The sequence below is a fragment of the Thermochaetoides thermophila genome, assembly GCF_000221225.1.
Source record: "Thermochaetoides thermophila DSM 1495 unplaced genomic scaffold scf7180000011822, whole genome shotgun sequence".
NCBI lineage: Eukaryota > Fungi > Ascomycota > Sordariomycetes > Sordariales > Chaetomiaceae > Thermochaetoides > Thermochaetoides thermophila.
The window spans coordinates 1,269,573-1,528,842 of NW_006383038.1; the positions used below are offsets into that span (position 1 = coordinate 1,269,573).

At 51.5% G+C, this 259,270-nt stretch overlaps 61 protein-coding genes, 2 non-coding genes and 1 pseudogene across 64 annotated transcripts in view; 40 read left to right on the forward strand and 24 right to left on the reverse strand.

Moving 5' to 3' along the window:
* Positions 1-2,421: 2,421 nt before the first annotated feature.
* CTHT_0067910 (uncharacterized protein) lies at positions 2,422-4,767 on the reverse strand (the record flags this gene model as incomplete). The annotated part of the gene is made up of 3 exons (XM_006697019.1): positions 2,422-4,373; positions 4,436-4,603; positions 4,680-4,767. The coding sequence occupies 3 exons, from the start codon at positions 4,765-4,767 to the stop codon at positions 2,422-2,424; spliced, it is 2,208 nt and encodes a 735-aa protein (XP_006697082.1).
* A 732-nt stretch (positions 4,768-5,499) lies between these two features.
* On the forward strand, positions 5,500-9,383 carry CTHT_0067920 (tgf beta receptor associated protein 1-like protein; the record flags this gene model as incomplete). The annotated part of the gene is made up of 3 exons (XM_006697020.1): positions 5,500-5,665; positions 5,770-6,185; positions 6,237-9,383. 3 exons carry the CDS (start codon positions 5,500-5,502, stop codon positions 9,381-9,383), a joined length of 3,729 nt encoding a protein of 1,242 aa, XP_006697083.1.
* Positions 9,384-13,006: 3,623 nt separating this feature from the next.
* On the reverse strand, positions 13,007-14,784 carry CTHT_0067930 (receptor-like protein; the record flags this gene model as incomplete). The annotated part of the gene is made up of 3 exons (XM_006697021.1): positions 13,007-14,063; positions 14,137-14,403; positions 14,468-14,784. The coding sequence occupies 3 exons, from the start codon at positions 14,782-14,784 to the stop codon at positions 13,007-13,009; spliced, it is 1,641 nt and encodes a 546-aa protein (XP_006697084.1).
* Positions 14,785-19,792: 5,008 nt separating this feature from the next.
* CTHT_0067940 (uncharacterized protein) lies at positions 19,793-21,055 on the reverse strand (the record flags this gene model as incomplete). Its single annotated transcript, XM_006697022.1, has 2 exons — positions 19,793-20,562; positions 20,620-21,055. The coding sequence occupies 2 exons, from the start codon at positions 21,053-21,055 to the stop codon at positions 19,793-19,795; spliced, it is 1,206 nt and encodes a 401-aa protein (XP_006697085.1).
* A 3,858-nt stretch (positions 21,056-24,913) lies between these two features.
* Positions 24,914-27,646, forward strand: CTHT_0067950 (uncharacterized protein; the record flags this gene model as incomplete). Its single annotated transcript, XM_006697023.1, has 10 exons — positions 24,914-24,924; positions 25,304-25,475; positions 25,537-25,626; positions 25,683-25,785; positions 25,842-25,935; positions 25,988-26,509; positions 26,561-26,731; positions 26,795-27,044; positions 27,098-27,222; positions 27,286-27,646. 10 exons carry the CDS (start codon positions 24,914-24,916, stop codon positions 27,644-27,646), a joined length of 1,899 nt encoding a protein of 632 aa, XP_006697086.1.
* A 738-nt stretch (positions 27,647-28,384) lies between these two features.
* On the forward strand, positions 28,385-29,519 carry CTHT_0067960 (putative 26S proteasome-associated ubiquitin protein; the record flags this gene model as incomplete). The annotated part of the gene is made up of 3 exons (XM_006697024.1): positions 28,385-28,406; positions 28,472-28,485; positions 28,557-29,519. 3 exons carry the CDS (start codon positions 28,385-28,387, stop codon positions 29,517-29,519), a joined length of 999 nt encoding a protein of 332 aa, XP_006697087.1.
* A 720-nt stretch (positions 29,520-30,239) lies between these two features.
* Positions 30,240-31,215, reverse strand: CTHT_0067970 (60S ribosomal protein uL22; the record flags this gene model as incomplete). The annotated part of the gene is made up of 4 exons (XM_006697025.1): positions 30,240-30,398; positions 30,468-30,655; positions 30,829-31,042; positions 31,213-31,215. 4 exons carry the CDS (start codon positions 31,213-31,215, stop codon positions 30,240-30,242), a joined length of 564 nt encoding a protein of 187 aa, XP_006697088.1.
* Positions 31,216-31,741: 526 nt separating this feature from the next.
* CTHT_0067980 (uncharacterized protein) lies at positions 31,742-33,308 on the forward strand (the record flags this gene model as incomplete). Its single annotated transcript, XM_006697026.1, has 9 exons — positions 31,742-31,832; positions 32,034-32,097; positions 32,147-32,375; positions 32,465-32,478; positions 32,531-32,675; positions 32,731-32,778; positions 32,844-32,866; positions 32,928-32,972; positions 33,026-33,308. 9 exons carry the CDS (start codon positions 31,742-31,744, stop codon positions 33,306-33,308), a joined length of 942 nt encoding a protein of 313 aa, XP_006697089.1.
* A 13,096-nt stretch (positions 33,309-46,404) lies between these two features.
* On the forward strand, positions 46,405-49,776 carry CTHT_0067990 (uncharacterized protein; the record flags this gene model as incomplete). The annotated part of the gene is made up of 5 exons (XM_006697027.1): positions 46,405-46,545; positions 46,889-47,005; positions 47,389-47,887; positions 48,275-48,701; positions 48,759-49,776. 5 exons carry the CDS (start codon positions 46,405-46,407, stop codon positions 49,774-49,776), a joined length of 2,202 nt encoding a protein of 733 aa, XP_006697090.1.
* Positions 49,777-50,984: 1,208 nt separating this feature from the next.
* On the forward strand, positions 50,985-52,025 carry CTHT_0068000 (uncharacterized protein; the record flags this gene model as incomplete). Its single annotated transcript, XM_006697028.1, has 1 exon — positions 50,985-52,025. The coding sequence occupies one exon, from the start codon at positions 50,985-50,987 to the stop codon at positions 52,023-52,025; it is 1,041 nt and encodes a 346-aa protein (XP_006697091.1).
* Positions 52,026-52,942: 917 nt separating this feature from the next.
* CTHT_0068010 (uncharacterized protein) lies at positions 52,943-53,853 on the reverse strand (the record flags this gene model as incomplete). Its single annotated transcript, XM_006697029.1, has 3 exons — positions 52,943-53,125; positions 53,181-53,498; positions 53,584-53,853. The coding sequence occupies 3 exons, from the start codon at positions 53,851-53,853 to the stop codon at positions 52,943-52,945; spliced, it is 771 nt and encodes a 256-aa protein (XP_006697092.1).
* Positions 53,854-54,506: 653 nt separating this feature from the next.
* Positions 54,507-57,370, forward strand: CTHT_0068020 (uncharacterized protein; the record flags this gene model as incomplete). Its single annotated transcript, XM_006697030.1, has 4 exons — positions 54,507-54,530; positions 54,653-54,757; positions 54,832-55,519; positions 55,578-57,370. 4 exons carry the CDS (start codon positions 54,507-54,509, stop codon positions 57,368-57,370), a joined length of 2,610 nt encoding a protein of 869 aa, XP_006697093.1.
* A 534-nt stretch (positions 57,371-57,904) lies between these two features.
* CTHT_0068030 (uncharacterized protein) lies at positions 57,905-59,569 on the forward strand (the record flags this gene model as incomplete). The annotated part of the gene is made up of 1 exon (XM_006697031.1): positions 57,905-59,569. One exon carries the CDS (start codon positions 57,905-57,907, stop codon positions 59,567-59,569), a length of 1,665 nt encoding a protein of 554 aa, XP_006697094.1.
* A 2,177-nt stretch (positions 59,570-61,746) lies between these two features.
* CTHT_0068040 (uncharacterized protein) lies at positions 61,747-64,152 on the reverse strand (the record flags this gene model as incomplete). The annotated part of the gene is made up of 1 exon (XM_006697032.1): positions 61,747-64,152. The coding sequence occupies one exon, from the start codon at positions 64,150-64,152 to the stop codon at positions 61,747-61,749; it is 2,406 nt and encodes an 801-aa protein (XP_006697095.1).
* Positions 64,153-71,173: 7,021 nt separating this feature from the next.
* On the forward strand, positions 71,174-73,027 carry CTHT_0068050 (putative FAD-binding protein; the record flags this gene model as incomplete). Its single annotated transcript, XM_006697033.1, has 1 exon — positions 71,174-73,027. One exon carries the CDS (start codon positions 71,174-71,176, stop codon positions 73,025-73,027), a length of 1,854 nt encoding a protein of 617 aa, XP_006697096.1.
* Positions 73,028-74,632: 1,605 nt separating this feature from the next.
* On the forward strand, positions 74,633-75,327 carry CTHT_0068060 (putative nitroreductase family protein; the record flags this gene model as incomplete). The annotated part of the gene is made up of 2 exons (XM_006697034.1): positions 74,633-75,000; positions 75,075-75,327. 2 exons carry the CDS (start codon positions 74,633-74,635, stop codon positions 75,325-75,327), a joined length of 621 nt encoding a protein of 206 aa, XP_006697097.1.
* Positions 75,328-75,740: 413 nt separating this feature from the next.
* CTHT_0068070 (uncharacterized protein) lies at positions 75,741-77,412 on the reverse strand (the record flags this gene model as incomplete). The annotated part of the gene is made up of 3 exons (XM_006697035.1): positions 75,741-76,968; positions 77,036-77,311; positions 77,372-77,412. The coding sequence occupies 3 exons, from the start codon at positions 77,410-77,412 to the stop codon at positions 75,741-75,743; spliced, it is 1,545 nt and encodes a 514-aa protein (XP_006697098.1).
* A 1,158-nt stretch (positions 77,413-78,570) lies between these two features.
* Positions 78,571-81,023, forward strand: CTHT_0068080 (uncharacterized protein; the record flags this gene model as incomplete). Its single annotated transcript, XM_006697036.1, has 2 exons — positions 78,571-78,846; positions 78,912-81,023. The coding sequence occupies 2 exons, from the start codon at positions 78,571-78,573 to the stop codon at positions 81,021-81,023; spliced, it is 2,388 nt and encodes a 795-aa protein (XP_006697099.1).
* A 797-nt stretch (positions 81,024-81,820) lies between these two features.
* On the forward strand, positions 81,821-82,755 carry CTHT_0068090 (reductase-like protein; the record flags this gene model as incomplete). The annotated part of the gene is made up of 2 exons (XM_006697037.1): positions 81,821-81,927; positions 82,014-82,755. The coding sequence occupies 2 exons, from the start codon at positions 81,821-81,823 to the stop codon at positions 82,753-82,755; spliced, it is 849 nt and encodes a 282-aa protein (XP_006697100.1).
* Positions 82,756-82,937: 182 nt separating this feature from the next.
* On the reverse strand, positions 82,938-84,243 carry CTHT_0068100 (S-adenosylmethionine-dependent methyltransferase-like protein; the record flags this gene model as incomplete). The annotated part of the gene is made up of 2 exons (XM_006697038.1): positions 82,938-84,084; positions 84,152-84,243. The coding sequence occupies 2 exons, from the start codon at positions 84,241-84,243 to the stop codon at positions 82,938-82,940; spliced, it is 1,239 nt and encodes a 412-aa protein (XP_006697101.1).
* Positions 84,244-87,488: 3,245 nt separating this feature from the next.
* Positions 87,489-90,469, forward strand: CTHT_0068110 (uncharacterized protein; the record flags this gene model as incomplete). The annotated part of the gene is made up of 3 exons (XM_006697039.1): positions 87,489-87,590; positions 87,683-90,295; positions 90,368-90,469. 3 exons carry the CDS (start codon positions 87,489-87,491, stop codon positions 90,467-90,469), a joined length of 2,817 nt encoding a protein of 938 aa, XP_006697102.1.
* A 9,768-nt stretch (positions 90,470-100,237) lies between these two features.
* On the forward strand, positions 100,238-102,693 carry CTHT_0068120 (uncharacterized protein; the record flags this gene model as incomplete). Its single annotated transcript, XM_006697040.1, has 8 exons — positions 100,238-100,272; positions 100,335-100,367; positions 100,452-100,493; positions 100,558-100,854; positions 100,918-101,145; positions 101,228-101,264; positions 101,331-102,346; positions 102,459-102,693. The coding sequence occupies 8 exons, from the start codon at positions 100,238-100,240 to the stop codon at positions 102,691-102,693; spliced, it is 1,923 nt and encodes a 640-aa protein (XP_006697103.1).
* Positions 102,694-104,447: 1,754 nt separating this feature from the next.
* CTHT_0068130 (uncharacterized protein) lies at positions 104,448-106,047 on the reverse strand (the record flags this gene model as incomplete). Its single annotated transcript, XM_006697041.1, has 3 exons — positions 104,448-105,352; positions 105,423-105,728; positions 105,798-106,047. The coding sequence occupies 3 exons, from the start codon at positions 106,045-106,047 to the stop codon at positions 104,448-104,450; spliced, it is 1,461 nt and encodes a 486-aa protein (XP_006697104.1).
* Positions 106,048-108,648: 2,601 nt separating this feature from the next.
* Positions 108,649-110,094, reverse strand: CTHT_0068140 (uncharacterized protein; the record flags this gene model as incomplete). The annotated part of the gene is made up of 1 exon (XM_006697042.1): positions 108,649-110,094. The coding sequence occupies one exon, from the start codon at positions 110,092-110,094 to the stop codon at positions 108,649-108,651; it is 1,446 nt and encodes a 481-aa protein (XP_006697105.1).
* A 2,723-nt stretch (positions 110,095-112,817) lies between these two features.
* Positions 112,818-114,671, reverse strand: CTHT_0068150 (uncharacterized protein; the record flags this gene model as incomplete). Its single annotated transcript, XM_006697043.1, has 1 exon — positions 112,818-114,671. One exon carries the CDS (start codon positions 114,669-114,671, stop codon positions 112,818-112,820), a length of 1,854 nt encoding a protein of 617 aa, XP_006697106.1.
* Positions 114,672-119,099: 4,428 nt separating this feature from the next.
* Positions 119,100-120,046, reverse strand: CTHT_0068160 (annotated as a pseudogene; the record flags this gene model as incomplete). Its single annotated transcript has 2 exons — positions 119,100-119,160; positions 119,322-120,046. Coding segments are annotated over 2 exons (786 nt in total).
* A 1,581-nt stretch (positions 120,047-121,627) lies between these two features.
* Positions 121,628-122,446, forward strand: CTHT_0068170 (uncharacterized protein; the record flags this gene model as incomplete). Its single annotated transcript, XM_006697044.1, has 1 exon — positions 121,628-122,446. The coding sequence occupies one exon, from the start codon at positions 121,628-121,630 to the stop codon at positions 122,444-122,446; it is 819 nt and encodes a 272-aa protein (XP_006697107.1).
* Positions 122,447-124,686: 2,240 nt separating this feature from the next.
* On the forward strand, positions 124,687-130,831 carry CTHT_0068180 (uncharacterized protein; the record flags this gene model as incomplete). Its single annotated transcript, XM_006697045.1, has 2 exons — positions 124,687-128,202; positions 128,258-130,831. 2 exons carry the CDS (start codon positions 124,687-124,689, stop codon positions 130,829-130,831), a joined length of 6,090 nt encoding a protein of 2,029 aa, XP_006697108.1.
* Positions 130,832-131,939: 1,108 nt separating this feature from the next.
* On the forward strand, positions 131,940-133,076 carry CTHT_0068190 (uncharacterized protein; the record flags this gene model as incomplete). The annotated part of the gene is made up of 2 exons (XM_006697046.1): positions 131,940-132,090; positions 132,325-133,076. 2 exons carry the CDS (start codon positions 131,940-131,942, stop codon positions 133,074-133,076), a joined length of 903 nt encoding a protein of 300 aa, XP_006697109.1.
* A 7,502-nt stretch (positions 133,077-140,578) lies between these two features.
* On the forward strand, positions 140,579-143,389 carry CTHT_0068200 (uncharacterized protein; the record flags this gene model as incomplete). Its single annotated transcript, XM_006697047.1, has 1 exon — positions 140,579-143,389. The coding sequence occupies one exon, from the start codon at positions 140,579-140,581 to the stop codon at positions 143,387-143,389; it is 2,811 nt and encodes a 936-aa protein (XP_006697110.1).
* A 1,449-nt stretch (positions 143,390-144,838) lies between these two features.
* CTHT_0068210 (uncharacterized protein) lies at positions 144,839-146,692 on the forward strand (the record flags this gene model as incomplete). The annotated part of the gene is made up of 3 exons (XM_006697048.1): positions 144,839-144,853; positions 144,922-145,788; positions 145,847-146,692. 3 exons carry the CDS (start codon positions 144,839-144,841, stop codon positions 146,690-146,692), a joined length of 1,728 nt encoding a protein of 575 aa, XP_006697111.1.
* Positions 146,693-147,279: 587 nt separating this feature from the next.
* On the forward strand, positions 147,280-148,331 carry CTHT_0068220 (glutathione S-transferase-like protein; the record flags this gene model as incomplete). Its single annotated transcript, XM_006697049.1, has 6 exons — positions 147,280-147,384; positions 147,436-147,660; positions 147,734-147,771; positions 147,825-147,844; positions 147,898-148,065; positions 148,120-148,331. 6 exons carry the CDS (start codon positions 147,280-147,282, stop codon positions 148,329-148,331), a joined length of 768 nt encoding a protein of 255 aa, XP_006697112.1.
* A 422-nt stretch (positions 148,332-148,753) lies between these two features.
* CTHT_0068230 lies at positions 148,754-148,876 on the forward strand. Its single transcript has 2 exons — positions 148,754-148,789; positions 148,841-148,876. It is a non-coding gene; the product is annotated as a tRNA-Thr (tRNA).
* Positions 148,877-149,308: 432 nt separating this feature from the next.
* On the forward strand, positions 149,309-151,530 carry CTHT_0068240 (uncharacterized protein; the record flags this gene model as incomplete). The annotated part of the gene is made up of 6 exons (XM_006697050.1): positions 149,309-149,477; positions 149,532-149,736; positions 149,803-150,020; positions 150,221-150,444; positions 150,501-150,809; positions 150,880-151,530. The coding sequence occupies 6 exons, from the start codon at positions 149,309-149,311 to the stop codon at positions 151,528-151,530; spliced, it is 1,776 nt and encodes a 591-aa protein (XP_006697113.1).
* A 1,174-nt stretch (positions 151,531-152,704) lies between these two features.
* CTHT_0068250 (metallopeptidase-like protein) lies at positions 152,705-156,203 on the forward strand (the record flags this gene model as incomplete). Its single annotated transcript, XM_006697051.1, has 5 exons — positions 152,705-152,997; positions 153,055-153,309; positions 153,369-154,316; positions 154,372-155,933; positions 156,142-156,203. 5 exons carry the CDS (start codon positions 152,705-152,707, stop codon positions 156,201-156,203), a joined length of 3,120 nt encoding a protein of 1,039 aa, XP_006697114.1.
* A 1,613-nt stretch (positions 156,204-157,816) lies between these two features.
* On the forward strand, positions 157,817-158,553 carry CTHT_0068260 (uncharacterized protein; the record flags this gene model as incomplete). Its single annotated transcript, XM_006697052.1, has 4 exons — positions 157,817-158,128; positions 158,186-158,285; positions 158,365-158,416; positions 158,469-158,553. The coding sequence occupies 4 exons, from the start codon at positions 157,817-157,819 to the stop codon at positions 158,551-158,553; spliced, it is 549 nt and encodes a 182-aa protein (XP_006697115.1).
* A 460-nt stretch (positions 158,554-159,013) lies between these two features.
* CTHT_0068270 (uncharacterized protein) lies at positions 159,014-159,793 on the reverse strand (the record flags this gene model as incomplete). Its single annotated transcript, XM_006697053.1, has 2 exons — positions 159,014-159,613; positions 159,677-159,793. The coding sequence occupies 2 exons, from the start codon at positions 159,791-159,793 to the stop codon at positions 159,014-159,016; spliced, it is 717 nt and encodes a 238-aa protein (XP_006697116.1).
* A 779-nt stretch (positions 159,794-160,572) lies between these two features.
* CTHT_0068280 (transcription initiation factor TFIID subunit-like protein) lies at positions 160,573-163,920 on the forward strand (the record flags this gene model as incomplete). Its single annotated transcript, XM_006697054.1, has 4 exons — positions 160,573-160,722; positions 161,659-161,841; positions 161,899-162,704; positions 162,756-163,920. The coding sequence occupies 4 exons, from the start codon at positions 160,573-160,575 to the stop codon at positions 163,918-163,920; spliced, it is 2,304 nt and encodes a 767-aa protein (XP_006697117.1).
* An 801-nt stretch (positions 163,921-164,721) lies between these two features.
* Positions 164,722-166,687, forward strand: CTHT_0068290 (putative vacuolar protein sorting-associated protein; the record flags this gene model as incomplete). Its single annotated transcript, XM_006697055.1, has 4 exons — positions 164,722-165,357; positions 165,422-165,799; positions 165,870-166,472; positions 166,535-166,687. 4 exons carry the CDS (start codon positions 164,722-164,724, stop codon positions 166,685-166,687), a joined length of 1,770 nt encoding a protein of 589 aa, XP_006697118.1.
* A 449-nt stretch (positions 166,688-167,136) lies between these two features.
* Positions 167,137-167,895, reverse strand: CTHT_0068300 (mitochondrial 54S ribosomal bL31m domain-containing protein; the record flags this gene model as incomplete). The annotated part of the gene is made up of 1 exon (XM_006697056.1): positions 167,137-167,895. The coding sequence occupies one exon, from the start codon at positions 167,893-167,895 to the stop codon at positions 167,137-167,139; it is 759 nt and encodes a 252-aa protein (XP_006697119.1).
* Positions 167,896-168,592: 697 nt separating this feature from the next.
* Positions 168,593-169,753, forward strand: CTHT_0068310 (uncharacterized protein; the record flags this gene model as incomplete). Its single annotated transcript, XM_006697057.1, has 3 exons — positions 168,593-168,673; positions 168,796-169,559; positions 169,687-169,753. 3 exons carry the CDS (start codon positions 168,593-168,595, stop codon positions 169,751-169,753), a joined length of 912 nt encoding a protein of 303 aa, XP_006697120.1.
* A 163-nt stretch (positions 169,754-169,916) lies between these two features.
* CTHT_0068320 (uncharacterized protein) lies at positions 169,917-170,470 on the reverse strand (the record flags this gene model as incomplete). Its single annotated transcript, XM_006697058.1, has 2 exons — positions 169,917-170,203; positions 170,395-170,470. The coding sequence occupies 2 exons, from the start codon at positions 170,468-170,470 to the stop codon at positions 169,917-169,919; spliced, it is 363 nt and encodes a 120-aa protein (XP_006697121.1).
* Positions 170,471-172,840: 2,370 nt separating this feature from the next.
* Positions 172,841-175,032, forward strand: CTHT_0068330 (heat shock protein hsp90-like protein; the record flags this gene model as incomplete). The annotated part of the gene is made up of 2 exons (XM_006697059.1): positions 172,841-173,104; positions 173,167-175,032. 2 exons carry the CDS (start codon positions 172,841-172,843, stop codon positions 175,030-175,032), a joined length of 2,130 nt encoding a protein of 709 aa, XP_006697122.1.
* Positions 175,033-175,991: 959 nt separating this feature from the next.
* CTHT_0068340 (uncharacterized protein) lies at positions 175,992-178,413 on the reverse strand (the record flags this gene model as incomplete). Its single annotated transcript, XM_006697060.1, has 3 exons — positions 175,992-176,593; positions 176,658-177,944; positions 178,152-178,413. The coding sequence occupies 3 exons, from the start codon at positions 178,411-178,413 to the stop codon at positions 175,992-175,994; spliced, it is 2,151 nt and encodes a 716-aa protein (XP_006697123.1).
* A 2,442-nt stretch (positions 178,414-180,855) lies between these two features.
* CTHT_0068350 (sterol o-acyltransferase-like protein) lies at positions 180,856-182,706 on the forward strand (the record flags this gene model as incomplete). The annotated part of the gene is made up of 3 exons (XM_006697061.1): positions 180,856-181,022; positions 181,108-182,614; positions 182,680-182,706. 3 exons carry the CDS (start codon positions 180,856-180,858, stop codon positions 182,704-182,706), a joined length of 1,701 nt encoding a protein of 566 aa, XP_006697124.1.
* Positions 182,707-184,243: 1,537 nt separating this feature from the next.
* On the reverse strand, positions 184,244-186,279 carry CTHT_0068360 (uncharacterized protein; the record flags this gene model as incomplete). Its single annotated transcript, XM_006697062.1, has 2 exons — positions 184,244-185,206; positions 185,275-186,279. 2 exons carry the CDS (start codon positions 186,277-186,279, stop codon positions 184,244-184,246), a joined length of 1,968 nt encoding a protein of 655 aa, XP_006697125.1.
* Positions 186,280-195,520: 9,241 nt separating this feature from the next.
* Positions 195,521-197,026, forward strand: CTHT_0068370 (uncharacterized protein; the record flags this gene model as incomplete). Its single annotated transcript, XM_006697063.1, has 1 exon — positions 195,521-197,026. The coding sequence occupies one exon, from the start codon at positions 195,521-195,523 to the stop codon at positions 197,024-197,026; it is 1,506 nt and encodes a 501-aa protein (XP_006697126.1).
* Positions 197,027-203,729: 6,703 nt separating this feature from the next.
* CTHT_0068380 (DNA polymerase alpha DNA-like protein) lies at positions 203,730-205,356 on the reverse strand (the record flags this gene model as incomplete). Its single annotated transcript, XM_006697064.1, has 3 exons — positions 203,730-203,892; positions 203,948-204,555; positions 204,616-205,356. The coding sequence occupies 3 exons, from the start codon at positions 205,354-205,356 to the stop codon at positions 203,730-203,732; spliced, it is 1,512 nt and encodes a 503-aa protein (XP_006697127.1).
* A 2,644-nt stretch (positions 205,357-208,000) lies between these two features.
* CTHT_0068390 (ATP-dependent clp protease proteolytic subunit-like protein) lies at positions 208,001-208,480 on the forward strand (the record flags this gene model as incomplete). Its single annotated transcript, XM_006697065.1, has 1 exon — positions 208,001-208,480. The coding sequence occupies one exon, from the start codon at positions 208,001-208,003 to the stop codon at positions 208,478-208,480; it is 480 nt and encodes a 159-aa protein (XP_006697128.1).
* An 824-nt stretch (positions 208,481-209,304) lies between these two features.
* Positions 209,305-211,208, forward strand: CTHT_0068400 (dihydroxyacid dehydratase-like protein; the record flags this gene model as incomplete). Its single annotated transcript, XM_006697066.1, has 2 exons — positions 209,305-209,381; positions 209,468-211,208. The coding sequence occupies 2 exons, from the start codon at positions 209,305-209,307 to the stop codon at positions 211,206-211,208; spliced, it is 1,818 nt and encodes a 605-aa protein (XP_006697129.1).
* Positions 211,209-211,601: 393 nt separating this feature from the next.
* On the reverse strand, positions 211,602-212,676 carry CTHT_0068410 (acyltransferase-like protein; the record flags this gene model as incomplete). Its single annotated transcript, XM_006697067.1, has 2 exons — positions 211,602-212,578; positions 212,646-212,676. The coding sequence occupies 2 exons, from the start codon at positions 212,674-212,676 to the stop codon at positions 211,602-211,604; spliced, it is 1,008 nt and encodes a 335-aa protein (XP_006697130.1).
* A 713-nt stretch (positions 212,677-213,389) lies between these two features.
* CTHT_0068420 lies at positions 213,390-213,469 on the reverse strand. Its single transcript is given in 2 exon segments — positions 213,390-213,426; positions 213,431-213,469. It is a non-coding gene; the product is annotated as a tRNA-Asp (tRNA).
* A 944-nt stretch (positions 213,470-214,413) lies between these two features.
* CTHT_0068430 (kinesin-like protein) lies at positions 214,414-218,162 on the forward strand (the record flags this gene model as incomplete). Its single annotated transcript, XM_006697068.1, has 6 exons — positions 214,414-214,962; positions 215,104-215,212; positions 215,300-215,668; positions 216,140-216,265; positions 216,333-218,032; positions 218,091-218,162. 6 exons carry the CDS (start codon positions 214,414-214,416, stop codon positions 218,160-218,162), a joined length of 2,925 nt encoding a protein of 974 aa, XP_006697131.1.
* Positions 218,163-219,544: 1,382 nt separating this feature from the next.
* Positions 219,545-219,805, reverse strand: CTHT_0068440 (uncharacterized protein; the record flags this gene model as incomplete). Its single annotated transcript, XM_006697069.1, has 1 exon — positions 219,545-219,805. The coding sequence occupies one exon, from the start codon at positions 219,803-219,805 to the stop codon at positions 219,545-219,547; it is 261 nt and encodes an 86-aa protein (XP_006697132.1).
* A 1,835-nt stretch (positions 219,806-221,640) lies between these two features.
* Positions 221,641-222,069, reverse strand: CTHT_0068450 (monooxygenase-like protein; the record flags this gene model as incomplete). Its single annotated transcript, XM_006697070.1, has 1 exon — positions 221,641-222,069. One exon carries the CDS (start codon positions 222,067-222,069, stop codon positions 221,641-221,643), a length of 429 nt encoding a protein of 142 aa, XP_006697133.1.
* A 1,949-nt stretch (positions 222,070-224,018) lies between these two features.
* Positions 224,019-225,266, forward strand: CTHT_0068460 (uncharacterized protein; the record flags this gene model as incomplete). The annotated part of the gene is made up of 1 exon (XM_006697071.1): positions 224,019-225,266. The coding sequence occupies one exon, from the start codon at positions 224,019-224,021 to the stop codon at positions 225,264-225,266; it is 1,248 nt and encodes a 415-aa protein (XP_006697134.1).
* Positions 225,267-226,936: 1,670 nt separating this feature from the next.
* On the forward strand, positions 226,937-227,409 carry CTHT_0068470 (uncharacterized protein; the record flags this gene model as incomplete). Its single annotated transcript, XM_006697072.1, has 2 exons — positions 226,937-226,997; positions 227,054-227,409. The coding sequence occupies 2 exons, from the start codon at positions 226,937-226,939 to the stop codon at positions 227,407-227,409; spliced, it is 417 nt and encodes a 138-aa protein (XP_006697135.1).
* Positions 227,410-234,397: 6,988 nt separating this feature from the next.
* CTHT_0068480 (putative maltose fermentation regulatory protein) lies at positions 234,398-236,637 on the forward strand (the record flags this gene model as incomplete). The annotated part of the gene is made up of 2 exons (XM_006697073.1): positions 234,398-235,170; positions 235,248-236,637. 2 exons carry the CDS (start codon positions 234,398-234,400, stop codon positions 236,635-236,637), a joined length of 2,163 nt encoding a protein of 720 aa, XP_006697136.1.
* A 2,193-nt stretch (positions 236,638-238,830) lies between these two features.
* CTHT_0068490 (uncharacterized protein) lies at positions 238,831-239,739 on the forward strand (the record flags this gene model as incomplete). The annotated part of the gene is made up of 2 exons (XM_006697074.1): positions 238,831-239,195; positions 239,256-239,739. 2 exons carry the CDS (start codon positions 238,831-238,833, stop codon positions 239,737-239,739), a joined length of 849 nt encoding a protein of 282 aa, XP_006697137.1.
* Positions 239,740-240,885: 1,146 nt separating this feature from the next.
* CTHT_0068500 (uncharacterized protein) lies at positions 240,886-243,538 on the reverse strand (the record flags this gene model as incomplete). The annotated part of the gene is made up of 3 exons (XM_006697075.1): positions 240,886-242,180; positions 242,253-243,342; positions 243,404-243,538. The coding sequence occupies 3 exons, from the start codon at positions 243,536-243,538 to the stop codon at positions 240,886-240,888; spliced, it is 2,520 nt and encodes an 839-aa protein (XP_006697138.1).
* Positions 243,539-247,464: 3,926 nt separating this feature from the next.
* CTHT_0068510 (uncharacterized protein) lies at positions 247,465-249,543 on the forward strand (the record flags this gene model as incomplete). The annotated part of the gene is made up of 1 exon (XM_006697076.1): positions 247,465-249,543. The coding sequence occupies one exon, from the start codon at positions 247,465-247,467 to the stop codon at positions 249,541-249,543; it is 2,079 nt and encodes a 692-aa protein (XP_006697139.1).
* A 1,863-nt stretch (positions 249,544-251,406) lies between these two features.
* On the forward strand, positions 251,407-252,477 carry CTHT_0068520 (uncharacterized protein; the record flags this gene model as incomplete). The annotated part of the gene is made up of 4 exons (XM_006697077.1): positions 251,407-251,508; positions 251,578-251,811; positions 251,871-251,999; positions 252,106-252,477. The coding sequence occupies 4 exons, from the start codon at positions 251,407-251,409 to the stop codon at positions 252,475-252,477; spliced, it is 837 nt and encodes a 278-aa protein (XP_006697140.1).
* A 2,369-nt stretch (positions 252,478-254,846) lies between these two features.
* On the forward strand, positions 254,847-258,071 carry CTHT_0068530 (uncharacterized protein; the record flags this gene model as incomplete). The annotated part of the gene is made up of 1 exon (XM_006697078.1): positions 254,847-258,071. One exon carries the CDS (start codon positions 254,847-254,849, stop codon positions 258,069-258,071), a length of 3,225 nt encoding a protein of 1,074 aa, XP_006697141.1.
* Positions 258,072-258,947: 876 nt separating this feature from the next.
* CTHT_0068540 (uncharacterized protein) overlaps positions 258,948-259,270 on the reverse strand; it is a gene marked incomplete at both ends in the record, with an annotated part of 569 nt that continues 246 nt past the window's right edge. The window contains one exon of the mRNA XM_006697079.1: positions 258,948-259,214. Coding sequence (XP_006697142.1) covers positions 258,948-259,214 — 267 coding nt within the window. The remainder of the gene's footprint in view (positions 259,215-259,270) is intronic.

The following is a 259,270-nucleotide window of genomic DNA, read 5'->3' on the forward strand; positions in this document are numbered from 1 at the left end:
GAACAGTAGACAGTGAGTATCGCGAACATACTGCGCCCACGAGGGAGGATAGCCTCGTATAATTATACTCTAGAATGACTGCAGGACAAGCTTCCTCAGGGGCTGCTCCTTTGTGGCGGCAACGCAACATGGGCCACGGCAGCCAGCCGCCGTGGCAGCTCGCCTGCGCACATGGACAAGGTAACACTAAATTTCCATCCAAAGCGCCATTCCGCCATCGAAACCCTTCATTCCCCATCTTCCATGCCGTCAGGCAACCGCCGACTGCCCAGGGCCCGGGAAGAGGAACTTGTTGGCGGGAAGCGCGCTCGCTCGACGTTCAAAGAAGCTCCAGCCAGACCCCTGTCGATGGGGTACCCTGGGCCACCCCTAAGCGCGATGGTGGGGAACGAGAAAGCGATAAAGTGGACTAATTTCCTAGATCCTGCATTTTTCCCACTTAACTGAGCTGTTGCTCTCTCATCTGATTCGTCAATACGACCGAGCGCAAGCTATATTTGCCCACAAGCCTGACCCTCCCCATCACACAACCTGAAGCTTCAGCTGCCGCCTTGTTTAGCTACTGACGAGCTTCCCTTTTCGCGCATCCGAGGCCATCCAACAGCCGCTTGCCCTAACATATATTGCCTCTTCTGGCTTACTGCCGCAGCGGCTCATGAGACATGGGTATGTTCCATTTTCCCCAAAGTGGCCTGCATACCGCCAAGAGAGCTTGTTCGCGTGTTGAACGTGTTAATCAGCCAACGAACCAAGAACTAGTGGTATCCCCAGATCTCCGATGAGCTAGATGGTAGGGTAGCTTAATGGAGGGTCACCGCATCGGAATACCAAAGATCCGCTTCTTTTCGTAGACTCGGGTCATATTGTTGGCATGCTCCCTGAGCTTCCGTACTTGTTTGCATGCCCAAAATATACTCTTTCCTTGACAGCGGTATTCCAACTAGGCAGTAGGGCTTCTTTCAACAGCCCTGCGAGATGAAAGACGACCTCGTGTCAGCCAGACAGATGCCAACGATATTTCCCGTCTCCCTTGCTCGGTTCGTCTCCAATCAACTCAACGTTGCGGGTCGATGCGCCAAAGTTAGCCGCGGATGGCAAGCCGCAATAGACCTAGGTGACAGCTTGGCCCTCTTGGCAACCTGTCCCTAGACGCCTTGGCCAACCTTCTTTCTCAGCAAAAGTCCTTTCTCCGAGTCCCTCCAATCTTGCGCAAACATCATACGCAATTCGGTAGCGGCCAGCCGAAGTGGCCATCCCGCCCAGCCAGTCGGACACGATTCTCCGAGCGTACAGCAGCGTCATACCTGCATGTTTATCTGGCCACCTGCTTCCTGGCCGTAGAGTCTTGAAAGAAGCGAGTGCAGGTACGTGGGTAGCGCATTATGTAAGGTGGCGCGCGCATCGACAACACAGAAGAGCAAAGAGATTCTTGCTTAAACGCTGGCCCTCTGCTGCGGCCTTGTGTCCCCCCCCGACCTACCGTCCTACCCGCCTGCTGGACCGGGTCCGGTGGGGTCAGGTCAATTCAGTCCTCAGTCCTGGTTCCCGTTCCAGATTCGTGCAAACACCAGGGCTTTGAACTAGACTGAGATCTTTGCCCATGTTTGTCCGGGTTCTGAAGGGTGTTCTATGGGTTGTAGCACAGGACACGGGAAACGGGATACTCAGCAGCCACCTTCGCTCATGACGTCCATGGGAGGACATGTTCCGTTGCTTCGGGACACGCTTGGCGAGAAGGTTGGATAAGGTGTTGGTAAGCCGTTTAGCCGCTCTGTCGGGTTCGTCGGTGACTACAGCGGACGGTTGACTTCCTGGTTTTGCGGGAAAGAAGTAATATGATCCTGGAAAGTAAAAAGACGTGGGGTAGAATTTTGGAGTCTGCCAGTCTTGGTCCTATTCTCGATGTTGTCTATCTATCCACAGGCACAACAAGGAACTGTTCATACGTGGGGGTTGTAAACGCTTCGGAAACCCTCAGTCCCGATGCCCGTCCAGTGGCACAGCAGCGACATACACAAATTATATGCTCTCGAATCCGACCCAAGACCCAATCAATCGCCCTCCACCAAACAAGGTCCATACATGCAACCCAGATCATGTGGTCCCCTCCTCCACAAAGTTAAGGACATTTCGAGGACTGCATTGGCGTGGCCAATCTCCTGCGCGTCATTCTGACAGGCGCCCGCAAAGACGGCTAGCTGCTTCTCCTCCAACCGAAGAACCGCTGAGATTCCGATGGTGCAGGGAAGAAGACCGCCTTGCTCAGCCAGCCTGGACAGGTCTCTAATCGCATTTACATCCAGACAAGCTCACACATCCAAAATGCCCATATCCTTTGCTTGCCAGCATTATGCCAACACAATCAGCTTCCCTAATATTACACAGTCTCACAGGTTACACAACGCCATTTCTCCCATTCAGTCAACTCTCAACCTGCCCCTCCCTCCAATCCCTCCCCTCCCCCACAACCCCAGCATCACCTCCTGCTCCCGCAGCCGTCCCTACCACTGCCCCTCCAACCTCAACAAACCGATCCACCTCGCAGCCTCCCATCCAAAACAGTGTATAAAACACCAGCAAATGCAACAACACCACATAGCACGCAAACAAGTTCCGTCTCGTCCTCGTGCTCAGTACCGCTCTAGACAGGGAATACACCACTCTCTCAGGGAGGCTCATCCTCTGATAGGCTCGGGCCGACTCCCGACCACGGAACGCCGCGAAGGGGGACAGATGGGAGAGGTTTGATTCGTATGCCTTACGGTAGCGGTCTAGCGTGGGAGGAGATGGTGAAGTGCTGGGGGAGATGGGGATTGTGGAGGGGTTAGGGTTTGTTGCCGCTGATGAAGAGCCGACGGCGAAGGCCGAGGAAGAAGAAGTCATCGCGCTGGAGGTGGTTGCGCGGTTGTAAGAGGCAATGTAGCGCGTTTTCTCGTAGAGATTGAGGTTATCCCGCTGGAGGGCTGCGACTTCCTGCCGCAGCTGGGAGATGGTGCGGTGAGCTTCTTTGAGTTCCGTCTCGAGCTCGGCGTTGCGCTTTTTGAAGCGGTCACGTTGGGCCGTGATCATGGGAAGGATGCCAGAACCGGGTGTGGAAGCTCGGTCGTCGGACGGGTCGCGCGGGTTGAAGCCGCTGATGATGGAAGAGGTCGGGGAGGTGCGCCCGCCGGGACGGCGGCTGGGGGCTACAGAGGGAGCGTAACGGTAGGCAGTGCCGGCGACGGAGGCGCCCGAGGGGAAGGCGTTGGTTGCTTCGGCTTGGATAGTGGAAAGCTCGTTTTCCAGCTTTTCGTTGAGGCTTTGGGATTTCTCGAGCTCGGCGTTGGTGCGGGAGAGCTCGTCTTGTAGCTTTTGAAGCTTACCCTGCAGATCTTGGTGGGAGACGCGCAGGATGGTGAGCTCGTCGCTTAGTTTCTTGTTGCGAGCAAGCAGGAGTTGCTCGAGGTTGTCGCCTTTGCTTGAGAGCTTCGAGCTGTTCTCATCGGCAACAGCGTCGTCATCGTCGCCGGTGGAGAACTCGATACTCTTCAGTACCTCAAGCTCTTGCTTAACTTCATCGTAGTCACTCCACTTCTGCACCTTGGCCTTCAGCGCATCCCTCTCCTCCTTGAGCAGTACAACCTCTCTCTCTAAACCACGGAGCTTGGTATCCAGATCCCGCTTCAAGCCCTCCTTCTCTACCCGTACCGCCTCCAGCTTCCGGATGAGTGAAGAGTTCTCAGACTGCATCCGCATGTAGGCCGGGTCATCCTCTAGGGACGTAACAGTCTGAGAAGAGGCTTGAGACTTGGCCTGGGCTAGCTCCAAACGGAGCTGCTCGTTCCGAGCTTCAACCTCAGCAAGCCGTGCCGTGGTCCGCTCGAGGTCGGCGTTGACCATCTCTAGCTCGGCACTGGTAACATGCCCCTGTTGGTTCTCGGCATCGTCTGCCTTGCCCAGCCGCTGGTTGACCTCGTAGCTAGCCTTGATCTCGTTAAGCAGGCGCTCCTGGTTCTCAATCTTCTCCTCCAGCGCTCTCTCCTTGGCCTCCCAGTTGTCCTTCTTTTCCTCCAGCACAGCAGTCCATGATGACTCGACCTCCCTGACCTTGCTCTCCAGGGTCTCCTCAAGCTTCTTGCGCGTGTCACGTTCTGCCTGCAGCCTGGATTCCGTTTCCTCCAGCTGGCTTGTCAGCCGGGAAACCGTCTTCTGCAAATGCTGGTTCTCCTCGGTCAGCTTCGGCAGAGTGTCTTCGGAGACGAGCATCGAGTCGACCGACGCCTCGAGCAGGGGGTAGGGGTCGGGGGCTTCGGACAGGGCTGTGTAGGCATGAAGGAAGGCTGAGTTGACGGACTTGGAGTGGTTTGTCAGGAGATCGATAAAGGTTTGGTAGGCTGGGAACGTAAGAGATCAGAATTTATCCTGAGCGTCCGTGATTCAGGGGTACAAGACTTACCCTTAAGCAGGCCCTTGATCTCGGCAAGCTTGCTAGCATCGTCAAGCTTCCTAAAGTCTTTTGTCTTCTGCGCCAGGTCCTTCCTCTGCACGGTCGAGTCGCGCTGGAAGGCAACGATCTCGGAGGCAGTGTTGTCCAGGTTCGAGATGAGGTTCGTGAAGTCAACGGCTAGAGCGAGGGGCCAGCATGGTCAGCCGAGAGCACATGCAACACACGGGAGAGACGGACTCGTGTCACGACATACTCCTCCATTGTGAGATGGCGTTCTGGAACTTGTTGGCCGTGCTTGGGGGTGCCGGGGGCACGGTGTCTGCGACGGACCCTTCGCCCATTACGTCTTGCTGTTTGCGTTGCGCGCGGCTGTTGGTGTGATAATGCGATGACGGACCTGTGGGAGAATGATCTCAAGACGACGTGAGCGCTACGGGGAGTTTGGGATTACAGGCTATGAGAACTCGATATCAGATATGGTAATGTTCATCGGTAATTTTGGGTGTTGATCAGGCCGGATGCTGTCCTTGATCACAAGCTGCCGCATTCCAGTTAGATTCTGTCTTGAAACGGGTTGAAGCTGAGAGCCGAAGCTGTCGTCGTGGCCGCAAAGCCCACACGGACTGCCGCAGATGCCTGCGCGTAACGCCAAGACCAAGTGAGTGGGCCCAGTTCCTCTTGGTTCCGGTGAGGTGCGGGAGCTGATGCAGGGGACCAAACTCACCTCAAGCGCAATGTGGACTCACATCGCAACTGCAGTTTGCTCAACACCAAATTCCAAGCCACAGCTCATCATCAGTCTTGTCGACCCCTCAAGTGTTCCGTGACACGCGCAATGGGCCACAAAGGTCACGGCTGCTCAAGAACACCAAAATTACGCTAAAGTTACCACACACAGATAGACACGGAGGACATCTGGTCAGTCCCCTAAATTGAGCCCTCGAGGTTCACGCGAGGCTTAGCTTATTGCCCCGCATCTCGCATCCGATTGTCCCGTCACCCGAGTACTCAGACTCGCTTCACTTACGACAGTCCTTACACATCTCATTCGGGACGATGGTTCGGAGTGAGCAATGGCGTCTGATGTTCAGAGGAACAGGGCCAAAGGAGCGCAGGCAATAGCCCCAACAACGCTCCCAGGAACGCTTCCCTACGCCTTGCGCCCGCTGTTGCTGGATGTTCCCTTGTCAGCTGACGGAAGAAATGAGAATGTCAAAATAAACTGCGTTGAGTATTATGGTATGAAGCTACTTGGTCTTGGTCGATATCAAGTACCTATGTGAAATCTTGAGCACAAGCCCTTACTGACCTGGCCATGGCTTAACCCTTGCCCCTTATTCCAGACGGCAATCTCTATGTCGGCACCAGCGCTTCGGAGCTTCTCCATTTCTTTAGAATACCCCCAGATCCCCAGGATCCCAACGGACAATCAGCCTTTATTCTCGCCTCTCGTTTGCCCCCAGCCTACTCCGAGAGCTCCAATAGCTCGCGTCCCGGTGTACAGCAGATCCTCCTCCTGCCCCGTGTCGGGAAAGCATGTGTCCTGTGTAACTGGACCGTCACCTTCTACTCACTACCCGAACTAAGTCCAGTGTTTGGAACGACCCAGGTCCGAAACTGCAGCTGGATCGGTGGCGTGGACTTGAATGAGGGCGTGGTTGGCGTTGGGAATGATCGGTCTGGCGTGACTATCCTGCTCTCCCTGAGCCGCCGCATCCAGGTGGTCAGGATAGGCGAAGAGGATGCACGCGTTATTAGGGTATGGTATCTGATCCTTTCAGTTTGTGATTCAGTCTGACCGGGCTGCCAGAAAATCGATTATGCCGGAAGCACGCTCACTGTGCGTCGGGATTCGATCGCCTGTGTAGCCGATGCGAGAAGCTACGCCTTGCTGGACATCGATCGCCAGCTCAAGATCCCGTTGATGAGCATCTCATCATTGGACGAGCCGCAGCCTGGTAGTGTGTTTGGTCAACCACAGGATATTGCGACTGCCGCTGGTGGCAGCTTGTCCAGGAGTTCATCATCAGCGACAGCTCACCCGCCATCTCACGTCCACTCCCATTCTAGAAGTACAAGTTTTGGTGACTTTATCTCTGGCATGAGGAGACCCGACAGGAGACCGAGCGAGCCTGAGGAACCAGTGTTCCAAGCCCCTGACGCCCCTACGCCCTCGCGCAGTCCTGCCCCAGCAGACAAGCCTTTGCCTGCCCCTCCCCGAGACGGCGCCGACCCGTCACCTCCTCAGGCTACCGGTTCTGCCCCTCCGCGCGCCGGTACCCCTCCGGTACGAGCGACGCCATCGCCGAAGCCAGGATCAGCTCCCTTAAAGCCACACATCCTCTCACCAACACCGGAAGAGTTCCTCCTAGTAACGGGAACAACACCTCTTGACCCAGGAATAGGCATGTTCGTCAATCTCGATGGTGACCCTACTCGCCCGACACTCGAGTTCGCTCGGTACCCCAAAGAGATTGTGGTCGACAATAATGCCAACCCCCCTTCAACACCAGCCTCATCACGTCCTCCTCAAGTCGAAGAGAGCTTTGTGCTTGCTTCCATGACCAGGGACTTCGAAGATGGTACTCATCATGGGCTTGAGATTCAACGTTTCGATGCCAGCGTGGGTGAAGATGAGCCGGAGAAATGGTGGCTGGATATTTGTGATATGAGCTCCAAGAAGCTCCCTACCAACACACCAGTCGGTGTCCGTCTGCTTCTACAGAGCGAGGAGGTAGTGTTCGACGACGTGGTAGATCGCTTGTCCCAGCGTCGATTCACCCCGTTCAAGGGGCCGCCGGAGACCCCAACAGCGTCTCTGAAGCGCACAGATTCTCGTACGGCCTTGTCCTTAAGAAGGCTCTCAGAGGAACAGCAGCTCTTCGATCAGTCCGATGACGAGACTCTGCCCCCTGGGTGGGAAGAGACGAGGAATCAAGAAGCAGAGGAGTTTGTGCGGCAGTTGGCGAAAACTTCATCGCGTCTAGCCATCTGGGCTGGACCTGACATCTGGTGGGGTGTGCGAAACCCTCTACTTCTTCAGCTGGATGCTGTTCTCGACTCTGCTGCTACCCAGCCAGGTACGGTCGAGTCACGGCACCAACTGCTGACCCTGTTGGAGTCCATCAGAGATCGAGAACCCACCACCGAGCTTGAGTTCATGACACTTGGTTACGTCAGACAAAAAGCAAGTGTAATGCTGCTGGCTACGTTCCTGAACTGTCCCGAACCACCGTTCAGCGACCTGGAGCGACAAGCCATGGAGGTTAATCTTCTCAACGGAGACTTGGACCCGCGAGTCGTCCTATCCCTGATTCCCGCTCTTCGTAACGAAATCGTGGTGAAGACCAGAGGTATATGGATCTACGGTGGGGTCAAGACCCTCGTTGACAGCTACATCGCCATGGGGTCGGAAGAGGTGGTCACACCCTCGATCTGCACATTGTCTCCTCCCGTTCTGCAATTCCTTAGACGCTTCTTGCTGGCCTGGCGGAAGAAGAAAGGTTTTGGTAGCATCTCGGACGAGGTCTTCCGGACGGTTGACGCATGTCTGTTGTTGGTCCTACTCGAGCTTGACAAGGACACTCCTCCCGGTCAGACGGGAAAGCCAGGTACGGTCAGGAAGGAACTGTACGACCTGGTCGACCATGGAGTAGACTGCTTCGACCGGGCAGTCAGCCTGCTCGAATCGTATCACCGTCTCTTTGTCCTCAGCCGGCTATATCAACATCGCAAGATGATCGCAGACGTGTTGGCAACATGGAAGCGTATCATTGAGGGAGAGGAAGACAAAGGCGGCGAACTCGGCGATGGTGAACTGCGCCTACGCAACTACCTCTCTAATATTAGCAACCAGGCGCTGGTGCAAGAGTATGGTCTATGGCTTGCCAGTCGCAACCCTAAGCTTGGCGTCCAGGTCTTTACGGACGAGAAGAGCAAAGCCCCCAAGTTCCAACATTCTCAAGTTGTTGCTCTTCTCCGGGCTGAAGCCCCTGGGGCGGTCAAATACTACCTAGAGCACCTCGTCTTCGGCAAAGGCAACACATCCTACGTCAACGAGCTCATCACATATTACCTGGACATTGTGATCGCCGACCTACAATCCTCGCCGGTGTCGTGCGAGAATATTGCTGCCTCATACGATACCTACCGAGCTCTGCAACCCCCGAAACCGACTTACCTCCGCTTCCTCACCGACAACGCCCCACCCGACAACGAGGCCTGGCAGGCCCGTCTCCGTCTGCTCCAGCTCTTAGGCGGCGGCCACGACTACGATGCCGATGCCATCCGCCAGCGGATCGACACCCTCACTTTTCCACTTTCTGCCAACAACGACGATCAACAACCCCAACAAACCGACTCCTTCACCTTCACAAGCCACCACCCGTCCCACCTCCTCGTTCCCGAAGCCATCATCCTCGCTGCGCGTGCCTCCAACCACGCCACAGCCCTCCATCTCCTGGTGCACCGCCTAGGCGACTACGACACAGCCGTATCCTACTGTCTCCGCGGCAGCGGTGCCCTGCTCCCCGCAACAACCGTCCACACAGCTACAGGAGGCCCATCCGCATCAGTCCAAAAAGCACTCCCGCCCACTTGGGCAGACCAATGTGCCCTCTTCAACACACTCCTCCGCTCTCTCTTGTCTCTGCCCGACGAAGGCGGCGAGCGTCTTGCCCAAACAAGTGCCCTGTTGGAAAGGTTCGGTGCGTGGTTTGATGTGCTTGAGGTGCTACCTCTGCTGCCGGATGAATGGCCCGTGGAGAGCGTGGCTGAGTTTTTGGTGAGTGCGTTGAGAAGATTGGTGGCTGAACGGAGGCAGGCGGAGGTAGAGAGGGCGATGAGGGCTGTGGAGGGGTTGAGGGTTGGTGCCGAGTTTGTGGAGGTTGTCAGGGAGAAAGGGGCGGTTGTTGTGGAGGAGGATGGGGTTGAACAGAGGGTGCGGATCGAAAGTTAAGGGGGATTTGACGCATTTGGCATAAGTAGAATAGTTTACTTTTAATCAGTGTTCACTGATTCTTTGGTTGAGTTTCATGCTTGTTGAGTCTTATCAATGACTGTTCACATCAAGGGGAGACACTTGTCGTAATGTTATTGTGAAATCACAAAGTATTCTCTAGCCTTCAGCTTCTCTCTTTCTGTGAATACTGTGGTTTCTTCCTGTAATTACGACCAAGCTATTAGAAAATACAAGTTCCTTGTATTTTCATCACAAGAACATTAGCTAAACCGATAAATGATATCGACATATTCACTGGCATAAATAGCGACTAGTATTTCAACATTAGATAAAAGTCGCGAGATCCACAAGTCAGTAAGTTGAGATGTCCATGATCAGGATGATACCCATTGTTTTGCATGAAGTTCTCACCACCGGCTTGTCAAACAGCCCTTACATTCAGACCGTGGTGGAGCAAATTGGTGAGTGGATAGGGTGGAAAAAACGGAACGCACAGACACCAGGGTGGTCCTCCGTGACGAAACCCTGGACATGCTCACCGTGATCAGTTCCACACACAGGCAGCGGAATTTTGACGCTCACCGTTCCGTTTCTCGGTCTGCATTCCGATAAAAAAAGAAAGCAACGGAAGTGAAAAGCTTGCACAACAGCAATCTCTTGGTTTTTCTCATATTTTGGCCCCTACATTCCCAGAAACTCGGTGAGCAAGTTTAAGACAAAAAGTGTTTGAGATCGGCCCGAAACGGTTTTGGTTGTTTTCAAGTTGTTTACATTTTGGAACCAACACTGCTGCGAATCATTCGATAACGGTCTGAAGTTGTCGTTTCAGCGCGCCAACAGCGCAACTGGAGATTTTGCCCCAGCTCCAGAGTGCCAGACTGCTGGGTTCTGGTGGGAGTGGAGAGAAAGATGGAACGGGAGGAGGAGCTGCAGGAAAGGAAGAGACAAGTGAAATCGTGTGCGCTCGTGTTCTGCATCCATCCTACCAACAACGAGGGCTCCATTTCCCCAGACTCTGGGAGTGCTGGGCTGGTGGAGAAATTTCGGTAATGGCTCCACTGAACTCCGCACGATTAACGTGGTGCTCCACACCTGGTGATGAACCCCGGTCTAGATTCGGATCCAATACCAATGTGGGCTCGATCAAGATGTGCCAGACCGGACCCCGGCTGATGACGCCCTGCCTCGGGAGTTTCGGTTTGCGGTTTGGTTGGTTGGAGTTTGGTCTCGTTAGCCTCACTCTCTCCTCGCAAGGCGGTAATGATGGCATTTTCTTCCCCGTGTCCATCTCCGCTGATTTGGGCCAGACCGCGTAGTGTAAAACAATCTCCGTTATCTTTGGAGATATTCCCCCCTAGGAGGATGACGCTAGACTGCTTACTGTGTGGTCGACTGCCGCGGCAGTGAAGATAGACAGTAGTTGAAGGTGCTCAGATAAGTATACGAGTTGGTTTTGATCCTGAAAGTTTTCTAGAGTGAGATCCTAGGGATCCTAGGGTTGGCCGGTCAAGATAGTACGTCAACAAAACGACAGAAAAGAATGCGGCTGTCTTGATCCAACAAGAAGGTTCAACTGTGGGCATGTACTGCGAACAATTTTCTGACTAGCTGCGTTAGTGTTGTAACCGTTGCCGCACATCATCATTTCGTTCCTCCTCTCCGACCAAAATGTTCACTGCTCGCTCCATACGAGAACTGTTTTAGGTGTCACCACGTTCAACGGCTTTGCCAACCAAAGTCTCCTGTTTCTGAGACTGCGTGTTATTTGAGAAAAAGTTTTGAGAGATTGCATTTTCCCAGCCTCTCAGGGGAAATCCATGATAAACTGCAGCAAGCAACTAACCCTAGCTGTGAAAATGCCTCGCCCCGGCCAGTGGCTAACACTGCAAGCCGATCATTAGGGAGTGCGTCGCGTGGCAGCCACCACAAGCCGCGCTCTCACTCTTTCCTCATCGAGTCAAGCACGCGGTTGGCGCCAGGAACAACCCGGAAGGGAAAATGTGAGAAGTGAGAAGAAAATAAACTGCACACACGCGGCCCCATGCAGCGGCAGATATGAGCACGAGATACTAGTGTAGGGGCAAGGAAGGAAAAGAAGAGCCGGTGCACACTGCAATGAGTTCTCTTGCGGCTGCCTCATCAAGGAATAGCTGACGAGCAAAAAGTCAAGAACAGCGTTCTGGCATATGTGGGCGCCATCTGCCCGCCATACCCTTCCAAAATTCCATGATTCTGGGCTGGGTTTCTTTCCGTTCGTCCACTGCAGGTGACTGGCAACTTGTCAGCGTCAGCCTCACACACCAAGCAAATACCATCGAAAAGAACTGAATGAGGGGAAGGCAAACAAGGGGACCAAAAGAAGTCAGCCAATATTGAACACATGCTGATCCGATTATCAATGCCGGACATCCCTTCCCCCACACGAGGAAAGCGTGTTAGGATCGTCCCCAGTGGACGGGGCTAGTATAGGTCAGAGTCGGTTATGATATACTCAGATATAGTGCAGTGCTATCATACCCGATCGCCCTCGTTGCTACGTGCACGTCGGCCGAGATTGGTGCAAAGAGCCACCCCAACGGCACGTCCGCCCCAAACCGGGAAAGGCAAAACCCATCAGTCCAGGCACACAAACGCATCACAGCCAGATCTGCCGAGCGTGGGCAACACGTGAAAACCACACGAGATCAGGCCGGAGCACAATGCTTCCGGCTGCTGGACGACAGCAGCCAGCCCTGCATTAGTGTACAGCTAGTTCGAACCCTGGCCCAGGCAACGACATCATCATCAGGGAAAACGGGTTTGGCCGCTGTTAGTGTAAACCATGCCATTCAGCTCAGCCACAAGCCACAGCAACGCGGGGAGATGCGAAGAGCGAGAGCATAGTAAAAGGAGATTTGCGCTGGTGCAGATGCTATCAGCCCATCTCTCCGGCACACCCCCTGGTCCTGGCCAGCTCGTCCTCAGATCCAATCAGCCCAGATTTCCCCGCACTTTACTAACGTAGCGTCGCATTATCATGATGGCGCATGCAAGGTAGCCATGTGGTGTGGTGGAAGTTGGGATTTGCTGACCCATCGATTCTTCAGCTAGCCAAATGCGCCCTCCTGCAGCTAGATGCACAGAGAGCAAGATGAGAAAGAAAGCAAATGGAAAAAGGGGGGTATCTCGATACCATGCCATTCCGTCTTTCAAAGCCCACTCCAAAACCCAGTCCAATCAATCGTTTTCGTTGACCCTAACCTAAGAACAGACATATCTATCAAAGACACACTGTCAGAGATAGTGTGTCAACACCAGCTTTTTGGAGAACAGAGAAGACCCTAGATTAGATCAGTAGAGTTGTGGTATCCCAGCAATTATTATACGTAGTACCAAAATACCCCCCCCCCCGAAACACTGCCATCTCCCCAAGTTTACCCAGTTGTGTCCATAACCATACATGTGTTATGTCATGATACACAACACTCTCCCCAATCCGTTAGAAATTATAACATAATCAGCATACACAAAACAACCCAGAAAATGAACGTAAATACCCCCAAAACTCCTGGTATCGTTTATCCGGGGCTCCCATTCCCCATATCGAATAGTAAGTAACAAGGTAGTGGATAGTGGATACACTATCTCTCTAACCCCTTCATCTGTTGGTTATAGTCCGACGTGCCGGTCATGGTGACCGTCGGTCCAGAACTTGAGCCGGACCGACTCCGGTCTGTACTCCCCGCCAGCTCGGTCATGCTCTCGCTCTCAAACATCTTCTTCCCGTCCTCATTCCCGGAGCCTTTCCCCCCCGGCCCGCTGCGCGCCCCGACGCTGCCCATTATTTGGTGGTAATAGTCATCATGGCTCAACGACCGCTGATGCTGCGCTGTGATGCCAGGAATGTTCATGACTATGTCCATGTCATCATGCGGACCGTAGTGCGGGTGCAAATGTGGGTGCATGTTCCTCGGCAGCGGCTTGCCCTGGCAGAAGGCCTTGATGTCGGCCCACAGAAGCTTGCACGCGCTCCAGGAGGTCACGACGTAGATGATGGCGTTCCAGAAACCTTGCAGAGGAAGCACGAAGGCGGCGATATACTCCAGGGGGAGGGAGGCCTTACCCTGGCGGGTGAGGGAGTAGACACGGTTGGCAGAGGAGGGGATCCAGGTGACGAGCATGGCGGTGAAGAAGAGGATGGCGCACTTGGTGTATGACCAGATGGCGTTGTTAGCTTCCCAAGCTGCGCGGCGACGGAGAGGATGGGCATTGCTGCTTTGCCCGGTGATGGTGCGGGCGATCGGGGCTGAAGTTGTGGCTGTGGCTTGGGAGTCGAAAGTGACGTTGGTCTGGATAGGGAGGACGAGGTCGTCACCGTGGGACTGGCGCCGCTGGTTGGAGGATATGGTAACGGAGTAGGCAGTCTTGGCCGGCTTGGTGGGGGAGGCAGAGGCGGTGGAGATGCGGCGGTTGTCAGCTGCACCAAGGGGGGCGAGATCGATGGTTTGCTTGTCGGCGACTTCGGTTGTGACGAACACTTCGGTTGTCTTGACGGAAGTGAAGAGGTCGTCCATGCCTCCGAACTGGTCCAAGTCATGATGGCTCGTAGTGTAGCTAAACTCCCGCAGCTGCTTGTGCTTCTTGTAGATCTCGCGACCGGCACGAATGTAGATGAAGAAAGTGATGAGCATCACGATCCTATATTTAACAAATCCGTTTAGATTCTTAACGAGTCACACATCGATATCTGTGTCTGGTCACCTAAACTTACCACACAGGCCCGTAGAAGGTCGCGATACGGAAGATATCCCACGACGGGGAGATCCAACACCAAAGCGTCGCATTGCCGTACATTTTTCCCTTCTGAGGAGTCTTCACAAAAAGGAAGGTTACAGCAATGACACAGGGGATGCCGTAGCAAAGAAGCAAGTAGGGAACTTCCATCTTTCTTAGCCTCTGGGCATCGAAACGGAAATAAAATGTAAGGTAAACGTTAACAGCCATGGCCAGTGTCCAGAAGGCGTCCGCAGGCATGAACCTGGAGATCGAGTTGTCAGTATATGTCGGCACAATATAACAGTTACTTTCTGATAGGAACACACATTTGGATCAAAAAGGCTTGGAGCTGGCAGCCCGCGCCTGTATGATCGCCAATGAATGAGCGAGCCATAAGCGTGGCGACATTGGTGATGAGATTGCCAAAGGTTGCGTAGAACACGAGCCGATTAATAGGCTTATGGAAGGCCTTCGAGGCGCAGAAGGTGATGATGACGACGAGTGACCCAAGAAACGAGAAAACAGAGCTTATTCTCTCCAAGATGCTGAAGACGTCGATGCCATCGTGAACAAAGTCGGGATCTGATATGTCCACAACGTTGGAAGCGCGCCCTACGAGACTCGACGTTGGCCAGAGGTACATGTTGGCTGTGTGATGATATGGTAGGCGTGGAAACTCGAATGTAGGTGTCTCTGTTTGGGATTAAAGACTTCGCCCCCTCTCTGGTGTACGGGTCCGAGAACGGGCTCCACGAGTATCAACCGGCTTGCTGAGTTCGGTCGGCCGCCGATCCAGGGTCGGCACTGTCACGGTTACAAAGTGTTCATGGAAGTACGAGATATTGGGCTAGTAGTGGATTGATGTGTCGTCGAACAGTCGTTGTCGCTCTCAGGACGTCTAGTATAAGCTGATGGGAGTCGTTTCGTTCCAGCGCCTTGGTTAAACTACGAGCCTGAATCGAACTAGGGGTGGACCTCCCTCAGAGTCTTGGGGGCGAGGGTGGATTGTATACCAGTCAGCGACCAACAACATGGGGGAGGTTGGCCAAAACGGGCCAATATCCTTGAAGGGAAAGTTGGATGTGAATCGTCATCCTTTCGCCGATGTCCCAGGGTCCCCGTGGTTGAGCGAGTTCCCCGTCAGTCCTGCTGGTCCCATTTTTCTCGCAACAGGCCAAACACGGTTAGGACAGATCTTCCATAAGGGCCTGGAAAACCAAAGATCTTGGCAGCATCAAAGATGGACGTTATTCTGGCCAGTCCGACGGCGTCTGACGCTGTTGTATGTTGCGGTATCATGACAAGTTGGAGAGGACTCCGCTTCCGTTTGCCCACAAGCGTCGAGCTTGTACCAATCAAGCATAGAGCCCATGCACGAGGGGGGTAGCCAAGAAGGAGGGTCCCCCAGAAACACGCCCTGCGCAGCAGGTTACTAACTGGACAATGTGGTCGATGTCCGGAGTACCAGCTGGGGGTAGCATCTTGGGTGACGATGGCAGGCTGTCGAGAGCATAGTACCAACCAGATACTACAATGCCCTACATTGGGTCGACTACAGCTATCCTGGCCTCAGCAGCACACGAAGATGATGCAGGGGGATCTGGATTATCATGATCGACTTAACGGCGAATCGGTTTGGAATGGCGGTGTTACCCGCAATCAGCACACTAACCTCCTTGTTCAACTGCCAGCTGCTAGGAAAGGAGTGCAATGTGGAATGTGGACTGATGGCCGGGGCGCTGCTAAAGTTTGTCGAGTTAGCGCCGCTGCTCTGGACAGAGCAAGTTCGGGAACCATCCCCAGAAGCCCAGCAGCGGAGACGTTATTTTGACCCCACCAAAATGCGGGGGACTCCACTAAGTCCACCAGCTGGTGCAGCCAGTGCCCCACACGACATTCAACCCTTGGCATCCAGCAGCCAGCGTCTCATCGGATCCATGGAAGACAAGAGTTGCAGCAAGATTGCTTACCAATCTGTTTTTCACCATGCTGCACTCCAGGTCCCAGAACATCGCAATTTCTAGATCTGAGAAATACGGGGACGGTGCTGAAAACTATTGACATGCCATGCCCTGGCCGCTGATCTCGAGCTACTGCACCTAATAAAAATTCTGCACAATGTTGAGCAGCTCCGTCCAGTCAAAACGGCAGCAGAGCGAAGGCGGGGTCCACCACATAGTGGAGCCAATTGCCAAACGGAGCCTCCCCGCATCGTGCCAAGCTTTCCTCCACGTTTTCCACTCGTCCCCGTCACGCGGACGTTGCTGCGTCGTATCACATACAGCTTCACTAGCGCAGCATGGCAGACGCGCAAGCCCAATTCCAGAACTCGACATGAGCCAAATGTGCGATCTGCCTTGACATCTTCGCCTGTCTTGCCAACCGGCTGCCGCAGCGACAGCCTTATTCTCCGAACGCCACTGACCGATTGGTGCTCTTCATGGCACCACCTCCACAAGCTGAACTGAGGGTGGCCTTAGGCTCTCTGTGTCACACCTGTCAATCTTGTCCCGACTTCCTGCAACCGCACGTGTGCATCATGGCCAGTGGGAGGTGGATGATATCCAGGCTGCTAATACCGACGACGCAACGCCCGCCCACCGGCTCTCTGGGGTCCATGGTTGGAACGCTGCACCATTCTCCTTATCACGCGTACATCTGGGGTCCCAACCATACCGTGGCAATTAACACTCAGCGTTCCACACCCCGGACATAATATCATACTGGCCCATTCGACCGTTACTATGGCTATGGCCCCATTACAGTACACGTTCGCATTCTGAATGCAATTGGGAGATACCCATCCTCCTCACGGGCCATACCGCAATCCTGGCAAACAAACGAGCTCAAAGCCCTCACCATCCGATCTGTTCAGAGGTGGCGACATTGCTCCATGCAGGGTTACTAAAACTTTGCTGCAGGTATCTACCTAGGGAAATTTTTCATAAGATCCATCTATTACTGTCAAAAATTACTCGGCCGACTCATTAACCATATAGTCGCCGAGTTGCTGAGCATTGGCCAGATGATGACGCCATCGCCCTCAAGAAATAATACCTGAACTGCACGAAACGGAATGCCTCTTGCAAGATTCCATTGAGCCCGGTGTATCGAATGTTCCGTAGCGAGACACGGTTGACGGATCGCGTGTCAAATATATTACGTGGGGGAATTCTATCGTCAACCAAGCCTCACCGAGCCTCTATATGTCGCAGACCGAGACCGAGTCGGCCTTGACGCGATGGAATTCTCGCCATTTGGTCTCAGCCCTATGGGCGTTGTAAAGCCGACGATGTTTAACATCGTTTTGGTGGGCCAGCACATTGATCATGCATATCATTATCTGAGCACTTGTTGGCCCTTAGCCGTGTCGGCTGCCCGGATCTCTTGACGTAAACCTTTCGTCGGTCAACCCGCTTCTTCCAACACAGTAGTTCCTACATCTCTGCTCAACACGGTGCAGCTCGCTGTGTCGGCAATTGACACGGGCGTCGCCAATATGTGTGCGGCGGGAGCGCATTGAGGGAGAAGAACGTGCGCAAGCCACACTTCCGAAGGGGCAACTGCACCGGGAGGGGCTTTCCAGAACCGTCGAAGCTCCCCCTTTTTTTATGCGGCCTCCCACACGTGGAATGGGCTTCTGGAAAAAAAACGGATGTGCTTCCATCGTTTTTCGTGTGTTGATCAACGGGCGCCACGCACATGGCTAAGAGTTTGACTTCACTTAGTCAACCTCTGTTCCCGACTTATTTGTACATTATTGATTGAGTCTTGGGCTCAATACAAAGGCAGTTAACCTGGATGCAACATGGTTATGATTACAATGCTGCGTACGCCTTCAAGTTTCCTTTCCCCAGGGGAACCGTAATGCGAGCATGGAGCGTCTCCGGAAGGATCCAACACGTCGGGGAGTCTCGTCTAGTACGACAGGTTTCAGAAACCAGCATCAGTTCAATCACATCGACGAGAACATAACCCCATTCGAGCACACATTGGCTTTTGCTCTCGGAGTTCTTGTCTTGCCGCCCCAGCATCCCCCCTCCCCTTCCCTCCCCTTCTCTCTGCACTATTTACCGATCTTTTGCCCCCAATTTTCTCCCAATTTTCTCATAAGTTAAAACTGGTGAGGATTCAAATTTGGTCCTTGCCGAGAATCCTCCTGGAACTGGAATGGGCGACTGATGCAGTCGATAGGACTCCCGAAATCGGGAATTGGAGAGTAAGTACAGGGTCATGTATTCCTCACTGGGCTGGACATCCGGATAATGTTCCCGTTCTTGTTTGTGATGATTGTGATGACCACATTGTTACAGGGTCCATCCAGTACAACCCAGCTCAAGCACCACTCGCTCCTCATCAGGAAGAGTTTCAAGCGGCGGGAAACCAAACGGTAGGAAACGAGATATCCCCGTCCAGGGAGAATGTTGCCATCAACAGTAGGAACAAGAAGAACAGAGTTTCTGCGCCTTTAACCTGCTCAGGAACTGTGCAACCTACCACCACACCCATGCACCTCCATCTGTTGGTGTGCAAAGATGTGAATGCATCAAAAGCCCCATGCAACCAAAACTTCCTCCCATCGCTACTTCACCCCTGATGCTGCTTGCCTGGATTAACCTTCCCGTGTGTTCCATGGCAGATATCCCACACAACAGCCCGATGTTCTTTCTGTGCGCAGGGGAACTTCATGCTCCTGTGCAGCAAACGAGACAGTGGGCGGTATTTGCGAAACGATTTGTCTGTTGACGCATTGTGTAGAGTAAAACGGACAATCTCGTGGGGGTTGAAGTAGTTCAGTCTCCCGAACCGTGAGATCGAGGGAAAGCAAGGTGTGTGGGAGGGTGTCAGGGAAGGTAGGGAAACCGGTCAGGCTCAAGTCAAATTGTGCCGCTGTCATTGTTGTGTGACGCCGAGAGTGGGATTATATCATGAAATAGGAGGTTTACCCATTTAAGTCAGCTTGTTTCGGTAGTTGTGTGCTTAAGGAGGGTATGCCAGGGTGAGTGATCCTGAGCTGTCATCAGGGAATACTTGGCTGCTGGGATTTGGAGGGGCTGAAGCTTAAGTGTTGATGGAGAGTCTCTCCAGAAACACTTTCCATGCAAATTCAAACGAGGTAGAAAGCCATCGTCATGATAGACATATAGTAAACGTTAGCTACGGCTTAAGTTGCTGTACCATCGAAGGATGAAGCACCATAAATCAGCAAGTTCAGTGTTCGTGTCATCAGTCCTTCAAGTACATCACTTTGTACAGGTATCATTAACAAAGAACAAGTACCTAGTTAACCCGTTTTTCCCAGCAAATCCTGAGCATGTGCTCCTGATCCATGCACCATCCCGGGGTATCAATCATTACCGCCACCTTCCGAAACTCCATCAGAAATAGTAGACAGAAAACCAGAGTAGTTCTCAGGAAACACAACCATTATATACGAACTGGGCATAGTCCCACTATGTTACCATCTTCATAACTTCCTTGATCCGGCTGAGCCGTGATTTCGTGGATCCGGATTTTTGTCGAAATCAAATAGGCGACGTCACGTGACATGGTAGTAGCGCTGCCCATTCTCGTGAAAAGTAATGGATAGACAGACGCTCAATGGCGTCATTCAATTGTTCCGTTTTCTTTCTGTCTCCCTTTTGACAAGATTAGATCACGTTCTGGGCGGGTGCCTTGCCCTTGGAAGAAACCTCGCAGATCTGGCTTAGAGCCTTCTTGTCCAGGGAAGTGAGCCCAGAGACCCGGGAAGCCCTAGCACGAGAACGACGAGCTTCGCGTTCGGCTAGTAGCAAAGCCATAGCCTCCCTCTCATCTTCTCCTTCCTGACTGTAGATGGATTCACGAGCAGGGATGGGAAGAGGCTTGTTGGAGAAATGGATAATCTGCCACTCCGGCGGGGGCTTCCACTGATCGGGATTATAGGCCGAGAAGCGAACGGGGGCGCGCCTGATGAGACGAGGGCCGCGCCTGACCTGAGCGGGGGGACGGGTAGGCGTGTCGGCTCCGGCTTGGGTGAGCTGGGCATTGGGAGGAACGAGGACCTGGCCCCTGCGGATGACGGCATCGGGAGCAGACCACATGGGGTCGGGGACAACAACACCCTGCAGAGTCTGGTACCAGTCGTCGATAAGAGAAGAGGTAGAGCACTCAATCTCAGGGAGAACAGAGAAATGCTGACGGCGATAGGTGACAGGTGTCTGAGGAGTCGCCAGCCTTGATGATTGACTGACCCGGGAGGGAGTCCAAGTCGCATATTTAACAGTATCCAAAGTTGAGTTGACATTTTCGTCAACTGTGATACCCGATTTGGCTACCTGGCCTTGCGTTGCTGGATCATTAAAGGGATTTGCGGTCGTCCCAACTCTTTGAGAGTTAGTAGTGGGAGTGCTGGTTTGGGTTGCCTTCGAGACCATGGATTCTGAAGTACAATGTTAGCTGCTTGAAGACTTCTGCTTATTAGAATGAGCGTAGGTACCTCTATACGACTGATCTAACGACTTCTTGCCAGTCATCTCGGTCTTTGTCGCTAAGGAATCTTTCACGAGCGAAGAAAGGTCCTCTTTCTTATTCGTTTGCCGACGTAAGACGGTCCCAGATGGTCGCGGAGGAAGAGGAGGAGCTGCCTGGGTCGAGCTCTTATGGTTCCAGGTACTGTAATGGTTCTTAGGCGCAGTAGAGATGGTGCTGGAAACTCTGAGACTCTCCGTCTTGTTCGAAGGAACAAAGCTCTTCTTCCAGCCAAACCCTTTGAAGAGACTGGGCGCCTTGATGTCAGAAAACAACGAACTGCGTGTTGCCGGTGCCTCTTGATCAGGTTTGTATGCGCCCTGCTGACGTCGCTCGAGCTCCTTCTTCCTGCGGTGCTCGCCGATGGTCTCCCGGTCGAAGTCTGTCCACTCAAATTCGAACATCTTGACCAGTCAGAAGATTTGCTGGGGGCCGGGTTCTGGGAAATATGCCTCGAGACACAGTTGCCTAGTGTACTTGAACTTTGGTTATCGAATGTGGGATGACCGATTCGAAAACCACAGTTGTTGTGAAAGGGAGAAGGTCTGGAGGAGGAGGGGATGGAGCGCGCAGTAACCTAACTGAGGGAAAAGAGGGGCTAAAGGTTGGGAGAAAAAAACAATTATAATGAGGGGTAGGTCGCTGTAAGTCGCGTAATGGGGGCGACACACAGCGACATGTTCGGTCAGCACGTGCGAGGGCAAGAGCGACTTCTCCAGGAACCCAGGAAAGCGCAACTACCAACAGCAATTGAATCAACAGGAGGGTTCTATGCTCTCCATGAGCAGGGGGGTGTACCGGTCTCCTGGAAGCCTTCCATGCAGTTGCCGCTATCAACTGGCCAGCCATGTAACAGGTTCAGATGGAAAATAAATACGGACGGTTGGCTTCTTACTGAGTTTTACATGACCACAACGAATCTACTGAGGCCCCTGGGGAAAAAATAAGGGGGCCGGGTGAGCTTGGGACTTCCGCCAGCGGTCATGGGCCGAATTCCCTCTCGCAGCGGGGGGATGGACCGCTGCTTCGCCCCCTGTGGAAACAGATGGGAGAATCGACCTCGATAGGAACCTTCCCGATTTGAGCAGACAACCCTGGGATGACAGTTCTCTAAGGCAGCATCTGTGTGACGAAGGATCCGGGAAGTTGCCAGCGCCATGTCTCGGCCGTTACGTGTCCTGCAGTTTGTCATCTGCCTAGTCAAAGTGGAAGCAAAGCTTGTATTTACCCAAGTATCTGAATCGTAGTGAGTGACTTGTGCTTCTGTGGCCCCTTTCTCTTACGTATAAAGCCAGTAGCTGGTCATGTCGTTGACTAATGTTGAGAGAGCGCGTTACATATTTCCGCCTGATGTATCTCTGAGCAGGTATTGCCGTAGGTCAGAAACTATCCAATGTTATGGTGGAAGAGGCTAGTTTTTATTTGGACATATCATAACACTTTAGACATGGACACTAGTGTGGTGCTATTCGAACGGGGTCTTGTGCAAAACTCTGTGTAAAGTGTTCGGCTCAAGCTCCTAAATGTCTTCAAAGACGATTCCTCAAGCATACTGCAATGTAACCGGGATCTTGCAGTTCAAGACCCAGCATGTTGTATCACATAGACTAGAGAGGGATTAAAAAAGCAGTTTGGTCAGTTAGAAGACTTCGCGTTGTTGAGACGAAGGAGAAAGTAATTTTCCACAAAAATTCGTGTAACTTGGATAATAGCATGCCTTTTTCATGCTTATGATCTGATCCTGTCAGAAAACTCAGAGAAGTTTTCTTCAAGGGACTCCGTTGTTGGTTGTGTCAATCCAGACCAAATCATTGGCACAGCTATGCGTGCATAACGCAGACCTTCATTTGAGTAACCAGTCCGATCAAGGATCGCCAACAAGCATTGCACTTACCCTGCTAGCATGGCACCGTCACCAGGGGTAAGCTTTTCAATTGGCTAGACCTAGGTACTTGTATCTTTTTTTGGCAATTGCAATGATTATTACGGAAATATCACTATATTATTTTCTATCTATTAGGGTGTTTGCATTGAATGGTCTAGGTACGAGGATATTTACTGTGACGACTTTGACTTGTGTAATTTTTTATGGAACGGTCGGTTGGTTAGCGCGGGATATGTGCGGGTAGTACTGTAAATGGAAAACTTGGTGATAATGTCAATGATGATGATGATGATGATGATACCTAAGTTACGGAATGGATATTATTAGTTGGTTTGCTGGTACGGGTATGTAGTAGGGGCTACTATGAATGGATAAGGCTAATATGGCGATGGCGATGGCGATGGCGATGGCGATGGCGATGAAGATGGTCATAGTGAGAGCATGGCAACCGACTGTTTGGTGGATGGAGTTCGAAAGTCTAATTGCTTTTGATTAGGTGGGGCTTATGATTCTACAATATGCTCGATTAGAAAAGTGGGGCATATGTGATATCCCAGCTGTAGAGAGCAATGCCTGTTGGCCCAGTGTTATGCCAGTGTCATGACCAACAAGGGGTATCAGGAAAATAAAGCAGGATCAGGCACAAAGGACCAATAGAGGCGCGGTACACGCTGGTCCAAAACGACCAATAAAGGCGAAGAGTCACTAACGAAAGGTCGTCAGAGCCAAAATTACTGATGAAGAAAAGCCATTAGTAGCAGAAACAAGGACGGATCATCTGTAAATAATGTAAATAGATGTTTTCGCGAGAGAAGGGGAGGAAAAATTTCCCAGTCAGCAATACAAAAGGTTGTCCAAACTGGTGACCGCAGTGCTTCAGAGTCTCGTGTAAGAACTCCTGTCTCTCAGATCCATAAGCCTTGAACTAACTCCGAACCCATTTCAGGAAGGCTAGCTGGATTGTCACACACTGCCTTTTTTTAGCTGTGAGTGCAATGCTAGTATGGCGGTGATATGCTTATGTAATGTCGGATTTTGCCACTATGGTAAACATTATCTGGATCAGGAAGATCGTTTTAACAAGTTGCCTGACTCAATGCTTTGTTGATAGTAATGTTACTCCTCACTGACTTCGACAATTATCAGTTGCCAGTAGTTGTGTGGGCTGCTTAGAACATAACTAAAAATAAGCTCCAGCATCTTATTATCTGAAACCCAACTAATTTTCCTTTATTGTCCTCAAAAATCATTCACTTGGCCAGTTCAAATCCCAGATGGAGTTGGACTAGCTGAACCCAATCACGAGGGACGTCCCTACAATCCCTGTCTACCAAGAACGGTACTGGCAGTTGAAAGCCCCACACCGACCAACCCAGCTCCTCCTGCCGAAACAGACCTTGGTCATCCGATCGGTCGGCTCCACCCATGTGGTTGCCAAGACGGAAGCCGTTGAGCCTCTGTCGATCAGTTGATGCTTGCACATCCATGCCACACAGCGCATATGCTTTGCTGGCTAGGCTCATGGATCCACTCCAATCTGGTCTCGGTGTGTTCTTAATAGGTTCGCTCTATCACTTTGCTGAACAAGTTCCTTCTGGCGTTATAATTCCCCCTTTAACTTTTAGAACAAGGGACAAATAGTCTCTTCTCTCTGAACTCAAAGATGCTCCTGTTTAGCTTGACATTGCCAAGAGATCCTTGGACAAACTGGACATGGAGCATATTCTGATTCTGAACGAAGACTCGCGTTCTTTGCTGACCAGATGCCAGCATGCACATTAAAAACTGGGGGTCAAGGACTCTTCCAATAACTCATCAGGCTTGGCTATTGAGCAGCAAGTCTTTAGCCATAAAAGGCTGAAATTTGCCTTCAATTGAGGGTCCGTTGACAAAGGGAAGAGATGAGATGTTTTGTGGTAATTGGCACGCAGTCAATTGTTCAAAATGTTTTTCACAACGGAATGTGTGAGATCCTTATACCCGTAATTCACATATGACTTTTGTTTCTCAAGAAGTTCGGATGGACTGAAACTGCTTTTGAGAATTCGCGCATCAACAGAATAAGAACTCTTTTAGCACTATGCTCTGTTATACTGTACACGGTTTTCGTCCCGACCACGTCCAGCCGCACATTCAGTGATCCTTTGCCCCTTCACGTTTGAGGTATTCTGCTGCCGCTTATCACTCCCCCGTTTGGGAATTGTTGCCTTGCAGCCTCCTTCCAACCCTTCCTCCTCAACACAAGAGTCTCCGCGGCCTGAGAAAAATTGTTCAGAGGAACTTTGTCTGCTCCCTCTCTACGCCATTCCACACCTTGCAGGTCAGAATCTTCGCCTCACAGACGTCGCCAACATTAATGGCACTGCATCCTGCTAAAATGGCAACCAAGTATGACTTCCCGCACACTTTTTTAAATCTCAGCTACAGATGTCATATATGTCAGTAGCTTCCTGTTGTGTCCAACATTGCTACCCGAGGGCACCTTTGTGTTGCTCTCCCGGCTTTGTCATTCGTCGGCTTAGCTGGACGAGGCCAGCTGAACCTTGGTTTCTGATGGTGACAGATCTGCTTCAGAGTATGACAACAGCATGTTAAGTCGAGTCGTGTTTTGCCTTTGTCTCTTCTGGAGGTGGAAAGTCAAGTTCATGCAGTGGTGCCTCGATACATCTCCCTCAGCTGGATTCTCAGCCGCGCAGTGGCAATGTTTCGTTTTATTTCTTCATTCAGAGAGCTTTTCTGTTAACAGGAATGCTAACGATCGCTGCAGTGAGGAAATTGAAATGTGCTCAGTGAGCCAGGAGCCAGGTTCTACCCGGGGACCCGAAAATGCTCGTCAATCTGCCCCATCCGGTCGGTACCAGAACACCGTCAAGCGCCTGAATGATGCGGTCGCCAAGTCTGTTGTCGGCTACCTGTTCCGTCTCGATGGGAGCGGTCATGTGAGTCGCTCTTCGCTATTGTCGGGAACAACAAGAATGGCTAACTCTCCTGCCACTTCAGCCGAAGCAAATTGAGGGGACCGCCTTTTCGACGGAGTTGCGTGCTGGACTGACCACTTTCGCGACGATGGCGTATATCATCGCTGTTAATGTTGGTTACACCATTTCAAGTGCAAAAGAGTACTTGGAAATGTTGACAAGACACAGTCGGCGATTCTCGCGGTTACCGGCTATGGTTGTCACTGCAAGATGCCGCTCGATCAGAACGGAAAATGTGGTAATGACACTGAGTGGACCAAATGCTATGAGGGTAGGACAAATGTTGGCATTCTTGAGGATAAATTTTTGGTGCTAACAGTCCAACAGAGGTTCGACTGGATCTTATTACTGCCTCGGCTGCTCTCGCGGGGCTTTCAAGTATCCTGTTTGGTCTTTTCACCAACTTGCCTGTTTGTCTTGGGTGAGTGATCCGACTGGCATTACAATCAAACCTGATACTGACACATTCCCAGCCCAGGTGTTGGTCTTAACGCGTACTTTGCCTACCAAGTTGTCGGCGTCAAGGGCACCGGCCCTGTCGACTACCGTATTGCCCTCACAGCTGTCTTCATCGAGGGCTGTATCTTCTTATTCCTGGCCTTGACAGGTCTGCGCCATTGGCTTGTAAAGATCATTCCCATCTGCATCAAGATCGCTAGTGCTGCGGGCATCGGCTTGTTCTTGATCTTGGTCGGCATGTCGTACCAGTCCGGCTTGGGTCTTGTTACAGGAGCTACCGCGGCCCCTCTGACAATTAGCGGTTGTCCAGAGCATCTCCGCAATGAAGCTGGAATTTGTGCCAGTGGTATCATGTCGGACCCAAAGGCAAGTTTCATTATTCCTCGTTCTCCAAAGGTTTATAGATCAGGAATAACATGTCTGCAGATGTGGCTAGGCATCGTCTTCGGCGGCCTTCTTACGGGCCTGCTCTTGATCTTCCATGTAAAGGCAGCGATCCTCATCGGTATCGCAATTGTGTCCATTATGTCATGGCCGTAAGTAACACCGGTATCGCTGATGCGAGAATGCCTCCTGACAGCTTCCAGGCGCGGCACCTCCTTCACCTATTTCCCCTACACTGCCGAGGGCGATAATCGCTTTAACTTCTTCCGCAAGGTTGTCTACTTCCACCCAATCAAGCACACGCTGGCACAGCAGCAGTGGGACCTCAGCGGCGGCAACGGGCAGCATTTCGCCCTGGCGCTGTTTACCTTCCTGTACGTTGATATCATCGATGCCACGGCGACGTTGTACACGATGGCACGTTTCTGTTCGCGTAGCCACAAAGGTGAACGTGACTTCCCCCGGTCGACTGTCGCTTTTTCTGTCGATGCAGTTTGCATCAGCATTGGATCGCTGTTTGGCTGCTCGCCTGTCACCACTTTCGTCGAGAGCGCTGCTGGGATTGCCGAGGGCGGACGCACTGGTCTGACAGCTGTTACCACGGGGGTCTGCTTCTTGATCGCCATGTTTTTTGCCCCGATCTTCGCGTCCATCCCGCCCTGGGCAACTGGGGGTACATTAATTCTGGTAAGCTCCAGGCAGGATACGTGTTGTCTGGCGATTGCTAAGTTGCTGTACAGGTCGGTTGCATGATGATTCGACAGATTAGCCAACTTAACTGGAGCTATGTCGGCGATGCGATCCCCTCAATGGTGACCCTCACATTCATCCCCTTCAGCTTCAGTGTTGCCTATGGCATCATTGCGTAAGTTTGCTTGTTACAGCTCGACCCTCAGCCGAATGCTAACCGGACAACCGACAATACCAGAGGTCTGTTCACCTACGTGACCATCAACGGCGCCATCTGGCTGATCATGAAGCTGTCTCGAGGGAAGATTGCCCCGCCTGACTACGACAGAAAGGAATATTGGTCCTGGAAGCTGGCCAAGGGAAACAAACCGTGGATTTTCCAGGTGATCCAGCGGCTCATCTACTCAATCAAGACCCGGCGTGAGGGTAGCCAGCGGAACAGGAACCCTTCCATTCCTCTGAGCTCTGGAGATGAAGCCTCGGAGCACGCTCATGATGTTCACAATGACCATAACGGCATTTCTCGGGACGAACCTCACACTCTGGAGAAGACCGGATCTGGTGGCTCATTTGGTCAATTCATCCGTGACCGTCACTGAGCAGTAACACTGCCAACAACTCCACGGCCAATCAACAGGTCGTCTGCAACGGGGAAATATATAGTCCGTCAATGGTGAAAAGGAGTCATAACCGAGGAATTAGGTAGGAGCTTCTTCGTTGCCAGTGTGACTCAAAAGAATGGGCGTTATGGAGACTCTAGAGCAGACATTTGCTCGTAAGTTGTAAATTACAGTTGCATTGTGTGGACGGGGTATGTAAACCCTAAGAATTTGTCCAGGAGCTTGCTTATACTGTATCTAGCTGGGATGACAGGAAGAGTTGTACTCTTTTAAGTACGTCAGCCATGTAATCTCAGCCAAATGCTGGGAATAGATAGCTGGCAAAGGGTGCTTGGGGTAGGGCCAAACTCGTCAGCTGTTGACGGCTGTCGCCACAGGCCGGCCCCGGGCCCCACTAGAAGCCCATTCCTTATCTTATCAATCGACAGGCAGCTAACGGGCTGCATCATTGCCTTGCACAGTAAGGTGGTTTCTTGGTGAAGTTGGAACCCAGCACGCCCAAGAAATTTCCATTTTACTTTAGGGATTGGAGCAGGAAGCTTTCAGTGCATCTGCTTCCTCGTGTCAAGCCCTCAAAGCTTGAAACTGGACCATTGACGCCATAATTTGTTCTACGTCGCTCTCCCCGCCACATTAGCAAATTGGTATTTGTGCCCAGGCAACACCAAAAAGCACTTTACAAAACGAAGACCGCAGAGCGGTTCAACCAACACTAAGATGAGTGGCGGTTGGAACACGAGTATGTCCCTACAGCTATTCAACCTACTGTCGTGTGGTATCCGTTTGCTAACTAACAAACTACAGTCGAGTCAGACGCAGTATGCTCATCTTCCAATGATGCTATCCTAGCCGTTTGTTTGAGCTTCGGAGCTAACGGGTGACAAACCAGGGTGTCTTTACCTTCTTGCTCGATAATCTCGGCGTCAAAGGCGTGCAATGCGAGGAGCTCCTGACGCTCGATCCTGATGCTCTCGCGCAGCTCTATCCCGTATATGGCGTCATCTTTCTCTTCAAGTTCCCGACCGATGCTCCCTACCATGCAGGCGACAAACCACACGACGGTACCTTTGACCAAGATGCAGCCGAGCGGCTCTTCTTCGCCGCGCAAACAATCCAAAACGCCTGCGGTACACAAGCTCTGCTAAGCGTGCTACTCAACAAAACGGGCGACGACGAGGCGACCAGCTCTGACAAGCAGGCTACCACAATCGACATCGGCCCAGTGCTGAGCGACTTCCGCGAATTCACCATGGCGTTGCCGCCGGAGTACCGCGGCGAGGCGTTGTCCAACTCTGAGCTGATCCGCAGCGTGCACAACAGCTTCGCGCGCAGCAGCCCTTTCGTCGACGAGACTGGTCCGCGGCCGGACGAAGCTGACCCTGATGCCTTCCACTTCGTCGCCTACACACCAATCAACGGCGTTCTGTACGAGCTTGATGGCCTGCAGCCGGCACCCATCAGCCACGGGCCCTGCACGCAGGAGAGCTTCCCCACGAAGGTGATGGAGGTGCTACAGCGGCGCATCGCACGCTACAGCGCGACCGAGATTCGCTTCAATCTGCTGGCACTGGTGCGCGACCTGCGCGAGCGCGCCCGCGAGATCGGCGATTTCGAGATGCTGGAGCGCGAGGAGCGGAAGCGCCGCGACTGGCAGTTTGAGAACGCGCTGCGGCGGCATAACTTTGTGGGGTTCGCTGGTGAGGTGCTCAAGGGTGTGGTCGCGACCAAGTTGAAGCAGGAGGGCGCGTACGAGAAGTGGATCGAACAAGGTAAAGAGAGAATGAGGAGGAGGATAGAAGAACGGAAGAAGGCAGGCGGGGGCGGCGGAGAGGATGTTGAGATGGCGGGGTAGTGTCCTTGAGTGGACAGGGGGGTTGGCGACGGTGACGACAGGGCTAAGCCGGCGGGGAAAGTTGAATGCTTTCGCTGCTGTCTTCATGGGAGTGGACCCCTCCCCCCCCTTAAAAAAAAACAAGATGTCGGCTCACCCTCTGCCTTGATCCAAACACTTACTGCCTAGAAACTAATCGACAATCAAGGTTCACATGCGGATGCGCTTGTGTAGGACCAGGTCATGTTTAACGTTCCCAGACCATGTGTCTGCGTGCCGCGTTGAAAACCAGATCCTCTGTGGCAGCCCAGCCAGTAACTCTATCTGGGAAGGGTCCTGTGATAAATGTGCTTCCAGCCACGCAGAGGCCAAGCCAGGACTCAAATCATTGCAACTGAGTCTTAATACAAACACTTCACAACACGATAGGTACGAATGACCGAACGGCAGCTTTCTTCCTCTATGATGGAAACGGCGTGCGGCCGCGGACCTGGGAAAGGCAGTATGTTAACCGGTGTTTCGGTTGTGTGCGCCCATTTCCCATCCAGCCCAGTATACACGGCATGACCCTCGATGATGATGTATTGAGTATTCGCGATAACCGACTCCCATTTTTCCTCTGGAATCGTAGCCTTGAGACCCGAAAAACAATGCCATGCTCGCGTACACCGTTCCGGAAGAAAAGTTAAGCCCTCAGTCAAAAGATTCCCCGCTTCCCCGCTCAACTAGCAGCCCCGAGTTTCAAGCAGCAGTCAGAGCCCGGCGAATGCGGACACCGCGCTGCCTGGAAGAGAGGTGAGACTCGACGTCACGGACAACAGCCTCGGACTTCTGGACAGTCTCCTCGGCCTCAGTGAGGATGAGCTCAATGTGGCAAGGGTTGGACATGTAGGGGTTGATCTGTGCCATTGTTAGCTCTCTCTACGAGTTCCCGTGTGGTGGTGCCAATATGGGTTTCGGAGAACGTACGCGACCGTGGGCACGGTATGTCCGGCGGCGCTGCTTGGGAGCCTGATTAACCTGGATATGCTTGATGATGAGGTTGCCGGTATCGAGGCCCTTGGCATCAGCATTGGCCTCAGCATTCTTGAGAAGGCCGATAAGGAACTGAGCCGACTTCACGGGCCAGCGAGCGCGGGAGACACCCCACTGCTTGCCTATATTCCAAATCCGTCAGTCTTATCCTTCCAGCTAGAACAGCTGCCTTCCCATCTCATGATGCCCCTCGTTTATGTTGAATCTTATCCACATCACCCTTTTCATGCCCTTTTGACCACTTCTTCCAAGTCCTCTAAAGCTCTTCATGGGATTGCGACGTTTCGACTCGTACCTTGAGCGGTCCGGCCGGTAGAACCAGCATAGCGGCGCATGGGGACGGCCTCCTTCTTGTCAATGACGTTCTGGAGGAACGTCAGAGCGCGCTGCAGCTTCCAGCCGTTGATGGCCTGGGCGGTCTCGCGGGTGTTCTTGAACGAGACGCGGAGGTACGACCCGCGGGCGCGAGCCGACTTCGTCGGGGCAATTTCAGTCGCAGCGTACCGAACCTGAATTTCCCATTTCCAGTCAGCCTGGGCCCCTACACAGGATTTAACATTGCCCGCAGCCAATCTGCCATAAATCCCCCATCCAACCCTCGATATCGAGTAGCAGAATGTCTCTAAAACCGGTTTTTTGGCAATTCGATGTTGACACGGGTTTCGTAAGGGTGACTGACCATCTTGACTGCTTGTCGATGCGAGGGCGGAATCGACCGACTTTGGGTTTGCGAGATGATGGTGGTTCGAAATTTTGGCGCCAAATCCGATTTTCGCGATTAGGGCTCTGTGGGCACTGGATGATTGGCCTGTGCGGACGAATTTGGCCTCAGGCATCAGCCGGCCTGGTTGGTACGCAGCCGAGAAACAGGGAATCTATCGATAGGTGTATTAACAGCTAAGCGTGGAAATCACTGCATTTTATGCTAAGGATTCCAACTGGTGGAGCCGCGGCTGAGGACTGGCCACTCATAGCACGGGACCAAGCCCCAGCCGTGCAGCGGCTTCGAACATGGCCCCGCTTTTTTTTCTGACTTCCAGAAATTTTGCATCCAGCTCCAGTCGTCCAAGCTTCTTGACGAAAGTTGAACACGAGCGTCGCGTATTTGCACCCATTGTGTCTCAACGGTCAACTCGCGCAACGCAGCACAATCGGTGCAGACACTTCATTGCATTCTAAACAACAGACCATCTCATTAATCGGTCACAATGGGCTTTGAGCGCGGTGGTAGAGGCGGTGGTCGCGGTGGTGCTGCTGCTCGTGGTGGCCGTGGCGGCGCGAGGGGTGGTCGTGGTGGTCGTAAGTCGCCCATGTGCTATCTACTTTTGGTCTACAGCGGATCCGATCTCAAAATGTTGTTGGTTTTGTCAATTTGTCGATACCGTGGTTCGGATTATGAACAATCGTTTGCGGCCCGTCCAGCTCTGCGTCGCTGAGTCGCGTCCTCTGCTTTGAACTGTTTTCCACGGGATAGAGACAGGCGCTAACAGTTTTCATCAGCTGCCGGTCGTGGCGGTCCTGCTGGCCGTGGCCGTGGTGGTCCCGCTGGTCGCGGTCGTGGAGGGTATGCGTTAATCCTATCCGTTTCAGAGTCACCCGTTTCTAATTCATAGACGCAGTGGTCGTGGCGGCAAGCCCAAGGCGAAGGGCGCCAAGGCCGGCAAGAAGGTCATTGTCGAGCCTCATCGTCACAAGGGCGTCTTCGTCGCTCGAGGCGGCAAGGAGGACCTTCTTTGCACTGCCAACCTAGTCCCTGGCGAGTCTGTCTATGGCGAGAAGCGCATCTCTGTTGAGACTCCTGGCAGCGGCCCCGATGCCGTTGCTACCAAGACTGAGTACCGCGTAAGTCTTCACCCCTGATGCCCATCCGCTTGCACAAGGGCAATTATGACTACAAATCATTGGAACATGACAAGGCTAACACCCCTTAGATCTGGAATCCTTTGTTAGTACACCCCTCTTCCCATCTACTTATTCAATTACTGACGACATATCAGCCGGAGCAAGCTTGCAGCTGGTATCCTCGGTGGCCTGGAGACTATCTACATGAAGCCAGGCTCTAAGGTTCTGTATCTGGGTGCTGCCTCTGGTACCTCTGTCTCCCACGTCGCTGACATCGTCGGTCCTACCGGAGCTGTCTATGTATGTCTTAGGTCCCCCGTTGTTGGACACCCACACTCTAACTGCAATGACTTAGGCTGTCGAGTTCTCTCACCGTTCGGGCCGTGACCTGATCAACATGGCGGTATGTCTATTGAAACCTATTTCCCCTTTGCGATTCAAGTAGGAACACTGCTAACTTGTATCTAGACCCGCCGCACGAACGTCATCCCGTAAGACTTGCTGTTTGACTCTTATAGTGAGAAGTTCTCATGCTTACATCTTCTCTTACAGGATTGTTGAGGATGCTCGTAAGCCTATGGCTTACCGTATGCTTGTGTAAGTGGCACTCCTTGACTAGATAACTTGGATTGCTTACTGATCAATTGCAGCCCCATGGTCGACGTCATCTTTGCCGACGTTGCTCAGCCTGATCAGGCCAGAATTGTTGGCATCAACGCCCGTCTCTTCCTTAAGCAGGGTGGTGGTCTTCTGATCTCCATCAAGGCTAGCTGCATTGACAGCACGGCTCCTCCTGAGCAAGTCTTTGCCAGCGAAGTCCAGAAGCTGCGTGAGGACAAGTTCTTCCCCAAGGAGCAGCTTACCCTCGAGCCCTATGAGCGTGATCACGCAATGGTGTCATGCGTCTACTTGCAGAAAGAATTTGAGGGTTAATGTTGAGCGATCAGATTCTGATATCGTTCTTGGCTCTCTTAGGGCATTCTCATATTGGTTGGTGTTCAACTGGATGGTTTGCTTGATCGTGGACGGCGAATGGCGTTTTTGGGACTTGTTTTATGAGCATATGTGACTAGTAACGGGAAATCGTCATCTAATCATCCTGTCACTGCTGCTCCGGAGCTCTTCTCATATCGTCCACAGCACAGTTGTTGTCGGTCAGCCCTCACGAGGCAATATCTACGGCAGGGGTGGGAATGAAATGCTGACATAGCTCTCCCAGATGGTTGTATGGCCAAAGATTTAAGGTTGTGGGAATTCACTGTGCACCACCTCGCAGTAACATAACACAGTTACTCTTTTTCCTAGCCTAACCTTTACCCACGCTGTAATATGTGTTTCTCTGCAAGCCTCTGCACACTGGGTGTATTCTCTGATTCTAGTCTATTAGCTCAGGGTTATTTCAGATTACAGCGACTCCTGACTCATCCGCTGCTACGGCAGCCTTAAGAAATGCCTGGCTAACACCGGTCTAGTGGTTCTTTAGGCTTCCGAAAGTGTTATAGACAACATGACGGTGTACTACTCCATGGCGATGCGTGTAACAGTTTGTGGTACAGCAAGCTTTACATTACTGAGCTCTTCGGAGCTTGCTCATCTAACAATATCCTCTGTGTTATCCAAGCGAAACAAAGCGGCACGAAGGATGGGGCAACAAAAGTCTGGATCTTGCCACCTCCTGAGAAGTCGGCGCCTATGCACAGGATGATATCAGCCCGCTGTTGCTCGTTAATCGACCGCATATTTGCAACATAAGGCGAATCGCCCAAGGGACGTCTTCACTCAACATCAGTTAGATACTTGAATTGCGACTTGCGAAGTGCACTAGCTACAAGCCTCACTTAACATTCTCTCACCACCATCCAAGAATTATTGTTTCTATTCTTGTTTCCAAGACACTGAACTACACCAAAACCATTGGATACCCGAATTTCAAGACACATCCACGCCTCTTAGGGCTGATCCAATGCTTCCCCCCTAATTTAGGCCTTATTGATTAGTATCAGGAAGAGTGACTATTGGTGCCATCTAGGCAAGGACAAGTAGACTGTTGTTAAACCAAGAAATCACAGTGGTAACAGGAGTCAGGGGTTTGTGATGCTTATTGTCTACAATTTCACTCTTTGCCCTTTTTCCTATGAGTTCACCGACGCCCTTGAGCCACGTGTGCAATACAGAGGGACAACTGTTGTGGTGCCCAACATTGAAGATGGATGGCAATTGTAACTCGCCCAATTTATTAACTCGACGACGCAGCTGCTTTCACCTTCTCTGCCTGATGAATGTCAGCACAGCAGAGAGAGTATTTTAAAGGCAAGGAGAGCTTGTCACTAAACTGTCTTCCCTACCAAAGGTTCTGTTAAGTAAGGCTTGAAACAGACGTCTGAGACAGATGAGATGCCATGTGATTCTAAAATTGCTGAGTATGACCACTAGAAACATGTCTTATCTTGGATTACACATCCTGTAGGTACCTACCTTATGTCATGAACAGGTCTGTGTTTGTACCTACCATATGGATGCATTTGTAACAGGCAGCAGGATTATTCACACTGGGTGCCCTAGGACAAAACATAAGAATTGTCCTCAAGTGCCTCACATCTCGGAAGAACCTCATACCTCAGGGTGCTGGTTCAGCAGCGATATTTCGTACGATTATCCATCATGCACTAGTGTACTACATTGCATTTCTCCTCCAGGCGGGGTAGAGTGTTGTTGAAAAAGCACGTTCCGAATTCAACCGCCAGTGACCAACATTTGACCTTGCGTCTATCCCACGCTCTTACGGTGGTGAACAAAAACAAGTTGGTCGGCGAGTCCGCGACCAAACCTGCAGCACCTCATCTCGGGTGCCGGCTTCTCCGACCGGAAAGGGCACTGGAGCAGTTTGTGACTGGTGACTGGCTCGTTGTACGAAAAGGACTTTTTTGCTCATTCTCATCCCTCGCTTCTGTGCAAGCCACCCACACAAAAAACCCCCCTCGTTCTTTGCAGATGCCAAGGCGAGCCTAACCTAGTGCAGCTGAGCCCAGTGGACGGGATTTGCCGCGCGCCTTCCTCTCCCGTTCCCTCTCACTTCCATTCCTGTCTGGCTTCCGTCCTTTGCCGTTCCCAAAAAGAGATGTTTTGCACATCGGTTGAGCTGCTTGGGCCATTCTGAACTGTCCAAGCTTCATTCTGCTTTGCCATCGTTCCGTTTGGATGCGTGCACCTTAGATGCGGGGCACCTGTGGTGAGTTGGAACCCATTACAGTAAAGCACACGCGACATCCCATCAATGGCGCTGATAGGCAAAAGCGGATTGTTTACCAAAGGCGAGTCCTTACATTGACTGCTTCGCCATCCTGTCAACGTTAAGCTCTTTCACTCCACGTGATGGGTGGAAATCTGAGTGATGATGGTCACGCCTTTGGTTCTGTTTGTGAGGCGCGCGCCGGCTGTGCACCCGGTCCCCTGGGCCAAGCTTCATCGCGTTTAGCGCGGACAACTCTTGATCGGTGGGCCAGGGTCCTGCCAGGATCATCAACGAGGGGTTGAGACCCTTGATAACGTTGTTTTCTCGCTTGGCTTTGTGGGGTTCAAACCCAGACCATTGCTTTTTTGGTGTCATCATTTCCCTTGCTCTTCTCACTCGTGGGGAACAAAAGACATGTCTTATATGCTAGTAAAAGAAAGCAAATCTTATGATGACCTAGTTAAATCTAGTTGTGAGTGGACAGAGATGTTTGATTTGCATTGTCGCCAAGAAAATGGGTTGTGATGCCATTTGGATGGCATACTTGTCAGCATCATCAGACTTCCAGGGTAGAACGGAAATGCGGTGGCAAGAAGAGCCAACATCCTGCAGTAAGGGACGCTTGGATGTGGGCTGTATAATCGGGTGGGTTAACACAGTTACAGTACATAGATTTCCCATCACCGCGTCGGCAATGCAAGCAGTTATTAGTAGAGCTACACAGCATCCACGAAAGCACAGAACAAGAGGGGACTTTCATCCAGCAATGAACCCGACAGCTCGGGTGGAGGGGAAGAATACGACATATCGCTTGTAATTGCTGCATAAGTTGTAGTCTAGATACACAGCAGGGCTCAAACTCATTGCTGACACTTCTCCAGCAACCCACGAGCAAGGTCGCGCAAGGCGCCACACCATGCTACAGTGCCAATGGCTGAATTCCGGATCTTCGGGTCCCCTAGCTGAGGCGACATGCAGATCTTTGATCCGGAGGTCTACTGGGGATGCTAGCTCACGGTGGGAGTGGCTGCCATGCGTTCACATTGAGGCTGGAGACGATCTTCAGCAAGTTAAAGGCTGCTAGTCTCTTGGAAGAGCTGAAGATAACGTCACAACTTCGTTAAAACCACCATAGACCGTGTTGAGGTACATACGTACATACAACTTGCCGTGCTGTAGCCTGTGTTAATGCAGGCAGGCGGAACAGAAGCAATGAAGAGACAATTTCCTTCTGCTTGCGATGCTGTCAATAATTCCCCTGTGAGATGCATTGTTGCATTAGTTGCCGTTTCTTAGGCTTCACTGCAAGGGGGTCCCTTACCAATCACTCACCGCAGCATCCCACGTCAAGAGACGGTCAAGATCGAGTCTACTTCCCAGAGTTCTTGCTGTAATCGTCCTCCCCAACAATTCTTGCGTGGTAGCAGTGCAATGTAGCAACGGAGCGTAGCTTTTTGTGGTGTTAAGACGAGGGCATCCATGCCTACGGGGTATGAGGTTTCATTCTCCTCGGGCATCTGGCGGCGTGCGGCACTTGCGGCGATCCGGAACCGTGCTGCTGGGTCAGATTTGGCGGATCTAAGGGCTGCAAGCCTCGTCGCATTTTTTTTCCCGCAGCCCTCCGCTGGGGGTTGGGTTCAAGGATGTCGATGCTGCGTCGCATCAGTGACACAACTCTTGGACTCAGGGGTGTCATTCGCTCTGATCAGCCATGATCTCGCGAATATCCACAAGAAGAAAAGTTGACCTGGGTCTTTGCAACAAGATGACGATGACACTGTGCAGAGGTCAGTTTACTTTTGCACAATACAGAGAAACATCATCGGGCTATGAACATGAGACCTGTTACCGGGGAAGTCTGTGACACTCTAGCCCAAGCTTCCTGCAATTAATGACTTTAGGTCCCAGGTTTAACCCATTGGCTTGGATCTCGTTCCATGTCAGCACTCAAAGTTGGAGTTAGCTCTATCTCATGGGTATGGAACCGTCCGATATCCTGCCTGTGGGGATACGAGAGCGGTTCGTTATTGGATGCAGGGAGTAAGTCGTACAAAATGCTGCATGTTGTAGTGTAAGAGAGACGCCAGCAAGCTATGCTCTCAACTAGAGGCGACTTGGAGCAGGCATGCGAAAAGTTGGTAAAAGCTGGGAAGTCTGGTCGCAGACGTGTCTCTCAGAATACGTCTGTGACACTTTCAGATGGCCATGAACAGGACACAGAGCTCGCTTAGAATCAACAAGTTGGGCGAATTTGACCCAGGAAACGGGCTCAGTTTCATTCCATCGCGATGGCAGTGTAACCAGAGGTAGTACGGGCTCTGTACAAATTCTTGCACTTCTTACACTAGGTATTACGTTCCAGGTTCCAGGCACCAAGGAATCGCAGGCTCCATGTTGATGTGGACATCGATCTTCAGAGGCTCCAGTTTGGCGGAGCGATAATCAAACTTTGAACTCCACATACAACGTGTGAGCGCGTCCTGTCAGTGGAGCAGGTCCGAGACAAAGCCGCCAAGCGCGCCCAACAGCTGCAGCCCCTGGAATGCACACTTGGTTCTGGCATTCAGACCGCCTTCGAGTCCGAGCCCAACCGTTCTTTTACCGTTGCGCTATCGCCCAAACAGGCTTGGTGGACGATCATATGTCCGCCCAGCGCCTCTTTGGGATAAAAAAGCGAGTTTGGGGAAGGCTGAGTTGTGGAGTAGGGCGCCACACCTAACCTATCTTGGGCGAGTCGACAAGTCGCGCGGCGAAACGTGGTTGCATCATCGACGGCCGCGAAGACTCGTCAAGCCGTGCGGCATGGAGATACTACAAAACAATCGAAACAGAGTCAACAATAACCTCGGACATCCGGAGAGGTCGGCGGTGAGCTTGGAGATTTTCACGCAAATTCTGGACTGTGCTACATCTATGATGTTGTCCAGGTAGTCCAGATATCGTGATGTTCAGGGTTGGCGTACAGATCAAAAGGACGGTGGGACAGAATGGCAGACTTGTAGTCAAATTTAGTACGCGATTTTATAATCGCTGGCCCGTCACCTCTCATGCAGATGTTCCAGCTGTTGGGGAACGAACTTGACTCGCCGGGAGTTTTGTACCATGCTGCCGAGGCGACACATGCACGTTGTGAACGGGATGACAGACACCGATTGACCGGTCGGACCCAGTCTCGCTCGGGTGCTGGACATCGTACTCCGTACGGAATGGTATCAAGGGCCGAGCCGTGAGCTGCCGGAGGTGGACAAGATGCGGACAGGCACGCCCCATACATGACACTACAGAGTTCTCCGTCTGTAGATATCACATGCCTTAGAACATTGGCGCCTTCCAATTTGTCGCAAGTGTCAATAAAACAGATTTGAAAGCCAGTTTCGCAGGCCGCTGATGCTGACTTGATACCGGAGCGCTGGATTCAAGAAGTGCTGTGTCTTGAACTTTTCGTTTATGATACGCAGCAACCACTCCGCAAGCACATACCTAGTTACGGATCGCATGTCCTCATGTAGTTATGATATATTCTGTGTTTGGTTAGAAGAAAGGATATATAGTGGTGTATGCAGGTCTTATGTTTCACGCTTAGGATGGAAAGGGCACAGATGGATTGCTATGTCACCTGATCACTCCCGGTGTGGTTTGCTGCGGCCCAAAAGCTCTACATTAAAAAATGGGTTATCAGTGTTTTCGTGGCCGACCCTAAAAGACAACGGGCAGTTGTGATCACCATCGGGGAGATAGTTGCCCATAACGGTGCTGGCTGCCGCGTTTATTGACTCCGCTTCAGCGTACATAGTTTTAGGGGTCTGGATTGTAATGGAGTTGACCAGGTACGGGCGTCTGCAGCTGAAAGACAGCATCTTATTGGCTGTTTTCCGCATCCCCGATAACTACATGCTCAGGAGTATCTGCATGTTTAAGGTATTTTTCTTCCAAGCAGGATTACCGTCTTGGCACTGGCGGGCGTTGAGGAAGCGCCGCTCGGCTGGTACCGTCATAGGAACCGCCAAGTCTGACAGTCGGTGCCGAACTTTGAACAGGGGCCTTTTAGATACGGATAGGCCCAAGCGGGTTCCAAATTGGTTTCTCGTTTACTCTTACCACTTTCGGCCTGTTTGTCTCATTTGCCACAGTCGACAAGAGAAACAAAAACGTCGTCCCTGGCAGCAAAACATTCCGACAAAATCCGGTATGTAATTGTATCACTCAGGATTTGATGATTCACAACTTCAGTAAAGATAGCCGTTTCGGAACGCGTCTCTAATTAAACATGGAGTTCGAAATATTAGTTACCTAGTATCAAATTCTCATGTCTATTTCTACGACGAAACCTGCACACCGGTAGCAGCCACAAAAGGGACCTGTGCACGGACCTCATCAAGTGGTCTCGTCCGCAAACCGAAGAGTCTATGTCGCATCACGAAGTACACTCCAGCCCGACACTGGATGACAAAAGTGTTCATTGTCAATGCGTCATTCAAAAGAAAATAAATGACTTTATCTGCATATGTATGCAAACCGTGTGTAGTTGACCAAGATGTGAAACATCACTGGGCGATCGCCCATAGCTTACAAAGTTGTGTTTCCACCCATGCCTTGTGGAAGAAGGCTGCGAAGGCAGCATGCGATTGATGTTCGAGGGAAGATCGGCATTTTTGATGTGAGGGCATTGGGTGCCAAAGTGCTGGGCTCTGTCGATCACTTGACGAGATCGACATGATATCACATCTTCACCACTGAATCCGGGGAGGCTGGGCCATATCAACCTGTTAAATCATGCTGGTGGTCAGGTATGTGCCACTGATAAACCATGCAGGTTGTGTCAGAGGGAAGTACACAGTACAAAAGAGCTAGGCAATCGAGTTCGCTGCCCAGAGCGTCCATCCGGGAGTCCTCATTAATTGATGGAAAAAAAATAAGAGAAGTAATTTTAACAAAACTCTTAAGATTACGGGCCGCTGCAACAAAACAGCGGTTCTCCGGGCAAGCAAAAGGTCGGAAAAACGCAAGAGCCACAACCTTATCGTGTGGATATCTTGGCACAGCCGACCCAGGATCTTCCAATCGCGGTCGTTACCGTAACGGGAGGCATCAATCTTTTTTCCTCCAAAAACACGCTCACTTAGCCCGCTACAACAATATATTTCCATGCTGTGCACTAACCACATCTAATGCCCCTCTTGGAACAGTCAAAATGCAACCGCAGTTGTTTCCATAGCCTGCGCAAGTACATTACAAATTACAGTCTCTTACCTTACTGTGCAATGTACACGCTTCTCATCACATAACAAGGAAACACATCTATGATTCCTTTCAATCCACCTACTTAAGAACTAGAAATCCAAATATAGCTGAAAAGGTCACAAAATTATTTTGAGACACGAAAGTACTCTACTGAGTCTCACAGTTGCTTTTTAGCCGTGGGGTGTTATCATGTTTAGTCGGATCAACCTCGCGCGTGGATGAGGTTGATGCTCACTGCAACCATGCAGAGCTCATGCCCGGCCGCAGCGGCATTTTTTTGCTAGCCACATGTTCCTTCGCGTCGCCATAGACGACAAAGAATGTGTTTTCGCTTTGTTATTCTCCACCCTTCGCACAAGTCTTCAGTGAGGGCTTGATTTGTGAGCGCCAGGCTACGAGGCTTGGATGGAGTTGTCACCCCTTTTCCTCGCATCTATTCCGTCGCTCGTCCAGCCAATCACGAAACAAATTTGCATGCGCATGAAGATGCTTCACTTGCGCACCAAAAAAGATTCTCAGAGGGACTTGCGGCTCCTTGTCGGTTGAGACCTGCTCATTAGTTTAGGCTTTTGAGGTCGCAGCAGATACCGGTCAGAGGCTCTTCGGAGACTGCTTGCTTGTGCTGGATTGCTTGTCTCCAATGTTAGCGATCTTCAGTTTTCTTTGTCTCCATTTTGAAGAATACGGAACACATAGATCCGTTTGCTGCCGTCCTCGGCCATTGACCGGACAGGATCGGGAAACTGACCAGCGAAGCACTTGCACTATTTATAGGGAATGGTATCTCTATGCACCATATAACACTTCATAACGTACATCCCCTCCAAAATGCTTGAAACACCACAAAATCTAGCCTTATAGCAAAGCCAAGTTTATCCATATAGTCGGACACTGCTGGTGCACGCTACTGTACATATGTGCGTAGCCAGGGACATTTTGACTGCCGGTGGGGGTGTCTGAGTATCGGCGGCCATTTGGTGCGTTTATCCTCATAGGGCTGATGGCATAAAATCCCACATCAGTTCCCCTGTCGCCAACCTCTTGTCCCACTGGGTCTTTACGAGGGAAATGCGAGACATTCTCAAGACCAATCCGAGTCAAACATAGCAATAGTTGATTGGACGAGTTCTATGGCTGACTTCCTGTGCGACTCATCGGTTCCTTCCGTTTTGCTGCTTACCACCTCATTTGCCCAGGCTGCTGGTAACTCTAGTGCGCCGCTGACGCATCCGCTGGGTAACGGTGGTGGCTGCCTGGGCACAGTGGCGCTGAAGCTTAGCATTCCATGTCCTCCCAACAGGGATCGGACACATCATCACCATCACTCACCGCTAAGGTTGGAGTGCGTCAAGTCTTGCTGCTTCAAAGTGATATTTGAAGATGCCCACAGTTATCGTGTCCTAGATGCTCATTCTGTCATAAAGCCTACGTAAGCCAGAACAATCTTGCCGAAGTTCCGTTTGAAAATAGGTTACCCTGCTGTACATTACCCGTTCGTTGATGGCATAAATAATAGAGCATAGAACGGTATCCCGAGAGCCGAGAATATTTGCAATGGCACACATTAGCGAGGCCATAATCCGCCCTCGTTATGGTCGTGCCATGCTACGGATACCTGCAGTGTAGCCGAAATATTGCTCAATGCATGGAATTTTAGGGTGCAGAGTTCCTCTTCCGATAATGGTGAAGATACCACGGGATTCTGATTTACCTTGGCAAAGCCATATGTTTCCAGGCAACCATGAGGCTTGCTGTTATAACCCTTCGCGAATTAAAAGCTCATGTACGCCGTCCACTCACTGAATAGGACAGCACGATACGTGAGCAAGTGTTGTGTTATTCCTAGCCAGACTTTGTTCCAGTTGTGTCCGATCGTTGGGGTAGACAATTCAGTTTTCTGATGTCGTATTGAGTTCTCATGCAAACGAAACTACAAAGCTGCGAGCAGGACGTGCCGCTGGCCACTAGCTGAGAGAATTGTGTGTTGTGGCAGTTCTCAGAAGTCCCAGAACCAAGGTTGCACCGCCCCTATCCGAGGCCGTCGGTTCTTTTTTTGGAGCTTTTGCATGCTGCTTCCCCACACCTTGTGGGAGGACTGGTGGGTTCCAAGAGTGTTCACGGGTTGAATATCGCCCCACTTACCGTCTGCAAGCCACTGGCAGACGGCCACACTTGCGGATTCAGCCACGACTTGTCTCGATCTGGTTTCATTCTTCAAGCTTGATTGGCTCTCTGTGGCCTTTGTCTGCGTTCAACACTCCACGTTTGTCGACTTGCACAGTTGCGAAGAACTTGCTCTCTTTCACATCATTTCCTGAGTCACCTTAATTAGCTTTGGAATCACTCAGCATCTAACAGTCCTGATCCTATTCGGGGGATGTGTATGGTCTCTAAGATTAATTAAGATCAAAAGCGATAGCAGATAAACTCTGAAAAGCGCCAGGTCATAGCTGTACAAGAAGTAGAGCACAATTGGGTCTACATAGTAGGTTCCCCATCACTATCGCCGCATGGCAAAGGATGGGCTAGCCCGAGTCGACCTGGCCTTAGATCTGCTCAGTTGAGGGAAAGGATGAGCTCTGAGCATCCCCTGCTATCTGCTCTTCGCTTGTTCCCGTCGTCGTCCTCGCTTGAAGCCCCTGAAGCATTCATCACCTACTGGGCGAACTGCGCGGTGAGATATTGGCTGTGGACATGGGTATCAATGTAGGCTGGTAACATTCAATTTCTCCCAAGCGGGCACCCACGTTGTAAGCAGGCAGATGCCGGGACGGGACGGGATTGACCATTCCAACCGCCGTGCTGCTGGGACTTTGAATGGAGCAGCAGATGTACGGGACGACGCGCTCTTGCTCCCCGCCTGACCTCACTGTATAGACTTACTGTGGCAGCGGATTGTGATCTTCAGCCAGCCGTGCGTATGAACCATTGAATAACAGATGCTGGTACAGATTTGTTAACGCGGGGGTGTAGTTATGATCCAAACACTTTCCGGGAATAATGTGTGGGAACTCCGTACAGTACAAATCAATCTTGCCGTACTCTGTCCCACAACGTGACCATAGCCGACCAATACCCAATTGGTAATATCTGAAAAGAGATGCAGTTCGCAACACCTTGTACATTTTCCTAGATATGTAAGCAGAGACATACGTCTTGACTTGGAATTACGGAGGATTTTGGGGTGAATGTGTTGAACTTCGAAAGTGTTTGAACCGCACACGGCGACTAGGAACCATGGAGAGGCTCCCCTAAGAGTCTAAGGGGGCCACCCTGTCAGGGATTGAAGCAAATTCTTGGCACAACCCAGATAATCTGCGCTAGAAAGCTTGGCTTCAAAGGATCCAGCAGAACAATCCTCACCCAAAAATTCTTGGTGGGGCGGGGAGGTCATTCAGACCTCCCTCCCCACTTGGGGCTTCCGCACTCCATCGGCAACAAATATTGAGAGAAAAAAAACTTCATCTCGGAAGAATCCTACGGTACGGGTGTATAGAGTCTCAGTTCGAAACTCCACGTGCGTAAGAAATTGAATTCTCGTTCATTTACACGCTGCATTTCATGCTTACACACAAACGACCACTGATGTGAAAACTCTGGTTGGGACACGGATGGGCCAGCTTGAAGCAAGCAAGCAAGAATCTCGTGGACAGGTGAGCTCTGGGTTGACTTTCGTAGTGTGCTGTCACTGATTGGCCACAACGCTTCTTCGCAACTGATATTTCGCAATCCTCAAACTCTGTGAAGAATCAGCATCGAATTTTGATCGGCCTTGCGCTTGTTGACAGGTGATCCATTCGTGCCATAACTTTATGCATGGCTCCAGCCACAGTTCACACCGATATGTTCAAGGCTCAAGCTTGGGACGTCCCAAAGAGGTTTGTGGCTAAGGCTGTGCACCTTATTTCGGGGTGCACACTACCCAACACCGCACACATGGCATATCCCCTTGAGGGGCTCTAGCTTCTGATTGGCCGGCACCAGAACGGAGAGAGACACACAAGCGCAAGACGCTTGGAAGCCAGGAACTGCGCGCTGCGGACGGCACACTTGATCATCCCGTTTTCCAGCTAGCCGGGAATGCGCAGCAGCGAGCACTGCACAATGTGTTGGGTTAAAAATATCTCTAGAAATCTGGCATGCAATGATGTAACCACAACGCGGATATGTTTTGCGGCATTGTGTAGGCAAAGCCTCCACACTATTCGGACTACGGCAGTTGAACAACGATAGCCAGGCAGACTTTCTTTCTCGGCCATTTGGATACACCATGCCCCTTCCTGGCTGTTGATACCAGGTACAGTACGGGGGAACCTGCGGCCAATCTTAGGCACGGTAGAGCAGCCAAGGCGCCTGGAGCGGGCTTCTGGGTCTTTGACCAGGCGCCTACTGCTGGCGAGTGCGGGGGAAGGGATGCCAGCCTGGCAACGAGGGGAGATGCCACACTTCTATCACAGACCGGCGCCTGCCGGGTCTCTTCCACGAGACAAGTGGAAATTTGATGACCAGCACCCAGTCTTAGTTACTCTATGATATGTGAGACAGAGAATGGGATCAATCACCATGTTTTCCTTTGATCAGTACCTCTCGGTCGGCGCCGACGCAAGCTTCCTGAGTGCAAGTGTTTTGTGGCACGCCCGACCCGTCTTCAGGCGACGAGTCGGTAGTGTACGGAGTAAAGATTACACTGTGCATTACAGGATCAATAAGACTTGCGAACTGCATCAGATAACCGATTCTTGGCGTTGTTGCGGCCTTTCCAGTGGTCAAGTTGTGCGGAAGAATCCGTTTGGCTGTGCTTGGTACATACAAAGATTACGTTACGGTACTCGTAAACATACCTATTTGGGCCACAAGGCCTAGAGGGAAAGAGACCAAGCAAAAGTTGCACGTTCAGACTAGAAGAGGGCGAAAGCTTTGGGCTCTTAATGAGCTATCTACCTAGTTTGCTGGGAGAGGAATACGGGGCAAAAAGTCTAGCTTGCTGCAACTAAGACAGCTGCGACTTGTCACCAACAGTGATCTTGCAGAGTTGTCTGGTCTCAACAAAAGACGCTCTCATGAAGTGGCATTATCGAGCTTAAAGTTGGGCCCCAGTGAGACCTGGCAAGGATCTGAAGGACGAACAGAGCGTCTGGCACCCTGACAGGTGCCAATCACACAGCGAAAATTGGCCAGCGAGTTGATGTGGGGGAAAAAGTGCCAGGACAACTCGGCATGACAGGGTTGTTTCAAAGCTCACGCGAGTAGCCAAGACCACGCGAACAGCACGCTTAATACTGAGACTCACTTGCTGGCAACACGATTCTGACCTTGTCCGGGCCTGACCTGAAGGAAGACTGTGGTGCTGGCCACATATCTGGCCTACGTTCCGATACCGACCAAGTCCTAGGACTCTACTGTATGCACGTATAAACAGTCAACTTGGGGGCAGGTGGTTGGTTTTGTGTGCGACTGGACAGCCTTTTGCTCTCGGAGATGGGCAGTCTGTGGATGAGTGGTCGCGGTGTGTCTAGGCCCCGAAACGCTGTCAGGCCCCACGACCCACCAGACAAGATGAGAACCAAGCCTCGATGTCTCCGCCCACTCACTGTTAATCTGGAGGCTGTTGACCCTTGTCGCCTACCGCCATCACCCACGCCGGCCAACCAGAACCAGCAAGCGGGTTTGCTTCTCGAGAGGTCTCCAAGGGCCGAGGTACGTACTGAGGTACGTACCATGACCCCTTGGTCAACCCGAGCCCAAGTAGCCCAGCCCCATGTCACCCAGGGCCCGACGGCCACTGCACACCCTGCAGGCACCCCCTGTCCCCTGTCAACCACCCATGTACAACCCATGCAATGTATTGACTGAGCCTCGCTGGGCCGGGTCATGCTGGGTACCGCGAGATCGTCCCTCCACCAGAGCTTGGCCTACGAGATGGCCATCTGAGGTTATTATATAGAATCCATACCCCCCAAGCTCGGTCTTCCGCTCAGTGTGCTTTCGTGTGGCAGACACGCCGTTGATTAACGTGATATTACGACGATCTTGTGTCTAGAGGACGACGCCAGCGACCCTAGAGGCCTACAGCAAGCACCGCAACGTGACGGGTTGCGACTTGTACACGCAGCCACCAGCCCACCAGGCCTCACCGACCACAGACAACAGAGGCGGAGTATTTTCATAATTGCAGGATCACCCTCCCTGTGTTCGCCGACGACATCTCCAGCACAACATACTCACATTCTATACCCAAAGTACCAACTCAGTCGCGATTACATTCTCACCAGATCAGCTGGCTTCCTATCGCCATTTTTGCATCCGGCGTCCAAGTCTGCAGTTCAACGATCCCACTGCCAGACCATTCGGGCATGAGCATTTACAGAGGTCAGTGACTGACGTGATGCTGTGCTGTATGAGGGATGCACAGCTGACGCGCCATCGTGGCTTGTAGGCTGAAATCCGGCTCTTCTGCAGTCTCCAAGAGGAATTCAGGAGCACTGCGCGCCGCTTCAGTATAGCACCAAATCACCCTCTTAAAACACCGCCCAACAACAGACTATTACTCGCATCGCCAGCTACAGCAACATTCACAGCGCCACCATGACCTACCCGGACCCTCCTCAGTTTTCATCTGCTTCTCTGGACCTCGGCCTGTCCTCAGAGCCGTACAGCGCTTATCCTCGGTCAGCCAGCGACTATCCGACAACGACAATGGGCTATGACAGTGCAATGTATGCAGAGGCCCCGTACGTTTATGGTAACGGAAAGGGGTCGCCTGGCTTGTATCCTGATGACAGTGATATGCACGGGACATCTTCAGACTTGAGCATCGCTAGTGCTTCATCATCCAACGCGGGGTCGCCGATGTCGACTCATGGGCAAATCGCTCCGGTCAATGAGTGGACCGCGACACCCCACGGCCTCGGGGTTACCCCGGGCATCGTCGACCACAACGACTATTTTCCTGGCAACGAATACGCTTTCACCCCCAACGGTGTCGAGGCCTACACACCATCTTACGACCTGGCAGCTAGCAAGGTACCTGGGTTTGTTGGTGAGTTTTCACAGATTCTTAGGTCTTCTTCAGCTGCCCGTTTTTCTCCCGGCCTCATTTCTTCACCGGACTTGCGGTCGAGCGTTGCGCGTCTGAAATCTCCGAGCGCAGGCCTTGCCATTGATACACGCCTAGCGCAACAAGTCTCGGACTCATTCCGGGCTCGTTCAACTGTAGTTTTTTCTCCGTGTTCTTCTGTCTCTTCGTCCCCTTCCCGCGCAGCATGGAGCAGCCCGCTACCAAGCGGCTGGTCACCTGTGCGTTCTGTTTCACTTAGTCCCTGATTTCCTTGTTCTTTTCTCGATCAAGTGGGCATTTTGTTCTTCCTCTGGACACGTCATGTTAGGTTCTCCATTGGCTCGCGATCGGCCTACTGACTCGCTTCAGACCCTTCTCTTATCCATCCTGAGGTGAGGGCGATGGCTATGCCGAACAACTACGAGCAGCCTTATTCGGCTCCTCCGACCAGCTCAACGTATCCCACGTCTCCTGCACTCTCTGTCACGGCATCGCCCCAACTTCGTGCTGGGAGCACTTCACCATTTGTGCCAAATGGAAACTACCAGCACCCTTACTCGCCCTTCCAGCCCCCCGTTGATCAACGGCGGGGTAGCCTGATATCCTTTCAGTCAAATGGCTCGACGGAGCAACCTTATAGCGGCGACGAGTCTAGGGAGAAGCAACGATGCCCGCACCCCGATTGCGGCAAGTACTTCAAGGATCTCAAGGCGCACATGCTCACTCACCAGAGCGAGCGGCCGGAGAAGTGCCCTATCGTCACTTGCGAATATCACATTAAGGGCTTCGCACGCAAGTAAGATTAGCACTGGCATTCTGACTGGCAAACAACTTGAAACTAACCTAAACTCAGGTACGACAAGAATCGTCACACCCTCACCCACTACAAGGGAACTATGGTGTGCGGTTTCTGCCCTGGTTCCGGCTCTCCCGCGGAGAAGTCCTTTAACCGCGCCGATGTCTTCAAGAGGCACTTGACTGCCGTTCACGGCGTTGAGCAGACTCCTCCTAACAGCCGTAAGAAGGGTAGCTCTAGCAACAACAGCACTAAGCCATCAGGCTATGCTCCTGATGCTACAGGCAAGTGCTCGACTTGCTCGGAGACATTCAGCCACGCCCAGGACTTCTACGAGCACCTCGACGACTGCGTCCTGCGTATCGTACAGCAAGAGGATCCGGCCGAGGCAGTCAACGCGAAGCGGCTGGCCGAAGTCGAGAATGACCCCGAGGTTGTCAAGACGCTTACCAAGAACAACCTTCCCGTAACTACCGTGGTTCCAAACACGGAGGAGGATGGAGAGGATGAGCACATGGAGGATCTCGAGGGCGATGATATGTCGAGGCGTTCTTCCAAACCCGGCGTGATGTCGCCAACCCGGAAGACGAAGCCAACTAACCCACCAAATGGTGTGCAAAAGTCGCGTGGCATGACACACTCTCGTGGCGGTGTCCCGCTGATCAAGCCTCGGTCCCGCAAGAATCGGCAAAACTACCCGCAGTCATGGGGCTTCGACAAGGGCCAGATGACCATTAAGAAGCGGGTGCTGACCGTTTTTGACGGGCCAAGGCGTCTGGTCAAGGACGACATGATGCTCTCGACCGAGCAGGAGGTGCGCATCCGGCTGCAGGACAAGAAGCACTACATCACCGACCTCGACCTGCAGACCCTCAAGCGCGCCGAGGGTTTCCTCAACGCCACCGATGAGGAGAAGGGCCCCTGGATCTCGGACGATCCGACCAAGGAGGAGATGAAGCTGATGCTTGAGCTCAGCTTGCAGCAGTCTGCGGACAAGCAGACAAAGCAGCAAGACGAGCAAAAGCCGCAGGAGCAACAACAGAAGCCTTCTGAGGTGGCCGTCGTTGCCCAGTAAATAGTACCATACTCATCAATCTGGTTTCTTTGTTTTCATTCGATACCCTTATCTTTTACATATACACAGCTGTATTATGTACATTTACCATGTACAAAAAACCTATGGTGCGGCTAGCCCCCATGTGGGCTGTTATCTTCTTTTGGAGGTATCATGGAGGACTAAGGCTAGGATTATCCACAAGGGCAGAGAAATACCATCAGGCAAGGGATTATAACGAGGGCTTCTTGAAGAGGGGTTTCTTTGAATATCGGGAGGGAATTTCATAGAAATTAATCTGGTAGGGCTCTAATGATATGAATACATTTACCTGGTTTTGAAGTACTTTTATGGTGCCTGCTTCATGAGCTCCGGATTACACTTCGAAGGGTAAACAGGGAAAGTGATATTTATCTAAGCATCCTTGAGAGCGTGATTGTGCCCAAGCTGCCTCTCTTCATCAAGTGAACTTCACTATCCTCTGATGAGTTCCAGGGATGATGGAAATCATTTTCCATTGGGTTGATGTTGCGATCTCTGATTAGGTTGCACGATTCAATTCTTTGTCATTAAAGCTAGATATGGAATACCAGCATCTGTCATATGCTAGGTGAACCGTTTGTAGATACTGTTTCCTCTCTATAGGTTAGGCTTCCTGATCCCACATGTGTCGAGGATAAATGGTTTGGCAATGTTTTCCTGCGATACAGGCTAGGGATCCACAGAGGAAGATGGATGGAACCATCAATGCGGATACTTATCCCCTCACGATATGCCCCGCCGTTAGCACAAGTTTAATGCCACATTTTCCTCGCATCTGCTGCGGGGCTCGTGAACAACAGAAAATATCACGGACTTGCACCGACTTTTCCACATCTGCCATTTGAGGGAGCCAATTCCTGGAAAGAATCTCAAGGGAGTTCAATCACGAAATTGAAGCACAGAACACAAGTGGGAGGAGAAAGTGTGATGTGCGGGGCAGCTCATGGTACGTCCCCGGGTTGTCAAGAGATCTTGCACTTCACGTTTGCCTGAACTTTAACACGCACGACTTACCTTGGGCCTTCGTCGTCTGAACTGATCGCAATCGTTTGCCTCCACATCCTTGACGTTATTTCTAGAAACTTATCGTTAACACCACTCCACTCTTGACGTGCAAGGTTCATCCCTCCAACACAGTCGCAGTGTTCAAACAGCACAAACACCCTCCTAACCCCCAAAGCAAGCCTATGTCCCTCATATCTCGCATCTCCCTCACCGGTCCTGAGACCTCCGACCCTGAGGACCTCCTCAGTGACTCACTAGGTGTCGTCTTTCCGGATGATGTGACCAACCAGCACGGCGACTCACACCATGGTCTCCTCTACACGTCGCCGTACCTCCCAAACCCAATCCAGCTGGCACTGGCCCAAGTCGAAAATGACAGTGATCGCCGTCTGTTCAGCCACTACTTGTGGAACTCGTCACTGCTGCTGGCAGAATTGATTGAGGCTGGTACATTGGGGCTGTCGTTGCCTCAGCCATCGGAAGAACTCATGGGGTCGGAAGCAAATGATGGATCAAGCATCGAGGCAACTAGCACGGATGATCAAGATTTAAAGAAGCTAAAAAGAAGGCATCTCGGTCCTCCAGTCTCTTTGTTCGATATCACGGGGCTGTCGACCATCGAGCTAGGAGCAGGCACTGCCCTTCCATCGATCATGGCCGGGTTAATTGGTGCTCGGCGGGTCGTGATCACGGATTATCCTTCGAAGCCGGTGCTCAAAACACTGCAGGAGAATGTTAAGGGCGCGATTCAGGCCAAAAACGCCCCTTCGGGGAGATTTGCTGTCGATCCTGAAACCACAGATGTTCTCGTAGCGGGACATGCCTGGGGCGAGTTTGACACGCCGCTGGCGAAGGAGAATTGGCATGCATTCGACCGCGTAATTTCTGCCGACTGTCTGTGGATGCCCTGGCAGCATGAAAATCTTAGGCGGTCGATCGAGTGGTTCCTGAACGAGGATGAGAATGCACGTGCTTGGGTAGTTGCTGGGTTTCACACAGGACGGCAGAAGATGCGTGGATTTTTTGACAAGGAGGCGCTGGCAGCGGTTGGTCTCGAAGTTGAGTATCTCTGGGAACGCGATTGCAATGGCATGGATCGGCCGTGGGCGTGGGATCGAGGCATCGAGAGCATCAGTGTGCGTAAGCGCTGGCTGGCGATTGGGGTGTTGAAGAGGATACGTAAGTCGACGGAGAACGGCGGCCAGGAGAACAGGAGTCAGTAAGACGAGGGAAACATAGGAAACTTGGGGGGCCATGAATATATACCCTGAAGATCGTTCCAGGCATGTTGTTCAGCCGCAGCTGTTCCAGGCAAAGCGTCCCTTGAAAAGAGGTTGAGCTGAACGTGCGTTGAACTCCACTCCGCGCGGCTATCGTCTGATTTATCGCCGTCTTGGGAAAGATCCTCGGGGTCTGCCGAATCACGGGCTGGGAAGTTATGCAAGTGAGAATGAGCGGCCTCCGGGCTTGATTCCATGCAGATGCTGCATTTGTGTGGCCTGGATGGTACATGGGTGTTTTAGCTGGCAAGTCGTAGACAGCTTTGCTTGATCCAGTAACGCTCAGGCTATGGCACTGCTTCTTTACAGGGTAGTTCTATCATCGACTTCATGCTGACACCCATCTTATATATCAACAAAGAAGATAGGAAGAGTATTTTGGCGATCACCGTGTTGAATACCGGATATCTTGAGGATATCGCCCAGATGATCTCAAGTAACTTTGTCCCATAAATCCCCAGGCAACGGTTGAGATAGCAGAATGCAATTGGGTCAGCAATGCCATTATATTGGGATCCAGTAAATCTGCTGGATATCCATGCTATGTGACACGCTTGTCTTTAGAAAGAGGGGTCAAAGTTACAGATTTGTTTGAAACGTCCTTATGCCCATTCCAAAAAGAATTCCACTTCCTTTGGGGGTGGAGAGGGAAGGGTAGGAGGGCATCATTGAGCTCAGCACCATTTATCGGAGTGTCCTTGATTAGAATACTTGATGCACAGTGAGCCACTTTCTTCTGTGAGCAGGCCATTGCCTGACTACAGAATCGATAATATGAGACCGGGAAGATCGGGCTGACTTACATTCAAGGTAATATGGACGGGTATCTGCTCACTCAAACAAGGACGTGTAGAGATCGTTTAGACCTTAAGATCAACGATCTCGCTTCTCCAACCAAAGCCCGCAAGGCTGCTGCTGTCAAGCATTCTCATCCCCGAGGCCTCACAGATCTCGATTGCAACCTTTCGGACAGCTCTGACCTGCTCGACAGTTGCTCCAACGTTGAGAGCACCTCGCAGATGCCCCTTGAGTTGAAGGGGCACCTGTTTGCAGTCAGAACAGCTATCACAAGATTAAGGAAAGATGAAGACGACCTACATCTTGTGGGATTAAACCAGCTATCATGACAAATGAGGTTTCTGCCGCGCTAAGCAAAGTGGTGTTGCTCAGAATGTAGCCATACATAAGCTGAGCCACCAACCCAAGGTCTTCTGTCCCAGACTGGAACATCTGCCGTAAGACCCTAGGCGCAACCTTGCCATAAAGCCTGTCGAAGAAGCTCTGGCCACGCTGGAGGATTTCTGAGGTGGGAGTTTCAAACACCTCCGAACGCCGGTTTGTAGGGGACGTAACTTCAGGTTCGTCCAATAGCTCCTGTGGAGTCACTTTCTTCAATTCCTGCAGGGCATTGATTGTCTAGATGGAGGAGGGCAAAGAATCAGCCAGCCAGGTCCGACTTAGCACGCCGTGCCCCTTGTTAGAGAAAGGAGGCTGAAGATACCCTGGGGACACCGCCTATGGCGGTGAGTTTGATCAAAGCCTCACGCAGTCGACGGGTGACTCTGAGCTGTTCGTCGTAACTCAAAACGTATTCGGCATGATCGGAACCGTTATTCAGAGCATGTTGATAGATCTTAGAGACTTCATCGGGCCGGTTGAGCTGAGTGAGAGTGGCTGCTGCAATCAGATACCATGTGTTGCTTGGCAGATTGGGAGTATTGCGGATCGAAGAGAGCAGCGATGGCGTGAGGATGGCTGGAAGAGAACTCATGGCGAAAAGTTACACAGTCCGATCAACAAAACCCATGAGAAAGAATACCATCAAAGTACTGCAAGCAACCTGCAGTGTACAGACTGTGCTAATATCCCGATGCCTTCTCTTTATAGAGCAGAAAATGATACTATTGATGTGTTAGCCGTAGTGTTACTCAAGGTTAGTTTTGAGTGATTACACCGTCGTCACATGCATTGTCACATGTCCTCAGGATCGCAGTATTGGGAAAGACCACCAAAAGTGTTGCTGGGAAGAAGTGCGCATGTAGCCCGGTGCAAGTACAGGACAGCAATAAGCCGATGAGTGGGGCAGCACCGCCACTCCAGCCTCACAGGTGACCCGGGTTTCATACCCAAAGGGTCTCTGCCTGTGGCTAGTGAAGTGCGTCATTCCTTATCGGTTGGCTGATTGATGTTTCATGGGAGCTGACACTGGGTCCTGTGTCCCCCAAGCTCACTAACCTTAACGTGGCAACAATTGAATTCCATCATCCGTCATCCCATCCTGTCGCTGCCATCAGCTCTTTGTACGGAACGCAGCCATTGGAAGTTTTGCGCCAACACCATGGACACCTGATTTTCAGGCTGACTCTCTCAACACCACTTTGACCGTCTGCCCTTGCCTCACCTTTGATAGAGGGGCTGATGAAGATGCGGCTAGCTTGGTACGCAGGGGTATGTTCGACCTTTGTGATTCCCCTCCTCTTCTCTCTTTGTCACTCTCTTGTCAAAGTCGACGGGAATATCACTTCTCGGGTTGAAGTATGATGCTGAACTGACATGTCTTGGTTGATTAGGCCTCCACGGCCCTCGCGGCCGCTGTGGTTACGTCCGCGTTCTACCAGCGCTCCAACTTCTATTCTGCGATGGTGCATCTCTCGCAAAGCAACTTCTCATTAATGGTGTGCCTCCCCTTTAGCGTCCCTGCCATTGTTGTTATCATCAACTTATTCTGACAACACCGGCGATGTCATAGGTTTTGATTAACTTGGTCCTCGTCGTTTACACCACTTTCATGTATTTACTCCAACGGATTTGCTTCGGCCCCCTCCGTGCCACTGAAATCGAGCAGCTCTACGAAAAGGCTTGGTTCGCTGTCACGGAGACATGCCTCGCGATGACTGTTTTCCGTGATGAAGTCGGCGCCTTTTTCCTCGTCATGTTCACAGCTCTCGTCACCGGCAAGGTTTGGGGCTGGATTGGGGAAGGCCGCGTAGAGGTCTTGGAGCAACAACCCCCGGCCAATCCTCGACTGTTCCACACACGACTCGTCATCTCGCTCTTCATCAGTATCGCCTACGACATCTGGCTCCTCACTTACACTGTTAGAGCAGTGATCCAACAAGCCCGTCCTACTATGATGGTTATGTTCTTGTTTGAGTTTGCTGTTTTGACCATTAGTTCGCTCCACACTGCCTCCCGGTACATCTTCTCCTTGGTTGAGCAGCAAGCTATTAAGAGGCAGACCCGCCAGCGCCTGGAGGAGAGACGTCGCCGCATTAGGGAACAGCGGGCTGAGATTCTCAGACGGAGGGACGCTGAAGGTGCATCGACGGCCGACAACGAGCCCTTGCCAGACGAGAATGATATTGATGAGATGGACATCGAAGTTCCTGGCTGGGAAAACAAAGGCCAATGGGTTCTTATTTTGGATCTGCTTGCAGGTTGGTATCATCCAGTTCCTTTTTAGACGTCTTCCAACTGACTCCGGGACTGTCTCAGACCTCATCAAGCTTGGTATTTACACGGCCTTCTTCCTCGTCCTCCTAAGATTCTATGGCCTCCCCATTCATATCATTAGGGATTGGTTCATGACAACCAGATCGTTCTTGAAAAGGCTCCACGCTGTCATTCGCTACCGTCAGGCGCTAAAGCATATGGATCAGTACCCGGACGCCACTGCTGAAGAACTCGAACGGGAGGACACATGTATCATCTGCCGAGAAGAGATGCGACCGTGGGATCCCAACGACTCTACGTTGGTGCAGCGCAGTCGCGCAAAGAAACTGCCTTGCGGCCATGTGCTGCACTTCGGCTGTCTGAAGAGCTGGCTAGAACGTCAACAAGTCTGTCCCACTTGCCGGCGCCCCGTAACCCAACAGCGACAGCAACCGGCTGTTGTAAATGGTAACGCTATGGTATTTAGACTTGGGCTCAATCTCCCTGCTGGCCAAAACCAACCAGCTCAGCCGCCAGCCAATAACGGCGGTCAGGTTCCTGGCGGTGACCGGCCAGCACAAGCCCCTGGGGCACCCGACCCACGGGCTAACAACCAGAACCGTAACATTAGAATGTTCAACCTGGGTCCTATTAGGGTCGGTTTTGCTCAGGGAGGAGTCGAGGAACTTGGGGAGATGGCCCAACGATTGCAAATGATTCCTAATGCTCCAAATCCTCCTGTGCCGACGCCGATGGTACCCGCACCACAAGCAACTGCACCTAACACCGGCAGCCTAATCCCAGCGCTCGATGACTTGCGTACTCAGCTCCTGACTCTCGGGCAGCAGGTGCGACAGGAGCTGGCAAACCTCAATAACGCGGCTCAGGAGTTGCAATACTTGAACGCCCTAATGAACGAGATCACCCGTCTCCGCCAGCAACAACAACAACAACAGCAGCAGCAGCAGCAGCAGCAGCAGCAGCAGCAGCAGCAGCAGCAGCAGCAGCAGCAGCAACAGTCGAGGAGTCACCAGCAATCAACACAGAATACTACTACGAATTCTCCAAATCCAGTTTTGCATATTCCACAACCTCAACAGGTATTTACATATCCGTTTACTCAGCTTCATGCCTCGTACCCATTGGGGCCAAGGCAGGCTTCTGCCGTTGTCACCAGGCATGTTAGCACTGCACAAGTGGCTCCTATCCCATCTGGCAGCCCTGATCTGCCTGAAGGAGTGGTCATCCCTCCAGGATGGACTCTACTCCCCCTTCAGCGTATGGACATGGCTCATCCAACATCAGACGGTCCCCAAAACGCTGGACAAGCTTCTGTTTTGAATCAACAGGAAATCATGCAACTCCTGATTCCTCAAGCCCCGAATAACTCTCAGTCTCAAGGTACTAGCCCAGCACGTGCTGAGAATGGCCCATCTGGACAAGCGGTAGAACAGAGGACAACGGAAAATCCCCCCCCGGAGCCTTCCCGTACGTCAGAATCATCGGGTACCGCTGTGGACAGCGGAGAACAGAGACAATTATCTGCCTCACCCTCTGTGGCTGCGCCTACACCAGTAGCCCCAATTTGGGGAGGATCGGCACAGCTTTTTGGTGGCCGGTTCACAGTGCCTTCTGGGGCTCAAGGCACGTTGACACCAAGTTCCCAGACAAACCAGGGAGAGAGCAATGATGGGGGCCAACTCTCGAGTACGACTGCCAATGGAGCTACGTCTGACAGCAATGTCCAACCACAAAGCCGTCCCGAAGTTAATGGCACCGCGGGCGAAGGCCAAAGAGGGCCAAGAGCGGTGACAGTGGAGGATGTTGATGACGAAGGTGAGGAAGACAGGCAATAGTTTCCTCGAGGCAAGCTTATGTTTTTTTTTTTTGTATTGTACCGTTCTCAGGTAGCACATGTTCTGGCGTTCTGGAGTTGGCGTTGTTCAAGCCACGGCGTGTGTGCTCGATAGGTTTGAATAGCATCCTTTTACAAAGGCAAGAGCGGAAGTTTGCCCAATTAGGTCGCCATTTCTATTCCGCTTTTGATATCCCCAAAGTGTCTTATTTTGACATCAGCCCCTAGTTTACTTTGACAGAGAGCAGCAACTTCCCACTATGGCAGAACCAATTCGTCGTTGTTCTTACGGGGCAGGTCCCTTCTGCCTTAGATCCCTTGAACCTGCCATTCCCATCGTCATGGAGCCGTTCTCAAACAGTTGTGAGTAAGATCATCCTCCTCTGAGCCATCGTGGACTTGAAGCGGCTTGTCTTTTGAAGGTATTCGAACGCCACCACAATCAATGCTTCCTTTACTTATATCCGTATAGGTATAGTATTACACTTAGCACCGTCTTCAACGCATTTCATACATTAAGTCCCTGGCACTCATCATGTCTGCTATCCACCTTCCCACAGTTGCAGTCAATGCTGCTCTTAATATCAACCCTGACAGCAAACAGAGCCTGAGCTACACGACAAACAGTGACGATGACTGCCCTCCCCCACCACCATTCCCATCCTCCGAATCGTCTGGTTCGCCCGGCTCTTCCGCCTCAACTCCAGACAAGTCACTTTCGCCCGTAACACTGAAGTCTCAATCTCAACAGTCAGATATGTGCCGCCCACAACTTCCATCTGACAGCCCCTCCAGCGGATCATCAGCAATCCTGGCATTAAAAAGCGACGAATCTCCTCGAGGCAGACAACTTCAACGCCGCTGCCGTCATCTACGCGTACACGAGGCAGTGAAGCGGCGAGAATCGCGTCACCAGGCCCTTCGACAGCAGGAGATATGGCTAGAAATGCAAAATAGCTGGTTTGATGAGCCCGAGGCTGTAGAACTCGGGCTCGAGAAGGATACTAAAGAAAAGACCGTTGGATCGAATAATGGGGCACATGAGAATCAAGGGTCGGGGCTCAAAGAAGTGTTGTCCGTGCGGTTGCGCTCGGTCAATGATAAGAAGAACCTTAAAGAGCCTGCACCGAGATTGGATTCAACAACCAAGTCTTCGGAAGCCATGGGATACACCCCATTCAACGGCTGGGGCTTCCGTTCCATGAGGACAAGTTTGTTCAAGAATGTTGCTGCTGCCAGACGATTGAATTCATGTGAAGACGAAAACTGCTGCTATTTGTTGCGTGAAGAGCCAGTTGATGAATACATGTACTGGAAGGACAGACAGGAGAGTGCGGACTACGCTGCTAGAGTGATTCTCGCGTCCTATGAGGCTGGGGCTCGGCGAAATGGTCAGTATCGTCGTCCACATCGGCATGGACATCGTCGAGGTGGCTGCAACGCCAATACCATTGGCCGTAGAGAACGGAAGAAGAGAAGGGCTCTGAGAATGAAGGATTTCTCATTGGACCTGGAATTACGTGGAGGGGATGCTGAGAAAGATGGACTCGAAGGGCCTAAGAAGAAAAAAGGTTTCAAGGCACTCTTCGAAAAGACAAAGGAGATATCAGAAAAGTTGGGCTGGAGCGAAACTCTTGGTCGTTTGAGCATCTTTCAGGCAGTTCCAGTTACTCCTTTTGGATCGCCAATGATCTTGCCCCCCATGGGAACCTTGGACGTTGCAGGAGCATTCACTGGGTTTCGCAACAATGATGACTCTAGCTACAGGTACCAAGGAGATGCATCCTCGAGCACAAGCAAAACTGACAGTCTGACATCCTCCGTCGCCCCTTCATATCGTTCTACGCCTATCTCTTCTACAACCAACATGGCGACCGACAAAGCCGAAGTTCAAAACTTTCGGCGGTGTCATTTGATCAAGACTGATAACAGAAATATATCCGCCCATCCTGCGTGGAAGAACTACCGATGCATCCCGCCCAGGTTAAAGAACCAGCGGTGGAGCGCCCCTGAATATTTTGGCCAGGGTACTCAGAACGTTTATGATGCTCAGGAAGTTTTGGAGCAAAAGCTGGGACTAGGAAGGAAACGGAGTCTCGCATCGTTGACGCGGCAACTCGCAGCAAAAAAAGGTGAAGATCAGCATGGAAACATTCTGAGGGTCATACATCTCGTTCCCTCGGCAGGTCTGGAACCTTGACGGAGTAAAGGAGGACGGTGGGCATGGGGGTTGCAAGTGATAGTCACTTGCTTTTCAAAGTTTATTCTGGAGGGAGGTATATAATGATCTCTCAGGAGATCTGAGAAAGTGTGAGAGGGGATTCTGTCGGCAGATGCCGTTTTCTCAGGTCTCTTACGATGCCAGGAGAGGTCTACGGACAGCGTTCCTGTGTCATATCGAGCAGAACTTAGCGATAACTTGTCATGTTTACCTTCCTCATAGTGAGCAGTTGAACTGAAATTGGCGTGAAGGCTTGGGAACGTGTACTAGTATGTCCAATAGTATGAAATTCCCTGAAAACTTACAGGCTCCTAGGGACTTACCTGTAAACACACTTGATACATATCTTTTCATTGGTTGTGAACCATTGGCTAATAAAAAGGATGGGTAATACAACATCAAATTATTCGCCCTGTTTTCCACCTCCTCTTTTCACTGGTTTGCAATTCGGGCAGCAGCCCGCCTGTGCCGCCGTCCAACGAGATCACAAGTTGTCGTGCCACAATCCATCAACAAGTTTTCAGGTCCTGCATAAAGAGGCTACGAGACCGTGAGACCTGAAGATCAAAGCTCGAGGCTTGCATGTTGCACAAGCCCAACAGAAAGGACTTGCACAATCACGTTCTCTGACATCTAGAGTTGGAGGTTCTTGTCACAGACTCCCTGTGAGCGTCTCCATCAAACTCAGTATTCATGTGACTAGGCTGCTCTACGGGACTCCAAGCAGGGATTTCTCTTGGGGATCTCTGAATGATCGCCATCGGAAAAGATGTCGGAAGTATACTTATTAGTAGATGTTCGGACCCTGATGCAACAACCATGCCCGTGGAATGCGCCACAGTACTAAAAACAGCGAGTTGGAAAATGCAGGAGCTAGCCCCGACTGGTGCATGGCTATCCCATGTCAATGAGAGTGAAACCAATAACGTTACACGCCCTTTGACAAGGTTATACATATTTGGCGGCTTGGGGGCGGCAGCACGCGTGCTGCTGTTATCGCTCCTGTTTGTATGTCAGCGCCGACATTCAGGGTTGACTTTGAACCCTGATAGTCTATTAGAGTTTTGATTCTACGTGTTTTTCCTCCCCGAGGCCTTGGTAATGAACGGTCTTCATTGGCAATATCAAGCGCTTGTTTGCAAGAGATTAGTGGCTCTCATATCTCTGCGGAGATCTGTCAACAAGCTAATTTGTCAGGACGGATGAGGAAATGCGGCACGCTATTGACTCAAGCTGCTTAAAATGCAGCAAGCAGAATGTGTTTCTGCTAGATGCTGTGCGCCACACTCTGCATCAAAGACTGTCTCGTGACCCAGAGGTTCAGAGTAGATAGCCTCTGGAACAAAAAAGTTAATGTCTCGACTTCGGTTTAAGCAAATTGAGTGAAGAAACTCCTAATGAAGTTTTCCTTGTGAGGTCCATAGAGCCTTGAGTTCCCGTTGCCTTATCTGTGCAACGTCACAGACAAAGCCAGGGGCTAACGTAACGATCAAACTCTTGGTAAATAGGATGTTGAAGCAGCTGCCAGCAAAGGTGACAAGTTAATATGAGCCTTGAAGAAGGACCAAACAGGGAATATCCAGTGGGAACTCGAATGTTTCGTGATTCGGGTTGACAAAGTCAAGAGCTTAATGGGGTTTAATTAGGTAGATATCAAGCATGTTAACCCCTATTCCTGGCCATTCAAACTCCAAACCTGACGCATATGCAAAGCTGTTCTGGATTTAACCAATGAAGTCCTAGTCTCCCAAAATCATTCTTCTCTATGCCTCGTTGACCCGACTTTCTTTCCGCTCAGTACGTCCAGTATACAGTTACATGGGAAAGGTAGCAGGTAAAGCGCAGAATACAGTCGATAGAAGGGCAAAATAGAAGATAAAACAGAGTTAAGCCCGTCAACACCGAAGCGACAATTAGTAATGATATATCAAAACGCAACATGTGAACGAAAGACTTCGGATGACAGGCTTTGAGTTCGAGTCTTGCTTGATAGGCATCCATCTTGACCACACTTCTTGCAGCCATGTATTTCAGCGGCTGGTTCTTCCTGTTACGTCCCTTGCTGTCATTCTGTGGGGGACATATTGGTAAACAGTGATGCCATGATTCTCCGAGCCTGATCAAGAAAACTGGGGAATATCACCGAATCTGTTCCCTCAGTTTTGGAAAGCACTCCTCACTATCCGAGCAACCGATCTCCATAGTTTTCTTAAATGGAAATCGGGCGGAGGGTTGTGTTGACCATGGCGGCCCGCTATCCCTTGATGCTGATCAGCGTCGGGGTTTGTCTTTTTGATGGAGCTTCCCACATCTGAATACCCATTCTCGGTACCGGATAGCTCGTTTTGGAGATTTCCCACCGCTGCTGCAGGTGTCTCAACATGCTGCGCTGTAATCTCTGTGCGTTCTTCGTCCTGAATGACAGGATGTGGCGGCTTAACTGAACTCGCAGGAGAACTGTTGGTTACGTTTCTGTCATTGTCGTTGTGATGCGTATGTCCCGAAGTAAGTGCATGTTCTGTGCTCACATTTGTCTGTTCTTCACGGATGGCAATCGGTGATGCCATAACTGAACTCGGAGATGAGTTGTCAGCCACCCTTCTATCCCCAGAATGATTTGGGTCTGTCGGAGATGGTATGGCTGTTGGGACATCGTCCGCCCTTTCCTCTGTCCGTTCCACCTGGATGGCAGAGCTTAATGCCATGAACGAACTGAGTAGTGAGTCGTAGGTAATGGTCCCATCATCCGTCCTTTTATCCTTTTCAGGCATGCCCACGCTGTTATTTTCCATGCAGCTCTTGACACTCTGCTCCTGACTGTCAGAGCTGACAGGGAGACTACCATGCCATTCATCCCAATAGCTGCCATGTGCGGCACCGTCTTTAGGCCACCAGTATAACACCTCCTCTTGCCAGCGTCGTAGATTAGTTAGGCGTCTGCTGGCTTTTTGAAAAACAAGCTGGGTTGTGGCAAGCAGCACCATGCACTCAAGACGGCAGGTACGTACACGGTGCATCAACCATTGGTTGACAAAGTCAACTTTGTTTTTAACGGAAGCCTTCATCAGCTTCAAAATACCAATTTCTTTCATGCACTCAGCACGAAGTTGTGCCGTGGTTGGATCTGTTTTGGGCAGCGCTAGCACTCGTGCTAATGCCTTGATGGGGGAAAGGAGTTGGAGGATATAGGTGGGATTTGACATGAGGATTGAGAACAGCGGATGAGCAAGTGCGCTTGGTTTAACAGAACCAGGAGACGTTTTGAAAGGGTCGTGAGCAGGTTGAGCACGCTGAAGATGGGAGTGAAGAAGATGGTGTGTTGGTCCAATGTCAATCATGCCGTCATCTGGATGTGGGGACCAGTCAGGAACGTTTGAAAATATGGCAACCTCCTCTTGGAATGTGGGATGTTTGCGCATCACTCCTTTACTCAAGCACAGTTCCCGAAGGTATGTGAGGCGTCGTGATGCTTGGTCGACCTTTTCGCGTGCTTCCTTGGCCAAACTCTCATAGTCGCGGAGGAACTCGTAATCTCCCTGATTGATTGACAGTCCAAAGCGTGCCTCGAACTCCTTCATCGTATCAGGAATATTGACCAGTGATGATCGGAAAGACTTTAAGTCGTCGTCAGTAACATTGTCTCCTGTCAAGTGCTTCCGCAAGAGGAACTGCCGTTCCAGATCGGACAAAAGTCGCTCGCGGTCGACCTCAATTTCTTCACAGAAGTCCTCTGCAGAGTTGAGTTTCGCAGCAGCATCTAGGAGCTGACCATAAAGGGGATGTATATCATCTTCCAGTTCAGCGGAGATCCCAAGTAGGATGTCCGGGGTGCGAAGTGATGACTGGTCTTTTGCGCTTGAGTTCTCCTCTTGGGCTTGGTCGTTCAAACTATTATCACCTTGTACTGCAGTTGGATGCCTCGCCAATGGATCTCCATGTAAGGCTGGAAGACTCGTCTCCATTCTCGTTAGCTCCTGCTCTTCCGTCTCAAGTTCTTGCTCCATTGCTTCGTAGGCCAACTCGGCAGAACAATAGACGTTTCGTGCTGCTTGCATTCGCTCGAAATGCTGTTGGATCTCTTTGACTGGCAAGATCACGAACTCTCCTTCAGTGATCAAGCGTTCTCGAACAGCTTGCATGAAGCCATTGTCTGCCAGATCTTTCTCGCGGCGAAGGCTGCGCAACTCCTCTCGTCTCGCAGCCATGACACGCCTTAATTCCCATATCTTGTGACGTTTTGCGCGACGTCTGACTCCCAATAACTTGACAACGACGAACGCGACTAATCCCGCAACACGGAACCAGATTGAGGGGATTCTGGGCTTGGTCGGACCGGGCTGTATTAGAGCGACAGCTGGAGATGTACATCTTGTGTCCTGTGGTGATGGATAGCGGATTTTTCGGTCTTCGTGATAAGGCCCATCAGATGTATTTTCATGTAGTTGCATGGAAGCGCATGAATCAGACAAGGGAGGTGGTTGTGGTGGCGGCGGCGGCGGCGGAGGAGGAATAGGGCGGACAGGAAGAGGAGGATAAACGGGTGGTATGAAAAATGGATCCATCCTGCGTAGCGACACCAGTCGCCGTTGTTGCACACGTCGCTACTTCCTGGGAGAAGACTCGGCCTGGTGAACGGTTGCAGGATGCAGATCCACATCGATAACTCAAGATTTCAAGTTTGTCTTCTTGAAAATGTTAAGGGGACGCGCAGCGTCTTGCTCAGTTGGTACAGCTCACATTATGGTGTAGATAGTCGTGGGAAGAAGAGAAGGCGTGTTGCAGGCTGGGGCCATTTGCTCGATGAAGTGGCACATTATCATTATGAAAGGCGTTCAGGGATTGGTCGCAGTGTCCTGTAGCAGGGGTTATTAACGTGAGCCCTGAAGATGCATACCTTTGTTGTATCGGGTACTTACAATACATTGAAAGATACTGAACTGTAACACCAACAAGGCATAGTTCCGGACATTGGTCCTAATTCCTCTCTGGATCAAATACGTTCATCTCTCTTTATCCCCACAGGTCAATCAGAATGTGATTGCATTTCATTCCCACGTTGTGTCTAGTAGAATCAGACGATATCCACAAGAGCGCTTGCCAGCATTTCTTTTTGGGGTCAACTTGTCGCTTGCGGAGGACCGGCAGACACTGAACTCAGGTATGGTCTCTATTCTGTCTCAGATGCAGCAACTCCAGTGATGGCGATTAGATTCGAAGAGATCGGCTATCTTGCGAATTCCTCCCTGGGCGTGGAAATGGCACGAAATACACTTCCAGAAGGCATTCCCAGCAGTGCAGTTGTCAGTTTGGCCGGGGTCTCTTCTTGGCGCTAATACGCGTCAACCATGCTGTGTTGTATGCTAAGTATCCATAGCGCTTAATCTATAAGTGGTGAACCACTTTCTGTCAAGTTCCATGCAATAGGATAAAAGTATGAGGAGAATGTGAAGTGTTGAGGTAGCAGTTCTAGAGGTGTTTGGGATGAATGCAGGCGAGGAACTGCCTACAATGCACACTTGTCGCTTATTGAGGACATTGGTAATACCAAAGCAGATAATCTGAACTCAAGGCCCCAATAATCGGGTCGGGCCGACAAAGGCTCGGTCTCAGCTGAGGTGCTTGGAGTACATGGCAGCCTATAGGTAACGTCCAAGTGGGTCACGCGGATCGTTACCCGTCAGAATCTGCGAAGGGATACATCCAAACCAACCCAACCTCCCACCCAGTCTTCACCGATTTTCTCTTTCTAGTAGAATATTGTGTAGTTCTGCCCAAACTTGCAGCGAACACCTATCATATCCGTGCAAAGACCTGTATCACTATCGCATTCTCACCTATCCACGTTGACAATAGCATAAAACCAACCTGTTTAGCCTTTTTGCAAACACTCTAGGCTGGGCACTTATGCCAAGTGGTAAGATCCGCAGACCACCCTGGAGTATCTGACTTGGGACCCTATTCTGTCGGAGAACTGTGTAGGTTCGGAGTCTGTATCATAGCATTCCATGATTCCGGAACTGCATTGGAGCCCGATAAGAACGGTAACGCCCACCCAATCCACCTACAACCCCAAGTACTGCACCTCATTGCAAGTGTCTCTAGCCTATGAAACGGGTTTCATGATGCATCCAATTTTCTTACATTTTCTTTTGGGTCTTTTCTTTTGGGGAAGTCAAGGTTGTACAGGCACTGACATCCTTTCTGTGATTGCATTACCATCTACCTTCTCTAGAAGCATCCTCGTGGTATCTTTTCTTCACTCAGATGGGCATGTCCTCCGAAGTTAACTACTGACGGCTGCGGGTAAGCGGGCACGAAGGCTCAACTGACCCCCCCTAATATTTACTGCAATGCACTGGTACCACACCTACCTGGCTTTTTCGGAACGAGAGGGGAGGGCGTCACGAGCCTTTTTTTCTCTTAGCCAATAATGCTTGCATCCGCCCGCAACATAGACAAAAGAAACAGCCACAGCCCCTCTTGAAGATAGAAGGGATATGTTATGTAGGTTATTGCCTGCCAGAAAGTGCCTCCTCGATCTAGTAATTGTAAATTCCAGACTAAGAGCGGGGTCAGCCCAGGCTTACCCGTATGACTGCGGCTCTACAAAACTGTCCACTCTGCCTTGCCAGACGGACAGAGGCTCCCAAAGCGAGAAACATCACCTCTCAACGTTCAGTTCAGCATTTGCACGTATCTATAACCGCTGCCCCTTTCAATTCCGGACAGATCCTCTCACACAAACACGCCCGTTCTTAATCGATATATCTCACTCAGACTTTCCTTTGGTGTTTTTCTACGTACTGATCAGATAACTACTGTGGTGAAAGCACTTCTTTAACGGAACCCCGTTGACCAAATTGTTTTATTTCAAGCCATTGCTTTACGGGGGTTTTCCTCCCAATGTCCTTCAGTGGGAAGCATGCATCGGGTGGCTGGCGTGCGCAGCATTTGGATGAATATGGAAGCCAGTACAAAGTAAATCAAACCAGGCAAGGTAAATACCATCTGTTCTGGAGCTCTACCTGCGTTTCGCCTACTAAGGGCTTCTATTCTCAAAAGGAGACTATGAGCATGATATCCCAGACTACAATCTCGGGAGCGAAACTATACCACGAGGTGGTGCAATTGATTTGGGAGGTTTTTCGAACCTTAGTTTGGGCAACACAGCACCTCAGTACATGCAGGATGACACTTACAGTTATGTATCTGATGCCAACGGAGGTAACTTCAGTTCTCTTACTTTGCTGTTTCTAATTGTTCTATGAGCTTATATATAACATTCTTAGACCAAGCCCACCTCGCAGGCGTCAAGGGAGAGGTTACAGGAATCAACGAGACTTCCTCCCTAAATATTCCTTGTGCGGAACCATTCTATTCAAAGCACGCGGCCGCATTGCAGTTGACCGGTGCAAATACATCTGCTAGTCAAGAACTTGGAGAGAACCAAGGTAAGAACTATCCGGAGAGACTATGTTTATAATTCTAGTCTGACTTGTAGGAACCACCAACCAGGTACCGTTGACTTAGCTGCCGCAGAGTTGGCAGACTCGGTCGAAGGTTATGAGGCCGGCAGTAATCTGACAGCCTACGAACAACCTTTATCAAATGGCTCAGCCATTCCGTACGCAGCAGCGGCTCCCCGGACTCATTACGGGTCTGGTCGTCGAAGGTCTCATCATCCATATCCACAGTTTCATATTTTCGGCTCTGACTGGTTTGTTCCCGGATTGGTATGTTCCTTGCTATCTTTCCGCCCAATATCGCAAAGAATTACTCACAAAACTTTCGGATCATGTAGGTATTTAAAACCAAGTGGTATGAGCCCAAAGGCCGTGGGGCCATAACAGATCCCCGTACTGTCAATCGCTCAGATATCGGTGAGGTGTGGGAAGGGATTCGCCGTTTCATAGTGGTCGCGAAGTCTACGGGCAATTCAGTTTGCGTGTAAGCACCATTTGCTACACTGATAGACTGTGAACACCGCTAACCATTTGGGTTCAGCCCAATATACACCTATAGTTACCGCGCTTGCAAAAAGGATGGAGTCAAGCCCGAAACTCATGGAATCATACACGATGAACGAAATCTTCCTGAGCTCCTCGATGGTGAACCAAAACTAGGCTTTAATCCAGTGCGAGCAAGACTATTTGAAATTACGGAAATGTTGGCCAGGGAGTCACGAGTTGACTACGCAAAACTCTGCACGGTTGAACATAATGCTGCCATCGCGATGGTTGGCTATGTTATTCCCGAGGATTTCGACAGAATTGTTACTCCTGCTGTCGATTTCTGTTGGCAACAACGCGAAAGAAACGCTATCGACTTTGACGGTATACCACTACCGATTCCTATGAATCCTTCTACTTATCAGCACAGGCAGAGACGGAAGGATAGACACCGGTGAAGCCTGTTATCCGAGACCAGCAAACTTCGAACAATCGAAGTTTTGCAATTGGAGAGGAGTTGAACAGATTTCTTCTCCACTATCAGGCCATCTTGACAGGATCATTCCTCTTTTTTCCACCTATCCTGCCTCCTCAAACGCTTTACCGTGGAGGAGCAAACGGAACCACACGTGGATCTTTAGCTGGTTGATGATCGGCCAAAATAATTACGTTTCTCATCTGTCACTCGATTCTGTGTGCCTAAGCAGGATCTGATTTCCAGGCCCCTTGGAGTATATCGCACATGTGCTTGGCAAAAAAAAGGGTTGATGTTACCGGGCTTCCACTAAGACTATGAACAGACCGACTGTCTAAAATCACTTTCATCTCTTCTCTATCTTGATTAGCCGTTAGTTCTTGGCAATTTACTTGCGATCTCTAAACTTAATACATAGAACGAAAAGTTCATTTGTCAACTGAAGGAGGATCGATTCTTATCACATACCTTCTCCGATTTCAGACTGTTGTTGAGATTTGTGGTTTGAGGTTGTGGGTGTAAAACACAGATGAGGTATATGTTATGGCTGATGGCTATGCAGTCGCAGATTAGTTTCGCATGATATATCACTCGTTTAGTCCTCGCATCGGCTTTAGAACAAAGTCACGCCCACTTGTCAAAGTAGCGTCGAGAACATATGCATCCAGCAACCAAACATCTAGACAAATATATATGAACCAAGCAGTATATCGACGTTTTGAATGGAGGACGCTGACTGAGGTTCATCTTAATTCTTAAAGATGCAGTATGGCTCATGACCCCCGATGTCCCGTATCATTGAAGCTCTTGACCAAGACAAACTTTTACAGGATGGTCCAGTGCTCTTGAAGTCATCTCAATTCTAAGCTTACATTAGTCTGAAGCGTGTATATAGAAGACTTGAGTCCGAAGCACGAGAGAGTTGATAGCAGTTGCCATTTCGAGCAATAGCCCCATACCCTGGGCTGATGCATTACCTAAGAGTTAGTCCCGGTCACTGCTCCACGCCACACGTCAAGCCAAAATGCTCTTTAACACCATGAGATGGCCTACCCAATTAGCGTGATCCTCGAGATCATTATGCAATATGAGTGTTGAATTGCACAAGAGGCTTTAAAGGGGTTAAACTGTATGATCCGCGAGACAAAGTCGCTCCTCTCGTCATCCCACAAGTTGAACTAATATGAGCGATGACGGAGCTGACTTCAACTTGCTTCGGACTTCCCGAATTAAGCAAAGTTTTATTACGTGTCTGTGTTGTGACTGCAATGTTTGCACTCTCAAAGCAAATTGCGTGCTGGTACACATCACTTGGGAGCTCTGTGAGCCTGCAGGCTCCGGTTCTCTGCGGTGTTGAGTCGCTGCCGCTCCACCTTGTTGCGAGCTCTCTTGGGCTTTGGGAATATCGTTACCCCGCACATGTGAGTGAAACAGATACTAAATGCAGCTGGAAGCTTTCCAATCTGTAGTTTAGTTGCAGAATTTAGGAAACAGTTTGGAGACGATAAGTTAAGGCCCTCTAGTCTTACCGGCGGCGCACAATGAAAGTCTGGTACTTATTAGAGCCAGTCTGTGCCTGTCAGGACGTGAGTCTCGTCATGGGATTGATGTATGCGGGTCAATCCCACGCGAGCTGTGCTTGCCGCTTATCAGATGATCTAATCTCGCGGAGTTAAAGGAAAAGTGTAGGAAACGCCAGGCTTGGCGCCAGAGTGGGGCTGATTGATAATTTTTTGATTGATTAGATATCCCCCGCTTGGGGCGTCATACTGTGTGTATCTTTCAGAGACACACCGTGTGCCCACTCTCTTGGTTCAACTGGCGGATGGCGCCGAGGTCGGAGAATGGCTTTCGACAACTCAAAATGCAATTGCTGTGTCACGCATTTCCATTGGCACAGCACGAACACACGAGATGGCACATTCATCTCCGTGAAACAAGGCCCATCAAGTCCACTTTTCCCACGCTGAATGTTTGAGCTGTTTGCCCCCGAGATTTTAGCGGCGCTGCAAAGCCCAACGTCCGGCTGTCCAACTCGAGGTGGCAACTGGGGAAGACTTGTTGGGGCCCAGTGGTCTGATGCTCGGCAACAGCCCTCGTTACGGCTGGTATTTGTTCCGGAGCAATGGACTGTTGATGAGACGATGCGAAATTGTCCTGATCTGAGCAGCCAGTGACCATTTTCTGGAGATATATGGATTCGAGATACCTTGTCTGCCGGCGCCAAGTCAGGAAAAGTCTCGCGGAGCATCCCGGGTGACTAGACGCCAAGGCAGAGGGCCGCACAGGGCTGCCGAGCTGATCAGCTCGATCGAGGCACGAGGTTGCAACTACGTTGACTGACCGCTACCGTCCCCCCTGGATGCGGCCTTAGCCGCCCAAAAAGTCGCGTTTAAGGATTGCGAAAGAGATGGGCGCTTGTTTGGCTACAAAAGAAGAGCGCGAAACCTTTGCAGATAATCCCAGTGATGCAGACCCGCGGTGTCGACTGGCCGGTAAATTGTGGTAACGGGGACAACTTGGAAGTTGCTGCATGTGTCTTCCCGCGATCTGCGGAAAGAAACGGCCGACCGGAAAAGGCAAGGCCAAATAGATCCCTGTAGATCGCCCAGTCCTCCCACACTGTATTGGGGCCCCCACCGCAGTTGCCCCCTACACTGTGGGTGGGCTTTTTCATCAGCGCCTGCGCTGTGACTGAAGATTTTAGTCAGGCCTTGCCAATTGCCAGCCCGAAGGACCTTCTCCATTCTTCTTTCTTTGTCCGTCTCCCGGATACTTGAGCCAAGGGTTGCATCGCTCAGAGTGTTGATCAAGAGTGCTCTTCGAGCATCGGCTGTGTGTGTGAAGCCGACATTGGATTTACATCATCCATCCCAACCCAGGGCCTTCGGGTAGTCACAATCCCTTGAGCCTCGGTCCACTTTTGCGCAACCCAACTCCGTCCGGAGGTCTGGAATATTTTTCGGTCATGCGGCAGGGCTCTGCTTGATTGCCGTTCACGAGAGTCTCGATCATCTTGAAAAGGTCACTGCGTTATTATCCTAGGCCGGTCGATCGTCTCCTGTGCTTTTTCTGTTCTTGAGCTTTTCGCACTCGAGTTTTTTTTTTTTTTTTTTTGGCGAGCTAGTCTTCGAGAAACGCCGGTCACCACAAGGCAGAATGACGACACAAACAGATCTGCTCCTTGTCGAGCACTCGGCCGCGAGCATTCCCGAAGAGCCTCAACTCGGCTCCTTGCCGGCTTCAGAAGCTCCGTCGCTTACCTACTCGGACTCGTCCGACGAGCCCGAAGTGGAAGACCCCCCCCAGCCCGTACCACGTCGTCGCCGGGCCTCAACACGGCTGATTGCGCAAAGCCCGCTCGATGTTCAACGCATTACCGGCGAAACCACGACTCAATTGATCAAGCGCTGCTGTGGAGGTGGCTGCTGCCTTGGCCTGGGTCCCAAGAGGGACGGCGTTGAGTCCGAGCCGATTGAACTCCCCGACAACGATGCTTATCGGTCCCTGCTTCTCAAGATTGACCAAATACCAATCACGCTAACTGGAGTATGCGAATTGCCCGAGCAAACCGTTTTTCTACAACCCATGCGGCGACCGTCTACTGTCCCATCTCCTACCGGTGCTAGCCCTCTCCCGAATCCAGACAGTACAAGCTCGCTCCTAGGCCAAGTCGAGTCTAAGTTGCACAGCCTGACCCTCGAGGACCTCGATACGCGGATACAACCCCCTTCCTTTGTCCAGCCGCATCCGCCCCACCATGTCTTCGCTGCTCGCATTGTCAACTCGCGCGAGTTGACTCGTCCCGGTGCCGAGAAACGGACGTTCCATTTTGATCTTGATGTCACGAATTATCCTGACGGCGAGGGTACTGACTTTAAGGTCGGAGGAGCAATTGGTGTCATGGCACCCAACGAAGCTTCCATGGTAGAGGAAGTGCTTGATCTGCTTTTAGTCCCTCGCTTTTTGCGTGACAAGCCGGTTCTGCTGCGGACGACCAAGGGCCGCTGGCCCACCGTTTGGGGCGACGACATGGCACGCGAGCTTGTCACAACCCGTCGTGACTTGCTCACTTGGTGCTCTGACATTCAGTCATACCCGCCCACGAAGCAGCTCCTGCGTGTTCTGGGCGAGCACGCAACCGACGAGAACGAGCGCAAGATTCTTCTATATCTCTGCTCTGCTGAGGGGCAAGGTGTATTCTGCGACTTCCGCACCGGTCCTCACGTGTCGCTTGTGCAATTACTGCACGCCTTCCCAAGCGCTAAGCCCCCTCTCGATATGCTCCTCTCGGTTCTTCAACCGTTGATGCCTCGCTTCTACTCTTTGTCCAACGACCCGCATGAGTCATACCTGAACCGAGATGGCAAGCAGCACCGGCTCATCGAGATCGCCGTCACTGTCCATGAGACTGCGGACTGGCGCACAGGCAAGCGGCAAGGTGTTGGCTCTGGCTTCTTGCAACGGCAGGCGCTGCGGTTCCTTGAGGCCAAGGAACGCGGCGAGAAGGATCCAGAGTTATACGTTCCCATGTTTAAAGGGCTGATGCAGAACCCTCTGGCAAAGCAGTTCAAGTCGGATGGTCCCATGCTTCTGATCGGCGCTGGTGTTGGCATCGCACCTTTTCGTGGCTTCGTCCAACGCCGGCTCAAGACTGCCAACTGTGCCAACAAAGTCTGGGTGCTGCAGGGCATTCGCGATTCCCATGTCGATGAGCTTTACAGTGGCGAGTGGGGCGCACATGAGGGTGAGGTGAAGAGGGTGGTTGAAAGTCGCCGCCAGGGTCGCTATGTTCAGGAGGAGGTCAGAGCACAAGCCGACCTTGTCTGGTATGTCATCAATGCCGTCGATGGCCGTGTGTTCGTCTGCGGCAGCAGCAAGGGTATGGGCGAAGGTGTTGAGAATGCGCTTGTTGAGGTCGCCATGCGCAAGGGTAACCTCCAGAGGGAAGAGGCAGAAGAGTTCTGGAGGCTGAAGAAGGAGGCTGGACAGTATATCGCCGAGACTTGGTGATGCATTGATAATAATTTTGCTCTTTCGTTTCGTCTTCTTACCTCTATTCTTTTTAATCTTTCAGAAACCTTGAACGTACCATGTGTACATAACATTTATTGGCTTGGAGGGGAACTGCGGGATGGGATACGGCGTTTGCGGGTGCGCTGATCATGGCTTATGCTTAGAAGGCGCTGATATCTTTGATACACATGACGGCTCGGGCTCCGTGCTAGAGTGGACATTGTATACACTAGCTACCGAAGAAGACAAGATAAACGGGCAGTAGAAATTTGAGAGTATGCTTTTGCTTGACATGGGCTTCTGGTAGAAGTGAACGACACTAGTCTCAACACGAGACTGCTTACACCGCAAGACCCAAAATGGACAACGTGAGCTTGTTAATGTGGTTTAAGGTTGGTGAGGCATCGGGAGATTCAACATCGTAGTCACGATTCTAGAAATCTCCATAGGATCCTCTTATTAACCCACCAACGGCCAGATACCACTTGCCTGCCTGAGCGACCTCCATTTCAGCCCTCCATGATCCTCGCATTACAAGTCATCCTCAGGCCCTCTGCCAGTCTGGATTGGATTTCTAATCATGGCGTATCTGGAAGTGTCCGCAACCACTCCCTAACAGAACCTTTCTTGCCTTCGCATCGAAAGAAGCAAGTGAGAAAAAGCGTCACCGCGCGCTTGCGGCCTTGCATCGCATCGATGGTGCAATGAGGTGGTTGGCATTCGGTGACCCTCTCGGCGGGGTCATTACTTAATGCCGAGAGGCGGTCCCCAGATCCACATGCCCATATTTCTCCACAACTCTCGCAACGCAACGTTTTGTCAGCATTTTGAAATGCTCGTCAAGCCCCTATCCGCCTGGCCCAATACAAGGCCCTTCCCGATATGGACGGCTAGCCGGTGACGATTGGATGGTACTGCGCCGCCACGCTGCCGCCCCTCATCTGTTTTTTTCTTTTCCCGATTAGTCTTCCGCGCGGTTGAGGTTGGCGGGTAAGTCGCCCAACCGCCCATGGAGAGGCTCCACAGAAGTTTTTTTTGTTGTTGCTTTGTTCTAGGATGAACACTGCGCGCACGCCAACAGCGCTCATGATGGGGCAAATCTTGGGCCCAAAATGGTGGGATCACGGCTGCCAAGTGGATGCGCCCAAGGTCCAACTGTTGATCAATTCTCCCAGTGGGTGGGGTAAAGGGCCGTCTGCTGCGCTAATGTTGAAGAAGAGAAGAGAATGCAGCATCCGTAATCCGAAGAGAAAAAAGAGATAGCCATGGAATCCCCGCGCGCGAGACCTTGATTGGCCCCTGGCAACTGCCGGCTCTTCAAGGGGCCCTTCTTGTCTGATGTAACGTCGAAATCTGATACAGGAGTATATAAACCCGGGGAGCATGCGATGCTTCCCCTTTATAGCCCGGTCCTTCTCCGTTGATGCCAGAGAAGAAAACAAGATACCCTTCATGCAAAGACTTCATCGCTCCATCAGCAGAGCCATCACTAAGTTCCACGGAACAATTTTACTTCGGAGAGTCCAGTCTACCGCCGCTGCTGCTCAGCAAACCATCGCCAACACTTCCACCAATAATACCACTCCCGTCACATCAGTCAAAATGGCCACCTCTCTGAACGCCGATACTTTCCTCGCCCACATCAAGAACCGTCGCTCCTACTATCCCCTGAACAAGGAGCTGCCCATCTCAACGCAGCGCATCCAGGAGATCATCGGCGAGGCGGTCCAGCATGTGCCCTCAAGCTTCAACTCTCAGAGCAACCGCGTCGTGGTGCTCTTCGGAGCCGAGCACGAGAAGTTCTGGGACCTGACCACCGAGGTGCTCAAGGCCATCGTGCCGGCCGAGCAGTGGGAGCCGACCGGCCAGAAGATGGCCATGTTCCGCGGCGCTGCCGGCACCGCGCTCTTCTTTGAGGATCAGGAGGTCGTCGAGGGCCTGCAGGCCAAGTTCGCGCTGTATGCCGACAGGTAGGTTGGCACATTGCGACGACTGGACAATGTTAAGCGAGGATGGTATGGTATGCTAACGACAACCTCTCCAGGTTCCCCATTTGGGCTAGCCACAGTACCGCCATGCTGCAATTCGCCGTCTGGACTGCTCTTGAGGCTGAGGGTCTTGGTGCCAACCTCCAGCACTACAACCCTCTTGTTGACCAAAAAGTCCAGGAGACCTGGAAAGTGCCTGCTAGCTGGAAGCTGAGCGCTCAGCTCGTCTTCGGCGGCAAGGCTGTCCCCGATGCTGGCGAGAAGACCTTCCAGCCGCTTGAGCAGAAGCTCAAGGTCTATGGAGCTTGAGTGTATATAATGTCTTTCCATGAGGTATATTGATGTTTTCTTTTCTGGGTTATTCTTGGCAGGTGGGAGCATGGTTGGCGGAGTTGAGTAGAATCGTTTCGCCTAAACATAAACGAATAGAGCATATCGGTTGACTTTAAATACCTATTAAGCCAATATCAAAGAGTCAATGTGGATGGGAAATTAGTTCTTTGCTCAAACAGTATTATTCTATGCTTCAGATATCGTTTCCACGACCAACAAATTGATTGCCAATATCGCAGACCTCAAACATTTTGTTTAACCCAACAGCTAGAAATTTTGTCTTGCCCCCTTGTATTGGTATGTACACCCAAAGCGTCATCTTATGGACAGTTCCGTTGAGGAGCCCACTTATCCCTGAGCGTCTTCATCCAATTGTTGATTGTTGAATATCACAGATCAACATGTCCCAAGGCCTGACCGACCTTAACCCGCTGCCCCTTCTCTACACTCCACTTCCAGCCGGCAACATGGCGTCCGCTCTCATCATGCTCCGACGCCGGCGCCTCGAATACAAGGACGATGGTGCTGCCCAGCTGAAAGCCACCCATCTCCTCACCACGTCTGAGCGCATAGCCGTGAAGCACGGGGCTGGCAGCCTCATATGTCGCCTCGGCATACCCAAGGTAGGGCTCGCCGCGCTTGGCCGCTTCCTCAGCGTCCCTTGCAGCCTGTGTATCCGCAGTCAGGCTATTGGTGCGAAGCTCCTTGTCAAAGTTAATCTTGATGGAGCCTACATTGGTCGCACCTACGGGTACGTAGCTGAAGAAGCCCCAGCGCCAGCGGCCCAAAAGAACGACACGCTCATTGAGCGTGAACAGGCCGGGCAGCGTGCGCTGAAGATAGGGCGAGACGCTAAACAGCTCGCCAGCAAAATGGCGTCGCCGCTCCACAACCCAGTTTGTCGGGGAGTGGAAACGGTGGTAATCGCCAGGGGCCAAGTAGATTACCGCGTAATACAGTCTATGGTGGCTGCTGTTCGTCAGGTAATCATGCCAGGGCTTTTCGCCCAAGGCAAGCTCGGCGCGCACTTCCGAGACAGAGGCTGGGGAGGGCGTGATTGATTCATCCTTTGGATGCTTGTCCATGCTGTCTCTCCGCTGTTTCTTGTCACCGGATAGCAGACTCGGGAGGGTGTATGAGATGCCATTCATGCGAGCAAACTCCTCGTCTCTCTTGACCAGCTCCTCATCCCCTTCCAACTCATGGACGCTTTCAATGGCAAGCGAATCGAGAGATGTCGAGCTGGAGACGCTGGGTGTCCGGCTGTTTCGTCCCAAGAGGGCGTCGATTGTATAGGTCATTCCCTTGACCTGTTCAATATCGCCGCCTTCGATCTGCCCAAATTGGAGAATCCGGCCATCTGAGGGAGAGAGAAGCGCATTGGGATTCGGGTCTAGAGGACGGGCGCCGGGTTTAAGCTGACGGTAAAAGAAGGCAGCTAAGTTGGGGTATTTGCGGAGATCGGGTTCCGCAATCTCGTCCAGGTTGACTCCAAAGATCCACGAATAGAGCCGGAACCCTGGGGCCCGCAGGAAGGTAGGAAGAGTAAGTTCGTTGAATCTGCCCCAGAGCCTCGACATTGCCTTTAGTGGCAGTGTTGACATGATCTGGACCTGCCTGGACAAGAGAACGTTAGCAGCACATCCAGACGCTGCCTACGGCAAGACAGTAAGCCAACACGTACCACGGCCCATCGGGCCGAACCCGCCTCCTCTTTGGGCGGGCATTCTCGACTTTTTGTTCCTGCTCTCGGCTGTAAACCTTGTAGACTTGAACTAGACCCAAAAACCCAACGCCGAGACCGACGGGGATCGGGTACCACCGAATCCTTGAGCCGTTCACCTTGGAAGAGGCCTCCGGGCCGTGCGAATGCTCCTTGGAATAAGAACGTCGGCCGAGAAGACGCGGCCGCAGGTAGACTCGACGGGAATAAAAACTCGAATGGAAATGGCGGTGGTGACTGGACGATGTCAAGAGAGCCGGGGAAGTCGTGCGTCGAGGAAATGCCGTGCGAGCTAACCCGACAGCTGTCGAGACTGGGCCAATCTGGAAAGATGCCATCGCGAACGGTTTTAATATATGTCTGGCCTTGGAGCTTTGCATCACGTTGACGGGGAATGGGCGTGGAAATGAGAGGGAAACTCAGGAGAGGGTGCTCCTCGAGGAACGAACCTGCATCATCGGCCCGTCTGCAAAACAGCAGAGTGAGATGGCCGGGCGCCAATCAAGGCCGTACGTTACAATAAGATGGATGTTGGTCGTCGGATGTCCAGTGGATGGTCACTGCTCCAGCGTGTATCCGTCCGTAACCTGGAAAAGCTCAGACTGTCACCGTCATGACGCAAGCCGTAGTTCTGTGTTTGCATGTGCTTCGGACGAGCGTTGATTCCAGCGATCTGGAAGCCCAAGAACCGCTAGGGGCGCCCAAGCGTCGAAGCGACTGGGACCCGGCGCCTTTAGTAGGGCCAGCCCGGACCAGGTAGGGAGAGGTTGTGGGTACTTGCAGGACAAAGAGCGTGGTGTTGTATGGCCTACATTAAATGCATGCCATGGTGCACACAAATCCCCTTATTTGCAGACTTTTTTGTCTTGAACTGGTGGGGTGAGGTAGCTGTACCCCACTTTTACATTTGTGCGCCATCATTACCCTTAATACGGTAATGAACGGGCTGCGTTATACACTGGCCTTGGCGGCCTTGTGCAGGTTGCGGGCCACGGACAGTGGATCCCACAAGCCTCGTGCCTTCGAATGGCAACGTGGAATTTGGAAGCCGCAGCATCATGCTTCTTGCATCTCGCCTGGTACTGGGAAACAAAACCAACATCGCCAGCCCTGTCGGTCTCTCCTCGACGCACCAAAGTCCTCATCAGAGCTTATGGGACTAAAGTCATTTGCGCAGTCTGACTTAATCACAATTCAAATTTGAAGCTTCATGGTCGCAAGGGCATAATAGCCCCTCTGCCCTGGTTTTGAGCCGTTCCCATTTGTCTCTTTGCCTAGCATGCCGTCTTGATCACGCACCCACGGATTGACAGCGCGATTTGATCTTCCCTCCATAAATCCCCTTCACATCGCCTGGGGGTTTTCCTTCCCTCTCTTTACCCACAGTAGCTTGCGCAGATCGGCTGATCCCTTGTTCGTGACTCTCCTTATAGAGCCGACATTCTATCGCCTTCTGATACTTTCCTTCCCTTGCGCAAACCAGTCAGCTAGGAGCTATGGCGGACGAACAGCCGAGGACATCCAACCCAGCCCCTGTTTCCCAGGAAGATGGTCCTTTGCTGGTAAACCTCCACATACTGTCGCCTACAGACGGGGTGGGAAACCTGCGGTTTCCGGGTCTGCCAGCTGCGACGACCATCCGTGAACTGAAGGCAAAGATTAGAGAGACTCTTGAAGCGCGACCAGCAGATGAAGACCAAAGGTTGATCCATCGGGGTCGCGTGCTCGCGCGCGACACAGACACACTGAAAGATGTATTCGGTGAGCAAGAGGTATGTTGCTATGGCTACAAGTCAACAAGTAGTCAGCGAGACTCGGACTGACTGAGGGAGGGCAGATTCGGACAAGCGATCAACAGACGATCCACTTGGTAGTGAGGAATCCGGAGCACCAGCCATCTCGATCAAGCACCACGAGTTCGACCCCTGGCCAAGGCACCTCAACACAGACGCAAGCTCCTGGTCCTGACTCTGCTCTGCCGCGTCTTGATGCTCAGCCCCAGCGCCCGTTCCAGTTCCAGCAAGCCCATATCATCCGTCAGGTGGGCCCAACCTTTGCTGTTGGCGCTGTCGTTCGACCAGGTTCGGCGCCGATCACGCTACCACACGTCACAGGCCAAAACCAACACCAGGAGTTCCTTCAGCGACTAAATCAGCTTCATCAACGGGGAGAAGCATTGCGGGAGGCAAACTTGCGCCAGCTTCTTGCTCAGCAGCGTGGTACTTTGGGTTCCCATGGCACAGTTGAGTCTGCGAACAGCCAAGGAAGCTCAGGAAACTTAGGCAATTCAGAGGTGGGGAGAAGTAGCAGTCCGACCCGACAAACATCACAGACAATTACCCGCGAGGGCACCACGCAAGATGGACAGCATTTTAGCTTCAGAATCACTTTCAACGAAGTCGTCACCCATGCCGGTACGACTTCACGCACTCCTACTGGGACAGCGTCATCTGGTGATGCAGCTGGCCCACGGCCTCTCTCCGCCGCTGAGGTCCAGAACATCATCCAAGCTGCTGATGCTGCTAGAACTGCTCAAGTTATGGCTAATGCCATTCAACGAAGCACATCAGAACCCCCGCCAGCGAATGTGGTCGAGAATCTTGCTAATCACGGCTTCGGTAACCCCATCCAACCAATCCAGCCAGGGGTAACGACCCCTATCATTCCTGCCCTATCACGAAATACTAGTCACACTGTGACCCCTGATCCATCAGCAAGATCACCGAGTCAGAGAAATAACGCTGTGTTCAGCAGCCAATATGCGGAGCCTAGCAATCAGCAAAACGAACAATCCACCTCGCAGTCCGCTACGGCAAACCAAACTACCGGCTTGTCCAGCAGTCAGCAGGCATCTTCAGAACAGCGACAATCACCCCAGACCTATCCAGAGGTTTATCTTCTCTCGTCCCCCACCGGCCCTCGGGCGGTGTTGATTAACAACGGCCCGTCTGACATGTACATCACATCACCGCCGCGAGTTTCACAATATACCCCCAGTTACTACTACAGGGCACCAGCATTTCCCTATATTGTACCAGCGCAAACAGCAACACCTCAAATTCAAGTTCAACCAGGGCAAGCACGCGTGACTATAGCCGTGCCGGGCCAGGCAGAAGTGCGTATAGATACACCTGCTTTGGCTCAGCAACCGCAGCCAATGGCGGCTCAAGTATTTGCACCGCGCAATGATGAGCAAGAAGGCCTACGTCGACGACCAGTTGCCGCCCAACCTGTGGCTGCTGAACTGCCACATCCTGTCCCCCAGCTCCGTAATCCCCATGGAAATCCCGGGGCTGTTGCCGTCGCCGTTGCACTGTGGCCACATATCTGGTTGGTGATCCGACTGCTCGCTTTTGCATGGTGGTTCTCGTACAGTAATCCGTCCTGGGAGCGTTGGCTGTCACTTGCCATCGCTGCCCTGGTCGTGTTTGCTATTAACACGGGTATTTTGAATGGCATCATCAACACTGCCTTCCATCCAGTTAGGGAACAGCTGGAAGGCCTTATCCCGTTCGCAGATCCCAATCGGCAACCAGAGCAAGGCCAGAACCAGAACGGCCAAAATGGAGCGGACCCTGATCCTGCCCAGATGGCTGCAAGGCTCGTTGCTGAAAGGAGAGCTGCCAACCGCAACTGGCTAATGCATCAGTGGAGACGGATTGAGCGCGCCGGAATCCTCTTTCTGGCTAGCTTTGCCCCGGGTGTGACCGAAAGGCATATTCAACTGCTTGAGCAGCGTGAGAGGGCTGAGCGGAGGGCCGCTGAGGAGACAAGGGCAGCTGCTGAACGGGCTGCTCGGGAGAACCGTGAGACACAGCAACAAGGACAGGATCAAGCGCCGTCCAGTCAGACAGGGAACGAGCAGACCACTTCAGGGGCTAGTGCACAGCAACCGGCACCACAGCAACAACCTCTTGCTCAAGCGCAGCCGCAACTAGTTGAGACGTAGAGTCAGCGACCGATCATGGGATGGGGTTGTGTGGCCTCGGTGGTCAAGGTGTGGTGGGTTTATAAGAATCTTGGCGTAGGGGGTTTCCTTCCAAAAAAAACCATTTTACATGGCATTTGCAAGCGGCTCTTTGTGCAAGTGTGTCTCTATAAAGATGTATGTGTTTTCATGACTTGTGTCCATGTTATGAATCTAGTTATGCTGTCAGGGTAGGGACAGAGCAAAAGGAGATGTAACAACGCAAAGTCTAGATATAAATACCGCTCTTTTAAGTCTATGAATACCGTGTAGTGCTGTCAGTTTATAGTACATGAACCTGTCACTTATATGTACAAGCCTGATCGCATCCACAGCAACCCCCTGACTGCGATCCAATGCTCCGGCAAGAATACCATAGCAAGCGGATTTAAGTCAAGGGCGGTCTGGGCTGCCCGAATGCCTCGGAGGATTGACAGGTAGTTCCGTTAGTGGCTGCCGACAGCCGAAGTGGGACAGCGGTGACGACAAATCTGGGGAATGGCAACCGAGGCTCTGGGATTCCCCGCAGATCCCATCCAGCTGGAGCAACCGAGCCAACGTATTATTGATATAAATGGCGGGGACTAATTGAATTCAACGTCTTCACTTTCAAAACTCTCTTCTTTAATTTTGTGCCGTTGGATTACACAGTTGTCTTGAGATTTCCTCTTTGAGTTTATCAAGGTTGAGCCCGGACTGAACACTTCGTACCAAATTCCTAAACCATTGCTTACCTATCAAGTTCATCCCCCCCATAATTAGAGTCAATAACTCTCAAGATGGCCGAAGCTCAGCTCCATGACTTCCCTTCCCTCTTCTCCCTCGAGGGCAAGGTTGCTGTTGTGACGGGTGGCTCGCGTGGTCTCGGTCTCAGCGCTGCCTCGGCGTAAGTTCACCCCGACTCCACCCTATCTCGAAAGGGGCCCGGGGCCATAACCATCAAATTCCACAACGCTAACAGCTACAAACTAGTTTTCTCCAAGCCGGCTGTTCTAAGGTCTTCATCTCCTCCCGAAAGGCAGCCGCCTGCGACAATGCAGTAAAGGTCCTCAACGCTCTTCCCAACCTTAGGCCAGGCGCCGTGGCCATCTCCGTTCCCGCGGACGGTAGCACGCTCGAGGGCGTCAAGCACCTGCTGGCGCAGGTATCGGCGCACACCGACCATGTTGACATCCTGATGGCCAACGCGGGCGCGACATGGGGTGAGAAGTTTGACACCCATCCGGACTCAGCCTTCGCTAAGGTCATGGACCTCAACGTGCGCGGCGTCTTCAACCTCGTGCGGGAGTTTGCCCCGCTGCTGACCAAGCGCGCCAGCGTTGAGGATCCTAGCCGCGTCATCATCACGGCCAGCGTAGCCGGTCTTGGCGTTGGCAGCCTGGGCAAGCAGGGTACCTACGGCTACAGTGCCAGCAAGGCGGCTGTGATTCATCTCGGCCGGAACCTCGCCGTCGAGCTTGGCCCCAGGGGTATCACAGTCAACAGCATTTGCCCTGGTTTTTTCCCCAGCAAGATGAGCAATGGCCTGCTGGAGATGGCAGGCGGTGTGCAGAAGATGGCTGAGGCGAACCCCATGAGGAGGCTAGGCAGGTCTGAGGATATTGCTGGCGCAGTGGTCTACCTTGCCAGCAGGGCAGGCTCGCACGTCAACGGGGCGGCAATTGAGATTGATGGCGGTGCGCTGTGGTCGCATGGCCAGCTGCTGAAGCTATAAATGGGGGAGAAGAGAGAGGGGATGAGGGGCTAATGGGATACGAAGTGTTCAAAGGCAAGGTACCGGATGTAATCAGATCTCTATGCATGCATTACTACTACAACGGGTACGGAGTACAATTCCTAGGTTGTTTTTTATCCTTGTTGTGTATCGAAAAGCAAGGCGAAATAGTATCTAGTGCCCTAATTCTCCTTCAAAGGCTTGCGAGCAATCCAGAAGCTCGCCCGATAGGAGGTCTGCAACATCGACTGTGTGTCCATGATATACGGCGTCTCAAGCCCCGTCTGACGGTGCTCGACCTTGAATCCTATTTGTTCCACCAGCATCATTACCTCATCGTCTGTCAGCTCGAAGTTACCTGGGTCAGCAATTCCCGAGGTGTCAGTGTTGCGCTCGTCGCTGTCATCACCTTCATCCCTGTCCCACACTCGGCCCTCAAAGTGCCACAGTAGCGGCCCTATGTTGATAAGAATACCGTTGGGCTTCAAGCAATGATAAATAGTTTCCAGATACCGGATCAGATTGGGCGCTGTGTCCAGGAAGAACACAGAGGCAACGACATCATACATATTCCCCCTGTCTTCCTGTGCGTACAAACACAGGAAATCAGCAGCACTCATGCTCATGGTACCGACACGCCTAGTTTTCTCGGCCTCAGCGAGTGCCGTTGCTGGATGGATGTCCGGAATGGAGTAACCTCTCAAATGATTGGCGCGGCTGCGATGGTTGGAGAACGTATGAATCCAGGGATAAATAGTGTGCATCCCGGCACGCTCGCATGTGTTGAGGATGTAGGATGATGCAAGCAACTGGTGATATGAGATCTCATTACCCTCGGTGTCGAAACCGTTTAAGCACAACTCGAAGACAAAACGTCCCAAGCCAGCACCAGGAACAAGGACCTTGAGTGGGGGGTACTCCGGACCCCGGGCTTCCTGCTCAGCAGTGATAGCCCGCAAGACTGGCCCAAAGCAGGCTTCGCGCTCTTGGGCACCCTCAGCGGACCAGTCTCTGTAAAACTGACGGATCGTACTCCTGGCTTTGTCAATGTCGTTGTGCCTGGCAGAGCCTTCCCACTGACGGGGAAGCCTAAGGGGTCCAGTGGGGTCGTTATCTGGGCGGACGCCGATACGGAACATGTCGAGGCCGGTCTGCACAATGATACGAGCCAGTTCAGCGTTGCTGTCGATGGCCTCATCTACCTTGTCTAAGGTGTCCAAGTAGTTAAATGGAGGCGCAGCAAGCCTCTTCCAGTGAGCTTGCGGCAGGGCATAGAACGCCTGCCTGCGTATGTGAGTGCACTGGAAGTGAGCGACCTTGGCGTATTGTCTAACTCTGTGGTCAGCTCCAGGACAATAACCGCTTTTCACGATGGCAAGATGCTGAGAAAACTTACTGGTAGGAGTCAAGGGTACGAAAGATCACTCCGAGCTCCTCGGGATCCTCAACGGTCGTCTCGACACCACTCCACGGGGTTTCATTCTCCATTTCGGCAAGGTACGAGACTCCTGATGACGCCGGCAGCAGTGCTGAGTCCTTGAAAGAGCCGGTTTTGAGCCAAAAACTGGAGTTTGTTCGATTCGGACGGAAAAGGAAGTTTTGCAAGCAGTGTCCTCAGGGGCAGACTCGAACGGGAGCCAGTACCAGAGTACCTCTTTTTTTTGGATCGAGGATATTGGGAGCCTTGAGACAATCGAGAAAAGCCGTCCCTTGCAACACGAAAAACGTAGCTGCAGCAGAAAGAGACAATACTGCGATCTCTCTCTAGAAAGTCATGGACGGATTTGGCCGATTCCAACTTGATGATTGATCTCAAGGAGCTAGACACCACCTTGATCCTCAAAATCCTTGTCAGCCATCCACTGAAGACTGAAGTGGGCCTCTCCGGTGGCCGGGCAGTGCAGCAACCCGAGCTTTACTCAACTGTTTGTACAGGATGTACCTTGACCATTTGTTGGTGGATTGCAAACACAAAAATCTGGGACTAATGGTGTTATTTCGAGTTGAATCCAGCAGTTGTGGACAAGCGAACAACCTCCCAGAACCATTCCAAAGCTGTTGTCGACATACCTACCTAGCTAGGCAGCTGATAAGCTTTTTGATCCATGAGTGAGTGGTTTCAGGACATAATAAGTGCCCTGGAAGCGCATCACAAGTGGAGACGAAGATGATAGGTAGAGGTACCTACTCTAACGAATAAGGCATGGTTACTCTAGTTACTGAGACTGAAAACTTGTGTGTCGTTCAAATGATTCTCGGATAAATCTTGGATTGATATACAAGAGCGTAAAGGTTTTTACTCAGTATAAGTGCCTTTACTGATATATTTTCCCTGATCCTACGTGATTTTCCCCTTCGTATGTGTCATTTGAAGCAGGCAAGCTAAGAGTTTGTGCACTTCCAAACTGGGTGACCATGTATCCGTACCTGATTGGCTGTCTGCAATCAAGTGACCACCGAGCAGGTACTGTGTACGCTACTCCTCCCAAGTCTCAACTTCCGGAATCCTCCTCGCAGCTTCGCACCTTGCACGTTGTCCTTGCAACAGCCAACGCGGATACCTTAACAAGGTTTCGATTCGTGTTAGGCAAGATGCATGAGCCGATTCAACTTTCCTTTCCACTCCCACGCTCACTAGACACTCGCATTTATTTGCACTTGAGCATCAAATCCAAGGCAATTGTGTTGCATTTGACGACGGCAGCGCTCGAAGATGCAGGTGCATCAACTCCATTAGGCTCATTTGTTTACGCCTTGCCTGACGTATGTGTCTCTCTTTGGGACGACCCTTTCGTCGTTTTCACCCGTCTCTTACATCTAATTACTCACATGGCCATAGAGATATAACCCAAGTCAACCTTTGTCCACTCCATTATGTACCGTGGAGCCTACATTGGAGTTCACTACTCGCCTGGCAAAACTTCTTGCGAGGAAGACACAGCTCCCGGTCTATGTGGGCAATTCCATCAGCTTTGCCAGCACTGCCCTTGGGGGCTCTGTCGAAGAGGAGCTTGATGCCTTCAAGAAAGTTGTTGACGTTGTTCTGTCCAAACTGCAGTCTGTTCTCGCATCCGTCCAAGGTCTTTCTAATGGAGTTAGGTCGGAGTAGCTTCCTCTAGGGATCAGGGTTAGGGGATTCAGCAAGAACGAGCCTCCTCGCACCAGAGTACCCTTGGTATTGGTTATGGCATCAACCTTCTACATGACTTATTCAGAGGCACCACCGCATCTTTCTAGCTTCCAGGCATTTAGTCCAGCTTCATGTGCACTTCTCAGGAGGGTAAACACGGAGTTCGGAATGGCTTGTCAGCAGTTCGATCTAGCGACTGACCCGAAATACGGGAGCTTGGTTCTTGAATGTTGAACCGCAAAGTGGAAAGCGATGTGGACAGCGTTGTTCTGAAGCAACTGCATCAAACTTCGAGACTTCTATCTCGCGGCGCGCAATCTTAGTACATGACTTTGCCCAAAAAGAGGCTACCATTGGCCACAACTTGCTGACTATCACAGTCCGCACTTAAAATAATGGTTGCTGGGCAGACACAATGTCAATAGGAGCAAGCTCTTGTGTCTTGGCTCCGAGCTTGATGCTCAAACGTTCGCATCCTTTGGTGGGGTCAAAGTTAGAGAGACATGGTCTGTGTTATGTCATCCAGGTTATTGTGTGGCAAGACGGGTCGGCGCATTGCAACACAACACAGTGTAGGGCGTTCGACGACCAGTGAGTAACCATTGACGAACATCTTCTCGGCTTGGCTAGAAGAGCAAAAGCATCCCAAAAGCGATCTGACAACCGCCGGGCTGGAGCATTGTTATCTGCGGTGAGTTGGCTGCGAGCTGCTCTTGCTGTCCGGGAGAGGGGCTGTGGTTGGCTGGCTGCTTTTCCTCCCTCATCAGTTGCCCCGCCACATGCCGGCCCCACCTTCTTCTCTGCGTGGCAACCCTGGTCAGGGTCTTGTGGAGGGACGCAAAGATTGTAGGGAGAAAGCAGAAACGGGACAGCCACCTGGAGGTTCAAGTGCTGGATTTTGAAGCACCCCACTTTACAGGTTCAGTTAGCCTTGACTTTGTGGGCTGGCCGAGGCGACAGCCCAACCACTAGGTTTTCTTACACAAAAATTCGAAAGGCGCTCGACAAACGGACGTAGGGCTTAACTCTTCAATCTAAAGGTACGGCGTATGTATATGGAATGCCGGGTTTTGGAACTCCCAGGGAATTCTGCGCAACGGGCGGCAGCGTCTCGCCTTGTCGGGCAGACCTGGGCGTTTTGTGCCCCTGTTTGCCATTAGCATCCACTGCGTTTTACTTTGCTGACAGCCCACTTCAGCAAAGGAAAGGACCGGCGGGGGACGAAAGACTGCTTGCCCAGCAGGTCAACTAATAGCTGTTGAGTCCACCCCACTTTGCGCGGCAGCATCACCACCACGAACGGTCGACCATCCACCGAAAAACTAAACCACCGAAGACCCAGACCTACCCACTGTCCCGTTTACTACCAACGGTTTCCAACGCAAGCCTCTTACTTTATCCCTTCATTTTTCCCTTGCCCTTTCTTGTCACCGGGCTTGCGCAAGCAGACTGGTCGCCAACATCACGGATTTCTGCCAGGCTTTCAGCACGCGCCTGTCGCCGCCACCAACCCCACCAGTCTCGGTCTGCAAACTTGCGCGCCCTCCTCAACACACTCCGACCCCGCCAACATATTCTAAAGTTCCGTTCAACCACCTCTGCCATGGATTGGCAGCCTAACCCGGAGTCCCTCGGGACCCTCGCGGCCTGCTTGAAGGACTCGCTGAGCGGGTTCAACAAGGCCGTGCAGAAACAGGCTGAACTTGTGAGTTGGTGCTTCGAAGAAACCATTGGTGATGATTGATCATATGGCACCTAGGTGTGAAGCAAAACAACTGACAAACATGTCGCACGTAGATGCTGTCACAAGCAAAGGCTAATCCCGATATCAACAACTACCTGGCATTCATCTTCTCTAGTACCGAGTCCCCTCCGGTGCTGGCGCTGTCTCCCAATGACTGGCATCTTGTCCGGTCAGCTGCAGCCATCATGCTCAAGAACAACATCAAGTCGAATTACAAGCAGATCCCCGAGACTAGCATAGCTCTGATCAAACTTGCTGTTCCTATTGGAATCCAGGACAAGAACTCACAGATCCGCAACTATGCGGGCAACATTGCGACGGAGATGATTCGCCGTGGTGGCCTCTACAGCTGGCCCGAGTTGCTGGAAGAGTTGTTGCGGCTGTTGAGCAATGAGACGGGTCAAGTTCCCCCGGAGGCTCAGGAGGGTGCCATGGCTGCGATGGCTAAGATTTGCGAGGACAACACCAAACTACTGGAAAGGGAACACGCTGGTCAACGGCCGTTGAACGTCCTTCTCCCCAGACTAATCCAGGCGACCAAAAATCCTCTGCCCAAGGTTCGTGCCTTGGCCCTGGAGGCCATCAACGTGTTTACACCCCGGAAATCACAGGCCATGCTTCACAACATCGACGACCTCCTGCAGCACCTCTTCTTCCTAGCTCAGGACCCTGTGGCCGATGTTCGTCGCCAGGTTTGCCGCGCCTTCGTCCACCTTGTTGACACACGGCCAGATAAACTCCTGCCCCACCTCAGCGGACTGGTTGATTACATCATTTCACAGCAAAAGAGTGACGACGAGGATCTTGCTTGTGAGGCTGCTGAGTTTTGGCTTTCAGTTGGTGAGCATGATAATCTGTGGCGAAGCCTGGAGCCTTACATCCAAAAAATCATTCCGGTGCTGTTAGACTGCATGGTATACAGCCCCGAAGACATCGCCATTCTTGGGGGCGCCTCTGATGATGAGGACGAGGAGGACAGGGAAGAGGACATCAGGCCACAGTTCGCCAAGAAGAGCTTGAAGCGTGGTGGTGCTGGAGACGCCAATGGCGATAGTGCCAACGCTTATGAGAAGTTAACGAGCATGGATAACGATCTGGAAGAGGGAGAGATCGATGAGCTAGACGAGGAGGGTGATGAAAATCCAGACGAGAAGTGGACGCTACGGAAATGCTCAGCTGCGGCACTGGACGTTTTCGCTACCGACTTTGGCGGCCCTGTCTTCACTTGCATTTTGCCGTATCTCCAGAAGAACTTGAAGCATGAAGATTGGCCTTATAGGGAAGCCGCCGTTTTGGCTCTTGGAGCAGTTGCTGAGGGCTGCATGGACGTGGTTACTCCACATCTCCCAGAGCTTATTCCCTACCTGATTAGCCTCCTTGAAGACCCAGAGCCTGTTGTCCGGCAGATCACTTGCTGGACACTTGGTCGATATTCTTCCTGGGCAGCTAATCTTCGCGATCCCGCCCAGCAACAGACTTACTTCGTCCCACTCTTGGATGGCATCCTCAGAAAGATGGTTGACAAGAACAAGAAGGTTCAGGAAGCTGGTGCGTCGGCCATGGCAAACCTGGAGGAGAAGGCTGGCAAGCACCTCGAGCCCTTCTGCGGGCCTATCATCCAACAATACGTCCTGTGCTTCAGCAAATACAAGGACAAGAATAGGTGGATTCTTTACGACTGTGTGCAGACACTAGCTGAGCACGTCGGCCCTGTGCTAGCGCGCCCAGAGCTGCGAAACCAGCTAATGCCTGCCCTTATTGACCGGTGGCAAAAGGTTTCAGATCAGTCGAGAGAGATGTTCCCGCTGTTGGAATGTCTCTCTTTTGTTGCTATTGCTTTGGGTGATGCCTTCACCCCCTATGCTGAGCCAATCTTTGCACGCTGTGTCAACATCATTCACCAAAATTTGGAGCAGGCAATGGCTGCTACCAACAATCCCGACCTAGATCCGCCCGAGAAGGACTTTTTGGTGACCAGTCTTGATCTGTTGAGCTCCATTATTCAGGCTCTTGACAACGCAAAGGCTGTCAGGCTAGTTCAGTCAAGCCAGCTTCCGTTCTTTGAGCTCTTGAGCTTCTGCATGGAAGATCCGGCTGACGAAGTCCAACAATCTGCCTATGCTCTCTTAGGTGACTGCGCAAAATTCGTCTTTGAGCAGCTACAGCCATACCTTCCCTCCATCCTGCCAATTCTCCTGAAGAGGCTGGATCTAGACAACATCCTTGATGAGGAGGTCGATGGTCACTTCAGTGTCGTTAACAACGCTTGCTGGAGTGCTGGGGAAATTGCGCTGCAGTACAAGAAAGAAATGGCTCCCTATGCGATGGAGCTGCTTCAGCGCTGCGTTGAGATTATTTCTAACCCGGTCGTTCCACTGGGCGTTCTTGAGAATGCCGCCATCTTGATTGGCAGACTAGGGATTGACAACTATGAAATCCTTGCTCCACATTTGTCCAAGTTTGCAGAGGACTTCCTGAGAGTCATGGAGGACACCGACCCTTCAGAGGAGAAGGCAACGGCCTTCAAGGGATTTAGCATTGTCGTGGCCGCTAATCCCCAAGCAATGGAAAAGGATCTCTTGCGTTTTTTCACCTCAATCGCGAGGTACCACGATCTGAAGCTACAGAATCCCATCAAGCATGAGTTGCATGAAGCATTCCAGAATGTAAGTTGCCATTGCTTGGGTTGACTACCTGTTACCACTGAATCTCTCACTAATCACACAAACCATCCACAGGTCCTCAACATTTACCGGCAGTTAATCCCCCAGTTCAACCAATTCCTTGCTCAGCTCCAGCCCCAAGATCAGCAGGCTCTCAAAGCTACCTATGCTCTTTAATGAGTGGAGTAAGGCTCCTTTCGCTCGCCAGTTTCACAGTGGTTTTAATGGAGGAAGGAGAAGGAAACAATGAAAAGGACTGGTTCCCACTGCATGATTCTACTGGCCTTTTCCTTCAGAAGAAACCTGCGGGGTGACTCATGTTCTCTTCACTTGCTTGCCTGCATTTACTTCGGTTCTCTGCCGGATAGCCTGAGCAAGTTCGAGCAAATGCTCGTCAATCATACAAATATCTTCCTTGACATTTCCTTGTCTTATAATGATAAGTTCCGGTTTGCTCGCTGCAGAACCAGATCACTCAGGGAGGTTTCTATGCCGTAGATAGGTTTTGTTGTTTTTTGTGTTTCTTAGCTGGGATCAGGAAAGAAAAAGAAAACCGAATATACCCCCATGGCATCAATCGGTCTTTGCTTTCAAGATACACCGTCATTGTGACCTGAAGCGAAGAGGGGTAATGCCGGAGGATGTTCAGTGGCATGACTTGCCTTTCTTTTCTCTCGATCAGTCTCTGCCTTTTTCTGATACCCCTGGAAGAGTCATCCTTTTAAAACTGCGGAATAACTCGAAGGTATTGCTCTTGAAAATTGAAGGGATGATTTTTGCACCCTCACTAGGCACCTGCCCGGAAATGTGCTGCTGTTGTTTCGGACCGAAAGGTGATAGGTGCTGCAAAGGACTAAATTTTATTAACCAATCTCTTTTGAAACAACCATCGGAGAGGGACTTGGGATACAGATCTGTCTCTTTTTGTCTCGATTTCGAGCGTTGAATGAGATCTTTTATTGGTTCGTGTCTGAAAGACATCAAGCAAAAAAACAAGGCACCCGTTTTTCCCCGTTAGGGGGAGGGAAAGTAGAGGAATACCAGAGAAAGAATATAATGGATGACGATCTCATGAGAATTGTCGAATCGATGCTAGAGATTTTCGCATTGGGCATAAGGGTACCGGATTTCTGGGAGTCGGGTCCGAAATGACTAGTCGGGCGCCTATCACCTGGCGATTGAGCAGGAAGATCGACAATGGCTGTAGGACAACACCTTGGAAGAAGCAAAGTAATTACCGGTCACCCAGATACATGTGAGGAAATATGGAAGCAAGATTTTAATGGGTCGCTTTTATCATAGCCTCAGGAGCCTGATCAGTCCAGACGATATTAGCCAACATAGCCAAAGAGAAACCAGTTTGGTCCTAGGCAACAGTCCCAGCCTGTCGACCCTGAATCTTCAGGGAGTATTATATTGAATTCGTGCACACTTCAGCACTTCTAGGGACCTGATCATGTATAACTGATAGTCTCAAGTGTCTGTCTGGGAACTCAAGCCGAATGGTGATGGGATCTGATAACTGATAAGATGGGTTTTCTGGCGATATAAGTTCTCTCTTATCATCCTTACACGCATCCTGTCTCCACAACACCGCGTTCACATGTGTACGGTAACTGTAAATGGTTACCTAGTTTTCTATCTGGCGATCTCCGAGGAGTTAAGCTGCACCATTGATTTTATTCGTAAGTATGACAATAATTTCTACCATTTCCAGAACAAGGAATACAGAAACCAATGAGATCACGATGCTCGCACATTCCGATATGTGTCCGTCAAGTTATCCAGATCACCACTTATCTATAGACCAGCCGACAGTGGTGTGGTGGAGTGTTATGACCTGGTTGTCTTGACCTCGGTTACTTCCGGGAGTGGCTATGCTTCTCGATCCTGAGAAGAGTCTACACCTGCGGCGTATGCAAAAGCATCTTTCCTCGGAATGTGACAACTTGTGGCCTTTTCTCCGAATGGATCAGGGACGTCGGACGTTTAGGTGTTAAGATTCTTAGTGGATACTATGACCAAGCTGGAAACTTGGCCGCAATGTATGTCCGAAGGAGTCTCCACACCATGTCATGTACAAGACATTGTTATCGTGGCTAAAACTTGCTTTTACAAAAGCTTATGGATAAGGCAATCAATGCTCTTGGGAGAGTTATTTTTCACGAAAGGGAAGGTATCGCCTTATGGTAAGCTTTCACTCGTTTTTGCTGACCTGCATCTCCCATTCCCCACTAGCCACCCCGAGCAGCTTGTGTATACCGTCTTCGAAACAGCTTAGGTGTATTTAGCTAGAGCATCATGATGATGTGCTCCTTGCTTGAATATAGCGCTTGAAGAGGATTACTTGGCTGGTTTCGACCATTTTGACACCTTTCACAATGAGAGCGAAGTTCCAGTATGGAACATAAAAGTTGCACTCATGGTATGCTCATTGAGGATGCCTGCTTCTTGTTGGAGCCACGCAGGCAGCTCGGAGCAGCCAGTGTGCCAGGTGCTCTCGATATGCTTGCAGGGAGATTCGTAGCTTTCTGACCTGACCTTCCGACTCACGCCAGATGTGTCGTTGTGTTGTAAATGCCTGATTGGAGAGGACTCAGGCTGCCCCTCTAGAAGAGCTGGTTTTATGTAATTTGATGCTTCCTTGGCCTCTGATTTCATAAGTAAATGGCACAGGCGCCATGTAATTAGCCATTCAGATCTCCTGATCTCATTCCCGGAGATGGTTGTGTACATATAGCACGCCCGTGGCGTCGTGTTACTGGGAAGCTCTCACTCCCGGGTACCGTTAAAAACAATGAAGCACTTAGTCAAGAATTTCCGTAGCAGCTCTGATGCCACTTCAGCCCGTTTGAGGTTTTACAAGCCAAGGAAAAACAAGCCAGTAGATGTAAGAAGGCCGAGAGTTGCCCGGAGCCTAGCATTAATCCCAGCTAGCATTAATCCCAGCAATCCCTCAGTCCCTAACAAGGTTTCAAACAGGGTATAAATCATCGTCCTAACCGACTCCAAGTTACCAGGAGACTCATATATCGCTCTGCTAGTAATGTGTATCTTCGGCATCGTTTCATTGGGGAATATATGAGCCCAGATCCGACTACTGACACTGAGTTATTACCCTAGCCGTAGACGAGTTGAAGGGGCAGTAAGGAGGGAAGGCAAACGAGGGCAAGTCTGACAGCGATGATTTAAGATCTCTCTCTACTAGTAGTGTTAAGCGCTCAAATAATATTTCTGGAAAACTGCGATTTTTTGTAGAGGTAATGCCATGCTTCAAACGTGCTACCTCGTGTAGACTTAGATGAGGAGCTTTCCTTTCATTCTCCGTCTCATTTGCGTTCTGCCACAGACTCCCTGTCCAAGAAGCGTGTCAGAGACTAGGCATAAGCAAAGGAAACATGGAATGCCTGCGCTGGGGCAGGCTGGTCAGTGGAAAACGAGAAAATACCAACTCGGGGCTTGGATACATTCAACATGGTCCTTTATTGGTGCTTTTTGGGGCTCATTGGAAGGATAACATTGACTGACAGGATATACAACGGCTTCTAAGGCCACTTTGACGGTGGCAGTGCAGCCGTGTTCAAGTATTAATGCTCAACAGCACTTATTGAACGGCACCAGCGCTCTTCCGTTTGTTTCGAAAGGGCATGGCATATTTACCAGGGCCTCCATGATGCCTGCGACATCATGTAACCTATGGATATGATTCAATCATGCGCAGCCGGATGTTTTTGTTGGGTATTCTACTAAAGCTGAAACTGCCCGAGCTATAATGTGAGTGTCAGAGGATGGGTTCATTGGGCCCAGCGTCCCTGGGCAAGATGGATGGCTGGGCGTACGAGGAAGTCGTGGCTGTTCTCTGTCCATTGCACACAGACACGCACAGTGGCGGACATACTTACCTGGCTATGGAAAGGGAGAGGATCATTGCCAGTTGTGTAACGGTCAAGGGATAGCTCACGTTTGGCCTGCGTCTCCCCTGCAGTTCAATTACACCTATAACCGAAGCAGCAGGAACACACGCAGATGAACTGGTCATAGAAGTACCTATGCACGCTTCTCATTGATGAAGGCAACTTGGAGATCAAAAACCATCGGAAACACTCCATACCATAACATCCAGGTGTTGAAAATTCCTGTTACCATTACCCTTATCTAAGAGAACAACAAAGGTTGGGAAGAGGATAAGGACTCAGAGCGCACACCTGTAGTAACTAGTAACGGCGGCAGAGAGCATGTTGCCCAAACCAAACCACATGATCAAAGGCCATCGGTTTCTTTACTGCTACTTCGTACAATACAGAGCATCTGCATATCCTTACACCACACTGGATTATGGGATAAGGAGTGGTGGACGGAGATGTGGCTGTGAAGCCCTTGAAACGCGCGACGTCAGTGTGGGGCCCGATGTGCTGGTTAATTGGCCCAGTACGATCGGGGGCCGGAATAATAATAGAAACAAACTATCCCCGACTTGAATGCAATCCGATGTACGCACACCCGTCGTCGACTGGCCGTGGGATGAGATGGGGGTCCGGTGTAGGTAACTGCCAAAGCTTAAGGCTGCACAGAGTCCACTGCCAAATTGTTTCAATAGCAGGCAGCTTGATATTTAGTTGGTTTTTTTAAAGGTTCTTATGAATTTCCAAGATACCCACACAATTTTGAATGCTTACTCATTGACACTGAAGAGACCGGATGCATTCACCACATAGGTACAGCATCGGTAATCCGGGAAGCTGCCTGCTCAGCGAGAACAAGCTGTTGTGGCGGCTGTCCCAGCTCCAGGCTTGAGGTTGGAGGGTCAAGGATCCATTTGGACCACCTGAAACTAGGCCAAATGCCTGGCTCCCGGCCCTCAAGCTATGATGCAAGAGGCCGTGGACATGCCACAATGACTGAGGGCGGATATCCTAATGTCAGTTAGTGCTGCGGAGGGCTGCTGTTCTTTTTTCCTCTCCTGGTGGAGATCTTCGATACAAGCATATGGATGAACTGTTCTTTTTGAGCACTTCCAGAGGCTCCCAGGGCATGTCCCCACATCCAGGGTGATTAAGCCCACAATCTTTTGGGAAGTTGGTTGATCTCGCTACACAACTAGCGCAGGGAGTGAAGACTTTTTGCGCGATCGGCCTTTGCTTTGCTGTAGCTGATGCCGTCTACTGTTAGTGCTTTCAGAGCGGAACTTGTAAAGGTTTAGGCCGATCTGTAAACACGCGATAAGCATAACAGATCTGAGATATAGCGGGGGAAAAGGCTTCGAGAGCGTGCCGGGTGTTTGGGGTTAACTGGGGGGAGGGGGGGGGCCAACTGCAAGTACTTGCAGGTGTGCAAGGCTTGCAAGGCTTGCAGGGGTTTGAGACGGATGCGCGGAAAGCCAAAAATGGACACGAGAAAAACGGTCGGCCCCTCCAACCAAAGCCGCCAATATCCCCCGATTCATTCGCTGTTGAGACAAGGGTCCGCCAGACCGAGAGGGACCCTTGGCCCAGCAACCGTTCAGGTTGTGCAGCTCCACACAAAAACGTCGAAGGAAACGTTAGTTCCAAACTTCCAGCCATTCAGCTTAGGCTTAGCGTACGCCGGACGATAGTCAACAAGACGGAAGAAACGGACAAGTTATATCTGCTTACAGCTCTTGTTTCTGCAGTACTACGACATGTCAGCCGGCCGGATATGTAAGATACAAGGACGTGCTTACCTTAGAAATGAGGACGTGCAAACTCCCACGTCAGGGTGTCTGGAACTCCACCAAATTTCACGGCTTTTCTCCGCTGCGCTGGGGATTCAGAGAAACCTTTCCTCTTCCGGTCTGGAGCTGCTCGCGGCTCTGTCCCGCGGTTTTCCTGTGAGATCGATTCAGCTTCCAGTGCCGTCTTCCTGGACCAATCGACAGCCACCTAAGTGGAGCTCGGTCACCACACATGTTACCAGCCAAGCTCCAGTGGGCTGGGCTTTTGACACGGTAAAAGTAAGCGATGACATCAGTCCGTAAGCTCCACCGAAGTCAGGTTTTGCCTGCGGATCGGGCGAAGAGAAGCAAAAGATTTCGTTCCGAACGTACTTTGCAAAGTTAAAAGACCTCATGTTATGGGCATGTTGCTTGATGGGTTGCGGTAATAGTGAGGCCACAGCAATCATCAACGATCAGTACGGATATAGTATTCAAATCGTTTCAGGAATAGCGGTGAATGCTCTTTGTTGCACGAGTATTACCCAGCGCGCACGAATATCCTGGAGAAGCACTGGAAAGCCCTGCTTTGTAATTTGTATGTATGGTGCTAGGGAGCTGTAGAGATACCGGGTTCGTCGGAGAAGGTAAACTTCATTATGCAAGGAACCAAACACGTAGCGAATAAATGCAAACATTCATACCGTGAGAGAGATTGAGAACAGCCAGAGACCAGAAGCTGGACACGAGAAGGCCTGTAAGGTAGGCATAGTCTTTTTGGTGTTGTAGCAGCAATGAGGAACCTCCCTTGGTCGTCCTGTTCCAATCGTGCGAAGTGCAGCACCCTCGCCTGATGGTGGTCTGAACCCCGCACTTGCCGACCAACCATACGGTCTTCATCAGAACGGGTAGCAACAAGCAGAGAGCAGCACGTCACCAGAACATCCGGCAATGGGACTTTTTGTGGAGATGCCGAATTCCTTCGATTAGCCTTTGTTTATCTAAACCGGTTTCGAAGCATAAACAAAAGATGAAAAAGCTGCAGATAAGTTGTTCAGATTCTGGTGACTGCAGCCTTCAAATTCAGATGTGAGCTTTGTAGTTATTGCTCAACAACTGTCTCATCCAGGCTCTTCTCCGTTGCCGAACACCCACTCACAATCTCTCAGGATCCAACTTGACTCCCAACCCTCCTTGGAAGCCCCGCAGAGGTGCTGGAGCTTCGGCCAAGTCCTTACCCACACCAGCGTGTCCAATACTTCAGACGAGAATCGACCCCGCAGGCCAAACCTGACAAAACGCGCAGAAAGGCCACCATTGTGTCTATTATCCATGATGTACGGAGCGCGTCCATTCTCTGCACTTTCCTGCTAGGTAGTTTTGTGGGAGCGTTCGCACGCGCTTCTCCAGTGTTGAATATTTTTGCTTGGCCGAGGTCCGATGGCGGGATTGAGGCAACCAGCTTCCACGTCTTTCACGCCCGCGGTTGTGTGATGGACACCAACACCAGCCTTAGTTTAATCAAGCTCTGTGATGCCGATTCAGTGCTTTGTTCACCCGGGCTAATATCAAACTTAAAACTCGCTGTTGAAAGATAGCCAATCCACGTGGGCATCAGCCTGCGGGAAGTGGACGGCCTACCATGCCATTGGACCCTGTCAAACTTGGTGATTACTGGTGACTGACGGAGCTGGGAAGCCGATCATCAGGTTGTCAGCCATCTTTTGCTTTTTGCTCGCATTCAGGCCCAACCGTGATCCCGTCACGCCCGCCCCCAAGCGGTAACGTCTGGTGCTCCGCCTCAGTGTCCTCGCTGCAAGGTTGCAGTCCGGAGACCGGATTGGTCTGGGCATGCAGCGGCTGGCCAGGGAAAGGCTCAGATAATGAGGCATGCCCGCATCCATTGTAACCCTCTGGGCCGTCGAGCTAAGAGACAAAATATTCCTCTCTGCCCGAGCAGAAAAGACCTGTTCGTCCATTATCCACATCACAAACTCGCAGTGGTGACTAAGTCCCCACACTCTGTATGTTCCTCAAACCGAAGTCATAGTGCTGCGTGTGTGTCGTCAATACGATTCCCATCAGTACCTCTCTACCAAATGGACATAGGAATTGCTGTTGGCATATTGGTTGGAGAAGCTACCAGTCTACACACCTAGCTACATTCGGATGACCGATACAAGTAGAGCGCTGCGGGCGTTGTGTGGGCAAAAAACCAGCTCAGGCTAACGCCACAAGCGCTGATGGTTCCCTTACCCATTCCGCCCAGTCTCGCAACAATTCACGGCGCTACCACACGCAGTGTCTTGCTTGGAACAGCGATAATGTACGTAGGCGTTTGCCAGAAACTCAGAGACGACCTTGTATAATCTGAAGAAACAGGTGTATTGATGGCGCCGGATTCGGTGGGCGGTTTCCGACTTAGCAGCTGGCTTCCGCTGCACTCTCCTGACACACATAATCCGCAGGTATCAGAGAAGGGTTGGGTGTTTCCAGCCGAGGGACAGAAGCTCCGTAATCCGTAATCTGTACACTGGGCTACCTGGTCCAGTTCGCGAAAGACATCGTGGGCTCGACGACATCGCTGCTGAAGTCCGCTCCCGTCGAGCCGGCATCCAAGTAGTGCTTCCTTTGTTTTGAGTCCACACAGGCTTGCCTGCTGTTCAGCCAGCAACGGTTGTAATTACTACAGCGCAACCATCAACAGCTCTGTTCTAAAAGCTTATTCCTTCATGCGTACGGCCAGCTTTCAACAGCGTTGGATAACATGCACACAATAATAACACCCATGATTTCTCTTAACATTCCGTACAATACAGGCATGACACTGGGCAAATCTGCATGGATTGATTAGAACCGTGCACAGGGGATATGACGGCTCCAGATCTGTGATGCGCAAAGTTCCGAGTCGCCGGCACCAGTCGATCTCCTAGTCGTCCTGTCTTGCTGTGCACAATGACACATCTGGTCCGGCTCTCGGTGTCCCGTCGCCCTTTCGAGAATCTTGGATCTTTTGTTTCAGTGGGGGCGACTTGCAAGCCGACTGAGCGCTAAACCGCAGAAAGCAAGCGCCTAACCCATTATGGAATAGACGCGTTTCCCAGTGGTGGTGGGGCAGCAGCAAAACATGGTGTGTCAACATGGGAAGTCTTGGCCGTCTAGCTTTCCCAATGGGGCAGATGGCTTGGGGCCCTGGGCCCAAGTTGTTGTGCGGCGGAGGTGGTATCCCACTGCCCCAGCCATGGGGTGCGACATGCGACACTAGGCCCAGGGCTTGCAGGGCCTAAAACATTAGAGGTATTTAACAGTGCAGCACCCCCGAAACGGGGCGTTTCTTGTTTCTTTGCTCACCAGACCTATCATCACTTCGTTCAGCACCTGTTGCTGCACCACTACTCCTCACGCTCGCTTTTTGCACCTCTCTCCCAAGGAAGTCCTCGTCGACTCCTGTCATTCGCTTGTTTCTTGTAATTGGTTTCCTTCTGTGCCGCAGACTCGAGCTTCCGAAAACCTCAAGTCGAAAAAATCCTCGGTCAAAGCAGATCCGAAGCAGCTGGAGTCACCAAGAGTTGAAAACCCATCGGTCACAGTGATCACCCAGCACAAAGCTCATCTGCAGCCCCTGGTCCGCTCGGCCGGCAGCTTCTCGTGCCAGTATTTCAGGACGAGAAACGCAGATGTCTGTTTGACGGCCTCGCTCGCTCTTAGCTCAAAACAGTACTCTCGCTCAAGTCTCGGTCTCGCAAACGTCCCAAGTATTCCCACGATCGCTACTCTGAGGGAAGGAGGAAGGAAACGGAGAGGAAGGAAGTCTGCCTTGAATCAAGACGCCATCGAGAAACGCAGAGGATCAAGCGCATAGGGCAGGTCCACGAGGTTGACCTGTCAGCTGGCTGAAGCACCTTGTTTCTCACGAACTCGCGCCTTGCTACTTGAATTTGCTCTGGTCGCCGATAACCTGCTCACCTGGCGGCTGCTCTTATCGGGTGAAGATCGAGCTGCACAACCATCCCGATCTGATTGTGTGTCATCAGTTCAGTCCCAGTTCAGGCTTGATCCCGCTGGCCTCGCAGGCTGAGCTATCTTGAGTGCCCCTCTCCTCCTGCCGCAACTCGCTCCGCTCGCTATCATCTAGCCCTAGGAGGCATATCGTGTGTTTACTCTTAAACGTGGGCATCCTGGCCAACCCATCGCTTTCACTATCCACACCACTGACTGACCAACGCCCTCCAGTTCTTTCGTTAATTTAATTTCTACGTACCGTAGTCGTAATCATGGCTGGTCCTGGTGGTGGTCCCCCTCGGCGGAGGTATGTGTTTGATGACTCTTCTCCTGCTGCTCTTGGGAACATATCAGCTAACAAGGTCTCAGTCACACCAAGTCCCGAAAGGGATGTGACACTTGGTACGTTTAGACATTCGATTGCCCTCCCAGATTTGGCTGTATGATTGTCCAGCCCGACACCACCTGCTAACAGCTTTATTGCAGCAAGCGTCGCCACATCAGGTGCGACGAGAACTTCCCTCAGTGGTAAGATGACACCTCTTTAAGCTTTTTAGAAGGGAAGCACTATCAATCCAGCTAACAACAACAGCCGCAACTGCACCAAGCACAAAATCCGTTGCCCTTACAATGACCAGGCGCCCCCAGACAGGTCTGGTTCGCCTGACAAGCCCGATCTGATGTGGACCCCTGAGATCGAGGCAACGATCGACCAGTGGCGCCGCACTGGCATGTTCCCGTTCCCCAGGCTCGGAATCTACCCGGCGCCTTCTCCCGAGCGCCTTACGACCGAAGATCTGAGGTTGATCCACCATGTGGCTTCCATCTGCGATCAGATGCAGGAGCTCGACGCCAATGACTTCACGCTCTGGACCCGGCAGATCCCCACGTAAGATTGACCCCAAACAGGATTATTACTTGTTGTTTACCACAGTGTTAACATATTCTACAGGATCCTTCGGATCGGCGCGACCCACAGTTACGTCTTGCATGCCCTGCTGGCTTTTTCTGCCATGCATCTGGCATACTTGACGAACTGCCCGGCTGTCGGCAACATGGCGTACGAGCACCGTGGTGTTGCCTTGAGTGGCCTTCAGGAAGCCATCAATACCTTTTCCAAGGAGACTTCGGACGCTATCCTTGCCGCTTCTCTGGTCCTTTCATGGCAAGCCACAGATTGGTAAGCAATACAATGCAACCTCCCGTCATTGCGCAAACAGCGGGGGCTGCCAGGAGGCTTGTGCTAACAAGGTGTTCTGCAGGCGGAGCTGGACCCAGCTGATGCAGGGTACCTCATCGGTCAGTTCACATTGCGTTGCAGCAGTTGTTCGGAATTGCATGCTGATGCTAACTGATTGGCTGTAGATCATCGAGGCGATGGATCCATGGAAGCATGAGTCTCAATTCGGCGATCTCATTGCCGAGATTAACATATTCCCCACGACGCCATCCTCGCCTACCCCAGATCATAGGTCCAACCAGCCTTCCGAGGAGGACCTCGAGGCTTTCCAGAAGGCTCTGCAGCAGCTTCAGAAGCTAGAGACCCGTCTCAAGAAAAATCGCGAAGACACGAAACCTGTTTCTCAGCTCATCACCTTCCTCAAGGGCTCGCGCAAAGTCACGTCCTCCCTGTCGGTGGCACAGCAGTTTGATCGTTTGAAGCCTCTCCGCACTTGGCTCTTCTGGCTGCCTGTTTCATACCTCCAGCGGAATGGGGTATCGCCAAGCGCTTTGGTTGTTATTGCTCACTACTATACGGCCGCCCTCCTGATGGAGCGCCTATTTCCAGAAATTGGTGCGGCTTACTTTGGCAGCATGACGATCAACCCTGTTGAAGAGATCGCCCGTCGCTTGTGTTCCCTTAACGCCTCCGGACAGCTCCAGGGCAATCTCCAGACCCCCCTTGCTTTGATGGAGTTTCCCATCGAGACTGTCAACGAGTTTCGCTCACGGATGGGTTGGGGTCACCCTATGCGCACGTCACCCTACGCCCATTTTGACACTCCTGGCTTCTCTATGAACGAAACGTCGCCGTTGATGATGCCAGCCGGTGTGTCTCCCGAATACCTCCCGTACGGCGACAGTGTGACTTTCAGCTACAGCACGGAGGATCTGTCCGTCATCCCCGAAGCCGGCACAAATAACGGTGTCAGCCCGCTTCAGCTGTCGCCCTCATTCGCCAACACCCAATATCTTAGCATTCCCAGCCCATCTTACGGAGCTTACAGTCCGGCATCGAGCACGTTTGGCGACTTCAGCGATTTTGGCGATGCTTCTCCAATCATCTACAGCGATGCCGAAGACTCTGCCACTGGACCCTATGGCATCGGGTATACGGCTGCCTCGCCCATGATGGGCGGTGCCAACACTTATGGCGTTGGGTTCGTCTCTCCACTCCAGCCTGTGTGGACCTGATTCCCCTAAAGTGTCACCAAGGGCTGCTGCATCCTGGACTTGACGCGAAGGAAAACCATGATTAACTGTAACAACCAGGACTCCTCTCATCAGCACATCTCCGGACTATCCGCCGCCCGAGGATCCTTTTGCCTGGCTTCCTGCTCCATCCCCGGCTTTCCTGCCTTCGCCCTTTTTGGATCCTAAGCAGCAACCCATCTTCTCAGTTCCCGGTTCCCCGATGATCGCTCAGGACAAAAGTAGTGCGCCATCCGAAACTGTCCTCCCCGCTTCACAAAGCCCTGAGAATCCTGAGAAAGGCTCCACGAATTAGCGACTCTGGTTTTCTCCTCCGGTCCCACGTCTTGTGATCCCACCTTGTTTGTTTTTATTTTGGTTCGGCTTCCTGATCTCTGCTTTTTGGTTTTGGACCGCTTTTCCCCTCAACACAGACGCAATGTACACCACCCTCGTTGGCGATCACCATACACATCGGTATCGGCTCGACAGCAGCCAGTAACCCCCCCGCCATCTCCGGTTGATGGCGCGCCACATTCCTTTTAACGACTGCGACGAAACGCATCCCAACAATATAGACTAATACCGCATCACAATGCGACGACGCTCCTTATTCGAGATACCCTAACTTACGACGCTCCTTATATCGCAAAACCGGCTGGTCCACCTAGTTCAACTATAGACTTTCCTTAATCGATTCTCGCGGATCGGACGGACTATATACATGTATACACCATTGTAATATCCAACTTGATTAGACATTCCTTTTCGGCGGTAATTATCATCATATATCGGGCATTCATCATTGGCACACATATAGACTTTTTCGCTCCTTACGCAATTACAATTGGATGATCACGATACCCAACTGCATAGCGGCTGTTGTTTGGATATAGCGGGCAATTTCATTTTTTCTATCTTTTGGAGGGGCTTGGTTACTGTCCTTTTTGGTCAGCTGTGTGGCTCGAAGGCTGTTGACAGTTCTTCAATCTAAAGTGTTGTCTTGGAGGAAAAATGCCGATTGTATTTCTCTCGGCACTCGGCGGATTTTAGGTTATCGGCATCGGGCGGCGTTCAAGGGTTTTTATTCCGTTGTTGATGTTTAATCTCTAGTTGTTGCTGTTGTTGCGATTCTTTTTGTGGCTTAGCAATGAAGTTAGGACAGAGGGGGAGAAGTGTTGGAGGCTACGCAGGGATATGTGTTCTTCCCGGGAAGAGGAAAGGTGGTAACAGCCTAAGTCTTCCTTGGGTTAATCGTAATTGTGGTAGCGAAGAAGAAATGGGAGTCGTTTGGTTGTCCTCGAGCAATCTCGCTAGTTCTCTTGGTTCATATGCACCCACGTCGTGACGCCTTGATTGTCTTGCTCTGTGCGCTGTTTCCCTATCCTGTACCATTACGAGATGACAATACACTCAGCACTCCAATATCCATTTCTAAAATGATGGGAGATGAACGAACATGTTGCTAATCGATAACACCTATTGTATATATACATGCCTTGTTACTCAAGACTCAAGTGGGACTCTTGATGCTCGCCTGTTTGTACATAGAGTTGTATACCTGCTTTAGTACCTGCCTTGTTCTAGCAAAAGGCCTGATTCTCCCAGTCAACCATCGAGAAGGAGTCCTGAGAAAAAGAAACATAACATCTTAGGTTAGACGTATGTGAAGTAAACTAGGTAGCAGTAGGGAATGTTGCGAGAACAGTGTGCTTGTAATGTCCATTCCATTGGGTTGGGATATCTTGCAACCAGAACAACGCCATAAAAGGAACACGTTCTGTCAACTCCAAAATTGACCCGGCGACACTCCAAATTCACCAAGGCTCATCAGCCCACCTACCACCGATCCTGAAGGGGAAAGACGCCCAAAAAGCCGCCAACCAACTGTGTCCAAAGCCTATGATGACAGAGCGAAGCGAGCTGCCTTAAGCCCATAATCGATGGCTCGCCCGTCCTCTTGAATCATTCCTGGGGTATATTTCCTTCTGCTTCCCAAACAACAAAAACAACCGAGAAACTAACTAGTTGTCATCATGATAATGTTGACTTTTTCCTTGTTGACACACATCACCTCGAATCTGCCCTTTCGCTTCTCACACTATCACTTCGGTCATGGCCCGCGCCCTGCCGGATGGCATCTTGATAGCTAGGGATTGGTGGGCTAGGAGGGGCCCTCGACGTGGAGGGAGCCACCCGGCTGCCGGCTAGAGAGTTCCCGCGGCTTCGAGAAAGTAAAGGTGCAGTTTCACCTCGACCCCCGCTCCGACGACTGCCATTGTCCTCAGTATCTGAGTGATCGGGGGATGTATATTCCGGGGGGGGGTCATTAGGGATGTCCGCCGGGCCATAGGGCCGCACTAAGGCAGCGGTACTACTGCTAGCTTCGGCGCTGTCGTCTGTGGGAACCAGATGTGCGAGTGAGATGTCAGTTGGGCTACGAGGAGGGCCTGGGCTGACCGGCGGAAGGACACGGAAGTTGCCAGACCTCGAGCGGCTGTGCCCTGGGTCTAGCTGGTTCGTGCCAGGTCGATACGGCTGAGCAGACTGGCTGTAGTGATGGCCGCGATAAGGACCACTGTTGAATCCATCCTTTGTTCCCGTCTCGAGCAGAATAGTATCCTCCTCTGCACCATAAGGTGGTGGCGGTGCTAGCGAACCCGTCATGGGAGCAAGGCCCCATTTCTTCACGTTCGCCTCGATGAAAACGAAACCGGCTTGGCCAAAATTCACGTGGACGACACATGGCCCAATAGCGCCCACAGCTGGGAAGAAATTAGGGGACTTCAAGCCATGAACGACATCTTCGAGTTTGCGGCCGTTCCGAGTAAAGAAGATAGTGCCTGTCCTGGGGCGATACCCGACACCAATAACATCACCCTGTTGATATGCAGGGCCATATGGGGTGGCTGAAAATGGCTGGTTAAAGCGACGAGTACCATTCGAAAAATACGCAACCGATTGTTTATGGTAACCTGAATAAATAGGCTTTTTAGTCTCTGGTACAAGAAAGGGGCGCAAATAGCGATGGCTGCTATTTCTTACCTGGTAGCCTGAAAAGAGGATATGGCTTAGTGGCCATGCCTATACTAATCAAGGTGGTTTCAGGCTTTTCATAAATCTTCGCTTCCCAATAGTAAACATCGTTTTGTTTCGGAACTGGAAGATTGCTCATGACAGTGCACTCGGAGTCGAAGAACTCGATCTCGGTTCTTGCCTCGACAAAGCAGTTGGCAATTTCCAGCTCGGGCTCGAACTCCCATGCCGACACTCCCTTCTCCTGGATGGCCAAATACTGCGAAAGCGAAATATCTGTTGGAACAGACTCGGGAGGGTTTGCGGCGATGAAAGCTGTTGAGCAAATAGGGCATCAGTACACTGCTTCACAATACAATTCACGAGTAAACTAAGGCAACATACCCTTCGCTCTGAGATACTCCGTCCTCTGCATATCATCCATCGTCTCGAGGGCTTCTGCTTCCTCCCGCGCAAAGGCCTGCTCGTCATCGTACTCGCCCGGCCGGCCGATCCGGTCAAGGAAGATACGCCCGGACGAAGTATATCTAAAGAAATAGAAGACGAGCAAGATGCAGAGGACCAGAAGTGCCGACCCGAAAGACGACAACAGGCCTATGATAACACCGTTCAGGCCAGAATTGTAGCCAGCCATTGTGTCTAGAAAGATGAGAAGCGATGCACGCGAAATCAGAACGCTTCGGATTCGAGCGTATCAAAAGTATGAAGGACGGCGGCAAGCGCCAGGTCGGGCGAGCATTCGCAGACAGCTCAGTCCGCCAAGGTACACTAGGTATCTGTCGTCACGGGTTGAAGCACAGGGTTGCGAACAGCAGCGGAAGCGTTATCGTGGCGGCTGTCGTCGAGAGCGACTGAATGCAGCAACCCACAGGAGGTGGGAAAGGCCGTTGGAAGACAACAACAGTCGACAGTAAGGATGGCGAGGATTGTGGGAGATTCACCGGGGGATGCAAATCGAGGTTTGTGGAATCGTCGTTGAGCGATCAGCGGGCGGCAGCCGCGAGGTTTTCGTTGTGGTATCGGTGGTTGTTCTTGTTGGACAACGTCAGGCCTGGACGATCAGGTCAGGAAGTGTGTCACGACGCCGCCCGGGTGGCGGGGAGCGCTGCCAAGAGGAGAAGCGTGTGGTCGAGCGGCAGATGACGCAGGCGAAGGAAATCGCTTGGATCGAACTTCAAGCACGACGCAACTTTAACAATGTGCAGAAAAAGAAGGAACTGCCCAAGCGAACAGACAAGATGCGCCAAGTGACACCACTGATGACAAGAAAGAACAATGCACACAAGAGACGGAAGCAAGAGAGGAAGGAGAAACCAGATACACAGAGAAAAAAAATAGCAGTAAAACAAGACAGAATCGAGAGTGGGATGGATGCGAGTGGATCAGAGACAGAGAGGTGGGATGGATGCGCGTGGCATACCAAGGTCGGGGAACGACCTCTGAAAGCCCGGAAGGAGGTGGGAGAACCTGGGCTGGACGGCGACAGCGATTGCCTGATGCTGCCACGATAGTGGGCTCAAGAGTGGGCCTGGCCGGTGTTATGGGCCCTCCGTGCCACTTGAAGAAGATGGAAGCTGTTTGTGCACTAACAGAAATCTCGAAGAACGCCTGCGTCTTAGATATAGCACTATTGGCTAAGAGGGGGGATGTCAGCACAACTCAGCCTCTGCGCTTCGTGCTGGTCGGGGGCACGAATGACGCTGAGCAGGTGGGACACATGCCGGACGGGTTGCAGATCGCGCCCTCGCGACCCCTCTTAGGCTCTGGCAAGAACCCCATCCAGCATGGCCAGCAGAGCAAAACCACCGAAATCAGAACGGTGGCGGGCCAGCAACCAACAAACCAAGAACACGTCTAGTCCGGCTCGAGTCAATGAGTCCACTTTCTCTTCATTCCCTAAATCCGTTTGCTGCGTGTGCTTACACAGTACCTAAGCTAAACAGGCCGGCAGGGTGTGCGTCTCTAGGCTCTAGCTGCAAATCGAGAGCCTTTTGCATTGACAGGACTGCTCATCGGGCGCAATGGCAACAGAAGAATGTGCAGCCCGACAGCACAGAGGACCAATTGCATTAAAGCTGACGGTTGCAAGTCAGCCCTCAAACGCGGTACGGTTTAAACGCCCAGAGCATTGCGGGAGCCAAAAGCTTTGATGCGGCGTAGAGGGTGAGCAATGTGCCCTGTGGAAGGGGCTGTAGTGGTTTCAGAAACAGTTCGATGGTGCCATAGCTGCTTCCTCAGGGCCCCCAGGGGGAGTCAGGGTGCTGTAACTGGCCTGAAAGCGGCGTGTCTCGAGTTGACCGGGCGGGCTCCAGCTCACCTTGTCCTGTGGACTGGGTGTTGCGGCTCGAACAGCCGCGTTATGCTTACTCTGTGCCGCCCCTAGATATCAAAAGCGGTCATTGATTGCATGGGGTAATGCTTGCAGGTATGGCGTATATATGCTTAAGTCGCATGTTTGTCGTGTTTCTTCATCGTATTTACTCACAGTAACATCAAGTATGTCCCAGAAAACGGCCATGCGTACTCCCGTCAACAGCTCAATGAACTCTGACGGAGTTGCTGTTCCAGAGCACAAGGAGAAAATGGTGCTAGCAACTGATCTGTAGGACAACAGGCGTAGGGCGCTATCCTTGCCCAGCGTTTGGTCAGCTCACCGTGTCAGCGCCGACATGGTTTTCCGCGTAATACGGCCTTTCTAGTTCTCTCCCTGAGAAATCTTTGCGCGAGCGTTTTCTGTTTTGCTTAGAGCGGGCTGAAGGTGCTGTTTTAACGGGTCTACCGGCCATTTTCGGGACCTCGTTCCGGGCCAGCCGACTTCCATGGGGATCTCGGACCCGGACCTGGGCCGGGGATCTGCAGGGGTCTCTCGGGGTGCAAAACAGCGGAGTTCACATGCTCCAAAAGCGTGACCTGACCCAGATAGGTAGATAAGGCATCTGGGTGGACACCTAGACTGAATCAGGCCCTGTTCTCATACAGCAATTCATTGTCGCCATTGCCTTGCCATCGAAACCGTTAGCCATGGCAGAAGGTATCCTCATGTTACACAGGTAGGTACAGTAAACAGCAACGCAGCCGAAAACCAAACAATCCCATCTACATCACGGTGATCAAAAAGTCATATCATAACCCATCCGTCTCCATCAAATGCCACCCGTCAATCATCCATAGACATAATCCATCAATACCATATACCTAGTGTCATAAACCCTGTTTCATCATCTCAGCTCACTCCTCACTGGTGCCTTCGCGCGCCGGCCCCACCCCTCTTCTTTCTCTTCTCCTCCGCATATGCGAAGTCGCTCACCGACGTACCACTGATCTCCGACAGGGTCGGAACGTGGTGCGGGTGCTGGTACACCTTGGTGCCGGTATCATCGGTGGCGGCGGAGGACGCGCTAACCTCGCTCTCGGTCCAACCGCCCGAAGCCTTGGACTCAGAAGCCTTGTGCCGCGAACGTGAGCGAGCCCGTGACGCTTGACGCGCAGCAGCACCGCCGTCGGCTACAGACGAGTTGTCACCAGCGGTGATATACCCGCTAACCATGCTGCCTGTCGGGACGCTTTCTTCATGGACGGCCTCATCGATTCGGCGCAGCGCCATCCTGTCCTCGGCTCCGCGGACGAAGCTGAAGTCGCGCCGGAGAGGGGTGATTTCCTTGGAGCTCGACGACATGTTCGATAGGGCAGCAGCGGCAGCCTCCTGACGGCCCTTCTCCTGCAGACGGCGGGCTTCGGCACGGATGCGCTCGTGTTCACGCATCGCTGTCTTGTCGGCTGTCGAGTAAACCTTGCGAATACGGCCGCCCCTATTACCTTCTGTCTTGGCCGGCGAACGCTGGCGGCTACTAATGAGTTCCGAAGTCACAGTGCTGCCCTCACCATCGCCGATAGACGAGATACTATCACCGCGTGCATGGCTGCCACTGACTGTCGACCAGGTCGGGTTCGTTGACGCGTCCCAGGTAGAAGCGTCGGATTCAGTGTTGATGCCGCCGACCCGAGCGGGCTTCTCGTCGCGATACCTGCGCAGCTGCTCCTCAGCTTCTGCCTCAGCCTCGGGATCAACCACCACGCCACCCGAGACCCTGCGGCGCGACCTCTTTTCCTTCTCGCGAGCCTTCTCCTCACGGCGACGTTCCTTTTCACGCTCCTTTTGCTCCTTCTTCTTGCGGCGTCTCTCACGCCCAGAAATATCCGAAACGCCGCCCGTAATGCCTGTAATGCCTGTCGTGCCGCTGATAACCGTGGTATTATCGTCGGCCGTCATCGTAACGCCGTCGTCAACTTCCTTGTAAATACTCCCTCCATCGAGCACCGTGCTCGGCGTGGCGTTCGAATAAATAGTGCCGTTAGGGCCCTTGCGACGAAGAACAGTTGATACATACTCCTCCCAGTCGTCGTCTTTGAAGTAGAAACCTCCGTTCTTTGCCCAAAAGAAGAACCAGATGCCGACAAGGACAAATGCGGCGCCAATAAGGCCGAAGACAGCGAAGACAGCATTGTTGTTGATTTTCTGGGGAGGTATTATACCGGCAGACGGGTCATTTTCATAGACTTGGCTTGGGTTTCGTGCCAGAAGAATTGACCGAGCGGCAATCGGGCCAAGGGCCCCGATGTCATCGGAGGCTCTCGCCCGAAGCGCAGTCGAAAATATCTTGGATAAAATCGCTGGCGCCATCGTGGACAGGTCGATGAGGTGGTCGGAATGTTCAGTCTAGCCGCTTTGTAATGGGTGAAACTTGGCTGGCACTCGCTGGTTAACCAGCGGTGGTTGTGAAGTCCGCTCAGCTTTCGTCGTTCAAGCCGATGCTGGAAGAGTGAGATGCCAACAAAAAACCAACAGAACCGCTGTCAAGGGGCATAAACTCTCAGAGAACACGAGCTTTTCCTTGAGAACAAGTAAAGTTGACGTGACAATGTAGGCAGTTACAGCGACCGAAGGATCAGTGTTGTGGTCGAGTCGGTCCACCCAGAAACTGGGAGGCTGGGGTGGGAGGAACACCCCTGATAGGAGGCTGGGGTCTGTGCCAGGCACGGCCAAACAAAAGTACCCAAATCCTCACCACTTCCAGCCCACGGAATTACTGCAAGTCCGACGTTTCCACGCACAACGCGAAGGCACCAATTCAAGTCAATGAGAATGGATTTCTGGGACATTGCGGCAGTCCATTTAGCCCTCTCCCGAAGTGAACCAACCTCTGTAAACAAGCTGCCCTCGACGCCCTGCAACACCGGGGCAACCGTACTTGGCCAATCACATCCGTCCCCCGCCCTCCCAAATTCGCCTCACTCGCAGGCGTAAACTGGCCCCACCCAAACCCCGCATTGGGCCCCAGCATGGAGTGGCCCCCATCGACTTCACCTGCGGCAACCATCACGCTCTTTCACAGCTCACTTGCTGCTGTGTCCGGAACACCACAAATTAATTGCCCACCAATTCATGCTGTAGTAGTACAGTGATACTTTATGCGCGGACTAGTTTTAGACCAGCCGAAGTTGCCTTTCCCACAGAGAATGCCTACCTAGATGCTCACACATTTGCCCTTTGTTTGTAGCATATCATCCCTCCAGCATTCAGCAATGTTCCTGTTATCCAATGCCCTGAAGCCTTTGTAGTGTACGAGGTTGACAGGTATGTTGTTTATCCGCATTGCATGGTCCTGCAAGAAAATGTCACATCCCTATCTCAAGCTAATTCAGGGCTCCAAGCCGTGTCTGGACATCCAGAGACTCGAACTGCTTCCTGTAAGATGAGACTCGTGGGTATAGTCATGACACACCGGAGTATCGACGCTGAAACGGAACGAACAGTTTGCTCAAAGACGCTGCTCGCACCGATCCTTTGATACTTGCCTCCTCAGGTTTCGTTGTCTGACTCGAGCTTCTGGGAACAGGATCTGCTTCTCTGTGGTCTTATTCGTACCAGACACATATTGGAAACTGTGACACTCAACTCTAGGTTCAGGACCGACGAGAGGGGAACAGTGACACTAAATGAGTCCGTTTCAATGGATTGCATTGTAAAGTGTGCCCTATAGTAGGCGAAAATGATTCATGGCCTGCCAGTTCAATATCTGTTGAAGGTGGCAAACATGAGCCTTTGTATCACGTCTCAGAAGTCCGCGCCAGGTCACCGACTTATGCAGGTTTCGTAGTTGGTCGAAAAGACCAGGGAATAAGCCAGACATACCCACAATGCCAGTCCAATGTCTATTGGTATCATTATATGTGCTTCCCTCTTAACTGACTGTTGGGCTCTTGGCCGGAACGATAGGGATATCCATTCATTTTGTCCATGGCAGGATGAGGACTCGAGAAGGGTGAGAAGCATCAAGAACGAAGCAAAACATTGCAGGAAGGTTATGATGCCATGTCCAACACTCACAGTTACAGCTCCACAGATCTCTGTCACAATTGAGGGGACAATCTGTGTTGGCGTTGTCCTCCGTCTTCCACGTAGCTCAGAAGCTGAATGGTTGCATACATTGCAGTTCCGGCAAATGGTGGTTATAGATAGATAGTTTACATGAGAACACTTTGGGTTTGCTGTATCCTTTTCTGCGCTTCCATATCTCAACACGCACCCAATTTCCTAATGAAATATGGCAGCAATTGTAAACGTCCACTTCCCAAGAGAACAGAACGGATGACAGCTACCGAAACAGACCATAGCAACCTCGATGATATGATGTCAACAATATGTAAACCAAGTAAATGCCAACGAGTCATCAACTAGCCATATTCACTTAACTGACAAGCAAAAGACACATATATGCATTTCTTGGGTCAAGAGTAACAAAGGCAATTTTGATGTTGTACGCAGTACATGATACGTAAATCAGTTCACCAGGCGAACCCGCTTGTTCCCATGCCAACATCATAATGTGGGGTATGAGATTCATTCTTTGCCAACGGTATCATGCAGATAAAACAGAGATAACCGCCACTTTTAGCTTACAAAAATTCCATCCAGCCATACAAACATTGTCAAAAAGCAGTCCGTCAACAAAATAGTGTATGAAGTGCAAGCAACAAGATGGCCAGTACAAGCTAGAAGCCGATGGGCATCCCGTGCCATCAAGGGAGAAGATAAACAGAAAGGGGGTATAGAAGTCCAAAACTAACCGAAGTGAAAAAAAAAAAAAAAGAAGGCCAACAAATCTGTCCTAACCTCACAGTTAAATCATAGCATTTCCCAAAATCCGATGTCATGACATTATTCTTCGGGTCGCAATCAGGAGATCAGCCGCAGTCAGCTGGCATTCTCCCTGAGTGTGTCGTCATAATTGTCATTAACATACTCATCGTTAGTGATGCAAGGTCAAAATGGCTAGCCGGAGCCAACAGAGAGCAAGTCAACCATGCCATGAAAGGCTTTTGTACAGTGGCTTGATGACGAGGTTACGACGGACTACCGCCGTAATAGTAAGCACTGTCGTGGCGAGAAGAGTAAGAAGAAGAGAAAGCTGGGTATGAAGGAGGAGGGGGCGGCAGCGGAGGAGGCGGTCCAGAGAGATATTCATATTCCTCATCATCATACTCAAAAGTGTCCTGCCTTGGATGGGCGGGGCGTGAGAATGACCGAGCACGAGATCTGGTACGGCTTCGAGAAGGCGGGATATCGACGCGGGTGCGGCGGTCATCTAGATCGATGTAGCTTGACCTGGCGTCATTCATATTACGCAAATCAGACGCACCACCACCGGTGCTGATGTTGATCTCCGCACCGTCCTCGCATTGGACCTCTGCGCCGCCAAGCCGGAGTACCGTGCTCCCTTTGACGCGAATCGTGTAGTTTTCATCATTGGGGCCTGACCTGGTCGTCCGCGTTGTAGCCGACTGCCTGTAGTCGCTCTCATCATGGCTACCTGAGCTCCTCGTAGATCGGCTGCTCCCTCCATTCCTGGTCGCCTTTCGCAACGCTTCAGCAGTCAAGGGAAGACCCGGTCCTGTCAACTCATCTTCATATCGGTCCTGGTAACGACGAGCTGTGAGGAGCTTATCCTCCATACGGAGTTCCCTTTCATAGGCGCTTCCGGAGGAAACAGAGTTGCCCCCGTAGTACGAATGGCGATGAGCCCTCCCAGGTACCTCAGTCTGATAGTCGGGAGCGTCGTAGGAGTAGTCGGGACTGTATGACGACCGCGGGAGAGGAGCAAGCGGATTGCCGTAGTTTCTCGGCGAAAGGTCACGGAAGAAGGGTTCCTCATAGTCATCGTCGTGATCGTCGTAGCCGCCTATCCGCCTGGACGCTGGAGTTTGGGGCACAGGCGGGGGAACAGGAGCAGGGGGGGCTGGCGGGGGGCCACGAATAGCAAGTGACATCGGACGAGCAGAAGCAGCTCGCCGAGGCAGGGCCATCGCTTTACGATCGTCCTCGACCTTGGACATTCTCCGAGAGGCTGATGGACGTCGAGCGAGCGCTCTGTCATGTGGCTCGTCATAATAATCATCATGAGGGTTGTACTCGATCGGCGAAGGCGCTGGTCTGAAGCCAATAGATGATTGCGGCCGGGCCGAGGGGCCGAATCGAGACTCCAGGGGGCGAGCGAAAAGAGGTGGTTCAGGAGGGGGTAGTGGTGGCCCGCTAGGTGGAGGAGGGCCGAGTGGAGGCGGTCCAGGAGGCGGAGGGCCCAACGGATGCGACAAGATAGGGCTCGGCGATGGTGGTATTGGGGGGCAAGGTGGATGACCGGGAGCCCAAGGAGGGGGAGGATATGATGTGGGGATACCACCTGGAGGTTGTGATGCGTAGAACCGGGCATTCGCAGGAGGTGGTGGCTTTACAGACATCCCTGGCATTCCTGGGGGAGGATAAAAGCTCGCCGGCCTGCTCTGGGATCGCGGCCGCATTGGAAGAGAATCGTTGGGGTCAGCGATGCCGTAGAACATTGCCTCGTCCCTGCGTGGCAGGCTCGACGTCGACGTTGCCTTAGAATGCTTAACCGGCGGCCGTGAAGAGGACGTCATGAGCGCCTTCTTGCTGCTGCTGGAAGAGGATTTCTCGCGATCCTTGCTCGGCTTCTTGGTGGACTCTCGCCGTGGGTGTACAGTTGAGTCGGAGTCAGTGACGGCACCGGTCAGTTCATGAGAATCAGAACCTTTTCTCGTGCGCTCCTTTCGTGCTCGGCTCGTGTTTGGCTGCTCTTTGGCGGGGCTGCTTGGGGCAACAGATGATGCGTAGCACTGGGTTCCCTCGACAGGGTTCCCGTACTCGTCGGCGTCCTCGACAGTCGCAACCCGTCTGGTCGACATCACGTTGGCCGGCTCTCGAAAAGAATGCCGAAGGGTGCACACAACCTAGTGATCGCGATGCTGAAAAGGGGCGGTGATGCCTCTGGGTGTCGGAAGGCCAGGCTACTGGGAGCACAAGGCCAGACGGTTCACTCGACAGTGCCAGGTGGGCCGCCTCAAACAGCTCTCAGCCGCTTTAGGTACTTCAGGCAGCAGTGACAGCGACGAAACGGGTATGATGGTAAGAAATATTGCAAAGACTCTGTCCGATTGTTAAATAAGTGCTGATGGGAGTCAGCGGGTAATTCGCTGACACAAAGGACGTTGAGGTCAGCCGATGGGGGGGCGAAAGGAGTTGGGATGAGGGCTGGCTGGTACGGAACTGATTGGGATGAACTGTCAGGCATTGATGGTCCCAAAGGTGGAGGGGTCTCTGGGACAGCGATGAGTTTTATTCCGCTCGTTGCGGGGGGCGGAGGGTGGGGGAAGCCCAACCTGGGGGGGGTGTGTGTGTAATGTGAGCAATACCCAAGCAGCATCCCCTTTCTGCTTGGTCTGCCGAGAATAAGGCGGGCTCTTGGGCAACAAGAGGTCCCATTTGCTCAATGGATTGTTGTGGCCGCTGACTACAATACAAGCCACCCACTGCGCAAGTGGGAATGCCTGGACACAGACGGAAAGAATATTTTCCAGGTGTTTTCCTACCCTTTTTGGCGATTCCAGTTCGGGATAACGAGATCTGTAACTGAATTACAGAACGCGATTTCCGTCAGGGTACCTGTTGGTACGAGGGCCAGAGACGGGGAGTCTGGCCGTTGTCACAATTGCAATTGAACGGGGTTAACTAAGCATTGCGCGGTGTGCCAGATACCCATGACAAACTTTTGTTTATCGATAAGTGCGGGGTGTTGGGTACGGAGGAAGCTTGGGCCTTCGGGTGCTGCTGGACGACTGGCTGCCTGAGCTTGAGTGCTGGCTGACAGGAAGCCGATTTGCCAGCAGCAACAAGCAGCACAACAGGCGGGAGCAGCGACCACGGCACATCCTGTGGACGGGAGTTGGCCGAGCAGCAGGCTGGCTCAACTTTTCCCGTGCCCATGGATTCCCAAACAAAGAAACTCACAGCACATGGCCCAAGTCTCGGGGCTGTGCACGCGGGCTGGCGCCAGATCGCTTACCGAAGTGAGGTGGGCGCTTTTTTGACTTTTGATCGTGGCGCCCAGGGGAGAGGGCTGGTCCTAGCTGTCGGATCCGTCGGCTAAGAACAGGCGCTGAGCGCAGGTCATCAGTGTCTTACGGTAACTAGAGTCATTGCTACGCACCTGGGATCCAAAAAGACAACTCATCGACACATCGCTCGAAGCGATAATCCGCCTCGGGAGGGTGTTGGAAGGGGGTCCTAGAATGGAAGCCGTCAGAAGACGGGATAAACTGTTTAGTCTTCAAGCGTTTCAAAGCATGGAGCGTCTCCTATCCTTAGGTGAGCGAGGTTGTAGTACAGAGCTTGAAACAGTCTAGCAGGTTATCCTTGCAAGTCGAAGCGTATACTCTGTCATCTTCCTTAGACACAGAACACAGCACTACCCAGTAATGCTCTCAGTTCCATGTCAGACTTGCATCAACCTCAAGTCACAACAGGGCCCCTGGAGTGAGGACAGATCAAGCTGCTTGACAAAGCCCAAAAACCCTGTCGGTGGAGACTACACTGGAGCAGCCCGAAGCTAGGTACACAGCAACAACGGAATCAGTGCGTATAACCGACCGCTTAATTACACGGGCAATCAAGGCCAGCACTTCACCACTGAGGTCTAAGAGTAAAACCCAACCACCATCACCTGAGGCAACTACGGATCCGTATGGTCATGGACGATTGCGGCAGCGCCATAAGCACTCTGTAAGATAGGCAAAAACACCAGCAAGCCCCTCTCACCCTTCCGCCGTATGTCGTCACCTTTGCTCCGTCATCCCAACGCTTAATGCCCGACCTCGCTACTTGGGTATCAACAACAACTGGGTCGCACCAGCGGCAAAATCTCTCGATGAAGCAATCCACTGATGGCCGTTGACCGAATGCAGCTGCATGTTAAACATTCGGTGAACACGGGAGCCTGCGAGTAATTGATCCGGAACCTCGGGGCCTTGATTGGAAGCGCAGGCAGTGAGCTTCTGGAACTCGCCAGCAAGATCTCTGCACCCTGGAAGGGGCATCCATCATGGGCCTGAATTTTCGTGCCATGGGATGGCCTGCGGGGATGCTCGGGCCACGCATTCATGCCGCGAACCAACGCGACACGATTGATGACTCGTACCAAAAGGGCTAGTCCAGAGTCAGCTACCGTCCGTCTCCTGTTTCGATCTCTCTCAGCAATACAATATGGCTTGGAAGTACCGATCCGTACAGTTTAGAGTAAGCAGGTACATAAGCTTTCTCGCATAGCGAACGCCGAGCAGCAGCCAACTTACAAAATCAACAACTTGACATGGGAATCCCCCTCCCAGTCTACATACGGGGCTATTTAATACAGCCTTGGAACAAAAGGTAAGCATTTGCCGCCCAAGCTTAAGTTGCCCAAGTAGAAGAGCCAAGTAGCAAAGCAACGGAGGAACCAATCCTAATCCTACTTTCGCGCGATCATGGCATTGTGAAATCGACGTTATCGGGTCTCTATCAAATTTTCTCCATGGAGGATGGGAGAATCACACAGTCATCGCCGTGCCGCTGGGAACGATGCAACCGTGGCGTATCCAACACACATCATATCCATCCCATATCACTCAGAAGAGCAATTCCCGAACACCATTACGGACCCGCAGCGCCCGCTGAGCCGCGTCTATCGCAGGGAAGTAACTGCCTATCTGCGATGCCATCTCGCGCACAACCACAAAGTACCCAAATAGCGTGCAGTGTACCTCGTGAAAACCTTGACAGACATGGTGACATGGCAAGACCAAAATCAGTCGACCACACCACGGGCGCCGTCGTTCGTTTCCTCAGCGACGCCACTGTTCCGGCTGAAGATCATCTTATGCGCGATATTTCGCGCCATGAACCGGTTTTCTGTCGAACGGTCCGGCTCCAAATGGCTGCCAGGCCTCTTCTGTAAACTGTTCGCCTCGTGCTTTTGTTTGTGTTCGGTTTCATTTTCGTCCAATATGTCCCATTGGCCTTTGATCGCGTCGGGCTGACCCGTGACGGCAAATGATCTCCCTCAGTCGCTGAGCGATCCCCTCACACCCCTCATATTCACGTTTTGGATAGTCAACCTTGATTGACTGTAAAATCTGGGGTTTCTCGATGCATGCTGTATATATACGGCCGATAACATACACTTGCATGCGATTTCCAATTCCGTATTCGCTATCAACGCATCTCCCTCTGTCGTAGAGTTTTCAGAAACCACGGAGATGTTGCTTGCCCCAATTGACACAATACAAGCCATCCATACCTCTCCCGTTTCATCATGGCCAAAGCGCTCTGTTATCCTACTTATCATCTCACCTTGCCTTCGCGACCTTTTCAATCGATAAGCTGTTTGCGAGGGCCTATCGGTATTTAAATGTAAGACCGGAGTCCTGCTGGTTGTCAGCGTTCTTGCACTTCGCCGTCTGTAACTGCGCCTATGGGATCTCCAGACCCCGCATTGGCGCCACTCCCCCATCTCTTCGAACCAGCGAGTCAAAGTCTTAGATGATCAGCGCCGAGCCATTCTGTCGTTCATACCCATTCCGAGTCTGTGCGCAATGCAGACAGCTCGCTTTTCGTTGGGCCTGCTTACCCAGATAGATGCCCAGCATTCCACTGCATCTGTCGCATGCCCGACTTCCGTGGACGCTGTCTGTCTAAGCCATGACACCGTTTTTTGTGTGGTTTCCAACCAGATTGGCGAATGTCTGTTTCTCCAGAATGGGCTTCTCGACACACAATATGCTGGTTTTTCGATGGTAGCCAATCTAGAGCAAGCTTGCAGAGGCAAATACATACGGATCCGTACATATATACATTACCTACAAAAAGCCTTCAGGCAACCAAGCGCCAGGGGCTCTCTTACCAGCCAGACTTTGCCATTGGTATGGGTAGATGAGCGAGGTGTATTTCTGAAACTTTGAACAGCAAGCCATTAGACTATGGCACACCCTCAGGTTACCCTTCGAAGTCCCTACAATGGTGAACCCACCGGATTATGGAAACGGCTGGGAAAGAGAACACCAAAAACGAGAGGTATCTTCACCAACATGGGCTCAGGAGCACGGCTCACACCACCATTCTGGGGCCGGCCTCCTATCCTACAACAGCTTTGGATTGTATACAGCCAAGAGCAAGTCTGTTGTATGTGCAGCTGGCAACGTGTAACAATGCTCACGGTATGTTCATTCCCAGATGGTTACTATGGATACAACATACAGGTACTTAGGTAAACAAAGGTTTAAAGTGAAGGAAGGGGTAGCGGTCTATTCTGCCATCTGGTTGTCTCGAAAGGAAGTGCCAAATCTGCCACCACGGGTCTGTGGTCTGAGAGATAAATGCCATCATCAAAGCGATTTGGCAATATCCCAAAAGTCAGGACCTTCAGATTGAAGCTCTCTGGCTCGCAAGCAAAGAGAAAGTCGATTTTCCCAGGCCGTTCGCCAGGTTCCCCAAAAGACGTGTAAGTTATGTCTCGGTTTCCATACCAAACCTCATCCTCAGACACAAGCTCGGAGATATCCTTCATCCCTAAGCTTGGATCAGTCAACAGTTTATAGGCCTTATCGGTTTGGGTGCTGTTGAAATCTCCTCCCAAGAAGACGGGAACATTGATCTTTGCTGTCCCATCATCTCTCGTTGTCGTCGACCAGGCCCTAGCCAAGTCAATAATCAGCCTGGCACTCTCCTCTCGGGCAAGCTCTCCTCGGTGATCGAGATGAGTGTTCATCACCACAACTCTGCCTCCTGTTGCCCTGTGACGGAACAACCCCACGGTCACAACGCGGAAGCATGCTGCATCCCACCCTTTGGATGGCTTATCCGGCGTTTGAGACAGCCAGTATATCCTACTGCGGACACACTCCCAGCGGTCGGCCCGGTATAGCACGGGAGAGTATTCGCCGGCCTTGTCGCCGTCGTCTCGGCCACACCCGATGTAAGTCCATGACCCTTTGTTACCCCCCATGTTGTTCAGGCGCTCGAGTATGTCTGTTAGCTGGGAGTCCAAGACTTCCTGCAAACAGATAAAGGGCGAATCTTGGCCGGTCGTCAGGAACTTCAGCTGTCCACAGAGACGTGGGCAGCGTACTGCCCATGGTTCCTCGCCGGGATGGGGATGTTTGGTGGCATAACGGACGTTGAGTGAGATTAGACGTAGCGAGATAGTATACGCCTCGAGGGCATTGAACAATGGAGGATGGATAGAAGCCATGATTACTGTGCTGCTAGTCAGTCAACGATACCCTGGAGGTCTCGAAGAGGAGTCGTCATGCTAGAACTTTAGTCTTATCCGCCAGTCTCTTCAGATTCTAACGGGCAGATGTAGTAAGGCCTGACGCAAGTTCAGGAATCGACAAAAGACTTACAGCTTCGACCTGAACCTTCCATGCTAAAAACAGGAGACCCGGCAGTCCCCAGGAGCCCCACCCCCACTTACAGAGGGGAACATCCGAGCGCTTCTCACTGCATGCGAATCTCAGGTCCCGTACTTACTACTTTTGACTTTATCCTCACATGTCATCCGCTCATTTCGAATCGATGGACTTAGATTAGGCAGTGGTGGTCCATCCATGTTAACAACTTTAGGACCCAGTCGAATGTCAACTATTCCATCATGACTGGTTTGTTTCTCTTTAGAATGATCGGGCAATTTACGATAATGATTCATACCAGTTATATTCCACCCCCCCTCCCGGTTCTCCCGAACAAGTATTTACAGCTCGAAGACACTGTTCGATTGTGAAGGGCAAGCCCAAGTTCTAGAGAAAATTAGGTATAACTGGATGGGTAGAATCAAAAGAGCTTATTCTTGAAGTCGCATGGATAATTCATTTGCTGTACACATGCTGTAGCATCAGGCAGTAAGCTACAACAACGACCTGATAGGTCAAGGTGTGCCTGGGCAGGTACCTTGAATGGTCTTTATTGTGTTGTCTACGGCTCCGTGCTGTTAGCATCCATTATCTAGTTTTATACTTTATGGCATATCTTGCAATCAACCACCTTCCGAAGAAAGTAGCGAATCCACGTAACTCAGTTTGCCAGGTTCACTGTTTAATGCTGGTGATTTGGTTCTATCGGATTCTGAGAATGCCCGTGTTGACTATATGTGAGCACAAGCAGGTGGGCAGTGTGTTGACCGGCCCACACCACCATCCTTTGCCCAGCTGTCTAAAGTGTCACGCGTCAACGCCTACAAAGCTGAAAAGCGCTCCCCCTCCTCCCAGCCCCGGCTGCCAAATACGATAGCTAAACTGACAGTCATGCGGTCTCTTCTAGCCATTTCAGGCTGACTTGAGCAAGTCAAGTGCTTTCTAGCTGTGTCATCCAAGGCCACACTGCTCACTAGGTATTTCTCTTGTAATGATAGCAAGCCTGTTTTCCTTTTAGATCACATCACCCGAGGTGGGTATGAAGGGCGCAGCCGGACACACTAAGTAAGTCTCACTCACACATGCCCACAACAAACCCGGGTTATAACAGGGTAGCAAATGCCATGTGTTGCCTAGCAGGGCAAATCCCGCTTCAAATTTGCCCATTCCTTGACAGGTGGCCCAAAGCTTACCTAGGTAGGACCTAAATAGGAGGTAAGAACCTCGTGGCTTGGGGGGGGGGGGCTGGGCACGGGCATGGCTATCAGTTCAGAGTGAATGTTCCTGTGAGAGCACCTATCTAACATAAATAGATCTGGTACCACAACGCCCGGACGGGACTGCATCCATCCAGAGTTTCAATACCCGCACTGTTGTCTCTCCCGGAGATTTGTCGCGGAAGTTCAGTGGTACCAGCAGAGATGAGGGACCCTAAGGAGCCATCCGGCTCATGCATACCACATGGGTCTGGGCCATGGTCTCCCGTCCAAGTATACTTAGAAGTTTCAGGTTCTTCCAACGACGAGGCTATCACCAATAATTCAGATCTCGCTCACATGGGTGGAGATCCCCTTGTCTATTTCCTAACCCCAGAACCGCCATCCTATGGTATTGAAGAAAGCGGTATTAGTGATTTAGGCGATATGGACTTCCTCATGGAGTTTGACGCTGGTATTGAGGACGCAGCACACCCAAGACCTGTGGTACGCAGCGTGAGCCCATCCAACTTGGAGGGGTTCAGCCGACCTCCGGGTTTAACCACACCGCCCAAGTCACCGACGATGCCAGATTTGGACTACGATACAACTGCTACACCAGACGAGCACGACCTTCTAAGCACGCCGCCGTCCAGTTTCTCGCGCCGGCTCCAAGGCCCTGTGCTGGGACAGACGCAAGGTGACCGACCGGATGATGGTCGTTCATGGGAAGGAAGCCAAATGTTGACACCACCTTCATCCACTCTCCTAGATGGCATTCCTTGCATTGGCTTGTCTTCAACAGCATCAACATCCAACCGTGGTCGTGCTCTTAGAAGAAACTTACATCCTCGACGACGCTCACCGCACGCATGGCGCGAGCCGAGCCCCGACGTTTGGGCCATCGAAGAGGAGACGGAAGAAGAGTTGGTGAGTGATAGCCAGATGGCTATAATTACCGGCCAGAAGATGAGCGAGGAAGTAGCAGGGATAGATGTGGGCCAAATCGGAAAGCCAAAACCGACAATGAAGGAAAGGAAGTAAGTTCGATTTGTTCTGCCTGAGTGAAGTTACCATGGCATCTTGGAACTCCTGAAGCAGGGAAATGTTTTCTCTTCTGGTCTTTTATCTGCATATTGCTTTTTTGTTTTGAAGACATAAGCTTGATGATAATGACATTAGTAAAAACTGTATGTCATAAGCATGTTAATAGCAACTTTTCAAAAAGCTCTCTTTACCCGTAGATTGCTTGTGGTGAAATCAGTCCTTTTATCAATTTACTCTGAGCCCATGTTTAGTAACTAACGATTCCCTGACCGCTTACCTGATAAGAAGGTGCCTATTATCGACGTTTAATCGGTAAAGGAACGGCCTTGATGGGGGATGATTCTGAACTTCCTGACAGGTTGGTGCAAGCAAGACGAGTCTAGAAGTTTGGATACCTACATGCGCAGTAACAGGTACCAGCATGCATGCTGACCCCAACCCAAAGAACGGCAACGTGCATTGACAGGTGAAACAACATGGCCCAAAAAGGTGGAATACGGAATGGATAAGAGCTGCTGGGCACCATCAGCCCAGGCCACATTCTCCTTTCCGCTCTGACAGAGAACCTTGGAACTTGGGGTTCAGTAGCGTAAAGCCCTGGCGCTCTCTTGTGCCTCCCCATTGTCATGACGAAGCTCCACTATGGCTAGTTTTTTACACGTTAGTAAGTCCATACCAACCACAAGCACAGAGAACCTTGCTGGCTGTGGCTGATCTGATGTCACGTCTGGAAAGCTTGACAAAACGGCCAGCCAAGTTGTTCTGTGTACACTCTAAAGCACAAAGCCCCCTTTCCGAGGGTGTATCTACAATACATAGACCATACATGCACTCAGGCTGCCATCTCGGCTCATCTTCGACTTGTAAGATCCTTCGCTTGTCCATTGTTATCAAGAGCCGATTTTGCGGACTATTGAAGCTGGAGGCTGGATGTCCGCTTTTCTTCGGATGGAAGCAGAATGGTGTCCACAATCAGCAAAAGCCCCCAAGAGTTTGAGGTAAGATCGAAAAAGAGCTGGAGGATTGCCTGAGGTGAACTAAGAGAAGCAATTCATCAGACGAGAGCTTCAAATCTCGGAAGGTCGAGGCTGAACTGCTTTCCATTACCCACTGCTCATGGAGCAGGGACCAGGAGTTGATTAATGTATGCGGCAGCCCTGGCAGGTGACAGCCCGAAGCTTGGCAAAAAGTTGGTGGGTCGGTGCCAAAACTCACATCTCTGATTGGTCCCAAACAAGCACGCCAAAGCCCGGGCTGCGCTTCGGGCCAAAGAGGCTCGTGCCGTGTGTTGGTGGCGGGGGTGGGGCTGCTTGTGGATTGACTCGGGAGGTGCATCCTCCACTCAGCGTCACAACACCAGCCCAGCACTGTGTTCAGTTGCTGCTTGAAGTCACCTCAGTTTGCTCCATGCTGAGTGCATGTCCTTCTTTTTCTGCGCCCAGGTCGTCAGCTTTCCATAGTGTACCATTGAAGTGCCGCCCGAAGTTTTCCAAGCCTTTGTGCTGCCTTGGACGGCAGGTAGGCTGCGGTAGTCGATTCCCAGCCGCAAGGGGCCGCGAGCTCTCTCTTTCGGTCTCTCTACTCTCTGCCACAGCGACATCACAAGATTGCTTGTCTCTAATTCTGTGCTTGATACCTTTCTTTTCTGGTCGCTTGAGACAGCAATCCAGCGCCCCCTCCGTTGCACTGCGTGCGGGTCTCTGCAGCACACACCTAACCCGCTTTGCAGTTGGTCCGGTTGCAGCAGAACGGCAAGGACCTGCTCTGCGCAACATTCCAAGCTGCCCGCTTTCCATTAGCACAAACCCAGACGCCGGGGTAGGGTGAGACCGGAGCAAGGAATGTCCAGTTCCCACTGAGGTTGTTGCTTTGTTGATGGGATTCGTATGATTCTAAAAGGCTGGAATTTGGGCGAGCTGGCGCTTTCTGGTCATTGGCTCGGTCGCCGTGGCACGGGGACTTGGGGGGCTTCTCAGACGTGTGGTTTCCGCGGCGCCGCTGCGCTCCCATTTGTTTGTTGACTCCGGAAGCGCAATTCCCATCACACGTTCCGCGCGACCCCGATTAGCTCTCTCCTTCTCTTTCAGATAACTCGATAAACAGACGTATCGAAGAGCAAAAGTTCAGGGACATTTCAACAAGAAGCAACACTTCTCGCGTCGCTTGCTGTCGCCGAAGTCGTGGAATGCGGGTCGCGAACGCAGACCGTCCCCCCCTTCGTCGCATGGTCTAGAAACATGTCACCAGCGCAACAAGAAGAGACAGCTCCAGCCGCAAAATCAGACTCCTCTCAATGCGCCGCCGCCGTTAATCATGCCACCGCGAGTGCGACGACACCAACAACCAAGCGGGCTTCGGCCCAGGCCAAACCCAGGCCGAAGAGCGCACCGGCTGCCCCGAACCGAGCATCAACTCATAAGAGGAAGCAGCCTGAACCTAGCTTGCTGGTCGACTTCTTTCTTGGTCGCCCATCGCCAGCGCGCGTCGCAGCGCAGCGTGAAGCATGGAAGCAACGGCGGAAATCAATATCTGCAGATGCCGCGCATGTGCGAGAGGAGTTGCGGCAAGAGATGCGTGCTGCGGCAATGCGAAGACTTCAGCAGCCTGGGCGAGTCGCCGATAAGGTATTGGCGTGGCAGAAGAAGAACGCGGAAGCAATGAAGGCTTATGGCGGTGGGGTTCCTCGGGCAGAGGATGCTGCAACAGAGCCAACGGAAGTCGCCGTTAATCTTTCGCCTGCCAGTGTCACCGAAGAAGACCGCATGCGCATTGGAGGGCGAGATAAGGTAAAGAAAAAGAAGCCGATGACAGGGGCTGCTGGGGAAAAGGATAAGGAAAACCAGAGCGCGGGGGAGAAGACCGAGGGCAATGGACAATCTTCGAAGGCGAGACTCCCGAGTAACCGGTCATCGCAATCGTCTATTCCTCTTGTAGTCAAAACCGCGCCAAAGAAGAGAATCGTGAGCGATGATCACTGGATGAAACGGGGGCAGTCCAAGACGACACCATCTGCAAGCAGTCCTGCGAAGCCAAAAGTGCAAGCGAAGCCAGCTCCCATCCCAAAAGACTTCTTGAAGCGAACCGCTCAGAACCCTTCGGTGCAGAGTAAGATCAGAGATTGGGCCCAACGGCTCGAGACATCGACCACTTCTCCTCCTCCGCCTCGGGTCAGGGAATGCTGTCGCAAGAAGTCTGCGGATAAGATGGCGCTCTCAGAGAATTCCTCGAGCAGCGCCGTAACATCTGACACGGAGTCCACCAAAACGCCGGAAGCCAAGGTCGACAATGGAAAAGTGAAAACTGCAAAGCCAACAACTTCAAAATCCGATGTCGATGACGGTATCAGGGTCAAACCTTTGATGGCATCAAAGTCCAAGCCTGATATTAATGATAGAATTCGCGTCACACCAGTCTTCGAGAAGGAACAAAAGGGTAGCAATCCCAATCCGCGGCCTATGCAGAGCACGGCATCCGATGATGGGATCAGAGTCCGAGCATTGGACGATCCCAAATCAGGTGATGGCATTAGAGTTCAGCCGCTTGATCCCAGTTCCGAGGACGATAAGTCCGTTGAGAAGTTCATGGAGAAGGATATTGCCGGCAGCAAGGCTAGTAAAAAAGTCCCAACCAAGAAGACGGCCGATAAGCTCCGTCAGAAAAAGGAGACTGAACAGGGCTTCAAGAAGCCTAGCCAAAGTATGCCCGGGAGAAAGTCTCCCATCGAGAAGACTGCAGACGTACCAACAACCAAGGAAAAGCCCGTTGAGGGGAAGACGACGACAACCACTGTCAAGTCATCCGAAGCGAAGCCCTTCAAAGAAGCAGCGGAGAAACGGCTTGCCAAGCAGAAGTCTGTTGAAAGAAAAGCCCCGTATTCTTCGTCAAAGACCACTCCCGTTGAGAGGAATTCGAGTCCCTCTAGGCCGGCGAGCACACCCAAATCTTCAGGTCAGAACATCCTGGAGTCAAACGTTGAAGATGAGACACCTGTCAAGAGAAGGCCTTCTCGGAGGCATTCGAGACGTCGCCCACGAAGCCCAAGTCCGGCCAGACGAGAAGAGGGTTTGCATGAAAAGCAGCACCGTGAATCATATTCGGACTTGTCTGGGGATGAGTCGGATAGAGTACCGCCAACTATCTTAGGAAACAAGTCATTGCCAGAAATACCGTTCGGTTCCTCTGCATTTAGTGTACTTGACTTGTCCTTGGGCACCGATCCCCAGCAGACCAAAAAACCGAAACCTCAGCGAACCCCGAGTCTCAAGGCAGTGCCTAAGGTGATCAAGAAGGTGGTGGCGGGTGCAAAAGAGATACTTCAAGAGAGTCTCGAACCCCCTCGACCACCCCCGACCGCCAACAAGCCTCAGACCATAGAATCATGGCTTAACTCAACTGTTGACCCCTTTGTGGATGCCGCGTCACCGCCAACAGTCGAGCCAATTGAGAGGGAAGCGAAGGCAGAACCCACGAAGCCAACCCCAGAAGCTGTTAAGCCGCCTATTGGACTTGAGAAGAGACCACCATCACGGGCACAGCAAGATAGCCGGCAGCATGAAGCAGCGCTCTCCACGACTCCAAAACCAGGACAGAGCCGCGAAAAGGTATCTGTGCAGTCAGAGGACCATGAAGCAACCACCAGTACGACGAAGACGACTCAAACTCCTCAATCGGTGGGCCTGAGAAGAAGCAAAGCCACAAGAAAGCCTACTATTCCGACAAAGCCAGCTACCAAGAACCCTCTCCGCGACTTTCTGAAAGAGGCCTTCTCGGGAGAGTCCGGAAAACATAAGTTTTCTCCCACAGAATACCACAGCTGTGAGGCCGACAAGCAGTCCGCATACCTAGAAAGTGATTGGGATTCGACAGAAGAGCCCCAACGACGTCCCGGTCCGGCTCAAAGCGATTACTCTTCCGCTTATGGATCAACCCTGTCCTCCGAGACCTCCAGTCATCCTCCTCCAAGGCGGCGGCCGCCAACCAACGGGATTCATGAGCTCTCCACGATCGCGTCTGAAGAGCCCAGAAGCGTAGCAACGTTTGAAACAGCTTCCGATGTCTCCCAATCTACCATAACTCGAACGACTGCCGTTGCCAAGCCAACCGAGGTGTCAAGGCAAAGGAGCCAAAAGTGCGGGCTCAAACGCCGCCTTACCAAGCACTCAGACCTTGTGTCTGTACTCTCACATCTTGACGACGGCCATCCCCCAGCTCGCTCCAGGAGCGCCAGGTCATCCAGAAGCATCCGTCGCAAGCCAAGCAAAGCCAGCAGGCAAAAGGCGGACGATCTTTTGGAGGACTTTGCTGATGATGAGTACTACTACGGCAAAGAGCTCAAGACACTCGTCGATGGTGTCATCCCAGTGCTGCTGAGAGATATTATGAATGGTGATTTTGGAGGTACCAAGGCGGATGTTACTGCAAAGTCGGTCGTCAATATGGGTATGACACTGGAAAAGCTCAAGAACTCTCACAAGCAGGTACCACTGGCTGATTTGGATGAACTTTTTGTCTGGCTGGACAATATATCTTCGATATATGATCACTACTTTGATGTTTGGCGACTCGGTTTCCACGGCATTATTATCAACCTGGCACCCAGGCTCAAGAATCCAAAGGACAATGACTCGCTTTTGGAGGCCGTCAGCTGGAATGAAGATGGCGATGTTATCATGGAGACTGGCGAACGGGTGGACGTTGCGTTCCTGCTCAAACGTCCCTTGGTCAGGGTCAAGTGGATAGTCAAGTTCCTCAAGGTGAGTCTGGTCGCTACCTCTCAATCTTGCAACTTTTCTGACTCCGATAAACCAGGCCGCGGTTGAGGTCACCGGGTCATCGGAAGCCCGTCGACTAGTCGGTGTCTACGAAGATCTCCAACAGAAGGCTCGGAAACGGTACCGGGAAGAGACTGCTCGTATGATGGACGAAGACGCCAACAATACTGACACTACTCGTTGCCGAGATCTCCGTACACTCTTCCCACTCGAGGGCGTCGTGGTAAACAAGTTGCGGCAGGTTGTTGCGCTCGATGTCTTCGAACTGGACTTGCGCCACTCTAGCGGCCAAAGGTTGGAATGCCGAGTTGAGTTGATTTTTAGGGACAATCCGGCGCTCCCTAGCGACAAGGGCGACATCTTGATTCGAGAAATCGGAAATGGCACTCGTTCATGGCTGCTTTTTCCCCCGGTGCCCAGACAATATATCTCGGCACGAAGGGATGATGATGGTCGATCCCTCACAGCTATGATCCGCGGCACACACAATGGCATTGAGTGGTATGAGTTGCTCAAGTTCTCTTCAACGAGCGAGGAGCAGATCGATTATTGGTTGAATGTGTTGGGAACTCATCCTCTTCCACCTACAACTCGAAGCAGGCCGGTAAGCATGGTGGTGGAACCAAGTCCATCCAAGCCAGATGGACTGCCAGTAGACATCCCGGTGGGAGAGCGCAGACTTCACCAGAGCAGGACAGAGACACGTGAAGACCCTCAGACTCACCCACAACATGACTCTCAGCCCGCCAAAGGGTCTTCAACTTCGCCCCTGAAGACCGTTCCCAGCCAGCATCCTCCTCAAGCTCCTCGTCCTGGCAGCACACCAATTCAATCGTTGGAGAGCTCCCCCATTGACATTGATACACCGCGACTTGCGAGACCTACCCCGAATTCGACACCATATCGTGCAGATGGTGCTCCTCCTCCACCAATTCATCGGACCCTTGGTCCCTTAAACTCGGGCTTGCTTGTACCACCGGTTGACTTTGCTTTCCGCACCCGACTGAGGAGGAAAACATCCTCTCCACTCAAGCATGAGTACCATCCATCAGATGTCTCGTCCGAAAGTTCAAGTTCCCTCAGCAGTGATGAGGATGATGTACGCCCTGATGACGACGACGATAGCGACGAAGTTTCTTCTGAAACTTCGGAAAGCTCCTCCAGTGAGGATGAACTTGAGGATGATGAGATCCCCGACACGATTCCGGGGTACAGCATCAAGGAAGACTCCAACCCGGCTGCAACTGTTTTCTCTGAGAACACTATTCTGCCGGAGCACTCTGCTTCTCAAGTAGCAGGTGCGGCCGACCGGGACCAAGCTCAAACAGAGCCGGATATCCAGCGATTTGTGGCATCCGTTTCATACTGGTCAAGCCGGAAGGGTGTGTGGAAAGATATCAACGATGGCCAACCGGCATCAATTTTGGTCCACCCTGGCTGTATGGAAGTGCACGTGTTTGACGAGCAACATGCCATTCGTCAGGCATACCAGTTGCAGACATCGTCCCTTTCCCGAACTGCCAATACGGACAAGGAGGCACCCCTCATTCTATTGGTGTTGACTCCGGTGGTTATGATCCGCCGCAGCACAGCAGTTGACCTCGAGGTCCGTAGCCCGGCGTCTCCCGAATCGCGGCTGAAGATTGATGCGACGATGTTCCGATTCCGAGCTGCCAACTTGGTGGAGGCTAAGGATCTTTATGACGCAGTCCACTTTAGCAGATTGAATAATTCACGGTATATTCAACTGAGTGAGGAAGCTCGTGTGCGTGCATTTGGTCAGATGCATGCGCAAGGCGAAGAGGACAGCATGGATGGTGATAATTCAAGCCACCGGCGGAGTTGGTTCGGGCGCAAAAACAGCTACCGTGCATCTGCACGTGCGCCCAGTGTTTCTCAGGGGAGCCTGTCTACAACGATATCTGCAGGTAGCTTCCTGCGACGACTGCTCGGCGGGGGCAATAACTCTTTCAATATTGACGAGTCATCCATCGACAGACAAAGCCATCCCGCATCGCATGGAGGGCCGGGCCTCTGCACCCCCAGCGGTTACTCTCTCTCAGGAACTAATATCTCTCCTCCCCGATCTGTTTCACTCTCCGGATCCGGCAAGAGTCTCAGTCAAAGCATTCAAAGCAGGCTCAGCAACGGTTTTGGCAGATCACCTGATAATCCCTTTCTCATTCGCTGCCATCTGAATGTCGCCAACAACCGCTGGCTTGATAAAGGCGACTGCATTCTTCACATCAGCCGACCGCCGCCGGGCGTCCGCCAAGAGCTGTCGCTGTATAATGGGCTTGAGAAGCGCATCGTCGTGACTCACGCAACTAAGAAGCAAAAGAAGGGCGTCATTGGAGGGAACGATGAAGGCACTCCACTGATCCTGCTTGACGCTGTGCTCGGCAGCAAATGCTTCAGCATGCTGGGTAGCAAGGGTATTATGTGCAGCGTGTGGGAGAATCTGAGAGATGAAGAAGGAAACATTGGTGTTGCGCCACGCAACGGGGCCATTGCCGGCCGTGTAACGAAGTGGTGTTTCCAGTGCAAGAGCGGGCAGCAGGCCCAGTGGATTATGGGCCTGTTGACGGCAGAGGTGCCAGGGTTGATTTAAGGGTTTGAGGGGAATATTACATATAAGGAGGGAGATAAAGGAGAGGAGTCCTACGTAAGTCGGAGTTTTCGCGATACTCCCATTGTGGCATGGCGGTATGGTGGGATGGGATGATCTGGACAGGCAAGGACTTGGCAATGGAGTTTGTGGATTACACTATGTGGCATTCTAGTATATACCATAATGTGATGTTTGATATAAGTGTTGTTTCATAGACATAATTTCAAGCAAAACTGTCAACTGTTACAAATAGGTACCAGGCAGGTAGACTTGGTGTTGGAGCGGGTTAGACTTATTGGCCCCAGTGCCACCATAATATGTCTACGCACATACTTCTGTGGGTATCTACAAACGGCGAGAGGCTTTTACTAGGACACGCACAGTCTTCGTTTCAACAACTATCAAGGCAGAGCTTCCGATCCTCTTTTGGATGATGCGGTACGTATTGTGGCCGCTATGGCCGCTGTGGCCAGGGCTCACAGCACAGAACCACTGAGGGTTAGGGTTCAGCTTGTGCGTAGGGGAGGGTCAAAATTGGAAAGAGTAGTGCAAAACATAAGGGTTGCTTGGGTAACTCTTACTTCATCTAACTGGCAATTCTCAGAAAGTTGTCTTTTCCATGGACACAATAGGTAAGCAAGCCTACACAACAAACCACTCAGCAAAGTGCCGACGAGTGAGGGCTAGATAATAATGGTGTCCTAGGTATTGTTCGGCTTCATATCAGGGCGTGCGGCCCTCTGTGGTTGCATCCTCTGTCCAAAGATAGGGACAGCCAATGAAAGTCGATTGCGTGTGCTCAAGGTGGGTCCAATCTGTTGGTCTGTCGCAAGTTCACAGCCGCCTTGCCCTTGCATTTCAGTGACGCGTTCCCTTGCGCGCCTTTTCCTAGAAACCTCCCGGGCCTCACAGCCATCGCTCGTGTCAAATCTACGCCTTGCAACTCTCAGCAGCCACAGCGGATTTTCTGACTTTAAATACCTCTCAGAAACTCAATCTAACAACACCTGGCAGAGCACTTTTCTAAATTTTTTTTGCTCGTCCCTCTCTCCGTTTTTGTTTTTAACCTTGCTGAGACAGTAAAGACTGTCGCGCCGCCGTCTCCACAATGGTCGACTACAGCTCTATGAAAGTTCCCGAGCTCAAGAAGCTTCTCTCCGAGCGTAGCCTCCCTCAGTCTGGCAATAAGGCAGACCTTATCGCCCGTCTCCAAGAGTACGACAAGCAACTGGCTGCCAAAAATGCGGAGCCGCAGGCCGGTAAGCCTTCTACCTTCGAAGTCCTCTCACGAAGCGCCGACGACCCATGACTTCACGTCCTTATCATTTCCTCTGTTTTCTTTTGGCGTCGCGAGTGCCGGGTTCATCACAAGTACCATCCGGCGACTCGCTTCCTGAACATTGCGCAAAGACCGCCTTCTCAGATCCGTCGCTCGATCGGCGAGAGACGATCCTGAAACCCCCTCGCTGACCACAAACCCAACGAGCAATCAGACTCCAAGAAGCCTGCTCCTGCTGAGGATGAGATCGATTACGAGGATGACGACCTTCCGGCGACCACAACTACCACTACCGCGACCAAAGACAACAAGGATACCGTAGCCGAGAAGCCTGCGGCCAACGAGAACGCACCATCTGCTGTCTCGGCTCCCACTGCCAGTACCGAGGAAAAGAAGACGGAGCCTGCCGCTACAACTTCTGCAACAACATCCGAGAAAGCCGCAGAAGAGAAGAAAACTGAAGATGCCGCCACTGCCAAGACGACATCGTCCTTCACACAGAACCTTCCTCCCACCGACGCGAAGACGGAAGCCGAAAAGCGCGCTGCGCGCGCCGCCCGTTTTGGTTTGGATGTCCAGTCGGAAGAAGCCAAAAAGGCTGCTCGCGCGGCTAGATTTGGCCTGCCGCAGGAGGCAGTGGCCGCTCTCGACAGTGCTCTGCCCGAGCGTGTTCCTCGTAAACGTGGTCGCAGTGGTGAGGGTGACAGCGAGGCCCGTGACAACAAGAGGCGCGATCGTCACGGTCCCGCTGGTCGGAATCACCAAGGCCGCGTTAGTTCTGGTCGGCATCAGCCTCGTCGTGGCGGCGGCGGTGGTGGAAACAGGGGCAATGGGTACGCCAATGCCAGGAAGGGCAACAACAACGGCCCGAAGCCTGCAGTTAAGAAAATCGCGGATGATCCGGTTGAGAGGGCGAAGATGGAGGCCAGAGCTAAAAGGTTCGCTGCCAAGCCTGCTTCTTCTTAAGGCTTGAGGGAGGCCGGATTGCTTTGAAGGGAGAGATATCGATGACTGAGTGACTTTGCAATCGTGTACGGCTGAATCGTTCCTGCAAGCTTGCTTGTTCACTCTTCTCCTTTCCCTCTCCATGTCTTCATCAGAGTTGCGCCCACGTTTGCCATGCCCTTGTTCTTGTGGCTAGTCTTGGGGCTGGACGAGACGATATGGCTGGCGATGAATGAGGGTTATGAACAAGATGACATTGGAAGGACTGTAATGATGAGAGAGGACGGGCATGTTCCCCCATCATGTTACGGCTATCCGCTTGCATAATTTCCATTACCTCACTTTTCCTTCTTTTCGTCCTTCCTGTGATTTCTGCTTCATCTTTGTTCCGTTGGGAAGTGGAAGGTGTGGGAACTCGTGTGTCAATGGGATGGATAAACAGACAGATAATGTGCTTTAAAATTCGGGCGTTATTGGTCATAACTCTCTACTGGTAAACTGGTGATGTCTTCAGCTTTTAATGGTGGGCATGTTGCTGAATCAAAGCCAGACAGTCAACAACGGCAACGACCATGTGTATTGGTTCCGCTAGCTCATTGGGTATATCTGCGCAGCCTGAGTTCCATACATGCAGATTCTATTCTCCCATAAGCTTTGTACCATTGGGCATTGATCTACAACATTGCCCGCCGACTGAGTAAAGCTCCGGTCGCGGAGCAGCAACGCGACACAACTGTATCATCAGCTACCAGTTAACAATTGGCACTCTGACGTAATTACCTAGTTATCTAAGGACTTGTGTTGCCTCAAGAGGTAAAGATAGGCTCAGGCAGATAGGTGACGGCTCCGCAGATACCTACCTAGCTTGGCCGTAGTAAAGATAGGAAAGAGCCGTGAGAAACATGATCATCGGCCTACCGTAGGTAGTGCTGTCACTAGTTCGATGAGAATAGATAAGAATTGAGGTGGTATATGAAGTTGATGGACAATTATCAGTTCAGAGTGCAGTCGACAGGTTGCTCTGGCAGGTCTGACAAGTTGTGAGCTTAGAGTTCCGCCCAGAGAAAGGATGTAGACAAGTAATCGTTCTTAAGTTAGCCCCTGGCGTTGTTAACCGTAGCCACCATTCCTGACCTAGACCAGTCCAGGCCAAGAGTTCACCCTACAATGGTGGAAAGCACATCTTCGATACTTCCTGACTCGACATTCTGAAGTTCTTGCCATAGGCGGTGGGTTACACCAAGACTGGCCACGGAACATGGGCGCGACATCATCTTTGATGGACAAGAACCAGACAAGAAGAGGGAAGCTCGCTTTGGAAATGCAAAGGACTTCTGGGAGTTTGGTCTCGGGATGGCCACCCTACTTGTTATGCAAACCTGAGAGCACTGGTTCCTACATCGTATGCTCAAGAAGACCCAGATATCGAACGTCTAAAATGTCAGGCATGTACCCTGGTAGTAAGTGACAACTCTTTCATACAGGCTTAAAAAGGCAGTCAGGCGATCACGTTACGGACAAGGCAAACCTAGAGTACATGACTTGCAGGTGTTTGTGTGACGGGTCGGCTGCGTGTTTGGTACTGGACCGCAGATCAGAGAAGTAAGGAGTAAAGGAGAAGGCGGTGTTAGTCACGGCTGTAGGGTGCAGACTGCGCGGACCTTCAGGCTGCTATTATGTTCCATTCTGCGTTGTGCATGACGAGATTACTTGATCTTATCAGACAGGCTTGGACTTACTCTTACTTCATTTCGATCAATCCCTTCGGATGTGAGCATGCTCGTTGGATGTTGTCAGTAAAGAATGAGGACAACCTGCCAAGGCCAAGAACAAGTGACGCAAGAGGGCTCCTGCTACTCAGTTGCCAGTCCTTTAGCTTCCTACCAGGTAGCCACTCAAATCGCTTAGAATCGACCAGTGAGATATGAGACCGGCTTTCCTCCGTGTCCCTGGTTAGCGTTCTCCACCGGTCTTACAACTGGACCACAGGCGTAAATTCTTCAGGTGAGTCACCTTGCACAGAAGCGAGGGCGAATTTTCCTTTTTAAACGGCTCGAGAACTATGAATTTAAACGCCACGTCAGTAGTTCCGAGTGCTATCAATAGACGAGGCGAACGAGGGCGGCTTTGATCCAAACGTGGACTGTGGCTGAGTGCCGACGGGGGATGGGCTTTTGGTATCTAGGCCTTCTTCAGGGAGACGAGTGCCACGGCTGAAGAGCAAAAAGGCATCAGCGGTACAACATACCGCCATATGTCCCGCAGCATGCAGATTGTGCCCAAACAATGACCCAACACTCTGGGAGCATCGACAAGGTTGTCCATTGTCTTCGATCCGGCGGTCGGTGAGCTGATCGGCAACACATGAGGTGGTACAACATCCCCCAAGTCAGCCTTGCCCCGCGCACGAGGGAGCCTCATGTCCGCGCGTTGACGATGCCAACTCATCAGGCTCAAGTTCTCATGACTCTGAGTCCTGGAGAATTGCGTCATAGCTCCATGCTAGTCCTAACAATCAAATAGCGAAAATTTGAAGGCTGGAACTAAGAGTAGCCCGGCGAGTTTGTTTGCTGATATCATGGACTCGGCAGGTGTATGCTCTAGTGCCTAGTGCCATACTCTGTGTATTGGCAGGGTCCAAATCTCAAAACTTTGATCCGTTCGGCAGCCGGATCGCCCATTCGCATAAACGCCCGTTATTTGATCAGAGCAAAGAGCGGGGTTTATGTTTGGAGCGGCTTTCATCGGCCAATATCCTGCGTTCCCATCGTGGAGCCGGAACTTTGGCCTACCCGAGTGATACGGTTCGACGCTTCCCCAACGTACACAATTGACTCTGATCCTTACGGCTAATCTCTAGGAAATGCAGTCGGGGTCTGCCAGGGGCAGCGAAACATGCTTCGTTGCTCAGAGACTCGCATCAGTAGCAATATAAAGAACACAAAAGAGCACATGCATACCTCGGTACCTACATAGCAGGGCGTATGTAGCGTAATACTTGTGGTTGCTGGGTGAGACATGCATGTGTCAAGTAGTGCGATCGAGAAGCAAATCGATCGTCTTTTAAGCGCATTGAACAAGGGCAGCATACAGGTTGCTTGGAAAGAGTTCCAGGCGACTAACAAGAGTAGAGCCCCGAAGATGTGAGCAACGATGATGTACATGCTGCTCAGTGGAAGGAGGGATGTCATTAGACAAACAGCTTCGAAACTTCGGCCAATCGCAGAGTGTAGAGGCTCTGAAACTCTAGTCACCCCACGGAACCCATTCTCCTGTTTACGTTAATTGGAACACAAGGGAGACGCCGTCGAAAAAAAAAAAAAGCCAGCTGGCGCTGTTAGGCTAAATCAGCCGTTTATCTTGTTATGTCTTGGATGTTGGGGTAAAAGGAGAAAGGGGCAGGAGAGGATTGTGGAATGGATGTTGACCTATATAGTCCAGAATTATAGGACCTCAACAATACGCATGAATTACAACCTACAGTGCCCTCGCCAACGATTAGATACGAAGGTATTTACGCCTGACTTGGCACCGAAGTACTACTTACAAGGAGACTATGAACCCTGAGCATTCGCATGTTGGACCTGTGGTCTGTGGGAGCTTCCTCCAATGCCCAAAGTCTAGCAGGCTCTCTGTACGCATACCTACATTCACAAACGGCGAACCCTCAACGAGGCACTGTTGGGTGGGTGACGTTGACTGGTGACTGGAATCCCGTCCAGGTCTGACTCTACGATCCAAGACATTCCCTTGCCGGCCTGTTCATGCACCTTTGCGCTAGGCCAGCCCACCTGGAAAGTCGACGCGAAGGGAGGTGGCAAACTTCCAAAAGAGTCTCCCCATCTGGGGCAATATCGCACTATCCTAAAGTCAACACGGAATGTTGGACTACAGCAGTAGGGGCTAAGATAAAACGCAGGCTGCTTGCGCTATGTTATAGGCACGATGCACGCAAGGAGCAAACAGTTTGGGAAGAGCTTGCTCAGCTCCAGGCTCGAGAGACGAATGTACGATCTAAACAGCCCAGTAACAGCAACCCAGCTCATGTTGAATGTTCACGGTCTAATCAAAGAGATGAAACAGATGACTGGGAAGCCGCTGTGCACTCAGGGTCAAGTAATCCGTACGAATCCGCACTGTGCAGACGATCGAAGACTTCAATCGCTGGGAATATAGACCTGCGGCCCAATGGCACTGCAAAGTGCTTTCTCTGGATCCTCATAGGACACCGGTTGTATGCAAAGCCCAGGACTGGTCCAGTCCTTGGGCGAGTCTTGAGCACATGGGGGTGCGAGAGACCTGCAGGGCAAGCGTCTAGCAGCCCACGGCGGGACTGATGAGCTGTGGATTGGCTTTCGCCTGAAAACCCCACCAAGCTGCTTGTCGTCGCTCCTGCCAAGGCCAGACCCACTTTTTAGCTCAGCATTCCAAGTTGGGACCACAGTCAAAGCCCAAGTGCAAACACAGGACGCTCGGCTGCCTCGCAGGAGCGTGCATGAAGCACGCCTCACCCGCCGGTTCCCTCGTACATCGCTTTCCTCCGTGCCGGACAGCTCATCAGTGGCTGGTGTTTACGTTCCCACGCGCCGACTGGAACCGTTAGCCCAGCAGCAGCGGATCCTCGCTCGTCTTCTGCTCTCGTCGCGGCTAGTCCACATGACTTTGGCGACGTCGTCGCTTGTGGTTGCAGGGCGGGCCCGAGAGGCTTGCCCTGATGTCTACATACGTCCCACAATATCTACGACGCTACGCCACTCAGGCGAAGGGAAGATTTGCAGAAGCATAGCCTGTACAAGCGTATGTATCTTGCTCTGCTCCTCTCTCCGAGCCTGGAGCTCTCATTTTTTTTTTGGTCCGGGACGATGATTTTCATAGCCCGGGCTTGGCCGACATCAGCTATCAACACCCCGGCGATCGGACGACAGGCTGGCATCGATTAACTAAAGCCTGTCTCTTCACCGTCTTCTTGCCGTTTTGTAACGTTCTGCTCTTCTTGCTCTCTGTATTGACTGCCAGCGCTGTGGCCTCTGGTGTTGGTGTTGTCATTTCCCTCTCCATCTCCACTGCTGAGTTGGCAAGTTTGGGAGGCAACTCGTCCACTCTGTGCTCTTCCTTTGCCTGCCAAAGTTACCCTCTGTGGCCCCGAAAACATACCATATCTCCAGCCTTCTTCTTCTTTTTACCCTTGTGTTTCTTCTGGAAACACAGATCGAGCTGGACTCAGAATCAAACTAAGACGGCGCCAGCGCTTGTTGCCCTCTCCCACCATCGCCCCCCTTCCCTTCCAAAGTGTGCTTGCAAGCTTGTGTGACACACCAGTCCCTCGCTCCCTCATCCCCCTCAACACTCTGAGCTTGGCTCTGCAGGATTCTGATAACAAGCGCAGTCCCAAGGCTCATCTGTTGATCCTTCTTTTTATCTTTTGGGCTTCTTTTCTCCTTTGTGTTTGAGAGCTGCCGGTCTGCTCGCTTCTCACAACCCCTCCCTGCTTTTGGAAGGTTTTGCATAGGCTACACTATTGGCAGCCTAGTAATTGGACTTCTGGCCTAATATTGGAACTATATACGTCTTGTAGCAAGGCCAGCCGGAGACTTTTTGATACAATCTGAACGTTATGGCCAAGTGGATGGGCCCTTGAGCTCAAGGTTGTCCAGCTCGCTTCTGACCGGTCTCAAAACTTTGAACTAACTCCCACCAGATACAAGTGCCGTGCCTTTCACGCCACATCTCATGTCACGAGTTCACTGAGCAGCGGTGATTATGGTCCAAAAGCCGAGTCCGCCAAAGGCAACAAAACAACAATGGCTTCCAGGAGGCCAGGGGTGCATAATTTTGGATGGTCGGGAAGCACTGGGTCAAAGGAACCGCGAGTGGCAACGGAAATTCGGAGAACAATCAAGACAGGCATCAAATTTCCGGAGAAGGAGACCGAGCCAAGTCCCCGGTCGATCCGGGCCCTACCACAACCCAGCGTCTCCAACCGACTACCACAACCTTCATCTCATCGACGCCTGACAGACAGCAAATCCGAGGAACCACGTCTTGTCCAGCGACATCGGTCTCAAGATTCCGCTGGAAGTTCCCGCAGCTTGTCGTCAAAGAGTCCCTCTGGGCCGTCCTCCTCAATTCCATCATCCACCAAGCTTTCAACTTCTGCTCTCAAGACTCGAAAGGTTCTAAGACGAAAACGTTCAGGACTGTCACAAGATACAGCTTCCAGCCAAGCCCATGCCCACAATGACTCGACTGGAACGATTTCTTCGGCTTCGCAGCCTCGGTCCCAGACCCCTTTGGACCTTTCAACGACTGTCCAGATTGATCGAGACTTGGCACAGAGCCCAACAGAAATCAGGGTAGCACAGCAGGTTGAAATATCCAAGAGCCAGGCAGTCACCATATATCCAGAACTGGACAGATACAGAGATGTCTCTACTCAGAATCGAGCCGAAACTCCCGGTTCCAATGTCCCTCCTCGGATAACTACTGACGATCTCCCCCCTCCAACGCCTTTGTTCTCCGGAAACAGCAGTCAAAGTGCCTTCAGTGGCAGCCCTTCGACGAGATGGTCTGAATCACCAGGCCCTGGTCCTTATAGCCGGGACACCACACCCACATCCTTCTCATCACACTCTCCAGGACTTGTGGCACCTATACGTATCGCTCCGTCTGGCTCCCTAAGTCGGCCGCCGGTAACGCGAAGAAGAGCTGGAAGTCTCTCCAATGAGGTCGTCTCGCCAGGTCCTGATCCACAGGGCCTACCAGCCGTCAAAGAGCTGCCTAGCTCTGCTTCCTCCAACTCGACAGTTCGTGCCACAGAGAAGGATTCAAGCATGCAGAAGATCAATACGCTACCCGTTCCGAACTCTGATGAGAGCCGAGAAGTTGGATCGCCATCCAATACTTCACTCAAGCCTTCACACCACCAAATAACATCAGCGCCTCTGGGACGCACTAATTCAGTTGCACGGTCACGCTTACCTAAAGCAACACAACCAGCCGCTTCTGCAAGGCCAACTCCTCCCCCGAGACCTAGCCGCGATGGCACTCCCGATCTGCAAGGGCAGCTAGAGCTTCCAATCCCAATAATCCATAGCAACCTGTCTGTAACTTCTATACCGGAGAGGCGAGAAAGTGGTCAGTTGATTCCAACTTCTTCCAGCAGGTCAGGATCTGTGTCAGCTCCGTCAGATCGGACAACTCATTCGAGGACTTCATCAAAAGAGGCTGGGTTGCCAACATTGACAACCGGCGAGGGTGTAAGGATTCCATCAAGACAAGGCTCGTCTGGACCAACTCGAACACCAAGTCCTGCTATTTCGACTTTCAAATCTAGATTTGGGCTTTTCGGCAGGCGGGCCAAAACGGCTCCTGAGCCAGCGCCACAGGTGAGAAAGGAAGATAAAAAGGACCGACCGCCAAGAAAGGGGCCAGCAGCTGGGACAGGGCATGAAGGCTATGGACGAATTGGCTCAGTGCGCCGGAAGACTAGTCTTTCACATGCGAGCCGCGCAATTCCTGGTACAATGTCCTCGCAGGACAGCTCTAGCAGCAATCAGTCTTTGGATAAGTTCTTGAAGGAGAGGATGGCTCCGGTCATCATCGCTGGTGGCGAGGTTATCGAAAACAGGAACCTGAGCATGGAACTCTCCCGCACTGAAAGCAACAGAAGCTCTGTTTTCCGACGGCCGAGTGTTGAGTCTCGAAACAGCTCCCAGGTGTCCTTGGCGTCTCGTGAAGTCCCCAAGAGAACCTTATGGCCATCCCCGTTTCCCCGAAATTCCGGGCAAAGCTCATCGCTAAGTGCCCGTCGACCCTCTGAGAGCAGCGAGTCTGATTTCCCTGGGAAAAAGCCGACCATAGCGCTTAGAAGATCCATACAAAGACTCAAGTCTGGAAAGCAGGATTCGCCGAAAATACCCAAGCCGATCATTACTACAACTCCTGTTATGTCACCACCGTTGACGAGTTTGGATGCCAGCATCCTGTCAAATGACTCCCTCGCAGAACCTTCGATGATCCCAAACGCTGTATCATCCGCTTCGACAGATCTCTCCGCCCCTAAGAAGCTCATCAAAAAGGCGCGAACTCCGAGGTGTTGGAATCTGTTTGGTCGATCACAGGCCGAGAAGGACGAGTCTGCGCCAAAAACCGTGACTGCCACTGTCAAGGTTGTACCGAGCAAGCCGGTTGCGTTCTACACTATATTGGACGGATCAGAGCAGGATGACAATGAATCGTTGGATGTGGAAGAGGTTCTCCGTGAGGCCAAGGTCATACCTGATACCTTGGGACAAAATGGAAGCAGAAGACCGCCTGTGGTTCAGAACTCGACCACAGCTGCCTCTCCGAGTACCGCTCAGCCTGTTTTTGAGCCAGCAACCAGGGTCGGGCGAGCTGCGACAGTCCCAGAAACGATTCCGAATCAGCGTCTTGCGTCTACTTCACAGGCGGACCCTCTCCCGGCATCAGAACAACAGCCTACCTCGACGGATACCACCAAGGTGACGAGCCGGCCAAGTAGGCTTCCACAGATCGGCCGCATCCCGAAGGTTGGGAGCACCAAAACTACCCTGACGTCCCCAAAGAGTTCCTCATCGAGACAAATCACTCGGCTCAGCACACTGAAAACATCACCAAAGCCTGTCACCCAAGACGATTCGAAGGGCAAGGAGCCCAGCGTTCCTAGTCAAACCATGACACACCCAGACGATGATGGACGCGTGTTCAAAGATCCTTCCAATATCTCGGCCTTAATCCATTGTATTCCACGCTATTCGCCGCCGATTCCTCGCCAACCTGCGCAGGAGTTCCTCTCATTTTCTCCTCCGCAAGACTCGACTACGACGACGGCGTCATCCGACAGCTCGTGTGCTTTCCCCAACTATGCCAATGCGATCGGGATTGTACCGGAATCCCATGCTCCTCTCACTGAGGACGAAATCTGGGATGAGTACAATGACCTGCTTGGAGAGGACACGATCCAGTTCTCCGCAATGGAGGGGCCATCGGTTCCCAAACCCCTAAGGCTTGAGAGAGATAAGGCGAAGGAGATCGAACCATCTCTTGAGTCTCCAACGCTCAGCCCTCCTCCTTTAGGCAGCCTCGTCGAGGTGCTGCGATCATCGAGTGTTCGTGGCTCTGATGTCCTGCAACAGGCCACAAGGGGAGTGAACGGTGAAAGGATATCGGCTTTGCCAACTTCAATTCCGGAGAGCGGAAATCTGGCCACCACGGACGACAGCAATCCAGAAGCCGAACCGAACCAAGAAATTATCTCACTTGAGAAACAGGTTCGGCTGTCAGATGCCAGTGGAAGCAGTCAAGGCTCGGATGATTCCTCGCCGCTCGCTCAGGTCAACCTTCGCGTCGGCTCCATGACAGTGAGCAAGTGGCTTACTTTCGGTCATGTTTTGTTCAGTCCTGTCCGCGACGAGCTGATTCCCGTCTCCGGCTCTCTGAATCGTCCTTCGATTCTGGTGATTGACGGTCTAGGCAATGATGACTGGTCCTTTTACGCCGCAGAGACATATCCGGCTGCGACTTTCTTCAACCTCTCTCCTCGCGCTCCACTCCCAGCAGAATACCGGACCGAGTCATCATTTCCGCTTACTCCTCCAAACCACCATCAAGTCCAGTATCTTTCGTACAGGGATAAATTTCCATTTGGCGCCAACAGCTTCACCGCCGTCGTCTTTCGTTTCCCTGCTGCGGCCCCCGAGAGCCATTACCGCAACATCATTTCAGAAGCCCGTCGTGTCCTCCAACCTGGTGGATATATTGAGCTCTCGATCCTCGATGTGGATTTGAACCAAATGGGCAATCGTTGCCGCCGTGCAGTGCGCCGGCTGAAGGAGCGGATTCACATCACATCCCCCGACATCAGCCTTGCCCCTGCGTCTGACCTGATCCTTCGGCTCATGGGGCGGCGCGGCTTTATCGACATTAAGAGTTGCCGTGTTGGTGTCCCCGTTGCGAGCTCTATTGCGAAATCCCTCTCAGGAACCAACAGCAGCGACCCTAACAAGTCGGTGGAGGAGAAAAAGAAGTACAAGGACAAGCGCAGCCTCCCGGAGATGATGGACGATGAGAGCCCTGTTGCAGATGAAAGCATTGCCAAGTCTGTTGCAAAGGTCGGCCGCTGGTGGTACACACGTTGCTACGAGAGTGCAGCTGGCGTCGGAATAGACGGAGATGACAATGAGCAGCCGAGCTATCGCAGCATGTGGAGCGATAAGGCACTGCTCGCCGAGTGTGAGCAGTGGGGTACTAGCCTGAAGCTGATGGTTTGTCATGCGAGAGTGCCAGAGGGGCCAGCGCGTGTCGCAAGTATTTGAATCTTATATCGTACCTCAATCTCCAGCATTTTGATTTATTATCTTGTTATGTTCCTCTTCTTTTCCCGGTTATCAGCGTTATGATGGTCATGAATTGGAGCATGACCAGAATCATCAAGACCAAGAGGGCGCGAGCCCGAGGGTATTTCTCCTCTATCTTCCACGTTTTCCATTTTCTTTTCCGGAAATCTTCACGCAGTCGACTGGTGCGAAGCGGGATGACACTTGGTTGAAACATTCGACTTTCCCTGAATGTTGGATAATTTATAACGCGCGAGGCTGGTGTCTGTCTTTATTGTTCTCTCACATGTTTCGCCTTCGTTGGGAGGGGAGTTTCCATACATGTTCTCTGGCATGAACTCACTGGTTGGGTTACCCTCGCTCGACACACTTGGTCATGTGTTATGACTTTGTTCGCTGTTGGTTGTTTACTCTGTGTATGAATCGTAATGCTGGTTTGGGTTTGATGATTGATACCGAGGGGGAAGTGTTGAGATTTGATACCCAATTCTATCCCAGCTGGCAGGAGCACATGAGAATGACGCCTGTATGTCATGTATGGAATATTGTACGGCTACGCTATGTATAATAAGATTCAAGGAGAGAAAGAATATTTACGGGATTGCGGAATGACAAATCTCTAAGCAATCTGAGTATTGGATTCTTGACATGGTTGGAAGGTGCTTGTAATCAGGACTGTCCCCAAAAGGTTGATTGGGTCTTCCAGAGCTATCCCTGGTGCTGAGCCCTGGCCACTTGCGTCCTACTCACATTTCGGCAGTGGCAAACCCTGGCATATGTCTCTTCCCCGGATTGGCGGCCGCTGGCGGCGTTCCCTCCGCTTGGGCCCAGACCATGCCGAAATTGAAAGCCCACTGCAGAGTGGTGGATCAATAGGCCAGGGAACTTTTTTGGCCGCTGCGTTTTGCCAGGCTAACAGGGTGCCCATTGCATCCGTTCGCGATCAACACTGGCCAGCATCATTTCCAGATCTCTGCCTACACCTACCTAGGTAGGTATTTCCCCAAACATCCGTCCTTCCTTTCGGTGCCCAACACAACCACCACGGCATCAAATACTTGCATAGAACAGAGTATACCGAACAGCAACCAGAGAAACTCGCGTCGTGCCCAACCAGCCAGAAAAGGCGCGGGCTGTCCAGACTCCTCGATTGCTGCGTCCACGGCGCAGACCCAATGTTGGCCGACTGATCTAAGATGGGCCTTGAGAAGTTGCGAATCCTTGGGCCTTTGTTCAACAACTGTCATCCCGTCCAATTCAGGTAGAACGACGGACCTCCCTTTCCTTCCTGCCTGCGCTACTCGTGCCGTCTTTGCTGCCCAATTTCGGATTACACCCCCGCGGCAAACCGGGCCACGCAAGGTCCGGTCGATGCTCGCTGCTTGCGTTGCAAAAAGGGGCTCCTCGGCTTTCCCGAATCCATCAGCCATGACGCGGCGCATTGTATGTTTACTCTGATGTCGTGATAAGAAACGGTAATCCTGGCTTACCAGTTTTCTTCTACCTTGCAGGTCCGCACGATAGTGCAAACATCCATCGCTGCCCTCTTCACTTTTATCGTCGTTTTCTTCCTTGACCGCAACTACCGCGTGCTTCCCAACGCCATTCATACTTACTTACCGACACACCATGATGGCTACGTCATCACCGACATCACCATCACCAAGTGTTCATCTATAAACATTTTCTCCAGCTGCAAGCTCGATCCAACGATCTGGACTCGCATCGAGAAGGACCTATACTTACGCACGGGAATCTTCTCGTCCGCTTACCTTCATGTACAGCAGAAGCGTGAAGAGGAACTGACACCCAATGATAAGGTTGTCATTGACGTCTCTGTTGGACGACTCAACCCGGGCGAGAGTGACAAGAAGAGTTGGAACAGGCGGAGTGACAAGGATGACGAGAAGTGGGAATCTCGTCCGGGTGGCTTGTGGATCAAGCGGTCCAATAAGCCTGGCGTGAGCGACTCTAAAGATGCTGTCACCGGAGTGGATGTTCTCTTTGGGGATGATGCTGTCGAGGTTAGGCCCGGATGGAACATTGTTGGCACTCCTCTTCTGTTGGACACCTCGTCAAACACCCCTGTTGCACTCCTCACGATTCGGCGAGGACCAGAGCCTGAACCCATTGACAAACCGATTCCGAAGATTCAGGACAATGGAAGGTTTAAGATCGTGCAGCTGGCCGACTTACACTTGAGTACAGGAGTTGGCCATTGTCGTGATGCCCTTCCGAAAGACTGGAATGGCGGTAAATGCGAGGCTGATCCTAGGACTCTTGACTTCGTTACCAAAATCCTAGACCAAGAAAAGCCCAACCTCGTTGTTCTGAGCGGTGATCAGGTTAATGGCGAAACTGCTCCCGACACACAGACGGTCAGTTGGCATACTACATTTGGCTCGTTTCTGATCTCCCTAACGCTTTCCCTCACAGGCAATCTTCAAGTATGCCAAAGTTCTGATCGAACGCAAGATACCATATGTCTCTATCTTTGGCAATCATGATGACGAAGGCGATATGTCTCGCGCTGCTCAGATGGCCCTAATTGAAAAGCTTCCCTACTCCCTTTCTCAGGCCGGCCCTGCTGATGTTGACGGAGTGGGAAACTATTACATTGAGATTCTCGCTCATGGCAGCTCGGGACATTCGGCCATTACAGTTTACCTTCTAGACACGCACTCCTACTCACCAAATGAGCGCAAGTATCCTGGTTACAACTGGATCAAACAAAGCCAAATTGACTGGTTCCGGAACACGGCGCAAAAGCTCAAGAAGAAACACAAAGAATACACTCACCATCACATGGATGTTGCTTTTATCCACATTCCCCTCCCGGAGTACACGACTCCGAACGTAACGATGGTGGGTGAATGGAAAGAGCCCAGCACGGCACCTTCATACAATTCGGGGTTTTTCGATGCTTTGGTTCAAGAAGGTATCGTCATGGTGAGCTGTGGACAGTATGTCACCCTTTGCCCCTTGCTTTTGAACCGCTTAAGCTCATTAATGCTCAGTGACCACGTGAACGAATACTGCGGTCTGTCATCAACCCCCGACGAGAAGCCGGCCATCTGGATGTGCCATGCTGGTGGAGCTGGTTTTGGTGGCTATGCTGGTTATGGTGGTTTCCACCGCAAGATTCGTGTCTTCGAGTTTGACATGAACGAGGCACGCATCACCACCTGGAAAAGAGTTGAGTGGGGTCCAGATGTGGACAAAAGGATCGAAGAGCTGCGTCTGGTTGATGCTGGGAAGGTTGTTGCACCGGTGCAGGAGTAAATGGTTTGCAGGACAGTTGGTTGTATTAAGCGGGGTTCAAGACAACTCTCGGCTCGGATGGTTCAGGACGTTGGCGTTTGGGTGTCTATTACGGCCTGTTATCTGCAACTTCTACTCGTTTTCTCTCCGAGCTTTTGGACAGGGATTGAACCATTGACTGCCGTGAGACGTGCTAACTGTTGATAGAGAGCTGAATAAGTATACCGTAGGCGTATCCTTGTCACAACAAGTTCCCTGACTTCACGGAGCAGATTTCCAACGTTTCCTGGTCTCAATAAATTGGTTTTGCTTGGATGAGTTAGATCAATATGCGGAGCTGTCTTACAGTGCATTATTAATCATCACCTTGACAAACACTATGGCTTTCAGGTTCCCCTCATTTTGTGGGTCCTCCGGCTGTTAATAAATGGCAAAGCACAGCAGACTTTACCTTCATGCTACCTAGCATGATGGATGAGGAGGTGATTTGACATCAAGGTTTCTAGTCCTGGGACATGACTGGTCAGCCGATGGAAAGAGCTTCTCTGCTCGCATCACATCTGTCAACGTTGTCATCATCGGAAAGTAGCGGGAATTCCACTACAAAAATGACCGAAGCAATTCCAGAGCCGACCATACATTTGTATACAGCCCAGACTCCAAATGGCATCAAAGTGTCGATGTTGCTGGAGGAATTGGGACTGCCTTACAAGGTACCCATCTCAGACCGTCGGCAGCAGAACATGAATGGTAACGCCAGTTAGGTGACGGCCATCGACTTGGCCAAAAACGTTCAGAAAGAGCCGTGGTTCCTTGACATTAACCCTAATGGACGCATTCCTGCGCTCACTGACGTGCTGCCTAACGGCGAGCCTATTCACATCTTTGAGAGCGGCGCCATCATGCAGTATCTTGTCGACCGTTATGACACTGAGTACAAGGTTTCATACCCACGGGGTACCAAAGAGTACTGGGAGATGACTAGTTGGGTAAGTGGATGCAGTATTTGCCTCCAGTCGAAAGCTGATGTTCGAAATGCTCTGATGCTGATGACAAGTTTAGCTTTTCTGGCAGATGGGTGGGCTAGGGCCCATGCAAGGGTATGTTTGTCTCAAAAGATACCTGGGAAGTAAGACTAAGTGACACTCCACAGTCAGGCAAATCACTTCTCAAGTAAGTGTTGACTGCCAAGTTTGAGTTGGTATAGCGCGTCTCACTTCACCCAGGATATGCCCCTGAAAAGATCCAGTACGGCATCGACCGGTATAGGAATGAGACGCGACGTTTGTACCGAGTTATGGACACACAGCTAAGCAAGTCAAAATCGGGATATCTCGTCGGCGACCGCTGTACCATCGCAGACCTTGCCTGCTGGGGTTGGGTTGCTGCGTCCCGTGAGTTTCCCCTGGATGGCCCAAAACCACTCGATGCTAACTCAGTGTTCAAAGATTGGGCTGGTGTTTCTCTTGACGAGTTTCCGCATCTGAACGCCTGGCTTGATCGTCTGCTGGCCCGGCCTGGTGTTGAAAAAGGCCGCCACGTTCCCAAACGGCACACAGTGCTAGACATGCGTGGCAAGAGCGAGGAGGAGCTAGACCGTGAGGCTGAGAAAACTCGGGCCTGGATCCAAGAAAGCATGAAGGAAGAAGCGAAGAAGTGAAGTTCGATATTTTCTTGTCCCAAACCAACTTACACAGCAGCTCATCGTTTGCGGGATCAAATGTTCCTCACTGGACCGGCATCAGGTTGCTGTACATATAGGACACAATTTGTAAGCATTCCAGCAATCCAGTTCGCCTCTGACAAAAGCCAAACAACTCTTCCTATCCAAGCAAATTACTGCCATACTACCATAATATGAGGCCCAAGCCTTCATCTGGCCAAAGTTGGATTGCCTACATGTTCATCCTGGCAGCCTGCATCATCCAATCGATACTTAGGGAAGAATAAATCTGGCTAAAATTTCTTGGATTAGCATAACAACGCTTGGGCATCAAGGCTGGATTGCTAGGAGGTAGTGCTGTCATCTTTCCTAGCCCCTCCCGGCTCATCAAATGTCGTTCTATAATATTTCTTCAACAAGCCCGCATGGCTCAGTGGTAGAGCGTGACACTAGTATGATGCACTGACCCAGGGTTATTACACCGGGTTGCGTGGACACATCTGGCTATGTCAAGGTCGTCAGTTCAATTCTGGCTGTGGGCAAATCTACTTGCCAAGTTAGGATCTATGGACACTCAATGGTCCATTACTTACCAGTTGTACTGTGAATTTTTGTGCTTGTGGAACTCTGTGATATCACGCCACCAAGGGCTCGAGGAGCATTTTTATCTATGGTTAAATGCAAGTGTGTGAAGTAGATCATCGATAACTGCATCAAATATCACGTGCCGTTCTCTTCCCGGAAAGTGAGGCATGCCCCACAGGGCAGGTGAAGCAGAAGGGATTGTTGCCTGTCTCTTTTGCCGCTGGCGCGCCTCATGTCCGACTCCAACACAAACGGATTTATTTACCTACCTTTCCCAACCTATCGACATCTGCCCTGCAATTTGCATTGCGCATTTTGCTGTTCCCGGCATTCCGTTGTCGGGTTTTTTTTTTAGAAAGTTCTACTCACACGCGATTGACGCCGGCACGATGGCTTGGAGAAATCAAGGCATCACCGGTTCTAACAACATTCCCTTGGGGAAGCGCCGCTTTGGTGGCGATGCCGATAAGGACAAGGAAGATGACGCAACTAATGGTAACATCACGACTTCGAACGGCATCGAGAATGGCGATCTCAAGCGCGGCCGCAGTCCGGAGCGTATGTTTGTGGTGGCTAGTTGTATTTCACGACCTGTGCTAATGATGCATGCAGGTTCCGAAGAACCGCGTCGTCGAAAGAAGCGTAATCGTTGGGGCCAGGCTAGTGACAACAAGGCTGCTGGTTTAATGGGCTTGCCTACCGCAATCGTTGCCGACATGACCGCAGAGCAGCTGGAAGCCTACACATTGTATCTGCGCATTGAGGAGATTACCCAGAAGCTAAAGATCGACGATGTTGTTCCCGCTGATGGAGACAGGTAGGTTGGCTTCTTTCTTGGGGCAATTGAAGCCTTTGTGGTCTGGATGTTCCCTGACGTGTGCAGGTCTCCATCTCCGCCCCCCCAGTACGACAACCATGGCCGTCGCATCAATACTCGCGAGTATCGTTATCGCAAGCGCCTCGAAGATGAGCGTCACAAGCTGGTCGAGAAGGCCCTCAAGACGATCCCCAACTACCATCCACCTTCCGATTATCGCCGGCCAACCAAGACCCAAGAGAAGGTTTACGTGCCAGTCAACGACTACCCAGAGATCAACTTCAGTATGATTGCTAACCCTCTAACCTTCCTAACCATTCTTGAGTCCCCCTTTCCCCTGGTTTGGTACTTCGCCAAGGCACTTGTGTGTTGGCATCCCTACCGTGATGCTGCGCTGTGCGGGCGTTTGCGCTGGGCACTAACCTAACCACTGCTGTTTCCCCTTGTATTCCGGTTTACTAACACTTAGCTCTCCCCACTTAAGTTGGTTTACTCATCGGTCCTCGTGGCAATACACTCAAAAAGATGGAGGCAGAGTCTGGTGCCAAGATTGCTATCCGTGGCAAAGGTTCCGTTAAAGAGGGCAAAGGGCGGTCTGATGCTGCCCATTCCAGCAATCAGGAGGAAGATCTGCACTGCTTGATCATGGCAGACACTGAGGAGAAGGTCCAGAAGGCCAAGAAGCTGATTCACAATATTATTGAGACAGTGAGAATCTCCTGCTTTCCCAGACAAGATCGAATGGCATGAACTAACACGTCCAGGCTGCCTCTATCCCCGAGGGTCAAAATGAGCTTAAGCGAAGTCAGCTCCGTGAATTGGCTGCTCTGAACGGCACACTGCGTGACGATGAGAACCAGGCCTGTCAGAATTGCGGTCAGATCGGTCATCGCAAGTACGACTGCCCCGAAAGGCAAAATTACACGGCCAATATCATTTGCCGTGTCTGTGGTAACGCCGGCCATATGGCTCGTGATTGCCCAGACAGGCAGAAGGGTGCCAGCTGGCGCAATGATGGTCCTCGGGGCGGCAGTCGGTTTGGAGGTGGCGATGCTGTGGATCGCGAATATGAGGTAAGTTGCAGAAGCTACCTATCACCGTCCGAATAGCACCAGACTAGGACATTATACTAATTTTCCTCAGCAACTCATGCAAGAACTTGGTGGTGGCCCTGCTCCTGCGCGCATTGAAGCTGGTCCCAGCTCTGGCTCTGGAGGTGGGAGCGAGCGCCCGTGGGCTCGTGGTCCCACAGGTGGTCCTGCCCCGTGGCGCGTTCGTAACAACAACCCCAGCCACGATACGGATGGTGCTCCTTCGGGCCCTTCAGGCGGGACTGCTCCATGGGTGCGTGACCGCGAGAGAGATCGTGATCGCGGATTCCGCGGGTCAGACGGCCCTGCCGCAGGCGACAGTTACTTTCCAGGCCAGCCCTCGTACGGAAGTGCTTCTGCACCTCCTGGAACTGCACCTTGGCATCAGGCACCTCCCATGAATGCTCAGCCTCCTCCGCCGCCGTTTGGTTATCCTAGCTATGGAGCTTATGGTGCCCCCGGTGCTCCTCCAGGTCTTCCTATTCCGCCGCCTGGCCTTCCTCCTCCCCCTCCTCCCCCTGGAGCGTCAGCTCCTGGTGCTGCTCCTCCCGGTCTTCCTGGTGGTCTCAACACACTTATCCAGCAATATGCTGGCGCTGTGCCCCCACCGCCCCCGCCGCCCCCGCCACCTCCCGCTGGAGATGCTCCTCCTCCTCCTCCGCCCATGGACTTGCCGCCTCCTCCTCCCCCTTCCGGTGCTTAAGTGCAAACGTTGGGCTCTAGTTCAATATACTGGTGTGCTGGGCTCGGGAGCCTCGTTTACTGACTAACAGGGTGCTCACTGGACTAGTCTACTATACTCTGGCTTGGTCAATCCAGACGGCCAACGAACAGGATCGAGGGACGATTTTCTTGCAACTCCGGGATATGCTACTAACTGTACAATTAGTAGAGCACAAGATTGCTTTATATGAATTAGTTTAGATATTGCAAGGTCCACTGACATGACTGGCACTAAGATTGTCTCTATAAGCACGTCTGTCCGGCGAACAGGAATGGAGTGCCTTAAAGTAAGTCTGCACTGAAGAGTCCTCTTAGCTCAAGAATAGGTCTATAGACATACTCTGTAGAGGCAGGCCTCTTCGTGAAACTGGCCCCAATAATGCTAGTTGATGACATCACTGCTAGGAGCTTGGACCACCTGCAAGGGGCTGGAGCCTCTCGCCCACCATGCATGTAGATGTCCCCGCAGCCAATCCCAGGGCCACAGCAGCTCGTGAGCTTCGCCCTGGGTGCCATTGTCCATGCAGGTCGCGTCTCTTGTGTGACAGAGCTCACAGGTCTCTCCCAGTCCAGATTCTACACAAATGCAGTTTTGCCCTCCATTTGCATAATCCAACAAATTGCCCCCCTTTCATCGTTTTTCTCACTCATTTTGTGAGCCAACGGCCCTTCCATTTCCGGCTGCTTGTTTGTATCTGACAAGAGTTTGAGAGCAAGCGATTCGATTGTTGTGTCTTATCCACCTCCGGGCTGTTGGCGCGCTGTCTCAAGCCAACAGCTACACTCGGGACAAGTCGTGTCGCGGCCTGCCTTCGGTCTTAACAAACCCGTTGGGCTGACTCAGCTGTCGCATTGTCTCCTCTACCTACTGCATCTACCTGAGGTATCTTCTGTCTGTCTGATGGAACGCGCTTCTTGGAATTTAGTCTAAACACACGTCTTGGACTATCTAGATTACCATTCCATGGTGGTCACTCCGCTTCTGAAGAGCTAATGAAGTCTTGGGCTCTTTAAACCTCAAGCCCCAACTGTGACGAACAGTAACCAGTGTTATCACCGACACCAAATTTACATTGGCTTGCTCGTCTCATAACTCCAGTTTCGACCTCATAGTTGCGCTGAAGGCTGTGTTACAGATCCTGAAAAGGCTCACCATGGCAAATCCTTTCTCCTTTCGACCAGGCCAGGTCACCTTCTGGACAACCCTAGTCTACCTCGCCCTTCTTATTCCCATCATCATTATCAATGAAGCCCCTCCTCCATCGCCACGAAACACTGAATCTCCCCTTCCAGGCATCAACCTCACCCAGGCGTGGCTAGACTTGACCACTATTACCCGCGCTTATCATCCGTACAACAGTCATTATAATGAGGTTGTCCGGGGCTACCTTCTCAAGCGTGTACGCGAGATCTTGGAGGGAAATGGTGTGGCCTGGAATATTGATGGGTAAGTCTAACCAAAGTTCATGATGGTTATGGGTTCTTATTGATTGCTGTTTTGTAGAGCCCAGTCAAGTGATTCGAATCCTGCTGTTACCGTATTTGACGACACCACATCCAATTGTACATTTCTCATGGAATCGAGTGTAGTGCCTGGCACACATGCCCCTCAGGTGGCCGCTTACTTTGAAGGCACGAATATTCTCGTCTATGTTCGTGGAAAGCTTGATGATAAGGGCAGCTGGTGGAAGACGGCCGGTCCCCGCAATTTCGGGCATGTCGAAAAGGGTTTGACATTGGTCAACGCTCACTACGACTCGTAAGACACTACGCCATCTCAGTTGAGCCAGTGTGCGATTTTGCTGACGGATTGCGTAGAGTGTCCACGGGCTACGGCGCCACAGATGACGGCATGGGTGTGGTGACTTGCCTACAACTGATACAGTACTTCACGACCCCGGACCATCAGCCAGATAGAGGAATCGTCATCCTGCTCAATAACGGCGAGGAAGATTGGCTCTACGGTGCTCGGGCTTTTGGACAGCATCCCTTGCTCCCGTACATTCATACGTTTTTAAACCTTGAGGGCGCAGGGGCTGGAGGCAGGGCCAACCTATTTCGTACGACAGACCGCGAGGTAACAGCAGCCTATGCTGGATCTCCTCATCCATTCGGTACTGTCATTGCCTCAGATGCCTTCGGTTTGGGCTTCATCCGCAGCGGCACTGACTACTCGGTTTTGTACAACGTTTATGGCCAGCGAGGACTCGATCTAGCCTTCTTCAAGCCACGGGCCCGTTATCATACTAATCAAGACGATGCGCGTCACGCTTCTCTCGGCAGTTTGTGGCATATGCTGTCCGCTGCGGTTCATACGACCTCACGTTTGTCCAGTAACGCCATGGGAAATCGTTTCGTTGGGCCTCGGCCAGATGGTGCTCGTAACAAGGTGCGCAACGGTCGTCCCAGCGACGGCGTCTGGTTTGATCTGTTCGGCAAGGGCTTTGTGCTCTTCGGTCTTAGAGGAATGTTTGCCTGGTCCTTGACCTTGTTGGTCACCACTCCCCTCATTTTGATGTTCATTAGCTATGTCCTGCACCGTGTCGACAAGTACTATCTCTTCAGCTCCCGCGCTGACGATGTGCGTGGCCATGCTGCGGATGATGACGGGCATGGGCTTGGTGACGAACCCGTTTTTCTGGGTGGCTGGAAGGGCTTCTTCCGGTTCCCGTTTGCGATGCTGGTATCTGGCTCCCTCACTCTGGGCTCTGCGCTTCTGATGAAGAAAGTCAATCCGTTCATTGTATATGGTAACCAGTATACTGTGTACGTATCGAGCTCCCTTATTTTTGTCAAGGCTGACCTGCTAATGATAACGTAGCTGGGCCATGATGGTATCGTTGTTCTACTTCTCCTTTTGGGCCATCATGCGCGGTGCCAACTTCGCGAGGCCCAGTGCTCTACACAGGACCTATGTTCAAGTTTGGCTCTTCGTTATCGGCTGGGCTATCCTCGTCGCCGTTACCGTTAGCGAAGACCGCCTTAAGATCGCAGCCGGCTACGTGTTTGTATTTCTTCAATCCTCCCTCTTCTTAACACTCTTCATAGCCCTCTGTGAAATGTTTGCATTGCCGAAGAAGGCAATCTGGGCTGCACATATTCGTGAGGCAAGGCAGAACCAGCAGGCCCATGACTTCCTCCAAGGCCAGACCAGCATTGGTGAACACTCACCGTTGCCAACAGTCCTTCGTCAGGAACAAGGACTGTCACCAAGGGGTTCGAATCACCCTGCATCTCCGCACACCAACAACAGAGACAACACTGACGACGATGTCGAAGCCGAGCTGCCGACTGAAAGGACACCTCTTGTTGGGGGCAATATCGGAGGGGTTGAGCAGGTCCCGACGACTTTTGCTACCACCTACAGGAGATCTATCTCCTCTCTGGTCAAAAAAGCACGCCAAAAGTACAGCACTCAGGGGTATGAGGCCTTTGAATATGAACAGCCCTGGTCCGCTCACCTTCCCACATGGACTTGGCTCCTCCAGTTTCTACTACTTGGCCCCTTTACTATCGTCTTGGTGGCACAGACGGGCCTTATGCTGGTTGATGCTGTCCATCAGACTGGCGCGGATGGTAGCAACCTGCTCCTTCCTTACTTGATCATATTTCTCTTTACTGTCCTGCTCATCCTGCCCCTGACACCCTTCATTCACCGAGTCACCCACCATATTCCTGTTTTCCTGCTGGTGGTTTTTGGATCCACACTTGTATACAACCTGGCTGCATTCCCCTTCTCAGCCTCCGCCCGTTACAAAGCCTACTTTATCCAAACACTTACCCTCGACAACCAGACAAATACCATTTGCTACAACGGTATTGAGAAGCCAGTTCGCAAAATCATTTCCACCTTACCTTCTTCTTTGGGTAAAGAAGTTGCCTGTAGTCCGTCGAAGCGCGAGGGCCTGGTAGCGTGCTGCTACGAAGGGTCGGGACTCCCGCTACCAAAGCTCACCCAATCACATGCATCATATAATAAAACCGAATGGGATAGCTACAGAGACCTTGTAAACATCAACGCCACCCGTCTGCCGTCATTAGCGCCCGATTTATGGCGCGCACGCCTGGAGATCTCTGCCAGTAACACCAAGGCGTGTTTTGTCGAATTCGCGACGCCAATCTCTGCCCTCAAGGTTCACGGCAGTTCTGCCTGGGATGACCGCTTCGGCGTGCTCCCGGAGTCTGGAATCAAGACACTAAAGCTGTGGCACCGCGAATGGAATAAAACTTGGGTTGTCGATGTGGAATGGAACGGACAACTGGAAGAGAATGATGGCAACATCTTTGATGGGCAGTCAGGCGGGAAGCGCCGAAAAATGATGGGTAACGGGGAGCTGAAGACCAGAAATCGCCATAGCAATGGGCTCCATGGAACAGTGGCCTGTATGTGGAGTGATGCAAATGAGCCGAGTTCGATCCCGGCCTTGGAGGAAGCATTGCAATATGCCCCCGTATGGGCTACGGTTTCTAAGCTTTCAGAAGGGCTTGTAGAGGGAAGGAAAGTGTTCTCAGTGTGAGGAGGGGGATGACTCAAGGTCTCACTGCGCAGTGTGGGTTTGATTCAGTTTTAACCGGTGTCGGCTGGCTTAAGTTTGGTTATGGGAAATCAGGTTCGACAAGCTCATGACGATCACCCATGGTGCGGTGGATTAGTCTGTTGAGTATCGTGTTTTTAGCAATCCTCTCGGTCAGCATTAGGAAATCAAGGTTTATGGCAAGCCAGTGGCCAGCTTTTAGTAATGGATCTTATGGTTTCTAGACTTGTGTTCTCCAGGAGGGGTCTAAGGGTGTGTGTATAAGCGGATGTACCATGGGCTTTCCTGGGATGCCAATGGCCTCAACCCTAATACCTGACACCAGTTACCCAGAAGTTACTTCCATGATAATTGGGCTAGCAGACATCGTATTTGCCACTCCTGTCATCACGGAATATCCCCCCTTTCTGAGCGGAATTTGTTTTACTTAGGTCCTTGATCTTCGGCGTGAACGCTCTTTTATCAGGATCAGGAAAGCTGGTAATCTGACTTAGGCCGTGAACTTTGTGTTAGCGTCAGTTACAGAGCGAATTCTGTTCTGAGGGCCCCTGACTTCCATGAGATTACTAGTTTGGCGAGTTTCATGTTCATTATCTGAATCTACAAGCACTGTGACTCCAAACCTGTTTTCTTACAGACCCATGCTCTCGAGACTTAAACTGTCCAGTTCGTTCTACTCCCAGCTTGCTGACCACACTATGGCATTCTAAAACACCATGTCTAGCCAGGTAACATCAGCACATGTATTGCACTGCATACACAGCAAGCTACGGCACACAAGCGTTGTACTTTAGTTTCTCGATGGTGCACTCATCCGTAGTGCATGTCTAGTGCATGTCTGAACGGAAGGTTGTGCCAGGGGAAAACTGTGTAACTGACACAAAAACAGACAGTCTTTGTCCGATAAATGAATGTTTGGTATATACACTCTCTATGATTCCTTGTCTTTGATGGTGTGGGACAACGAGCGAGTTAGAAGCAGTAAACTTTTGAGTCTGCTGATTCTAGCCAGGACAGAGACTCTCGAGAGAAACAGACAAGTAGCAGCTTCATGCCGATGTACCATCAGAGCCGGTATTGTACAACATGCCAGAGACACGGCTGCTTCCTCGACAGCTTGTCATCAGACACTATGCACTTGTGTTTGAGTCGTCATACTAGTGGCGCAGGCACATTGTACTTCCAAGTATTATGGACAGAAGATGTGGGAAAAAAACTGCCCGGTTACATTGCAAGGTCAAGACCTGGATATGGGTGGTATAAAAGAAATCGCGTGTCCGAGAAGTTTTGGTTGTGCGGCCATAACCCGATATCAATCTAGGCCTTTAACAGCCAGGCATTCTGGAACTCTTCATCTGGCTTGGTAGGCTCAGTGGTATTTCATGCTCACATATCAATTGCCAAGTCACAATAGTCACCAGGCAAATACCAACATACAGCAGGCAACAGCCAGCAGGAAAGCCTTCCGTGTTTGGACATGACTTAGACAAAACGGAAAGGGCAACTCTATTATCGCTATTCCACCTGATTGCTTTTCATTCAGGTCATCAGTGTGCTTATCGATTAAAAACTTCTGGACCACACATCTTCCGAGTCGTTACCAACTTGAATTTTTCTTTTCTTGGACACCTCTCTTCTGCGGACTCCCTCTCATTCTCTATCTTACACGTATATCCTATTTCCCTCCTCTCAATCCAGCCTCATCAATATCTGTACAATAAACCAGTCAACATGGTCGCTACACCAAACATCGATCACTTCCTTCTCTGGGCCGCTGTTGCTCTGGGCATGGTTGGCGCGCTCCCTGTACAGGACTCTACTAGTATGGTCTCAGCGGAGAGCAGCATTTCCTCTCCGATTCCACCATCAGAGACGAACGATGATGTCGCTGCTCTCTGCACTGATGGTGTATCTGCCACCAAGCAGAACTCCGCCGGCGGCTATCCGATCAACAATTACACTGTGGTCACTCCCGGAATGAACTGGACCTCGTACACGGTTGACGGCGACTGGTATTACAAGCATTATGTCTCCGGACCTCATGTGCGTTATTCTCTCCCCTTGTATATAAACTTGGACTTGGCTCTAATCCTGAAGCAGTACATGACCTTTACCCATGCGAGTGATCCTTTTGGTGCCTTCAAATGCCAGTTCACTTGCAATGCCGACTCGAAGTGCGCCTCATTCTTTGTCTGGTATGGTAAGTACATGCTAGTTTACTTTGATTCCCTCCAATCTCATTCCAATCCAGACCGTGCGATAGCTGATATCAATCTCAGAGGACATTGGCACTGAAGATGAACATCTCAACTGCGTTCTTTTTGATGCAATGTAAGACACAGCTCTCTCCTACTTGCATTTCTAATTGCTAACTAGAAGATAGCATTCCCGCCTCAGCCTTTGTGAAGACTGAAGGTATCATCTCAACAGGTGCTTACGACCGACTCTGCGACAGCCACTCCGTCTAGGGAAGTAGCCGAATCCTCAGGCAGAGGAATTCAGCAGGTGGCGGCGTAGGCAGTCAGGAAGCTAGATGTCATGGAGAGTATGCACTACTTCACCCTATGAGTTCTTTAATGGTGTCAACAGCTTCGCACCAAGATATAAACACATTTTCTGCGGGGTCTGATTAGAAGCTGTTCAGAAAGGCATAGATCATCTAGGAGAACTGGGTGAAAATTTCCCTTAAGTATGGATTTGTAAGAACAGCATGCAAAACAAAGTGTTTGCCCTCGAATATTTGCGTGAATGAATCCTCTTAAGACATCATGGTTGATTGCGTTTAGATATATCCACCATGATTAACACATGCTTTCAATTCTCGTTTCTTCTGACGATCCCAAATACAATAACACCGTTAAATCGTGATATAGTCGGTCCAAATCACAGGCACTTGCATAGATCATCCACCCATCGATTAAAGCGGCTTTACTCTTCCATTCGATCTTCACGTCCAGAGGCCTGGGATGTCATTCTCCCAAGATGTTCCCTTGCCTTACGCCACAACTCTCCTTCCATTTCCCTCTCAACAATGCTACTTGCCATGTTGAGTCTGCCGACATCTAGTTTTCCATACCTTCCCATGCCGTCAGGCTCCAGCCTTGCTTTGGGAACGGGAGCAACTGATGCATCAGCCGTGATTCCTGCAGCCTGTGGCTGTCCGGGGATCATCTGGGGCTGAGGCAGCTGCTGTGCTTGCTCTTCAGTAGCACCGGCTCCAACGGTCCCAGCCCCGCTTCCAGTGCCACTCTTCAGTGTTATGATCCCTGCCTCTTCCAATGCATAGATCTGCCGCGTTAGATGCTTATCAATCCGATCAATAGTGCGAAAAAAGTCATTCTGCGCGGTTTTGAAGGCAGTAACGGGGTCAATCCCACAGCTAGAAGGGGGCGTGTCATTCGGGTTGCTGGTATCCGAGGCAGAGGGAGAGTTGGACTCCGAGTCTTGCTCTTGGAAAATTCTCTTTCCAGGTGGGGTGGCCAGAGCCTTGAGAGCAGCAGACAAGTGTTGGAGGAGAGATGCTATATCCTGTTGGGCTTAGTTAGCAGAAGGAACATGCATGGTTACTTCTAACTGGTAAAACAAACTAACATTGTCAATTTCGCCGAGCTGTTGAATTCGTTCAGCCGGAGTAAATGGCTTGTGAATATCGACAGGAAAACTACCAGCATCGCTTTCAGGGACGGATGACTGAGATGGCTGAGCCATTGTTTGTATATGAATGGTATGTAGTGACATTGACGGGAGGGCTTAATATGGTACTTGCTCTCCACTACTAGAGAGAAATACAAGATATGCTCTGAAAAGACAAGCTGACTAGGTAAGGTAATTCAAATGCCTCCTTGCCAAGTATATCGGGGTTTTGGTGAATAAAATTAGATCGAAAATGCGCGTCTATTCTAATCTGTACCGTGCTTCGCTTTCGGCCTTCACGAGCAGTGAGCCGTGCATTGGACAGTGAATTAGAATTGGGATCTGGAACTGAGGTACGTAATAAGCTGCAGCCCCACAATCTGCGGCTCCTTTGGCTGCCCCACATATCCATCCTGTGGGTTCTAGGAGTGGTGGTGCACAGGCCACCAGATGCAGCCTTGGTAGGAACTTGCCGTTAAACCACGACTGGCTCTCACTATTTCCCGCCCACGCGCGATTGACTGTCAAACCGTCATCTTATACAAACTCCCTCGTCGATCCTCCGTTGTCAAATTCTTCATTTGTGGTAACTTTCTCGTGCCATTGATATTTTGAGACCATAATTACTGCGTAGTCTCTGAATTGCGACCTCTTCAAGCATTTATTCCTCCAATCATCGCGAACCAGACGCGTACCTACCCGTGGCAGAATCACTTCGGCTGCCTTAGGTAAGTCGACTTTCAAACCTCAACACCCGAAACGATTTGCAGTGAATCTAGCTCTTTTTGTGGCTACCAGATCCTTCGCATCAGATAAGTGTTTGATTGTGAACTGACGGATCAAAGCAGGCCAGCATGTCGAACCCAGCTCCTCAGGCCGCTGGCCAGGGTGCTGCTGGAACCCCTTATGGCAACCCCCCTCCTTCAGCAGGCGGAGCGGGCAGTGGCTCGGCTGGTGCATCAGCGCCATCTACCACTCCATCTGCCCAGAATCTAAACCAAATTGTAAGCGATGGATAGCTCTATTTTTACAGTGTGCTCCAATTGCCTTCTGCACCGTCCTTCATCCATGGGCAAGCGCCTGACCGGATATTCGGTTGTATGCATCTTGCCACTTTGTTCGATTTCGTGAAAGTTTTCAAGATATGCAGCCTCATTTCTGGGAATTTCAAAAGCCTCACAGTCACTCGAGTCTCAAAAGGGGAGCGTCGGTTTCAGATATGTTCTGAGCTTCTCATGCCACAATTATGACCTTGTTGGTCCCTCGGGGAACACAAAGCGAGGGGACATTGGTTTAATAGCTTCACTTTCCAAAAGGTTATCATAAACCCTCTGTGCTACAGTCTATATCTATTCTTTTTCAGAAAAGGAATGCAGCACCGAAGTTATGGAATCTTAGGTCATTACTCGGGCAAGTGCCCTCACCGCACATGTCCTTTATTTCTCCATTTCGCAATGAGACAGTCCCTCGATGCATGTTTCGAGTGGGATAGGATATTTTGCAACACACTTGAAGGAAGTAGAAAATACTGTGCCACTGGCTAAGTAACTTCCCTACTTATTGTCAATGAGATACCGGCAGCTGGAGCTTTATTGAGAGGCAGCTAAACTCTTCCTCAACTCGATTGGCTCTTCCCTATTCTCTTATTTTCCATTTTGGTATTGTTCTTTCAGAGTTGGGTTTACTTCCAAGCCCCGCACACAGCCTCCTTCACTGACGGTTTCTTTTCCTGTTTTCTCCCTCACTCCTCGTTCTTCAATCTCCAACTTTTCTTCCCACCTTTCCTGCACCAACATTTCAGGGCCCAGTAACCATAGAGTTTTAACACTCGAAATCCTCCCACCATGTCCCATCGCCCAAGAACCTTGACTCCTGACCCCGTTGAACGTTTGAGTCAGCCTGCATATGATGTACAGGACTTACGTCATACTCTTGTGCAGGTCACCGATTATCTGAAGAAGAAAGGCTTCACCAGGACTGAAGCAGTCTTTCGTCAAGAAACTGCTCACTTGGGCCCCGATGGCAGACCCGTAAATCGAAACGATGATCCTGGGCCCAAAAAGTACCTGAAAGCTTTTCTCTTGCTGAAGAATTGGATCGACAACAATCTCGACATCTACAAGGTGAGTTGATTTTTCTTTGCCTGAGTCATGATCAGAGTTTTGTTGACACAATGCCAGTTCGAATTACGAAAATTATTGTGGCCGGTCTTTGTCTACTCGTATTTGGAGCTCGTCAGTCAGGGCTATGTCGATGATGCCAAGCACCTCCTGGAGACCTTACGCTCGCATTTTGAGGCCGTTCACCAAGACCAGTTGGCTCTTCTAGATACTGTCACGCTTCCACAGCATGTCAGCGAGAACCACACCACTCGGCTCTATCGCGAGAACAAATATCGTATTCCTCTGAACCAATCACTCTCCGGCAATCTCTTTCATTTCTTAGAGCGAGAAGCAGACAACGGAGGTGCGACAATCATCTATATCCTTCAAACTCACTGTAGTGTGGAGACTAGCGCTCGCGGTCCAATTGAGCCTTACAGCTTCGAGGCTATCTATCGTCGGGCTCGAAACCTCGACCTCGACGAAGCTGACGCCCATGAGGGTATCCCTGGTATCTTCACTGGCGTGACCAATCGAGACGTGCTCGACACAAGTGCCAGACTTAAGCTTGGGCCGCTTCCTATGGAACCAGAGCTTAGAGAAGATGTTCGGGCAGAACTTGAAGAAGAGGATCAGCGGAATCCTCCTATGGACAACCGTCCGACGCTTGTCGAGGAGTTTGACAAGAAAATCAAACGTGAGGAGAGCGCTGACTCTCCTTCCCGCAACGATCTTCCTCTTCCTGCATCCCGGGCTCGCGATGTGGTGATGGAAATGCAAAAGGTTCGCGAAAACCGCGATCGATTTGTGATCGAGGGCCGAACTGGTGGTATCGGCATCCCCGTGTCTGCCTGCATGTTCACTTTCCATAATACGTTGGGAACGTAAGTGATTCTATCCTCTTCGACAAGCGCTGTCTAACACGTGTCTTGTAGTGTCTCGTGTATGGATTTTTCCAACGATCATAAGTTAGTTGCAGTTGGCACCATGGACTCCTATATCCGTGTCTGGTCGCTCGATGGGAAACCCCTCAAATCCGCTCTGGAAAACGAGAAGAACCTCAAGGTCAATAATCGGAAGCTCATAGGACACTCCGGCCCCGTTTATGGGGTGTCATTCTCGGATTCCATCGCCAACCTTGACCGCAACATATATGGAGAAGGAGATGACAAAAAACCGGACACCAGCAGCAAATTGCTTCTGTCATGTTCAGCGGATGGTCAAATCCGACTGTGGTCACTGGAAATTTGGGCTTGCTTGTGCATCTACAAGGCCCACGATGGCCCAGTCTTCCGCGTCCTTTGGGGTCCCCATGGCCACTACTTTGCATCAGCAGGATGGGACAAGACCGTTCGCGTCTTCACTCAAGACCATGCATCGGCGGTTCGCATCATGGTTGGGCACGATACTAGCATTTCGGCACTGGCTTGGCACCCCAACGGCACTTATGTCTTCTCTGCCTCGGATGAGATGGACAAGTCCATTCGCATGTGGTCGGTAATTACTGGCAATTGCGTGCGTATCTTTACTGGGCACACCCACTACATCACCGCGCTGGAGTGCGCGCACAACGGCAAAATCCTTGCCAGCGCCGACACCGGTGGAAACATTTTCATCTGGGATATTGAAAAGGGAACGCTAATCAAGAAATGTCGCGGCCATGGCAAAGGAGGTATTCCGTCACTCAGCTTTAGTGCCGAGTCTAACGTCCTCGTCTCGGGCGGTTTGGACTGTACCGTCCGTGTGTGGGATATCGAACTGCCCGCCGATCCCAACAAGAATAACCCCCTCGCTCCCAGCACTACCCAGTCCGGCCAGCAGTCAGATGGGACTACAGCAACAGGTGACACGATTGCGGTCGGAGGATCGGCGGATGGTCGTAATATTACAGTGGGCGGCCAAGGCACCCAGGCCGGGGGTGCTGGTACTTCTGGCAGCGGCGTTGCTGGTGCAGTCACCGGCAAAAAGAAGGCCAAGGAAGTACAGATCACTCCAGACCAGATCAGCGCATTTGCGACCAAGAAGACTCCAGTACTGAAGGTTCGGTTCACGCGGATGAACCTGATCGTGGCAGGAGGTTGTTATGACCCGGAGCGTTAGGATCGCCTGCGGTCGACGTCCGAACAGGCCGAGCCGAGGGGTGTGAAGAGGAAGCGTTCCGCAAACGCTCTTGACTGAAGTGTGCAATCATTGATATGCTACTTTTTCTTACAGAAAACTATATAATTTCGACTGGCGGATTACGGATATTTCAGATCACCCCGGATTGGAGTTTTGGGCGATGGACAAATAGGGTCTTTGCGTGTTTGTAACTAAGGGGTTTTTGCTGGGATGATATCCATCGGCGCAATACAAATAGGTATCTAGGTCTGCTTGCCATCAAGATTGCCTGACTGGATCAATGTAATGGTCAGAACAGAAAGCCCTCCTACCTTAGACAGACCTTGATGATAGTCTCCAAAGCCCTGGCCCTGGTGTTGTGAAAGTGATACGGCTTGCGCTGGCGGCTGTGCAGGCAAGGATTGGACCTTCGCTACCAAAAGTCAGCCCCACATTCACCTGCCAAGATAGGCAGATAGTTCCCACTTACGCAAAGCAGCTGTGGGCTGTAAGTAGGTACGTACCAAACGGCAACATCGACCCGGGCGGAGAACAACCTCCATGTTGTGGAAGCACCTACGCAAGCCGTTGGTTCCTAACCAACCACCACTCACCTTCCAGTCGGTCTCTCCAACATCTCGCATTGCATTGTAAGAACAGTTTACACAGGAAAGAGCGCAGACCACTGGGGCTTCATTTGTACCGATTCCATTATACACTTAGAGCCAAAGGTCCAATTGAGCTGCAAGGCACTTCCGCAAGCTCTTTGACTTGTCGGTCTGTACACCACCCCCTTTCACCATGGAGGACCCTTGGGCCGATACAGCCAGCCCGAACAGCTCGGCGCCGCTCTCACAGCATGTCGAAGACAGCTCCTCTGCACCCGCTGCCGCTGCAGAAACGCCTAGCAATACGGCTACCACAACCGCCCCCTCTATTTCCACATCCTCTCGCCCCTCCCGTGCGACCCCGCGTCGTATTGTCGCCAAACCCAAGAGTCTTGAAGCCGTGGAAGATGACCCCCTTGGCCCCCTCGGCGCCCCTACTCCGTCCTCCGATAGCGACAATAATGGTTTAGGTGGCGCGACTGCAAGAGGCGTACAGCCTCCTGTACCGCCTCTCAAGGAGCAGCTGCCCCTGCGAACGACTCTGCCACCATCGACCACCAATCGCGGCGGCAGAGGCCGTCGGAGTGGACCGCCAGATCCGCACCATATCGATGATGACGACGATGATGCTGCATTGTTCGGCTCCGCCGGTCGTGGCAGGCCTCCGCCGCCAGTTCCTGCGTCGCTGCCCAGCCCGGTGAAGTCAAGCACGGCACCCAGCATGAGCGTCGAGCAGGCTGCGAGGCCGACATTTCACATCACAGTGGGCGATCCGCATAAGGTTGGAGATCTGGCGACAAGTCATATTGTGTACTCTGTGAGGACGAAGGTAAGCGGCATACTTAAACCAGACCAGCTGGGGCGGACAAGTGCTGAGTAGAACGGATTTGCAGACGACATCCAAAGCTTACAAACAGCCCGAGTTCGAAGTCAAGAGGCGCTACCGCGACTTCCTGTGGCTGTATAACACGCTTCACTCCAATAACCCCGGTGTTGTGGTTCCCCCGCCTCCTGAAAAGCAGGCTGTTGGCAGATTTGAAAGCAACTTTGTCGAATCACGCCGTGCTGCGCTTGAAAAGATGCTCAACAAGATCGCCGCTCACCCAACCCTGCAGCTGGATGCAGATCTGAAGCTGTTCCTTGAGAGCGAGTCCTTCAACATCGACGTCAAGCACAAGGAGAGAAAAGAGCCACCCCTAGGGGAGAGTAAGGGCGTGTTTGGGTCACTTGGGTTCGGTGGCGGTGGGAACAAATTTGTCGAGCAGGATGATGTGAGTATCTGGGGTTGACTTGCTGGCATAGAATATGTTCAAGGATCCAAGACTGACTCCAGTAATATAGTGGTTCCACGATCGCCGGGTGTACCTCGATGCCTTAGAAAATCAGCTGAAGGCACTGCTCAAAGCTATGGATAACATGGTTGCGCAACGCAAGGCCATGGCCGAGGCTGCCGCAGACTTTTCAGCTTCGCTTCACGCCTTGTCCACAGTGGAGTTGTCCCCAACACTTTCTGGCCCGCTGGACGCGCTGTCAGAGTTACAGCTCGCGATTCGTGATGTCTACGAACGACAGGCTCAGCAAGATGTCTTGACATTTGGCATTATCATTGAGGAATACATCCGGTTAATCGGTAGTGTCAAACAAGCCTTCTCGCAGCGCCAGAAGGCTTTTCACAGCTGGCACAGCGCCGAGTCCGAGTTGATGAAGAAAAAGGCCGCCCAGGATAAGTTGCTCCGGCAAGGAAAGACACAGCAGGACCGTCTTAACCAGGTCAACGCTGAGGTCATTGACGCTGAGCGCAAGGTGCATCAAGCTCGTCTGCTTTTTGAAGATATGGGCCGCTTGCTGAGGTCTGAGCTCGATCGCTTCGAGAGAGAGAAGGTCGAAGACTTCAAGTCAGGAGTGGAGACGTTTTTAGAGAGTGCCGTTGAGGCACAAAAAGAGGTAGATCTCCAGCGTACCTCTTCCGCTTCCCTTCTTTGACCCATGCTGACGGTTTGGTCTAGTTGATCGAAAAATGGGAGACGTTCCTGATGCAGTTAGATGCCGAGGATGATGAAAGCGTTTTCTATCGGCCGCCGCCTGTCCAGACCAAAAAGCCGGCCGGGGATACGGCGGTAGACAGGGCCCGGGCAAGAATTGATGAAGATTCAGACTAGGTGTCTGTCGCAGAACGGTCGGGTGCCACTGGCCACCTTACCGATTGCACAAATAGGATGATTCCTGCTCCAGCTGGGGTTGGTCGGGTGGAATGAGAAGTTGATTGGCCTTCATATTTTTTCCCCCGGAATTAGGCGACCGTTGTGATATCGCGTTGACAAGTCAGCCGCATACTCTGATCAACGGATGCCAAATTGGCTGTTCATGCCATAGGTGTATTATACAAATCCATAACTGCCAAACAGGATGCCGGTAGTGCCATGGTATTCTTGATTTATCATCTCATTATCCGAATCCAGGTACGGTCACCGCTGTGCGCTAGATATGCGAAGAGTCTACAAAATTGGATAATCTTCTATGTTTACAAGATCAAAAGACCAAATCGTACAGAATACAATGCTTCTCCATCATACGCAAACGCTCTTCTCAAAGGCTTTGTGCATGCTACTTATTTCTTCTTTGATGATTTATCCTTCCTAGCCTGGTCCTTCGCGCTCAAGCCGCCCTTGACATTTTGATCCTCGACCGCATACGCACTCAGCAGATCAGCGAATGATTCGAAGAGATCCTCCTGAGCCGGCGCAGCAGGACTAGAAGTAACGGCAGCAGCAGCCGCGGCCGATGCCTTCTTCTCTGTAGTCTCTGCTGGCTTGACCTGGGCAGTAGGCTTCTCGGTCACGTCACTCTGCTGAGGAGCCTTGCCCTCCGTCTTCTCCTGCCTCTCAGCGGCGTCAGCAGCGGCCTTGGCCTCCTCAGCAGCCTTAGCAGCGGCCTCGGCGGCACCGCGCCCACCGTCTAGATCCCAGTGAGTGCCGTAGCGCCCACGGAAGGCAGCCAGCTTGCCGGCCTCGTCGACCTCGATGTTGCGTAGCTGTTTGTTGTTCGGCTGCCAGAGAATGTGATTGCGGCTGTCCTTGGTTGACTTGTACAGCGCCTGCGGGGAGGTGGTGCGGATTGTGAAGGTCGAGCCGTCGCTCAGCTGCACGAGTTGGGTGAACATGTACGGCCGGCGTGGCCGCGGGATGAAGGTCGCATGTCGGACCTGAGTCGGGGAGATTTTTATTGATGAGATAGTAGTTGGGAGGACTGAGGAAGATTGAAGAGGAAGCGAAATTGGTGTATGGCTACTGCTTGAGGTCGAGAATGTTTGAAGGCAACCCGCGGGGAGCGAGGGTCGACGAAGGAGGGTCGTGGGGAGCTTCCCCATGTTGGTGGTTTTTGGCTTGTTTATTCTGTGCTTTCACGAGGGTTGTGTTCGGTACGGTCCTCGCGACAGGGCGGAGGTTGGATATGCAACCGTCTTGTCAGCGCTGGGTTGGGAATGCTCCAACCCCTGGTACTCAATCGCGACTCGAGCCGTTCCTTCTCAGATCTGAAATTCTGACGATTTTCTGGCTTCGCGGGCCCACTTTTTAGAGTGACTAAGAGCTGTCGTTCATCCAATCAACAAACGCAATTGGTGAGCCTCCGTTCTTTCGCAAATGGCAAGTTCAAGGGTTAGGGTTATTTCAGCAATATGTGATGGAAATGCCGGAGACGACGTTTTGCGGATAGCAGCATGCACTTGGGATCATTGGGACTCGGAAATCTACAAACAATTGGGCGGTTTTGCGTATTTATGGAGCAAGTAGTCTGAACTGTACTGCTCTATATGCTATGTCACAATTCACCATGCCGCCACTGTTGTGTCTGGTCTTGCATCTTGTCACGGTGGAGCCACCACTTCCAGATCTTATCTCTTATCGCTAGCGGGACCTCGGCGCTATTCGCAAACTTATGGACTGCGACAAATTTCAACCAAAGGGTCGGCGCTTTCCTGCTTCTCGGCCCGTCAAGTCTTTCGGTCTTGTTCTATTTGCTGACTGACTTGGGCCACAAGTCACTCGGCATTCGATGGGGTTGAGATGAGCAGCTGCCGCGTCCTGGTGGGCTTCGCCTCCGAGAGCGCGCTTCCACATCCGACGACCATCCCCCTCATCTGTCGGGTTAGTAACCGCGGATATGGCACCGCTCCAAGTTTTGCGGCAATGGGCCAGGGGCGCTCAATGACCATTGCGAGCATAATGCTCATGAGTCATTGGGATTTACTTCCTAAAGCGTGTTTCAGCGCCTGTACGGACACTCTCTCTTCCTCATCTTCAAAGATATCCTCTTGTGGCTAACGTACCCCTGCTCGTACTCAGCCCGTCGGCCCCAAGCTCGCCCATTTCGCACCTCCTACACCGTCAGAAGCAGTAGCAGTGACAATGGCAACAGAAAGACACCTCCTCAGGCCCCCCGAACCTTCCAATTGGCCCCTCCCCAACCTCCTTCCGTCCACCCACACAGCTCGCACCTAGCCCTCTCCGAGCAGTTTCGCGCGCTGATGCGCCTGCTTACACACCCAGTTGTCGTCCTCACGTCCACCTCTCCTCCCAGCGACAGCCACCAGAACAAATCCATCCCGCGCGCTATGACTATGTCCTCCTTGACCTCGCTCACCCTAAAGCCGACACCGGTCGTGTCTTTCAACATCGCAGTTCCGAGTCTCACGCTGGACGCCGTATCGGCTAGCCGACGGTTCAATGTGCATGTGCTCGCTGATGATGCCGACGGCGCACGGATTGCGGACTGGCTGGCGGGAGGAAACTTCAATCGTGGGGAGAAGGAAGTTTGGGAGGGACTCATGAAGGATGGATCTTGTGAAGTTGAGTTCCAAGATGACCAGCCGCCAATTTTACGTGCAAATGGGGTCTTGTATGTGCTAAGATGCCGCCTCCTGGACGATGCACCTGCGAATGGGCTGGTCAAGGTCCGAGATCATGTTATTGTGTTGGGGAAGGTCGAGGAAATCGTCAAGGGGATAGGGGCTGAGAGAGGACAAGGGGAGAGGTATGGTTTGTTGTATACCGACCGGAAGTATAGACAGCTTGGGCGGTGTATTACACTTGTTGAGGGAGGGGAGCAAGGGGTGATAGATGACGGCACTGAGAATGAGAGTCAGTCGTGACTTGCATAGACTCTACTCTATTTACCGGGTCTTCTACTATGACTTCGACATTGGTAATGACGTTGACTTGGGATAGGTATTGCATTGAATAAAAAGGTCACGAGAATAAAAAGGCGGTTATTTAAAGCGGAAAAGTCTCTTTTATAGATTCCTCGTTTGGTTATGTCCCACTGAGATCTTCACTATCCAAAGAATTCTATATCCTACCCTCACTTAATTGCAGGATCATCCAACGAGCATTACTGCCCAGGGGCAACACCTTTGATGCCGACCAACTCAGTCTCAAATATGAGGGTAGCGTTGGGGGGAATGACGCCGCCAACACCACGAGAGCCATAGGCGAGGTGAGGGGCGATAGTCAGCTTGCGCTTCTCGCCAATCTTCATTCCCAGCAGACCTTCATCCCAGCCCTTGATCACTTGGCCAGCACCAACCGTGAAGTTGAGAGGAGTACCACGGTCATAGCTGGAGTCGAACTTAGTGCCATCAGTGAGTGTGCCCTTGTAGTGGACATCGATGTTGTCCCCTGAAAAAAAACAAAAACTGTCAGTCAAGAGCCATCGAAAAGAGCAGCGTAGATGCCTGATGCTTGGCACCGGTGCATGCTGGTGCCAAATCAAAACCACCCAGGCAGCCGATGTAGCCAGAGCACAACGCCCCATACAAGCCACAACAACTCGAGCGACAGAAGCCGTTGACCAAAGGGATGCAACTTACCGCGCTGGGTCTCACGGGTGCCCTTGCCCTCAGCCTTGACCTCAATCTGCAGGCCTTCCAACTGGGGGATCGTCATTTTGGCAGGAATGAATGTTCTGAGAATGGGATTGAGCGATATCCAAGCCAATTAGGCAGCTGGCTATTCCAAGCATGTAGCAGCCAAATAGCTGATGAAAAAGAGAGGAGAGAGAAAGAGGAATGAAGGCCAGAGTTTATCCACAGCTCAAAGGTGGGGTAGCTTGTGTGACGCAAAGTGGATGGAGGGGTCTGTTCACCAGGGGCTGGCTGGCAAGCGGCCTTGGCGCGCTCGATCTGCAGTGCACACAATGCATGCTACTTCTGGACGGTTTGTTGAGAACACCAACTTCAACGGTCATTGGATACAAGAAGAGAAACAACTTTACCGCATGATCGATATCTGAAAGTGTGATTGGTGATTTCACCAGTTGCCCTGCATCTCATTATAATCTATGGTGTGAAGGACGATCAGAGCGCATGTCTGGCCAGAGTTAGGGTACTCAATCTGTAATTCATACATGTGGCAAGTGAAAGCTGAGGATAGCATCCATCGACTTTTGTTTAATAAAGGCTTTGTTGAAGAACTGGATCTAACATCATTAGGTAAGGTAATGAGATAAGTAATGCTTTTAAGAATGCTTTGCAGGTTGTTACTTCCTCCAAAGTTTCCCCCTAAATGCCAAAAATGCTAGAGCAACATTAGTCTAGAGTACAAGTTACCTAGACTGTTAGAATCCAATTTGGGAGGTCAATAACTTCACAGCCTCTGCTAGATGTACTATTTTCCATGTTACATACATCTTTGGGGATATATAGCTTTCCAAGTCTCTCACCCTGTCTATGATCAACTCAATGATTTTGCTGACACAGTCCATCCAGGGAGGTCACTGAGCTTCCGGTCCTGGAGCTAGGATGCCAAGACTTGTACTTAGATGCAGAAAAGGATAAATCGGAATAAATGGCATAACAAGAACACTATTTACCTATTACATGAGATTAAACGTACCTTTAGTGAGTGTAATTGACTATAATACCAACCCAGGTAATTGTCAAATACTGCCGTGAAACTTCATCGTAAGGTCCTTCAGTTCGCTGGGGAACCTAGGGATCAGGCCAAACCAAAGCATTCATAGGATTGAGTTCACGATCAGTATTTATTCCGTAGAACCCAAGTTCATTGACCCTCCACTGTATGCTACAACATATAAATACATTCCTATGCAGGTAGGTAGGCAAAAAGATGACGTTCTTGATTCTTGACCGCGACGTTGCTATTCCCTCCACCCACATCCCTAACACCTGTACTGTATCCACCTTGGCGGAGTGATCTCGATGCTTGACCGCTTTCCTCTCCCACACTTATCCGACAAAGACAGGACGACCCTGAATCGCGCTTTCCACGCGATTCGCTTGGACAAGCGTCGGTGAATACCTAGTCGGAGGTTGCCTGGAGGCTTAGCCTACCATGGTTGTTGCAAGCACCTGTATCATGCACGTCGAGGCAGCGCGGCAGCACAGAAGCAGCCTCGTTTCAGCCTCGCAAGCGGGGTACAAGCTAGGGCCGACTCTTCTGGAGCTTTCTGCAGCACCCAGGAGTGCCAACAAAGGGAAAAGAAACTGTTGTTAATTGCAGCGTCCAAAAAAGCAACACGCCAAAACAAGGACCAAACTCCAGATCACAGTTCTGGCTGCTTCCACTTGTAAGCTCTGGCCTGCTGTCAGTTTCCAGAGCCATTTGGGTGCTTTCAGCTTCTTTTGTGTTCGCTGCTGGTTTGTGACTGCAGCCGCAAGGTGGGGTTTTGGGTGCGCGGGGCAACCTGAAAAAGAGCCAACCGCTGGCCAATCAACGGGTTGATCTGTCCCTGTGGAGGCGGGTAGAAACAAATCAGAAGAACGCCGCAGAAACTTGGGCGATAGAATCTCGTAGAATCTGCCCAAGCACAGCCCAGGGCAGCCCGCCGAACACATTTTAGCTGCCTCTTCTGCTCCTGTACCTGTTCCAGACTCTTTCCTCTCCATTCCTCAAATCTTGATTCACTTCTTTAAAAGCCTCCTTGTCTTCTCCCTCTACCGATTCTCTGGCTTGATCATTGTTGACGAGTGAAAAATCTCTTTGGTAAGCCACTTACAGTGGGCCGTCACAACAAGGACTCAGCCTTGCTGAACCCACTCATCTTTTTGCCTTGCCCCTCCCCCTCCACCAATCAGTCGCCGCAGCATTGGTTCTACCTGCTTCTTTCGCCTTCCCTCCCCGAAATCCCTAAAAGCCGTCTGGAGCACGAGGGTTGGGAAATTTCTCTTAACTCTTGCAGATCGCTATACAATTGGCTCTCTACCGCTCGCAATTCGCTCAGAGCCGAGACACTGACTTGACCGCGCACAATTAGATACCCAAAAAAAACAAGTCAACCAGATACCCTCATTCAAGATGGCGCAGGCCGAGACCTTCGAATTCCAGGCTGAGATTTCTCAGCTGCTTTCGCTCATCATCAACACCGTCTACTCTAACAAGGAGATTTTCCTTCGTGAGCTTGTTTCGAACGCCTCCGATGCGCTCGACAAGATTCGCTATGAGTCCCTGTCGGATCCCAGCAAGCTGGACACCGGCAAGGACCTCCGTATCGACATCATTCCGGACAAGGAGAACAAGACCCTCACCATCCGCGATACCGGTATTGGTATGACTAAGGCTGTAAGTGTTCTACCTGCTCGCTAATATTTAGCACAGGACATGGAATTGACCTGTATTTCTAGGACCTTGTCAACAACCTTGGTACTATCGCCCGCTCTGGCACCAAGCAGTTCATGGAGGCCCTCTCGGCCGGTGCCGACATCTCCATGATTGGTCAATTCGGTGTCGGCTTCTATTCGGCCTACCTTGTCGCTGACAAGGTTACTGTCGTTTCCAAGCACAACGATGACGAGCAGTATATCTGGGAGTCCAGCGCTGGCGGTACCTTCAACATCATCCCTGATGTCAATGGCGAGCCTCTCGGCCGTGGTACCAAGATTATCCTCCACCTCAAGGATGAGCAGACCGACTACCTGAACGAGAGCCGCATTAAGGAGGTCATCAAGAAGCACTCAGAGTTTATCTCTTACCCCATCTATCTCCACGTCAAGAAGGAGACCGAGAAGGAGGTTCCGGATGAGGAGGCTGAGGAGAAGGCCGAGGAGAAGACTGAGGAGGGTGATGACAAGAAACCCAAGATTGAAGAGGTTGAGGATGATGAGGACAAGAAGAAGGAGAAGCCCAAGAAGACCAAGAAGGTCAAAGAGACCAAGATTGAGGAGGAGGAGCTCAACAAGCAAAAGCCCATCTGGACTCGTAACCCTCAGGATATCACCCAGGAGGAGTATGCTTCCTTCTATAAGTCGCTCTCCAACGACTGGGAGGATCACCTTGCTGTCAAGCACTTCTCTGTTGAGGGTCAGCTTGAGTTCCGCGCCATCCTCTTCGTTCCCAAGCGCGCTCCCTTCGACCTCTTCGAGACCAAAAAGACCAAGAACAACATCAAGCTCTATGTCCGCCGCGTCTTCATCACCGACGATGCTACCGATCTCATTCCTGAGTGGCTCGGCTTCATCAAGGGCGTTGTTGACTCTGAGGATCTTCCTCTCAACCTGTCTCGCGAGACCCTGCAGCAGAACAAGATCATGAAGGTCATCAAAAAGAATATCGTCAAGAAGTCCCTGGAGCTCTTCAACGAGATTGCCGAGGACAAGGAGCAGTTCGACAAGTTCTACAGCGCCTTCTCCAAGAACATCAAGCTCGGCATCCACGAAGATTCTCAGAACCGTGCGGCACTTGCCAAGCTGCTGCGCTTCCACTCGACGAAGTCGGGTGACGAGATGACCTCGCTCACCGACTACGTCACTCGCATGCAGGAGCACCAGAAGAACATCTATTACATCACTGGCGAGTCCATCAAGGCTGTCGCCAAGTCTCCCTTCCTTGACCTGCTCAAGGAGAAGAACTTTGAAGTGCTCTACCTGGTCGACCCCATTGATGAGTACGCCATGACTCAGCTCAAGGAGTTCGAGGGTAAGAAGCTTGTCGACATTACCAAGGACTTCGAGATCGAGGAGACCGAAGAGGAGAAGAAGAAGCGTGAGGAGGAGAAGAAGGAGTTTGAGGGTCTTGCAAAGTCGCTTAAGAACATTCTTGGCGACAAGGTCGAAAAGGTTGTTGTTTCGCACAAGCTCATCGGCTCCCCTTGCGCCATCCGCACTGGCCAGTTCGGTTGGTCTGCCAACATGGAGCGTATCATGAAGGCTCAGGCCCTCCGTGACACCTCCATGAGCAGCTACATGGCCTCCAAGAAGACTTTCGAGATTTCTCCCAAGAGCCCCATTATCAAGGCCCTCAAGACCAAGGTCGAGGCCGAAGGCGAGAACGATAAGACCGTCAAGTCTATCGTTCAGCTCCTCTTCGAGACCTCGCTGCTGGTTTCTGGCTTCACCATCGAAGAGCCCGCTAGCTTTGCTGAGCGTATCCACAAGCTCGTGTCTCTGGGCCTGAACCTCGATGAGGAGACCGAGGCCTCGACTGAGGCTGCCGCCGATGCCGGCGCTAGCGCTGCCGAGACTGGCGACAGTGCTATGGAGGAGGTTGACTAAATGACGGGCATGACTGGAAATCAAAAACGGGGAAAATGGGTTTTGGAGTTGGGATGGGTTTCGGTTATGACGTTTTTAGTTAGCCGCTTGCATCTGTTTTCGGGGCCTCATTAATTTCTCGACCTCGGTTACTCTGTACTTTTAGCTTCGGACACGGGTGCCGTCATGATCTTTCTCGTAGACATGAAATTACCATGGATTAGATGGAGTTTGGAGTCCCTAGTGTTTTGCTCTGAGAATGCGTGTTGGTTAAGTACAGATTGATCGTAGTCTTGTTAAAGTGTCATGGCAGTAAGATGTGTACATGAATCAATGCCTACCCTCAAAGCCAACCTCAAACCCCGGGAAAGGATACAGAGATCCTCGAAGTCTCGCGGTCTGTTCTGGCTGCTTGTTATTTGTCTAGAGGCGAGACACATCATCCGAAACAGAAGCCAGGGGGAGTCCAGTACGTATTAAAGGAATGGAAAGGAATGCAATACGTTAGCGTATCATTGGGTGCGTGCGCTGCCATGATCGTCTTGAAAATCCGACATATGATCAACAGCATCGCCTGCACAGGAACGGGCACATATAATGGAGTAACCAATGAATCGATAATGAAAGGCAATTTTCTGGTGGTATTTTGCCCTAGTAAGACAACCTGCCCGGAGGTGGAGCAGACAAAGATATACAAAGGGGAGGATAAGTGATCAGAAACATGTACACCGTAGAAAAATCCCTAGGTTAATTTCCAGTCCAATCCCTACACAATACACTTGCCCACCCACCCGCTTATTTTCTCTGATCAATACCAGATGCAACAAACCAGTCCTTTGACACAAAAAACAGACCCATCTCAATACTCCATCTTAATTTCATCATGCAAACCCATCCAGCCATGCAGTATTATAATATGACCGAGAATAAACCAAAAAAACCAAACCAAAATCCTTCGTGCCGTTCTTCCCTCTCCCTCCTCACTGAGCCAAAACTTCTTCGCCTTCCTCCTCTTCTCGGAATCGTATCCCTCCAGGGACGTTGATGCCACCCTTGACCCATTCGATTTCGGCAATCTTAGCTAGTGGCCAGCGATTCCGGGCACGCTTGAGCAGGCCCTCAACAGCTTCACAAGCCCCTTGCAGGCCGGCAGCAGCAAACTTGGCGGGGTCAGCGTCGTGGTCACCGTCAGCGTCGTCTTGGTGTCCGTCGTCGACGCCATACAAGTACCAGCGCCATTCGACACGGGCGATTCGGTGGCTCGTCCGAGACCGCATGCGCATATGAACGGCATAATCGCCTACGAGATTGGGAGGTGGGTCGAAAGGCAAACGCGACTCCATCAGGGCGTAAAGGAGGACGCCAAGGGACCAGGCGTCGGTGGCGCGGCCGTCGTAGGGTTGGCCCATGATGACTTCAGGAGCAGCATAGTCGTCCGAGCCGCACCGAGTTTCAAGCTTTTCGTCGGGGGCCACTCGGCGCGAGAGACCGAGGTCGGTCAAGGTGACGACTGGATAGGGATAGGTGGTCCAATCCATGTCAGAATCGGCGAGCTCCTTGGCGGGGAGATTGACAAGAACGTCTGTGGAGAAGGGACGTTAAAACCGAGACAAGACGAGAAGCAGACAGTAAAGAATAAAACTCACTTTCGAGCTTGATGTCGCGGTGGACGATGTTTCTGTCGTGAAGGTATCTGACTGCTCCGACAAGCTCGGAGAACATGCGGCGCAGCAGAGATTGGGTGAGAATGTCTCGATGGTTGGAGGCGAGGTCGAAGAGATCGCCGCCTGGATAGTAGCTGAGAACCAGGATGGCGCGGGATTGATCGATATTCCAAGCTTTCAGGTGCACAAGCGAGGGGTGCCGAATATCTTTCATGATCTCAAGTTCGCGCTTGAGACTCATTTCGATGCGCTGCTCGGATGCACCGCCCCGGGGACCGTGCTCGCAGATCTTGACTGCAACGAGCGAACGGCGGTCATGTTTGGATGGCGAAGAAACGTCGGCATGGGCGCCGGTGCCATCTTCATCCGGGGCCGTTGCTGTCGTTTGGCTGGTGGCAAGGACGACCTGGCTGAAGGTGCCCTGGCCGAGAACCCGGATGGCACGCCAGCGGCGAAGCTTGCTGTCATAGCGATCATAGGCCTCGAAATACTCGACGTCGGCAGATTTGCTGATGCACGGGGGGTTGCTGGATCCGGAACTAGTCATGTAGCCCGAATCGGCAATACTGAGCGATGACTCGCTCGGTGGTGGGGTTGGCGGCTTTTCGATCGACGTCAGACCCCGCGCTCCGGCGAGGTGGGGCTCTCGGCGCAAATGACCATCGCCAGCCACAGACTTGGGGTTGATGTCTTTGGGGCGAGTGCCCGACACCGTTGGCGTACGCTTAGGAATCAGCACAGAGTCTGGGCGATAGTCGCTGATGCTCCGGTTTCGCGTGTGCCCAGACGCTGGTTTGACAGGAGTCGCGGGCTGGCTCTCCTCAGGAGTGTTGTCGAGCGTGGGCCATGTGGTAAGCCCCGCATACGGCTTTTTGATGGATGCTGATCTCGACGGCGTCGCAGAAGGAGCGCCGTCAACGTCAGGACTAGGAGTCGGGCAGGCAAAGGAAGTGTCGCGAGATGCCTTCCTGCCCATCAGGTGTTTCCACGGGGTCGGGGAGTCGCTGCCCAGAAGGGGCGACGGGAGAGGTGTGACTTCGCCCATGGCAGAGATAACTGGGCTGGGAACAGTGGAACTGGTGGCTGAGGTCGATCCGAAAGGGTTGCAAATGCTCCGTGCTTTGAGACTGGGTGTCCTTGACACGGGTCGAAGTGATTGTGTAGAAGATTTAGCGTGAAGTGTGAGAGCAGGGCGTCGAACACCGTTAGAATGCACAAATGTGTTATGCGAAGTAGTGTTGCCATACGAGCAGTGCATGTCGAGACTTTCTAGTCGAGGAAGAGTAGCATTTTGGGACTCAGTCTCTTCGTTTATACAGACAGATATCGCAGAGTGATCGCGAGATGCGGCGCGAAACCCGGGCAAAGGAAGGTGTTCGAGCGAAGTAATTGTATACGAAACAGACGCGGGCGCCGAGCAGTCGTGAGCCGTGGAACTCAGAGGATGCGTTGAAGCTGCATCAATTGCTGTGTTACTAACAGCAACGGGGAGTAGAGGGTAGAAGCGTGAAGATGCAGCAGCATGGACAGAGTCCAAATGAGTGCTCTGCGTGGCATCTATTGAGAGGGCAACGGGCGCAGAAGCAGGAGGGACGTCAAGGGCAATGCGCTCCTGGTCATGCTGTTCGGAGTGGCTGTCGCAGTCTGTTATGCTGTTGACACTACTACTGCTACTGCCGCATGCGTCGTCCGAAGTCAAAGGCGGTATTTGCAGTGGTTGAAGGGGCAACGAGGCCATTATGTCTGGAGAGGTGAGCAACACATACAGCGCTTTGTGTGTCGTCAAAGCAGCCGGGCCGTCGTTTTTTGGAGGGCACTTTGAATGGGGGCCGCTCGACGAAACGGCGCGTTTTTCTTTGGAGGTTTACGCCCTGCGGGCTCGTCAAGACCCACCGTTGCCTTCAGTCGGGTGCGGCCAGTGGCCCACTGGCAGCGCCCTGGGCCCTGTGACTCAGGTGGGGCATCTGCCACAGTGCTTGATCAGACACCCAACGCCAGGTGTGGGCGAAAAGTGGAGCCAAATCCAGGCGTTCTTTGCAGCACGATGCCTTTGGCTGGCACGCGGCTGGCCCGGGACCGCAGCACCCACCGAAGCCGCAGCACAACGGGCCCCTGCAGGGCAGCCGAAGGTAGGAGATAAGGTTGATTGAGATGGTCCGGCGGCGCTACGGTTTACCAGGAATATTAGCCGCAGCTCAATGGCGACTCTCTGCTGCCATGCCACGGCCGATGTCGCGCACCTTATCCGTGCTGCGTCGGCACGGGCGGCGAACATGGCAGCTCATGGTGGTCCCGTCGTCAGATAAGCTGGACGGGCCAAGGCCGTGCAGGACGAGAGATTGCTTTTGAGATGCCAGGGTTGGAGTGCATCAGAGCGCACCCCCGGACAAACGAGATGCGCCGTTGACCTTGTGACCAGGCGTGGCTAGTCGCGATCGTTGCGCTCTCCACTTCTCGGGGTCCCATGGTTCGAAGCGTGGTTCAAGGTTCTGGACGTAACGTTGATCTCGTTGGACTCCTGAAAGTAAAATGAAGGTATATAACCGGTAGCGTGTTAAAAGTACCTGACGGAGTTCCCCCGGACATTACCTACTATTAGGAACATTAGCCGCGTCAGGCCAGCCATTGGCTCTGTGACCGGCTGCCGTTGGATCATGATGGCCCAATGCTGGCGCCCAGAAGAACCGAGCGGCGTCTCCCCCCTCCCCCCAGGAACAAGACCCCAAGTCGCACTTGCCAGAGCCTTGAAGAACTTGCAAGTCGCCCGAGATTTTTGGATTTCTGGCATCTACGACGACGCTCAACTGCTCCAAGGAACGGAGCCGTTCATAGCCGGTACCGGCCCAGTGGTGTGCATCTTGCCCATGGTTTCGGAAATGAATGTACGCTGGACGGATTATTTGGGCCTAGGAGTAGCACTGCTTCACAACCCTCTTTCTTTCCACTCTACACATATCCGCATTGTTGGTTACGGATTACAGAAAACCTACTTAGTGGAAGCTTCGCCCATTCCAGCATTATCAGGCTAGATAATTGGTCGAGCAAAGCACTGCCTCACCGCATGCTTCGTGTGCTTCGTATGCGCGGTGCGACACACTTCAGACCTTTGGCTGATTACCGTCAGATTAGTTCTCTGACAACCAAGAGACCTTGCCAAGGATCAAGCATATCAGATACGGTTTCCTAGCACAGGAATTTGTGATAGGCTGCTGAACTATCCATGGCCCGAAGTGCCACCTTCAACCTAGGTAGAGACCACCTAGCAGTACTTGCAGTCTTGGGATCCGCCCGGTATCTAACACATCTATCCCCAGGCAAAAACTGGGCAAAGGTACCTACTGACAGGGAGTAAGAACCTAAAAGCGAAAGTTGTAAAACAAGGGGCTGCTCGAAGTTAAATGATCAGTAGCCCTGGTAACCACCTGGGTGAAGGCCCTGGCGGCCACGGGAGCTTTCGTGCGTCACGTGGCAGTGACGTCGTAGCCAAGCTCTATCCCGGTGCGGCAGCTGCCGGCAGCCTCGGGCCCTTTGCCCAAGCTTGGGTCGCCATGGGCTTCGAGGATTTTCCCCTTTTCTCACCCTCCTGTGTACTGTACACAACAGATTACACAAGGTACCTACTTGTCAGCGTGCTTGTTGGTTGGTCAACGCTCAGCCAGGGGGCGTCCAACTGTTCCTGTGAAAAATGGCCGACAAATGGAAAGAAATTCTATCATCAACAATGCCATTGACCTAACATTCTGATTTCTAGACTTGACTGCTTGCCCTAAAGTATACGGATACGGAGGACGGATCACCTACTACTGCAATTATTAGGCCTAACGCAGTCTCCCAACTCCATCCCATAATTTGCCCAAGATATCAAAGACAACAACGCCCAACCAGCCTGGACCAGCAATGCACGCTTTTTATTCCCACAAAGGGTCTGCATCTTCACACCGCGATCCATTCTCGCTAGCCAGACTCCCGGCTTCCCATCTCACCAACTCTGCTAAACGATCATCGGTCTAGTTTCCGCTTTGTGTCGGCGAGCGGCTGTTGCAATACATACGGCTTGGCAGTAGCGCAGCGCAGACCACACAGATCACGGACAGAGGCGTGTCAATTATAGGCTTGGTTAGAACAAACACGACGTGAGTCTCATCCCGTTGACTTCCGACGGAGACCTCCCCCGGGCGTCATGGCAACCACCGCTGCCGAGATCTCAGAGGAACCTTCCGTCCGCAAATTGCGGTCTCGGGCCCAGAAACGCCCCCTTCTACAATCCCAACTTTCTCATTCTAGCACGGCTTCCGAATCGAACGGCGTGGAAGCTACCAGCAATGGCCATGTCACTCCCCAGGCAAGGTAGCCCTCCTTCTAGATCAGGCCCTGTGCAGCAACGCTCTCTGTAAAACAACTCCTGGCTGACTGTTGGACTTTCTGTCTGTAGCGGCTACTCGACGCCTATTCCCAGTGATGCCCCGCCATCTGTCAAGTCTCTCTCGACCGTGCGCAAGCAGGTGAGAGCAGAGCAACGCCGCCGCCTCTTCCCTACCGTCGAGTTCGCCAGTCGTGTCTCCCACTTTGACCCAAATAGTGACCATCGCGATTTTCATGGCTTCTTCAACCTCTTCTGGATCGGCCTTGCCATCATGGCCATTACAACCATGCTGCGTAATATCAAGGATACAGGGTATCCATTCCGCGTACAGATATGGTCTTTGTTCACCGTGAAGCTTTGGCATTTGGCCATCGCTGATTTCTTGATGGTCTTCTCAACCGCCGTGTCTCTACCTCTCCATAGGCTGTTTCGTGCTGCTCCGGCGAACAGTGTCCTGACTTGGGCAAGAGGTGGCATTGTCATCATGAGCATATACCAAGTCTTGTGGCTGTCTGTTTGGATAGCCGTCCCGTTTCTGTTGGAATGGACTTGGACTGCTCAGGTTTTCCTCTTGCTTCATACCATGGTCCTTCTGATGAAGATGCATTCATATGCCTTCTATAATGGTCATCTCAGCGAGACTGAGAAGCGACTGCGCGCGCTGGATAATCCAGCTACCGCCTCTCGAGCTCCTGCCTACCTCTATCCGACCCTTGAAAACCCTATGGGCTCCCTGGCCGGCGCGATAACGACGACGAGTAGTCCAAAGAGTCGGCCTGGCGATGATGACGCGGAAGAGGTGGCTCAGTTGCGCGAGGTCTTGGCCCGTGAGCTGACCAGTCCGATGGGCAACATCACTTACCCAACAAACTTGACCTGGTCCAACTATTTCGACTACTTGTGCTGCCCAACGCTCTGCTACGAGTTGGAATATCCGCGAAACGAGCGCATCGATTGGCAGAATCTTTTCTCCAAGATCCTTGCAACATTTGGTTGCATCTTTCTCCTCACTGTCATCTCAGAGGAATTCATTCTGCCCGCTTTGATCGATGCTCAGAACCGACTCAACCCGGCATCACGGCCAGCTAGCTCACCACTGACGGCACTGGAGGTTCTGTTGATCTTGGCTGAGACTATCTCATGGCTCCTCTTCCCCTTCATGCTGACCTTCCTCCTCGTCTTCCTTGTTATCTTCGAATATGTACTTGGGGCATGCGCTGAGATGACGCGCTTTGCCGACCGCCACTTCTACAGCGATTGGTGGAATAGCACCGACTGGATGGAGTTTTCGCGCGAGTGGAATGTGCCTGTCTACAGCTTCCTGCGTCGCCATGTCTATTCAGCCAGCAGACCCTACATTGGCAAGGCTAACGCAACCGTCATCACCTTCCTCATTAGCGCCATCGGCCATGAGATTGTCATGGCCTGCATCACAAAGAAGTTGCGAGGCTATGGGTTTGTCTGCCAGATGTTGCAGCTCCCTATTGTCATGCTTCAGCGGACAAAGTGGGTGAGAGGCCGCAAGACTTTCAATAACGTTTGCTTCTGGTGCAGCATGATTCTGGGCTTGAGCTTGGTGAGTTGCCTTCCAATCTATCTTTACCTCTCATTTCACGCAGTACTAAACAGGTTTCAATCTAGATCTGCTCCCTTTATGTCTTGGTGTAGACAGAGATCATGACAGAATCATCAGCATTCTCCATGAACACCTTTCTGGCTAGTCTTAGCCGCTTGTGCTCTGACAATGTCACTATCATGAGCATGCCAACAGCTACAATTCAAGCAGCATCATGATGATATTATCACTGCTCAATTTGTATCAGATGTACAAGACTTTTCTCCTCCGAACGGCTCTGGCGTCATGAAGGAAAGCTATAGAGGCAAATTATTTTGTCTTTTTTGACTAGTATGTTCTCAGCAAGTATATAAACCGGGACATGTGGAAAGATGGATTCAGCATCCAGCGAACATTAAGACAGCACATGATAGCACACAACTTTAGTGCACTTGATTCATCAAAAACAAAGATCCCGTTTCCCTATCCATGTCATTGTCAGGTTAGCAATTCTTTAACACACTATTTGAGCCAATGAGCAGTGGTTTGAAGCATTTAAGCTGTTAGCTAGTCCATAACAGTGCGTTATATATGGTTATCATAGAACCAAGCCAAAGACGATGAAGCATGAGGGCTGTCAAGCAGCATATTCTCATCAAAAATTTCAAGACAAGCAGTCCTGGTTGCCTAGCTGGAATAAGTAAAAAAGAAGATCCATTGGTCGACCGTTGAACCCGGTGTTGATTCAAACAGCATTTAACATGATTTGAGGGTGCATCACGTACACAAAATGTTAGGATGTGCAGGAAGCCAGTCTTATTTGTTTGCCGTTGTATGTTGCATAAGCGTGTGCAAGTTAAGCATCTGGCAGTTGAACTTCTTGTAACTGTGTTAGATACACTTGAGAGAGAGAGCACATCCAACGAAACAAAGACAGGCAAGAACAAGTCAGAGCAGGGAAAAACCCATCATCCATCATGCACAATCATTGCTCATCATCGTAATATATCATGTTGTGCCAGGTCATGCCATCCTCATCCATCACATAGTGCCTGTTCGTATCTTGATCCAAAGGAGGATCACACCCAAGCCAGCCGCAAGGATAGAAAGGATTCGAAGAGGACTGGACTGTAGTTCAGTCTCTCTTCTAGCTCCCTTGTCCATGTTTCTGTTCATGGCCTACCAACCCCCTACCCTTCCTCCCGTCCAAATCATCATCACTCCAAGCCAAACCCAGCTTCAGGATGCAGAAACTACCAACCAGCCAAAACTCCAACCCGAAAAACAAAAGCATGGCATCCATCAACCAATAGAGCAAACTCATGTGCCTTGTTACTGTTGCCCACTCGACACCTTCATCTGTTATTGTTGCCGTTGTTGAAGTCTGTATGATCGTTTAATGCAACAAATGGTGGAAAGCGAAAAAAAAATCAAAGCAAAGATGGAAAAGCAAGACCCATTGCCATATTATGAATGCCCCAAAGAGAGGGATGGCATCGGTAAGACATGGATGGATCGACTTTTTCTGGCGCTCTCTGCTTGGCACAGGAATTCGACAACATCCTTTCTCTTTAACGGAAATAATGTTGCAAGATCAACACCAGCCAAGAGATCGCGGAACCGGGGTGAAATCTGCACCAAACCATATATTCAGACCTCGACATAAGGGCCATCATGGTATCCCTCAGTAGGCGGCCAATAGTACGATGGAGGGTCATGTTGCGCATACGAGATATCCTCTGGGCGTATTTTTCGTGACTCTCTGACTTTGAACGTTGCACCCATATATGTCCCTGATGTGCTGTGGGAAGCACCATCTATTACGTCGTACCGACTGCTGCGAGTTGAAGCAGGAGAACCGCCATAAGCATATTGCGGGTGTGCGTAGCGGTTGCTGCTGCCACGTCTGCGGCGCCGATTGTGCTCACGGTCACGGTCTTCTTCCGAGTCGTAGTCGGGCCCGTCGAAAACACCATAGTCGTAATCAGCAGATGCCGCTCCAGCACTTCCTGGGGCCCAAGTTTGCGTCCGGCCGAGCGGTGGGATCGAAGACTTCGTATAGGAGGATGACATATAGTCCTGAGAAGTGGCGCCAGAACGGCTCACGCGCGGAGGAGATTCAACAATTGGAGTGTGAACCGTATGGGATTTGGTGAGAATCGGAATGCCACGTGAGTCCATCGTATCGTACCGAATTTTGTCTCGAGACCTTGACTCGTGAGAGGGACGACGACCTGCCGCGGCGCGGGCAGCTGCTTGTTGGATGCTCTCTTCCTCAAAGTCAGCGCCAGGTGGGGGAGGTGTAGGGCAAGCGGGGACTGGATTGGCCGAGTTGGGATGCGGAGCAGTGGAAGAAGTCTGTTGCGAGGACCAAAATGTCCGGGATGGCGAAGAGCCACTTAGAGTAGCAATATAACTTGCAGCTTGCTCAAATGTACTCTCATACTTTGTGTCCTCAGCCGGATAGTCGGACTTGGGGCGCCGTGAGCTTGATTTGTCACGTTCCCGACGTTCTCTGTCCCGGTCACGCTCTCGCTCACGCTCCCGTTCCCGTTCACGGTCACGGTCCTTCTCGTCATGCTTCTTCTTGGTTGATGAGCGCTTCTTCTCCGACTTGGAAAGGTATTCCTCATCAGCTTCAAAGAGCATGCCTTCGTCCCATTCTTCCACATATGGCCCACTTCGGTGAGTCTTGTCTGGATCCGACTTTCGTTCCTTCTCTCGAGTCTTATCGGCCTTCTTCCTCTCTGCTTTTCGGGCTTCGCGGTCTTTCTCCCTCTCCCGGGATCTTTCCCTTTCCCTATCCTTGTCCCGCTCTCGTTCCTTTTCGCGGTCTTTTCCTTCTCCCGGTCCTTTTCCCTCTCCCTCTCCCTCTCCCTCTCCCGGTCCCTCTCCTTTTCTTTGTCCTTCTCCCTCTCACGATCCCGTTCCCTCTCCTTCTCCTTCTCCTTTTCCTTTTCCCTCTCCCTCTCCTTCTCTTTCTCACGCTCACGATCCTTATCCTTCTCTTTCTCCTTTTCCCTTTCGCGTTCCCTCTCTTTCTCTCGATCCTCCTTGTCTCGTTCCCTTTCCTTCTCTCGCTCTCGTTCACGCTCCTTTTCTCGTACTCGGTCTTTGATCTCTTCTTCTTCTTTTCTCCGTTTACGCTCTTCCTTTTCACGCTTCTCCTCGTCCCGTTTCGATGGCTTTTCATAGCTCGCTGTTCTCCGGGCTTGGCGATCGGATTCGTCATAGTAAGAGCGAGACATCTCCTCAGCTGAGCGAGTGTGAGCCCCAGAAGAGTGAGTATAAACCTTCCCGTTCGTTGGTGACGGATGCGGCTTGTATTTGGACGGATCGGGGGTGCGGAAGTCACACGTGCTGTACTTTGGAGCTGAACGAGGAACAGATGAATTAGGTGCATTCTTCACATCTTGCTGCATCTTGGCAGCACGCTGCTGCAGTAGCTCAGCAAGCTTGAGCTTCTGCTCGTATTTTGCCTTTTCAGCATCATCATTGAGCAGTTCATATGCTTGCTGCACTCTTTGGAATTCGTCTTGTTTTTGAGCCTTAAGAGCCGGATCCTGCACCTTATCCGGATGACACTTGAGCACAAGCTTCTTGTATGCCGCTCGAATTTCAGCCTTGTCCGCGTTTCTGTCGACACCGAGAGCTTTCCAAGGGTCCGGTGGAAGGGTGCTGGTCATGTTGAAGTGATTCAAAAGCGACTAGAGGGATCCAGTTCCCGATTGACCCCAGAACCCAGGATCTGGTGAGCTGATCGGGAGAGGAGAGCGGTGAAATCGTGCGTTCTGAACGCAAATGTCGGATGTGGCGTGAAGGAGAGCACGGCGGTTGGCGTTGCCACAGTATTGGAGGTGTTTACGCATCAAATGACGGGCAATATCGACGCTGACCAGGAGCAGCGTTTGTTTATGTGCTAAGTGACGATATATGGAGGACTTCTCAAGGTCCAGAGGAAAAAAAGAAGCGTGCCAAATAGGATCGAAGGCTGCCGGCGCCCTGGTGCTTATTTGGCAGGCGGCACAGCCAGTGATGATAAAAGACAGAAAATACAGCAAAAATCAAGATGAATGAAGTCAATGAGATCAATGAGCAGGATTCGAGCAATCTGCTGAAAGGGGGGAGATGAGGTTGTGCTGCTGTTGTTTTGGAGTTGTGTTGTATGCGTAGTAAGAGTGGTGCGACGAAAAAAGCGGGGTGAAATGGCACCAAGTGGACAGGAAGGGGTTGTGTATATGTTTATGGGATGAACTCGGTCGAGCGTTGTTGGTGGAGTAAGGGACCCTGGCACCTAGCAACCTAGCAACGAGCAACAATCGGTATCCGTAGTCCGCAGCCCGCACACTACGCTAGCCGTGGTTCCAGATGCCATCCAAACATGCAGCAACAAGCAAGTGGCAGCGTGGCCAGCACTTTGGTCAGGCCCCTCGTTCTGACTTGGCGTCGTGATCTCAAGGGCACCAATGGCAACAACAAGCAAACAAGCAAGCAACAATGCAAGAGGGCTAGAGGGAATGAATGGCGAGAGCGAAGAGACGGCCGACTGGTCGCGTGCGTTTGTGTGCCTTTGACCCAGGTGGCGACCCGAGGAGGAAGCAGCTGGAAGAGATGGAGAAAGACGAGATCAGAGATCAGGCTTAGCCCACGTGCCGGCCGAGTGCCAACGGCGGTACTGGTCCAGTCCAGTGGCAGCCCAGAAACCTCTGTAGGGTCGGCAAAATGGACGCAATGGACGTATGTCGTGGTGTAATGCGTGAGGTGATGGGGGAAAGAAAAACAGGCGATAAAGTCACCCGTACAGGGCGAGAGAATGCAGCTGGGCGGTGGGAAAATGGATGTTCCCGTGAGAGCTAAGGATGGCGATTTTTGGATAGTCCTGGCCACGCTTGCTCTGGGGTTCGAAGAGGAGCAGCAAGGGGCAGCAGCAGCGACTCCAGCGAGCCAGCGACTGGACCAGCCGGGCACCACACGGCGGGACTTGGGAGCGGGGGACGCCTAAGAGCCCCAGTTCTGTGAGAGGGGTCATGCACGTTCTGGGGCTGATTCCCAATGGAGGTGAGCCATATCGGTATCTGCATCGCAGACTGGACGGCTGCTCTGGGAGATGGACGGTCACTGGTCACTGGACGTGGTGGATACTCACTTGCGGCCAGGGCCAACACAGTGGTGCGCGCTGGATTGGCTTGTGGCCCTGTGCGTGGCCCTGTGTGGATGTGGGCAATTCAGGTGTTGTGGGGAACGGGGAGCCACACGAGGGGAAACGTAGGGTGGGGCTGCAGCATCTATAAGCTCTGATTGGTCATATCTGCTCTTGCACGCCCCGTTCGGCTGGCTTATGACATCGCATCTGTGGCAGAGTCTCCGCTCTCTCTCTTCTTTTGGATTCTGTCGGATGCCCTCTTGCCCTCTCAATGTCTTCTTGCCCCCCTCACCAGCAGCACACGGTTCAGCTTTGCTCCAAGCCGCGCTCGATGCAGCTGTCGGCATCTGCTCCAATTGTTTCCCACGGGCAGTCCCGAACGACCACTTTCATGGCTGTGGTCTGCGGCCAAAGGCCCCTAGATCCGAGGGGGTCTTTACGCAAGCCAGCTGGGCGTATGCTCACTAACCATTCTCGGGTTGTACCATCGCCGACTTGTATACTGGGCTTAATTTTTACGGATTTCCTCACCTGGAGACGGATTCCCTCCCGGTGAGCAATAGCTCCAACGGCGGCTTGCCCGACGCGAGCACAACGTAGCCGCTGACCCTCCGTCATCAAGGTTAAGGCTTTTTATATAGTATTAATGGTTGAACCTGTGCATACCCCTTACCCTCCTCGAAGCCCAGCAGGTGATCAATCCAAGGATTCTCGTTACATACGGCGGTTCAATAACTGCTTTGTTGCCCTCGACTTACCTACCTCTTTCTTGATTTAAACAGATGGACCTGACGAGGCCAACAAAGTTGTTCTTGGGCAGGTAGGGATCATTATCTTCCATGTTGTCCTTCCCAGATCTTTGACCGCGCCACCTCGAAGTGCTGCCTAAGGGCAAGATCTTCCCGTCTTGATGACGGCCTTGGCTTGTGGCAAACGCGGCCCCTGTGGACAACAGCGCAAGGCTTGAATCGACAGTCTCAGCCCTCTCCGAGTTTGTGCCAGCGGGGGCCACTCCGCACTTACTTGGCTTTCATGGCGCATGTGGCCGGATCAAGTTTGATGTAGACGGGGTTTTATTGCATCCTTGAGGAAGATAATCGGCGGTGAAGATGCATGAAGTATGAGGCCCAATCGACAGGATGCCTACAAGTATATACAAGATTTGATCAGTCACAGCCACTACAAAGGCGAGAAATGACCCTCTAGTTGCTGTGCCTTGCCAAAGAGAACCTAAGGTACTGCGATGAAGTCTCGCTTTATAAGGGGAAATGGTTCCCTCTTGTCAATGATTGCCAATCTGCATTCTAGATATTCGTTCTCATGAGTCTTTGATCATCTTCCATCAACCGATCACGTCTCTTGTGTTCCATGATAACATACAGCATCGAAGCGCCCATCAATGTTCACAAACCTACCCTCCGTACGGAATAAATGTTCATTCCGTGTTAGGCAGAATTCATCAACACTATGTACATCAGTCCCGCAGTTCAGCCCCAGGAAATACCTTCAACCATTTACTTTCACAGGCACACATACTGGTTGGATGTCAAGTGCACGACGGGTAGCCTTCCACGCCCAACATCTGTGTGGTTCTGCCCTTGAAGGATGAGAACCGCAGAACCATCCAGAGTTTCGTTGAACAGCATCCGTCACGATTGATGGATATGCGTTAACCAAACTTGGAAGTATTCCTCAGATCCGGAGCACCCTTCCTTACCTCAATCAACCCCTGTTTAGACGTTGCCCTCGTGCGATGGTGGCAGCAATTGATGATACCCGATAACATACAAAGGTCCCACTACTGCGTGGGATGCCAAACTGTGTCCATTTTCCACACAGTAGGTTTTCTTGTCAGTGACCGAAGCACCATCCTCTGCTTCTCAAACTAAAACGTAACTGGACGATGCTACCCCGCTTTGATTGACCAACACATGTTCAAGAGCCAGAGGTCGGTACGTGCATCGCTCCGATCGCCTGGCAGTCATGCCCAGGTATTTGGCCACAGCCCTGCGAATCAAGTACTTATCCCAGGAATGAAAGCTGTGTGTGCTGTAACATTCTTAAGAATTCAACCAAGCACTTGACGCCTCATCAAGTAAGTAGCATACCGACGCGAATAGTGGTACCTAGGAGAAATGGGAGAAGAGGCATCCAGATGCGGGACAATGCTGATCTAAGGCCAGGGCAGGCACTGGGGAACCCCTCATTTGGTTGGCTGTCTTCCATCCTACCGGCTTTTCGGCAGTGCGCATGGCTCCGGTGGATCTTTCAACATGCGTCTTCTCATCTTTAGAAGAGGGCGTTGAAAATCTGACGGTATATATGTTTAAGACGGAGTAAGGGGGGTACCTGTAGTTACCTTTGGTGCACAATTGAGTAAATGGAAATACAAAGTACCTACAGGTACTCAGTACGCTGGTCATTCAGATTCCAGAAGAGGGAACAGCGCCGGTATGATGATCTGTTTCGAAAACCCAAAAACGCGGGGTGATGGGTGGGGGAGGACGGACGTTGGTAGGCTTTCTGCCAATCAGCTCTCATCCTTCATCAGGCTTGGACTGCTACTTGCTGTTGTCCGTTCCGTCTCGTTGCCTTACTTGTCGCGGGGTCAGAGACATGAACAACAGTGGAAAGGTAAGGAGAATATGTGAACGGGCTATACATTACATGTGGCCAACATTTGATCAGTTATCTTGCAGACAGCGTTTCCTGCTGCTTAGGAGGCGAATACTCCCAGTGGTGTTGGGCAGTTTCATGTGAATGTTTCACTAGCCGTTCAATTTCGTCTGGTCAGATGGAACCTCCATTGGTTCTGTTTTTCAGGAGAGCATGGTGGATGAGGAATGCTGTTCCAATAGTAACAGAGGAACTATACGGCGCATATGACATGTGAAATTTGATCTTGAAAATGGGATAGCCTCAACTTGGGACATAGCCTGCAGCGCGGGATGAGATGAGCCCCTCCGTGATCTCTTCGAGATCAGACTACATGCGCAGCGAGCGACAATATACTACGTGCCTTAGATCAACTTTCTGTTGCCCACACGTATGGCCTCATAAAACCATTACAGTTGCTTCAATGGTCAGGAGACGCCATCAAGCATTGTTCCTATCCACCATTTTTACGAACCTTCCCCACAGAAACACTTACAGCTACATAATATACCCTGCTGAAGCCACGTCCCCTTTACCCTTCCGAGGCCTTACCCTTAAGGATACTATCTTGTCGATGGCGAGATTCACATCCCGGGCACAGAAAGGAAGCATCCTGTGGGTTAATTCGTAAGCTTCCTCCTGCATCCCGTACATATATATAATCATGGCATGGTTACACAGCTGCACAGGCCCTGGAAGTGGACTTACAGCATCTGTGAATTGGCTCCCTTGGCATTGCATCAAACATCTCTAACTTGAAGTCAGGAAGCTATTTGACTCAGCCAAGACTGCCTTATGTTGCCGTCTACGTTAGCAAGTTGGCGTCCACACAAGGGTATATATTAATGGCCAAAACTTTACATTGTGTCGTACCTATAATTTGGTATCCACCCATCTGAGCAGCCTTAAAGGCTTGTTGTCTATACGTAGTAGGAAGAAGGCTTTCCTATTGCTGTTAATTCTCATGTAATCGACCAACTTCAGAACCTGCCCGGCCTTCTCGCTTCTAGAATTATAAATGCTCAGGTATGTAGGTATTCATGCTTGAAAGTCAAACTATATATAATGTTTTTGTACTTCTGTATTGGCCTATGATGTTGGCTGACAATGCCGTCTATAAGATAAACACACAATTTCTGTTTTGACACTCCGCACATATCAACCAACCCTTACCCATCAGTTTATCTTCATCTTTGTCAACTTATAAGCTTTCTGGCATGTCTGGGCTTAAAACTTAACTCTCCAAGAGAAAATAAAGATGAGAGAATCCTGAAAGTGCAAGCCGTATGATGTATGTCCTAACAGTGAACGTATCTTTGTTATTCACATCGTTCATCACGTGCGTTAAATAACTTATTCAGTCAACTCATCGCTGATCTCTGCAACACCTGGCCATGGGCATGTTTTTGATCGCAGGAAACACCTGATTGATTGCAGTGAGTGTCCCATAACTCTTTCATATGGGGATCAACAGTTCAAGAGGTCAGAAAACGCAAAGCAGGTGATAAAAGTACACATTTCCAATGACATGGGGCAATTATAATGCAAGAGCTTGCTTTTACTCCTCAAAATCAACCTGATGTTGAAACGACGAGGTACTTAGGATTTGTAGGACACAAAGTTGGCCCGCAGAGGTTGGTCTTGCTGGCAGCTCAGGAAATAAGAGAGCAATGATTCAAAGCAGAAGGAGCACACAATGATCTTGGGACTATATCGTTCTCTTTGAAGTTACAGCCGATCAAACATCTGTGATATTTTAGAGGAGCTACCAGAGCAACGTGAGGTCACATGGATTCAGGGACGTTGTGAGAGTTGGAGTTAAAAGCAGTATTGGGATAATCACTTGGAAGGTGTACTATGGTCGTGTTTCCACACAGGCAAATCTAAGTCAACCACAATTGGCTTGTTCAGCCGTTTCCCACCAAGATGTGGCCAACTCGTAGCCATGATAGCACAGTTGACTATGCAGGTCTCCCGTCGGCCCAGGCGTTGGTTCCCAGCTGGCAATGGTGACTTGTTTTTGATAGCTCCTGACCGAATACCGGCATCATTCGTGTTAGACGTGCCGGGACCGGGGATGGGAAAACTCCTCACGTCCCATAATTCTGAGCCCTGAACCAACATGTTGTCTTGCACAGAAGGTTCCCATGCTTTTGACAGCACGGGCAAGTTGGGGGTCTTAGCAAAAGAAGACGTGACCGTTGCTGCTGAGTCTTCGAAGTCAAGAGGCTGCTTTCCACCCCTCGCTGTCAAATCAAGAAGGCTCATCTTAGCAGACTGTGGATCAGGGTTTGGATCCTGCCATTCGTCAACCGAAGCTTCAGGAGCGATGTCCTCAGGATGAGTCAAACTCGCAGTATACCATTTAACACGCTCAGCCCCTCGACCTTGATGTATATGACCACAAACGTGGAGGCGAGGACGGACACTTCCAAGTCTTTTCTGAAGCTCTCGGCAACCAAGACCAGCATCACAGTGGCCGTAAGGTGGCGTATGCGTGATGAGAATATCGGTATCCGGGGGTATATCGGCCCAGATGCCAGCAGCATCCCGGTTTTCATTTGGCAGACCAATTCCAGACTTGGTACCAGGACTTGGATACATAAAAGCCCAAGTACCGTATTCAGGGCAAAAGGGCGACCCAAACACAGTGAACTCAGTGCCAGGGCCTTTGGGATCGGTGAGTCGTATAGTGGCACTGCTGTGCTGAAGGTATATAATAGCAGGATTCGAGGTCAACAGGGTGAGGCACTTTTCTGGGTCTTGAGGATATCGGTTATGAAGAGTTGGCCCGTGTCGCGCATAGAACTCGCGATCTAGAGTGACGTCGTGATTTCCTGGAATATTGTAAGAGCAAGCTCTGAATCAAGTGGCATCAACTTTTTGTAGCTCTTGGATACCTGCAATAATGATTTTGACCTCAAAATCGGTATTCTCCAGCCATCGAATAGCCTTTGAAAGCTTATTTCGACCAGTTAGCTCTAATGAAAGTTTGACACAATCCATTAGCATACCTCCGAGTAGCTTCCCTGGTTAGAAAGATCCCCGGCATGAATCAAAACATCGCCTTTGGGCAATTTGGGTGTGGTGTTGTGGGTATCGCTGATGCAGACAATTCTGGTCCGCCGAGTTTGACGCGGTGATGACATCGAGAGAGCTATTTACACTGCGCCCCCAAGCTCCCAGTTATCTGGTTGTTTCCAGCTCAAGCTGTCCGGCACGATCAAGGCGGGCCACGGCCGATGATGGAGGAAAGAAAAGACAGGAGGACAAGTTGATAGAGAAAATGACATTCGTATCATTTCGTTCAAAAGCATGGACGTTGAGCAGGATGCAACCTGCTGATGGGTCGGTAGGTGTTAGCTAGGCTGGTTTCTGCCTGTTGCAGGACCAACCGGCCGAAACTCCGTCCTCCTCCATTTTGCGTTCTGTGATCTTTCAAGTCTCCAACACTCCCAAATTGAAAAGATAACGGAAAAAGAACGCAGTCAGCTGTCTAAACAGGCATGGAGATTAGCAACAGCTCTAATCCGAGACCCAAGAATATGGAACTGGAGCACAGGCGCAGATCCAAGGAAATCAGAGACTGGTGTGAACACTACGAAGTGAACAGGTACATAGAGCCACGTCAGAGGGATGGTAGACGCGATCACTGGGAAGAAGTAGAGCAAAAGAAAATCCCATGAAGCCCATACTATTGGATTCGTATTGTATCTCGTTTGTGACAAAAAAAGCTGAGTTGTACACTACATACAATAGGTACTTGCTCCCTCCTGTTTGCACGAAGAACGGAGAGGTAGCATGATTTTGTCCGTGTGCATGTTGCGATATGGCAGTGCATGGCTCGTCGCTGATTTCCGTGGTCAATGAAGCGAGCGCCTGTGGATCCAAAAATCGCGCCGTGATTGGCCAATAAGAGCGCAAATGCAAGATGAATGGAGCCCATACCCTTGTCGGCCCCCAGAGATGCAGGCCCCTGTTGATGCGCCCCCTAACATTGGCGACCTGCGAGTTCGAGAAGCTCTTCCAGGTTTGGCGGGCAACGACGGTTCACATCCTGGTAGTCACCATGCCCTCCTGTCTTTGAAGCACCCGAGAAGCAGTTGGTTGCCTTCTACACCCATACACTACTCCAAGTTTCCAGTCTCTGGTCTCTGCCAAAAAAAGCTCCGAGACATGCAAGCTGCCAGCTCTCTCGCGATCTTCGCCTGCACTTTATCGACACTGAGCCTTTGTTTATGAGCAGGTAATAATTTGGCAGTTTGACTGGAGCCTTCCATCTGACACTCTGCTTGGAATCTTCCCAGGTTGCCATCAGCATTCCAACGCAAGCCACACCACCTGCAGCGCAGGACGTTGGGACAAATAGGGGGTGGGATACAGATACAGCTTCATTCTTTTCGATTATCATCGGCCTTGTTCAAGCATCATCCCCATCACGTCACCTCCAGCCAACAGCAACTCGGTCTCCTGCCCGCTGCTTCTCGTCGTCTGTTGCTTTTTTTCGAGGTGGTTAATCACCACACGCGCCTATCTCCTACCACGCTCTGTGATTGGAGACACACCGCCAAACAACTCTTTGACAACTCCACCTGCAAACTTTGGAGAGACCTACATACGTGGAGAGGGTACCGCCGACAAACCTGGCACTTTTGATTGCTCATATGTCTGCTTGATCTCGAGCGGCTCAACTTTTGAACTATCCATTGGCCAACTTGGGTCGCGCCGGGAGGCTGGGTTGGGTGCAAGACAGTAGACCGCCAAGCACCCGGCGCTGGCACCTGCTGGGCCCCGAGCTCCTTAGTTGGCACCTGGATCAGGCGGATAGCGACGTGAACGGTTCGAATCAAGATTGCCTGGATCACCATCTCTGCGACTCCTGGTGATCACATCCGCCCTCCCCGCTAGACCACTTGTCAGTTCCCTCTGAGGCGGAGTTATGGCGATTGTATTCCACACAACAATGACTCTGAACTCTTCCGAATATACCTGGGCCGGTGCGTTGCCGACCGAGACAGAGGTAAGACTTACATTTGGTGCTTCATTGGTTTGCATCGTCTCTTCATCTCCCGATGATCCTACCAAAAAATCTGGATCCGTCGAGCTGACTCGGTGATTATCCAAAGGAGATGTATGACGGCAACGCACGAGACTTTTATTACTCGAGCCGAACTCCCCTCACTGCGCACAACGGCAACGCGGTTATCAATTTCGAGACCAGCTCACGAGGCTATGGGGCCGATGACAAACCACACAAAGACAACTCAAGTGCTGTCGACAGAGCCTCACTGGACCCCAATGATGGACCGAGTACCGACTCTCGAGAAGACTTCCACGACCGAAGACCAAGAGAGTTCTATGGTGACTCGGATAGTGATGAGAATTCCAAATGGATACACAGAGACAAGCTGGCAAGGATAGAGAGTGAGGAGCTTCAAGCAGCGGGCATCATTCTTCCCCGTCCCAAGGACAGAACCAGGTCAAAGAGCCAAAATAGACCAAGACGAGATCCGAGCCAGGACAAGTTGAACAGCTCTGGCAGGTCGATCGCAGGATCCGAGTACACGGCGAGATCTAGGAAGAACTCAACGGCAACGTCGACGACCGAAACACGTACCGCTGATCCAGCCTCTATTGCCAGTTGGGACTTGAGGCGGCCGGAGGAGATTTTGGAAGAGGCCGAAGCACAGAAAGCAGCCAGCAGCAGCAGTGGGAAGAGCTCTTCTAGGATACCCGTGGCTAAGAGCAGCCATGTGCCTATTCCCACGGAGCATATTGCACGGGATACTGTGCTGACCCGGAAACGCGATCCTAGCCCTACCGATGAAGATAGCATAACGTACCCGAAGACTCGGGCTCGGAGTGGAAGTACTGGCAATGCTCCCTCGAAGACAACAAACGCAGGGACGACGCCACAATCCAACAAGCGAGTTGATTCCCAGCAAAAGAAGTCTTCTGCGACGGCTTCACCGGTCAACCGTAAAACGAAGCCGGTCAATGGGACCGCGGGGCGACCCAAGACTCGGGGTGGACCGAACAAGGACTCGACAAGCAGCACACGTCCTTCAACCAGGTCCGGCGAACGCGAGTTCTCGATCACCAACAGCAAGCCCATGGAGGGCGATCCGCCATGGATGGTGTCAGCATATGCCCCTGATCCGCGGCTGCCCCCCGACCAACAATTGCTGCCCACTGTTGCTAAGCGCTTGCAGCAAGAAAAGTGGGAGCGGGAGGGCAAATTTGGCAACATCTACGACAAGGACTTCAGACCGCTTACAGATTCCGGATTTCCAAAGCCGCCAGAAGTCACGGGTAACTCCTCAGAAAAGGATAAAACTGATGCCGACGAAAACAAACAGGAGGAGAAGGTGGTGCAAGACCAAAAGGCAGAAGACAGCAGCACCTCTAAGGATTGGCCGCTGAAGCCGGAGACCAAAAGCCCCACGCTCCCCGGGAAAGGGAGCTCATACTCAACAATACCCAAGATTTCCGACAACAGACCTGTCACGTCTCCCCTTGCCAGTCCCCTGCCGCCGGGCCCGCAGTCTCAGGCCGGGAAGCCTGTGGTTCGGCTGCCAGAACCACCTGAAGAAACCAAGCAAAAGAAGGGATGTGGCTGCTGTATCGTAATGTAATCTTCAGGGGCGTTGTCGTCTTAAAAAATCCATACCATCTTGACTCTCTACCTCTTCCACTTAACCTGCCGCTCACTTATCCGCTCAGCCACCCGACGACCAGACAACAGAAACCTTCAGGGCAACGCACGCTTCTCGCATTCCCAAAACGTCTTGCTGGGTCAGACCTGTCCCATTTACATCAGTCAATGCTTATGGTGGCCAAACAATTCTTTGCCTGCTTTTTCTGTCAACCCCATCACCAGCCCGGCTGTCAATCACAGCACTTCTCCAAAGCATGCACATGTTTCGTCAACCTGCCTTGAATTTTACAATTAGGCACTTCCCTTTCTTTCCAGCGATGTCAATTCACTCTTGTATATCTCCATCTGTAAGGCCCTGCATCATCTAATCGTTGGCTGGACATCATGGCTAGCTGTTTGGTATATCTCAGCTGACCGACGGCTGCCCCGTTGCCTCGCCAGGCTCCATCCTTGCTAGAAGCAAGGAGACACTTTGTTTCATCGGGGAAAACAATCTGTTTCGTGTTGGGCATGTTTTGTAATGAATCACATTCCTTTCTTCGTTTGATTTTCCTCCTTTCCTTTCCCCTTCTCCCCAATAGTCGGTTGACTCGCCTCTACCTAGTGTTATTTTTGTCTTCTTTCGCTATCTTTTACGTTCATAATTTCTGGTGCTGGGCGCGGTAGGAAATCGTTTTGGTACTTATCGAGGCAGAATGCGATAGCCCTCGGATTGAGTGATCATCGGTTGGGCTGGCGTGTGCGTGGTTTACATACGAACTGCGGCAGGAGGATTAAATGGGAAGGAGACGTCTTAGTCTTGGCTTTCCGTTTGTGCCATCTGACTAAGCATACCGCATGGTCCCAGGAAAGTGGCCTTTTATGAGCGATTGCGGTCTGGTATTGACCTTGCACTCTTTTTGGCGTTTATTTCCTCTTTTCCTTTCACATACTTGTTTGTCCTGAGCGTTATTGCTTCCTCATCATGGTTCTGGGGGCTGTTTGATGTATTAGTGCCGTTGTTCTCGAATCTTGCCTTTTGGTTTCTGTTGATCGGTTTCTGTTGATACACTGAAGAGGTAAGCAAGGTGGGGCTAGGCGTTCTACATAGGCATATTATCTAGCAGCTGTATTCAGAGAGTGTGTTGGGATACGTGAAGGGTGAAAGGGGGAGACCCAACGTACAGGATAGTCGCGGAAAATCGTTTCAGTGATGGTGTATGGAACTAGCAACAAAGCGAATTGATATACCTACCTCCTTGTTTATGTAATGCACTGCTGTGTCTTTCAAAAATCGTGCCTGAACAGTCTTGGTTTGCTAACTTGAGCAATCTGTGTCCCCCACTTGTACTGACATTCTTTTGCCGATCCCATTCAGAGCCTACGTATCGGGTAGTCTGGGGGGTTCTGTCTCCTACTTGTGCCTGTTATCTAGTAACGAATGGTTCCTATACACCGACCGCATCGTCTCATCGGATGTTAGGCAGCACAAAGATGAGCACGTACGAGAGATCTTGATGATCAGATAACCAGTTTAAGGTGAGAGCCCCGGTTCTCCCTGTGACCCCCTTGTTGGTATGTGCACAATCTCTCTCTTCCCAAGACAATGACCAAATACTGATTGTTTATGCACAAGTCAGACATCTTCACACTTAAGATCGCATGTTTTATACTGACTACCTAGGGGTTGCTTGTCTAGTGGGAGAGACACTTTTCCCCCTTTAGCATGTAAACAATGGGCTGATACAGGTAGTAGGCCGTCCAGATTCGCATGTGTTTTAGACCAAGGCTTTCAAGATCAAAGTTGTTCTATCAACACCTTTTGAAGAGACCCAAACTACATGATACAACTAGATGTACCATCATGCTAGGATGCTTGACCCACACAGGACATAAGTCACACTTCCCGTTTCTTGTGATCCTCAAGCCTAGCATACAATTACTTTTTCCATGCCATGTTTTGCTAGGACCCGACGGCGTTTACCGACAGTGGTGCCGGCCGAATCGGGGTCATACCCAGCTCAAACACCCGAGAATTCCGGCCAAGGCAAGATACGTAGTTACGTAGATGGTTTAGCTCTACTATGCATTGAACGCATGAGAAATAAGCGACACGAATGTAAAGCAGTGGGTGTGCCTATTTCTTCCAATACGCGTCCGAGGTTTGCAGCTCTGCTGTGTCATACACTCTAGCAGCAAGTACAGATTTTTGGCACCGATATTCCTACTTGGTATGTATCTGGAGACAGGTCATAATCAAGTATCATGAAACGAATTTTAGTCGGCTTAATATACTGGGTGATTGACGGTTCTTTGAGACAAACGGAAAGCTTAGAACATTGAGCTCAGCGCTGAACAAGAGATGTAGGATCTGTGCGTTGATCGCCCATGGATTTGTCTCGGCCAACTCGAAGCGGCGAACGATCTGCAAAGATCGAAGAGTACTGACCCTCCCCATGGTATCCGTAAGTAATGTTGATCGATTGGCCTAGAACATAGTGGAGGTGAGCTGCTGATAACCACCAATAAGGCGAGCGACGAGAAAGGATGGGACCTTTTTGATTGGGTGTATGCATAGTTACACCCAGCGGAGATCGATTAGATTTATAACGATAGTCTGACCATAACGATATAGACCGGGGGAACCATCGTTCTTTGTGTGGGAAAGTGGCAATTCCTAGTGATTGAAATATACGATATAGTTTCTGCTTCGTCACCTACATAACATGATGAGTTTCGTTTTAATGTAAACACCCTAGATTGCCCGCTAGCGAGCTATCTATCATGCTCTCTTGTGAAGAAAAAATCATCCAAATTTCCATATTTGGTCCCTTCCTTGCACAGAGCTGGCTGATTGATCTCTGGCCGCGATAAATAGTGTGGTTTTCATGTTTTCGCTATCAGGTATGTTCGTAAAGGTATCAACCTGACCTAAAACGAAAGAGTGGGGAGGTGTGGGAGCAATGATTTCCTGGCCATAATGATATGAACCTGGGTGACGGAACCCATCTTTATCCGCAGGTCTGACTATGCTCATCCAGAGAATCTTAGGTGCATGGTCGATCAGGTCATCCAGGGCAAGGTGTTTGCAGACTCGTTTAAAAAGATCGAATGTTACGATGCTGTTGCTTGCATTGCACGGACGATGGCCCTCAGCAGTTGAGTTGATCAACGCCAATGTCGGAAAGATGAGCTGTTTTCGAACTTTAGCGGCCGGACATCCCAGGCTTTCCGAGAATGCGTTCGCGGGAGGAAAAGTTTATGCAGCCCCACTAGCGGAGCCTGGAGTGAAACGTTCTTTTGCTTCTGGAAGCGATTGGTCCATCTTACGGGGAATTTAACGGCGCGGATTTTACCAGTAGGTGGGGTCGATGGGCTGGATCCAGCCTGCCGGAGTTTCCAACTTGGATTTTGACCTGGCTTTCTGCACGACATCATGACGGATACGGGCCGTTACACGTAGTTATAGCTCGCAATTATGCTGTGTATATACTAGGAGGGACATAAAAGGGGAACATGGCTGGGACCCTTTTCAACACCAACAGCTGACTGGTGGTGTACATGGCGCAAGCCAAATGGAAGCTTGTTCCTGAAACCGTGCGCTTCGTTATGCCACAGGTTCAGTTCCCAAAAAGCTTTGCAGCCTCGCGGTCGGATATCCCCGTTCGAAGCTTTCAATCCGGCTAGGTAAGCATGCATGTATGTACCTATGTATGTGCACAACATACCTCAGCCCTCGAAGTCTGTCACAGTAGCCATGGCCAGCTGTGCTGGTGGGGACTGTTTGCTTTCGAAGAAAAGCTATTCTCGCAGGCTGGCGCGCCTATAGACCACAGTAAGCTAATGGAAAGCAAAGATCGAGGAAAAGGTCTGCATCCAGGGCTGGTCCAGCTGGGCTTACCCTTGCACTTGACCGGATACTGGGCACCTTGAATTTCTGCTTTTCCCCCATGCTTGCTTCACTGGCTTCAGCACACGGGTGTTGCAGCCGCCTCACTTTTTACCAGGTGTGAGTCAGCCCTCAGAGCGCAACATTGCACTAATGAAAAATACTGTGCTGCTGCTTGGGAAGCATGGCTTTGACATTAAAACTTTCCTGTTACTGCTTAACAAGGAGACTATGACGACTAATCAGAAATTGTTGTCCATACATAAATTCGGTCATCCTACCTAGCTGTGAAGGTTTGGGAAATTAATTTTTTGCACGGCATTTAAGGGATCTCTAGATTAGGTTTTGTGGAAGCTGTCGTTGAACATAAACCCATGGTGTATAGGCAACGAAAAGTTCTGGACCCAGAACACAGCAGCAATTTTGTGGGAACATGTAACAATGCATGTAATTTTACACAAAGAAAAATTCTTTATCCTTGCTCAAAAGCATCCTGTGCTTGTCCTCGGACTTCCCACGCCAGCCGCATGGCCCTTCATCCTGGCACAGCTGTTGGTGACCAGAAAAACAAGGCCGAGCCTTGTCCAGGTTTGGGGGTCTAGCCCAGTCGATTTCCCACAGCCCACTTCTACCCAGAAATAAAGAGTCAGCTCTTCCCCGTCACCCGAACACAATGTTGTGTGCAGTCTTTCAAAGATACACGTTGCTGTTCTGCGTGGTAACCATTTGGCCATTCCCGCCTTGAGCTTGCCATATATACGGGCCCAGCCTACCGGTTTTACTGAGCAGCACCCAACACGTCTTTCGCAATGTCCACAACAGATCGTCCTCCACAGGTCCCTTATCACGATAGCTCATCTTCCACCTCGACGTCCACAACATCCTCCTATTTGTCTTCTCAACTGGGGTTACCTGGGCCGTCTAGTTCATCGTCAGGTTCGACCACTCAAAGAAGCATGGATTCTACACCGCGCCCTCCTGTGCAGGTTGCGATCATCCGTTGTCTTCGGTGTGCCCGCGCAGAAGAGATTACCAGCACAGACGACCCGAGTACCTATGGCATGATCCAAATTGGAACTAACATTTACTACTGCACCCGATGTGCCAACCTTGTTGGCTACACATGAAGCTACGGTTCTTTGAAAACACAATGTTTCAGAGAAATCGCTTTGTCAACGAGCGCATTGCGGAATGAGAGGGGTTAGAGCTGGCAGTATCCAAGATAGTTGCCAGGCAGCCGCGCCATGCTTCAAATGACACCGCTTAGACCGATGGCTCAGCCGATTTGACACATCTAACGTGGCCATCGCTCTTGCTGCATTGCAGCTCTGCTCGAGTAATACATCAGCCGACATCAAGCGGAATACCACAAAACATGCTGCATCGCGATAGCGTTGCGTGTCAAGAACTCAGGGACCTTGCGGGCAACTAATATCGTTCACCATGCACCCGGCCTTTGATTGAGAGGCTAAATTCCTTGTCAGCAAGCATGGATTCACTTGTCTTACCGATGCCCTCTTGGACATGGGGCTGCAAGATGGCTGCGTGCATGCGGACGAGCTTGGAAATGAAATTCCTAGCAAACGGATTCCTACACGATAACACCTTTCATCTAGGCCTTGACAGCAACCCGGTGCAACAAACGCTCTCAGGAAAATGAATGGATATACTTAGCATGGCGGCAGACAACAGCGACATTGTCCTCTCGTTCTTCCGTTCATACCCACCTCCCGCTTTTGGTAGCTCTTTCTGCGGTTTTCTCGTTCTGTCCAATCAGCGGGGAGCTTTAGATTTTTCACCAGCCGGTTCGGTCCGCCATCGAAGCTGCCAAGCCGGTGGCGTCGTCTCAGACCCACAGTCAGCACGGTTCAGTTGCCTGGCCCAGGGCAGCAGATCATTATTTGCATGCCAAGTAGTAGCTTGAGCTATCATTGTTTGCCCTGGTTGAACACGATCGCGGACGGTATTTTCTGGCAGACGATCTCTTCATTTTCATCCCGCTCAGCATTCGGTGCTCTCTGGTTTATAGAGATTGAAGCTCTGAGCTCATGTTGAGGTTTAACGAAGTGGATAGAAGCCAACTGTGAGGCTGGCCCGGTTGGTCGATTAGATGATAGATGGGGCATGTACTTCCCACAGGTTTCAGTTGTGATTATAAATCAGCAATGTATTACTGCTCTGTATTTCGAGGCTCATTGTTTTTAGCATGACACTACAATACTTATACCAGAACAATGAAGACGCATGAGTGCTGCCGTGTTGCCGCCCCTCAAAATGTGACGTATGGAGAGACACCTGCTATAACGACGCCTTTTGATAATCCTTTTATTCCTCTTTCTCAGGGACACACATTTAATAATTGGCCGACAGGAACAGGAAAGGGGACAGCAGGCAAAAACCGGCGTTGAGTTCATTACCTAGATACATGCTATAAGACGCTTGTGACCTGATGACATATCTTGTCACCACTTCTCATCCATTACTCTCCTCAAGCAGCCACTTCTCAGGCACCATAATCATCCACGCTGTCACAATCTTACGCCACTCTGTATCCCGAGATAACAGGTCTATTCACTTGCTAGAACAAACCAGCCTGGGCAATAAGCAGGAGTGTAGAAAAGCCGTGGGAAATAAGCACTAGGCTTTTTTAGACAACTGGGAAAGCTGGATTCCAGCTAGGAGCTGACCTCCCACGTAGTTGGGGAGATTCGCCTGCTGACAGCCACCCCACACTCAAGGTACCAAGCTGCCTGTCTACATGTCCAGGCGTTCGGGGTTTAACTCGCGATAGCAAGTATCGACGCGATGTTTGTCACCCCTCCATTTTGACGTCGCGCTGTTTGCTCATATTCTTGAGTAGATAGCTGCGCTTGAAGTACTCGTTGGGGTGCACAATAGTCTCCAGTTGTACGGCTGTGAAAATTCCTTCCTCCTTAGCACGTTTCAGCTCTGTCTTATGAAGGTACTCGAAGACACTATTTTGCAGTTAGTAACTCTGCCGAAATAATACCGTAGTAGGGTAATATATACCGGTTACAAGCCATATGATATTTCTGGCTCTCCTTATCCTCCTGGATACCCTGCAGAACCGCGCGATCGGAAACGCCAGCGGAACGCAGCAGTGTAGTCAGGTTGTCCATGCTAAAGTGGCGAAACGGGCAACCGTGAGCCTCGCCGGGGCCAGGGGCATGCTCGGTCAGGATCTTCTGGCAACTGAAAGGGCTATAACCGCCGGAGCGGCGGTTTGCGTCACCGCCAACGTCTCCGTAAGCGTGCCGCACGTTGTAGCGGTACTCCTTATTGAAGGTGTCGTCACTAATTTTTTTGAAGGCCGTACGCCAAAATATCAAACACTCCTCTAAGTTTAAGCCGATGCCCTTAAGGAACAGCGTATACTGCAGACGGCCATAGTGCTTCAAATGACAGTCGCGACGCAGAGTATTGTGCAAGTGCTGCATGCATAGGGGGAAATGCTGTGCCAGGTTATCGATGTTCCGTGCTGAGATTTCGGCACCCTCGACAGCAGTTGCGGAACCGCTATAGCTCGAGTCGGGGGCGATGAAGTTCTTGGAAAGATGGTTGAGGATCGGCGTCAGTCGGTCATCTTCGTCTAGCCGGGGAAGTGCCCGGGCTGTGAGCTGTACAAGTAATGCTTGTCAGCGGTAATTCAACCTTCGGGATCTGTGAACTTTTCTTACTTCTAGCGCGCGCTCCAACCTCCTGGTAAACTCGTTCATGATGATGCTGTGCTGTAGAGGGCCAGGTACATAGGCCTTGCCGGCCTTTACGAACACTTTGCGCCCTTCGATTAGATCTGGAACTCGCGTCCAGTCAACTTTATACCAGTCTTCATCCATGACTTGCTGAGCCCTCTTGCCGTAACCAAAGCCTGCTGTGACGATGAGTTGCTGCGAAAGCTCTCCTTTTTCATCCTCCAGGACAGGCTCCCATTCAATGTTAAGGGAACGAATGAAGGCGGCACGCTCGCGAGAATCGTCTGTCTGGAATCGCAAGCGGAATAGCATGGTCTCAACGCGAGCGAAGCGACGGCGCAATTCCTCAGTAGAGGAAAATGCCAAACGCAAGATAAAGTGGCTGTAGTGGTCCTTTTGGCGCTGAGAGTGCAGCTGTGAGCTGCTGGAGCTGTTGGCGTCCAGCGGCAAGTACTTGTCTAATAATGGCTTCATGTACGCCGCCGTTTCGGCGGGCGTCTTGTTGCGGAACGAACATGCCTCCAACTCGGCGAGAATTCGCAGCCTGTCAATAGCCCATTGTTCGAATTGCTCGAGAGTGATATCGGCTGTTGGCGGAGTTGCGTAGAAGTTCAGACGGTGAGGATACTGCGTCTCCTTGTACAGCGGATCGGCAAATTGCTTTTTTCGGTAGTCGACAACATTGCGCCGCTTGGCATCAATGCGGTTGAAATCCTGGCGGATCATGTTGTAGATTGTTGCTGGGAGGTTTGCTCCCAAGTGAAGCTCGACGATTGCCTGGGTCTAGAGGACCGACAGCAGCTAGATGAATGGAGAGCCCAAGACCGATTCAACGAGTGGGTGTTAATGGGCAACGCGTCGAAACGCGGTTTACGCGTCGCACCAATTAGGGACGTGGTTCGCTTAGCCAGAACAACCTAGCCCCTGATCCGAGGACTTTTGAAACCCTAACCCTGGCCTTAATGGCACCAGCTGAGCCCCATGTACCATAAACGGTATGAGTTCCTGTGTGAAGAATATAGGCCTTCAATGAAAATAGATTATCCAGCCAATAAAAGGAGAGAAATGTGTGAGTTAGAAGTACAGTAAGTGCGAAATGAGAGCCAGTTTCAGAGATCCAGCCATTAAACCAATGTGGCTTGCTAGTAAGAGTTCGCGCACAACCCTTCTCTAACTATAAGCTACCAGAGTTTGCGATGAGCTTTCTCTGATGACTAACAAAATTTTGCTATGAGGTCGTTTCCTTCTTTGGCTCGCCGTTTCGTGGTTGGCCGGATAGTTCGTCCATGTTCCAAACCATATATCCCTGAAGCTTCCAGAGAAGCATCTGGAGCTTGACAGTTGCCTGTCTACCCAGTAGGAACAACGATCCACCGCGTAATAGTGCTGACTGGCTTCTTAAGCGGTCCAAATGCTCGGAACCGAGCAGTACCTGAAGATTATGAACTGCAAGTTTTTTGCCAAATCGTGATTCTGGAAAATCCATGGTCGACAGCCTAGGTGGCACGAACTCGGCCCCCGATGACGCTCCGCGGTCATTGGGAAGACCCAGAAACAGGACGCATCCGCGATGTTTGTGCTGTCCAACTTCATCCCAACTCCCAAGCTTCGTGATGTACTTGCGACCTTGCGTCTCAACCATACCAGCAAAATAAACCAATCCTTCGACAATTCGTCGACGCATTAACTCAAGAACAACGCCGTGCATATCAGGGCGCCAGATGCTGGTATTTAAGACCTTGGTGAGGTTCACCTGCCCAGTGCTGCTCATGCGTAGGAGCTTCTTGTAAGCTCCATTGTATGGCGATGATTCTCTCTCCAGTTCTTGCATGAGCTTTTGGCTGGCGAGAACATATGCAGATGGCCCTGTACGAGTGCAATGAGACACATTTTCCCCTCCATGGAGAGCGGGTGAGACCTCACCCTCGTCTTCATCCGACGATTGGTTGGTTACCAAGTCTTTATGTGGAACGTTTTGGGGTGCCTTAGAGTCAAGGTCCTGGGGCACAAAGTAGGGTTGGTTCGTTTCGGGGTGAGAAACGAGGTTGAACCGCTGAAGAAAAAACTTGGGGAGTCGTGTTGACGTGATTGGACAAATCCGGATCGGAGTGGCCAGGGCCTGAGCTGAAGAAAAAGTTAGACTTGTTGCCAAGAAACACACTGAAACTGGGTGAGTTGATGTACCATAGGGATTTCGGACAAGATGGCGTTGGAACTTAGTTGGCTTATATGGAGATATGCGGGGTTTTGGCTTCTTAAAGCGCTGCTTTGCCTCATGAAAACTTGGATCCATCATAGGCGAAAGCGGAAGCTCTCCAATGGGCGTTCTGACAGTCTTTTTTTCTGTGTCAATTGGGATGGCGGAGTAACTTTCATTTGTGACTTTAATGCTATGTTTGGTGGCTTGTAGCGCCCTGGAGACTCCGCTGTTGCTTGTATAAAGACCTTTAAGTGTGAAGGGAGTGGATAAATACCGGTAGGCTTTCCAAGCTGTTGGCCTGGAAAGTGGACTGCTGAGAAATTTCATCACAGATGCAGACTTATACTCGGACTTGTGCTTTTAAAGGTTTCCACTCTTTTGGTTGAGGGGAAGGAGTCAAGGCAAATGAGGTTGATGGGCGGTTAGGTGTTGTTTGAACAGGACTTGTAGTTCCCATCGTCATGTCATGGTTTGAGAGTCGGATTGGTCAAGATCTTAATGAGGTGAATGGATTGCTGTTTCCCTGCCGGTGTTTGGAATTCTTGGCGCCATATCCCAGTAACGCCAAGGGCTTTCCTTCCGCCGCTCGGCGCAAGGGACCCGCTTTCTTGGCTTCTTGCTGGATTCTCTCTTTCTCACCGCCGTCAATCTGAACAATACCTCAGTTAACAGAACGGTGCCACCTGTAACCATGAGCTTTTGCCAGCTAACATATCGTCTACTCCAAAGAATAGGCCTGGGCGCGACACAATGTCGGCGCTTTCACAAGCTGGGAGGGTTTTCCAGGCCCGTCCCTCTCACAGGCACCATTCCAATGCCCTACATCACTGAGGTCACAGTATGTGTTCAAGACACCTTGTCAGTGCCCTTTCATATCTCTGTGAATTTACTAACAAGCTAGTCTGGTGGCTGGCGGACATGTAAGTCTCTGAGCTTACATCTTCCGGTCAACTCGTCCAGTGTGTATTAACAGCACTTTGAAGCCGACATCTTTTCCAAACTGCTTCAAGTATGTGGCATCCTCTAGTATGTTGACGACTTCATGCGATAAATTGACCTGAACAGGAACGGATCGTTTGTCTTAATGGGCCTATCGATGACACCGTGTCAGCCTCGATAGTTGCCCAGCTACTGTGGCTTGAATCTGACAACCCTGACAAACCCATCACCATGTACATCAACTCTCCAGGGGGTGAGGTGAGCTCAGGGCTTGCTATTTACGACACAATGACCTACATCAAGTCACCCGTTTCGACAGTGTGCATTGGGAGTGCTGCCTCCATGGCTGCTATCTTGCTCATTGGTGGCGAACCAGGCAAGCGATTCGCACTGCCACACAGCACAGTCATGGTGCACCAGCCATTGGGCGGAACTCGGGGCCAGGCTGCTGACATCCTCATCTATGCGAACCAAATTCAGCGGATACGAGAGCAAATCAACAAGATCGTATACAAACACATCAACAAAACCTTCGGCTATGAGAAATTTGATATGCGGGCTGTCAACGATATGATGGAGCGTGACAAATATCTATCAGCCGAAGAGGCTAAAGACTTTGGCATTGTTGATGAGATTCTGTATCGGAGAGACAAAAAGGACGACAGGACACAGACAGCGACAGCGGCGACGCCAAGTCAAACCAAGCCCTGATGATGTTTTCAGAAGGGCGCATGAAGGGCGTAATTAGACAAACCTTGTCACTTCGGAAGGGATCATGGGTGACTGGTATCATGAGGGTGTGATTGGCTTGGTTTTCGAGCGACAGCGGGTCTCTGCTTGTGCCAGCAGGCAGTTGTACATCCGTTGATTGAAGGCAGGTTGGGATTCAACAGATCTTGATCCAGCCCTCGATGATGTGAGCAGACAAGATGGAAGTTGGCCGATCGGTCAGGCGGGGGCAGATATCCTGATAGTTGAGTTGTTCGCCTGCAATTTTGGCAATCTCTCTGAAGACATCACCTCGCAGACTTCTGGACTAATATCCATATGCTCTCCATGTTTACACAAATACCTATGTAGTTCATGTGTGATGCCTACGAAGCTACTTGAGTTAGTTTAGACGCAAGTAAACTGAAGTGCTATCACCGATGACAGCATGGAGTTCTCAGCTGGTGCCTAGGTCGCTCCGGAGATTTAGCGTTACAGACAGCCAATCGGCAGCCTTGTATTTTTGTCAACTGCCAAACATTTGGTGGGGTTAAATCGGAGCTTGCGGGGCCGTAATGTCGTCTGTTCCTGTGACTTGTACTGCACAGACTGGCTGGCCTCTTTTTAAGCTCCGAATTCGCCCAAAAGTTCGATACAGCTCTGCTATCCCAGCTTCTCGACTTCAGGTCAGCTCATCTGCTCTTTTCTCCCGCAGCTTGGGCTTTGTCAAAAACCTCGGGGCACTATCAAAGCTCCATGACGTCTGAAGTTTGCCAATTGATCCCCCGTTAGCTTATCGTCTATACTTCCTTCCTCGATTCTTCGCCATGCTCTCGCCACTCCTGCGCTCCAGCGCTCCCCAAGCCCGGGCCTTCAGCCGGGCGATTCCGCTGAGGAACCAGCTGTATGTTTCGATCCGAATCCATCTTTGTGTAATTTGTCGCCTTGGTGTCAATAAGAACCGGACCTTTAACTGCCAGTCATGTTTAGCCGTTCCCTTTTCACCACGCCTAGCCGCCATGCCGAAGAAAAGCAGCTTAACCGGATCTCGGCCACCATTACCCAGCCTAAGTCACAGGGTGCTTCTCAGGCTATGCTCTACGCAACCGGCCTAACTGAGGAGGACATGAACAAGCCTCAGGTCGGCATCTCGTCGGTGTGGTATGAGGGCAATCCATGCAATATGCACCTGCTCGACCTCTCCAAGATCGTGCGTGACAGCGTCGCGAAGGCTGGCCTTGTGCCTATGCGGTTCAACACAATCGGCGTTTCGGACGGTATTAGCATGGGTACCACGGGCATGAGGTACAGTCTGCAGAGTCGCGAGATCATTGCCGACAGTATCGAGACGGTCATGCAAGGCCAATGGTACGACGCCAATATTTCGCTGCCGGGCTGCGACAAGAACATGCCTGGTGTGCTGATTGCCATGGGCCGTGTCAACCGGCCCAGTATCATGGTGTATGGTGGTACTATCAAGCCGGGCTGCAACATGAAGGGCGAGCCTATCGACATCGTCAGCGCCTTCCAGGCCTATGGACAGTACATTTCTGGCGAGATCGATGAGAAGCAGCGCTTCGACATCATTCGCCATGCCTGCCCTGGCGGCGGTGCTTGCGGTGGCATGTACACTGCTAACACCATGGCTTCTGCCATTGAAACCCTCGGCATGACCCTCCCCGGCAGCAGCAGCTTCCCTGCTGAGGATCCCCGGAAGAAGGCGGAGTGTGAGAGCATTGGCGAGGCCATCAAGAACCTTCTTCGTGAGGATATCCGGCCCAAGGATATTCTGACGCGCACAGCCTTCGAGAACGCCATGAAGGTAGTTAGTGTTCTTGGTGGTAGTACCAATGCCGTCCTGCACCTCATTGCTATTGCAGATTCGGTCGGTATCAAGCTCACCATTGACGATTTCCAAGCCGTGTCGGATAAAACTCCCCTGCTGGCCGATTTGAAACCGTCGGGCAAGTATGTCATGGAAGACTTGTGCAAGATCGGCGGTACTCCAGCTCTGCTCAAGTTTCTGCTCAAGGAGGGCATCATTGACGGGTCCGGCATCACCGTCACTGGTAAGACCATGAAGGAGAACGTCGAGAAGCTACCCGGCTTCCCTGAAGACCAGCCCATCATCCGTCCTCTGAGCAACCCGCTGAAGCCAACTGGGCATATCCAAATCCTGCGCGGTACTCTGGCCCCGGGTGGCTCGGTTGGCAAGATCACGGGTAAGGAGGGTCTTCGCTTCGAGGGCAAGGCTAAGGTTTATGACTATGAGGATGCCTTTATCGAGGCTCTGGAGCGGGGTGAGATCAAGAAGGGCGAGAAGACAGTTGTAGTCATACGCTACGAGGGCCCCAAGGGCGGCCCTGGTATGCCGGAAATGCTCAAGCCAAGCTCTGCCATCATGGGTTACGGCTTGGGCAAGGACGTCGCTCTCATCACAGATGGTCGTTTCTCTGGTGGCAGTCACGGTTTCTTGATTGGCCACATCGTACCTGAGGCCATGGAGGGTGGCCCGATTGCATTGGTACAGGATGGTGATACTATTGTTATCGATGCTGAGAAGCGTGCTATCGATCTCCTTGTGTCTCCCGAGGAACTTGAACAGCGCCGCAAGGCCTGGAAGAAGCCTGCCTACAAGGTGCCTCGTGGCACATTGCGGAAGTATGCCCAGCTGGTTAGCGATGCCAGCCACGGGTGTGTTACTGACAGGGCGGCTGACGCTGAGGAGTAATGGCTGGTAGTTGTGAAAGGGCTTGGCTGGTTCTGTTTTCTTTTCAGAAAAAGGGTGGGTTGTCTTGTATATAGTGGTTCGTATTCAAGGTTTCTCATAGTTTTGGTCGGTGGCAACAAAAAAAATACCAGGTTGGCATTGCCTTTATTCGATATTACTTTTCCCCGTCTATCCTGTGCCAGTCATCGAGAAAATACAGGGGATGAGAAAACCATGAACAAAGCAGATAGATCACTGACGGGTACATTAGGGCTGTGTGTGACTGACTAGAAAAGAGCAGACACCATATGACTTTTCGGGTTTCCGTCTACTCCTTATCCAGGCTTTTCTTATGAGAAGACCAACGGCCACTGAGGACAGGAAAGATCTTCCTTTTTTGGGCCGAATTCGCCTCTAGCGTTTAACCCATACATTGACAAACGCCTTCTTATCTCTTAGTGTAAGGTTTACCCGGTGCGCCCTTCCAAGTCGAGCAAGCGCTTCGGCGACGTTGTCCAGCAAAGCCTGCTCCTCCCGATTTCCGGGGCCACCATCTCCCTCCTGCTGCTGTTGCTGTTGGGCACGTGGTGGTGGCACGTTAACCCAGTCACCACCATTTGTTGCGCGAGATGTATTGTAGATTGGCTCAGCAATACGGACGCGCACGCAATGAGTTGGCCGGCCGAGTAAGTTCCAGAGGAAGCGAATCCAAGCTCGGAAGCCAGGAACGGGAGTCGTCACATCCGGGGGGGTGTACCGCAGAGAGATGGGGAAGATGGCGTTCTCCGCAGGAGTCGTCAGGAGGCATGGGCTCAAAGGAAGCACACCACGGCCGTTGGTCGTCCCGCTCTCGGGGAAGACGACAATGATACGGTTTGGATACCGCGAAAGAAGCGCACGAAGGTCCGTAAGGCCTCGACTACCACCCGGTTGCGACTCGATCGAGTCTGCGAGTTGAAAATCTGCCGAGAGTGCGTAACATACGGCCTTCAACAAGCTGATGCGCCGGACTTTGCGCGAGCGCGGATGGCTGGCAACAAAGATGGGGTTGAAGACAGCGGCTAGGTAGAGCGCATCAAGCGGAGAGCTGAAGCTCGCGGCAATGACAGATCCAGGGTGTGGCACACGGGTACGTGGCTGCTGGCTCAGCAACCCGCGCCTCACGCCGTCCAGCTGCACATCCACCCACCAAACCGCAGGGATGGCCAGGAATATCCATAAAAGAAGCTTCCGAATCACTACCGGTAGCGGAATGTACTGAAGGAAGAGAAAGTACACTCCAGCGTAGAACAACAGGAGGGGAAGTCGAATGCAAAAACAGATTGCATGGCCAAGTCTTGCAAGCTGCGACGACAGGGTTGTCACTGGCAGGAAAGGTGACACCCCAGAACCTGTAGACGATAAAGGGTTAGCAAACAAATATTTCGATTTTATGTTGTATAAAAGGTGCAAGCTCACCTCGGTCGCGAAACTGCGAAAACTTTTCCATGTTGTAGATATGTTCACTGTAGCTGGGTGGAGAGCATGAAGAACCAGAGATGAGTTGGGACGGGTTTCGAATTTAGGTATACTCCAGGAAACTCAGGTCCTCAGGGTCAAGTGCCCATTGATTGCTCTATACATATGATAAATGATTATTATATCCGACAGAATTAAGCAAATGGCTGAAGTAGCGACTGACAGGTGTTTGGTTCGGCTCGTGATTATGGACCACCTGGATGACTCCGTCAGAACAAAGCACTGGCAAATCAAAACAGGAAGCTTGGTGGTATTATCACGTGACTTTGTCGTTTGGAAGCATGTGAAGGGGGTGTGTGGCAGATGGTAAAGGCAGGTCGTAGCGATGTGGCAGAATAATGGCTCTCTGAAGGGACACAAAAAACTCATGAGCAGCCCCTCCAAGTTTCCATCTACATGGAAAGAAAATGATTGAAGTTGGTAGGCATGTGTCTCCCTGACAATCACGAAGCCGATTAGCTCAGGGAGCTCTAAAACTTCCTTGATAGCTCTCATATTATCGTATAACTACCTCCCTCTACCGGAAGAGCAACAGGCTACAGGTACCTACCTCAACTACCTAAGGTGCCTTGGTGTACGTTCCCACGGAATACCAAGTAAATTTTGCTTTGCAGGCTTTGGCGGCGCTCTTTGAAGTTTGGATGCGCTATATCCTGAAAGGCAAAAATCACTGAAAAATCTCCCCTTCCCGGCCGGGAATCGAACCCGGGTCTCAAGCGAGTCGACATGACAAGCTTGCATACTAACCCCTCTACTACCGAGAATCTCATTCAATGCTTGAAGTCTTGAGTCCTTGTGACCCATGACCTCGACATAACCAGGGACATGCCACGTTGCTGGACCTGCCTTAATCAAGGATTGGGGGTGCGTTCGTTGCTCCTATGGACGTCAGTATCTCTGTTTGGCACATACTGTACAATGTGGCCTACAGCACACGGAAACGCTCCGAAATGCCATTGCGGGATGAAGTCGGATTCTGGAATCTCCGATGCCGTTGGGCTATTGGCAGGGGTTCGATCTCGCGCCATTCTCCTTTTGACACGGCCAGGTCTCAAGGGTCGCAGGATATTGGATAGCTTGACAGGTCGACCGCGACAGCCATGGTCGGTGGGCTTATACCTCAGGAAATGCGCTACATGTATCTCAAGATTCTCAAAGGGGCACGCTGAAATCAGGACATGTGCCCCATCCACGGGTGCCAAGAAGGGCGACAAGTCGATACACATTCAGACCATATTGATCCCGCGACATTGCCATGCAAACCAGAGTGCCAAACATCGGATGCACGTCAGATAGGGCTGCAATACGCCCTCGTCCAAAACGCCATGATCGTTCGAGATCTTGGATCGCACGATGGCACTACGGAAAACGGACGTACAAGCCTGGCTGAGCCTGGCAGGGTGCGGCGGCAGTGGCAGGCCACTGGCAGGTGGGCGGGTGGACGGGAGGGGACATGCCCCACAGACCGTACGATTGGGCCGGTAGCCAACGAGAGAGAGGGGAAGAAGTGGCAGGAAAGTTCCGAATGGCGGCGCACACATGGCTTCATGGGGGGAGCAGCTGTGCAGATACTAATTTTTTCACCACTTTTCTCTCGAGATCTCAAGGAAAAGTACTCACGGCCCGGATGCCTATCCAGATGTAGCGCCTCCGGGCTGTCGGACGTCGGTTTTTTTGCTGTGAGCCTGTGAGGAGACGAGGAGTCAAAATGGCTGCGAGTCCCGGCGCGGCGCCTGGGGGCGCCGCAGCTGCTCCATCCCAGTCTGCTTCTGCTGCGTCTGAAGTCGCTGTCCCCCATCAACGACAATCTGATGCTGGCTCCTCTTCCACGTCAGTCGCACCTACGAAGTCGGCGAATTCAAAGCGCACTCGACGAATCTCTGCTGCTGCTGCTCTCACCGTCAGACCCGCGAGGATCCAAGTCCCCGTCCCCCCTCCGGCTCCAGCCAATCCCGTCACTGTTTACCATAGATCCCCACCAGACCCCACCATGGCAGTCCTGGGCGGGCTGCCATTGGCCCCGGCCATCTTCTTCGGTTGCCTGGGTGAAATAAACAGACAAATCGCACAGTCTTCAATACACTCCTTGAGGCCAGGAACAAACACCAGCCCGAGGAGAGATCCCCCCCGCATCTCCCCAACTCTGCCGCCAACCTCGTCTGCCCCGGGCGCGGTGCTTCTCTCGTCCTTCTTGCTCGTCAACTATCTACTCCCGCGCATGCGCGCTGCCCTCAACATGGAGTCGTCCGAGAATCCGGTGCGTGCCCCCTGCAGCTTTGTTTACTCTTTGCCCAGAGCCCCAATCGCCGACAGCAACCCACCGCGACCGCGCTCTACCCTTGCCTTTGTCGCCGCGCTGGTTCTTGGAACTCTTAACTGACCTGCTGTGAACGTGTAGACCTTCCAATCGAGACTACATCCCCCGACGTTTAGGAGCGGGCTCCTTCAAGAGATGAGCGACTCGCATACCAATGCCCGCGCTCATACGTCACAGATCCCCACTAAGCGTACGCACAACGGAAGCAGTAGGCGTTTTGTGGTTATTTCCAGTTTGAGCCTGCATTGTCGCTGACACTGTCGCTCCCGTTGAACAGTCTCACAGCCGGAACCAAAGCGCAAAACGCTCGCCGAACGCGCCGGCGAGCACCCAAAGGCCCAAATGTCGACCGCTACCCATGGCACCGGTATACCACGGCTCAATTCCATCAAGGGCCAGTCGATCGCCAATCTGAATGCCAACACACATGCTACAGCCCCCTCGCGGCCTATACACACCAAATTTTCAAAAAGTGTTGGAGGAGGCATGCGAGCCGCGCCCCAACCTCCCCGAGCGCCGACGTCAATGGGCTTTTCGCGATCCACGAGCACCCGTTCGCGAGCCAATACGCGGACATCGCGCCCACAAACCGCCGTGGGTTATCACGATGCCGAGGAGGAAGTCATCGAAATATCGCAGCACAAGGGTACGAGCCTTCTTGCGTCGTTCTCTCAGCAGCCCCCTCCTAGCCTGCTCCCAAGAAGGAAAGGAAATGCCCCGTCTCTTTGTATTCAAGAAAGGAGAAGCATTTCAGGACTTAGCAAGCAGTTCGCCAATCTGTCATTCCACTCCCACTTTGAAGACCAAGCGGTCTCCGGGCAGGCAAGATCCTCATCCAGTGCTTCTTAGTCGGATGCCCGGATGGCGGACACAGACTGTCCCTCCCAGTCACAAAACACTCACCCCCTCAGCCATGAGCCAGCCTCTATTTCCCATTTTCAAGCGAGCATCCGACTGCCAGGCACACCACCGCAAGTGCAGTGTGCAATGCAGGCGTTGGGCAAGATGAGCTCCCTCATTAAGAGCATCCGCAAAAGTCCCCCGTCGCCGACCAAGTCCTGTTCTCCGACAAAGGTATATTTTCTCACAAAGGACTCGAACTTAACCAATTTCACAGGTTGGGATGTCGACGGCCGTCTCAGCGAGTTTGAATCCCAGTTTGAAAAGATGAAAGAAGCATTTGAGGGGACCATGAAAGACAGGAAAACGTTGGAGGATGCTATCGATTTAGCAAAGGCTCGAAGTACGTGATCCTCATGATAGGGCGCTGACAGCCGGAGCAGTCAAGGTACTGACTCAGGCGCTTGCAGCAAATGATCTTGAGCGGGAGAAGCAAAGGTTGTTGGACCAGAACACTCAACTCCACAACCAGCTTGAAGCCCAACGACAGGAAATCTACTCATTGCAGCAGGAGAAGCAGTCCATGCTTTTAGAGTTTGAGCGCGAGCAACAACGACACAAATTCGATCTGGAGGACAAGGTTCGGAACCATAGGCATGAGCTTGATGAGGTCCGGCGACAGTTCAAGGCCGAAGTCGACCAGATGAATCGAGAGCATCGCGAAGCTCTGGAGGCTTTGGAGCGGCAACATCGAGCACAACTGGCTGATGAGCAGGCACAGAAGGCACGAGAGCTCACTGAACTGAGGGCTAGGCTAGGAGCTGAACAGCAGGATATGAACTTGGAGCTGCTTAGGAAAGAGAGGGAAATCCAAGAACTTCGCTCCCATATTGAGGCCCTCAAGTCAGATCTCGACCGGGAGCAAGCCCTGAGAACAACTCTCCAGCAGCAAGTAGCCGAAATGTCGACGACGAACCTGGCTCTAGAGGACCGGATGCGGGCGTTGCGGGCCAAAATTGAGTTCCTCGAATCCGACAGCAAGCAGCAGTCCGATGCGTTTGCTCAGATGGAGAACCGCCTGCAAGAGGCGCTGCGTGTGGCCGAGGAAGCACGACAAAAATTAATCAAGGAGGAAACGGAGCGCCGCGTCTTGTTCAATAAGTATCAGGAGCTCAAGGGAAACATTCGAGTCATGTGCCGTGTGCGACCAGTTCTGGACCCGTCTGAAGGAGAGGAAGCCAAGATCAGTTTCCCGGACACTAAGACTTCAACCCAGATCGATGTTACGGGTCCCGAAGAGCGGAGCAGTCTGGGCACCGTCACTCGCAAAGTGATTCCTTTCGAATTCGACCGTGTCTTCGACCCATCCGTGAAGAACGAAGAGATTTTCGGCGAAATTTCGCAACTTGTCCAGAGTGCACTTGACGGCTACAACGTATGCATCTTTTGCTACGGTCAAACCGGCTCCGGCAAGACATATACGATGTCATCTCCCGATGGCATGATCCCACGCGCTACTCACATGATTTACGATACTATCACCAAACTTCGAGAAAAGTCGTGGTCGTACACTCTGGAAGGCTCCTTCGTTGAGGTTTACAACGAAGAACTGCACGATCTCCTCGCTGAAAACACAAATAATGGTGTTCCCCGCAAAAAGCTGGAGATCCGCCATGATGAGGTCCGCAAGCAGACTACTGTGCTTAACTGCCGCACCGTGGCGCTGGACTCGCCCGAGAAAGTGGAAGCTATGCTGAAGCAGGCACAGGCCAACCGCAGCGTAGCGGCTACAAAGGCCAACGAACGCTCATCGCGTTCGCACTCTGTCTTCATCCTGCGTATGGTTGGTGAAAACTCGGCCACGGGCGAGCGCTGTGAGGGTACCCTCAACTTGGTTGATTTGGCTGGCTCCGAGCGCCTTAAGCACTCCCAGGCCGAGGGTGACCGAATGAAAGAAACCCAAAGCATCAACAAGAGTCTTGCATGCCTGGGCGACGTAATCGAGGCTCTCGGAAAGGGGTCGCCACACGTGCCCTACCGCAACTCGAAGCTGACCCACCTGCTGCAGTACTCGCTTGGCGGGAATTCGAAGACACTCATGTTTGTGATGGTTAGTCCTCTTGAGGCTCACCTCAAGGAGACTATTACGAGTTTGAGATTTGCTACCAAGGTTTGTTTCGGCTTCTTAGCCCCTATTTTGGGTTCATCGATGTTGACGTTTTTTACAGGTGCATAACACCCACATTGGCACAGCCAAGTCAACAAAGAAGTTGAAGTCTGTTGATAGGAGTAGTGATTGATGGCGATCATTATGACGATCTTTTCATGTTTGGTTTCGGCGGTTGGATCGAATGTTGAAGCTGGCAGGTCATCCTTGGTTGTTGGGTTCCCCCTTTTTCTTTTCCCCCCTCTCTTCTCGCCTTTTTTTCATGATACCACGACGTTACCGTATAAGCGATATCGAACAGTTTCGGTGTTTTCTATTCTGTGTTGGGTTCTGGGCTCTTTCTTCGGTCGTGTAAGGTTCTGGACAGCGGGCAATGGAGACGGGGCGAAGTGCTGAAGCAGGATGAGACGTACAAGTCGTCCCGTCTTCATGTTGGAGCACACGCCACCTGATGATTGGGATGGATCGATCTCTGGTATCGTGTTTTGCTCTTGTTTTAGCTAGGTCTTATGAGGGCGTTTTGCAAGAGGGGAACACTAGGCAGAGGGCATTCGTCCCTCAGCAAAGGTTGTTGGGTTCTGGAGTCGGAGTTTGGCTTTGTATATAGGCATGGCTGATGATGAAAATGGAAATCGTGGGAGGCTCCCTGCTTTTGTGTTTTCGAGCGCTCTCCTTTACATGCGTTACCCTGTAAAAGTTCCTATTTAATGGTTGAACATTTTATAGCTTTAGCTATTACACTGCCCCTTTGTTGTCTACCAAGCTATCTGTATTTTTGATTATGGCCAAAGTAACAAGTGTTGGGCATTTTATCCCAGGGAATTGTTTGTGTGCGGACAATTGTAGACAAACAGACCTTCTATCCCTGTGATCATTCTTTTTGCACACTTCCCTGTAATCCGTTTTTTGAGAGGAGAGAGCTGCATATAAGTTCTAATTCACACAATGCAGCTTTGATGGCCTCTGTAGTAGTTGACAAATTTCCTGCGCTAAAGATGCTGAAGTGATGGCCTGGGATGTCGATTGCTTTAGTGATTATATCCTCATGATACATACCCCAGCCAAGCAGCGAGTCCCTCCGATGGATATCGATTCTGCTGATACCCTCCTGGGCAACAGGGACGTAGTCTTGTGCCCGAAGGAGTATAATTGGTGGTGGGTTCCTAAGTCCTCCTTCAACTTCATGCAAGCTGTTTCCACTATCATTCGAGGGCGTCCATACTGGCAACTCCCATTTGCTAACCATCCTCATAGCCTCTGCGAAGCATCTCATGATGCGGTCTTTTGTCTCTTGTCTGGTGTGCTTGCTCCATTCCATCGAGTGATCCACGACAGGTAGCAAAGAAGCTGTTTGTACAAGTGGGCATACGGTGTCAATCATAATAATCCCAATCAAACGTAACTTTTTGAACCATTTTGGTGCCTTTGTATTTTCCTCCTGCAACTGCCGAGCCAACTCCAGTGAGATCAGTCCGCCAAAGGACCATCCCCCAATGATAAAATCTCCACTTGAGATCACACCTTTGATGGCTTCAGGTACTCGCGGGCCATCTCAGGGATGCCGCCCTCCCATGCCTTGCCCGAATCATAATGCGGATTGTCGATGCCGTACACGGGGCGGCCTAGATAACCCAGGAAGTGGTAACAGAAGGTGGTACCGCCGCCGTCATGGACGAGAACGAGAGGAGCTGGTGGCGCTGAACGATTCCAAACGTTGGTAGCGGGTGAATGCTTATATGGCTGGATGAGGGCAACCTTTGCGACTACGTCAGGCATGGTCGGAGTTGCTATGAAACTTGAGACCCACACAGGGCTGGTTAGGTGTGAGCACAAAGAAAGACAGGAATGAAACTGGATGGTGGATATACATCTCTTAACTCTTTATAATATGAGATTGATGCCACAACATCAAGCCTGTTCTTTCGAGCAATTGCGAGTCCGCTGTAGTAGACAAAGACATTGAGTGATGGACTATTGATCCACAGCCAATTTTGAAATGAAATTTCCAGAGCGGGAAGTTAAGGACTTTGGTGAATTGAAGACCCCCGGTAACTAGCTAGGAGTTCTGATTGCACAGCGAATGTGGCCAGTGGATCAGGTACCACGATACTTTGAATGAAAAAACGGTCTTGTGAAATACGGCTCGTATGAAATTAAGAGTTGAGATGCCGTTTGGTAAGACTTTTGCAGAGCCTAGATTCAGTCTGGTGCATTCATAGCCGCTGTAAGGCCCCCATCCCCTCAAGCAGTGCTTCCCTGCGCTTGAAGTTTGGCACAGCAGCGGAGTTGTAGGCGCAGGGTCTTGCCACATCATGCGATCTAAGCTGTACCTTGCTCTTACTTTTCATGTAACCAAGAAGCAGTTCCAGAATGAGTCTCTTACAGGTTACCTCAGGGCACTGCACACAAACCCTAATGTGTTTTAACATATCATGATCCCTGCAGACTGTCGACCAGAAGCTGATGTGGACCTTGAAAATGAATACCAGAGATCTTCAATACATGGTGATGCACCAAGACTTTCCTTTTTGTGTACTTTGGAAAACGCGATGCTCAACTCTGCTCTGCTCTCTTCACCCTTTAACTCCCCTACAAAGCGAATCAAGTAATCCAAGCTCTCCCAAGGTCTAATGTAGCCAACATATCCATCTGGTCTGACCAGCACATGTCCTAGCATTTTACAGAGTCTGAATTCGACATGTAGCACCCCATCTAGATTTGCATACCAACAAGAGCTCGAATCTCCTAAGACCTCCCACTTACCAAAAATAATATAATATGTCTTGAGATCCCATTTGGAAGCAGAAGCCACACGATTGGTGGCAGTCCTTAGCCAAATTCTTCGTTGCTCGTCGGCTTCGCAGCCAACAAGCACCACAAAATGCCACTCCCTACCCACGCAAATCCTCTGCAGCATTGTTTTAACTTTATCTTGCCCACCAACCACTATCTCCCATCTACTAGCTGGTCTTCTCCTCTGAAAGGACCGTTCTACCCGGGTGCGGCCCCCACGATGACGCTCTCACTTTTTGGTATGATATTCCCAGTTGAGAGATGAATGAAAACAGATAGCGGCGTTGGGCGAGGCTACTTGCCATCCAGGGAAGAGCATACCGAAGAAGAATGTTGCGTAAAGGAGCCAAAAGCCAATGGGTTGAGGTCATCAAGGTGGGGAGACGGTCAATGCCACGGAGCAGAGCCAGGCCAACAGGCCGACGCTCAACATTGTACGAGTTAAGGAGTGCTTCTGACAGAGCTCTGGCTTTGCTTTTCGGAGCTCCGAATTCTGCTGAATTGTTACTGGGTGGGTCGTCAAAAGAAGAGGAAAAGCGTAAAAGGTTCAGGGCCGTGGCAAGTTTCCAGCCCAGATTTATGGTGTCTTGATGCCAGTGTTCATGCCTTGGCTATCAGCTAAGGAGTGAGTATGGGCAGCATCGCCGGCAACGAAAAGACGACCGTTGCGATAGCGGCCAACCAACGATAATGAAGTTGAAAGCGAGATAGCTAGACAGGGTCATAGAGCGTACCAGACCCAGGAGGTGTCATATTGTTGGAGATGTCCTGGAACAACTTTAGCGTGGGTTCTCCCTGGCCCTTTGGTACATGATTTCTTAATGCGACCAGGCGGAAAAGCTGGCCCTGAGAGGTAGAATCGCCAGCAGACTGCTACTGCCTAGGCACATGGTTAGGCGATCCAGATCAAGGCGAGCGTCGCGCAGATGAGCGTCACACAGCACGAAATCCCGCGGGTAAGCGGCACCTTCGAACTCTAATCCTGCAGCATGTCTAACGACGCTGTGGGCGTCATCGCAACCAACGACGTATAGGGAGCACATCGTTTTAGTGTTGCCATCAGAGACCTCTAAGGTTGCGGTGACGCCGGAGTCGTCCTGCACAATGTCGATTGCCCTGACAGGACGCAGAACAGCGAGGCCATATCTAGCCAAGCATTCATCAAGGAAGGACTCGGTGACAGCCTGGGAAATGCCTAGGGGAAGGGGAAACTCAGTGTTGGTAATACTGAGGTCATCAAGGCTCATGCTAGCAACGACTTTTCTGTGGATACATGTCACTCCTCCATGCACAATTCGACCCCTACGAATGATCTCGTTCGCCTGCTCCGTGGCGGTTCAGCAATTCCAATGTCTTGGGCTGCGGGTTCAGGGCTCGACTCATGTCGCTCCGAGCTAGTGTTTGATCAACAATGCAAAAGGAGATGTCACGGAGGGCGAGCTCAAGAGCAAGGGCGGTTCCAACAGGGCCAGCGCCGATGACGAGAACATCACATCATGTGACATTGGTAAATTGCTGAAGACGTCATTAAGATAAAGATCGCCGGGAAGACTTATCAACATTAGAATACTTGATGACAAGTAGCACTAAAGACTAGGAAGACGGACTTCAATCTTATATGCCGACCATGTAGGAACAATGCTGACCTTACTAGGCCAAGCAGTCAGCCCGTACCTAGTACTTAGCACAAAGGGCACGAAGGCCGACTTGAGGTTTACAGCCCGCTGCTTATTCTTTGTTTTGGCTTAACACGGTATTTCAGTGGCGGTTGCGCGGCAATGAAGGGGACAGGAAGCCAAGCATCCCTCCATGGCGGAAATTGGAGCCCATAGCACCGACGAGGGCCGACCAGGCCAGTGCAAACATCGAGACCGATGTGCGAGGTGCAAGGTACGCAGTTCAGCAGGCATTGACAAGTACCGAACGCCTACCTTTGCGGTCCTTCGGGAGAAAAAAGAGTCAGGGAGTCAAGAAAAAACTCAACTATCCTCTGACCATGTCCTGTGACACACTATCAAGTGTGATCGATACAGCAATTATCAGCATTTAAGTCCCAGCGCTTTACAAGAACACTTGATGCGATTAAGTAGGTCATCTGAGCCATGGCAAGAAATAATCTACTAGAAGCACCGATAGAAGATGTTCATACCATGCAGGACCAAACTGAAGCAGCCACCTGCATATCAGATCACATTGGCTCCCAGCCGAAGATGTGTTAGCCAGCAGTGCAGGGTCACGTGTGAACGATGGATCAGATGCGTATGGACCAGTATCCCCAAGTATATAGTGTTGCCAACTCAGCCGGATTTAGTATTCTTTTTCCTTTTTCCCTCAGCTCTCTTTGCCTTTTTGACTTAGATTAATTGTAGTATCCGTTCTTTCCGGCATAATTTCTGAAACTGCTCTATGGAGCAGAGTCGTGATTATACTATTTTTGGCCCACGGCGGACTTGCGCTCTGAGCTTGCCCATGGTCGTTCGTTTGCCAGTATGCCTGGTATTACACTTCCCCAGATGATGTGGTGACGCATCCTTAGATCTCGCCACTATTCATTGCAATCTCAGATTCCCTCAGGATGTGAGGAAGGTGTGGCAGTTTTAAGCTTATGTTCAGAGTGATGCTAGGTAGCCAGTCTATCTTTGTAGCAGTCGTTCTCGGTGATGGACTGTCGGTTGAAGTGAATGCGCTGGTTTGGCGTTCATCAAGCCTCTCCTAGGAGGTGGTTGTCAAGGAAGAACATCTTAGGTGCATTACGTTACTGTTTCTTGCGAAAAGACAGGCCATGTATTTAAGTCATGGGCTATTACATACGATACTCTATCCCCATTGATTTAAATAGAGGGTCTTTTATGCAGCTGCTTCTGCCCAGCTCTCCACCTCGCCGCTGCCAGTTCATTGATGGCAGGAAGCCGGGTCTGCTGACCCGATGTCATGCGAGGGGCCTGCAGCCAACCTGAGACCCCACGTTGTTGGCTTGGCGGACAACCCACCAAGGACTGCGCTGCTGATCGATTGCCGAGCTTGACCTGCAAGAAACACCAGACATCCAAGTATCTTCGACTTCTAGCTTCGCGCCAAGCATGGATACCTGCTCAATACTTGAACAGTTATGAGGCTCTACGGCATCAGCTAGGTACCCAACCATTCCTAGCCACTCGGTAGTCATCAAACAGCTACAATTCCCACCGTCTTCATGATGCCTGGCCTGGCAGCTTCACGGTGGGCACCACAAAATGCTCAATGCTCCTCCTCCCAGAACTCGCGATCTTCCTCGTCTTCTCGGCGCTCATCTGCTCGATCTCCCACTCGACCGTCCTCCCCACCAAGGGTGACCTTGACTGTACCTCCTGTGACCATTGCCTGCAGCACGAGCAATGAAAACAACAACACGTCCAGTGCCGGTCCTTCTCCGCCTGCTGCCATGTCGAATCACGTTGCCAACAACACGAACAAAGGAAACAATGGTTCTTGTCCGCAGCGTGATGCGAATTCTGCAAAGCGGGAGCTCATTCGCTTTCACAAAATCTTCCGCCGCCTGCAGTGGAAGCTGCGCTTTCTCGAGGTCGGCTACAAAGTGGCCATCGAGCGCGAAAAGATTGACCCGGCCGTTGTAGATGAGAACGAAATCATGTTCAAGCTCGACTACTTCGAGTTCTTTATGCTCATGGAGCGCGCTATCATACACTTGCTGCTGGTATTTGGAATCGTCGTGGAGAGGGGGAGTTTGCTTGCTCCAGACAGCCACAAGGGCAACAATGGCAACAATGGCATAGCTCAAAACAAGGACAAGCCAAAAGGCCTTGCGGCGAGTGCATGGCGGACTGTGCAACAGCATACTTATCATGCCAACGTGATCGCCACGCTGATGAAGAAGGACAACCCACTGCATACTGCCCTCGGCACCGGCGAAGTGCTCCGTCAGTTACAGCGGGCCAAGGAGCTCCGCAACCGATGGAAAACTGCGGGGAATGATGAGGATGACAAAGTTCCCAGTATTAATGGTGGTAGTGACCCAAATCAGAATATGACTAATGCTCCTGAGACCGAGTGGCGACCGACCAAGAAAGTCCCTGCCCCCCTCGAATCATACCGTGTCCCAGATATCGTGAATACCATCCTCTGTGGCTTTGATGCTGCGGAGGGGATTGCCCGGCGTTATGTTTACGAGCAGGAATACAAGGCAGAGTTTGGGCATGCTCCCTCATCAGAAGATGGAGATATCGAGATGCGTGGGTTGGACGATAAAAAAATACGGGACTGGGCTACAGAGGTGGAGGAAGAAGAGGCGCAGAAACAGCGGCAAGCGTACAGGTTGAAGGAAATAGAACGGAGGGAGAAAGTAAGGGAGATGAAGTTACGCGAATTGCAATGGCAGTATCAGGAAGAAGATGAAGAGGATCCATGGGGCTTTATGGTGGAAGCCATGGATTGGGAAGCTGTGTGAGGAGTTTTTGACACTCTGCTTCTGGTTGAAGGTTAATTGGAATATTATTTTTGCTATTGTTGGCATAGGGGAGTCGTAGCCTATTGTGAGGAGTTTAGGCATGAGCATGGAGGATGATACAAGAGTTGTCCAGAGTCAGCAGGCATCATCAGGCGCACATGAGTATGCAGAATCATCCTCTCAGCATCTCCACTGGTTGAATTACATCAAAAAACTTGGAATGGAACGTTTGGACGCGCTCTTCCCCTAACAGCTTTCCATCATCTGCATTCTCTGTGGTATTAAACATCCAGTAATGGAATGCGGAGTTGTTAGGAGACTTTCAAATATTCGAGATCACAAACTTGGTACCTTGAGTTCAGATACCTAGGTAGACTTGGCCAACATGTGCTGCAGAGTTTCTCCCCTGTTATTATCTTTGCAAGTCTCAATCTGGTTTGGGGGCACATAAATTACACGAGCACTGAAGTTCACTGTGGCTTTGGGGAAGGGAACTTTTCTCGGTCTTCTACCTTCCTATCCCAGCTGTGTTTATGACTTAGTCCTTGTGCCTCTCGTGTTTGCGAAAAGTAATGGGGCAAACAAAGACACCTGCGTTTTCTGGAATGGTCCGAGTCAAACAATACGACCTGGGGCACGACAGTGAGTACAGCCATTAGCAGGGCACAGGAGTAAGGCCAGGACTTCTTGACCAGGTACGTAATCTCCGAATTTCATCAGCCCAACAGGCCAACGTGACTGTGTAGTGCAGAGAAGGGGAGATATTCGATGAATCTCAACACTGTTAACGGACCACTTTTGTCCGACCAGTCAAAACTACTCGTTCATAGCATAGAGACAACAAGACGCCTTCACATCTAGATGGCATCATAAGATGAGGTTTGTAAGTGAACGGAACAAAGACATAGGACCCTCAAAGAATTGCACAGTAAGTAAGCATATGTATCGTTGTGGCCACAACTAGATGCAACATTAGTTGAGGGTCAGGGAGACCGGAACAATCGGCTCCGTGTGTATTATGCATGTGCACGTGTTGCTCATCGATCTTGCAGTAGTGGCAGCGGTCTGAGATCACATTGTAGATTCTGCTGCACAGCCAAGTTGCCGATACCTTCATCGGTGGTTGGGAATACGAACAGAAGCAGTAGCAAACGCAACGGCGCCGAAAGAGCCAGGAGATATGTCGGCTGTCCGCAGGACACATGCATACCCGCCTGACCACACACTGCCAGGTGCCCAGAGCTAAGCATGATATATGTGGATACAGTACGTTCCTCAAACAAGGACACGAGGATGGATGGGGTATCTGGCAACAACAGAACCAAGACTATGAAGACAGTCTTCTTTTGGCTTCGGATGCATGTAGAGAAAATCAGGTCTTTTCGTGTTTTGTTCAACAGGGAGTTGCCAGTGCCGCAACTGCCCAATAGCACGGTAATGGAAGCTTTGCTGGACACAAGGACGGCAACAGGGCAGGTACCAGGGGAAAGGAGAACAAGATATAAGATGCTCCCTTCAACTCAACCCTCCTCCGAAGAAAACCTGGGAGACCCAGACTTCACTGGCAGCTAGTTCACTCATCCCAATAACTTGCCCCAACAACATTCTTCATCCAATACATTGACTTAGCTTGCTTGATACCCATCCATATCCCAGAGAACAATATCAACATGCAGCTCACCAAGCTTGCCAGCATTCTCTTCTATGCCACTGCTACATCAGCCATCACAGGTTAGTAGTTTCATTCTTGTTTAAAGCAAACTTCTTTGATTGACTGGCTTCTGTAGTGTCATACGACACGGGCTACGACGATGCAACTCGCTCCTTGGCAGCAGTGGCGTGCTCAGACGGCACCAATGGAGTCATGTGGAAATACAACTGGAAGGTCCAGGGTGATGTGAAGAACTTCCCCTTCATTGGAGGATCGGAAGCAATCGGTGGCTGGAACTCTCCCAACTGCGGCACTTGCTGGGCGGCGACATACAACGGCCGCACAATCCATATCTTAGCCATCGATCACGCTGCCCATGGGCTCAACATCGGTCTGACAGCTATGAATGCGCTTACGAACAATAAGGCAGTCGAATTAGGTCGTGTTGATGCGCACGTCGTGCAGGTACCTCTCAGTAACTGTGGGCTCTGAGCAAACAGGTGAAAGAAGGATGCTATGTACCCCTGACAGCAAAGATGCAGTTAGCCATAGGGTAATGCTGATAATAAAACAGCCATAACGCTCAGTCATTCATTCGTGTTCCCTTTCCAGTATTTTCTAAGAAACTTGACAACATCGGTCAACATGGAGGGAGAGTACCAGTGCTCAAGGCCATGGTATTCATGCCTTTCTATAACGGCAAAACCTGCAGCTTGAAGACATTCAGCTGCCTGCCTCGACAAAGAGATGGGCACGTTGTCATCTTGATCTCCATGTCCTAAAAAGACAGGAGTATCGTATATCCTCGGGAGGGTTGTTGATGCAGAGGTGTAACAGTCTATCTCCAGTCGCTCCTGGAGTGCCCTAACCACCCGGGCGCCAATCCCTCTATCTCCCCTCTCCCCAATGTATCCCAAACGAAAATCGTTCCTCTCAAAAGGGTCGAACTGATCTGCCTCCACGGTGCGTTCCTCTGCGGCTCTCACTTCGCTTCGAACCAATCTAGCAAAAGGCAACCATCCACCCATTCCCCAAAATCCGCCTAGTCTTTCAGTTCCATCCCACAGGATCAGGGCCATTAACGCGGCTGCACATCCTTGGCTGAACCCTCCAATGACAATGTCCTGTGCCCCATGCTTTAACAACACTGCTTCTTCTCTGATAAGATCGTGGATATGCAAGACTGTGTCACGCAGACCTGGGATAGCACGCCATTCCTCGGGCTCCTCATCTACGTGTTCTTTCGTTGTTGTAGTAACCGGGGCAAGGTGCCAGGAGTCGAACCATTGAGGTATGACCTTGCGCTTGTAGATAGTTGCGCGGTGAGAGGGAGCCGCAGGAAGGATAAATTTGGCGTGGGGGTAGATTGCTCGGAATGTGGATAATCTTGCTGCTGTTGCTGCTGGTGATGACGATGTTAACTCTGTTGTTTGCGCTCGCAACGATGATTGTTCGGACGAATTCGGGAAAGAACTTAGGACATATGTCGTATTGTTACGAGTATCAGGAGCAGGGACGGGAATGGGCATTGAGAAGAGATCAGTCCAGAACGGAGTCGGGTGGAAGCCTCGACCGTGGAGCAGGATAAAGGTCTGTTTGTGTGGCTGGATGAGGGGAGATATTGTCACTGGAGGAGGAAAGAAGCCTGGTGGATCAGGTGCCATTTGTAACTAGAATCCAAATGCAAGTCTTAAAAGAGGGAAGCAGTCGTATTGAGATATTTGGACGCTGAACGAGGAAGATGAAGTCACGTTGGAGATGTGAAAGAGTTAGACTCAGGAATTAGCTCGCAAACAAGTAGTTTATATTAAATCAGCTGCAGCATACCTTGATTAACCATAGAATTGTTCAGACCTTAAAGTCCTTAATTGTTCAAGTCCAAACCTGTAATTTCTAAGCTCAATCAAATACAGGTGGACTTCGAGCAGTTTGGTAAAGAGAATAATATCTTGAAGATTCGAGAAGGTAAAGTGTTGAAGTACAATTAAGAGATTATTCAAGACAAATAAGGGTGTTATCTTGGGTATCCACACTGTTGCTGCTTGAGGTGGGTCCAAGCTGCTTTATAATTCGTGCAGCCAACATAATGCCCGACGACTCATGAGTCCTGTTGCGCCACATCATCTGCGGCTGATGGAATGGAGAGCAATACATAACGTTCATTTTCGGGGATCAGGATGGTGTCTCCCCGGATTGCATACAACTTTTGAAGTGGGCACATAGACAAAAGGTACCTCAATATAGGTAATCCATTTCTAGCTCAGAGCATATGATGTTGAACAGTGAAGTGATGACAACTTGATAGGGAGAAATACCACAATTGGATAGGTGACTTCAGTTGGTGTGAACGTCTCCAGCCGTGGTAAAGGACAGAGCATCCTTTCTTCCCAGAGTCCAAATGACTAGCTATGGGAGGAGATTTTGATACAACGAAGGAAGTGAAACGCACAGATGGTGAAGGGCCGGAAATCATTATCACAGGTGATGATGGGCAATTGTGGATAATCGAAAAGCGCTGCCCGATTAGCCAATGTTTTGGCTTCTGGGAGGGTCTGCACCACGGCTAGACCTCCCAGCGTATCGGGTAGAATGCCTTCGTCAATTCAACCGTATCACAGAAGGAACATAAGCATTCAAAAAGATATACCTAATTTTTGGCGATACAGCTTGCAAAAGCGTTTTTTTGTTGTGGGATCTGTGGCGCAGGAAAAACATTGGTTCACTGAAGAAAACCAGCCGACACTTGAGTCATGGTCAGACTAGAGGAAACCTATATGATTCCTTTGATGAGTTTTAACAGTGTTACAAGATATGTGCACAATTGGTAAGAAGAGTTACTGTTATACTACGTATGACGAACTGTAGTCAGTTTAGATACAACACCTCTATCTTAGCAAGACAGTTTGAAAGGCAGGTAATGTACGTGGTTAGAGTAATTCTTGCGCAAAGAATCCCACCCATGGTCAGCATATAATATCCAAAAGAATTAGCATTCAGGCTTAGATGACACATAAATGCTGAAGAAGATCGAACGCCTTTTCAGACTCTACCAAAAGAGGGGGATGAAAAGTCGTGGCCGATTGAACTGCGAGGCAAATCACAAGCCACTGTAAACACATTGCCCTCTCCGTTACCTCAACGACTTCCTGTGGACAGCCGCTAGTATGAGAGGGCTATTGCTCCTGCAGGAAACATATCACTGACAGGTCCGAAATCCTCCAAAATCTGACCATCTATGCAGCATGACTCCACATATGACCTCCCACTTAACACGGTCATATTCCAGGCCTTCCGGCCTTGTAGTCAATGAGGACCCAGAAAGAGGGGGGATGTTTGACCAGCCATGTGGTTTGCGTCACCATGCATAAGAATCTAATAAGGCTGCTTGTCCTCCGCTTTATGTAGTTAACAGTCATAGCGAGAGATTTTCCCAATTGGCTGAGTGCAGAGGGCTTCTGCAAGTGCATACCGGACTTTTTTATGAGGAGGAGGAAACCCGCCAATTTGACTTTGAACTGTGCATAAGGGAGGAATAGACAAACCAATCATATACTGAAACTTTACCGGCATCAAGAGACGCAACTCCTGCACATGAAAGACCAGCTTGCTTTGAGATTGTTTGCTGTGTTCGGTTAATGCTGGCAAGACTTAACTCATGCCTCCAACTGCTTGGTAAAAATGGGCATCTGATTTCTGGGTAGCTGCCTCCTAAGGGCTCAAATGTACAAGTCGTACTTGAATTTAGAACAACCAAACATAATCATGTGGTTGAACCTTAACTGGTAGCTGGCAGTACGTTCACATGCCCAGGGTAGCAAAGGACTGACTGTGCGGCAGCCATGTTGAAAGGGGAAGAGTGTCGGGCCTGCCCGGCGTACGAGCCTATTCCAGTGATACGCTCTGGGTGTTGTCACTTTTTGGTGGTCACATCAGGTACCGGGGCTCTGTTTGTTGTATAGAGTCCAACAGAATCAGGTCAGTTGTCTTCATGACTACTACGCATGCGGTTATATCAGTTTGTTTTGACCGTTGGAGTTGGCCAAGTGCAAGACTCGCAAAAATTGTTGTGGAGGTGACAGGCTCGTCTTAGACATCGGCCCGAACCCCAACTTTTCTCCAGATTTGGGCTGCGGAGAGCTAAAGCTTAATCGTGTGAGCGCTGTAAATTCATGATTAGCGAGCTTCGAAATTTTCTGTATGAGTTGGTCGGCGGTTACGTGGCTGCCGAGCGCAAGGACTTGTAGTGTGGCAGTGGTCTTACCGGCTTAAAATCTTGTCCGTTCCAGGCCCACAGCACGACCGCCGAGCTGCTTGCCACCCCCTGAAACCTCTGACGGCACGCACTGAGATTCCTAACATAGACAGTGCTGATTTCGGGGATTTGGGTTAGGCTTGAGCATCGATGTTCAAGGGCGTCGGGCTCAAACCACGATCAAACCCTGGACATACATTCTGGGCATAAAATGGGGGAAATGCCAACACCATGTAAAAACACCTCGGCATCCTCCGTCACCACCATGATTGCTTGAAGGGCGCCAAGCCCATCAGCCAAAATCCTGGAGAATCAGGACAAGGAAGTTGGTCAAGCTTTGCTACCAGATTTGGGTAGTTTACTGTAATTTATGTGTCATATATGAATCAGCGTACACAATGGAGCCCGACCCCAGCAAGGCTGCCAAGACCAACAAGGGCTTCGTGTCCGTTCTCAGCCTCATGAAAATTGTGGGCATGAAAGCAGTTACTCGAACGTGGGAATGCGACGTCCGCAGCTAATGCTGTTAAATTCCAGTTCGCTCTGCTACTGCGGCAAGACCGAGAAGGCACATACCTACCACGTCTGCAGCGTAGGGTACCTAAGTGGCTTTGGCCATGGTGTTCGGAATTGGAAAGCTTCCAGGACGTGGGCGGACACAGCAGAAGTGTCTGCGTAAGTGGGAGTGTGGGTGTACCTCCAAGGCAATCTGTTCTTACCAATTTTTTCTTACCCAAGAGAAGTCACCTGTCCTATTGTGCACTACCGGCTCCACTCATAAGAAAAATACGCTAGCCTTCTGTTGACAGGGAGTCCGGGGAAGATCGAAAGGCTTCCTCTTTCCAGGCCGTCAAGCGGATTCTGATGTGCAAAGTAGTCCCACAACCAGGACATCAGATTTCACATGCGTGTGATAACAATCCACTGCTATCTGGAACGAAGAGGCAGGGTCGGTATCCGACCTTCCCGCCCTGTCCACGTACCTATCCACAATTTTAGCGCTTTTTTTTTCAGGCGAATATATGTGGTACTCCCAACTGAGATGTCAAGATTCACAGCCTTATCGGGCCGAATGTGGAGCAGCGCAGCCAGTGAATGCTGGGGTCTCCGCATTCCAAGCTCCAGACTTTCGGAGTCCTAAGGATTCAGGTATCCAACCCCAGCCTTTCCCGCACTCAATACGACCTGCTTCCCGTTTCTTGTTTGCAGCACCCCGCAGCGATGCGACGAAGAGAGAAAACGGTTGTGGAGGTTACCTTAGGTACTACGGTTCTCCGTCGGGCCAGTTGCCCCGTAATCTCAGGTGCGTGCATGCATTTGAGCAGAACCGACAACCAGCCTAAGCACTGCGTCCCACCGTAAGTGAGGTAGGGAAGTAACACAGCAGTTCGTCGCTTGGCGAGGGAGAGCCTTTGGATGGAAGCGCTTGCGCAACATGCTGCTGCGTTACTGCGTTTGACTCGCTTATGGCGGTACCTAGTACGGATTGCGAATTATATAGTGGATTATCAGGTACCTAGGTATATGGATTATTTGTCTTTGACAAGAACCCAAAATGGGTTCCAATGTTCAATTGCAAGTGTCTCATACTTAGGTTTGACCACGGGACGTGTTCCTGACCCATTGCACTGGATCATTGTCCTGTGCGTTCGAACTTGGAGCCCACCGATATGTAGGCAGGTACGATAGCATCAGAAGAGACAAGAACCATGCTGAGATAAAAAGGAACAAATGACGACAAACCAGATACGTATCGGTATGTTCACGAAAAGCTCAACAAGTCTCTTTGGATAGATCCATGAGAAATACATTAAAACGGCGCTTCTCTTGGCCCCGGCATCCGCAAGAAACTTCTAGGCGATGTATTTGTACATAAACATAAGACTACACCTCTTACTTACCTACCCACAGTGGTCGGTGACAGACAGGTAATGTATTTACGTGAGAACTCCATTGGGTCAATGTACAATGCCCTGGAAAATGCGGCTCTGTGTACATATTCAATGTCTGCGAGAGACCCTCGCACACAGACGGCTCTGGCGACTTCGGTCAACGTCAGCGTTCCCAACGTATGGGTCCGTAAGGCTTTTAGCTTACATGCCGTACTGTACAATAACTTACCAGCGTTGCTTCCCAAGCTGCGCCTTGCACGAAACATGCGGAGATACCAACTCTGATTGGTTGTTCCCTTAGCCGTCCGACGCATCCTCGGTCAGACGGCAGCTCATCGACTGCAGGCGCAGGCATGCTGTTTTCTTAGTACGCAAAAAAGCACGGAGTAGGTACCTTCCATGTATTACTTGCCTACTTTGCCCGTTTCTCCCGTTGGCCAGCTGCTCACAACTGGTTTGGATGCCGAACCAAGTTCAAGAAGACATCAGGTACCTAGTTGTCCGAGGTGTAAAGCATTAACGGTTATTGTCAGTTCTTGACATGCCTGACTTGAGTGAAATGAGAAATGGGCTTGGGTGATGTTCCAGATGTTAGGCAACATTGACAAGGAAAAGATCCGTTTTACACGGAAAAAAATGGAAAAGCACCTCCCTCTGTGTGATTGCGCTGCGTGGCAGTTCTTGGGTGAAACGCACTGGCCGCGCGCGGGGACAAGAGTACCTAGGGCAGGAAGGCTCCGTTGCAAATTTACGGCTGAGGGGCGCTAAGCGTTCTTAGGAATAGGCGGCCCCCTCCCCCTTCGCGATGGAGGAGTCCCATTTCTTGCAGGTCATTTCCGCACCCATCATTTTGGTGATGGCTCCCCGTCTTCCTTCTATTTGTTCCTTCTTTCAACCATCCACCTGACAGCCGCATCAAAAGCATCGACTACAACCCGCGACCTTCGCCAGCAACAAACCTCAATTGTCGACTCCGGATCCTCTAGAGGAACGAGGTGCCATTGTTATCACCAGTGCACGCGCACAGGGACATCACCGTCACGCTGTTCCTGCATCCGACTAAACAGCTGGCCTGCCTGGCCGATTCAACCTCAGATTTCCTACGATTGAGAGCCCGGAGTCCCCACGATTTACGCCCCTTCAATCCCAGACCGTCCCAACGCATTGGAATTTCATCTGATTTGGCTTGTGGATGTCGGCACGGTGATACGCGGCGCAACGCTGTCGCCTTCGTCAACTTGGCATCACGATAGCACTTTTGTGAATTTCGGGGCCCACGAGAGAGTTTCACGGATCGCCCAGCGCGATCCACATCGTCAAGTTGGAGCCCAAAAAGATGTCGACGGCTGTGAAGCGGGCGTGCGACGCCTGCCACCGCCGTAAAGTCAAGTGTGACGGCATCAACCCGTGCCGCAATTGCTCTGCATCGCAACTCACCTGCACCTACAATTCGATCCCGCAGAAAAAGGGCCCCAAGGGCTCCCGCGCCAAGGTCATCAACGAACTCAAGGAGACGCAGCGCCAGTCCACGCTGACCGCGAAGTTGCAAAATGGCGCCCTCGCCAGCCAAACTCTGGCCCCAACCCCACGGCTTCTAACCAAAGAGCTCCTCAAGACTTGCGTCGATTTCTTCTTCAACCACATGTATCCAATTATGCCGATTCTCGAGCGTAGCCGCCTCGATCAAGATGTCATGTACATGGACCAAAATCTCGACACCTACTGCCTTCTCACATCGCTTTGCTCTTTTGTGTCCCTGCAACCAGGCATGGTGATGCCCATGACCGACCCATTTAACCCAGACATGATGTTTGGCAATAATATCGTCACTGGCACGCTGTTAATGGAGGAGACACTTCGTGTACGGAAAGGGTTCGATTATGTGGCTTCGCCAACGCTGAATAGCGTCTGCACAAGCTATTTTTTGTTCGCCGTCCACCATGCATTAGAGATGCACGAGAAGGCCTGGTACCATCTGCGCGAGGCCACAACCCTGGTCCACATGATGTCTATGAACGAAGAACAAGCATACCTGCAGTGCGACAACGGTGATGGGATTGATGTGTCCAGGCGGAGACGCCTGTATTGGTTGCTTTTCGTAACTGAACGGTAAGTTCTGTCGCACTTGCCAAAAACATCCGATTTGCTCGCAGTTTCGGATGCTAACAAGCACATTGTTGCTACAGTGCCTATGCCCTGCGTTACCGCCGTCCGTTGAGCCTACAAGCCAGTATTGCTCTGCCCGCCCCAAGTGACCACCCAGCCGATCCCTTCGCGCATAGTGGGACTAGCTTCCTGCGGCTCATTGGCCTCTTTCGCGGATTCGATGAAGTTCTTCTTCAACTTTGGATGAAAACAAAGTCGGAGTGCTCGGACCCATACCTTATGGCTTTGGAGAAGCAGATTCAGGACGTGCTTCCTCCATACCTGAACGATACCAATGCCCAGCTCTCTGAGATTCAAATCAACCAGCAATGGCTCAAGCATAAGGCTTGGGAAGTCAGCATTGCAAACGGGAATGACAACAACGCAGGGCTTTCATACGTCGATAACATCAACATGCATGAGCTTTTGCCCATGGTTTCTCACTTCCCCGGCAACCTGGGTTTACAGGGTCTCAGCCTGTTTGAACATCTGCTCAACGTTACCTGCGCCTTAACTGAGATCCTTGCTATGCAACCTGCGCCCAGGACACCGTTCATCCCTTCACCACATGACCAACTGCGCAAGATCCTCAACGTCGTTCATGTTATCCGGAATGGAGAGCACCGATTTTTGCCTTTGTTGTTGAACAAGGTGCATGCAGAACTCCCAAAGCTTGCGAGTCCAATGCTCCAGAACGCCCCAGAGAGCGCAGCATGCCCTGCAACCATTGATATCTTTGACGGATTCGGCACTGCCGGCATGGCGCAACCTCCCTGTGGTTTTAGCAGCGAATTCGACAACAAGTTTGGTGTCCCACGACTTAATGATATGACCCCCAACTCCCATTCTGGTTCCAATTCTAACAGCCCCAACTCTGCTCCTTCCGGCAACAACGATATGAATTCCCCTTTTACTACGAGTTCTCCCGGTGGTATCATGTCACCTGGCATTGACTTGCCCCATGGGCTGCAGACGGATTTCACCAGCATGCCAGAGATGGTCATGAGCCCCATGAGCCATGCACCACCCCCTTCCTCACTACCTACATCGGGGGCAATGGCCGATCAACAGTCGCAACAGCCTCAGCATACTCCCATATCTCCATTTTCCAACTCAAATCACCAAATCCACAATATCGCCGGTAGTAACGTCAACCCACCAACTAACATGGGGCTTGCTTCTCAGATGCACTTGGGCCAGGGAATGAACAGCGGGATAAACACAGGCTTAGCACAAACAGTCAGCAGCACAAGTTTACTGGCAAGAGTACAGCCCCAACAGCATCGGACGCATAGTTTTGCTATGGGAATGTCACAGTTACGAGCAGTCGGGGATTTTCAAGCTCTGCAACGAGCCAACACGGATGTCATGAACCCATTAACATTGAATACCATGGGGACGACTATAGATTTCAATGCTCTACAAAGGTAGCAATTGCACATAACAGAGGAGTTGACGCCGTGAAGGGGTAGCTATTCCTGTGGAGCCAAACTTCTACCGTCATAAATCTCTGGTATATGTTTTTTCCTTTGGTCACTTGAAGGAGGGGAGCCATCTGGACATGCATTCAAATCGTCTTGGGACAATCGTGAGGAGTAATGCTTGGTTTTTCTTTCTTTGGTTATACTTGTGGCTTTCTTTGGATAGGATTTTGGGGCATACAAGTAATGGGTGACAGTGAGCCCCATTCTCAAGAATTGGAAAACAGCACCCAGACAGGTCTTATTTCTTCCCTGTGATATTTTTGTTCTATCTTATTTTAGAGATTATGCTTTGTGTTTATAGGTGGCTTGATTGGAATAGGTATATCGAAGGGGAGCTGGGTGTTTCGACGGTGTTAGCAGTTAATGATGGCTGGACATGGAGGGAAGCAATTTGGTTGTTTCATATCACGATTATATATGTTCATTCTGGACTGTACATCAGCAGACATTATTGACCGGGAAAGAATTGGTCACTCGATATCTTTGGCATGCTTTCTCGCTCTCCTACTTTACCAAATGCGTTATTCACGCGCCACAACAGTATCGGTTAATTGTACCCGCCTCCAGGAAATCATTGTTTGGCTGCATGCCAGCGGTGACCGAACTTTAGAATGATGATCCGCGGGCACACCAGGTGGTAGGAAAGTTCTGGCAGACAACCGAACAAGCGAAAGTCCCCATCACGACACACGGAGAACAGTTTAATTATAGGTATGTGACACGACTGCTATTCATGGCAACATATTAAGTTACACATGCAGTTGGTTGGGTGTTGTAAACAATATTGGAGCTTCAACGGGTCCCAATCACCTAGACTTTTTGACGAATTCCATACTCATGATAACTTTGAACAAGAATGTAATACAAAAAAAGGTCGTCATGAGTCTGAATGAGAGAAGAGATACATCATTAATACACATTGCCCTCGTCAGGGCTGAAGCCCCGAACATGCTCTTTTCCTGTCCACAACTTAGCCAGTCATCAAATCAAGTGGGCAAAATTCTCACCTGAAGCGGAAATAAGAAGGGGGGAATGGGATTAGCAGGGTTGCAGCCACAAATATCCTGGTCTGGCCTAGAAACGGGTTGGCAAAGCCAAAGGGTCCCATACCACACTATCGGCCTTTCCCCAACTCAACGGCCCGGCTTGTCCACAGGCTGCGCTTGAAGAAGATATTTATCTGAATTCAATTGTATGACATAAGCAAATGAGCGTAGTGCGTGCCAGTGGTTACCAAAGTGGCCTGTTTTGGAAGAGAGGAGGATGGAGAGTACGGAAGATACTAGGAATTATGGGCTCAAGAAAGAAGGTTTAGGCGGTTTGCTGTGGACTTCTACTATCATTCCAAGATGGACCGACTAAGTATTCTGCTCAACGGTGTCTCTAAGCCTGGAAGAGCCGCGTTTGCTGTTGGGTGAATCTGAAGGGGAAAAATTGGAGCGTGGCAGATCTACCTTGGTAATCTTTAGGATATGAATCAGATGGTAAGTGATCATGCCATTAGTTCCGGGGAAAACGAGGCGGTACAGTGAGAACTACATAAACATGGTTGGCCTGTATTTATATCGATGCTTATCTGTCGGACATTGAAGTGGCACAGTCCACGAAGTGTCATTCGCGGACTCGCTGTTGAAAGAGATTGTGTCTACCTAAGCTTATAGGTATCCATCCTCCTTAACCTGTTTGTATGTTCCTTTTTACATATTTAATTCACTCTTTGCCCATTATCTTAGCCTCTCGCATCACCTGAAATGTCCCAGAGCGCCGGGAAGATTAGATGTAGATGTGTCAATACCTAGCTAGTCGGGAGTTTTCTCAGCTGTTACTGCTTGACTGCTCGGTCTGTTATCCTTGAGCTCTTGACTGAGTCCAAAGGTTCACATTATATAAACTCCTGGATACACTGTTAGTAATTCTCTTTATCTCTCTCATTCCGTGGAAATCTTGTGTCTTCTCATCAGACCGAACCTCTTTTCTCGTTGACCAGCCAAAACCAACCTCATCAGGACAGAAAACACATCCAATTCGATTGCAAACTGTAACGAGCACGAGCAAATTGAAGACCTCCCAACATAGGATCAGACATCCTTCCGAGCTGTTTAGTAGACAATCACTCCTTAGAAAAAGCCTATCCGACAAGATGTTTTCCCGGTTCACAGGACAATACCAGTCACAGTTTCAAGAGTACCGCCACCCTCTTTCTGTCCGTATTCTAGTCTCTGGAGGAAGGAAATGGGTACTCGCTATCTGGAGGAAAACAAAGGCCAAAGCGAAGGGCAAGGGAAAGCAGAATGGAAGCTCGGGGGCGAACAATGGCAGCAGTGACCAACGGTTGAAAAACGGTTGGAAGACAGACGATTGTGTCATCCGCAATGAGGCAAAAGCCAGTTTGAGTAACGATGGCAGATCAACGTTAGGCCAAGAAAGGGGAGGCATCTGGTCTCGGAATGTGGTTGAAGATGCAATGGATTGGCCCCAAACTTCTGCAACAACAGGTGCTTTAGGGTATGTTGTCACTAACTGGGAATTTTATGATGTCGGAGCAGTTTCGGACCCCAGAAATAGCCGGTGGTGGGAGGACATTGAGGTTGGTAGCTCCAAGGGGGGCTATCACCATAAATGTAGAAGCGTTAGGAGTTTTGTTTTGGAAGAAGGTTCATTGGAAGACATTTGGTTCAAGCACAGGCACCACAACAACGGCAGAACGTGGATGGTCAGCAGTATTAACAGCGACTACAGGCAAAAGTCAGCTGCCCGCCTAATTCCTTGGGTGTATGGGTTCCTCGCAGCAAAGATAATGACGATGCGCTGGAAAGCCGGTGGAGGTTATGTGGTTGTCAACGGTGCCCTCAAGGAGGAAAGGAGTCAAAAGGGAAAAGACCGGTGGCTGGAACTCCTTTTCATCAGTCTCTGGAGCATTTCTGGGCTGTATTATCCTGTGTCAGACCCAAGCGTTATTGACCAAGGATCTGATAGGAAGTTGGTGAAGCCCACCGGCCAAAGGAACCCTGATGAATGGGACGAAGAAGTTGAACTTCAAATCATTTAGTTGAGTCAAGGGCATGATTTTTCGGAAGTCGGCTATGTGGGTTTCTGCTCACCTTACGCAGAGACTCTTCATTTCCTAGGCTTAGTCGTATGAAATTATCGGCGTCGTGGGTATTTATTTTGATGTGTATGAAAAGGATCTATGACCTGCAAGATCATGTAGCAACTCGTGAAGGGATGTCAACTATATCCCACATCTTTCATCTTGTTCAAACAAAGGGGCCTTAACTTAGTGTACACACTATATGATACGCTGACCTGCGTGATAGAATGCGTTAGGCCGAGACATGGCCAAGGCATAACAGCATGTGATGTGATCGTTGCAAACCTGAGATCATCAGCCGGCAGCGTTTGGCGGACGTACCTTTCTGTTGGCGTGGCAGTCTTCAGATCAGAAAGGGCTTCTTTTTCAATTTGAGATGATACTGTTTACTTGAGTGACAAGGTGGAAGGTATTTTGTGCTTACATATATCATCAAGGGACGGATCAACAAACATCTCAGGAACAATAAAAATGCTGGTACGAAACGTAGCCGAAGGGCGCAAGAGGGGACTGATGCACTGTCTATCCTTTTATTGCTTCGATCGATAAACGTGCCCATAAACAAGCGGGAGGAAAACAAACTCCGAACCATCTACCAGGAACCCACAGCTTGAATGGACCATGAACAAACAGCAAACCAGACAAATAACCAGAGACAAACAACACATCGAGCCCAAGAGAGCACAAGGACGGCTAAGCCACGGCATATATTCCTACATGATCCCTGGGGAGGGCGAGACCGATCAACTCCACCGAACTACCACCAACCAAAAATGTTTAGGCATGCTTCCACGCTGTGCTTGCTTTCTCCACCACTTATTTCTTTCGATACATCCACCCATGTTCTTCTGTACCTCCCCAAACGAGATCAAGGAACTACTCCTTACCAGCCAACCGGCCAATCCTCGTTGACGGAAACCAACCACAAAACACAATCCATCCCGCCAATTGTGTGTACGGATCCAGGCCACCAACACGCCGAGCTGAGAGTCACGATCAAACCCAACAATCGCCAACCCGGTTTCAGCCGAACCATTATGAATTCTTAAGGGATGGAGGAGACGGGAGAGGAAGTCGAAGCGCCGAATGAGCTATGCAAATGGTCTAACCATCTTTCTTCTCACCGTTACCGCTGCTCATGCCACTACCATTACCACCGCCACCCCCCGAAGTACCAGCTGAGCCACCGCTATGTTCTTTGTAGTCCTTATTGCTGCCGCCAAAGTCTGCCTCCACAATGGCCTTCTTGTCCTTGCGAGCCTTAATAACAAACTCAGCCATGATCTGGATGTGGTCGGCAGGGAAGTGATAGTTGGGGAAGCCTGGCACACGCTTGAGGTGTTCACGGTCCGGAGGACCAAGCAACTCGACAACTTCAAGGGTGTTAGTGGAATACCAAATGTAATCGATGACTTCGGCGAATCCAGGCACATAGTTGGTGAAGGTGAGTTCATCTGGAGTGCCATTGAGATGAACATAGGCAGAACGCATGCTGAAGGGATGCTCAACACCATCCCGTGTGAAGCTGCCATACTGGTGATCGCCAAAGTCATTGTTGCCCGGCTCGACACGGCCCATTGAAAGGAGCTCGTACACGCTGCTGTCGGTGGTTGAGTTGTAGTCACCACAGACAAGCAGAGGGATGTCGGTATTATTGCGATATTCTTGGGATGGTGCAGGCTCAGGCAGCTCTTCTCTTTGTTCACCCTCGCTTAGAGGTACCTGAATCATCTTTTTGTCCTTGAGAGGAGGCCATCTGGCATATTTCTCAGCCAACTTGGTAATGTTTTCCATCAAAATGGCTGTTTGAACCAGCTTGACGTCAGCCAGCGAAGGTTCCCAGGCTAGATGGGTGTTGGCAACGATGACCCGGGCGCCTGTGGCTCTGCTTTCGAGGAAGCAAACAAGGCCAATGTTGTCCTTGGGCATGACACGGTTGAAGATGTCATGTTGGTTCTTCATGTCAGGACGGTTGATGGCAATGTTGGCATAGTCAATAAGTTGCTTGTCAAGCAAAATCCACTTATTTGCCTTGTAGAAGACGGCGCAGCCGTCGACGGACTGGGCTTCCTTCTCAGACATTGTTTTCGCCTTTGGGCGTGGCCAGTGTACCCCTTTGTAGCCATCTTGAGCTAGCTCTGGACTGAAGTAATCCCGGAACACATCGGTGGCAATCTCTTGAAGGCACAAAATGTCGGCCTCTCTTTCGCGCAGTTCTTGGAGAATGCGCTTCTTGCGGTAGTCCCAGTTAAGGGCGCCGGTAGGGGTGTAACCATATTGCGCTGTAGTGGCAAACTTGTCGCAAAGGATGTTCCAGGTAAGCACCCTGATACGTTCAAGGTTCGGCGACACGTCTTCTTGGATCACAATTGTTTTCCTCGGTTCGGGAGGCATGGGGACTGAGTAAGTAGTAGACACGTTAGTGCTATGACCATCTCTCGCGCCTCTTCAGGTGATCGTGCTTAACGTACCAGGAGCTTGCTCGAGAAGCATGTTGATTAGGCTTTTTGTGCCACGTTCCATGATCTCTTCCTTAAGCGTTGGGTTGAGAGGATTGCCATCAATGCCGAGCATGTTCAGGTGGTGTAGTGAGCCGAGCTCATAGGGAAGGTCGCGGATTTGGTTGTCAAATAGGAGAAGCTGCTCCAGGTTCGTACACATGCCAATCTCTGGAGGGAGCTCCGTAAGGAGGTTGTTTGAAGCCTCCAGCAGGCGCAGTTGGCGAAGTCTACCAATCTCGGCGGGGAGGTAGGTTAGCTTGTTGGATGCAATGTAGAGCTCCTGCAAGAACTCGTAGCTGAACAAAGCAGGGGCAAGAACGCGCAAACCCTGACCGCTCATGTCAAGATTGAACCAGTCCTGACGCCCTTTTTTCTTGCTCACGCTGTACGGTCTTCTTCTTTCGTCTTCTCCATCGGCATCTTTCCCAGAACCTCCTCCAAGCGAAGAACCACCAATGCCCTTGTTCTCAGGTGCTTTGAGCCGAGCATAGTAATGGGGTTGGTGTTGCTCAGTCATAGCGGCATGTGCGCGCTCAGCCTCCTTGTGCAGGCGCAGTTGCTCGGCCCAGTGTTCTGTGATCTGCTGGGCCGGGGCACCTCTCGCCGCGGTCGCATGGCCATTTGGTATGCTGGCACTGGAGAATGGGCTGGCATTTGGCAGGACGCCGCTTGAGAAGGCAGAATGGCCCATAAGGGCGGCTGTACTTGCGGCATGGGCGCTATGGTCAGGCTGGATGGCTTGGTGATGTTGGGCATGAGCCTGGTGGGGGTGAGCCGACTGCTGTTGGAAACCGTACAGCATGGGCATGGCTTGCCCACGTCCTGGTGCGCCATTCAAGCGGGTATTGTGCCCCTGTTGATGGTTCTGCCCGAACATTCCGCGTGTAGTGGTTGTCGAAGATGTCGCTGTTTGGGGATTTGCGGTGCCGACAATAGAAGTTTTGCTAAGGGACGATGGCTGGGTAAGTACAAGGCGGTTGAGGATGGAGTTTAGCAAGAAACCGTTGGCGAGATGGTCGCTAGAGAGTGCAGTCGGAGCAAGCGGACTCGAGGCGGCGTGCTGCAGCAGGGAGAGGGATTGACCATCTGCCATCTACGAAGAGCGAGTCGAAGAGGCTCACGATGGGGGGGGGCGGGGAGAAGACGCGGTAGGCGGGAAGGAAGAAGACGGACGGACGACGGTCTGGAGGCGCAGAGGATTCGAAACTCGAGGCAGCAAGGTTCGCATGGGACACGAGAAAGCCGTGATCTGGCATGGATGCAAGTTGCTGAGCGTCGTGCCGCGGCGGGTGACGGGGGGTAAGGGAGCGCTCAGAGAGCCATCCACCGGAAAGGTTGGGCGGATGGACAAGACTACCGAGCGCTTTCGGTTTGAGTGCTTATCCCTGTGTCTTTGTTCTGTTCCCTCGAGATCACTGGAGAAGAGACTAGTCGGGATGCGGGATACTCTCGTCGCAAAGGCGAAGGGGGCGGACGACGAGGAAAGGGAGAGAAGAGAGAATACGCAGTGAGGGTAAAGCGAAACGATGCTCGATGGCGGAGTGAAATTTTCTAGTTATCGTCTTCTATTTTCTTTGTTATCTGCTCGCTCGGACGACGTGTCTAGAAATGGAAAAGCAGAGGAGTCAGCGAAGCGAGAGATTGGAGATGCTGAAGATGATGCGGTTAGGAGGTGAGACGGGGAGAGTGGATGGTCGGGAGTGGATAGAAGATGGAGGATGGAGGATGCGGATGTGGATGTGGATGTGGGTGTGGCCTGCGTGAGTGTGCTTTGGATGGATGTCCAGCGTCCGGTGTCCAGAGCTCCAGTGGCAGTCTGGCAGTGGATGGGCCACTGATGGATGTGGAGACGCTGCGTGGGCACTGCCAAGCAATCCTGTGCCGTGTGCAGTGGGCTAGTGGCGGCCTGTGGAGTGGAAGTGCCCATTGGCTGAACCTCGAGGCTCAACTCCAATCCAGCGGCTGTCAAGATCCCACCAAGAAGCTCCCAATGTTCGTCTCCATACCAGCATAAGGTGTCTTTTTGCCCAGCTAGGCTGGCTGGGCATCCATCTATCATCTGCACAGTAGTGTCACCAATTCAGGTGCCAGTGCAGAGCGTTGAGCAGGGACGTTGGCCCTTGGGCTTGTCTTTCTTTTGTGTCCCGGGCAAAACTGTCAGATCGGCTGGCCTGATTGCGCATTGGCCTTACTTAGATGCTACATGAAGAGGTGGATGATTTGGCCGAGTCAACCAGAAAATGAGGGGTCATGCGCCTCACTATATCGATGAACGCTTAGAATCCTGTCTGAATAGCAGCTCAATAGTTCTTTGATGGTTTGCAGCTGTAAAGCACTTGGTTGGTTCGAATGTACCACCTTCTTTTCTATTATGCTGTTTACACGTTGTAGTGATCGCAGAAAGTTTGTGCTGCTGCTGGTTGCTGCGCTCACCGGCCTCACAGCTTCCAACACGTGATGTGTTTCAGCCTGGCCTCCGGTTTTGCTGATCCCATTGTTCGATCTCGAGTCCGTGCACCATTTGCGCCCGCACCGCATCTGTCATCTGTCATGGAATGCATGTTGTACTTACAGTCCCCTCCTTGAATGTACCGTACCTACATGTTAAACGTCACAGCAAATTGCAAAAGCTCGCTGAGCATAGAGCATGGTTCTGCTTGGAACATCTCTCTACTGTACGATTAACTGTCTCTGGATTGGGATTCGTAGCACGTGCCCCACGAATGCTCGAAGTTAGATATCAGCCTGACAACCTTGGTAGTTTCTTCAAGCGAATCAATGTTAATGTTCTGAAAGAAGGCGTTGAGTATCACCCTCGAAATGAATTGCCGTAAAACCAATCAGCTACCCGGACACCCTTATACCCAACGTTTGGAACCTGGGAGCATTTGGGACCCTGCAATGTAATCGAAGCACTGAGCGCTGGCAGGGGTCATCAAGGGGCCAGATGGGTGCTGCAGGCCGAGGGCCATGGCGCTGACAGCTGAGGCACAGACATCTTGGAGGAACAGCCAATCCACAGGAAGCATTGAAGTGCGGGGAAGATCAAAAAAGGCTTGTCTGCGGCGCTGTTCCACCGCACGCGGTGAACGGGTGGCAAGTGAGAAGTAACAGCAGCGTCCAGAACCGGACAAGGCTAGCAGTGTAGACCTAGGACACAACGGTCATCGGCTACAATCCACAACTCTGGTAGGCGTGGGTTCAAAGGATGGATAAAGGTCGGGCCTGCCTCCCTACTTACGGGCCGTATGTAAAGGCCAGCTCTTCCGTATAAGTCGAAAGGAGCTTTGTCCACACCAGCACCAGTCAGGATTCATTTGCCGTTGCACCTGGCTTTCTCAGTCACCGTTTCTCGGTGTCGAGGCCCTGAATTCCCGGATAATCGGCGTACACTCAATCAAGCCAATGTTGCTGTTTCCCGGTCTGCTGGTTTAGCCTTCTTCCCGTTATATCTCACACAGCCGCAGCCATTGTTCCAGTCATAACGGCGCGCCACTTCCCTCCTTCCCTTTTGCCAAAAATACTTGTTAACGGAACCACGGCAGCCAACGCAACCGCCAGCTAGTTCTCGTGAGCCATTTGCCCTCGGACCGTCGCCGCCGTCCAGCCCCACCTGACAACAAGTCCCGGTCAAGGAAGTGCAACATCAAGGCAGGCTGAGCGGTGATGCATCAACCGACACTTGGTCAAGCGTTGAGCCTTTTCTCCTGTTGAGCTATCCGGAGCCAGAGCCAGACTACCGGATGCGATCTGTGGGGTTCTGAGCAGCCGAAGTTCCAAGGCTTCTGTGCCCGGCGCTGTAATAAAAAGTCTGGCGTCGTCTGGCACCCAACATTTCCAATCTACCTCTTGCCCCTCCACTTGAACCCGCGAAGCAGCGGCGGCGACAACCGCTAGCAGGCAGATGCGGCATCGAGACTCAAATACCATGCATGGCCTGTAGTCCACTCACTCGCTCACAGACGCGCATACACACACGTATACACGCCATCGTCACCTAAAGAGCGTTCACCAGGCCTTACATAGGTAGTAATACCTTCAGGAGCCCACCTAAAGTGCCAGCACAAAGTTAAGCGACCGTCGCCAGCGACGTTGAGAACGTTTGTCCTAGGGGAAGCTGGCAGCAAGATACTCCTGTCACTTGTCAGACGACCAAGCACACCACGGTTGCTCGCGGCTTAGACCGAGGCTCAAGGCTCGTGTACTCTTCTCTTTGCAGCGTGTGCCGGCCCCTCGCGATCTGCAGTCGTGTCATTTTCTGTCTGTGTTCTTGACCGGTTGCCCCTCTTTCTCCGATCTCTCGCCCCTCTGGCCCTAGCCTGTGGGGGCTGTCATTTTTCTGCTGGGCAGAGAACCGGGCACTTCGGCAAAACGGGGATCACACTTCCAGCCCAGGCATCTACTCCAGAGGACCAACCGACCAGCAGAGTATCTCAGAATACACATATCCTTGAGGTAACCACAAATTCTTTGTCCCTTAGGTCCGACAGCGGTTTTTTGGTGACCAACTGGGGCTGTCGGTGGGAGTGACAGGGAGTCGAAACACCAGACGAGACGTGGAAGCTGGAAACCTTCTAGAACCAGCCGCGGCACACCGGCGTCTCCGTTGCATCGGGCCAGCGCAACTCCCGTTAATTCACCAATTTCGCCCATTACAACGACTTTTTGCGTGCAAAAAAGGAGCGCAGAGTTTGCATTGATTTACCGTCTAAGCGTCATTGTGTGAAGACGCAGGAGTACTTGGTCCTGTTTGTTGAATGCAGGGGAGGAGACAAGCCTTAGTATCATCAGGAAGCACAACCGTCCCGTTGCCATCGTCATCGATCTTTATTGCCCTGCTAAAGCAAGTTAGGCATCAATTGTGTCTTAAGCAGTGTCCTACACGAAACTCCGGTCGCAAGAATCACCCTCTGGTTGTTCTGGCACGAGCCGTTGGGAGACTGAGATTAGCGCAGGGAAAGCTTAGGGGCTGCGCCCTCAGCTGCACCACCGGAAGCCCCACCGCAGCCAACCCAGCGGGGCACGACTCACCCCGTTTCGCCCCTGCAAGGGCCTGTTGGTGAGCATCCATCCCGCCATTTTGGAACATTGCAGCAGTGGACAGCTCAGGAACCTGGAAGGGGGGAGCCTGGGGGAAAAATTCGAGGCGAGTTTCTAGCGTCCTTTGCTTGTGATTTTAAAAATGGAGTTCATGGCAGGTTATGCGGCCGCGAAGGCCCCTTACTCCACTTATCAAGTCGAGCCCGCATCGCAATCACATCGCTCCAACATCAACAAGCCAACACGCTCCAATTCAACGTCGGGAACACACAAGAAGCGTTCGCGCATTCCCGGACACGCGCGAACGAACAGTGCCAGCACAAGCGGAAGCGGAAGTGGAAGCGGCAGCGGCCCGGGCGCGCGTAACGACAGGGACGACGTTAGCGGAGTCCGGACCGACCCTGTGACATCAGCGACGAATCTCCTGAGTCCTGTGAGCGCCGGAGCTGCTGGAGCTCCCACAGGCCGTTTGAGTGCAGAACATCAGCGTTTGAATCAGCAGCAGCAGCATCACCATCTGCCCCTCCCCCACCATCACAACAACACTCTCGTCCGACGCGCATCTGCTCGAGATCGGGATCGAGACCACGATCGGGACAGGGACCGGGATCGTGCGTCATCTAAGCACCACCAAGATAAACATTTGCCAGCAACACCCCGCCTAAACAACCAGGACGCAGCGCCCAGCATATCCCTCGGCCCAGCAACCGCTGCTTTCGAACCATCCTCTTTACGGGCCGCGGGCCCTGTCAGCATTTCTTTAACATCTCCTGGTTCGGCCAAGCATTCTGCTACCATGCTCACAGATATGATGATGGGTACACGGGCGGCGGTCGGTGCAGGCAGCATGCCCCGTGCCGACAGTGTGTCCAGCGTCTCTGGGACAACAACGACGAGCAACCGCACTGTGTTCTTAGGAGACCACGGAGTTGGACCTGAGCTTGTGCAGAGACCATTCGTCGTGCGCAATGGGCGCACTTACATCGCCGACCCGACCTTGCCATACCCTTTACCCGTCGACCTGGAGGAGCTGCATCGCCAGAGCCTGAAGACGATGCTCCTGATGCAGCTTTTCGGCCGGCCTATATGCTCCCCAGGCTTTGCCAACAACCCCCCCTCGCGAGTCCTCGATGTGGGTTGCGGCACTGGCTTCTGGAGCATGATGTGTTACCGACATTACGAGGCGCGCGGTCAGGCCGCTGACATGTCCTTCACCGGCATTGATATAGTACCGTTGTGTCCTTCTGGGCCAGTAGCAGCGGGCACGGATAGCGGTAATAGCAACCCTCAAGTTGCCCCCGTGCAGGGTATGAATTGGCGCTTTGTGCAGCACGACCTGCGTAAGCTCCCTCTCCCTTTCCCCGATGCCAGCTTCGACTTTGTTATGGTCAAGGATATGTCTTTGGCCACTACGACCGGCACTATGCAACAAAGCCTGATTGAGGAGTATATCCGGGTCCTGGCCCCCGGCGGCTCGCTCGAAATCTGGGAGACTGACCACCTGCTGCGCATGCTACGTCCTCATATCCCCGAACCAGCGACGACGGTCATTCCTCAGCCTACCGACCAGAAACAGCAGCAACAGTCATCGGACTCCAATCACCACAATAGCGACGACTCCCCACCCGATGGCGACGACCCATCCCACCACGAAACATTTTCCCCAACCGACGTTGGCGCCTATCTCATGACATCCAAGACACCACTTTCCACGCCTCTCAACAACTTCTTAGTCGAGTACAACGCATGGGTCACCCGCGCCCTTGAAGCCCGTCAGTTACCCGTTATGCCATGTACGCTCATGAGTCCATTGTTGTTGCAAGAGGCCGAAGCCTTGACAGGTATTGGGTCGCGTCGGTTGGCCGTGCCGCTGTCTGAAATCCGGTGGGAGCGCGAAGGGGTTGGCGGCGTCGTCACCAAGGATGGCAAGAGCTACATTGATAGCACTGGAGCTGGGAGCAAAGGAAAGTATACTGCAAAGGACGGGAACCCGTCAGGGGGCGTGCTGCAGCCCGCGGCTGCCGCGCTTAGGAGGGCAGCTCTTGTCACGGTCGTGCAACAGATACAAAGCTTGGAGCCAGTGTTGAGAGAAGTTAGCGGGAAAAGCCAGGATGAGTGGGACACGTGGATTGGGAAGATGATGGGGGATTTGGTAAGGGAGAACGGGACAAATTGGGGAGAGTGTCTGGAGGTAGGTGTATGGTGGGCGAGGAAGCGCTGATGTGGGCGTTTGTGTAGATGTGCCTATGTTCGTTGTTGTGAGCCTGGTTGACCATTTGTTCTTTTGCTGTTGTATAAATTGATATCTTTGGCTGGATGACCTTTATCACTCTACAAGTTGGCAAGCACGGATGGATAGGTTTAAACGGGTTGATGACTTGGGTATATACCCTGCTGTATGTTTGATGCTTGATGTCTTCGAAACAAGTATGTACTGTAGGTATGTTCTAGATTGAACTCAAGGAAATGATATCGATGGAAGGTTATATCAAGCATAGTAAAGACCGACACATAAAACACTTCCCATTGCTTCGAGTACGAATGTTTCAAAAAGTTTCGTCTTCAAGCGTCAACCTTCCAGAATCCTCCATGTCAATAACTGTAGGGCAGGCTGGTCAAACAGCTCCTGCTGCATGCTCGTACGATGTAGTCTAACTTTACATCAGAAGCACAAGCAAGAGCAAGGTTGAGCCATTATGCTTTTCCCCCTGGTCTCTGCTAAAACTTTTCGCATCCCCCATTTTGTATCATAACCCACCATAGCGTTTTTGCAGCGTCCGGTACTTTCTCAGAAAGTATCTAGAGAAGGGGAGGGCAAAGATAAAACCGACCATAGTGTTAGCCAACCAAAATAACGAAGGGAGAGAGAGCTTCATCCACACCTACAGCGCTTCAATTTCTGGTGTATACCAGTGCTCTGTCAGCTTCCGTTGTCACATTTCAACTGTGCGCACCAGGCCGATCGCCTTCCTCTTTGGCCTCATATCATAGGGAACCTGAGCTGCATAGAGGAACAATACACTCACCTTTCTTCACAAATTCTGCCCTAGCTATCCCGCGCTTGATCTCTTCTTCATCGGTAAGATGGGCGTTGGCCATAAAAGCACGGTGCAGACGCTGCCGAAACCAGTCGTAGCCTTGGGGATAGTCACGACCAAGGAAGAGTAGCTCTAGCACAGCATAGGTACGTGCATGTAAGCTTGTATTCAAACATGTTTTGCTTGGAATTGCGGCATGACCTGAGCTACCCTTATAAATAGCAATGACCTGCCTCCTGAGCTCAGGATATACCAGTGGTTTGGACATGGCTAATGGTTTGAGGAGAGCTGCAAAAGTTGCTAGCTATGTGTGCAATGTGTCATGACTGACACCTGAAGATTGAAAATGACAAAGATGTACGTAGTCGGCTGTCCGGTGGCTGTTGAACTGTTGTAAGGTCGATCTTGAACCTTGATCAAGCACCCTCACTGTCCTGGGTGTGTCCGTCCGAACCAGAAAGCAGAACTCTGGATAAGGAATGAACGTCATTGGCTGCCCCTGAATGCTGGAGCCCATACAACAACCCCATCTTATCTTATCAGCAGGTAGTCAGTGCGATCTAATACAGCAGTTTACTGTACTGGGAGACCAAGGAACCAATTTGACATGCAACTTGCGGACGATAAGTGAGCTTCTTCGGTGTATAAAGTATGTAGAAATCTAGTGTAACCTTATATTATAGTCTACTCAGGAAATTATTCTGGTTTGCTCGTGCCTAGCAATCGATGTGGACAAACCGACCCAACACAGTACCTATACGGGCTTGTTAAGTGGGGGGGACCTCCCACCTGCCGCTCCTTGTCCCCGTGTTGCCGAGAAACCTGGTCGATGGCGGCATCGGGGCTTTGGGTTGCACGAGTTCCCTAGTTAAAGTTAGTTTATTGTTGAAGATGCCTAGGTTGAAAATGACCACCTTGGACTATTTTGAACTGATTGCCCTCCAAAATCTGCTCTGCTTTGTGAAATAGCAATTGATGACATTCCTATCTTAGGCCTGTATCAAACGCATGACAACACACAGAGCGGTCTTCCAAACGAAGACAGGATGTCTGCCCTGAACACTTCCTCCTCCCGACTCTTGGTGTCCTGTAGGCTCCTGCCAAGAGCTGCCTCGATATTGTCGCGACTGCTTGTCCAAAAGCCTCAAGTAATTTCTACGAAGTACTTTTTTTCTAGTTCCCGGTCCTTTCAACAACATGGCCAAATCTCACATCAGCAACCCATCCTTCCACCGCCACCACCACAGCGCTGGATTTCTGATCTCCAGGCCCGCATTGGCAAGTGCATCACCTTCGGTTGCAGCGCATCGCAAGTTCAGCAAGCGGCAGGAGTGCTACGAACCATCGCAACGGAGTGGCGCGAACTGCTTGCTGGAAGCGAGGGGTTCCTGACCGATGGTCGTGGAGGACTAGATGGGAGGGGTGTTGCCTGGGGGGAGATGGACAGTTTTGTGAGTCAACTGTGAAACGGCAGAATGAAGGCCGCGTCGTGCTGACAGGTACGGAATAGGGTCATGTCAACAACGTCAATTACTACCGCTACGCCGAGACGGCAAGAGTCAATTGGATCACTCACTTTGCGGTTCATACTGATCCTACCCATGGAGAGGAGTGGAAGGAGTTGATGACACCTAGGTCGGTAGGTCTTATCATGAGAAGTTTAAAGTGTGATTTCAAGTTTGTATGTTACCGGGTCCTGATTCTGTTGCACTCACTGGATGTTGACTAATGGACCATTTGACTAGCCCCTGGTCTATCCGGACAAGATTTCCGTCTACCACAAGCTGCGCAGCAAGCCTTTGCCGGACTCACAAGGGAATAACCCCAGTTCATTTGTGCTGGACTGTATTGTTCTTTCACACCAGCACCGGCGTGTCTCAGCTCGGCTAGAGGAGGATATTGTGGTCTATGACTACCGGGCCTCCACGAAGACCGGCATGCCTAGGTTTGTGCTGGATGCTTTTGAAAGAACGTGGCAGCTGCAGGAACAGGTTGCACTGGAAGCACGCAGACGCATCTGGGAACTGATCGCTACGGTCGAGCGGCTTGAGAAGGAGACGTGGGACAGGCCAGATGCGGTGGAAGATATGGGGTACGCAATGAAGAAAATGCCGTGAGCAATTACGGTAAAAGCAGCAGGTAAAAGGCCTTTTGTATGTTAACAATGCCTGCATACCCATGTATATGCATATGTTATCTCCCGATCAGATTTTCATGGCACTCTCAGTCCTTTTCTAGGACGGCTGGTAGGAAAGTAGAGTCATCTGGACATCTCTACCATGGACCTGGATACTGCACTCCATAGGGCTACGACGATATGCATGTGCAACCACGATTTAATGTATGCGGTGCTGTATTCATGGAGGGGCAAGTATCGCCTTCACAAAACATTTGTTTTTAAGCCAGCCTGCATAAGGCCAACAGTCGGTCCTGTCATTCTCGGTAGGGTAGGTTCAGGCCAGTCGCAATTCGTTGCTGGCTCGCGGCTGCAGAAAAAAAGATGAAGAGACCTGCTCAACCCCATAGCCAGCAAAACCATCCAATCCAAATGCACAAAATGTCTAGGGCTGCTTGCACACCTGATTGTTACAACGCTGCTGAGCCATTGGATGATGAAAAGACTCCGCAAGTCGCGCACACCCTAGTTCAGAGGTGTACGAATTCTGTGACCTGTTGGCTTGGGTTTCTTTTAAAACAATGGTGAATATCCTTACCTGGGGGTTGACGCTTATGAGTTTTAACAAATTGCCTTCTTGTACACCTGGGAGAGCAATAAGAAACAGAAGAGGACTTGACCTTTTTGAATGAGCCGCAGCAGCACGGAGCACGTAAGCAGCATAGCACGGGGTCAGGTTAGGAAAAAAGGTGCCTGATCTATCGGGATGTCAGATACCTGTTGTTTTTGTTATAGGTACATGGCATCAAATGGCGTTCCAGATATCTCAAGGATTAGGGGATGTAATCCATACGTACGGCTTTTGGGGGCAGTCTGACTCGTTCTCTGCGATGATGCCAGGGTAAGAGATTTCGCTTAAGAGTGTTTGGCGAGTTGCTAACCTTTTACCTTCCTGGCCGACACAAATCTTCTTTGGAAGCAAAGCCGAAAGTTGCTTTATGGATAGGTACGTAACCGAATTATCTGGCCGCTGCTGATGGCACCAAAAGAGTTGCAGTCGGCAAGCTAAGCAAGGGATCGATCGGTGGGCTGAGTGCTTGTCTGCCCTCTCCGCACATTGGCATATCGATCGCGTGGGATGATTCGCTGATGCCCTTGTAATCGTCGGCAGTTGGGCAGCCGTTACTTTCCCATCAGCACATCCAACTGTGAATGTAGGTACTGGTCCGTACGTAGTGTTCTGAGAGCGCTGCATGTTGGTTACTTAGGTCTCTTCATGCTCCCTCAACGGTGCCGCTCATACGCCTTCTCCGCCTACCAGTTGTTGTGCTCCTCCCGCTTGCAAACATCAAGAAGTAGTCGCTGTTGGCTTGCCATGTGTTGTAGACGTGCACAAGGCTTTGTCGTTGCTGGACCTTTTCGCTGCTTACCAGACACTCGAGTAGCATTGACTGGGACTGCCTAAAGGCACCTATGAACTCCATTGGTGTAGGTCTAGTGTATGGAGGCCCAGTTTCATACAGAAGACACAATCCTGAGATCTGCAATTCATACAACGCGGGGTTACCTTGTATTGGGAGGAATGTGAACCCCGCTAACGGAAACGGCCCTGTCAATATCGCCACTGAAGGGAGCCGAAACGCCAAACCGCAGCAACATGGACTCTCAAGGAGCCATGCATGGTACGGTTTACATTTTGTAACACTAAGTATGCACATGCTCCGGCCAGATTTTTCAGTGTGGCCCACACGGCCCTAGCATTGTTCCCCGTGGTGTTCTGGCAAAGGCTGGTGAGGCTGTGCTAAGCTCCTGCTGGCATCTGGTGGAGCCCGTCAACGCCCAACCAAAAACCCGCTTAACCTGTAGCAAGCAACCATTGAAGTGAAACCGTATTTTTTCTTGGTCAGCCATTGTAAACTTCGGCTGTGACCGGTTCGATCGCCTCGAAAACCCAAACAACAGTACAAAACGCCTGGCAAAACAAAAACACCACTAAGCACCACACGTCACATCCGCAGCGCCCGATATATTCTGCGACTCAGCACACCATCGTCTCGCTTGCACGCAGCAACCACTAGCGTTTATCTACTGTTTAGGTCGCCGTTCTCGTTGTTCCGGCAGCCAGCGCTGTGCATGCCGGCAAGCAACCATTGCTCCCGATCCGAGGGCGCCTGTTCAATGCTTCGGCTTGGTCGACTTCTGCTTGTATGATTGGCCCCCCCTCTCTCGCCGTCTCCATCCCGGTCTAGCATCCCTTCGTTCCCGTAAACGCTGTCATCGCCGTCGTCGCCGCCGTCGCTGCCGCCGTCGCTCACCCACATCCGCCGTGCTAGGCTGGCTCAGAATTCGCTTCTGGGCCAGCGGATGCGCATGCCTCGCCCCTCAAGTTCGGCCAAGCGTCACCCAGGAGCAGCCAGCTCGCGCGACAGCCGCCATGAAATTGGCTCGGTAGGCCCAGGCAAGCGTGTGGCAAGGAACAAAAGCCAGGTCCAAGGCCAGAATCAGAACCAGAACCAAGGGCAGCTCAATGGGAGCGCAGTCGAAAAGGCTGCTACCTCTCCCTCTGCCGCTGCTGCTGACAGCTCCTACTCGGTTTCGTCTTCCTCTGTGCCTCCGTCGCCCGCCTCAGCTGCTGCCGTCGCAAATGCCCCGCCCTCGGCCTACCTCTTGCCAGACGACATGTCCTCCGACCGCAAGCTGGCTGATGGAATTCGCAGGGGGTCGCTAGCCACCACTTACTCCGACTCCTCGGCTGACTCCCTCCTCGACGCCCACGTTCCTGCGGCTGCACACTCTGTTCCTGAGGAGACGACGCACCGTCGCATCGATGTCAACGACGCAAAGAATACGAACGTGCATCGCGACCCAGGGCCTCTCGATTTTGCCGTCACTGTTCTCCGTGCTTGCCCCCTGCAGGACACCATCGCCATTCTTATCATTCTAATGCAGGCGTCCCCTACTGTCCTGGCCACCATCTACATGCTCTTCACCTTTCTGACCTTTGTCCCGCCTGTCACGACCAACTCCGGCCTCAGCATCACCGAAATTTTTGATGGAAGCCAGGGAACTCCGTCCCTGTCCACGTTGATAGTTATGGACTTCATCATGTTGGGTATTTGGGTTTTTCTCTGGGCCCCTATGCAGCAGTTCATACTAGATTTGGCCCAGGTAGTTATATCTCTGACCCTAGGCGGCGGCGGCACATCCAATCGTGGCACTACCAGCAACATCCTGCTCTGCGTCCTCATTGTTGGCGTTTCCCACTGGACCCATTATTCCCGCTGGAATGGTTTATCCCGAGTTTCTTCCCTTTTTGGTTCCAGCCGTTTTTTGTCTTCCAATGACGAACCGGTGCGGCCATTGGAGCGGAAGGGAACTTATGGTTGGGTTAGGAGCATCCTAGCAATCCACATCCTTACTCAGGGGCTCGTCCGATGCATCCGGGAATGGTATTTGCGTAGGGAGCGCCGCGACCAGCAATTGCAGGGCCTGTTTGACCCCGAAGCAGGAAAGCTGGCGGCATTTTCGCCCGATGGCTGCTCTGATGCTGCTTTGATGGCAGCGGAGAGCGAGGCTCACCTACAAGCTAGTGCCGCTCACCTGTCCAGCAAAAAGAGGCGGAAGCAAAGTGCTCAGGTCCGCGTCCGGCAACCGCTCTGGGCTGCTCTTGCCAGTACAAAGATCGTCATGGTTAAGGAGTACGAGCTGTCGCATGCTGCAAGTGAGTCAGCCGGCTCCAATGCAACCGACATCCATAACCTTGGCAATGCACCCTTTAACACTCAGCCTGAGCAGATTTGGATTTGCTACGTTGGGTGTGATGAGGTTTGTTTTAATACCAGTCACTTCCCTCATCAGAGCGACTATGGAGAAATCGTGACGGAGGATAATAAGCCGGGAATCGACATGTCAAAGCCTTTTTATGTCCGAGTCAACAATGCCATTTGGCAGCCAACGCGCATTATTCCCCTCGAGGACGATGAGGAAAGGAAATACCAAGGCACGCGCTGGACGGGTGACATATACGGACTAACTCCTCTGTCCAATTATGAGTTCGAGTTTGTCAGCACACGGACTGGCGAGATCATCTTCTCAACCAGCGTGCGGACCATTCAGGCCAAGAATAAAGATCCCGAGACGGCCCCCAAAACGGCCCCGAGCAACTCGCGAACATTGGCTCGCCACGACTCTCCTGTCACTACTCTGCGGGCCTCCATTGCCGCAGCTGAACTGAAGCTTGCTGACGAGAGAGCTCGTCTCAAGGCTGTTCGAAGAGAGAACAACCGCCGACTGAACGCAGCTCGCAAGGAGATCGAGAAGCTCACTTCAGCCGTTCAGTCGGCAGGCGGCGACGACGAAAAGTTACGGCAGAAGATCGCGCAGAACAGGATCCAGGAGAAGCGCGCTGAGGAATCAATCAGCGAGCTGGAGACAGAACTCAAGGAGCTAGAGACGGTTCCCGAAGAACTGCTGGCAAAACACCGGGCCAGTCACGATGCCTGGACCTCGGAAAAGGCCCGGTTCGATCAAGCCCGTGCCAACTTCAAAAACTTCAAGCAGGCCATCGACAAGCAGATTAAGGCTCTTGAAGAGGAGAGGGCCAGCCTACAGGCGAAGCGCAACAAGATCGCTACCCGTATTGCCAAGGTCGACGATGAACATGCTCGCATCACTGACGCGAATGCCAAAGGGCTGAACGAAGCCGAGCGTCGCCGGCAAGAACGCGCGAACCTCGAAGCTGAGCTTGCTCGTGCCGAGCAGAATCTCCGTGACCGTATCCAGTCCATTCGCTCCAGCAACCTCAACAAGCAGGTCCAACTGCATGATATGGCGGCTCAGATGCAAGCCTACTTGGCCAGTTTCCAGGACGATCTCGCCGCCTATGACGTCGCTGGTCATTATCCCGGTGCCTCTGGGCAAGTTGGCCCTTGGCACTCCTCCGCCCCAGCTCCAACCGGCGCATATCCTGCCACGTCTGGTCCCGTTGGCCCCTGGCCGCCCGTCACGATGGCTCCTTCACAATATCCTTTCGCGAACTCAATCCAGCCCTCTCCTGCACTTGCTAACAGCGCCCCTGCTCTCAATTCAACCCCTCCGCCGCAGCACCGCAGCCGTGGCCGCTCTTCATCCATGCTCAGCTCTGTCTCTGGGTTCACGCAGTCTACAGATGAGGATACCGATCTTGGCGCAATTGGTAGCGGTCGTGGCGCCGGCACTCGTGCGATGGCTACGGCGTCCGTCACCGCTACGTCAAATGCTAATTCTACCGCCAGCGTTAACATCAATATCACCCCCGGGGCTGTGCGTAGCCTGCCCCCCGGTTTGTTCCCCCCTCTGCTGGCTTCGGGATCTGGTTCTGTCCCAGGGCTGCTGAAGACGCCTGGGTTTGGGTCTACCGGGTCTGTTGGTTCAGTTGCCTCGACTGGGTCTGCTTTCGGATCAGGATCTGCCTCTGTGTCAGGATCCGGGTCTGGCTCAGGCTTAGGCTCTGGGCGCAGCAGTGTGCGTTCTCGGGGTAGTGGCAGCGGAGCTAGTTTGGAGGGTGCTGAGGCTGTTGTTGGCATTACATCCGCTGCTGCAAGTGCGGAATCCTAGTGTACTGCAGATGCACCGCCAGCAGGTACAGGCTCTTTGTGGTGTTTCTCGATTCCATAAGACTTGCCACTTAAGTCCTGTTGTTTCCTATCTGTTGTCATGCACTTCTATCGCGCTGCACCCGACAATGAGTGAATGGACAGGACGACTTGGTGGACGCATACAATGGGTGAGCCATCCACGTTTTGTGTTGGATTGGGTTCGCTGGCCGTCTGCAGCAGCGACCTTGTGTACTTTGACCCGACCTTCTGGCAGACAAAAATGTAGCATTTGGTGCGGTTTCAGTGTAAGGAATAATTAAAAGTTTGCTGGCTTTGACAATTGGCCCCTGTTGCTGATCGATGCGTGCTCCTGTGCATAGCTGTAGACCAGTACTTCGTTCCTGTCCTGCCCATGCATGGCTTTTCCATCCAGGAAGTGGAGGTGCGAACCAGCAACATGTAGCACTCAGATTTCCCAGACGTTAATTGTTGGGATAAGCTTTAGAATGCTGGGAAACGATGATAAAATGTATCATGCAATATCTTAAAAGCTGCCAGGTCAGGAGGTAAGGAACAAGTGACTAGGAAATGAGTTTAGGACTCCAGCTATATACAGCGAATGGTTCATGCATCAAAATATCAAACGATATAAAGATGTTATATCAAAATTACGGATACCACACAAAATCACTTATCATGCTCCAACTTTCTTCGGACCAGATCCTCGTCTACTTTTATTACTATTTCAGCAGCAATCCTAATAGTACTCTGCCATATCGACAAAACTGCCCGCTTTTTCAACGGTGCAATTCCAATACCCAACAACACCGCGCCAATCAAGAGGCCTATGCTAGCAGTACCGCGACGGCCAGCACCGTTCCTCGAATTGCTGCTGTCACCATTGCCTTCCCGTCTCCTCGGCGCTGAATGCGGCAAATGACGGTGTGACATCGCGCTTGGTCAACTCCGGAAACAACTCTCGGTTCTCATGTAAATACCCCTCCTCATCATCACCACCATCCATGCTGAGGACCGAAGGCTCATCATGATCGTCGTCGTTGATATCCTCATTGAAGATATAGCTCTCCGAGGAGTTGTCATCCCCTCCCGTCCACTCGTCGTCAGTGCGGGAAGAGATATCGCCGTCGAGGACGATGATCTTCTCGTGGTTCAAGTTAAGCAAGTCTGGGTCAAAGGGATGAGAGGGGCTAAATGAGG